This window comes from Candoia aspera, chromosome 1 (genome assembly GCF_035149785.1).
Source record: "Candoia aspera isolate rCanAsp1 chromosome 1, rCanAsp1.hap2, whole genome shotgun sequence".
Lineage (NCBI taxonomy): Eukaryota > Metazoa > Chordata > Lepidosauria > Squamata > Boidae > Candoia > Candoia aspera.
This window is the reverse complement of record NC_086153.1, coordinates 322354709-322580796: the sequence shown is the minus strand read 5'-3', so window position 1 is coordinate 322580796 and position 226088 is coordinate 322354709. Positions and strand designations below refer to the sequence as shown.

Here is a 226088-nt window from a genome sequence, read left to right as displayed (position 1 = left end):
CTCTGGACAGTTATTATTGCATGAAATGGCATAGAAAGGGACAGTACTGTCAACACAAGAGCTGTGTATTTATGTATGTTTTGCTGGGGACAGAGAGGAATCTCATTCACATAGACCAGGGTTTCTCAACCTTAGCAACTTGAAGATGTGTGGATTTCAACACCCAGAATTCTGGGGGTTGAAGTCCACACATTTTCAAGTTGCCAAGGTTGAGAAACACTGACATAGACAATGAGTGAATAGTGCAAAAGTTGCTGCCAGATCTTGATATTGGCAGATCCTGACATTGGCCGGCCCTACTATGAGATGGAAGGAAGCAGATGACTGGATGTCTAGCCCCCAAACAACGACACCTGGTCAGGGAAGCAAGCTCAGAGTTTCATCAATCATGTTTCATGGCAGGAAAAAGGGGGTTAGGATAAAGAAGCTTGAAAACTGAATGCCCTAAGCAAAGCTCCAGCCTTCATTTATTAGTGAAATCATTAAGGCAGAGGGGATCTCAGTGAGTTGCTTGAACTTCTTTTCCACAGAAAGTTTAACTCAGCGTTTCTCAACCTCAGCAACTTTCAGATGTGTGGACTTCAACTCCCAGAATTCTGGGAGTTGCAGTCTGGTCATCTTAAAGTTGCTGAGGTTGAGAAATACTTGTTTAACTGAAGAGCTAATGGCTCTTTTGCCAGAGGAGACTGAAATGTCCACCTTCTCTTCCTTTGTCATGTCTTGAAATGCTCTCCTTCCTGTTCCAGCCCCTGAGAATTCACTTAACACTGGGACAGGATAAATTGGGGCCAAGCTCCCACCAGTTCTTGTGTAACTGTCACTCACTCTTTCTGGATCACTGCAAATCTCTGTGACCACCCAGAGTGATGTGTAGAAGGGACTGGCCTGCAGGAGGGAGCGTGCAAGAAAGATCAGTGGGGGACAGCACTGGATCTTCTTCCCTAACAATCAAAGGCTGTCCTGGTCCCAATGCCCATTCTTCACTGATACATGGATACCCCGCAAGCACACCTCCCTGTGCTGTCACACTTATAATCATGCCATGGCACCCCTCCCCCACAGCCCCTATGGCATAGGCTGTGATATTTTTCCTATTGGGCATTTTACGGATTTCCCTGAATGCAAGAAGTTCAGGTCACTTTTTGCAAATCACAGCCATCATTTTGGGAAGACTGCACCAGGGAGAAAAGAGCAAAATGGGAGCTGGGGCAAAACACTGCAGGCAAGGACAGCATACAACTCTGCCCCTGGAGAGCTGCTCCTGTGACTCAACTCCTTGCTGCAAGCATCAAAGGGCATCAAGTGGAAAAGCTCCTGTTTTATATGGCGGAATAGCCCAGATACGTAATCAAGAGGCTGCCCTTGAAGACCTCCTGGAAGCTTCAGCTGCAAGGGCAGTGATGGGCATACCCCTGTTGCATGAGCTGCACTGGTTGCCAGTTTGCTTCTGGGTGCGATTCAAGGTGCTGGTTGTCACCTATAAAGCACTACATGGCACAGGGCCTGGCTACCTGAGGGACCGCCTGTCTCCCATAGTATCTGTCTGGTCAGTTCGATCTGGTAGGGTTGGCATGCTCCAGGTTCCTTCAATTAAACAATGGCATATTTTGGGACTCCGAAGGCACACCTTCTCTGTAGCAGCACCTGCCATCTGGAATGAGATCCAGATGGCCCCCACCTCACTGGTGTTCCAAAGGGCCCCGAAGATGTGGCTCTTCGCCCAGGCCTCGAGTGAGGGTGAGTGAAGCCCCCGTTGGATTGCGAGGGTTCATTTTTTTGTTCCTATCGGGGTTTTGGTCATCCTTGCCATCTTTTTTTTTCTTTTCATTTTTGTCTTTTACTATACTTTTCTTGTTTTAAAAATTTTTATTTGTGAACCGCCCAGAGTTGTTGGGAGTCAGATGGCATATAAATTTAAATCAATCAATCAATCATCTGAAGTACAAACTGGATAATTCATTAGGAGATGTGCACTGGAAGTGATTTTGTGCAGGGCTGTAACAAACTTAAACTGACTTAAATACTTGATTAAGTTCTCTGTCCTTTGCTATATCAATAAAACACAAGATCCACAGTTGCAGGCTGTCAGGCTGTAAACTGTTTAAATTGTGTGATAATGCTCAAGATAATAAAACTGTCAAATTAGCTAGCAAGATAGGGAAAGACAAAGCAGATAACCTAAGTTACACAAGGATGTAATGAACTGTAGTAAGGCTAAGCAAAGCCTATCTTTTTTTTTTAAAGGGGTATTTGTGATTTCAAAAATTAAATTCCTCAGGACAAAGAGGAGCTGCAAAGATTAAATATTTCTCTTTGGTAAAATGTCCTCATAAAAGAAAATAATGGATTTTTCTGCATAATATTTATCTATAAAATAAATGTATCTAAATAATTAAACTAAACTAAACTTCATAGCACATGGCAGCACTAGCTGACCTTGGCTGATCTGGAAAAAGCTAAGCAGGGTTACGTCTGATCAGTAGCTGAAATGGAGACCACCAGGAGATCTTTTAGAACTGTGGAATGAAACAAAACATTCCAAAGGAAAGCAGTGGTGAATCATGTCAGTATTGCTGCCAAGAAAACTAAGTAGAATATCCCTGCAATCTCCAGAGCTGAGTTTGACTCAAGGGAGCCCCTACCCACCTTTACCTTCATTTCCATAATCCCAAGGGAATGGAAGTTCTTAGCCACCAACATACTTCAAGCTATTTCTAATGGCACTTAACTTACTCTTATCATTGTTTGTGGTGCAGGTTAGGGCTAAGTAGTGAAGTTAACACTCAAGTTCAAAGGAAGGAATAAAAATAAAGTGTCATGCAAGAAGAAAATGTGCTATGACAGAGGGGCAAAGCCATTAGCATCACTGAACATCTGAGTGAGAACGTGTAAAGGTTAAAAGGAAGCTGCTGTCACAGGGCAGGTTGTTCTGCATTCTGTTCTTGCTGGTGCTTGCAAAACATTTTTTTCTTGCAATAGAAGCAGGAGACGCCATATATTTGACAGCCACCTGGACTGTATTTTCTTCCACAATACTTCCAAGAGCTGGAACTTACTTTGTGGTTCTTCTTTATCTTTAGACATTTTTTTTTAACCATAATTTGGTTTTCTCCATAACGTGAACATTCTGATTTATTTCCACAGCTTCATCTAATGCTACGGTCTTCTGACGGTCATAAACCACTATTCAAAAAATCTACAAGAAGCTGGTCTTGAATTAAACAATTCCTCAACTCTCCAAAATTGTAAATTGAACTTTTGGCTTTTAATTTGCAAGAAACATTCCCAAAGTCTCTCTGTCTTGCTGGCATCTTGATCTAAACTGGTATCTTTCAACTGTCTCATTACTTTAGGAATGTAATACTTTGCCACTAAGAAATCAAAAGAATTGTACAGACCCTGCAAAATCAGAAAAATTCAGCTATTTTCTGAATGTCTGTCCTTTTAGCCAACTGACTAGTTATTGAAAATATTAGCAGTCCTTAGCAGCCTTTTATGAGAGAGTCAAAGGGCAAGGAGCCTTCACATATTCCATTTTAGCCAATTATATATTCACTTTCAACAGGATGTGCTAAGTGTTATTACTATTCTTTATTAATAAGTAATGAGGTTACTATTTTTAGTAGTTTGCCTTTGAAGTATCAGTCATAGCCAGTGGCCCATCGCCAATTGACTGCTCTACCCAAAATTCTGAGTCCTTACATAAATACTAACGAATTGTAACACGGATATAGATATCACTGGATATAATGGCAAAATATGGGTAGTAAATCCAGGAAGTTGAAGAAGGAAGATTAGAGACCATGGGGAGTGTTTCCAATCATCCAACCATTTTTAAAAACGATTAATCAAAGGAGAAGTGCACATAAATGCTATGTGCACCCTAGTCAATGTGGAAGGAGGTTCAGAGTGGGCTTTGCTCTTTGGGGCTTTATTTACATCCGTGTCTTTCAGGGATATGGAGATGTTGCTAAAATAAAACTCGACTGTCATTCTGGTTTACAAAGGAATGTCTACAACCAGAAACGTTTCCCAAGAATCAGGAGGTTTAGCCTTCACTGCAACATCATGTCTGAAAAGCACAGCAGCACTGCTGCTGCGATAATAACCAAGCGACTTTCAAAACACTGTTTGTTGGTTTGAGACAGAAAATGAAACTCAGCAAGATGACACCTCGCCTCCAAAGGGAGGAAGATGCCTGCCTTCTTTGCTCTCTAAATCGCAGCTTTCAAAACATTCAGAAGCCAGAGGCCCACTGCCCAAAGACATTGCCTAACACCAGTGTTTCTTAGACAGTTGTTCCTATAAGCAAGGCAGAATGCTTCACTCTTTCTTGTTTTTAAAATCTAGATTGCAACCCTATCTTGCATTGTAAAATCTATGGAAAGGAAGGTAGTAATGCCATGGGGATAATGAACTGGCATTATAGAAAAAAAAATAGATGAGGGAAGCAAAAGAGAATAGTTTGGAACAAAAAACTTGTTCTAAAAACTTTGGAGAGTGGAGGCTGGCTGAGAAACTGGGCAAAGCAGTTATAAGAGGAGGAGAAAATATGGCAGGGAAATGCTATGTTGTTGTTCTGTTTTTTAGTTCGAGTTTTCCAGCTCAGTCAGCCACAAACTAAATGCCTCTCTTTGATGCAAAGATTGAAAACTGGGAAATACTCTTTTCAGCAATCACTGTTTGCTTGAAGAAGCAGGACAGGCCTTTGGTGGGTCACTGCCAGTTGTGTAAATGTGGGACTTTTTGCAAATGGCATCAACCTGAGCTTAGTGGGATCTGGCAGGCTTCCCTTCTAAAGCAGAAACCTGATCAAATATGTGCTGTTTTGTACGTGCTGTGTTTGTCAGCATAACCCTTTTCTTCAACGGTGGGAGCATGGTTGCTAACGTGGGATTCCCACTTTGATGGAAGCATCAGCAAAGCATGCTGAGAGGCCTGACTGGTGACAAGGGAGTCTGTTCTTCAGATCTTTGGCTGCGCTCAGCTTAATAAAGTCTGAATAGTCAAACCAAAGGAAACCACCTAAATCTTAGTCCTACAATTCAAAGAAAATGGACAGTGAGGAAAAGGATCATGCCCTCCTATGCTAATTTAATTATTTACTTGTTGATTTATTTACTGCACTGATATCCTGTAATTTCTTCAATTGCTCTAGGCAGCATGCGTGTTCTCCCTGTTTTCCTCAAAAACTAATCTTGTAGGGTAAGTTACTTTGAGATAAAATGATTGGCCCAAAGTATATTTTCTTCCCTCTTGCAAAAAAACAAAAAAATACCTAATTTAGATGTGGAGAAACACACCAGTAATGCATTGCTGTAAATCAAATGTAGATTTCTCCTTCTGGTGTTGTATAATAATTCTTTTAGCCAACCTCCATTTCTGAAATATGTTCAGTGATGGATAGCTTGATAGATTCCCAATAATGGGGATATAGCCAAGAAGATACTATAAATCTTTGACATACAGTCACATCCAGAGGCACCTTGACAATCCAACTGATATCAGCCTAAAATGTAACAATAATTGGATCCCCCCAGGAAAAAACCTCAAACCCAAAGATAATTTCCAATTCCTAAATTGCATCTCCAACTGCAAGATGATTATTAGACATTCTCTGAAATATCCAAATCAACCTCTTTTACTTTTATAACTTCATTTTAAGATAACTGGTAACTAATTCCATGTCATTTAAAGTAATCTTCCATCTGTTTACCAAGGCAGCACATTGTTTCATTAACAATTTAATTAACTTTCTTCAGTTTCTTATAGAAAAGAATTTTTGCCACTATGCAACTTTAGAAACAGCAATAGCATTTGGACCAAATCAACCAAATGTAACAGTTGTTCAAACTTCCAAAAAGCACTCTGAGATAAATCAAGCTCACTTTTAAAATTAGCTTCTTTGGAACTAGGTTGATCCCAAAAGGTTCCCCACAGAATTTGATGAGAATCTGAATCTGGTTCTCCTCACTCTAGTCCAGTTTTTCAACCAGGCAATGTGGGTCAAAAAAGTCAAGATGATAGCCACAATCATGCAATCAAAGCTCTACCTGTTGCACCTAAAAATGGGAGGAGTTTTGATTGCTCTACTGTAACTACTATCTTGGTTGTTTGGATCACATCCTGTGGATACCCCTGAGTCCAGGATTATATAACTAACCTAAGGCCTACAGATGTTTTGGCCTTCAATTTCTGTCAGCCCAGCTAGTGTGCCAGAGCTAAGGGATTGTTGGAGTTGTAGTACAACTCGATGGAAAGTTCTGCATTAGGCTGAAAAGATTTCTGACACATGGGTAAAGTCACTGGAGTAGGCTGGGCCAATATGTTCAGTTTGGGGGGGGTTGGGGGGAGAGGTTGAAAGGTAACTTAGGTACTTATTTTGCTCCATAAAGTTCCCCATACCAAGAAACCTTGGACAATTCTGTTTATTTAAGAAATAGAAGACTAGCAGAGCGCATCCACGAACACCAACTAGCAGTCAGAAGACACGATGAGAACTCCTTAATCTCACAACACATGGACAGACTCAACCATAGTTTCAACTGGGAAACGGTGAGCATCCTAAACCAAGCCAAATCCAGAAACACCAGAGAATTCCTGGAAGCCTGGCACTCAGACCAAGCAGCCATCAACAGAAACATAGAGGTAAACAACATTTACATACCATTCAAAAGAGACAATAGAAAAGCCAAAAGACCAGTACACTCCCTTGCCAGCAATCAACACCCAGATATGCAAAAACCAACACTAGCATTAACACCAGATGAACCATCAAACAGCACAATACACCCTAATCAAGGAACTATTAACTCAGGCAATCAACCAAGCAGCAAACAACAGCCCAATCGAAGAACTCCCAAGGAGAGCACAACACCCCTACCAACACAAGCAGGGCAAGCCACAGTATATAAACTGAGAGCAAGGCCCACTCCCTCTTTGCACTGAAGATGTTGCCTAGTCTGGGAATGAAACGTCTGCAAGAAAACAACAAGGCTCAGAGAGCACCAAGGACTCCACATTTAAGAAATGTCATGCAAGCTTTAAGTCTCTTCCAGGCTTGGCCCTCATTTTCCTCTAATATGTGAAAGGTGAAAGGTCCCCTGTGCAAGCACCGAGTCATGTCTGACCCTTTGGAGGGACACCACTTTCACTGCTTTCCTCTAATACAATTCTTAATAATTGTCCCATTTATTAAGACAGCTAACAGTATCTGTTGGTTTTGTTATCTGCTGCTTAGCTCTGCAAGCAGAATTTACCAGTAGCTACCATTTATACTTGAGAAAACCCCCAAAATGGGGTTTGTCTTATCTGCGAATGGGCGTGTCCAAGAGTATGTATGGTAATACTTTTTTAAAGTACCCGTATTTCCCATATATACTTGTTATAAGCCCACCTGCAGATAAGCAGACCCTCAATATTTTTTAATCAAAATACCATGAAAAACGTAGGTTGGCTTATCTGCAGGTGGTGCATTTTTCACGGTATTTTGGTTAAAAATATGACGGTCTGCTTATTTGCAGATGGGCTTATACGTGAGTATATATGGTAACTGCATTCCAACACCTGCTTCCCTTTCTCCCCTGATAAAGCCTCCACTTGACCTTTTAAACTGCCTTTCTTATCTCCATGCTATGGAATATCATAGCCTAAGATTCCTTTAAGGGCTTATAGGTTTACAGGCTATGATGCTGCTGTAATATGAATGTGCACATGGTTATTTCCAATTACTCTGTTCTCTATTTACATCCTACTTTAGAGATAAGGACATGATTAAATAGCCACCTTCTCTCTCAGGGGTGGTACTGTCTTCCTCCCTCAGCTCTGGTGGGTGGAATGACTTCTCTTCTGTCATTTTCATTGCTGAGGGATCCTTTGTGTTGAGTAGATGAAGTCCCACAGCACATCCCCCTCTTTGGGTCTTAAGTGAGTCTTCTGGATCTAACCCAACAAATCCCTTCAGCAGTTTTCTCTTAATTTGCCCTTGCACTGAGAAGCCTTCAGCAGTACGTGTAACATTGCCCAGTCCAGTTTAGGTCCGCCTGCCAACACTGCTCTTTAAGACTCAGCCTCTGATGCCAACCCAAAAATCCATTCTTCCCCTATGGGAACATTTTTCTATGGAAAACTAAGCTGTTTTATTCTCAGTTTCTACTGTTTTTACTCAGTTTATTTGAGTATCTGTGTAGATATGTGACCAGCCAGCTGTATGTCAGCCTTCCCAGGCAGACCAGACAGGAAACATGACCATGTGGGCTAATACTACTTTATTGTAAGGCTACATTAACAGAATCTTGCAAATCTGAAAGTACAAATCTCCCGCTGTCTCTTTTACAGTCTGAGAAGTCAGGGAGGGTCCCTTCTGAATCTCTTTCTCTGCCCATTATGCAGCTGTGGGCTATGCCCTCTCTTATCTGATGATTCCCTAGGCAGCATCTCTTCCCCCCGTCTCCCAAGGTCTTTCCCACGTACCATTACACTGGAAGTCATGGGCAAACTGAATGCAGGCTGTCATCTCTTCCCACTCTGACTACAGATTGCAGACATTCCTGGTGGAAAGGTAGAGGAAGGGGAGACTTCTTTTAGCTTCTGCAGCAGTTGCTGCCAGACCAGAAAGGTGACCAGACCATCAGCAGATCACGAAGGAGTGGTGAACGGAAATGCAGGAAGCCCAGATGATCCATAGCTGAGGGCAGAGAAGGATCAGAGGATGTCTACAGAGGACTTAGGAGAGATCTAAGAGAAGTGGCTGAGAGAAGAAGAACCAAATAAAATAAACATCCTCAGTGTACTTCCTTGTCCACTGATAATGTTACTTACTTGCGTACTGAGGATGTTACTTAGCCTGGTAATGAAACGTCTGCAAGAAAACAACCAAGTTTAGAGAGCACCAAGCACCCAGCAATTCAACCCTGAGCTACTCTTATTCTGTTCTATTGGAAGCTAGAACTATGAAGGACCTTGCTAAAAGAGGCTGGATAAAGGACACTATTGGTAAGTTAAGCTTTTCCATAGGTTTTTGCCTTTGCACTCACACATTAACATCACCAGTTTTTTTGCAATTTGTTGTAAGTAAAAATAACTATAAAAATATTTCAGCAAAGGATCGTTACCTTGTCGTGGTGCTGGAGCTTGAGCACCACAATGATGCCATGAGCTAAACCGTGAAGGGCCACCCAAGACGGGAAGGTCATGACAGAGAGGTCAGACTAAATGCGATCCCTGGGGAAGGTAATGGCAACCCACCCCAGTATTCTTGCCGTGAAAACTAAATGGATCAGTACAACCAGAGATATGTCAGTATACCATCGGAAGATGAGACCCCAGGTCGGAAGATGGTCAAAATGCTACTGGGGAGGAACAGAGGATGAGTTCAACTAGCCCCAGACGTGATGACGCAGCTAGCTCAAAGCCGAAAGGATGGCTAGCGGACAACGGTGCTGGTGGTGAACGGCGAATCTGATGTTCTAAGGATCAACACACCATTGGAACCTGGAATGTAAGATCTATGAGCCAGGGCAAATTGGATGTGGTTATTGGTGAGATGTCAAGATTAAAGATAGACATTCTGGGCGTCAGTGAACTGAAATGGACTGGAATGGGCCACTTCACATCAAATGACCACCAAATCTACTACTGTGGACAAGAGGACCACAGAAGAAATGGAGTAGCCTTCATAATTAATAGTAAAGTGGCTAAAGCAGTGCTTGGATACAATCCAAAAAACGACAGAATGATCTCAATTCGTATTCAGGGCAAGCCATCTAACATCACAGTGATCCAAATACACGCCCCAACCACAGATGCTGAAGAAGCTGAAGTAGAGCAGTTCTATGAGGATCTGCAGCACCTACTGGACAACACGCCTAAAAGAGATGTTATTTTCATCACGGGAGACTGGAATGCTAAGGTGGGCAGTCAAATGACACCTGGAATTACAGGTAAGCATGGCCTGGGTGAACAAAACGAAGCAGGACATAGGCTGATAGAATTTTGCCAAGACAACGCAATGTACATAACAAACACTCTCTTCCAGCAACCTAAGAGACGGCTTTATACATGGACTTCCCTGTATAAAGGGAAGTGGCTGGCGTGGGCTGGTCCATGAAGTCACAAAGAGTCGGAAGCGACTAAACGAATAAACAACAACAACAAAAAATAACTAACACTTCGATTGATCTCTTAGCATCATGTGTGTCTGGATTAGTTCCTATCCTTACCTACCCCCTGACAGGACCAAAGCCACAATAATAGCATATTATCAAAATATTTGAGCTGATTATTATTAGAAATTTTGTATGAAAATATACTTTCAGATGCATGTTTTCCAGCAGATGAACTCTAGCATTTTTAAGGCTTTGGGGGAGAAAAGTAGATATCCCTTGAAAAACGATTCATGTTCCATCTAAGGAAATGATTGTGCCATCAGCAACTTGGTTGGCTAAGAAAGAAGGAAAAAGTGAATTATTCTGATACTTGCACAAACAAGGTTGCTATATTTCCATACTCACACACTCTGCTCCAACCTAGCAGGAAGCAAGTATGTATGAAGCTTTTGATGGAAGAAAAGTCCTGATCTTTAAAAAATGTATATATTTATTTCAGGCTTCCACATTGGGCACAATTCAGATATATTGGATTATAAGTACCATCAAAAGCTTGCATTGGCTAAGAGATGGCAGAGTTGTAGACCCTGGCATTTGGAGGGCATCACTTGATGAAGGCTGGTCTAGTTGATGGATAATTCTCCAGAGCAAATTAATGGTGAAGCATTCCTTTGTAGCCAAAAAGGAAAAGAAATTGCAGTTGGGAAATCAGCCAGAACAAAGGCAGACTGTCCATCAACTCTCCCATTTTCATAATCTCCTGTCTTGCTTCCTGATGGATGGACAGAAGATGGCTGTTGCCATGGGCGACCATGCTGCTGAGAAAGGCAGAGACATGGAGCTGTTTTCCTATGAGTTTGGTTATCTCATGGGCTCACCTCTCTATCCAGCAAGAAGAGGCTTCTTTCAAAGGGCACTGAGCCATGAAGAGGCTGTCTCTGAAGCTCTGTGGTGGGGTGGGCAACTGTTATATTTGGGACTGCAACTCAGCCCCCCAACCTGCTGGCAGGTGCAGAAGACCGTCTGTTATGCCTTTCTGAGCCTAGTTTGTGATTGGGTGGGGCTGAAGAGGTGGAATGGGAGCACTTTGCTTTGTGAAGGTTCAGGAGGTCCTTTTCCATCCTTCAGACTGTCCAAGCCTAAACATTAAGCAAAAATCACACTGCCAAAAGGGAATATTTAAAATGAATGTTGGCAGCATAATTTGGATGATGTTTCAGGGGCCAAATAAGATGCTGGGTCCTGTTTCTGCTCACCATTGACAGGACCCATTATTCCCATGTTTCAAAGGTAGGCATCTCAGTTGTCTCTACATGAATGCCAGATTTTAACCAAGGGATTCCCTTGGTGTTCCTCCACACTTGAGTTAAAAGGAAATATATATTCTTACAAGTTTGGAAGCTTTTGTGCTGTAAAGCAAAACACCCAGATCTGATATCATTTCCAAGATTGCTTCTGGGAAGAGGCATCTGCAGTGGAGTCAAAAACGTCAAGATGGCAGCCACGACTGTGTATGCACCACACACAAAAAAGAGGCAGGACTTCAATCATGCAATCATGGCTGTGGTCTTAATTTTCTGGAAACCTCATCCCCAGCTTCTGGGCTCCATGAACATTCCTCAAAACCTTTGACTACCACCTAACTAAACAAATGCATGAATTGTACATTACACCCATGAGGATTTAAGCAACATTCTCTTTTCCTCTGAAAGAAAAAAAAACGCAGAACAGCTTTTCTACAAGGCAATGGATAGTTTTAACATGCTGCATCTTCTAATTGCCAATATATATATCCCTCCATTTTCTTCAAAACTGGCAGAAAGCAGCTTATAGTAACAATAGTTTTCAATTTGGATAGCTCTGGAAAACCTCAGGAGGAAAACAGGTAGCAGAAGGAACTTTAGGCTGAAATGTAATCTTTGAATTAACCAAAGATTAATTCAATCTTCAGAGTTAAACCCATAGATCCCATTACTCATACCCAAATGTAGCTAAACTGTAGCCTTCTGTAGGCTATTTTAAAAACCGGGCAATCACACACCCATACACACAAATTAGAGAGTTAATTTGAGCTGAGAACCAGACAAGTGTAGAGTAGGCATGTGTCCTGATTTATGGACAGTCCTCTGTTTCATCAGTTGGCTTAGAACCATCTTCTGTTTGAAGACATTAATTCTGTATATGTCAGAGAAGGGTTCTCTGTTCAGTGGCTCTTCACTCCAAATCCAGTTTCCAGATCAAGAACAATAAGAGACGAGAGTTAGTTAGTGGCACTTTGTCAGCCCTTTGAGGTAAGCCAGGTCAGGAAATAGACAAGAATTCCAGGAATGCTGGTATCAGCCTCATGAGGTAGTTCAGACAAGAAGCATTCCCAGGAGTACTAGCTCTATCTTTATTATAAGGTTACATTAACAGAATCTTGCACGTCTGAAAATACATCACTCCCCCCTCGCCTTTACAGCCCAAGAAACCAGGAAGGCCCCCTTCTGAGATGTTTGCCACATCCCCATTCTTTCTGCGGGTGCAGTTGCCTCTGATCTGATAGTTGCCTAGTCTGCGGCTCTTCCTCCTGTCTCCCAAGGTCATTCCCACATACCATTACAGCTACTTTATTGTTGCAGGGTATAATTACAGAATCTTGAAAGCCTGGCTGAGTTTCTCTCTGCCCCCTCTTACACCAGGTAGGCAGAGCTTGTATCATGACTGTAGAAGACACGTGTCATTTGACTGACTGGGTTGAACCCATTCCCCATGGACCCCACTACTTGGACAACAGACTAATAGCAAACAATATTTTTGTAAGAAAAGCAGTATCTTTATTTCCCCTATAATTTTTTTAGCTTCTGGAAATTTGGGATTTCCCTGAGCTTGCTAATAATTCCTTCTGGTGCCTGGATGGTATCATTTTAGCTGAAATGCCTTTGGAGAATTGAAATCACTACTAGTATACATGATTTATAAGCAAACTTTCTGAAAAGTCATATCCAATGATACACAAAATTAAATGCATAAACATTTATCCATAACATTCCAAATATCTTTTACAGTGGTTTTATGCCACCCCAAACAGCAACTCTGGCCAATAGATCAACACAATAAAAATGCATCATAAAAACGTTATAAAACCTAACATACATAACATATTCAAATAACTATAATAAAGCATAACCACCAGAGGCAGTAGATCCAGGGCTCTGTTTATTACTCTGTCCTCCAAAGGCCAGCAGGGAAGCATCGTCGTCATTTGTTTCCTCAGCAAAAGAAAGGAGAGAGCTACACTAATATAATAGGGAAACGTATTATATAAGGCAGGGGCAGCCATGGAAAAAAATGGCCTCCATGTTCCTTTTCCGCCAAACTACCTAGGGGAGGGAATCAAAAGCATGGGCATCCATAGCTCCAGGGTGCTGTCACACAGTAAGCTCCACCCTTTTGGGATATGCTTCTGACATCACAGTGCACATTCTAAAGGGGCGGGGTTTGTGAGGTGTCAGTGCAAAACTGTTTTCGTCAGAGCGGTTGATCATACCTTCTCAGTAAAACACAAGATGGGAAAATTTTACCTGGAGAAGGTGGTCCTACAGTGAACAAGGACCCAACCATAAAGGTCTTTCTATGGGTGGAGATGTTCTACGGGGTATTATCCTCATATTGGTGACACTTCACCCAGAATGAATGGATGATCTGTCCCAGAGATTTCATGCAATTCTTAAACAAAATGGGGAAGACAGCTAAGCACTGGGGAATCCCATCCAGGAGTAGCCAAAGGTTTGATTTTTCATCCCTCATTATCCTGATTGGAGTCAGCCACTCAGGAAGGAGTCAACCTCCTTAGGTCCTCCTACATTCCAAAAATTGTTACTGAATCATAATCTTTAGTGTTTTAAAAATAAACTTTATAAAATAAGACAAAATTGGGTTCCAGTCCTGGCTCTGCCCATTTATTTGTCCTGGTCCTGCTCATTTTGGGGAGCGTGGCCCCCTCCAGTGGGCTCTGAATAGCAACTGCTGGAGAACATCAATAGATTTGTTCTTAATTTTGCGGAGTTTTATGTCTGAACTCTGTAAATCAAATCTCACTGTATTTGATCAGTGATAAAAGTCTGATTCTAATTAGGAAAGGGTTTCTAATATAGTACAGCAAACTGTTGTTACCCAGTGACTCCTATTTAGAAGATGAACAATCTACTATTTGATAGTATGTATTATTTTGTCCTATCATTTACTCTCTTAATGAAACATGCATATGGATCCCTCCCCCAGGTCTGGTAGAGAAATAAGGCTATCAATAGGCAGTTTTGCTGACAGCTCTAAGGAGAGGAAGCTGTGCTTTAAGAAATGAAATAGAGATGTAGCATTTGCACATGCATGGTGTAAGCTGAGCACAAGGTAATGACATGCTCACATTGAGCTCAACTCCTGATGACTAAGTTCATGCAGGTTTTAGGGCAGAATTATGGAAGTGGTTTACCACTTGGAAAGTGAGAGGGAGCCTGTATGATCTAGTGGTGAAGATGTTGGGCTAGGAATGGGGAACCCTGGCTTCTGGTCCATGCTCAGCCATGCAAGCTTACTGGGTGACACTGGGCCAGTCCCTCTCTCTCAGTCCAGTATATTCACAGATCTGTTGCTGTGGGGACAAATGAGTCTTGTACTTTATTTTATTTATTTTCTATCCCGCCTTTATTACTTTTATAAATAACTCAAGGTGGTGAACATACCTAATACTCCTTCCTCCTCCTATATTCCCTACAACAATAACCCTGTGAGGTGAGTTGGGCTGAGAGAGGGGGACTGGCCCAGTGTCACCTAGTAAGCTTGCATGGCTGAGCATGGACTAGAACTCACAGCCTCTTGGTTTCTAGCCCGTTGCCTCAACCACTAGACCAAACTGGCTCTCTAGATAAGTAAAAGAAATAAAATAAATAAAACTACTAGTACTAGCAATACTAAGTACAGTTCTGGTCGTCTCACTAAAAGGATATCTTGCTAATGAAAATAGTTAATATGTACCAATTTGCCTTTCATAGTGCCAACACAGTACAGATTAGTTATTCTTCGGTCAAAAGGTTTGAAGGAATTGGGAAGATAATCCACTGTCTTTCACAATAAATCCTGCTGTGGACATATCACTGATGCAATAGATTTTTTGTTGTTGTTCCCATTGCTTGGTACCTGGTAGGCTTAAACAACACCACCAAAAAAATAATGCCGTTTGTGTCATCTTAAAAAAATGATCTTTATAATTATTTATAATTATAAGAATGATCTGATAAAAATAGAGCAGGGAGCACTAATATGCTACCTTGAGCTTCTGTAAAAAGGCAGGATATCAACCAAGTAAATAATAATAATAAAGGTAAGAATGATGATCTCAGTCTCTGGTAACAGTAAGGATGCAATTCTCTTGGCAACAAGGTAGAAGTGGATTGCCATCTTCTTTTTAATTTCCTAGTCTGCTACCTCTTGGAGCCAATGAAAGATAAATATATTCAAATGCATTTCTTGACTATATTAATAATTTTCCTGATAGATTATTTTCACTTGTACAAACATTACTTAGAAACTTGTGTTTCTCCTCAATTTATACATCCATACAAACAATTACATTTCATTTTCTTTTTCTCATTTGTTTTCATTCGTTTTTTTAATTCTTAATTTTGTATGTTTTAACTTCACTTCAATTTAGGAATATTTTAGAGATGGAAAAGGTGCAGATCACATCAACTAGTATGATGAAGGGGCCAGAGCAGCTTCCTATCCTATAAGAAATGAGGGCTGGGATGGGGGCCTTGTTGCCAGAAAAAAGACAGAAAAAGGAAAAATATCAAAGTTTATAAAATCCTGCACGGTATGGAAAATGTGGACACTGAAAAGTTTTTTTTTTCTGTTACAATGTTAAAATTGGGAGCTCTTCATGGAAACTCAGTGTGTTGTGAGAATTATTTCTCATACTGATAAAATGACTGCCAGTTACCAAACCAATGAGCAGGTGAAATAAGAAGTAAGAAAAGTAAGTTTCCTCCCCTTGATACTGAGGGGGGCATGAGGAAAAAGAGTTTTGCTAATGCAAATTGGCTATATATACATGTTTTGTTTAAAAATTGGGTACTTGCTGAGATTCTTGTGTTTTAACCTTAACTTTTCTTCTAATAAAGGCTATTAATCAGAGTTCTTAGATTCTTGTTCCTTGGATTGACTGTTTCCAGACTAGACTACACAGAGGGAAGTCTGATATATGGGGAGATTCAGGACCTGTAAAACAAAATGCATTTTAATATAATGCACAGTTGGAATTTGCTGCTATTGGAAGTGGTCCTAGCTGCCAATGAAGACAATTTTCAAAGGAGCCTGGGAAAATCATAGAGGATCAGGCAATTAATGACTATTAGTTTTAACAGCCTTATTATTTCTGGAATCACAGTCAGCATGAATACTATGGCCACCTGTACAGGTTTGTGAGGTGCTTAATTGCACCTGGTTGACACCATATAACCCAAAATGCTGAACTACATGGGCTGTTCACCTGTTCCAACAAGGTTCTTCACATATTTAGGTGGAAGCAACCCAAATCCACTGCTGTCTCTGCCATATTATTCTAGCTCCTTTGCACAAGTCCCCTTATGAAATCCTTGAAGTAATGATTTATGTTATAATTAATCCCCAGTAAGGTGCTAATTTGTTATCGACTCTACTATGTCAACATTGATGTAACTGAGTTATTGCTCTGTGATTTATGGTGACAAAGTTAACCCCTCAAAAATCAGGGAATATGCATTGGGGAAAAATTACAGTAAAGAGAATCTTGATTAAAATGTCTCTGAAGGGAAAAATAAGCCCAGCAGCCACAGAAAATTTTAAATCACCACTGAAAATCCCTTGAGGGATTTTATATATTCATATCTTTCTCCTCTTCCTCCTCTATTAGATTTATTATAGTCACCCCATTCCAGAAGACTCTGGCAAATTACAGTGTTGTGTATATAGTTTGAAATGATTAAAAACATAACCACAAAGTATAATTGCCTAGGAATATGTAATGGACTGTGAGACTAACCCTGAGGAACAGGAGGAAGAGCCCCAACTAAGACAACAGATAAGAGAAATCTTGAGTCCACACCAGAAAAGTAATTTGAGAAAATGTCTCAGACTTGACCCTTCCTAGTTCTCTTTAGGATAAAGGCAGGGAGGGGGGAGGCACATTCAGACTTGCAAGATTCTGTTACTACAATCTTATAATAAAAGTAGCTTTAGTATTCATAACTTTGGTGTTCAAATCTGCTTTACCTTGAAGGGATGACACCATAACAGTCAAAAAACACAACAGGGACTCCACTAACACATTAATCCAAGGCCTGGGAACAGAGTCAGGTCTTAAGGACCTTCTGGAAGCCAAGATGACAATGTTTAATTGAGAGGGCCTGGAGCACGCACACCCTGCCTGAACATCCTAGAGAGGCAAAAACAGTTTAGTTCCCCAATGCATTTTCCTTCTTCCCAAGAAAGCTGGTATGCTTACATAGCCAAAGATCTGAGTACCAGACAAGAAGCAGCATCAGCAGCGTCTCTGAAGTTCAGTAACATTTAGGAATATATGAAGTTTTCAACTTATGGCATGAATGGAATAATCCCCATTGGCGCCAAGAAAAGATTCCTTCTCCATGCAAATATATACTTGGAATGGATTTTTCATCACCTGCAATGTGAAAAGAGGGTTAAGTTTGTTCAATATTCCAAGGAACTTTAATCTTAAATTTTATCTTATTAAGGATTAAATGTAGTGTTTATTTTGAAGTAAATAAGAAGGCCATCCTTCCCCGCCCCCCACTTTCTCTCATGAAAAAACATAAAAGCAAAATGCAAAATTAATTTAACCTAACATCTCTTTTGTGAGGTACCATTTGCAGGATATTCTTATGAGAAGCATGACTGAAATCAATGAGAGAATTAGCCATAATGGCTAACTTAAGTCCATTAATTTTAAACCTTAAAGTATGACTGGTGGAATCTAAATGCTCCCTATGAATTTGAGTAACAGCTTGCTTAAACAGGCAGGATAGCAATATATTAACTAAACAAATGTAATATATTACAATATTTTCTAAGAAAGTACACGTAATATTTTATTAAGGCCTTATAATGTAAGAAATAGGGCATGGATTATCAAATGAGATGTAATAAAAATAGATATCTTGTGTGTCTGCGAACAACATACTTTATAACTTTATTACGGAATTGAGGGTTTTTAAATTTGTACTCTTTTCTGCCATCTGAGAACTGACCAAATACTTAGCACTGCTACGGCAGATTTCTTTTCCCCATGTATATACAGGGAGAATAAAAAGCACAGTCTGTTTTACCAAATCAGAGCCTCTCACACGGAGGCCTAACAGGAAATAAAATGTTGCAGACAATGCAAAGAAGATTCAAGCAATAAGAGATCTTTCTAGCAGATCCTTGCTGGGATAGTTGCCAGCGACGATCAATTAATGACCCTCGTAGAAACCATGCTGGTGTGTGAGCACTATATGTGCAATTATTCTTTATGAAGAAAGCAGGAGAGAAAAGTTTATTAAGAGCGGTCTCATTTCTCAGACAGCTAGTAGCGAAACCACCATTCTGCCCTGAATTCATGTGCAATTTACAGGCTTGCCAAATTCTGTTACCTATTGGGTTCATTCACCAGGTACTCCATCCCCACGTAAATAGGATAAACTAGATGTCACTGCAGATCCCAGACTGAAGTCAATTAACTAGCCAGCCTAGTGTGATGTGATGATAAAAGGTAACCCCCCATACATGTGAGCTGCATTCACTACCAAACCAATGAGAAGCCCCCCCCCCACCCCCATGTTAACTGCTTGAAGTGCCCTTGTAATAAAAAATTCACAGCAAGCTGAACTGACCTTGAGTGGCAGCAGGGAGGAGAATCAGTCAGGAACGTAGGGCCCAGTGAACCAAACGGTTTATGTTCACTGGCCATATCTCAGGGATAGTATAGCTAGCAAGCTAACCTAGAAGGAAGGGATTAATAATAATAAGGTCACCCAGATGGGTTTACCAAAAACAAGTTCCTTAAACTTTTTTTCTGTCAGGATCCCTTCCCACTTTTAAAAATTATGGGGGACCACAAAAGAGTTTTTGTTTTTAATGGGTTATATTTATTGATCTTTACTGCATTAAAAATTAAAATTGATGCCTTCGCTGCCACTACCGCTTCTCATGATTGTTTGATGGGATTTTAATACTGTACTATTTTTCAGTGTATATTCTAGAGGTGACGGACTCGTCCCTGGGGGAGCTGCGGGTGTCGACGACCGACAGGAAGCTCTGGCGTGGGCTGGTCCATGAAGTCACGAAGTGTCGGAAGCGACTAAACGAATAAACAACAAATTTTTCAGTGTAGGCCGGCAAATAATTTTGATTAGGGATCCTAGGACCACACTTTAAGAAACATGGGTCTAGTTCCACTGCTGAATTGCTGTTAGCTTTGGGGTTTTTTTTTCTGACATCCAAATGAAATCTTCATCCTTGTAATTTTAAGCCTATTGTTTCTTGCCTGTCTTCCAGAATAACTGAACAATTCTGCCTGTTTCATACAACAACCTTCAGATACTTGAAGATAGCTTCTAACCTTCTTTTCTTCAGGTTAAATATTTCAATATTTCCAGCTGTTCCTCATAATATTTCCTTTCAAGCCCCTTGCTGTCCTTTGTATATACTCCAGTTTGTCAGGGTTCTTCTTAAAATGCAGTGTGCAGAACAAGAGACCCAATATTCTACGTGCAGAGTGACTAATGCAAGATAAAAAGAATTACCATGACGTTATATTTCTGTCAAGGCCGCCTAGGACTACATTTGCTTTTTTTGCAGCTGCATCAAACTGTTGGCTCATGTTCAGTGATCCACCAAGACACACATCACCTTTTTGTGTGCACTGCTACCTAGTATGATCCTGCCAATCATAAACTCCAATCAAAGTGAATATTTGTAGCTCAGGGTTGAACTGTGGAGTCCTTGGTGCTCTCTGAGCCTTGTTGTTTTCTTGCAGATGTTTCATTGCCAGACTAGGCAACATCTTCAGTGCAAAGAGGGAGTAAGCCTTGCTCTCAGTTTATATACCATGGCTTGCCCTGCTTGTGTTGGTAGGGGTGTTGTTCTCTCCTTGGGAGTTCTTCGATTGGGCTGTTGTTTGCTGCTTGGTTGATTGCCTGAGTTAATAGTTCCTTGATTAGGGTGTATTGTGCTGTTTGATGGTTCATCTGATGTTAATCCTAGTGTTGATTTTTGCATATCTGGGTGTTGATTGCTGGCAAGGGAGTGTACTGGCCTTTTGGCTTTTCTATTGTCTCTTTTGAATGGTATGTAAATGTTGTTTACCTCTGTGTGTCTGTTGATGGCTGCTTGGTCTGAGTGCCAGGCTTCCAGGAATTCTCTGGCATTTTTGGATTTGGCTTGGTTTAGGATGCTCACAGTTTCCCAGTTGAAACTATGGTTGAGTCTGTCCATGTGTTGTGAGATTAAGGAGTTCTCATCGTGTCTTCTGACTGCTAGTTGGTGTTCGTGGATGCGCTCTGCTAGTCTTCTGCCTGTCTGTCCTACATAGTGATTGTTACAGTCTTTGCATTGTATGTTGTAAGTAACTCCTGTTTTTTCTTCTTGGGCTATTGGGTCTTTTGGGTTGCTTAATATGTTTTGAAGAGTTTTAGTTGGTTTATGTGCTATGGTGATGCCATGTGGTCGTAACAGTCTGTTAGTGGTTTCTGAGATGTTTCTGATGTATGGCAGTGTTATCCTTTCCATAGCTTCTATTGGTTGGGTTGTAGTGGGTTGGGTAGTAAAGGTAAAGGTTTCCCTTGACGTAAAGTCCAGTCGTGTCCGACTCTAGGGGGCGGTGCTCATCTCCGTTTCTAAGCCTTAGAGCCAGCGTTGTCCGTAGACATTTTCCGGGTCATGTGGCCAGCATGACGACACGGAATGCCGTTACCTTCCCGCCGAAGCGGTACCTATTGATCTACTCACATTTGCATGTTTTCGAACTGCTAGGTGAGCAGGAGCTGGGACTAGCAACGGGGGCTCACCCTGCTGCGCGGTTTCGAACCGCTGACCTTCTGATCGGCAGCTCAGCGGTTTAACCCGCAGTGCCACCGCGTCCCCCTAAAAAGTGGTGAGGCACTTTTTGATAAAGTTAAGCGGGTATCTATTTTGTTGGAAGATGCTGTACAGATGATCTTTTTCTTTTTTCTGGTGTTCTGGGTGGCTGCGGTGTGTAAGTGCTCGTCTGAATAATGTTCTTACACGGCTTCTCTTGTGGGAGGTTGGATTGTTACTTTGGTAATGGCGCACTTGGTTGGTGTGGGTAGCCCAATCATAAACTCATGCCTTTGTTTTTCCCTACCAAATATACGGGAAAAAATCTCTGTTGAAATTCATCTTGCTGAGTTTTGCTTAATGTTCTAGTTTCTCAAGTATCTCTTGAATCCTGATACTGTTCTCCGAGGGGCTTGCTATCCCCCATATTTTTGGTTGTCTGCAAGTTTGATAATGGTATTTTCTTAATCCCCCATCCAAGTCAGCTACAAAGACGTACTGTATAATTGTTCAACCAGCTCTGTATCTGAAATGAAGGAGAGCAGAACTTTTTGTGAAAATATACCTTTGCTGAGAAGTCCCTGTGCTGTGGAAAACTAGAGGAGGTTCTTTGCTGCTAGGAAAGAGAGACTGCATATTTGCAGCTTTAAAAAAGAATTTTGGGCATGGTTAACACACCTATGAAAAAGGAAGTGCATCTGAGATCATGGAAGCTGAATAGCCATGGGCTATTGCTACCAATGAAGGACATCTATGGGGCACTTTTTACCCCTTAAAAGATGCCTATCTTTTCCCAACCTCCCCAATTTCCAATGAAATTTGAGTTACTTTATGGATTTATGGAAAAAAACATTGAATATGCCAAAAGTGGCAGTGACAAATGGAATGTATACATAATGTTTGAAGAAAGGCTATAGTTAACAGCTGCCCAGCATTTCTTCTTAGACAAGAGTCATGGATACAGCAACAATTCCAAGGATGAGTCTCAAGAAACAACTTGAACTTTGTGGCTTGCCCCATCCTATTATTTTTAACCTTCAGATCAAACCAATCAATGCTTTTGTTTTCTTGCCACTTTCAGCTGAGTTGTTTCTGGCCTTGGTTTTTGACCTGAAGCTGAAATCAATGTGGACAATGTTCCTGGAGATTTCAGTATCTCCAGACCTAGAAAACAGAAGGTGGCTTTTTTCACTGAAGCCTCAATCCTATTCGTGAGATCTTTTGTGTGATTTCTCAGAATGTTACAAACCTCACAAAGCCAATAGAATTTGAGACACGTGTGACAAACAGACATCAGGGACTCTTCTATTTGTGGGGAAAAAAAGATCAAGACTGGTGTGGAATGGGGAGAGTAGGAAGGAGTACACAGACACCCAGTCCTGTATTGGCTGCGATTGAGTGAGTGAATGATTGCAAGCGGATGTATTTGTGAGTGGGGCGGATGGATATTTAGGCCTGGGAGAAGTGGATGGGAAGGTATGGCATGTGGGGTAGGAAGACAGGGAGGAACATCAAGATTGTGATGATGTAGAGGGCATAGGGAATGGCCGTGAGGGACAGGAGGAAGAGCTGCTGTCAAGGCAGCAATCAGGCACGTGGGGCTTGGGTCCTGTCCAAAACACAAATTTGAGAAAACGTCTCAGACAAACCCTTCCCTAATCCACACAAAGATAAAGTGAGGGAAAGGAGAAGAACATTCAGACTTGCAAGATTCCATTACTATAGCTGTCTGGCCCACAGGCTTAATTAAATCTACTAGGCTGACTGATCTGGCTCACAGGACCTCAAGCAAGGTCCCACCTGTGCACACAAAACACTCCCTGCAAAGAGAAGTCAGACTACTGGCTCTCCTCTTTGCCCTGCAGGAACTGCTTTTATAAAGGGCAAGTAGTCAGAAGTACTCCACGTAAGACAGTGCAGGAATAAGGATTGCCCACCTTCTCCTATAAGGAGACTAGATGACATCAGAGAACGGGCATGCTTATTCCTTGCTCAGCTATGAACTGTCCTGCCTGGGCGAGTGGGGAAATGAATTAATCCCCTGAACAAGATCCAGTTCTAAACTCCTGCTAATGAGTTGCACTGTATCAGACCAGAAGGCCCATCTACTGACTTCTCTTCCCCCAGTAGCCAGCCAGATGGTTAAAGGAAATGTGGGGTATAGCACAGTACCCCACAACAGATTATATGAAATGTGGCATGGAGTTCTAAACCTCTCTTACACTATGATACCAAGACTTAGTACTCGGAAGGGAAATGTTGGTCATTGGGGAACTGTGGAAAGGGGGCACACTGCATGCTAAGAGAGCATCTTGCCAAACAAGCCTGGTTTCATTTCATGCGTGGTAACTTGAGCACATGGGTAACACTTCTCTCCCTAAAAGCCTAACAGATACTATGCCTTAGCACTCCAGATACAAATATCTCACAGTGACTCCAAAAACTGTGGGTGTTAGACAAACCAGGAAATCATGCTCAAGTGCTCCATCGGTCCAGTGCTCCATCCACAACAAAGTTGCTATACTGATATTCCAGACATTCCTATAGGCACCTTTTGAGTCACCCTATGTTTCTTGTAGCTACTGTTTTAAAAGCAGGACTTAACACAAAAGAGGAAAGAGAAAATACACAGAAGAACAGAAAGTATATTCAGCCCTTTGTGAAATAAGCATTTCCAACCTACAAAGAAACTCTTGCTTATATCTATAGAAAGTTACGACAACAATGGTTTTTGCCTCAGTATGCATCACTGTACACTGATTTCCACCGAACAGCATTTATCATTTTACTTCTCATTCATCCAGCACTGACCCTTTTGGGATATTTCAGTCTTTTATTTTTTTAATCCACTCTGTACAGTTGGGTGTCACCAGCAGCTTGGCTACTCCATGGCACACACAATTCTAGTTCATTTATGAAGGAAATAAAAAGCATCAGTCTCACTTCAGACATGATAACTATTAGCTCCGCTTTCTGTCTTCTAATAGTTTATTCATGTAAAGAGCTGTCATCCTACCTCACAATTTACTTACTTAGGGGTGTTACTAATTTATGTTTCAAGATGCTCGCTCTGCCATTGATTTAGGAATCTTTCTATGCAGCACTAGAGCACATAACAAAGCACATGTGGCAGATAGGGGCATCAGACTGAAGGACACTTTTCTATTTATCGTCCTTATTCACATGGATTGAGCACCCACAAAGAACTCTAAGAGAACAGTGCAGGGATGAATAACCTGGTTCTCATGAGCTCCAATATGCTTAGAGAACATCCTGTGACATTTGCTAAATTCCTTGCTCCACCTTTTTATTCACTGAATTAAAAAAAAGAAACAGAAGCTAGAATGCTGCAAAGAAACCACCAGCATCTAGCTCACCCTTAGCATCTAGCTCACCCTTACTGTTAAACAACCAACCTTCCAGTGCTGTAACTGTGATAGTGCCATGCCTTTTGGGTCCCTGGAAGGCTGGAAAACAAAGCCAGCTGCAAAAGTTGCCTGCCCCTGATCTAGACTAGTATTATTACCATGATTATCAGTAGGTCTCCAGACTCCTGGGCAAACATCCTTTCCTATTACTGGCTGTAGGATCCATTTTTTAAACAGGAGATGCTAGGCTATGAACAAGGGACCTTCTTCATGTAAAACATGGTGAACTTCAACATCTTCCCTTGTTCCCCATTCAGTTTTTCAGCCAATCTGTTGCTGGTTAGGGGACATACTATGTCTAATTATTTACATTTAAGAAATTTAACCCCCCACAGCCTCTACTTCTTGTCAACCCTACTGATTAGTCTGCAAAGCACATTTTAATTGCTATTAAAGATTTAGCCAGTAAATCAGTGGAAGCCTGAGATGATTTTCCTCCTGCTGGCTGATGAACATAAGAACAGCCCTACTGGGGCTGCCCAAGACCAGTTAGTTTGTTTCCCACAGTGGCCAACCAAATGCCTCTGGTGAGCTCACAAGCAAGATATGAAGACCTATCCATTTCTTACCATTGTTCCCTGTGACTGGCATCTGGAGGCATGCTGTCCCCAACCCTAAGTACTGCAATATGGATTCTTCAAAACTAATATCCCTTGAACAATGTGTCCTTCCTGAGGCTATCCAATTCTCTTTTAAAGCCATCCAAATTAGTGGCCATCATCACATCATGTGGCAATGGATTATACACAGTGTGAAGAAGTATTTTCTTGTCTTTTTTAATCTCTTTCCAATCAGCTTCACTGGATGACTCTTGGTCTTAGTGATTTTGAGAGAGGAACCTCAATTGCCTTTTGGATGAAGGACAGGCTTAATCGGTATCCAGTCTGTATCACAACAAAGAAAGACATGCAGTTAAGATCAAAACATTGCTCAGAACCCAAAATATAATCATTAGGTTCCAACTGATTTTTGCACACTTAAAACCTCAAACAGAATTAAAGGCTTGTAGAAGCATTCTGTAATCTTTTTTAGGGAGATCTTTGAACAAGGCTGTCTATTGCCTGGAGATTATAAAAGAGATAGGAAAGATTTTATATAGCACCTTTCACCGAATGTTACATTAATTACAACATTAACACATTTTTACTGGGTAGCACATTACTGTGTTACACAGTAAACACTACCAACAGAGCAGTTAGTAAGACTTTAGGACTTGAAACAAGTTTTAAGGCTTAAAACATATAAAGAGATTGTCCAGAAGTCTAAAGAAAGTGAGACTACTTAGGAAAAAAATGATCCACACACAGGTGCTATGGCCAAAAGGACCGTCTGGGTGGTTGGGTTCAGATTCCAACAGGCTTCTTGAGTATTTTTACAGATCTCTGTACCCGTGTGGCCAAGACTTTACTTACTAACACTGGGGTGGTCATTTGGTGCCATTAAACTGAACAGAATGCATCATTGAAAAAGACAACCTGATTTCACATAAAATAAGAAAGACATACAGTTAAGATCAAAACACTGCTTAGAACCCAAAGTATAATCATTAGTTTCCAACTGATATTTGCACACTTAAAACCCCAAACAGAATTAAAGGCTTGTAGAAGCATTCTGTAATCTACCTAATAGACTGATTTGTGTTTATATTTTTGCTTTCCTCCTGACCCTTTTTTTGTTTTTATACCTTGACTTTTAGATTGTAGGAATATATATGTTTTTAACTGATTATCTTTAAACTGCTTTGAAGCCTTTTCTGGACTGAAGAATGGAATGAAGGTGTTATGTATTTATTAATTACATTAAATATTTTTGTATACCTGTGAGTTTGGAAATAATTATGATTGCTTATACAAAAATGTAGTACATAATCCTAGGGGGAAACAAAGTGATCTATGGATTTGTTCTGCTTTTTTTCCAGCTTCTGCTACCTATTGATGGACAATTTTTGAAAATCCTTTTCTCCCTTCTGATGGTTCTTAACCTTGAATCAGATGTGGAGCTTACACCTTTTCAAGCAGAAGTCAGGGATTATTTTAAATAAGTTGCATTTTGCTAGAAAAGTCAAAGATCCTCATTGTTTGGGAAAACCTTCCCGGATATGCTGGTTTAGAAGAAATTATGGTAACGTCCTGTTCACCTAATTACTAGGGCTTTGCAAATCTTCGAAGGGATACTTCCCTTTGATGAAGTTCTAAGACAGGTACACCACTGAAGTTGCTTCACAAAGCAACATGGTCACCTTGCTTGTAAAAGTGAGGCAAGCACCATCTAAGATGCAGATGGTGAGTTGCAGGTAGTGAGATGTAAAGCAAAGCAGAGCATTTGTCTGTCTCCTTTCTCATGCATACCCTTGCCATATGTAAGGATGTTTGGCTTTTGGTAAGGGACAGGCAGAAGGTAAGCAGGGATTTCAAAGGAGTATGAAGTGCTTCCTAGTTGCAAATCACATTTCCTCTTTGCCTCAGTGAGGAGAATCATGTCACCTCCATAGTGCAGATCTCATTGGCAGAGTGCTCTGAAGTCACCGCATTCAAGCCTACTGTTGAGTTGAGCCAATTCAATCATAAAATTTGTTCCTACATGTAATTATAATTCCAAAATAAATTCACAAAATTGCATTAAAACGATAAACTAAAGATTCTATAGATTTTAAGGTATTTTAATTGCAATACCCCAAAGCATTAGATTATGGTACCTTACAATCATTTAAATCAGAGGGACAATAACTTTTACAAGACGCTCGGCAATATGAATGTGTATGGAGAAAGAAATAATAAATGTTTTGTGAAAAGAAAAGGAAAAACCTTTCCAGAAACAGAACTGTGCAGGGAAGAAGACAGTCAAATGGTGTTGGATGAATGAAGTGGGAGAGGAGAGTTGGAGAGGAAAGATTACAGTAGGGAAGGGTCTGCCTTTTATATTCCTGTGTAAGTGTGCAAAGCAGCTGATGTAATAAGGGTTACTATTGTCTGAAAGAAAAAGAAGAGGCACAAAAGGAAGCTAAGATGATATTTTATTTCCTTTCAGGCTAGTCTGTGTGATGTCGCTAAACAACAAGAATAAGAACAAACTAGCAGTGAGATCAAATGTCTGACAATCTTTTGACCAAACATGTGGAATTTCATGGGCATTTGAAAGGACAAGTGAAGTTACCCTCTTCTCTTGCTATTTTTGCTAATTCCTCACCTATCCACCTACATGTACCATGTTTGCTGTTCTATCTACAAACATTACAGATTGGCTGGTTGTGATCAAATATATGACCATGTAGTCTTAAAATATTAAATTCTGCCGTTGCAGGAAGAGGTGGTGTTTACCCATGCTCACGTCTCCACATATGTATGTGTTAAAATCGAGATACTTGTATACCCATACACGAACACCTATCATTTACCGAATTTCTGTTTGTCCTTGTTTTCTGCAAAGATCATCATTCTAGCTTATGGTTTCAGAAATATGTATTTGTTAAAAAACCAATCACACATCTTAAAAGTTGTCAAGGTTGAGAATGCTGCTTTAAAGGACTGGAGAATCCATAATTTAAGAGCCTAAGTAAAGTGTACTACTTCAGACCCAAAGTCCATCCAACCAGACAGATTTCAGTAGGAATCAATTAGATACTTCTGGGAAATCTCCAAAGAGGTCACAGGCTGTCAGGCTCCCTTCCCTTGGTTCATCTGCCATTAGAAGTTTCTACACACGTGTTAGCTGTAGCTGGCTTCACGCATTCACCGCATTCCCAGAGAACCAACCGGTGTTAGCTTCACATTCCTTTGCCTCAGGCATTTCAGCCAAGGACGCTTTGAGCTGAGGAGATGGGAGGGGGGACCTTAGGAGTGAGACAGGCTTCTACTGCTTGCTGCTTTCACCTGGTATTCAAAAGTATAAAGGTAAAGGTAAAGGTTTCCCTTGACATTAAGTCCAGTCGTGTCTGACTCTAGGGGGCGGTGCTCATCTCCGTTTCAAGCCGAAGAGCCGGCATTTGTCCGTAGACACTTCCGTGGTCATGTGGCCGGCATGACTAAACGGAACGCCGTTACCTGCATCCAAATATGAAGGTACTATTTATTATGACAGCTAACAGTCACTATGAATCTATGCCCCATCTTATAGCAAGGGGTACCATCATTACCCAGTTTTATAAAGGAGAACTCTTTGTTTCCTGAATGAAAAATCCTTCCTATCAGTTGCAGTGGATGATATATTCTTTGCTCCCAGATGTAGTTTAAGAAAAGCACATGAGGTAGCACACCGGTTGCATTCAGACAACATGACTGACCCATCATTTTCCTGGGCAGCTGACTAACCCCTGAGCTTTGTGGAGGACAAATAATATTCTCCTTACATACAGGATGCTGAAGTGCATATAGGCAGAGTAGGCTAACTGAAGCTGCTGGATGACCCTGGAAGGGAAGGAGACAGAAAGAAAAACCAGGCTGTTGTCTTTTCTGCGGTGCAGAGGGAATTAATATATGGGTACAATAAAGGACACTGTTTATGTTAGAAAGTGCTAGTATCAGTAGAAAGGGGGGCTTGGAGTCTTCTTAGAAGAGCAGAAGGCAGAGGTGCCCAGTCAGTCCAAAGTAAGGTCACCCTATGTTGTTATCAGATCTTACATTCCTGCAATAAAGTTTGTGGTATAATTTACACTGCTTTTTTAAGTCCCAGGTATAATTTCCAGAGAGTATGATACCCTGTAACCTTGTGGGCCTGGGCATAATGCACAGCTGCAGAAAGTGACAATTTTTGGAGCTCTTTAGCCTTTGCAAAAGGAGGCAGTTACTTCCTTAGTCCCTTTCCCCCCACTAGAGGAAAGAGAATCCAGGCACAATTGGGTGGGTCGGGGGGGGGGTTCACCTTCTGTCCTGCCCCCTCATGTGACTGCAGCAAAAGCAGCAAAGTTCAAACGAGACAGAAGGCCCAGAGAACTCGTCTTGGGGAGCCACTTTGTGTCTCAGAAGTTGCCAGCCCTTCAAGGTAGACCAGACTAGGAAACCAAAATCATGCATGCTGATACTACTTTTATTATAAGGTTTTAACAACAGAATCTTGCAAGACTGAATTGGCTCCCCCTGCCCTTCATGAAAAGTAGGGAGGGTCTCCTCTGAGGCTGTTTCTCAAGTTACAATTCTAGTTTTATCTAACTGTTGTCTTGGTTGTAGCTCTTCCTCCTGTTCCTCAAGATTATTCCTTCTGCCCGTTACAGAAGCGAGTGGGCAGGGGCTATTAAATCCTTGCTCCATAAAACAATTTGCATGACATGGCTGACCAGAGGAAGTTAATTTAGTCAATAATATCCCTGGGGATATTACCAGGGGTTAAAAGTAACCTCTGGATTAGCTGTCAGGGAAAAGTGGTCATGCACAGCTCTTCAATTTCCCTGTGCTAGCAACCAGTTAAGCATGCTGTATGAACACGGGCACTATGTTGAAGTCTGGACCCACTCAGAAAACAGAGGGGGGATTCCCTGGGAACTTCTGAACATACCACTTTGCCAATTTGAGTGCTGCCATGACAGGGATACAGCCTCCAGAATCCAAAACGGTCCAGAGCAGAAGCTTGTGGATCCCTTGCAGAGACACAAAACCAAGTGACCTGCCTAAGGCCAGCCAGCATGTCTCTCAGCCTAAGCCAATTGATTGATTGGTATGTGCCATCAAGTTGTTTTCAACTCCTAGTGACCACATAGATAGATCTTCTCCATAACGATTTATCCCTAAATTGTTCTTTCAAGTCTTCCAGTGGTGCACTCATTGCCACTGTAACTGAAACCATCTGCCTTGCTGCTGGTCCTCCTCTTCTTCTCTTTCCTTCCACCTTTCCCAGCATGAGAGCCTTTTCCAGAGAACTAGGTCTTTGCATCTCCAGGAAATAAAGCCAGACTGCTCACTTGAGGGAATGATATTAAAGGCAAAACTGAAATACTTTGGCCACATAATGAGAAGACAGGACACCCTGGAGAAGACGTTGATGCTAGGGAGAGTGGAAGGCAAAAGGAAGAGGGGCCGACCAAGGGCAAGGTGGATGGATGATATTCTAGAGGTGACGGACTCGTCCCTGGGGGAGCTGGGGGTGTTGACGACCGACAGGAAGCTCTGGCGTGGGCTGGTCCATGAAGTCACGAAGAGTCGGAAGCGACTAAACGAATAAACAACAGGTCTTTGCATAATGTGTCCCAAGTAAGGTAACTTGTGCCTCGAGTGACAACTCTGGGTTTTGTTTGATGATCCCTCGGCTTGTTTTCTTGGCTGTCCACGGTATTCTCAGGAGTCTTCTCCAACATCAAAGGCATCGATACTCTTCCCATCTTGCCTCTTCAAAGTCCAACTTTCACTTCCATCGAGGGTTACAGGGAATACCATGGCTCAGCCTAAGCTACCTCACATCTAATAGTAATTATGTCATTATTTGTAAGATCAGGTTATTCATTAACACCTCATTTTCTGAAAATGAGAAAATCCTTCCCCACTTCTTTTTCTTTCTTTCATCAGATTTAGATGCAACCCAGCTCCAGAGTGACTCTGTAACACTTGTCCCCTCCTGGCACTTCCCAGATGTGCTGGACTGAAACTCCCATCAATTATCATTATTAGCCATGTTGGCTGAGCACGATGGGAGTTGTGATCCAACATACCTGAGGGAAGGCTGATCTAAACGGAAGGTAGAATCGACGCGTTGAAAAGGGCCCAAAGTAAGTCCCAATGAATTTGGTGGGGGGAAGTACAACTCCCATCGCCGCTAACTGGCCGGGAGTGATGGGGATTGTATTCCGAAGCCTCTGCCGGGCACCCCGTTGGACCCAGCTCCTCCCTCGACGAGAGGGAGCGCGAATCCTACTCGCGCCCCTTCCTCATTTCGTCCGCGCCCAGCCGACTAACTTTGGCTGCTCGCGGCGCGGATCGGGAAGGGAAGGAACCGCACGAAAACTTCGCGGAGGCGGGCGGGGGAGGAGAGGAGGAGGAGGAGGAGGAGGAGGCTGGCTCTGGGGGAGCTGCACGGGGGGCGGCGGCGGCGGCGGCGGCCTCGGCGATCATGCAGAGGAGCCGCTCTTTGCACCAAGCTGTGGAGAAGGGGCGCCGAGGAGCCGCTGTGCAACGGCAGCCACGAGCAGAGCAGGCTGGTCCACGCTGCCACCGCAGGCGCGGCAGGCGACCGAGCCGAGTCCAGCGTCTGACCAGTGCTCCGCGGCCGGCTCCTCCTCCTCCTCCTCCTCCGCTGCCGCCTCCGCCGCTACCCTCTGACGAGCCCGGACGGGCGGTCCGAGCCCCTCCGCATGGATGTCAAGGCGGCGCCCAACGGGGTAGCCACCATCGAGGACCGAATCCTTCGAATCACCGGCTACTATGGCTACTACCCCGGGTACTCCAGCCAGAAAAGTAAGGAGAAAGCTGTGCGGCCGTGGACTGCGCCGCTGGGCACTTCGCGTGTGGGGGTGCTGTGCTGGTTGCGGGGTGGCTCCCTGGCTGAGGTGAATACCCCTCCTCTCTTTTAGGGGGAGGGCTTGGCTTCACCTGGGGTCTTGCAGGAAACCTGCGCACAACTGAACCGCTCGTTTTGGAGACGGGAAATGTGCTCGCTTCCTTTTTAACCCCCTCGTTCCCTGCGCGACTTCGCTGTCGCTCCCCCAGAGATGGGTCTTTTTTTGCAGGCTGCTCTCTTGCAGCGGCAAAAGTGGGGGTGTGGGTAGGGCCGGGGCCGCTGGAGAAGGTGCGCTGGATGCTGGGGGGAAAGGGGAGCGGGCGGCGGAGAGGCGCGCTCCCTTCCGCGCTCTGCATCTTGGCTGGGAAGGTCCACCTGCCGGGAGCTGCTTTGTGATTTGCTGCGGAGCGCGGTTGTTTCTCCTCCCACCTTGTACGAAAATGGTGGGTTGAATGGGGAGGGGGTCTTTGTGCTTGCGCGCGTAGGCGCGCGCGTTCAAAGAAGCAAACGGGCGCCCCGCGAAAGGTGCGGGTTGGATGCGAATCTGCGGGTACGTGTGCACGTGCGAGCTAGAGAGGGCAGAAGTCGCGTGCACGCTTGAGGATTGCTGCATCAAGTCTTGCCCGGCATGCGTGTGAATGGATGGGATCGCCAGCGGGATAGGATGCAGGAATAATAATCGTCCCGCAGTGTTCCTGCATGTGGGAATCAGGGTGCGGGTCGCTGCTGTTCAAGGACGACTAATCAGAGAAGGTGCCACGAGAGAGGTTTAAAAAAAATGAGGCATGGAGGGCACGAAGGGAGACAGATTTTTCATATTATTAAAACTTGTTTAAAATGGATTGTCAAGAGCAGTGTTTCTCAACCTCAGGAACTTTAAGATGTGTGGACTTCAACTCCGGTGGCTGGGGGAATTCTGGGAGTTGAAGTCCACCCATCTTAAAGTTCCTGAGGTTGAGAAACACTGGTCAAGAAATTCCAAGTACTGGTTGCACTGAAGAAGAAAAGCAGTGTGGCAGGTGGGAATGCATTCCTTGGTGGATAACCTGTGTACCATTTTAGGTTTCTGAAGCAAGTGTAATAATATATTTCTTGTATTAACTTGAAACAATTCCTAAAAGGAGAAGGGTTGGGGGGTCAAGTTCCTTTGGCCCCCATCTCTGAAAACACCTCTGAGTTTCAAACATGAAACAAACTTCTCCCTACACAGTATGCAAACATGAGTCTATGGAGCAATGGCCACTCTGTTTGATGGCTTGAAAGGCAGTTAGACTAATTCGCAGATGCTGAGAGCAGTTTATTTCTGACCATTTGCTGTGGCAGTTAAATGGAACATCATGTGCAGAGGCAATAAGAAACTTGGCTCTCCTTTCTCACCAGCTCTGTCAAGCCTTTTCTCTTGGATCATGGCCAAAGTACTTGTTTTACGTGGCTTCGCAGTTTGCATTGAGGCAGCCTTCCTACGCATATTTCCAGGTGGCGTATTTGATTTAAGCATTTATACCTCCCTTTTGTAGAAAGGTTAGAGCAGAGAACAATCATCAGTCAAGTGTAAGAAGAACATTACTTCACAGTGACAAGTATGCATCACAAGAAGCTATTATATTGGCTGCCACAGCTGCGCCTCCTTCGGAAGCCTAGGCCATGCTGGCTGGGGATTTGCACACTTGAAATCCAATAGGCTTGGAAGGGTTGGGGTGGGTTGGTATCTTATTTATATATTTATTTTTAGAAGCACAGCAGCAGCATGGTCTAGGAATATAGAGAATCAATTTCTCCAATTCTTTCATGGTCATATTCTTTAGGCCCTTGACAGTCCTTCACCCCATCCCATGTACATTCTCACCTCATATACATCCTCCAGACAGATGCTGGAGAACATCTGGCTATTATAAGGATCACTTCTTCCTCACTTTGTAAGGGGCAGTGAGAATGAGCTGGTCCAGCCTCCAGGTCAACAAAGAGATGGGGTGGTTCAGGAGCCCTTTTGACATTTTAGAAACTTCCTTTGGGATGGGATGGGGCAATGGGCAAGGCAGTGCTCCCCCTTCCCCCATACTGGGATATTTGGTGCATCCCTATTTATTGAGAACCCATGCATACCCAGTGGGCAGTCTCTGTTATGTGTTTTCATATGCCCCTCTTCACAAAGCATCTTCTCATTTGGAAGATACAAAGCTTTTACCTCTAACTCAGAGCCAGCTCTGTGGCTCTTAGACCCAATGCCTTCATAGCTTTCCTATATTAGAACAGTTTTCCTGGAAGTGGCTGGGATTGAACTGGAAGTCTTCTGCCTGCAAAGCATGTACTTTACCACTGAGTGATGGCCCTTTCCCACCAGGACAGCGGTAGAAAGGCATCTGTTGCATTGCCTGACTTCATGCTTGCAACATCACCTCTTCTGGTTCTGCGAAACACATTCATGAAGCAAGGGAGAAAACTCTCTGAGGTATGCAGAGTTTAGCAGAAAACTTTGAAGTAAGAGAATGCACATTAGTAACTAAAACCTCCACTCATGAAAGTGTGATATCCAGAATTTAAAATAACTTAGCTGCAGTACTGGAGGTCTTTGCTTTGTGGCAGAATCTGGCCTTCTTCTCATGGCATTGACCAGAGTGAATTATAATTCAGGATTCAGGATTCTGCTTCCCAGGTTCAGGCATGAGCATCTCCAGGTAAAAAGAAGTTATCTCAGTACTGGGAAGAGAAGTTTGGAAACTTCAAGCACCAGTTGTGCCTCTTCCTGGATCAGGAGGCACTGTGCATGATCACTCACGCTTTGGGCACCTCCTGAGTAGATTAGTGCAATGTGCTCTACATGGGGCTGCCCTTGAAGAATATCTTGAAGCTTCAATTGGTCCAGAATGCAGTGGTACAGGCAATTATGGGTGTGTCTTGCTATGCCCATGTTATAACTTTGCTCTGCAAACTGCACTGGCTTCCAATTTGCTTCTAGGTGCAATTCAAGGTGCTGGTTATTATCTAGAAAGCCCTACATGGCATGGGGCCAGAGTATTTGAAGGACTGCCTGAATCCCATTGTTTCTACCTGTCCCATTAGGTCAGGCAGGGGGGCATACTCCGGGTCCCATCTAGTGGGATCCAGGAAGTGTGCTTTTTCCAAGCTGCACCTGCCCACTGGAACACCATACCGCATCACCTGAGGTCTGGCTGGCCCTGACTTTGCTCACCTTTCAGAAACCCTTGAGGACCCGGCTGTTTTCCCAGGCATGTAGGCCAGGAGAGTAATCAAGCTCATGCTATTGGTGAATGCGTGTTCAGGAGCCACTTCGTATTAGTTGGTTGGGAACAATATTTTTTTAAATTATTTAATATACATAGTATTTATATTGTATTTTAGTTCCTGTTAGTCACCCAGTGTTGCATTGATGAGATGGGTGGCCATATAAATCAATATAAATCAATCAATATAAATAAAGGCACCGGCTGACTCTCCAATATTGCCTATCCTGGTACACTCAGTGTTTACTATATTTCCTATTAGGTCCAGGCTAAGATAGCTTGGTATAATGGTTGAGGCCAGTAGAGCGTCTGCTGTGGATGCAGATGATTCCAGAAGCATTTCCTAATACTAGTATCTGAACCTCAGGATTGCTGCTACCAGCTTTGGGTTTGACAGACTGATGGTCAGGCTTGGTAGAAGCAGAGATGGCACCTTGCTCAGTGCCTGCAGTTAATGCATAAGTCACTGTGTAATCAGGGAGGCTGTAAATAAATAGCAACCAGTCAGTTCCAAGGCTACCAAATGTTATACCAACAGCCTGTTAATGTGTGGCAAGGGTGGGAAGAAAAAACTATTGAGTTTAAAACATTAGGGGGAGTTTGCACTTGCTCACTGGTGGTGGGAAACAATTATTCAGGGTAGTGAAGGTTCTAATCTAGCCAGGCCATGTCTGTGGGCCTCCTAAATCTAGCCAAGGAGTCCAGTTAAACTACCAAGTATGAGAAGATCTCAGATTTATTGCCCGGTCCCAACTGGGAAGCCTGACACAAGAAGTAGCTGCCTTTATGATGTGAAGGCTGGGGGCAGAAAGGAACAGTCAGGCATCCTTGTCATTGGTTAAGACTTTCTTTCTGGATTAGGCCAATGTCCATTTGGTGCCAGATTTTATATCTGCCACTCTGCTGGTTGAGGCAGGTTTTGAGGTTCGAACTCATTGGGTGACACCAATCAGGACATGAAGACAAATGTCCTCCTTTGATGAAGATTGTGTAGAGCAGTCTTATTGTTGGACTTCAGCTCCCAGAATCTCTAGCCTGAGTTGCAGTAAGTTCAACCCCACATAATTAGCATGCAGAAGATCCCAAATTCAGTTTTGGGATGAGGATAAATTGCTACCTGGAATCCTGGAGAGTTCTTACCTGTCTGAGTATAGAGCAGAGCTGCACAATATGTTGGAGCCAAGAGATCCCATTGGCCTTTATTTGGAGTGCCATTCACCCATATGGATGGTGCCAAAACAGAGTCTTAGGCAGGGCCAAAGTCAGAAAACTACATTAATTCCATTCATTCAGTGCAGTTAATATGATGATCGTATTCCCTTCCCCTTTCTTTCACATGATCGATTAGTGTTAAGTGACAATTTTTAGGGAGGCTCTTAGGCATGCACCCAGTCTCTTGTGGAACTTCTGTGGCCTTATGTCTCAGATCATGCACCTTGGTGTAGGCAGTACTGAGCTAAACAGCCCAGATAAAATATATGCTCTGGTAGAACTTTTAGCCTGAGGCCTATAGGATTGAGTTTTCCATCCTAGGGTTAAATTAGTAGATCATTCACCAGCAAATGAATGACTGAATGGGTTCCTTTATGCCTCCTAGAGAACTCTTTTAAGAGCCAGAAGGCAAGCAAATGGTTTTGTTGAAATAGAATATTTCTGCATTGGAAGCTTTCAGTTAACACTGGAGCCCAGTGGCAATCGGAGCAGGCCAGTCTGTTGAGGGCAGCCCTTTATCTGACTGGGGAACAGGAGATGACCTGGAGCTGATTGGGGGTTTTTTTGAAGCTGGAGACGGCATGAGTCTAAAGAAAAGTGCTTCATTTTTTATACATGGCTGGGAAATGACCCAATGCAGTTTTTATCATTTCAGCGTGATTTTCTATTTGGCACAGTCTGTGATAGCTGTGGACATTAACCTTAAATAGATGCTGATTTATGTCATTTCCAGGGCAAAAGCAGAACTTCATTTGATCAGAATGGGGGGTGGAGAGGTGAGGAGGGGGGAACTGTAAGAGGTTGGGCTCTTTTTCTTTCTCTGTGAGTATGTAAACTCTCTGCAGGAAGAAAAGAAGAAAAGAATTCTCCAGACGATCATCATTATCAGTAAATTAAGCAATGATGTTAAAAGGTAGTACAACTTCTGTGCCTTTTTCCGATAATGAAGTGGCATCTCAGACTGTACTGTTGATGCAGCAAACAGGCAAAAATCTACAAGAAACAATTATATAAGGCAATCTGAAAACCTTCTCCATTTTTTAATCCTCCTAGCTCTGGGCCTTTGAAGAGGATTCCTGAAGCACAGAGGATGTACTTTCTAAAAAAGAAGTATGGACACAAATCTAGCAACCATTTTCTAAAAACCTCTTTTAAACTGGCCCAAATCTTTTAGATCAGGGTTCCTCAACCTTGGCAACTCTTAGCCGTGCGGACTTCAAAGCTGGCTGGGGAATTCTAGGAGTTGAAGTCCACACGGCTTAGAGTTGCCAAGATTGAGGAACCCTGTTTTAGATGTTTCACCTGAACAGAGACTATCACCACCTCATCCCAAACTCTAGCCAAATTTGAGGGGGAAGGAGCCTGAAGTTTGCCAAGGTGTAATTTAGTGAGAAAGAGCTGTTCAAACTCCAATCTTCCAGTACCTGGGAAGGTTGTCAACATTTCTCCTAGGCTTCCGCTGGAAGTCAGGTGGGAGGACGGCAGCTTGGTAACCGCCTGTCAGTTTCAGGCAGAAAGTCCAACATTCCATCTTGGCAGTCTCCAAGCCTCATGGATCTCAGCTGGGCTGTGTATAAAACAGACAGTAGGTTTTGTTTGAAACTTGGAACAAACCATCGGGTCCTGAGAGTTTTGCTGCACCATCTGTTTGGCCCCAGTAGAGCAGAAACAAAACCAGGAGCATTTTGGTTGTCCCCAGTTCAGGACAAAAGAAAATCCAGAGGATCTTACAGTGGTTTTTAGCTGTTGTCTGTCCCTCCCACCCCCCACTGCTCTCCCCTCTTCCTCTCAACACTTCCCAGGATGGAATATCCCCTGCCCCCATCTTCCACGTATCTTCCTTCCCTTCCCTTTTCTCCCTTCATCTGTCAGTGTGGTTGGCTCTTTCTTTCCTCCCCATCTGCCTCTGAGCAGCTACATTTTGTTCTGCACCCAGAACAAAATCGCTCTGCTTTGTTCTGTATACAGTACATACCAAAACATCTGAAGCCCTCATGTTTTGGTTTGGGTGTGAATCACCTGAAACCAGCTGTTGCATGCACAGAATGATTTGTGCAGTTATAGCTCAGATACCCAAGAGTGTCACTTTCCTTAACAGTCTGCATCAAGCCCTGCTGGGGATATTGCTCTTTGAATTCCATTAGTAAGAGAAATTGAGAGCCAGTTTGGCGCGGTGGAGAAGGCATCAGGCTAGGAACTTGGAGACTGTGAGTTCTAGTCCTGCCTTAGGCATGAAAGCTGGCTGGGTGACTTTGGGCCAGTCACTTTCTCTCAGCCCTAGGAAGGAGGCAATGGCAAACCACTTCTGAAAAACCTTGCCAAGAAAACTGCAGGGACTTGTCCAGGCAGTCGTTGACAATTGGACCTGATTTGAAAAAAAAAGAGAGAAATATGTTTTTCATTTGCAGAAGAAAGGACTTCCTTTATGATGGCACTCCTACCGCCTAATATCCACTTACTTTATTCACACAAGTTATCCTGTAATAATATAATCATTATCTAATAATAGACAATGTATAATTATACATTATAGTTATTGTCATAGATATTTTTTAACTCATTGCAAGAACTTTCATGTTTCTCAGCTTAAACATACTGATACTTTTTTATATGGATTCTTTGATTTTTGAATATATCACCCTGAACTCCTATTTTGGATGATAACATATTTTTAAAGCAAGTAAATAACTCAGCTGCTGGACTGAGGACTTGCCAGTTTTCCCACTTCATAGGTCATCTGTTTTTCTAATTCTTCCTACTTCACTGTCAGTTTAGACTCTAATAATGTGTCTGTGTAGTTAGATTCTGTTTTGGGTTTGAGATTTTTGTTCCAGTGTGTCCTACTTCTATATTTATACTGAATCTCATTTGTCATTTTGTTGCCTGTTCTCATATTTTAGATGAACACGTTTGTCAACATGATGTCATGAGTGAGGATGGCGAGCAGGGGGCTCCCATCCAGGCTGTAAAGCGCATGCGTAGTACTGAGGAATTAGGTGGCTATTCAAAGAGACACAGATCGGGCCTGCCTTAGTCTTTGGGGTTTATATGTCTGGGTTTTTCCCACGCTTCTTCAGTTTGTTAGGATTCTCTGTTATGTAGCAGTAAATAAACACTAGAGACCTATTCCTTGTCTCAGCGTGGTTCCTGGCTGTTAGGACACATGGCCTGCGTGGTTCTCACTATCCTATTACTTTGACATCATCCTTAAACATGGGTCACCTAAGTGCTCCTCCCTGATTCCAGATCATTGATAAATAATTAAGATACTGATGCAGGGAACACTTCTTATTCCTCCATTGTAAGTACTGTTCATTGCAACATTCTGCTTCTGCTCCTTGAATTTGTTCTGGATCAGTTTCCTTAGGAACTTTGGAAAGAGACTTATTTGGAAGCTTTCTTAAGTCTGAGATGTATCATATACCGGAAAGTCTTGCAATTCTAAGAAGATGTATATATTCTGCTGTGGTACACAGAGTGAGTGCAATTATAAAGTAGCCAAAGATTTTTCTTATGCACCCAACAACTACGTTACAAGCAGCAGTTATGCTGATGGCATAAAAATCAATCTAGAAACATTTTAATATGTGCATTAAAATGCTATCTGTTTATTTTCTTTGTGCATTGCCAATGCAGCTATAATTTAATAGACAAAGTAGAAATGGCAAAGGAAAGGAAGCAGAGATACCAGAGCTATTGGATAATTCTGTTCTGGGAAGGAAGAAGCTCAGATGGGATTAATCTGAGCAGGAAGAGGGGTGCTTTTGCCTTCTTGTATCTCCTGAGGCCACCATGTCAGAATTCTCCAGGTGAAATTTTCCTAGCAGATGATTGGAAGATGGGGGGTGGGATGAGGAATGTAACCTGCTGTACTGTGAATGACATATGTAACTATGGACAGCATCAAAAGATCCTCAGAGCACCATAAGAAAAGTCTTTCCTCTAGGCAATTTTTTCAAAGAAGTACTAGATGATTATTTTTTAAATTATTACCACCCTGAAAGAACTTGGGAATTTGAGTTTTCAGCTTCAAGGGATGAATAATTATGGAGCAAAAAGCAGGACATAAACTTAAACCAACATTCCCCAACATAGTACCCTCTGGTTGGGTTGGAGTAAAGGGTTGTGAGCCGGGAATGATAGGATTTGTAATACCAGACATCTGGAGGACACTAGGTTGGGGAAGCAACCTTTTATTTTCATTGGTTTCATTGGTTGTCCTGCGTGCTATTTTGAGAGACCACCAGTGAGATTTAAAGTTACATGTTGAAATTCCAGAAGGCACTCGCTAGAAACAAATAACAGTTTCAAAGAACAACCAGGCACACAAGGAAGCATTTTTCCTATTTCAGTCAAAAGATTCAGGATGTCTAGATTCCAGTAGCATCCTTTAATAATATCAATATTTCCATTTATGTGACATGCTGTCTTTCTCCTAGTCTTTCCTTCCGGGTATAAAATCTTTATTTTCCAGCAGTTTCATAAGAAGAGTCTCACTAGCCTTGACAGATTTGTAACAAAATGCTTCCTCTTCTCACACGATATTTGCAAAGTCTAGTCAGTTCATTGGGTCAGTTCATTAATCAGTTGGATCACTTTTAATCAAGCTAGAAAGTTCCAGTGATCATATGTGTAGAACATGATGCTTAAAAGAAGCTGGTATAAAAAAAAAAAGGGAGACATTCCTTATGCAAAACATGGTCACACACCATTAAAAAAAATGATTCCAGCCCCCCCCTTATTTATTTATTTAAATAATTAATTAGTTCCCTCAATTTATGGTGACTTGATTGAATTAAATTAGCTTATACCCTGGGTAAAGTTTCAGTGATCGGTTGGGATTTTGTTAGACTTTAGCCAGTCACTGGGATTTTATCTTTTCTGGGTCCTATCATCTTGCGTTGCTTCTCACATCTCATAAAGCTGCTGAATTATTCAGTTCAGTGGTGACTCTGCCTTGGATGCCTTGACTTTCTGAGGGAGGTGAGGTTAACTAGGGACATGTCCATTTTGGTGGGGGCATCCAACTGACATCCAAGTGACTCCTTGCCATGCACATTTGTTGGACAAGAATGACCTGGTTTTGTCTTTTAGATCCTGGCTTAAAGAAGCACATAAGGTTCTTCATGGTTTGGATGGAATTGACATTTAGTAGTTTCACTCCTCTTTTGTCCTCCTGGGCTCTTGTTGTTTTACGAAGTTACCGTTCCAATCAGTGTCCACCAGTGCATTTGCCTGATCATTGTTGGTGAGGGCCTCGTGGATTTGTCAAGTGTCAGGCGAGGGTGGTGGTGGGATTTATGTACTTCTCCTGAGCATGGAAAGTACTGAGCCTTGAAAATCAAGATATAAAGCGATCAACCATGAAAAGAATATTCAAAACCTTTAGCGTTATTAGGACCAACCAAACTGGCACAGAAGGTCTTGCAAGCTTTTGAGTTCCCCAGAACTCTTCGGGCAAAGTGCTTGAAAAAGCATAGGATAAGGAAGAAGCAGGGAAATTCCACAATTACATCTAGGCTTTCTGGTACAAAGTTTGCAATTCAGATTCACTCTCAAAATGGAAGATTATGGACTAAGAGCTTGGTGGTGGTAGGTTGATTCCTATCTGTCTACACCCTGTGTCTCTGCTAGGTCTGAAAACTCAAAAGCCATTTCTTTCTGCTCCATCTATTCATGAGTGATGCTTTCAGGCTTCTAGCTGGCTGATGCAAAAATAAAGGAACACTGCAACCAGTTAGCTATCAGAAACATTGAAAAGTAACATTGCTTGATTTGCTATGGCTGTATGTATCCAACGGGCTGTTCTGTTTGTGGATAAGCAATGCTGTGCAGAAGGCAGAGAAGGAGTAAGAAATAGTAAGTCAAATCAAAAATACAAATGTGACTTTTTCAGTCTTCCCCGTCTTCTCAGCTCATTCATTCTCCATATGTTTGTTTTGCAGTTTTATTCTCTTTCATTCAACATACTTTTTTCATACTGGTCACTCACTTCTGTGTTCAGTCCACATTCCTTATGTTGTTGTTTATTCGTTTAGTCGCTTCTGACTCTTCGTGACTTCATGGACCAGCCCACGCCAGAGCTTCCTGTCGGTCGTCAACACCCCCAGCTCCCCCAGGGACGAGTCCGTCACCTCTAGAATATCATCCATCCATCTTGCCCTTGGTCGGCCCCTCTTCCTTTTGCCTTCCACTCTCCCTAGCATCAGCATCTTCTCCAGGGTGTCCTGTCTTCTCATGATGTGGCCAAAGTATTTCAGTTTTGCCTTTAATATCATTCCCTCAAGTGAGCAGTCTGGCTTTATTTCCTGGAGGATGGACTGGTTGGATCTTCTTGCAGTCCAAGGCACTCTCAGAATTTTCCTCCAACACCACAGTTCAAAAACATCGATCTTCCTTCGCTCAGCCTTCCTTATGGTCCAGCTCTCGCAGCCATATGTTACTACAGGGAACACCATTGCTTTAACTATGCGGGCCTTTGTTGTCAGTGTGATGTCTCTGCTCTTAACTATTTTATCGAGATTTGTCATTGCTCTTCTTCCAAGGATTAAGCGTCTTCTGATTTCCTGAGTGCAGTCAGCATCTGCAGTAATCTTTGCACCTAGGAATACAAAGTCTTTCACTGCTTCTACATTTTCTCCCTCTATTTGCCAGTTATCAATCAAGCTGGTTGCCATAATCTTGGTTTTTTTGAGGTTTAGCTGCAAACCAGCTTTTGCACTTTCTTCTTTCACCTTCATCATAAGGCTCCTCAGTTCCTCTTCACTTTCAGCCATCAAAGTGGTATCATCTGCATATCTGAGATTGTTAATGTTTCTTCCAGAGATTTTAACTCCAGCCTTGGATTCCTCAAGGCCAGCTTGTCGCATGATGTGTTCTGCATACAAGTTGAATAGGTAGGGTGAGAGTATACAGCCCTGCCGTACTCCTTTCCCAATCTTAAACCAGTCTGTTGTTCCGTGGTCTGTTCTTACTGTTGCTACTTGGTCGTTATACAGATTCTTCAGGAGGCATACAAGATGACTTGGTATCCCCATACCACTAAGAACTTGCCACAATTTGTTATGGTCCACACAGTCAAAGGCTATAGAATAGTCAATAAAACAGAAATAGATGTCTTTCTGAAACTCCCTGGCTTTTTCCATTATCCAGCGGATATTGGCAATTTGGTCCCTAGTTCCTCTGCCTTTTCTAAAGCCAGCTTGTACATCTGCCAATTCTCGCTCCATGAACTGCTGAAGTCTACCTTGCAGGATCTTGAGCATTACCTTACTGGCATGTGAAATGAGTGCCACTGTTCGATAGTTTGAACATTCTTTAGTGTTTCCCTTTTTTGGTATGGGGATATAAGTTGATTTTTTCCAGTCTGATGGCCATTCTTGTGTTTTCCAAATTTGCTGGCATATAGCATGCATTACCTTGACAGCATCATCTTGCAAGATTTTGAACAGTTCAGCTGGGATGCCGTCGTCTCCTGTTGCCTTGTTATTAGCAATGCTTCTTAAGGCCCACTCAACCTCACTCTTCAGGATGTCTGGCTCTAGCTCACCGACCACACTGTCAAAGCTATCCCTGATATTGTTATCCTTCCTATACAGGTTTTCTGTATATTCTTGCCACCTTTTCTTGATCTCTTCTTCTTTTAGGTCCTTGCCATCTTTGTTTTTGATCATACCCATTTTTGCCTGGAATTTACCTCCAATGTTTCTAATTTTCTGGAAGAGGTCTCTTGTCCTTCCTATTCTATTGTCTTCTTCCACTTCCGCACATTGCTTGTTTAAAAATAATTCCTTATCTCTTCTGGCTAACCTCTGGAATTTTGCATTTAATTGGGCATATCTCCCCCTATCACTGTTGCCTTTTGCTTTCCTTCTTTCTTGGGCTACTTCTAGTGTCTCAGCAGACAGCCATTTTGCCTTCTTGGTTTTCTCTTTCTTTGGGATGTATTTTGTTGCCGCCTCCTGAACAATGCTGCCAACTTCTGTCCAGAGTTCTTCCAGGACCCTATCTACTAAGTCCAGTCCCTTAAATCTATTCTTCACCTCCACTGCATATTCCTTAGGAATATTAGTGAGCTCATATCTAGCTGATCTGTGGGTCTTCCCTAATCTCTTTAATCTGATCCTAAATTGTGCAAGAAGAAGTTCGTGATCTGAACTACAGTCAGCTCCAGGCCTTGTTTTTACCGACTGTACAGATGTCCGCCACCTTTGGCTGCAAAGGATGTAATCAATCTGATTTCGGTGTTGTCCATCTGGTGAAGTCCATGTATAAAGCCGTCTCTTAGGTTGTTGGAAGAGAGTGTTTGTTATGCAGAGTGAATTGTCTTGGCAAAATTCTATCAGCCTGTGTCCTGCTTCGTTTTGTTCTCCCAGGCCATACTTACCTGTAATTCGAGGTGTCATTTGACTGCCCACCTTAGCATTCCAGTCTCCTGTGATGAAAATAACATCTCTTTTAGGCGTGTTGTCCAGTAGGTGCTGCAGATCCTCATGGAACTGCTCTACTTCAGCTTCTTCAGCATTTGTGGTTGGGGCGTATATTTGGATCACTGTGATGTTAGATGGCTTGCCCTGAATTCGAATTGAGATCATTCTGTCGTTTTTTGGGTTGTATCCAAGCACTGCTTTAGCCACTTTACTATTAATTATGAAGGCTACTCCATTTCTTCTGTGGTCCTCTTGTCCGCAGTAGTAGATCTGGTGGTCATTTGATGTGAAGTGGCCCATTCCAGTCCATTTCAGTTCACTGACACCCAGAATGTCTATCTTTAATCTTGACATCTCACCAATAACCACATCCAATTTGCCCTGGCTCATAGATCTTACATTCCAGGTTCCGATGGTGTGTTGATCCTTAGAACATCGGATTTGCCGTTCACCACCAGCACCATCGGCCGCTAGCCGTCCTTTCGGCTTTGAGCTAGCTGCGTCATCACGTCTGGGGCTAGTTGAGCTCATCCTCTGTTCCTCCCCAGTAGCATTTTGACCATCTTCCGACCTGGGGGTCTCATCTTCCGATGGTATACCGACATATCTCTGGTTGTACCGATCCATTGAGTTTTCACGGCAAGAATACTGGGGTGAGTTGCCATTACCTTCCCCAGGGATCGCATTTAGTCTGACCTCTCTGTCATGACTTTCCCGTCTTGGGTGGCCCTTCACGGTTTAGCTCATGGCATCATTGAGGTGCTCAAGCTCCAGCACCACGACAAGGTAACGATCCTTTGCTGAAGATCCTTTGTTTTATTCTCTTTCATTCAACATACTTTTTTCATACTGGTCACTCACTTCTGTGTTCAGTCCACGTTCCTTATAGCACTCATTTATTCTTGATTCTGTTTTTCTCGTTTTACCATACATGCTTCTTAAATACTTGATTCCCATTGCATTCAGGTTATTTTTATGTTTCTCTGATATTCAACTCTCATGGCCGCATAAGAAATTGGACCAAAGCACAGCCATTTTTACTCCTTTGGACAAGCGTTCATGCCTGAAAACAGGCCATATGTTACTCACCCCCTTTCTAATTGCATCCATCCATTTTCCATCTTTAAAAATACGCACAGTACTGTCAAGGTATACAAGTTCATCTACTTGTTCTTTTTCATCATTTATGTATAATTTGCTCCATTTTCCCTGTCATACACATTAAGTTTCAGATCTATACTCCTTGTTGTGTTGTGCAACTTATCTAACATTCACTGCAAATTATTTAGGTTCTCAGCCTACAAAATGGCATTATCTCCATACAAAAGCCCATATATGTTTACATCTGCAACCCCCTTCTAACATTTTCACAAGTATTCTTATACACTGATTCATAAAGGCATTAAACTCCCCAAAGGACATCACACATCCTAGACTTAGTCCTTACTGTGTTCACCCATTTCCTGAGCATTCCATTTATCCTCACACATGCTCTGCTTATGTCATAAACTTTTTTATCACATATGTATATCATAAACTGTTCTTGTCACATACATCTCAACTTCATATTTGCATAAAATATTCATAATTCCAACCCAGACACTTTATCATGCTTTTTTCCCACATTAATAAATGCACAATAAACTTCCTTTCTTACATTCATGATTCACTATGTAAACAAATCTCTAAAACCAAATGCTGTGGTACATGGATGTACAAGATGTGACCCTTCAGATGTTTCAAAATTGTATCTCCCAGAATCTCTCACTGTGGCCCATGTTGGCTATAATGGATGGGAGTTGTCAATCAGGAAGATCTGATTATACTTTCAAACTGAATGGTCCATCTTCGCATTGCCAAATACCTGTCCTTGGGTTATGACTTGTTTAGCAACCATTCAAAGTTTCAACGCCACTGAACAAGCAAGACTTATCACCAGGCCTTGGGGCATCCCTTTGGTCATATGATCACAATTTCTGATGTTCCCTGCTGGCTTCCTGCAAGCAAAGTCAATGAGGAAGCCAGCAGGAAGTCAGAAATCACTTCCACTCCTGCCCACACTTTTTTGCCTGCCCACACTCTGGAACGCCTGCCCACAGCACCACCCCATGGCATCTGCCCACCCGCCTGTGCTTCGGAGTACTTGCCTGCAGCGCCACCCCTGCGGCACCTGAGTACCCACCAGCCTGCTTGCCTGGGACTCCTGCCTCTTCCCGCTTAATGACCTGTGTGGTCATTACAATGGCAACCAGGACTGCAGGATTGCCATTGCTAAGCAATGCGGTCACGTGACGTTGCACTTTACGACTGCATCATTTAAGCAATGGAAATTCTGGTCCCAATTGCCATCGTAACCTGAGGACTACCTGTAAACTGTTCCATAGAGATAGACTTCACCCTTGGTGGTTAAACACAGATATTTTGAAACGTAATTTTTCTAAGTGTTTCTGAAATTTAGCTCAGCTAGGATTCCCATTTCTTTCTCCCTGTTGCTTTGAGATATGAGAAGGCGCAATGCTTTACCTTGTTCTGAATGACAAGCAGAGATTTTGACTGTGTTCCAGGGCTGTGTTTGCAATACAGCCCAAAACTATGAACCCCCAGATTTAATTAGCATGGTTACCCATTTTGGAGACTGTTATTTGGTGAAATGTATAAATAATCACATCTTTCTAATGTTTCTGAGTTTGCACATCTAGCCCCTCTGCATGGAAAAAAAATAAGTGTTTACAAATTAAAGTTCCAACAATACTGTGCATATGCTGCTTGATTTTTGTGGTGTCAGTTCATTTGAGACAGAGGGAGAAAGAAATAATATAAAAAGAAAGTGTGTAAGCTTTTAAGTTGAGTGATTTTGAAAATGTTTCCCTTAATCTTTTGTAATACTAGCCTCTAGTTCTCTTAGCAACATTCCTGCTGACTTAACAGCCTGTTTCTCTGAAGCCAGCTTCTATACGGAGTGCATGCAATTCAGACAGAGTGTTTGCATGTGCTGATGTTCATCTTTGCAAATAGGTCCTTATAGCTTAACTTGCATAACATCTATTTCTTATAGGACCTGTTCTTAATGGACTGAGGTAAGGAAGAAAAAGAGTTTTGTTTGTCAACAGGCAGTTCCTGAAGCAAGTAGTGTGGGGAGCCTCTAAAATAGATTAGTGAGTCACCTGGTTTGCATGCAAGAGGTTCCAGGTTAGCGCCCCAGTTTAGAAGGGATTATAAATGGCAGAGAGATTAAGGGAATTGTTCTTTCATTTTGTCCTGACTCCCAGGAAACACTCTGAGACAGGGAACTGTTCTCTAATGTTTTATTGCTAATACATAACAGTAATCCTAACAAACTGAACAAGCGTGGGAAAAACCCAGCCATATAAACCCCGCAGGTTAAGGCGGTCCCAATCTGTGCCTCTTGGAATGGCTCACCAATTCCTCAGTGCTACGCATGCGCTTAACAGTCTGGAAAGGAGCCCCCTGCTCGCCATCCTTACTCATGACACATTTCTGAGAAAGCTACACCAGTCTTTTCCAGCTTTGGGGCCTTCCAGACATATGAACTTCAATCCCAGAATTCTCAGCGGTGGCCATGCTAGATGGGGAAATCTGGGAGTTGGAGTCCATACAGCTGGAGGCATCAGGTGGGAAAGGCTGGATAGACAATGGTTCTCACAAGATGCTAAACCATGGGTTGTTTTAACTTGGATTTGTTGAATAAATTACAGTGGTTGGCATAACATGGCATGCCAAACCAAATGAAAACGTTGTTCCCTTAGCACATAATGAAAGTAGTATGACATAGCTAGTATCTTGATGACCAGCAATCTTTTATCTAGGCACAGTGTAGAGGAAAGTGAAGATAGCCCTGAAGAAGGTTGCAGGAACAAGTAATGGAAAATAAACAACAACTTAGCCCTGGGAAAGGAGAAAGTGTGAGAAAGAAGCTCAAAATAATCCTGCCTTGATTTTGTTTGGTATAAAAAGGGGCAGAAAGAAATTCTGGCAACTTTTAAGATGCTGTTATTATTTCCTACAACAATAAAGTAGCATTCCTGTAATCCTTGCACTGTCTGTTTCCTGACCTGGCCTATCCTGAAGAGAATTTACTCTTCATTGGCCCTAAAAGCATATCCTGGTCTCCGGTCTCTCCCTCCCCCCCCCCCCAATCAGGGAGTAACATTCTTCAGCTCTAGCTATCAACCTTTGCATGAAGCCATAATTCTGTAATTCTTTCGTCTGTTTCCAAAATACAGCCTTTTCAGGCAGCATCTGAAGATCTTACTATTGTACTGGAAGTACAAAGACCGCATCAGTGCTGCTTTTTTCACTCATGTCTTGAGATACAGCCTCTTTTCTAGGGAAGGGTTAATGGAAGCAGCTGATCTTTGCCTTAATTCTTTCCTGAAATTTAAAATGATTAAGTGCACATTAAAAACAAAACAAAACAAAACAGGAGGAGCTTTAATTGCACCACCATGGCCACCATCTTGACTTTTTTTTACCACACTCTACGGACACCCCTGCTGACTGACCAGTAGATGACAGCAAAGAGTTTTATGTTTTCCAATTTCTCTGCTACCATGTTGTGGTCATTTCGATCTTTATAGCCCAGACCTTGTACCTGAAACAAAGCAAATCTAACCAAGATTAAAACCAACCAAGTTTAGCATGTGGCACAAAGGGAGCTGTTAGTTCTTTGAATGAGCCAGTTAAGCATGTTGAGTGAAACCAAGTTCACAAGTTGGAATCACCAATGGGTTGAATCTTTTATATCTACAATTACTTTTCAAAAATGGATGGTTCAGTAAGTTGCTGTTCTTGCTCTGAGAACCTTTTAATATGAATTTCTTTCCACTGCCATGCTTTTCCTTTTTTCTTCTCCTCTTTGCACTATGGGCACTGGACAAAGGCTGCCCATATATTTCATTTTGTTTTTCCTTTACAATAGGAGGCACTGGGATAGAGAAGCAGAGATTCTTTATTGGAGACAGAAGTGGATGCCAGAAACAGAATCGACAGGGAACTCAGCAGCATTTCAATAAAAATGTTTTATAAGTTCCTTTGGGAAGTTTTTCTTCTAAAAAATTTCCTCCGTATAGACAACTGCATGTTTATCCTGGTTCCCAGATATTCTACAAAACATAAATGATTAACAAATTTGCTAGTCTGTGATGTGCTGTAGTGCAGTCCAGTAGTAGCATCTGATCTCAAAAAAGCTAAGCAGCATGGACCTGGTTAGTATTTCAGTGAGAAACCCCTTGGAAGTCCCAGAGTTGTAGCTTAGGCTGAGAAGTCCAAAAAATATGTGTCTGTGTGTGTATGTATATGTATATTCCTGAGGGCCAGTAGTTGGTATTGTTGCCAAGAAAACTATATGGACATATGCCTGAAAACACCAGCTTGAGCAATTCTTTCCCGTTTAGTACAAAACCTAGAGTCTTTTGATCTGCCAGCCTCTACATCGAAATAAACAAATAAATAAATAATGCCACATGCCTCTATTACTCATTGATTTATCTAGGATGGTAAGGTGTCCTCAAGTGTCATGCTTGTTTGTCAAAGGCACTTATTAGCTAACGCTAATTGAGCAACAAGAGCAGCAAAGATTCCAGACTACTATTATAGGATATCTGTCTGTCTATTATCTGTCTGTCTGTCTGTCTGTCTGTCTGTCTGTCTGTCTGTCTGTCTATCTATCTATCTATCTATCTATCTATCTATCTATCTATCTATCTATCATCTATCTCACAAAAACTAGTTAAACTATAATTTTTTTTTCTGGATATGGAGCATTCAGGTTTGAGGTAAGCCACAGAAAGTCCTTCATTTCCTATTATTTAGGGTCTGCCATTTGTGGCTGAGACTTTTTGCTGATTCAGAGAGTTGCTTGTGATAGTGACCACTACCTTTTTGCAATATGCAAACTGTGTGGAAGAAGGCTTTCGTGACATGAGCCTCTCATGCGCCAACCAGTGGACTCCAGTGCAGAGGAGATGTACATATCCCAGATAAAGGGAGAATTTAGATCAGGAAAAATACATTTGGCAATAAGATGCTTCCTTGGGAAAAGTCAGATGGGTTGCCCTTGTAAAGTATGGTACTGCTGAGAGGTTGCAGGCAGGGGCTTTAGTTCCCCACCCAATTCTGAATTCAAGTCAAGTGTTTGCATAACTGTATAAGAAGGCTCCAGCTGAACTGGACCAAAGATCCAGCATCCTGCTTCTATTTAAACAGCTGCTAGCAGGACAATTCCAGTGAACCACAATGAAGTGTGAATTGGTGGCACCAGGATTCCACTCCACAGAATAAACAGGAAGGTACCCAAATGCAGCAGGATTGGCTTGCCACATTTTAAAGTAAGCAAAAAAGTACATTTCACCAGTCCACCTTAGTGAAGCCTAAGTTTAAAATCAAAATAGGGTGTTTGCAGGAGGGCAGGAGAAAAGTATGTTTCCAATCATTGCATTAAAAATTGAAGCCCTCAACTTGGATTTAGCCTGGAAGAAAAGTATCAGCTGGTATAATACATAGAGAATAGATGTTAGATAACTTCTCCATGGCCCCATGCAATATCTACTGGTATTGTTGTATAAATTAATAACAATTTCTCGGTCTAAATTGCAGCATTTTACTTTCCATGCATAGCTCTAGAAGTCGTTCTTTAAGCTGCAGTGGAAGCACTTGATAATTACCTCCTGCCTTCCCCCACTTCTCTTCCGGTTTGGGATGGCTGTTGACCCATCTGACTCGAAATGCTGGAGGCTGTGGTGAGAGATCTGGGATAAAATCTTTCCTGCTGAAATAACTGGGATATATCATGTGATTAGTTGTGGCTAGATTATGTCCTGTCTGCTAATGCTGGGGGAATTTTTTTCCTTTCAGAGTCAAATTTCCTTGGGAAAAGCCACACACCACAACAGTGGGAGGGTAGTGATGGGCAGAACAAAAATCAGTAGTGGATACAGGTAGTCCTTGACTTATGACCACAATAGGGACCAGAAAATTTGTTAAGTGGTGTGGTTGTTAACTGAGGCATCACATGACCATACCCAATTTTACAGCATTTTTTGCTGCGGTTCTTAAGCAACTAACTGTAGTTGTTAAGTGAATCACATGGTTTCCTATTGGTTTTGTTTGTTGGAAGCCGGCTGGGAAGGTCACAAATGGCGATCACATGATTCCAGGACTCTGGAACCATCATAAATGAGTCCCTTTTGGGAGATGGGCGGTGATAAATTTGATCAATCAATCAATCAATAAATATATGCTGGTTGCCAAATGCCCAAATATTGATCACATGACCGTGGGGACGCTGCAATGGTTGTAAGCACGAGGACCTGTTACTTTTTTCAGTGCCATCGGAACTTTGAACAGTTGCTAAACGAATGGTCCTAAGTTGAGGACTACCGGCTATTGGGTTTCATTCAGAAAGGGCAGATAGGAATAATATATGTATTGTAGTTTCACAAAATGGTAGCTTTATGAGTTAATTTGACAGTTCTGAGTGCGTGGGAATGGCAGTTGAGAATTTATACCTGGTCAGCTCTCAAACCCTTTGTGTTTTCTTGCAGTGTCACCCTCTGAGGAGGAGGCTTGGCTGTTTCCTATACTTCTACATACAGTCAATTTGAGACATGCTGGTTTATGCTCTTCACTTCTGTTCTCCCATCCAAAAGATGGGACAAATTAGGCTGGACTCTTCCAGTCACTAATGGAGCCTTGACATGGGAGGACAGTGGCACATTTTTGTGAGAGACTGCGGCGAGCCTGGGAAAGGAAAGGAACACAGATACAAGCAATCAAGGGGTAGAAGAGGAATTCATTGGGAGCTTCTTTTATAAACAGAGTGGTCTTGTTTAATTTAAGATTGCGTGTCTGTTTTTCTGGTTGGCTGTATTCTCCCAGAGTTGCTGGGAGTTGGGCGGCATATAATTTAATATTTTATTTATTTATTTATTTATTTATTTATCATTTATTTTTTATTTTTTGGTAAGCCATGCAGAGTCATCAAGGAGACAGGCAGCCTCAAAATTGGAATAATCAATCAATCATTCCAAGAGACTCTGCCTTAATGAACTCACTATAAAGGAGGGTTGGAATTTCTTCTTGCATTTTCCAAGATTGTATATTCAGCCCATGATTAGCATTAACAATACCTGACTGAAGTGTGTATAATTCTTGCTTCCATGATCTTGCCCACCTGTGTGAGGCTTGACACCTTTTTTCCTTCTTCCCCGACCAGAGGGCTGCAGCCAAAGGAAAATAGGGTTAGCTTCTGCCAGTGCACCTTCTGGTGACCACGTGAGCACATCCACACAGGTTTTCTGGCGATAATATGGAAGGGGTTGCCATTACCTTCTTCCAGATATCTTTTCAATTTCTCAGTCCAGCCTACAACTCTGGGATTTCCTGGTGGTCTCCCATCCAAGTCCTAACCAGGCCTAACACTGCTTACATTCTGAGCCCAAACAAAGTCAGTTCAATGCTGCTTTCTGCTAAGATGGGTTTTACCAAATTAGGGTGAGGGCTGCGGATTGCCCACTGGTACTATATATGAAGAGTGCTGTTTTTTTTTCAACAATTTTACTTTTCTAATTATATCAAGCCAGTGGGGCAGTTGACGGATTGAAGGTAGAATTTATGTGGAAGCTTCTTGGGATAGTGATTGACTGGCACTGATTAGCTTTATTGTGATCTATCATATAACTTTAGCTGGCAGGGCCTGGTCATCCATGTATTTATAGCACTATGATATTTATGATATTTATTGGTTTTGTTTTGGCTAAAAATGACCCTTGAAAAAAGGATTTTTTGCACCTGAAATGCATCACAAATAAAAACAGGAGAAAAATGTCTGGGTTACAATCCCAAGTAGGGGAATTTTACAGTTTTCCTGTTTTGAATGAGATTGGGCTCCTTCAGAAAGAACTGCTGTATAGTTTTGTATGGGAGGGGATGCTACTTATACCCAGGGCCTGGAAGATGAGAGGTACAAGGGTTCAAAGCAGAGCCTCTCTGTTGCCCTCCCAACACTTTGTCATAAGTTCCCCCCAGGAACCAGATGACCCCCATGCTTTTCATTTTCAGACATGGCTTTTCTGACCGTATTTTGGAGAGTAACATCTAGTGCACTTTAATTGGGTTGTGTGGTGTATTTTAACTTGAATTTTATCTTATTTTTATTGTAGTCATTAAATTACTTTTATTACATTTTGTGGTTATCTCCCATGAACTGCTTAGCATTCCATAAAGGGGCAGCTTAAAAACACTGGAAAAACAATGGATTAATTCGTTAATTAACAGAATATTACATGTTTTAGGAGATTGTGGAAGACCCACCACATCATCCAACCTTTCCCTGTGTATAGGTTGGCTTTCCTCCCTGCACTTTTTAATGAGTACATTTTCATATTGTTTTAAGGTATCATTTTTGTTGCTTTATTTTAATACCTGTATTGTAAATCACTTCGAGATATGATTAGCTGGGAAGGAAAGTAGAAATGCATCAAATAAGTAAATAAATCCTTACACAAACAAGATGGGAGGGGAATCTTGTTGTCCCTTGAAGACTTGATGTCGTGATGCCTTGTGAAAGGAGCTTTGCTGGACTCCGTCCTTCTTTATTATGAACAGTGCACAGAGTGCTGTCGTCAGCTGACAGATTGATCATTATATGGACATAGGTGGTAAATTGAGGGCCAAGAGGACGTGAAATGCAAGAAATAATATTGGTAACCTTTCTATGCAAAGTTAAAATGCATGCACAGTAAGCTGAATAGCCATTTGCTACTCCAGTAATTAGATCAGCCTTCTTCAACCTTTTGACCCTGGAGGAACGCTTGAAATATTTTTCAGGCCTCGGGGAACCCCTGCACATTCAGGCTCAAATCTCAGCCAGAAGTTACAAAACTATTACATTTGTTTCATGTGTGGGCCTGTATATATGCATGAATAGTGTTCTTAAACTAAAAATAAGGAATGGATCTTACCTCTTTAATGTGAAGTTGCCTGAATTTGAAGTAATTTTTTAAAATAAATCGTGATCTCCCAGGGAACCCCTAGTGACCTCTCACGGAACCCTGGTTGAGAAACTCTGAATTAGAAGATAATATAATTCTGTAGCTGGCAGAGTGGAACTGAAGAAAGTTGAGGCAAGAGAACTATAAGATGTACTGGGAACTTCGGAGCATGGGATCATTGTTATGACAGGAGGATGCTTGTTGTCCACAAAAACTCCCAGTTCAAATAAGAACTCCTTAATAGCTCTTCTTACCCACTGCCTGGCCTGGATGCAGGTACAGAGTTAGAAAACATTTTAGTATTAAAAATGGTGTATGGATTCCAGGATAAACATGCACAGAACTAAAGATCATTTGGTCTAGCTCTAGAGCAGGGTTTCTCAACCAGAGTTCTGTGGCACCCTAGGATTCCACAAGAGGTCACTAGGGGTTCCCCATAGCTGGCTGGGGAATTCTGGGAGTTGAAGTCCACACATCTGAAAGCTGCCAAGGTTGAGAAACACTGCTGTAAGCACTAAAACAGGTACAGGACAGTGAAAAAAATAACAAGGATCTCCCAGTCTCCCCAAAACCTATTCCTAGTCTAATATGTGATATAGCCTTGCCTGTTTTGTGATCCTCACTCCCCCAAAATGTTTTGTGATCCTCACCTCCCCCCCTTGTTTCAAAATGTTGCCCACTCCTGTTTAATACCATCTTAAAGTCATCCAAGTTGGATGTCTTGTGTTATTGAACTCTATAGATTAATGATGTACTATATAAATAACAGAATTTCCCACCACTTAACTTCAGTGGTTGACTTTGAAGAGAGGGAAGAAAACTTTATACAATTTCTCAAGAACATGCATAATTTTATAGGCCCTTATCATGTCCCCTTTACTTATTTTTTTAAGCTAAAGACATCCAAATATCTTAAGCTTTATTGTGGTGCTCCGTGCTTTTCATTATTTTTTGTTTCCCATCTATTTTGTTTCCCATCTTTTCTGGCTGTACAACATGAGCTGTGCAATAATCCGGTTACATACTTTCCAACTGCGGTTGTACTATTGATCTGGGCTAATGCTTTATTTTTAATTCCTTTTCTAATGATTCCCAATATAGAATCTATTCTTTTGCTCAAGCTGATGGATGACCTTGAAGTATTGTTACTGCAACTGTTTAGATTTCTCTTTCTCATTTGAATGTAGGAAAAATCTTTAAAAAGTGACAATTTCCTAGTCCTTGTGTGCCATCTTCATGGGATTATCCATCACCATTGCAAGATCCCTTATGTTTGAGGAAATCATTTTGGAGTTCTTCACTTGATGTTTTTGGAGCTCTTCACTGAGTCGTTATTAGCATCAATGCCATTGTTATCTCACTGTGCAGATCATTTGAGAACACGCTAAAAAGCAGTGGTTCAGAATTATTGAGGAACCTTACTGGGAGAGAAGTATCCATTTATACTTATTATTTGGTTCCTGTTTTTTAACCAGTTACCCATTCAATTACTGATTTTCTAACAAAAACATGTAGTACTATTTATAAAATTAGCCTGCATCAGGTGACAGAAAAGAGACAAATAGGGATATGCAAAATATTCTGTTCTAGGTATGGAACATTCTGGGGGACATCAAATACTCCATTTTTCTTCCAGCTAAATTGGCTGTTCAGGGGTTGTCTGGCAGTTTTCCAGAAATGGTTTGTGGTATTCTAGACATGGTCTAAAACTGAAATGAACCCATTCCATCAGTTTTTATAAAGGGTTCCGGAGTGTTCCATGAAATTATAGGATAGGGAGCTTAACATCCAAGATAAATTGGTGGAGAGCACATGCAATTATTAAACAGAAGTAAGACAGCGAGGAAGAGTCAACCAGACTTTTCAGCAGCAAATCCTGCCCCAATAATCTGTTAGAGTTTTATGATGTTAAATGAGTTCACAGATAAGCAGGGTGATGGTTTGTTTAACCATGATTTGTATAAATCACAATTAGCTGGATCCATATAACATGCTAAGCTATAAACTAGAAATTACAAGCCACAAAGGCTAAGTTTACACATTGCGAAAATCAATCAAACTGTAGCATAGTTTAACAGGTTGTATAAACCCAACATGTGGATAGAACATGTAGATGGGGTGATCAAGTAGATATTATTTATTTGTACTTTCAAAAGAGCTTTTCACAAAATCTCTCAGCAACATTTATTGAGTAAATTCCATGACTAGCTCACCTCTCTGCTTTATATCTGAAATTCCCTTCCCAGAACATGAAAATGGTCCTCTTGGTGTGTTCAAAGCCATTTTTGGTGAACCTCTGGCCTTATCTGCCTATCTTGAAACAAAGCTTAAGAAATACCTTTGTATATATAAATTTGCTCACATTCATGTTACCTTCATATCTTTCCCTCCTACTCTTTGCCAGTGTCTAAATCAGATTCCCACATAGTTCCTTCCAATGGGCTAGACTATGAGTTTCATTATTCCCATGAGTATGCCCAGCATTCAGGAATCTATGTTGAACCAAATGTTGTCTTTAACAATTAGTATCAGCATTTCCTGCTCTCTTGAATTTAAACAATTCATCTTGATTCCTGCCAGATGGCAGAATTTTGCCCACTTAGATAGGCTATGAAGGCCTTTTATTATTATTATTAATTTTTAAAGCAGGCTTTTAACCTCTGTGTGATGAAATTAGCCAGTCATACATTATTGTCCTGCTATTAACCGTTAATATTATTGAATCACGTTGAATTATTCTCTCTCTCTCTCTATGTATGCACACACACATATTCCTGAGCATGTTGGTCTGTGTGCATGTTGTTCTCTATTTTGAGAATTTATTTGAGATGAAAATCAATTACAAGTCTTCAGATAAGACATAACAGCACGTGGACATCTTTACAGATTACTGTAGCTAAAAATATTAATCTTCCAGAGGGTCAGTTAGTAGCTATCTCCTCAACTCTTTCTCTGCATCTGAGAATGCTCAGAGAGCCTGTTTCAGTTCACAAACAAATCCTTTACCTTCACAATACTGCTGTTCCTTTATATCATTGCTGTGTGCGGCATTGGTTCCTACTTGTAGCAGGCAACACAGTTTGGGGCATTTGATTTGTCAGAGATGTTCTCTCTCCCCTTCCTGTTATGTTCAGTGTATTTCAAGGGGAAAAAAAAGTGTTTACTCTTCCAAGCTTCCTTCTTTTTGAGAACAAGATCTGATAATTGTGTGTACTCTAGAATTCATGACACTTTGCTTGTAAGCTGTTGAAGGGCAGACGAAATTGAAAGGATGAATTGAAGGATGGGAGCAGCACAGTTCGGCATGGTGGTTCCCTTAATGAGAGGTACTCTTTGCTTACTCTTTGTTTAATCAGAAGCAGTCTGTCTTCCTAAAAACGTCTTTGCCTGCTGAATCTTGGATCACCAGAGGTGTTGTTCATGTTGATGGTTTGCTGGCATGCTGCAACAGTGGGAAGCATGGCTTGGATGAGCAAGAGAGCCAGTTTGGTGTAGTGGTTCAGGAGCTGGCCTAGAAACCAGGAGACTGTGAGTTCCAGTCCCCCCTTAGGCAGGAAAGCCGGCTGGGTGACTTTGGGCCAGTCGCTCTCTCTCAGCCCAACCCACCTCACAGGGTTGTTGTTGTGGGGAAAATAGGAGGAAGGAGGAGTATTTGGTATGTTTGCTGCCTTGAGTTATTTATAAAAAATAATAAAGGCAGGATAAAAAAAAATATAAAAAAAACCCCCTATGCAGTTAGTAAGTCTAGTTCCATAAAAGAGATTCTGGGAACAGGATTGAAAACAGGGAGATGTGCCACTGCTTTTCCTTTAGAATTTCCAAGATTCTTAAGACTGAGAAACTGTGTGCAGTACTAATCATCATAAGAGGAAAAATTAGAGATCATCCATGCCCACAATTACTTCCACTCTCATTCTGGTCTCACCATCTCTATCCATCCATGATTCTATTCACATCCATCTCCTGCATCTACCACTAGAGGAATGCAATATTCGGATCCGGCGTGGCTACCTTCACTGTACCTGCTTTAAGGTATGCTCCATTCAAAGCACCTTGGCCCATTTTGGAACCAAATATTGCACACCTCTACCACCAAAATAGTGATATACACACAACCCTTGCCCCCATCCCTTCATTCCCTCCACTCCTCCCCAAAGAGAAGGGTTTTTTAGATGTCTTTAGAAAACTTTTCAAAGTGCTCAGATCTGCCTACTAAACCAATATATTCACAGCTTCTGGACCCAAGGCAGGGTTGATAATGGAGGGTGCTTGGAGGGGGAGGTTGCTGTAGATAATCAGACAAAGTGCATAAAGGGCGGTAAAATTTAGCAGTGTTGTTGTTTGTTTGAAGAAGGGGTTTGTTAGAGGTCTGTGGGAGCTTCTCAGATTAAAAATAATGACTCCCAGTGGGTCCATTTCCTGTACAAATGACTCACCAATAGTATGTGCTTTATGGATGTATATATGTATGTATGTATCCTGCATGTTACTCTGCCAACTGCTGAACTCCCTTGGCAGCTTCCAATAAAAACCTGTAACAGGGTTGAAACCAAAGGTATCAGTATTGAAGTAAATTAAAAGTCTGTTTTTATTTTAAAAAAATATTTGAGAGCCTTTTAAAAAGCAGACATCTCCTAAAGCCACAGGGAGCCTCAGAGGCCTTGGGGAACCTAGAAAAATATGTATCCTGAGGGGTGGCAAGAGAAGTTATGGGGATGACAGTATCGGCAGGCCTCCTCTCGTAAAAAAGAAGGGATTCTCTCAGATAACTAGGACCTATAGAACAAGCTACAGAGGGCTTTAAAGGGGATAAAATGTACTGAAATACTTGGTAAGGGAGGGAGAAGCCTAACGCTCTGCCTTGGTTATGAGGAAATCACTGTGACTTTCTTGGAAGCTCTGTGTCGTGTTCACTGTTTCACTGTGCACTGTACATCGTAACGTTTCACATGCCATGGTGCTGAAGCATGTTTCTGTTTGGGAGGGAGCTGCTGTGAAACCTTGTACCAAGCTCTGTATCTGTGTTCATTACAATGGAATGTGTTTGGGTTATGTGCTCTGTTCAAGGACTTTTCCCGCAGACCATCAGAAGCCGTTAGGAGCACCTGGGATTGTGAACTTGGGAAGATTCTACGGGGGGAGGGATCTCATTTGCACCGAGGGTTTTTAGTTTGCATTTGGCGCGCTTTTATCTGGGAGGCTTAGCATGCATCCCAGAGTTGAAGTGAATTAGGCACTGCAGTGAAGAGTACAAAAATGCTGCATTCAAATATTCATGAGAATCATCAGTGCTTATTTGAAACGATAAATCCCACATTTCTTTTGTGCATACCTAACAGTTTCCTTATAGCCTCCCATCCTTTTGTCCAAGCTTCATAAAGACAATAACAGCTCACATTTATGCAGGGTTGGCATTACCCACACAAATGTGGTGGTGCAGTATGAGAAAGACAAAATGGTTCCATCTGTCCTGTTTTTGACCTTGCACATACCTTGCAATGGAACTTAGTTCATTTTTTTTACAGAACCATGGATAACTCTGTTCTGATATTATTATGGTTTCCTCCTTACAGTCTCAGCAGATGAGCCTAATACTGGCTGATCTTGAAAAAGCTAAGCATGGTTGAGCATGGTTAATACTTGGATGGAAGACCGCCAGGAGCTCCTAGGACTGTGTGATAAACTGGAAACATTCTAGAAGAAAGCAATGGAAAAGCACTTCTCTCGTTTTGCTAAGAGGACAGAGTCTATTTTACCTTTACTTTTCCTTTTTGTACAGTATTTTACCAGTATGGAAAACAGTGCCTTGGTTTTCTTGTGGTTTGCTGCCAAATGAGACTTGAGTTGCTGAGGTCATGAGACATGATTTCAGTCATTTGCTGAAGGTGTGATTTCAGAAGTTGCCAGAAGGGGAGTTGGAAGCTACACATGGACTCTGGGGCATGGATTGTCCACCCACAGTATATACAAGGAACACATTTTCAAAATGCAGTATCTCCAGTGAAAAGATCAGGTAGCAGACTGTGTTTTATCTGTAATGGTCAAGAGACCTTGCATACCCTTTGGTAGAGCCTTTTAATCTTGATTTGCTCATGTATTACCTTACCCTTGAGAGTGTGTCTACATTTGTGTCCTTCTCCAAAACCTGTTTCTGCATTCCAGAGTTCCTCCTCAGCCAGCAGTTAAAAAGCTTTTAATTCTGGGGATGCTGTAGTCCCTTGGACCAGAAGACAAGAACTTCTGCAAGGAAAAGGAATTAGTTGGAAGGTCTGCCTTTGGTCTCTGGCATTGTTAAAATGGAGGGAATCTAAAAACAGTCCCAAATACCATTTGTTGTAAAACAAGGTCAGTTTGTGAAGGGAGCGAAAGAGGAATAACAATAGGGTGGGCAATTAATTGATAAACAAACTAGTTCTTTGTGAACTGTTTGCTCAGCTCTAATTAAACTTTCAGATTTCCATTCTGATGCCAGCAATCAATGAAAGATTTTTGCTGTAATTTGTTGAGGTTGCTTTTTGCTGGCACATAAGGAGAATCTATTATGAACTCACCTGGTGCTGGTTTGCAGGTATCTGTCTGTCAAAATTCTGGATTGAACTAATTATTTTTTCTTTGCTCAGCAACTCTGCCAGGCTTAATTTGTAAAATTGAAAGGAGTGGAAGGGAACCAGGTCTGTCATAATGTTTAGCCTTTCTTTAGCATGAGTTCTTTCCCTTATTGCTTCCCCCCTCTCCCCAGTGGTGGGTGTTTATGGCAAAAGTAAAATAGGTGCTTCCTACATAGATGATAAACAAGGATAGGAAACACTTAAATTCCTGGATGGTAGTGATGGGAGTTCATAGACCCATGCAAACATAGGGTTGGAAGGCCCAGGGCAGGGATCCTCATACCATCCCAGACAAACGGCTATCTAATGTAACTTTGTAAAGAAGTTGTAATGTAAACTTCTGGAAGATGTTGAGAAAGGCTGACAGCAGTACTACTAGGCTGACCATTTGCTTGGGTTAGTATAAGGCAACTTACAATTTTGAAATGTGGCTCCCTTTTCACTCTGTTACCTCCCACTCCGCAGAAGCTGAGTGGAAGAGGCTTGTTGGAAGAGGCTTTTCTCTTTTGCTAGCTGGTCAAGCAGGGAAGGAAGGATTTCTCTGGAAGACATCTCCTGTGTGCTGCTGGTGGTTGGAGCTGATGCAGGAGAGAGAGAAAGCGGGTGGTGGACAGAGTTGGAGAAGAGCAAGCAAACCTTTTGCTGCCATGTAGAGCTTAAGATGTCATACCCCATCCATTCAATGTATAGAAGTGGGCTGGGCTGTGAACTGGATTTTACTTCAGCCCCTCTAATGGGACATCATCCCTCCACCCACACCTGAAGGAAGCATGTTGGTTGAGAGGGTGCCCGAGAGACTCTGTGACCCAGACAGCCCCATTTTCCAACAGAAAGGAAGGTCCAAAATAGGGGTTAGGAGGAACGTCTGATGCCAAGGCAGTGGCAGTCTCTCTCTTGGGAAGCTTCAGCTTAATTGGCCTTTGTCATTTTGCACACCGATTATTGCAGTTAATAGAGGTAGAGACATGAGTGGAAGCTAGTTTTTAAGCAGGACATGAGGGCTAAAAGGCCTAGCAGCATTGGTGTGATTGTCTCATACCCTCATGTGGGAAGGGATATTAAAGCAAAAGCTCCTATAATATTTTTCCTCTTCTCCCTTGTGCAAACAAAATGGAAGCTCTTTCGGAGTTTTCCACATATAGCAGAACTCATTTTTTGCGTATTACTCAGAAGGAAGTAGTAGAATTTTGAATTGTCTTGGTAGGATTTATACTTTTCATAATACTCCCACACATTAAAAAGGGGGATAAAAACCTTCTTGCATGTAGAAGAGTTGCTCTAGAGAACAGAAAATGTTATCAGGTCCCTTCTTTAATAATATGTGCGCAGGGACCTTTTAGTATGTTTGAAGATGGAGAAGCGTTCCAAAACATCACATCTCACCCTCCTAGTTAAGGGCGGATTTTCCACTCCTCATTCTGCATGATGCTTGAAAAGCTCACATACAAATGGTAATGAGCAGCTGAAATACATGAAAGAGAGGAAGGAACTGAAAATAAAACTTGACAGTATCATCATGCCTTTGTGCAAACTGGTGGTGCAGTAACACTAGAAATACTAAGTACAGTTCCAGTCTTTGCACTTCAGAAAAGATACTGTAGTGCTGGGAAGGATGCGGGAAAAAGAAATCAAATGGTAGGAGCAAATGAAGAAAACATTATAAAATTTGAGATTGTTTCCAATTCAGAATTAGAATAATTATAAAGTTATGCTTGTATATTGCATAAAATTATATGCACAGGATATGAGGCATGCCGAAGAAAAAGTGGATAGGGAGAAAATTCTCCTTTGTTATCTTATGAACTCACGGTCATCCTATGAAGCTGATGAGTGAGAAAATCAGGACTGGCAAAAAATAAAGCTTCTACAGAAATAAGAGTTACATAGAAGAGTTACATAGTACAATAAGCCCTGTTAGATGAGATCAACAATCTATGAATGGGAGGATGAAAGCAGGATATACTTTTTAATAAGTGTTGTTGTGTATTCGTTTAGTCGCTTCCGACTCTTTGTGACTTCATGGACCAGCCCACGCCAGAGCTTCCTGTCGGTCGTCAACACCCCCAGCTTCCCCAGGGACGAGTCCGTCACCTCTAGAATGTCATCCATCCACCTTGCCCTTGGTCGGCCCCTCTTCCTTTTGCCCTCCACTCTCCCTAGCATCAGCATCTTCTCCAGGGTGTCCTGTCTTCTCATTATGTGGCCAAAGTATTTCAGTTTTGCCTTTAATACCATTCCCTCAAGTGAGCAGTCTGGCTTTATTTCCTGGAGGATGGACTGGTTTGATCTTCTTGCAGTCCAAGGCACTCAGAATTTTCCTCCAACACCACAGTTCCAAAGCATCTATCTTCCTTCTCTCAGCCTTCCTTATGGTTCAGCTCTTGCAGGGCCTCTTATAGTATATGATTAAAAGTTCAGAAAACTATTCATTTTAATCCTGTTTTCCCAAGCACCCCTATTGTTTCAGTTTCAAATTTGTGTGATGCTGATGATACCAACAGAAGCTAAAGCTTCACCGTGTGGCTGGCAGAGCTAAAAATATAATCTTCCACGGAACTTATTTCATGCTCTGAAGCACCAATCATGTTTGTGTGAAGCAGGAAAACATATTATGAAGTTAGCACTTAGTCCTGCTCAGGCACACTTTGGAAATAATTTACCCCAGGAAACAAATAATACGCACGAGAAATTGTGGGCTCCTGGAGTGAGCAGTAATATTTATCCATATTCCGGCATTAGTAAATACAGCTTGCATTCTTTAAATATGCAGGTGTTGCTGACTGTCTCTGATAATTGCTTCCTAACCTACATTTTGAAACGATTTTGAAAGGAGCTACTTCAGCAAATTGGTGCCCTAGGATACTTTTAAACTGGCTGTAGGAGGTTTGCAGTCTTCTTTATAAGCAGGGTCCTAACTTACCTGTGATTTTCAATTTCCCACATTGTTCTTAATGTCATGCAGATATGGAAGATTATTAAATGGATATCTTCACAGGGATGTGCACCATGTCTCTTTCCTGTGATGCTTCACTTTGATAATGTCATAGCTGTTCAGACAGCCACTTCAGCCATTTGGCTTCTTTGCTAACCTGAGAAATTTCTCCTTTTTTCTCCTTTATTCAGTATTTGATCTGAAGCTCATGCTTACTTGCAGTGAGATGCAGCAGCATCTCTGTCCAACCGATGAAAGCAGCACCATGTCATTGGGATGCAAGATCTGCCCCTTCTTCCATGCCTGTGATATCACAGCACACAGACAAAAGGGGCAGAGCTTGGCCTGTTTTAGCGTGGTGCTGCTTTCATCATTCCCTCCCTCCCCACCCCCAGGATGTGATGGTACATTCCTGGCTGCCACTGGCAATATGTCCCTGGCCTGAAAACATTTTTTGTCAAAGGCCACTTTAATGACAGATGTTTGGAGGCAGAAAAAAGTGCCCCTGCTAGAAAAATGCCCCTGCTAGAGTGCCCCTGCTAGAAAAAGATAATTATCTCTCTGCATCCCACTTTCTCACAAAAGACAGACTTGGTTTCCCTGGGAAGTTTAGGAATGGTAGGCCTGAATTGGGAATATAATTTGGCTTTTCTATTGCTGTCAGCACCAAGAGCAAGTGTCATGTTCATGGTTTCAATGTTCTGTTAACATCGTAACGTTTCACATGTCAAACCGTTGTTCCGTGTCTTACATGCTTGAACGTTTGCTGGTATTTTCCATTTGTTGCTGTGCTCTTTATTTTGCTGCTTTGTAATGTATGTTTGGGTTTGCAACTCTGTTCAAGGTTACTTTCCCAGGCAGATGTAACGGTTGCTAGCACCTGGGAGGGGGTGGTCGCTAACGAGCGCTCGGGGCGGGACTGGGTTGGAAGCAAGGCTTTTAAGTTTGTATTTGGCGCGCTTTTGCTCATTCTCAGCTTTCTCTGTATTTGCATACTATTCCTTTAATAAATCAGTTATCTTTAAGCCCGGGCTTGTGAGACTGAGTATTTGGGATTAGGCAACCATTACAGCAAGTGAGGAAAGGGCAGGAACAATTATCTCATCATAGAAAAGCAACTTCCTTTTCGCAACAGGAACAATCAGCAACCATTCATACATCAATAAAGCATTGCATTCTGGGGTTTATCAGGGAGCGGGCCCAAATTGCTTCTCCATCATCAGCAATCAGGCTTGTGAGTCAGTACCAATGGTGTGCAAGAAGGCCATGCTGTTCCTAGGGGCTCCAGACTGTGCTAAGGAAATAGTGTTGGATATATCATTCCCGTCCATCATTTTTTTTTAAAAATAGTGTGGAATAGAGGAGGGATCACCTGGAGTGCTACTATCCTGCTTTTGTGGTACACAAATGTACTGCTTTTGTTATGTACACAAAGAGGTGAAAGCTGGAATAACCAAAGGCCACTCCCTTTGGGACTCCCCATGCTAATTACCCACAGTCTTGTCTCCAGTGGCTTTGCAAAGTTCACTGCCTTTTGATAGATATATAGATAATGTGGATTGGTGTTATTAAGTCTCTGCCCTTTTTATCTCTTGCCTGTTCACATCTTCCTCTGCTGGCTAAACTGAGTGGCTTGCGTGCTTACTCTGATCTTGGGTTAGGGATTCGGAGTGTGCTGAGTGCAAACTAAACTGGAAGATACCCACAGTAGTTTCCCAACATGTGGGGCCCCTTCTGTGTTGAAGAAATTCTGTGACCTTGCAATTGAGGATGGAGATCACACTCTGAAAAGTCATGGGTTTGTATAACATGCTAAAGCTTGATTGATAGATTATGTGCCATCAAGCTGTTGTCGACTCTTAGTGACCACATAGATAGATTTTCTCCACGATGATCTGTCCCTAACCTGGTCCTTCAGCTCTCCCAACAGCACCCCCATTGCCACTGTAACTGTGTCTATCCATCTTGCTGCCATGTTCTGTCTATACTGTGGCTTCCTGACCAGTATACAAGTTTCTCATGAGGACAGTAAGATGTTTTGGGATTCCCATTTTTCTGAGCACTTTCCACAGCTTGACGTGATGAACACAATCAAAGGCTTTTCTATAATCAATGAAACACATAGTGACTTCATTTTGATATTCTTCCTTGGTTTTGGCTTCTCTTCTCTTCTTGGTAATTTCCACAGTTTGTTCTGACATCCTGTTTGCCTTCTTCTTTTTCTTCATTTTTGGCAGTCTCTTTTCACATTCATCCGTAATAATTTCTTTAAGTTCACTCCGTAATTCCTCTGGTCCTCTGTCAATGAGGTTCAGGACTTCAACGTGTTTCCCGATGTTCTCCTTGAAAACTTGAAAAATTCAAGTTCATATCATGGAAACTGACTGGCTTTCTTCTTCTTTAGCTTAATTTGGAGATTGCATATGAGCAGTTTGTGATCTGTTTCACAGTCAGCACCTGGCCATGTCTTTGATACTATAATTGAGCTTCTCCACCTCCTTTTAACAATGCTAAACCTTAATCATGGTTTAATAAAACATTTGCTATATTCGTATGACATGATGTGTCCAAATAAAGAAATCATATTATGGCTTCATGGGATGAGTGGGTTTACACAACATGCTGAGACAACATAATATACTGTACCACAAGCTGCCTAATCCTATTTTAGCCTAGTGTGTGTGTTAATTTCTCCCATGATTTCTTCCCAGATAAGAAGAAACAGAACTAATCACTTGGTTTAATTGCTTTGCTTGCAAGGATGAAACAATCTTTGCTTTTTGTTGTACAAAGCTATCTGTAGATGATAAATGCCGGAAGATTAAAATAATGTTTTCAGTCATATTAGGAAGAAAGCTTGTATGGCACATCTAAAAAAATATGGAAGGAAGCAAATCTAACCCATTTGCGTAGGGAAAGAAACTCTTTATTTCCTACTGCCTTAAACCTTCCTTCCCTTTGTGGCTGATATAATAAATATATAAATCAAGGAAGTTGGCAGACCTTTGAAAGGTACCTTCCTTATTCATGCTTTCTGTCTTTTTAAAGTTCAGTTTTGTTTTGGCGACAAAGACATTTAGGAATCCCTTGGTGGCTATTATTCAGGTAATCACTCTGGCTGAGTAATAAAAAGAGTCATTTTCCTTGATACAAAGAATCATTATTGTTGTTAATTGTTCATGTATCCCTTTCAGTGTACTAATACTTAGTCATTGGCTGAGTATAGGTAACTGTTTCCATAGAGCAATGAAAACATAACCATGAGTGAAAAATGCCCAAATAAAACTCATCAAATTGAGCAATGATCAACTGTAGTGCAATTTGGAACTATCTGAAACTGTTTTCCCATGGAAATCTTCTAGTAGGTTTTATGTACCCCAAACTGCATTATTTGTCTTTTGAATCTATTATCATTTTATGGCCCTGGGAGACAGAGTTTAGTTCTCTAGAATTAAACCCAACATCCATTTATGACAGCCTACGACAGAATGTTCACTGGAAGGACAGATAGTGAAGCTGAAGCTCAAATACTTTGGCCACCTAATGCGAAGAGAAGACCTACTGGAAAAGACCCTGATGCTGGGAAAGACTGAAGGCAGAAGGAGAAGGGGATGGCAGAGGATGGGATGGTTAGATAGCATCACCGACGCAATGAACATGAACTTGAGTAAACTCTGGGAGACAGTGGAGGACAGGAAGGGCTGGCGTGCTGTGGTACATGGGGTCACGAAGAGTCAGACATGACTTAATGACTTAACAACAAACCACAGACTGGATAAACCTCATGGACTGGATCCAGAGGTGTTCTTTCAGAAAAAGAAAAGCCTTTTATGAGCAGGATTTTAAAAAATTATTATTCTTATTTCATGAGAAAATAAAATAAAAAGACACTTCACAATTTGTTGCACTGTTTCAAGAAGACTGCGTTCAATATACTTTGACCAGTCATGTACAGGATCTGAAAACACCTACTGTATTCCCAGAAGGCGTTTTGCTTTTTTTTTTTTTTGCATAAGATTCATGCTTGCCCTAATCCATTTTGTACAACTTGGCTTGGTAGCTCTAATGTAAAAGTTGGAAGCAGAAGGTTGTTGCTAAATTTCCTACTTGTATTTCTCTAGTTTAAGAGAGAATTTCATGATGAGAAGTTGGTCACCATTTCTATTTTTCTGCTTTTGATCAATCAGTCCAGCTAAGGACTTCAGAAGCAAGAAATGAATGTAGCAATACCCTTTTATGGCTTGTCCCCTCAACAACTGGCATTCAGAGATATTCTTCTGAATATAGAGATTTGACCATCACAAGAAGATCTGTGCTGGATCTTAGTAAAGTTCTTTCCCACAGAGCCAACAAGATGTCTCTAAGAAGCATAGAAGTTAAGCAGGAAAGCAACAATCTCCCCAAGAATTAGTTATTAGCAATATGCTGTTTCTAAATCTGGATAGTTACAGTGATGAACAGGCAATAATACACCTCTCCTCCTTCAGTGATAGAACATCTGCTTTGCAGTTCACAAGGTCTCAGGTTCAGTCCCTCATTTTTCCATGTTTGGTTGAGAAAGAGTTTAATCTGCTCTGGGCCTTTCAGTATGGACAAAGCTTGCATAGATGGACTAATGACCTCACCTGGTTCAAAGTAGCTTCCTTTGAATACATCTGATTCAGTGGCCATCATCACATCTTGTTAAGGAAGCTCTGCTCCTTCCTGAGTGGGTGATTCTGGTTGGTAATTGTGAAGGAGGAAGTGATGAGGCCATAGTTGCTCCAATGTGAGATACTACAGGATTCAGCCTTCTTCCCCTTGTTATTCAACATCTATATGAAAGCGCTGGGGATGTCATCCAACAGTTTGGGATTAGGTATCATCAATACGCTGATGATAATTATATATATCTCCATCCCAGACTGGGATGGAGGTCCTTACTTGGGGTCTGGAGGTGATGAGTGGTTGGATGAAACAAAACAAACTTTAGCTAAATCTCAGCAATGCAGAAGTACTGTTTCTAGGTAAACCACCTGGCTCTATTCTAGTTCTAAGGTCAGTCCTGGATGAGAATGCACTCCCTATGAAGGAGCAGGTCCATGACTTGCAGTTCTCCTGGACTTACAGATCCTGGTCAAGCAACAAGTGGAGGCTGTGGCCAGGAGACACTTGCCAAACTTTGGTTGATATAATAGTTGTGGGCCTTTCTATTCCAGGAAGTACTTATGACAGTGACTGGTATCCTTGTTGCTATGCAGGGACCACAGCAATACACACTACATGGGGATGCCTTTGAAGATAACTTGGAAATTGCAATTGGTCCAATGCAATGTCCCAGTTGCTAATGGGTTGGCTCCCAAGTTCAGGATTTTATCTTCTAACAAGATGCTGCTTGTCCTCTGTGTTCATCCTTAACAGGGATGCTGAGAGTTCCACCCATATAAGTAGGTGGGATCCAGAGGTAGTTCTTCTTAGTCATGGCTCTTACATTATAATGCAGCTTACCCCAGATGTTCATGGGGCCTCTACTGTGCTATCCTTTCATAAAGCTTTTAAAACGATTCTATTTTGGTAAGTATTTAGACACTAATGGTGGTTCTGAACTGCCTTCCTAATATGATCTGTAGAACGTGTTTCACTTACTGTATTATTGATTTTTTTATTTGTTGGTGTTTGGGGATTGCTCTGTTTCACTGTGAGTAAATTAAACTACCTAGGTTCTCAGGAGTGGGCAATATATAATTTGTTGTATAAATATAAAATCTTGTTGCAGAAAATATTGTATGTATTTATTTTCTTTGTCCAAAAAATATTTTAATGTCATAATACAAGCTCTGCCCTTTCATACTTGCATCATGATGTCATATTGCAAGTACATAAAGGGTGGAATTTGCATTGCAGTGTTGTGACATGTTTTGCCACTTGCCTCCTTGGCCTACTGCAGGCACTTCTGCATCTGTCCTGAATCTTCCTGCCTTTGGTTTCATTGCATGATGCCCAAGTTCGAATGTTAAGGGAGAAACAGAATAATGCCTTTTTCTTCATGCCATGGACCACCTTCTCCTGACTTGGAGCCCTTGAAATATATTGGGACTATAGTACATATTGCTGGGAATTCTGGGAGCCACAGCCTCAACACACTGAGGACATTGGAGTGGGGAAAGAAGGAAATCCAGTGCAATTCATGGCTTTTTCTGCTGAGAAATACTTTCACCTGTTGGAAAGAAAATACAGGCAGTCCTCGTTTAGCGACTGCCTCATTTAATGACCATTCAGTTATAATGATGATGAAAAAGTAACTTTATGACCATTCCCCACGTTTATGTCCTTTGTAGGTCTGTAAAACAAAGGAAAGCTGAAGTAAGATCATAAGCTCAGTTGCAGTTTCACTTAGTGACTGCTTCGCTTAATGACTGAGTTGCAGTCCCAATTGTGGTCGTTAAACAAGGACTACTTGTACACAGTTTTAGATAAATTGCACCTTGCATTGATAGCATGTGCTGCCCAATTTCTCATTTATAAATGAAACTCCTGCTGATTTCAGTTTACTATAGAGCAAACGTTAATAGCTGGGGGAGAAAATATACTAGTGGTGGCTGTGGCAACTTGCTAGGCAGACCACCATTGTAGAAATAATGAGAAAGAGTCACATGGTACCTTAAAAGCAAATCTATTACAGCTTGTCTTAGGCTGGAGGTACAGAACCATGTTCTCCAATGGATTAACATTTCCATCCCTCTGGAATTTCTTCTCAACAGGTTAGATTGCCCAGTTTTCAGTTTAGAACCAAACTGTCCCAAAAAAGGAGTTCTGGAAAGAGGTTGCCTCATACAAAGATGGCATTTGATATTACTGAAATATGCCAGGTCTGCAGGAGCTTGTTTGTATGGAATGTAGGTCACTATTCTCATCCTACCTTTCAAAGGCTGCCTTTTAATAAGCAAGTTGCAGGGCTAGCTCCCCTGGGGAAAATTTCTAGGAAGGCACCACTGGCGACTGAAAGCCTGCTCCCTAACAGCATAATATTTACATAATGAGCAGCATTTGCAGCTGAAGTCAAAAAGGCCAAATGTCTTTGAGGGCCTGCTCGCTTTGAACTGCTGAAAATGTGAGGCAGTCAATTATATACCATTCATGGATGTGTAATTTCAGATGACAGCAGAAACAACCTGTTCCCACAGTATTCTAATTTGGATGACAAAGAGGTTAATTTTTGTAGGAACACCAAAAAAGGGGTCAGTTGACCCAGCCAGCTTGTTCCCCGGGTCTTTAACACAGCTTGTGTTGCGGTGTCATCTGCAGCAGATGGTAATAACCCTGTAATGTTGACATGTGTACAATGACATCACAGAAATGCATTCCCTGATGCAAGTATGTAAATTGCAGCATTTGTGTGATGATGTCGTCATACGTGTGTCATCATTTGCTTCTCACAGATTCCCATGCTGAGTGATGTCCAATTTCAGTCAATTCTACAAGGTTCACTGCATTGTGGGAATGCTTTAATTCAGGGCATTTACCTGTTTCATATCCCAGTTCCTGAAGAAGTCTTGAAGAGAAAGGGTGACTGAAAAAGCAAGCTTCTCCATTACAGAACTCACTGACAGTGCCTAACAGCACAGAACACCCCGCTCAAACATGGATGGGCTGCAGTAGTGAAGTCACACCTACTGCTTCTTACCTGGTCAATAGGAAGGGGGTAGTAATGCCATGAAGCCCTTCCAGTACTCTCCTGGTGCAGAGACTCATGCGATAGTAGGCTCCCCTGGAGACAATGGATGGGGGCTCTGCATTTCTTGAACTGGTAATTTTTGACCCAGCTAGTGTGATTCTGTGCTATCAGATCCATCAGCAGGGAGATTTGACTGGATTAAGTGTTTCACAGGAATGGAGGATTAAGAGTCATACTAATCTGGTTGACCAGGCACGTTAAACCTTATTGTGGTTTGGCATAGCATGTTGTCTGAACCAAGATCATAGACTGTGGTCAAAATGGAAATTTTGGTTAACGTATGTTAATCACAGTCCAGCACATTGCCTGTATTTTTTGTATCTTGAAGCTGTTGGGAGTCTGTTGAGAATAAAGGTGGTTCTGGAATGACCACAAGTATGATTGTGCTAGCATAGGTGTCTCCACTGCTCCAGTTTATTTTTCTTTATTGTACAGAAATTAAAGTACAGAAATCAAGAAATAATGTAAAAAAAAATGCCATGACATTTACCAAATTAAAGGCTTCCTCCTAACATGCCCCCCCAACCAAAGATAATCAGGTATCTTCAATCCACAAAATCCTCAACACTGTTGAGGTCAACTGTCTACCAGTTGATTCTGAATTTTTAACAGAATATATGAAATGTTTCTAAATTAGATTGAAAGAACTATTATACCCAAGACTCTGTGTTTTATGTATTGTAACTCTAGGCCATTGAAACAATTTCTAATAATTTAGAATGCCAAAGATCCAGAGTTCAGAGATTTCCTTCCATTTCTGAGCTATAGATATTCTTGCTGTTACTTGCATAAATCTAATCATGTCTTTATTTTTAGAATTTTCATTTTCTTCTTTAAACAATGACAAATGGTACAGTTCTTGTGTTGCTAGAACTAGTGAAATACAGATTCCACTAATCTTCTTAAAGATTGCCCTCCAAAACTTTTAGGTAGAATCTGATATTACTTGCCAGTATGTTCCAACATAATCTGAATGGTAGATACTTTTTAAAAAATTTTCTGGGTTGATGTATCATGCCAGCAATATATTCATTGCAGTAATTTCCCCCTAATTCTACAGTAATAGATCTTAATGGTTTCTGTTCCCACAAAGAATTCATTTTTTATATTCAATATTTATATCAAGGTCTCATTCCCATAATTGTTTTAAAGTTTGGGGTTGCATTCCAGAGTCCTTTAATAATATAGTTCAATATAAGATCCTTAACTATATGTTTCTCCTGAAAATTGAACTGACATAATTTTATAATTTTAATTTTTGGGGGGAGATGGGCAGTAACAAAATTTGAATAGTAAATTAAATAGCTGGACAAGACCAGATTTTAAGAGTTAAGGAAACTTCAAATTTCTTACACTGCCAAAATAAAAATCTAATGTCCATCCTTTTAAAACATTCTTTGAGGAATCTAATAGAACAGAACAGAATAAACTTTTATTGTCATTTCACTATACACCAAAATGTACATTAAAATGAAATTTCGTTGCAATTGGCTCGAGCTATAAAATAAGAATACCACAATTACTACAATATGTAATATACATTCTTTACCCATTCCACTCCTCTAATCTTTATCCCTAATAAATATCAGTCCTACACACAGCATGTGTACCCATGGAGTGAGAAGGGATTACTATGAGTTCAGGAGTCTAATAGCCCAGGCGACAAAACTATTACCTAGTCTAGCTGTTCTACATCTACAACTTTCCCCAGAGGGTAACAAGGAAAAGAAGCCATAATGGGGATGGAAGGGGTCACTAACAATATTTTGGGCTCTGGACAGACAGCATGTACACTACATCCTGAATGAGAGGAAGTGAAGTCCCAATTATCCTCTCTGCTGCCCTCACCACCCTCTGCACAGACTTCTTATCCGAGGCACTGCAGCCTCCAAATCAGATAGAAATGCAGCTGGTCAATACACTCTCTATAGTGCCTCTATAGAAAGTAAGGAGGAAGGGGGGTGGAAGAATAAAAATGAAATAATGTTTCTGATGAATTAGATTCATTTTTAATCATAAGAAATATATTTCAGGTTTCTTAACTCCTCGGCCCATTGATTCTGCAAAATTCGATACTCCAATTCTTCATTCTACAATTGAGATACATGAATACTAACTTCCTTTTAATTTTTTAATTCATAAAAATGAATTGTTGATTTCTGTTCAAGTGCTGGATCTCTTAAGGATCCTAAAATTGCAGGTGCCTTAGAACCTGCTAGAGCATCCAGGCCATACTGTTTAATTAATGCCTGTCTCAACTGTATATATTGCTAAGCAAATATTATAGGTAAGTTATATTCAACTCACCATCTCTCAAAGGCTTTAAAACAACCATTAGAAAGCAACTGATTGAAAGTGTTGATCCCTTGTTTAGCCCAAGCATTCCAGCAAAATAATATTCCCTGCTATTTTCAAATTTGGGTTATACCATGGTTTCAGTTTCTCATGTGATTAGGGATCAAAACTTACCTATTAATAACCAAATATGCCTGCCGGCTTTTAAGGCTGGAAACAAAGATCCCTATTTAGTATACATGGACCCTAAAACTTGCAAAAAATTCAGAAGTGTTACGTACTTGCTGTCCAAATGGATCCAGAGAGGGGAAACATCATGAAAAGTTTGCAGTTTGTTCTTTTCAAGCGTGCCAGAACTATAGTATATTGATTTCCTTCCACATGAGGTAATAAGAACCTGGGTTTCAAACACTACTAAAACAGTTTGTGACTCCATCCTTCCTCAGCTTTTCCTTTTTTAATATTTTGTTTTATTTTGACAGATATTTTAAAGCACAACCAAGAAAAAAGGCAAAAAAGAGAGGAGAAACAAAAATAAAAAGAGATGTACAAACTATGTAAAACTGAGCAAGAATTTTCAAAGTAGCCTTTGAGTAATACTACATAAAAGATGATCTTAACTGTTACTGAAATCAATTAAATGATAAATGTCAAAAGCCAATATGGTAAGATTATTAATTAGAATAGATAATTAATAGAAATTTCTATCAAAGTTAAGATCCATCCTTGTTATAACAGAACAGGCAAGATTTAATGTTTTAAAACCTTTTGTTAAGAGAAACCCACATTTCAGATGTGGTACAAGTCCCCATGCAGAATTATAATCCATAAACTTTTTCCAGGTTAAGTTCTATATCAAACTTGTTTTTTAAATACAGAGTTATTTTTGACATTGATGCATACTTCCCCAGCTTAGTCTGCCATTCTTCTAAAGCAGGAATTATGTGTCATCTCCAGTAAGAATCATATAGTAGCCTGGCAGCTCTTATATGCAAATCCATATACCGCAAAAGGCTTTTCAACTGCAAATTTACCCTCCACATTCACACAACATCCTAGATTAGGCTAAAAATAAGTTGGTGGTTTTTAATTCAATGTGTGATGGGAAACATAGCCATAGCTTGGCATGTAAAACAGACTTTCTCAGTAATTTATAATACATTTGCTTAGGACAGTATATAGTGTGAGTGTAGCAATTACATTTGGTAACTCAGTTTAGGAATCAGCATGTTATATAAACAGCCAGTGTATAGAAGTGTTTTTATAATTCGTATTACACTGTTCTCCCTTCCTTCTGATCAGTGGACTGAAATTTGTAAAAATGCAGGCCTTGCTTCACTGGAACAGGTATTGCTTTTTTCCCTAAACGCTCATCCATTGCAGTTTAGATGGGAAGCCAGGCATTTTGTTCTCTGACTGCATTTTTTAAATAGCTTTGCCTGGTACTGGCATCAACTAAGCATTTCTGTCAATAGATGCCTTTCACATTAAAAACTCTGCACTGAGGTTGCCAACTGTTTTTTTCTGCCAGGCTCCTGTGTCTTTATAAACTTTGGCTGGAGGAGAAATGAACCTGATGCAACAAGGCCCAGATGAGTTCAGAAACCCTCTGTGTATTTGGCCCAACTTTTTGGCTTTTGCTAGGGATCAAATCATGCATCATTTCAAATATTTGCTCTCCTAAAGTATCTAGTGCAGTGTTTCTCAACCTTGGCAACTTTAAGATGGGTGGACTTCAACTCCCAGAATTCCCCAGCCAACCAAAGTGTCTCACTTTGAAGAAAAATTTATTCAAAGCAATGTTCTGTATGCCTGGGAAGCAAAACGTAAAAGTTCAGCTTTTATCTCTGGAGTCTGAAAATTTGATGGAAAGGTCTCATGAGAAGGAAAGGTGAATATCCCTATAAAGAATGAGATTTTGCATTCTGTATTGAAAATTAAACCTTTCAAAATGTGGCTTGCCTGTGATCTACAGGGACTCCATCTCATGGACCGAAAGGTCTCTCTGACAGTCTGCAAAGTCTGCATCCTTGCTGCTGTATTTGGGTGGTTGGGAGCAGTGCCAGTCAAGGGTATATAGTGCCCCTGGAACATATTGACTGATACCTCCAACTTCTGCCAATGTGAAGTTTGGCATTTTTAGAATGATTTGGAGGGAAGGGCAATGTGGTTGATTCTCCCTAAACTTTGCAGTCTAGGCTAGTTCCAACGTAGACTTAGCCTAAAGCTGGCCTTGGTTGGGAGAGTGTAAAGATACTGTGAGTATAGTGATCACTCTGTTGCATTGCAGTCTCTCTTCCTGAGTTAGCTGTGATGATTGCTGGCATGTCATTGGATTAGCCTAGATTTCTTATCTTGAAGATTTCAAAGTCTATGTTGAGATAGCCCAATCAGTTAGACGTCCAGATTTCATGTCCACCATGATTAACTTAGACCCACCCCAAGTGCTAACTGGCCCTGTATCCGCAGTAGATACTCATTGGATTTGGTATTTTGTATGGCTTGTGCCGGTGATCTGAGATTGGAGTTCAGTGTAACTGTGGTGATAAACAGATCACTCTCTGCTCAGTTTTAGACTGGCAGCTGTTACAAATGTCTACAAGGGTGGTGGACCCAGGAACCTGATGGATCTGGATGGTTTTCTGAATGCGCTTGGGGAAGTTACCATTTCCTCTGTTGGTGCACCTGTCAAAGCCCTGGCCAGTTTGTGGAATATGGAGATAGCATACCTCTTCCTTCCAACAGATGTTGGTCTACTGGGGAGCTGAGAGCAATGAAGCAGATGGGCAGAAAAGTGAAGCACAAATGGTGAAACGAATTGGTTTGAACATGGGGTCAGGCTTTTCTTCAGACCCATTTGAGATCTTATTGCACTGCAGTGAATTCATTGAAGAGGCCATTGTTTTCTACCTCCACTGTATCTGTACAGAGCTTACTAGCAATGCTGTATTGCACTGTAATGGGCTGTGAAAATAACCTTGAGAGTCAGGAGGAAGACCTGCAACCTAGACAATGGTCTGGTAAGTGCAGCCTTCCTCAACCTTTTGACCCTGGAGGAACCCTTGAAATATTTTTCAGGCCTTGGGGAACCCCTGCACAGTCAGGCTCAAATATAGGCCAGAAGTCACAAAATTATTGTATTCGTTTTATGGGTAGGCCTGTGGGTATGCATTAACAGTGTTCTTAAACTAAAAATAAAGAATGAAACTTACCTCTTTAATGTGAAGTTGCCCGAATTTAAAATATTTTTTTAAATAGATCGTGATCTCCCAGGGAACCCCTAGTGGCCTCTCGTGGAACCCCAGGGTTCCACGGAACCCTGGTTGAGAAACCTGGATAAGAGAAATCTGAGTCCAAAGGAGGGATGGGGGTGGAGAAAGCATCTCAGAAGGGACCATCCCTAGTTCTCTGGAAAGTAAAGGCAGGGGAGGGGGTAAGGGATTTCAGACTTGCAAGCGTCTGTTACTGTAACCTTACAATAAAGGTAGTATTAGTACTCATGGTTTTGGTTTCCCTGTCTGGACAACCTTGAAGGGCTGACATGCACTATATTAAGATTTGCGGAGAGGGAAGAGAGAACTAACAGAAATTTGCTGTGAATAATTTCCTTTATTCTGTGCAAACCAATCAATCTATTTTGCCTAAATTTGAACTCCAGTATTGAGGCAGGTTGTTGGTAACCACCTGTCAAGTTCACAGAGCCACTATGTGTTTAGTTGACCTTTTCTCCTTCTGCATGATGGGCATGGCCCTATGAGTAAGGGAGGTTATCAGTGCCTCCATGAGCTTCTGCATGCCTTAAGCAGGATGTTATAAAACTTTTATTTAAAAAGCCTTCCTTTGTCCTGAAACACCTCTTTGATCATAGGTTAGTCTCAGATTTCAATCCAGCTCCAGATTCATCGGAATGAAACTGGTTTTCTGGATGGATTTCACTCAGGATTTTGTCTGGGGTGTGGCACTGAGGCTGCTTTGGATGCCTTGGTGGATGATCTACATTGGAAACCAGATGGAGGGAGATGAGCCTTGCTGGTTCTCTTGGACCTTTGGACAGCAGCTTTCAGTCCGATCCATCATGGTATCCTTATGGACCACCTCATTGGGTTTGGCTTGGGGGCATTGTTTTGCAATGATTTAATCCTTCTGTTGAGTTGTACATAGAGGGTAATGCTAGGAGGCTGTCTGATACTTATCTCATTAACCTGTGATGTCCTTCAGAGTTCTGTCATGTTTTCTGTGCTTTCTAACATCAAAATGAAGATGCTTGGGGCCTCCGAGCACTGGAGCTGGGTGCCATCACTACACAGATGACACCTAGCTTTACTGTTCTTTATCTTCTAATCCAAGGGAACAGTCAGTACCCTTGAAGAGTGCCAAACCCAGTAATGGGCTGAATGAGAGAAGAAGCTGAAACTGAATCTAGACAAGATGGAGGTGCTGTTAATAAGAAAAAAGCTGGACTCTGGGATTGAATTACTGCCTGCTGTACAGGGGGCTGTATTCCCACAGAAAGATCAGGTCTGCAGTTTGGAAGGGCTCCTTGATCCCTTACCCTGACTGTACTTGCAAGTGATGGCTGTTGCAAGGAGCAAGTTTGCACATTACCACTAGGGTCCCAACAGCTCAGCTTTTCTGTCAATAAATGCTTTCCACATTTAAAACTCTGCATTGAGATTGCTAACTTGATTTTGGCAGGGCTTCAGTGTCTTCATAAATTCCTACCAGAGGAGGAAGTCACCTGATGCAGTAAGGCCCAGATAAGTTCAAAAACTCTGCATATTTGGCCCCATTTATTGGCTTTTGCTGGGGATCATGTGGCTCCCACACTGAAACATCTGCACAAACATCTGCACAAACTTCCAGTGGCATACTGGGCACAATTCAAAGTGTTCATACTGACTATAAAGCCATAAATAGCTTTGGGCCTGACTACCTGTCAGACTGTCTCTCCTGTTAGTACAGTAACCCTGCCTGGCTACTTAGATCAGCAGGAGAATCTTCTGGAGAAACGCTGCAGGCAGAGGCTTGACGCTGGTATTCTGGGAAAGGCCTTTCCTTGCGCTGCTCCCAGCTTTACAAAGCACTCCGTTGGGAGATTTATTTGTTGAATAGGCAGAAAATATGTTTAGGGACATAACTTCCATAATAAAGAAGCAATAAACAAACAAACTCCAGTTAAGGGATTTAACATGTTGTACAAACAAAACCAATGGGTAGAAATGATTTTATAGTCCTTATTACAATTTTCCCCCATCTGTTCAGGGAATTAATGTTTCAAGAAATGTCTGCATTGCTCCCCTTTTGGGTAAATGAACAAGTATCCCCCCACACAAAACTTTCTTCCATTTTAGTTTAGACTGAAAGTTTGCCAGTTTGTTCTCTGACTACATTTTTTAAACAGATTTGAGCAGTACTGGCAACAGCTCAGCTTTTCTGTCAATAAATGCTTTCCACATTTAAAACTGCACTGAGATTGCTAACTTGATTTTGGCAGGGCTTCAGTGTCTTCATAAATTCCTACCAGAGGAGGAAGTCACCTGATGCAGTAAGGCCCAGATAAGTTCAAAAACTCTGCGTATTTGGCCCCATTTATTGGCTTTTGCTGGGGATCAAGTTATGCATTGTTTGAAACATTTTTCCCTGCTACCACCTCAAACTGATTAGCTCTCTTAAAGCATTCAGTATCTCACTCTGAAGAAAAGTTTATTCAAAAAGATGTCATTTATGTCTGAGAAGCAAAACAGAAAGGTTATGCTTTTGTCCCTGGTGTTTTTCTCCAAATAGTCCGAAAATCTGACAAAGAGGTCTCAGCAGAAGGAAAGAGAAATACTCTTAAAATAGTTTATTTTACACCAGTAGTGCAAATTGAGCCTTTCAAAATCTTTTTAAAAGAAGTAGATGTAGGCTACATCTCTGATTAAATATAATCCAGGTTCTTAAATCAGCTTCCCCAACTAATGCCCTTGCAGATGTTGAACTATAGCTAATATCCTCTTCATCATGGCTAGCCAACTTGTTGTTCTTTCAAGCTTGTGGGGGCTCTGCAGGATAGCTTCATTTTTTTCTTGTCAGAAAATGTGCCATTGTTCTATCACAGACAGAAATGTACAAAGGTGGTTTACAGAAATTAAAACAAGTACAAGCAAAGCAAACAGACAAAAGCACTGTTGAAAAACTGAGTTTAATTAAGCTTCTCCAGCCAAATTGGGTTGCCCCACCCATCACCTCCAGATTGTGCTTGCTGATGATTAAGGATATTGTCATTCAATAGCCGTTGTCTGAACTACCATGGAAAAGCAGAGACCCCCTTTTTGGGAGGAGATGGGCAGTGATAGAAAATTGAATAATAACTAACTAACTAACTAACTAACTAAATGGCTTAAAATATTTAACACAGTCAAGAATTATTTTAAAAGCTTAAGTCAATTAAAAGAACAAATATAATGTAATGGTTAACGCGTTGGACTAGGTGCAGGGAGACCTTGCACAGCGGTGTCCAGGTGTGGTATCAAGGGGGGCAAATAAAATAGCATCGTGCACCATTGCAAACAAACTCCACCCTTTCTGTACATACATTGTGATACTGCATGCAGGTCCCCAAAGGATGGAGCTTGCATCATGACAGCATGACATTGTTTTCATCATTTTGTCAAAAGCCTTCAATCTTGTTCACGCTTCTGGTCCTACTTTCTGCTACAGAAGCTCCCAGGTGACTTCGACCTGGTGACTCTCACTGAGCCAAATCTACCTTACAAGGTTACTTTGAAAGGATAACATTGGAGAAGGGAGTATTATTTTCTTAGCAATTATAGTCAGAGGGGGCTCTGAGGGCTGCATAGGCCCTAGGGATTAATATGATCAGTTAAAACTCTAGCAGCTCTGAAGGTTTTCTTATCAATAAAGATGTGTTCTGGATATAACTCTTTAGTTAGTTTACATTTGAATGGGAACTTATTTAATTTTGGAGTTCTTGGTGCTGTCAGAGCTTGGTTGTTTGCTTGTAGACATTTCATTACCCGACTAGGTAACACCATCAGTGTGAGTGTGTGGTTTGCTGCCTGTTTATCTGCAGTAGTTTGCCCTGCCAGTTTTAGTGGGGTGTGATTTCCTCCTTGGTGGTACCTTGATTGTTTTCTGCCTGATTGCTTGTCTGGTACTGATCCCTGCTTATCTGAACGTGGGCTGCTGGAGGGGATGTGTTGTTGTCTTTTTGTTTCCTTCCTAGGTTTTTTATTGTCTCTCTTGATTGGTATGTAAATGTGTTTTTTCTCTACGTGTCTTTTGATGGCTGATTTGTCTGAATGCCAAGCTTCAAGGAATTCTCTAGTATTTTTGGATTTGGCTTGGTCTAAGATGCTAATAATTTCCCAGTTGAAACTGGTTGAGTCTGTCCATGTGTTGTTTAATTTTGCATTTTTGAAGAAATATATTATTCAAAACTATTATCTTTAAAAAATGGCACATTCTCCAGATGTTGCCAGGAAAACATGTTCCCCTTGTATTGGAGAAACATCTGCCCTCAGGTGCATAGAGGCATGACAATATTTAAAAATGTATATGTTCATGAGAATTAAAAATATGTATTTGCCAAAACCGGACATTAGGCAAAATTGCAATAATAATGCATATGTTTTGGGAACTGTAGTGGGAGCTTCTCTCCCCAAAATTTTCTCCAATTAATACAGATATGGGATGAATTAAACTTAAGAATGGAAAGATAAAAACTGAATTTGACAGATTCACAGTGAATGAGAAATTGAAATAGACAGATACCTCCATTTTTAGTTTAGCTTTCATACTTTATGCATGATTCTGTGCAAGTTTGTTCAAAAGTAAAAGCTGCCAATTTCACTTAAGCTTACTCTTAAGTGGATAACTTTAAGATTATACTTTTAGCTTTTCCCAGCCTGTTCCCCACCGCTCCCATCATTTCAAGCAGCAGGTCAATGCCATTTCTGGTTGGAGATGGTGGGATAGTAATCAATCACATATGAAGACCACTGTTATTGTCCCCCTATTATAGATAAGAGAGAGGTTGAAACAAAGACTTGGGTTTAGGCTAAGCAGTGACTTCCCAGCTGAGAAGAATTTTGATCCAGAACAGCTTATTCTTTAAATTCATCATGCTGGGTCTTATGCAAACAATTACTTCCTCCGGCAGAACTCCTGGTTTACCTTAGACATCATATTTCAAAAATGTCTTAGCCAGACACTGCACAGCTTCCTTGGTGTGAAGTAGCTTGACAGCTGGAGGGGGCCATGTTGTGAGAAATGGCCAGAGCTGATCTGCTTCAGGTCCCAGGGCTATCAAGATGGAATTCTTTTATTTATCTTCTCTTTCTCATCTAGAGTAAAAATTCATATCTTTAAAACTGAAGGGAAAAATTACAGGCAACTCTTTGCAACATCTCAACTTTTTGCAGTTAGAATCCTCTTTTTAAAAGAAATCAATGAATATAAACCATCAGTTCTATTAAATTTTATGCATAATAATAAATTACATCCTGATTATTGTGAGAATCACCTTCCTTCCTTTTGCTAGGAGATTATCAGAAATAATATTTCTCTCATAAGTTTTCATTATATCAAAAGGACAAATAGTGGTGTTAACGTTAATTGATTGATACAATTATTTATTTATTTTATTTATTATTTAAATTTATATCACTGCCCATCTCCCCCCAATTGATTGTAATATGCTATTTAGAAAAATATATATTGCAGAATGAAGACATTTCTCCTTACCCCTACCAATATGAAATGGGGGATTCTGATAAAGACAGCCTTTAAAACAGATACATGTATTGTACCACAGTCTCCATTATCCTTGCTGATGTTGCGTGGGAGCTTCCCCGTTTGAAACATAGGTCAGTAGTTCTTGAGGGAGCAGCACTTCTTAATAAAAAATTTCAGAGGTCCTGCTTCTGACCCTGTAGGCTTCAGTAAGTGATTTCAATGCCATTTCAAATGATCTGGGATGGAGCTGATAGGAGAAGCTTTGGGTGTTAGAATCAAGGAAATATGATAGGTGTGAATTAGCAGGTTCAACTGGGCTTGTATTATGTTGATTTTAGAATGCATTAAGCACCCTTCACAGTTTGCATGAGGGAACCTTCCGCAATCAGGGACAAAATATGTGTGAATATTACTGAGAACAGGGAATTGCAGGTACTACTGGGTACTTTCCCTCACTCAACTTTGAGCCATGTCAGGTTTCAGGACAAAATTTACAAACAGAATTCCCCTAAATCCAATTGATTTTCTTGGAGAAGGGGGTGGGGGACGAAATGGGAAAAACAGACTTTGAGAAACTGTAATAATGGTTAAGGCAAGTGAACCGTGGACTAGATAACAATGCAGTCTTTCTGTTGTTTGGCTTTTCCTTTTGTACTTCAGCTGTTTGTGTCTGAAATGGAGTAGAGCGAGAGACTTTGCAAACGAGCCTGTTTGAATTCCAAGCAGTTTCACAATTCAGAAATGCAAAGGGATATTCTCAGAGATCATGGGTGAGTTGCCAACCCTCATTGCCTATTTTAGTGAGGTGGAACAGTTCATAGGGGCTCACTGGGAGCAAAGGAGCTGTAATTTAAGGGATCTCGAAGTATTTTACATAAGTAACAGTACTATTTTTTGTTTGTGGAGGCAAAATAAGGTCTTGTTATCTCTATAGCATTGCGGATAAACTGTATTACCTTATTGCACTAAAGTTTAGAGCTGTCACTGGGATGGCAATTTCATCCTAAAAACTTAACTCTCTCTTTTTAAAAGCTGCTCAGAATTACCTTTCGGGCATAAACGTTTTGCTCTCTTTCATCCTGGAAGTGATATTTTGGAAGATGTTCTAAACCTATGTGTGGCTGAAAGAAGCTTGTGTGATCAGTGAAAAAAATATGCATAAATTATATATTGCCTTCTAAAACCTGCAGACTAGCCCTGAACCAGACTGCTCTTTTCTATAGGATTTTTACAGCGCAATTAATCTTGCTGCTTTTTTGCTGTCAGTTTAAGGTGACGTTAAGATAAGTCGTCCGTGGTCTACTTATTCTCATTATTTTATATACTCACCATGATGAATTTATCATGATCTCTTTATCAAGCTTCAGTCTTCTTCCAAATCCTAAAATTGTGGAAGCGACACAGATCATTCCACTGGGTATATACTTTTTCCCAAGACTGTGCAGGAGCCTCAGAATTGCAATGCATTGAGTGTTGATTCCCTGTTCCAATGTTGGAGCAGTTATTTGGTGGAAGATGAGGGTACTGGAGGACTGGGGACAGCCTGAGGTCAAGGACAAAGCCCCACTCTTGAAAAGGAGCAATGCCTCGTTATCGCAAATACTAGTTATATCATAGCATCCCCAAAATTTGTGGACCAATGCAGGGGAAATGCAAATTAACTTCAGTGGAATACATGTTGGGGGATCCCAAATGCCCCAAATTGGTGACCATCCAGACAACAGGGAGTTGTAATACTAAGGTCATGGAAGCAATTCAATTTACTATGGCAGCAAAAGCAGCAACTTCCAGATGATATATCTATGCAATGTGCAACCAACATTTTCAGTAAATTACTGACATAAAGGTAACATTATAGAAAGGGTGGGCAGAAAGGCAAAAAGTTTTAAAAAAAAGGATTTACTGTACAGGTAGTCCTAGCTTCACAACTATTTGTTCAGTGACCGTTTGAATTTATGACAGCGCTGAATGAATGGTAGTTATGGACGGTCCTCAAAGTTGCAGTGCCCCCACGGACACATGATCAAAATTCAGGCACTTGGCAGCCCACCCGCATTTACAACTGCAGGGCAGGAGAAGCATGAGGTCCTTGCCTAACAACAGCGCAGTCCTCGCTTAACGACTGCAACTGGGACTACTGGAACTGTTGTTGCTAAGCGGTGAGGTCACATGATGTTTCACCTAACAACCACATCACTTAGCGATAGAAATTTTGGTCCCACTTAGGGTCGTTAAGTGAGTACTATTTGTACTGGCAGACTTCTGAGTGTTATCAGCAAATCAGCAAGTATTGCTGACTTGCAATTGTTGAAGTATAGCAGCAACAAAATACTCATATTAATATACTGCTGAAAGGAAGAATGGTTGGGTAATCCAGGAATAGGTATTTGCACAGGATTACCATATCTGGGCTGTAGAAATCCAGATGATTATCAGATGGCAGCAAAGAGATCATTAACTCCTTGCGGTCATGTAAATTTTTGCAGCCCTATGTTTATCATTAATTTTTTTTAGGTATTATTATTTATTTATTTATCAAATTTGTCACCACCCATCTCCTCCAACTGGAGGGACTCTGGGCGGTTTACAATACAGAAATTATTAATCAAAACAACTCCAGATGGTACTTGCATGGAAGTATAATGAGTTCCATTTAGTTCTGGAATTAAAATCAGATTGAGGGGCTCAGAATCTTGAATTCTGGCAGGGGGTTCTAATAAAATAACAGAAAGGAAATCCTGGAGCCCAAAGTCTGCCCACATCTGCATTAGTCACATGAAAATCAATTAAACAATAAGCAGCCAATCAATATAAACAGCAAAAAGAAAACAGCTGCAGTGTAAATCATTAGCAACAAAAGAGGAGAACTAAAACAACCCAGCAAGTTTTTTTTTTTTAAAGTCAGAGAAAGCTAAAAAGGCATTTGCCTAGTGCTAGAAAGATCTGAAAAAAGACGACAGGAAATTTTCCCTGAGTAAGTGGTTTGATCATCATGGAGCAAATCTATCTATGTGGTCATTAGGAGTCCAAAATGACTTGGGCATCTCCAAGTACAATCAGGAAGAGGGAAAAGAAATTCTGGAAAGTTCCAATCAATGTCAGACAAGGCAGCTCTTCTTCAGGAAGAATTTTATATATGGAATGCCATAGGTCCGAGCTGTCTTCTAAATAATTGTCAGGAAACAGGCATATGGAGAAAGGTTGCTATCAGCGTTCAAAATGCATAAGTAGATCCGTGGGTATTTTTTTAAAGGTGATCCTTTTACCTTTGAAATTTTGAAAGGAAAATACAAGACCAATCAAATCTTCAAAATCCAGATGACCGTGAGATGGTAGTAAAGAAATACATAAAAAATGACCTTTTTGATGCCATCTATTGGCTGCCTGGATTTTGGCAGCCCAGATCTGGTGCCTTAGTAAAGGTCAGTATTTTGAATTATTCTTGGAAGTGGATCCAGAAAAAGTAAGGTATAGCAGAGGTAGGGGTGTGTGTGTGCACGCACACATGTGCATGTGCATGTGCACAGGCACATGAGTATAATGTAGAGTAACATTGCTATGGAAACATTCAGAAATGTCACACAGATGAGTAATTCATATTACAGATTCTTTTACCTCAACATGTGATAATGGCTAGCGGTTTCAGTGTTTCCTAAAAATTCCTAAATTCCTTGCAAATTCATGGATATTGCATTACTGTGACAGTGGATGTTCGCATGACATGAAGATTTATGTCATTATCCGTGGAATTTAGCAAAATCTTTTTCCCCACCAGAAATGACAGAATTGGAGAATAATTCAATACAAAACCAAGAAAGAACCTTGAGACATCCTCTAGATTAACAAATTATATTTTATAACATAGGCTTTATCCTAAGAGAAAAGTATAAACACTTATAGATTTGGGAAACAGTAAGGAATAATAAAAGGAAGTCAGAGAAATGAAATATTGGAGCTGCAGTCAATAATAATTACCTACTGGGAGTGGTTACTCACACCACAGTTTTAAAGTATAAAATAGACATTCGTACATAAAGTAATTAAGGCTGTGTTACAGCCAACAATTGTTTTATGAAATGTCACTATCAATTGCTAATTATCAGTATTATTCTCACTCCCAGAGCCATTAATATGTATATATTGCTCTCTCAGACTAATGTCCCATGCCTCTGATGAAATGGACAATAATCCATGAAAACACATGTTATTTTAAATACATTTATTTGATTTTAAAGGATCATGAGATTATTAACTACTTTTGCAATTTTCCTATGGAATCTTGTACACGTTTTTGCTGAATTAAGATTTATTATATCCAGCAGGATTTATTGTTTGGTAAATCTGCTATATTTATTCCTAATAAACCTAACTGATTATACAATATGTTACTTTCAAGTAAGCTCCGAGAATAGTGCAGTCTTATTAAACATCCTGAGTGTCAGTACATTGCATAGATCTTCTAGATGTGTGCAATAGTACATTGGTTTACAAAGTGATTTCTAGATTTAGTGAGCATAGTTTGCAGAGAATAGCATGAGCAAGCCTGGTGTAAAGCTGGACTTCGTGCATATAACTTACTGTCCTTAACATTAGGGGGAATGCTACATGTGGCACAAGTGTAACTAAAGATAGTAACCAATACTGCTTTAATTTAATCTATACTTCTTAAATGTACTAAAAAGCATTCTATGATTGACCAAAGCCATGATGGTGGCAGAGGCTAATGTTTAGGGACCTATCTGGTAAAGACCATGGTCTATGGAAGATTGTGACTTGCAGTATGTTTCAAAGTATTCAGGTTAGGCTTATAGTCACTCACTCCACTCTTGCAGCCGGTTGAGGACGGGGATTCCATAGCAATCCTGGCTGGGAGATCCGGATAGGTGCAGCTAGAACATATGGAACCCAGAGCCCTGGTCAACAGGAGGAACACAAGTAGAAACACTCACAAATCACTTTTAGCCAATGCTGAGGTACTCAAGGTTCTAATTGAATACATGGAGACCCACCACATTTAAAGCCATAGTAAGGCTTTACTGATTAAAGTATGAAGTTGCTCTCACACTCACTTGTTCACATACAGTCTCTTACTTACCCCAATCCTACTCAACTAAGCTGGCCAGGCACTAGGCTGGCACTAGCCGGCCAGGCACTAGCAGAACAGAAGCTGCCAAGCCTGGACTCAGAACAAGTCAAAGAGCAGGTGGGTGAGCTTCAAGGCCCCTTTTCATCCCCAGAGTCCTTGCTTTAATGATCTGCAAGTCTAGCAGCAGTTGATGGGATTAGGGTTCCCTTGTGCTCCTCCCCTAGCCTCTTTGGCCATTTTCTGATGACATTTCTTTTACATTTGTCTCTTGATGACTTGGTTCCTTCTTATCTATTTTCTGAAGGGATCTTTTTGACAAGATTCCTAGCTTTTGTCCTGGCATAGGTATTTGGTTCATTTTCAGGTTATGATCACAACTGTTAATTTCAGCCTAGTCTTACATTTTCTTACACATTTAAGAGGAGCAGATGGTGAAGAACATGTGAATTCATACATGCATATGGCAAAGGAATAAATATAAATAAAAAAGCATGATTGATTGATTATTTATCATGAATCATTAAAAAAACAGTGAGATGTACAAGGGTGAAGAGCAATTCCGCATTTGATAGTGTCAAAAGTGGATCTTGAGAAAATAATGGACATGGAATAAATAAAAAAGGGGAAAGAAAGTGAAAGTAGAACAGGAGGAAGACAACGTATGAGTCTTGTTTGAGAACATCTTACAAGATACATGAATCTCTCAATGTAAGGAATATAAAGTGGACATGAGGAAAAAGATGTGGACGTTTCCTGAAACAGAATGAAAGGAATCCTGCCACAGAAGTTGTAGAATTATGCTAATAATGAAGAAGATGCTCAGTGGAATGAATGGATAAAGTGAAAGAGACTGTGGATGGAAAAAAAAAATTAGAGAAAGATTGCCACAAAAAGCAAGAGAATGAGATTGTATAATAAATACAGAGAGAAAAAGAGAGTTGCAAAGAATATATTAAAAAAAAACCCCAAGGAACAGTTAAGATAAAAGAGGCAGAGAAAATGCAGAATGATTTTGAATACTAGTTGAAATGGACTAAATAAGTCAGAGCAAATTGAATAGAATTAAAAATAAATGGAATGCAGTTATTTGGGATGAAACTGAAGTAAGGGAATGCTGGAAAGCATGTTTTAGATATTTACAGTATATGGGAACAATAGTGATGTGTAAAAGAGTGGAATTTAAGTGTATGCTATAAAGTTAGTATCCAAGGGAAAAAAACAATGGAAAGGAAGTAATAAATTCTGTGAAAAATGTTGGGAAAATGGCAAGGCTGCAAATATAGATGGTGAAGTTGGAAACATTTGAAAGCAAGTATGTGGTTTGCTTATAGGTTGCTGTGTGGCTTGTTTAATGTGCATGAAGATGTCATCTGAGCCTCATGATGCCTTTCCCTGCGCAAAGGGAAAGGTAATAAGTGTGAATTCAAGATCTACAGGGGTGATCCATTTATGAAGCAAGCCTGGGAAGGTGTTGGCACAATTCTTCTTGAAAGGGAACAAGAGATGATAAAATATAGGAGTCTGAACTCTGTTTGGAAGAAACGTTTTAAACTGAATGAAATAGTAACAGCAGCCAGAATTTAGATTTAGCTGTTATGTCAGTTTCCCCTCTCCGATGTGCTCCAGAATTACTGGATTTTAAATCCCATTCTTTGCAGCCTGCCCAGCATGTCTGAAGAACACCAGATTGGTGGTGGCTGTTCTATATCAATGCAAGCTTATTTGAGGCATGACTTGAATGTTATGGAAAAATAACTAATCTTTTTGTCTGACGGATATAGTTTCTGTTTATTAAACACTCCTCCTGGTCTTGGAAGTTCCAAACAATGGCGTAAGTAAGATGTGTGTGTTTATACTATGAAATAGAATGAATCCCAATGCGGTGAAGTATTTACATTGACTTCTCTAACCTGAGGCCCTCTAGACATGTTGGGAGTACAGCCATGCTGGCTGGAGAAATCATCTTACTCCATCCTGGAGAGAGTGCCAGGATGGAGTAAGATGATCTATATAATACCTTACTTGGCTTGGGACCAGCTACTTAAAAGAGTATCTCTTCCTCATCCTTTATCAGCAATGCTTTTCTCTTCAGAGGCACAACTCATGGCAATTAAAGTTGTGCAAAGCATTTTCAAAGGGGCTCTTCCCAGAGCTTATTGGGGCTAGTGAAGTACTCCTTCTTGAACCATTAAAGCAGCTGTGTCCTCTGGAAGGCTTGGCATGGCTACTTTGAATGTTCGGATTCTAAGCAGAAGATATCTGATTCCTATTAAGGTCTGACTTGTGTTTTCTGGCTCACCTAAAGCAACCAATTCCTTTTGAAGGCACATAATTTTATTAGGCATGCAAACAATATAGTGTACACTGGGTTCCCAGAAAAGCATTGGCAGTTTGCTGGGCAGCCTTGAGCAAAAACAGAACCACAGCTTATATATCTTTTGGCCTGCTACATTGCAAAGATAAGACAAAGAAAAAGACAGACCCAGAGATTTCAGATCTCCTCTTCCTGAAGACCACTAGCTCTACATCCTGCATGGGTGTAGTGGCTTGGTAATTATTGCTGCCACCGTCTATTTTCCAAGGGTTGTCTCATCTGATGCCTTCCCCGCAACTCTACCATGTGAGATAGAGCTTCAGCAAGTTGCTTTTCTGGCAAATTAAAAAGAAAAAAAAAAGGAAAGTGAAATATTTTTGATAGGACTACCTTCTGGCTCTGTACCATTATGTGTGTGGCTATAAGAAATCAGCCCTTCTTCCCCCTCCCATTTGGAAGACACAACAAACTCACAAGAGATAAATGAAATCAAACTTTTTTTTTAAAAGCAAAACAGTGGATGCAAAAATCCCTTTTTAGCATTAAGTAATCACATGCAAAACATTCAGTGGCAAAGGAGATAAAAATGTAGAGATATTCGAATTACAGACTGTAACATAAAAGGATCTCCCATAGCAAAATAAAAAGGAAAAAATAAGGCCCTGGGGTTGGAGGTAATTTTCCTCCATATGTAATCCTAAATTATGCCTTAATCAGTTTGAATATGTATTGGAACTCAGATGCTGCTGGCTGCAAGCAAATCTGAGGTGGGGACTTGCCTACCCATTCACTGTAGCATGCTATAAGAATGTTAGAAGACCCTCTGCTGGATCAGGCCGAAGGCTAGCATTCTATAGTGCCAATGGTTGCACCTGGGAAACGTACAAGTACGGACAACAAGGGATAGCCCTTTTCTACCCCTGCCCCCGGATACTAGTATTTACAGTATGCTGCATTTGATTCTAATAGTATCATTCACAGATGAATCACCCTTGTCTGCCTTTCCATAATGGCAGCATATTTCTTCCTTTCTATAACGTAAAAAGTTTTAGAAATTCAAGTTTTATAGATGCCCTGGTTTGTTTGTTTTTTTAAAACATGTCTGCATTTCCAATGTTAACCTTTTTTATTTGATTGGTTGCTTGCCTCCCTAGCCCTGGATGTGAGATTTCCTCTTCTACTGTAAAAGCCTTGCTCATAAAAATAACATTACTGTGGGGATTTCTTATAAGCTCTCAGTATTATTATTGTGGGCAGTAGGAATAAGATTCTCTGTGTTAGAAAGCAGTTTGCATGAGGTTCTATTGCCCGTACAGTAAGTTGCCTGTTCCTATTTATTATGCAAAACTGGCAATGGTGCCGAAGCTATGACATGTCAGACTTGGTCTTCCACAGAAGAAATTTCAGTTTTCTGCATAGAAAGTTTGACCCTGTGCTATCCTTGCTATTGGATTACTAGCTTTACCAGCAATGTAGAAATAGGAATGGCAGTTTTGGCTTCCAAGTTAAAAAAATCCACAGAAGTCAAGTTTTTAAGCAAAGAAGTGCATGGAATATTTTTAAACTATTATTTTTTTAATTAAAAAAAAGCTTGGCTTATTTCATTACCAAAAGGAAGATGACAGTTGAAAAATCCACAGAAGGATGATTTCAAAGAGCATCATATTGTGATGGAGTCAGGAAAGAGAAACAAGCACTTTTTAAGGGAGAACTAAATTGTGTGTTCGACTTGGTTCTGAAGCAGTATGTTTTATTTGCTCTAGTTTAATCACATCGTACATTTCTCCTGTCAGATTCCATACCACTGGTTTCATAAGTAAATTATGATAATGATCACAATATGAAAATTATCCCTAACGGTGATGGAATTAGGGAGGAGACTTTATAAAGGGTGATTGATTATGATGATAGGCACAAGTTGGGGATATAATTCTTTCTGAATGAGATCTCCTGTTTATATTCAAGATATCTTAGATTCAATCAACATCTTCAAGTAAGGTTGGCAAAGTTCTGTCTTGAAAGTCTAGAGAGTCACTGCCAGAGTTATCTATAATAAAAGAGAGACTGCATAGCCCTACTATGGATTTAGTTTGCAGCATTCATTTTGAGACCTCTTTGACCGGTCTTGGTTCTTTAACTCCCCCTATTTTTTATAACATCTTGTCTACACAAAAGCTTCCACACACTTTTGTACCATTTTGGGAAGTCCTAATGAAGGTATGAATGTTGTACTTCTAGAAAGATCACAAGCAAGGCCTAAATCATGAGTTAGTAACCAGAGGCTGCACATGGCTCTCAGCTCCCTATTTGTGGCTTCCAGCATTGCCATTGTAATTCAGTGGCAATGGTCAATATTGAGCATGTGATTTGGGGCCATTCTTTAGGATTTTTTTAGTGGCCTTGAGATTGTAAATGGTAGCAGCTGCCTCCCAAAGGCTTTATACTCCATTCATACCTTAATCCCCCTCCCCTCAAAGTTTACAAAAGGGTATTCTTTCTACAATTTTTCACTTGTTTTAGTGTGAGAATGATAGTGGTGTGCTTCCAGAGACTTTCTGCTCCTATTCCCTCCTTTAATTCCTTCCCCACAAAACCCCACATACACAGGAAAAAAGGCCCAAAACTTTCAACTATGTCTCTTTGAGTGACATCACTATGCCACCAAGTGGCTCCCTGCAGCTCTTCAGGAGGGCAGAGGCTGAGTTGCATTCCCCAGCTACTTAGAAGGTGTCCACTCCCAGTGTGAATGTAGTTTTCCTCACTTATTCCTGTGAATCCCAAATTGGGTTTTCTCCTGCATGCAGCTGGGGAGCTTTCCAACATGACCTGCCCCTTGACAAGGAGAACGGGAGCTGCTCAAACAAAGATGTAGGCTTTAGGACAGCCCTTCTGAACTTTTTGACCCTGGAGGAACCCTTGAAATATTTTTCGGGCCTCAGGGAACCCCTGCACATTCAGGCTCAAATATAGGCCAGAAGTTACAAAATTATGTTTGTTTCATGTGTAGGTCTGGGTATATGCATTAACAGTGTTCTTAAATTAAAAATAAAAAATGAAACTTACCTCTTTAATGTGAAGTTTTTTGAAATTTGAAAAAATTGAAATAATTTTTTAAATAAATCGTGATCTCCCAGGGAATCCCTAGTGACATCTCATGGAACCTTAGGGTGCCATGGAACCCTGGTTGAAAAATCCTGCTTTAGGAGCTGCCATGCCAGCAATTCTAATCATATTTGAACAACTTATAGTTGACCTGCTGTTCTTTTTGTTCCTGCAGCATTACCAGGTTTCTTATCCAGAGCAAACATTCATTCTTATCTTCTCCACTTGAGTAGGGATAAAGGATGGGAAGTTTTAGCATTGCCAGATGGGTCTAGTATCTTTAGGTATGGGCCTTGATACAAATGTGCCAATGTCTATTCTTCTTTGTCCTACAGAAATATTGGTGGAAGAGATTTAGAAGTAAGGTGGGTATGTGTCCCCTCATGAGCATGAAGTCCTTCTGTTTTTGCAGCATCTCTAGCACCTTTTAGGATAGGACACTTGAGCTGTTGATTGTGCTAGGAGCCTATGATGAAACCATCCTCCTCCACCTCCAAAACTGTTTCATCTGATTCATAATTTGGCAGACAGTTCCTGCCTGCCTGTTCTGGAGTTATGAATAAGTAATAAACATAAAGTGCTGTAATTTTTCCTCCTCTTCCTCCTCCTCTAAAACATCTTCATTCTGATTCTAACATTTTAGGGTCTGTAGAGTTATGTCCTCTCCCCAGTTTTAAATTGGGGTCTAACAGTTGAATAATCAGACTCCTTACTTAGGTATCTAAATATACTTAGCTTAGGAGAATAGATTTCCTGTTTTTAAAATGACACTGTTGATAGGACAGTAAAAGACAGTCAGTTTGGTTTAGTGGTTAAGGCAACAGGCTAGAAACCAGGAGACTGAGAGTTCTAGTCCTGCCTTAGGCATGAAAGCCAGCTGGGTGAACTTGGGCCAGTCACTCTCTCTCAGCCCACAGGGTGGTTGTTGTGGGGAAAATAGGGGGAGGAAGGAGTATTAGGTATGTTCCCTGCCTTGTGTTATTCATAAAAATAATAAAGGGATAAAAAATAAAAAAAATATGCCTCATCTACAGGGAAATAAGATGCCTTCTTCACTGGATTCTGAAAAATTCTGGGCGAAAGGAGCCAAATGATAAGAATTTCCAACTTGGTGCCCTCTAGATGTTATAGTGCAACATGGCTCAAGAGTAGCAGATGGGAAAAGAAGGAGCTAGTTGCCCATTTTTTCCTTGCTTTGCCCTATCACAGAATCATAGTGCGGCTAGTGACCTCAGAATGCATGTAGTCTAGCTCTCTGCTCAATGAAGGATCTGCTAAAGGATTTTGGATAGATGACTATCCAGCTTCTCTTTGAGAAGGAGAACATGCCACTTCAGCCTATAGTACTGATTTATAGCTCTTATCAAACTATAAGGAAATTCCTTCTAATATCTAACCTGAATCTCTTTCTCTGTAGTTTCAACCCAGTGGTTCTGGTTGTGCCTGTGATAGAGAACAAATCCATTTCCTTCTCTATATTACAACCTTTTGCAGGCTAAACATACCCAATTTTATTAACTGTTCCTCACTGGATTTGGTTTCTAGTTCCCTCACTATCTTGACATCTTTCCTTTGAATTTCTTCCAATTAGTTATTATTTTTTTAGACTGCATGCCCAGACCTGGACACCGAAAGGGGGAGCAAGGTAGAGTAAAGGGGAATAATTACTTCTAATCCGGATTCTGTGTCTCTAATAATACATTCCCAAATAGCCTTTGTCTTTGCCTATGACTAGAATAAATTCTCAACAGATCATACCTCCTGCACCAGGAATGCTCAGTTTCCATTGGCTTGAGATCCAGATCAGACTGACAGCATGTTAAAGACTATGGTCAAATCTGCAAGGCTTAAGGAACCCTTTTTGCCACTCAGCTCCCCACCCCCCAAAAAGGCGAAGAGGAAGAAGAGGAAGAGGAGGAGGAGGTGGCTAAAATTTGGCTCCACATACTCAGAGGGGGGCATTCTGTGGGGTCCAAAAGGAATGCTAGTGGACAGCGTGTAACACTTGGTTACACATTTTGCATTCCTGTCCTAGGATGGTTGTCCTAACAGTCAGGAACCACGCTGAGATGAGGAATAAGTCTCTAGTGTTTTATTACTGCTACATTAGATAGAAAATCCTAACAAACTGAAGAAGCGTGAGAAAACCCATACAGATGAACCCCAAAAGTCAAGGCAGGTCTGTTCTGTGTCTCTTTGAATGACTGCTCAACTCCTCGCTACTACGCATGCATTTTCCCCCCTGGATGGGGGCCCCCTCCTGCTCACCACCTGTGCTCATGACAATGATGGATCTTAAAGTCTATCTGATAGACATTGATTACCTCTTGTTTTTTTCTTTTTTTTTTTTTGTGGAGTCCTTGGTGCTCTCTGAGCCTTGTTGTTTCATTGCCAGACTAGGCAACATCTTCAGTGCAAAGAGGGAGTGGGCCTTGCTCTCAGTTTATATACCGTGGCTTGCCCTGCTTGTGTTGGTAGGGGTGTTGTTCTCTCCTTGGGAGTTTTTTGAGTCTCGTTGAGTCTGTCCATGTGTTGTGAGATTAAGGAGTTCTCTTCGTGTCTTCTGACTGCTAGTTGGTGTTTGTGGATGCGCTCTGCTAGTCTTCTGCCTGTCTGTCCTACATAGTGGCTGTTACAGTCTTTGCATTGTATGTTGTAAATAACTCCTGTTTTTTCTTCTTGGGCTACTGGGTCTTTTGGGTTGCTTAATATGTTTTGAAGAGTTTTAGTTGGTTTAGTTGGTTTTAGTTGCTTTATGTGCTAGCACATAAAGCAACTAAAACTCTTCAAAACATATTAAATCTGGCAATGAAACGTCTGCAAGAAAACAACAAGGCTCAGAGAGCACCAAGGACTCCACAGTTCAACCCTGAGCTACAAATATATAATTTTTTTTTTGCAGTTTCAGATGAGAATCTTGTGATAATTTGTAGACACACATATACAAATTTCCCATGACATTTAAATTCAATTTACAATCCATTAAAAGAGAAGCATGGCTGGCTCATTAACAAGAACATGTAACATATGTTTTGAAAGCGCAGACATATGGCAGGTTTCATAAAAGAAGAGATGATCTCGTTTGCACATTTGAAAACAAATGTTTCCCCCGTTAAATAGTCACTGAGATAATTCATGACTAGATAAATTCATGCTGTGACTTTATGGTACCTGTGTGATTTAGACTCTCAGTTTGTGGGAGTCAAGGAAGTTAATCAGACACCTCCGGCCCAATATTCCCTAGCTTCCTCGCCCAGCTAAGTCAGCCAGGTGCTGCCACCTGCTGATGCCTCTTTGCCCTTTTTCTTCTTCTAAAATGGAAGCTCAAAAAGATCACAAAGACAGGTGTGAAATTGCACTGTGTGTGGCTAATAAGTCATCTTAGCCCAAGTGGACTTAGATATATAAAGCTTTTTACATTTGCTTTACGTCTGTGTCTAGGAATTCTGTCTTTTTTGTGGATTTGTGATTGGTTAAAGAATAGAAATTTGAAACAGGAATAAATGGACAGTCCTCTCAAAGGAGGGAGGGAAGAATTGGGATCATCTATTATTCTTTGTTGGGACCTGTGCTTTTTAATTTGTTCATAAATGGCAAAAGATTAATGGTGAGCAGTGAGGCTTGCTAGTTACACCAAAGTACTTAAAACAACAACAAAGGCAGCAAGGAACTCCAGAATGATTTCTTCAAAATGGGTGAGTAGGAAAATATATTTCAACATTAAAACATTAAGTACCATGAGTCAGATTTGACCCCTAATGGCTGCACGGTCAAATGCTGGTCATCTTAACCTGTCTAGTAATAACTTGCAAATCTTTTTCAAAGATATTCCAGTAATCTGTTCAGTTCAGCCATTGATCTTACCTATTGTCTTCCCCTTCTGTTTCTTTCAATATTGTCAAATACCACTTTTTTTTAAAAAAAACTCCATCAATCACTAGTATTACACAACCAAAGTATGTGTTTTTCTGCTTGTTGATCATTGCCTTAAGGAAGCATTCATTCCTTACTTGTCCTGGGACTAATTGGTTCTCTTTGCAGTCCACAACCACAATTCAGAGGTGTCTGTCTTCCTTCTTTTACTTATTCTGTGTCCAGCTTCCACAACCTTATAAATCCTCTGGGAAAACCATACTTTAATTATTCTGATCTTTGTGGTCACTCAAATGTTTAAACTTCATGATCTTCTCTAAGTTCCTGACTGCCTTCCTCCCTAGGGTTAATCTTTACTTCTCCAACACATTATCTATTTTTATTGCTTCTTGAGCCCAAGAAAACAAAACTACCAATCAGCTTCATTTCTCTTCTGTTAGGTATAAGTTCACTAAGCACTATTAAATATAAGTGTTTAATGCTAACCTGGATTTTTCACTTTCCATTTTTATCTCCTTAATGAATTCAGCTAAAAACATACAAAGTGGTATCATCTGCATATCTCATATTTCAATTTCCAATTTGGATTCTAGCTGCCATAGTTTCCATTCCTGCTATTCTTACTCTCCATATACATTTCAACATAAGCAATTGTAAAGCAATGCCGGGGGAGGGGGAGAGTGGGGAAGCTAACTTCATTGATATGCTGTTGGTGGTTTTAGCTGACAGTGACTGATCAGGAAAGGGATCTTGGCTTGACAGTGGAGAGCCAAATGGAAGGCTGAACCTGTGTACAGTTGCTAGAAGAAAATTACATGCTGTGGATCATTTGGTAAGGGATAAAAAATGAAATTGCACATTTTGTAACACTCATGTCCAGATTTGTGCTGGTACAACATCAATTGGAACATTGTGCACAGCTCCACTTGATGCTCACAAAGATTCTTGTAAGGGGACTCCTCAGTGCTTCTTCACTGAGGAGAAGCAGTGGAAGAAAGTTGTTGCTCCCATGTCTTCTTGGAGGCTTCCCATGCACATTTGATTGACCATTGATAGAAACAGGCTGGGATAGCTAGATTAAGGATATGCATCATGTAAAACCTGAACTTCCATCCCTCAGTGGTGCAGTCAAACATAATTTGGAAGGGTACATATTGCTCTCTCTTCAGGTAAATATTCTTGATCCATCAGGGATCTTCTAGTATTTTATGTGATATTTTAATATTTCCACCTTAATTTGCTTCTGTTCTCTTTGAGTCTTAAAATTAGAGACCACACCAATAACTTGACAGTTGTTTTTCACCAAAATAGCATGGATCCTGGTTAATTCCATACGAGGCCTAAAACAATTTGTTTTGTAATGTTTTGAATCTATATGATGCAGTAACCAGTCAGCTTCAGTTCCATAATGGTCACTTCTGCAGTTCGTTATTTTTCTGGCCCAATTAGTATCTGTCTGCTTTTTGCCCTGTGTGAGTGTTTGCAGCATGGTAAATGATTTCTTACTGTTATGCTTGTTAAGGGGGGAAGTTTGTCATGGTGAATTGCTTTGCCAATGTGCTGTGGTCACTCATCCCATTGTAGCTTCTGATGAACAGTTTCTTCAGGTTTCACTATACTTAAAAAACCTACACAGGTTGTTTTATTGAACAGAGTCAGCATTTCAGATTTGTTTCTTTATCTGTTTGACAGATACACTACATTACTTGCAGCAGTTCAAAGGGATGTACATAGCATAGTCCAATTTTCTCTCTACAATAACTGTCCTATGTGGTAGGTTGGACAGAGAATGATTGGTCCAAAGTTTTCTGAAGAAGTTCCAAACGGAGGGAAAGCTTGACTCTTCCAAGTCTTTGCCAACCCTTAACCACTACATCACACTGGCATTAATCATTTTCTCCATCAAGCCTCTTTCATTTTTTCAAACCAATTTATTTATTGATTTTGTTTGTTTTTCAGGACAGGAAAGATAAATATTTTAGAAATCCATAGGGACACCTAGTGTTGGCTAGACTTGTCTTTTAATTTTTTTGTAATTTCCTGAAATGGCAGCAACTAAATGGGCTTTAGTTGAGCTCTCTAGGTGAGGTCTACATTTTCTTCAGAAAATATTCCTAAAATTAAACCATGATAGTGCATTATTCTAAGAAGGGAAGCACTGCTGGTGCTAAGCAAGCTTCAAAAAGGCAAGGGGATGTGTGTGAGAGGGGCCGTCATGCTGTTCTGCCACCAATAGTGTGCCCTAAAATTACCTCCTCCCCCAAGTTGTCTCTCCTTCCCTTTCTGCCTACCTTTTTTACCCTTCCAAACACCTTTTAGCCTAAAATGTGAAAATGTGAACCTGTAGTCCTACTCTTCTCTCTCCCAACCATTCATATACTGGAGACTCACTCACAGGAGGCCATGCGGTGTGGCTTTCAGGGGCATCTGCAATGGGGGTGGGGGTTGTTAAAAAAAAGTCAAAATGGTGCCTGTAATCACATCATCAAAGCCCTGCCCCTTTTTACATCATCATAACACACACATAAAAAGCAGCAAGGCTTTGATTGCATAGTTGTGGCCATCATCTTGACCTTTTTTATGCCTGGACTCCCCCATCCTGGGGGATTCAGAAATGTGTAGATGCCCCTGGTGGCTTTCTGGCTCCAACAGGTTGGAAAAGAGGCACTAGAGCTTCTGCACACTTCTGAATCAAGAAAAGAAGCAATGCACACATCTTCCCATATTGTTTGGCTTACAGTTAAAATACTAGGTCAGAGCATTGGTTTCTCTGTGCCAGGATTGTCTGTAGTGGCAAAAGTCTTTCCCAGTCCTACCTAAAAAGTGACAAAAGTCTTTCCCAGTCCTACCTAAAAATGCTAATTTGGATCTTCTCTGTGCATAACATGTGTTCTCCCATGAGCTATTATTTTTCTTCTACAGATTCCAATCCTCATGTTTTTGATTGTTGAGAAGTACTTAAATAAAAACATTGGAGGTGCCTTGTGCCAAATCAGAGAATTAATTAATAAATAAAAACATTGGAGGTGCCTTGTGCCAAATCAGAGAATTAATTAATAGAATCATGAGTTAGAGCCATTTAGATCATGGAGTTCCATCCCCTCTTCAGCAGAAGCATTCACAGCTAGCCACAATGATGCCAAAATGCTAAAATATGCATTGTAATGTCATGGTGGAAGGTCCACCCTTTTGTACCTGCAAGAATGTAAGCGGCGGAGTTTGTGTTGCAATGTACATATTGTCGCCCCTTCCCTCCAGTGGATGCCCAAGCTCTTTAGTGCAGAAACAAAACATTTTTGACAGGTAGCTTGAACCTATCCAACAAAGAAGAGCTCTCCATCCACAGCTCTTCCTCTGAGATTGAGTCCACTGTCAAATTCTGCTAACTTGCACTCAGAATCTGGTTGATTAAACTACTACCTATAGCGAATTATGACTTCCAAGGGTTAGGAAGGGCATTTTCTCAATCAGTGCGTGGCACTGCATGCAAGCAATTCTACCCCCCACCCTCTGCTGCCCCAGCATCATGTTTAAGGACTACTTACATCTTATCACCAGAGGAAACACAGAACTGTAATTACTGGGTTAACTAATGTGGTATGCTTGGTTAGATTAGAGTTTTGTATGAAACCACCATTGTGTTATTAACTATGACTTAAAGCTCAGTGCAAGATGTGAATCCAACTAGTGGGTATTTAATAATTTCCCAGGCAGGCAAGACATTCAAGAGATGGGGTAAATCCACTTTTAGGCTTCTCTGAAACTGGGACTGTGATTATATTAAGCATTTTATTTACTCATTAATTCATTCATTCTCTCTGGCATTTTGCTTCTGTTTCATCTGGAAATACTTCAAGTGTATGTTCCTTGGGCAACAGCTGCTTAGACCACAGAGTATTGGTTCCCTGAACACATAATTTGGATGTCTCTTATTATCATTGTTATTTCAGTTCCAAACTCATAAACATTCTTACTGTTACCTTTTTTAAAAATACCAACCTCATATATAGTGCCTGTAGCAATTTTAGTTGACTAATTGGTGCTGGGTTTGAAGTCTTCTATATGTTCCATTTGAAAGATCTTGTATTTTTTTTTAATTTAAAGTCTTTACATGCAATCACAGCCTTTGGTGATATACTTGCTTTGAAGGGCCAAACATTTCCATCATGCAGTGTTGTCCAAAGGGTATGGTCATTAACTCATGCCGAAGTGTTATTTCACAGTCAAGTCCCTGTTTTACTGAAATGCATTCAGTTTTGCATGTTAAAGCAATCCATTACTGAAGTAAGTTAAATGGATGGGTTGAATGTTCTTAAGTGCGCTCAGCAAAGAGACGGCCATGGCAGATCACTTTCCTCGGTTGAAATATATTTCCAAAGGCAGCAGTGAATTATTTTCCAAGAAAAAAATGTGAGTATCTGGAAAAGCTGAATAGTTACAGGCAATACAACCACTATCAATTGCTTTGTATCCTGTCATTCTTTGGCCAGCTATCCTGTGCACACTTACAGTAAGCCTCATTAAGTGCAAGGGAACTTAATTAGGAGTAAAAGAGCAAAAGATTGTATTATTATTAATTTAAATTGCCGTTTGTTTGTTTTACCATGCAAAAGAGCTCAAAGGGATCTTCGTGTATGCACATACATACCCAGCAACAAGAGTCCCCTGAAGGGAGGAGATGGGCGGGGACAAATTGGATAAATAAAATAAATAAATAAACTTACCTGGATAAGAAACACAAGAAAGGGTTAAAAATAATGTTGTGGCATAGCATTCATCTTACACTGTATAGAGGGAGGAAATAGCTGACTATTGCATTGCTGGAAGTTAGACATACATATTTTTTCAAGATGGGATTTTAGCCTGTAATTTTTGAGAAATGTTTGGTCAATGGTGGAGCAGCAGGTGAGAGGCTAGACAGAGAAGCTGCTGGGTCAGACTTGATGATTCAGGACACAGCCTAGTGGGGGCTGCTACTTTTGTGCTGCCTGCCCTCTGGAACAGCATCCCTCTGAAGATCCATGTAGCTCCCATCCTGATGATGTTCAGGAAGTCCTTGAAAACCTGGCTGTTCTCCCAGGCTTTGGAGTAGGGCAGTGGTTGAGCCCCTGTAAGATATTTTGTCATGTATGGTTTTCCTTCTGGACTCCTGTGACCTGCATATTTTGTTGCTTGTTGCTTTTAAAAGGTAAGCTGCACAGAGTCATTTGGGGTTGGGTGACCTCTAAGTCATATTAGTAAAATAAATAAATGTAATGTAGGAAGCCCCACATTTTGGGAAATGATGGGCAGATTTAAAGTTTTGAGAGCATGCCAGGACACACTCATAAAATGGATATTGTTGGGAAGGTGTGCTATTCATAAAATAGCTGCCATGGTCACCAAACATCCATTTGCCAGACACGTACTTCTGAGGTTGTTCCCCATCTTCCATGATGCATGTTTACCTTTCCTTTCCTTTGTACTGTTTTTCTGAGCAGACGGACCGGAGACCTTCTGAGAAGTAAAAATGGCCCTGCAGGCTGTTCTGCTTTGCAGCCTTTTGGCTTTCCTTTTAATTATACTATCTATAATTAAAACCATCTTAAATAAATCTTGAAGTCAGGCACAGCAGGGAGCCTACTAGGAAGTATAGTAAGCCCACTAGTGCCCAAACCCTATATGTTGAGGACCACAGATAAAATGTGTTGGGAGGTAGGCAAAAAAGATCTCGGAATCTGCTCTAGCTGGCGCAAAGTGATCAAGCACCAGCTGATCTCTGTGAAGAAGCAGCAGATGAAGATGACTTCAGAACCTGCTTTTGCTCTAGCCAGGTGGTCTCTGCCCAGTCTGACCTTTCCCTACTCCATAGACAAGGCCCAACTGCACGAGGCAAGAGAGAATCGGATTCCACCACCTCTTCAGGAGGAGGCTGGTTTTATTTTCTTGTTGACTTTGATATTGTGACTGCTTTTGTTTTTTTTAGTCTGTCTTCTATATTTCATAACTGCCTTAACTGTGAAGTCAATGTCCTTCTGGTCAAAAAGCAGAACACAGATCTGAGGAAACCTAGTATTCAGAATGCTGTAAATTGCATAAGCAACAGTGTGCTGCAAGGCTTGCCTATTTAAAATTGGGTCTGGAGGCCAGTTCTTACTCTGTTTCTTTGGCCCCTTCTACCCTGCCAGCATTTCCACTCCCCAGACTCTCAGAAATAGCTTCAGCTGATCACGATAATCCTCACTGTTGCCAACTGCAGAAAGCTGGGAGCAAGGTACACAGGATGTCAAATAATTGCTGTCCTGCCTTCACCTTACCTGCCACAGGTCCTCACATCCCCCAAAGGAAAAAGCAATAAATGAAATATATGACTTGCATGCATACACACACTGCATTTGTGTAATGCAGAAAAATATCTGAGCAGTTGATGTTCAAAGCCATCAAGCCACATTCCTTGGGAAGGACTTCCTAGAGCAGCCAAAGCACAGGAGCCAAGGGGGCTGAGGTAAGAGAATCCCCTAGGGCGAAAACAAACTCTATGGAGTCATAGCATTTCAAAAAATCACAAATGAAAACATTGGTTTCACTGCAGTTCTAAGTAAATCACAGCTGTACAATTTAGTACTAGAAATAAATTGGCTTAGCTCTCCAGTGCTGCTAACATCATGGGATCAGAGATTCAAAGCTGCTTTCAGACCAGTGCAAAATCTTTGTATAGAGATGCTGTTCATTTTGAACCTGACCTTGGCAGCCAAATAGCTTTCTCAGAGTTTTTTGGGTGGTGGGGGAGCGAGTCAATACATTGCAAACAGTTCAGGACTTACACAAAATCAAATACATACTACCAGGAACTCAGTCTCTCCCAGCACTTAAAGTTCTCTTGCCTCTTTACAGTATCTCTATTTCTGTTCCTTTGTTCCCACCCAAAAACTTCCATGAAGCCTAATGCTAGCACTGTGTTGTATGTATATAATAGTTAACTGTTAATCGCAATGTTCAAGAACAGCATGCTTCTAAATGCTAAAAACAGAGTTTGCAAACAGTGGAAAAGGACTGCTGCCATCATGTCTTGAGTTAATGCTGCCACAGACTCCTGTGATCCAACACTTCTTATTCCTTCATGTATTTTCCCCAAGTCCAGCAACCCAGCAATCCTTTAATTCTTGTCCCCAAATGAAACCCATCTTGAGTATGTGTTGCAAGATTATTCTTTTACGCTTGCCTCTGCTGCCTTCCTCAACTGTTAAACGGTAGATTGTAAGTTGTTTTGGGAAGGTCCATCTCTGTTTTGCTTTTAATTTTATTTCTGTACATGTTGCAATCAAGTGCTGTGGGCAGTAAAGGGCAACAATAATAAATACTAGGATTGTGCTCAAACTGGAAAGATGTGTTCTGTTTTGAGCACAAAATGTATTGTGGCTCTGAAGATTGGCTGGACTGTTTCAGGCAGGTTTTCAGTCTAGCTGAACTGAAACTTGGAGCATTTTGGTGATTCCAGGTTTTATTTGAGAAAAATCCAGAGGAGTCTTATGGCTGGGTAAGGCAAGGCTGGTGTGCTTTGCCTCCCTACCCTTCTGTTCTTCTTTGTATGGCCAGTGCACCAGCCCACTACACTTCAGTGCAAGTGTGCTACACCTGACCAGCTCAATTCCTCTCCCTGATCTTCCTTCCCTGTAGACCATCCTTCTTACCTGACTGGCATGTCCTTTCCCTGGCCATTTCATATTGATTGGCCACCCCCACCTTCCCAGTGCTCTCCTTCCCCTTACTTCCCCACAGTTACCACTGCTACTATACTTAGAAGTATGCTCAAGCAACTCACTCCCCATCTCCCCCACACCTTCCTTTCTCTTACCTCCACTTAGTTGCTGCCATCACCATGTATCACCACTTATGGCTTTGCATTTTCCCTGATCTTTCCATCCTGGAACATTTCGGCTTGAGACAGAACCAAAAGCACATGTTTCAGGTCTGTATTCATGTGCTCTGGGTCTGCATGTGGATGAAATATGCATGTTCCTGGTCTGTGGTCAGACCAGAGATGTATTTTGGTCCAGCTATATGCTCCCTGGTACTACCATACACAGGATGCTCCTTACATGGAACATTTGGCAAATTCTTAATGCATGTGATGAATGTTAATGATTGAAAACAATGCATAAACATCAGAGACCTTCTCATGAATTGAAATACTGATTAATTATTGAATTTTATATCTTGTCTTCTGCTTTTTCCAATACTCAAGGCTTCTTTCAATGGCAAGAAAAATACAGTGAAACATTAAAAAAGGATACAGTTAAAATCAATCATGATAATAATTGAACAATAAAAGGTTGGGAGAACAGAGCCCTTAGGAAGCATATTTCATAACCTGGGAGCCGCACAGGAGAAAGCCCTGTCCTGCATACTCAGTAACAAGGCCACCATCAGAAGGGTCTCACCTGCTGTTGAAAGTAACTGTGCAGCTTTATAGCAGGATAGGTGCTCCTGCAGATAATCAGGCCATAAGCCCTTTTAAGGCTTCAATGTTAACACCTGAACTTGTGCCCAGTAAACATCTTAGAGCCATGTGAATCTGTTAATGCAAGCAATTTGTGATCCCTGTACCTACTATTGGTCTGCAGCCTTGCCACTGCATTGTGCACTATCTGCAACTTCTGGATGCTTTTCGAGCCTTATGTAAAGCATGCTGCAGTACTGCAGTTGAAATGGGTTATACCCAAGACATGGACTGTCTCTAAGTACTGGATAACCACCATGGTGTTCACTTGATACTTGTATATTTGTAGTGGGGCGCTCCTATCCTGCGACAAGTACAAAAGTCAAACATCTGTTAAGGGTCTTTGTTGGGTCAGCTTGCACATAAAATATGCAATGCACTGAGCATCAGTTGGCCATATAACAACTCTATGGCCAATGTGCCAGGATCTCAATGTGAACATGAGCCTGATTTTGCTGCATAAAACACACAGGTCTTAAACTAGGTGGGTGGAGGATTATTCTCTTCCATGCAGGATTTTGTACATAGAGTCTTAGGAGCTAATGGTGCATGTTGTATTATTCACTCACCCAGAAATAGATTATGTTCTAAATGCCTTCTTCGGGGAACAGATGGCCTCAGGTAACAGAAAGTCCCAATTCATTTACCATAGTCTTTTTCAGCAATACGTCTTCAGTCAGAGTTAAGCAAAACCTGATCCTGTACTTCAGAGGTGTACAACTGAAATCACAAAGTCATATCCACAGAGGTCACAAAATAACACTTCAGTAGCACATGAGAGAAGGAAAAAAGTATAGTGTTCATTATTTATATGTCTATATATGTATTTCTGTGCTACCTCCTCCTCTAATGATTCTAGGCCCCTCAGAGTAAAATGTTAAAATATGCCACATATTCAAACAAAATAAATGTTATCATGTGGCCTCCAAACCAAAACAAAATCTCTCCCCCAGTGTGGTTGCTTCCAATTGTATTGCATCCTCTGCTTCAAAGGCCCAGTGGAGAAGCATGGTCTTAATGGCTTTCCAAAATGCTATCAGTGAAAGGGCCATATGAAAAGATAAGGGGCAAGCAGGACAAGGAAGAGTGCACTCCCCCACCTAGATCCCACTGCAGGTCATCCACAAGGATAGTTGGTGAGATTTCCATTCCAGCAGCCAGGCCTGAACCTGGACTGAAAGAGGTCCAAATAATTAAGTTAGATATGTGAGTGATGTGAATGAAGTTTGTCTATACCTACAAAGATCATAATCATGCAAGCCATGGTATTCCCTGTGACACTCTATGGAAGTGAAAGTTGGACTTTGAAGAAGCAGGATAGGAAGAATATTGATGCCTTTGATGTTGGAGAAGACTCCTGAGAATATCGTGGATAGCCAAGAAAACAAACCATTGGATTATCAAACAAATCAGTTGAGAATTCTCACTCGAGGTACAAATCATCAGGGTCAAATTATCCTACTTTGGACACATTATGCAAAAACCTAGTTCTCTGGAGAAGGCTCTAATGCTAAGAAGGGTGGAAGGAAAGAGAAGAAGAGCATGACCAGCAGCAAGGTGAGTGGAGTGTTACAGTGGCAATGAGTGCACTAGACCTGAATGACCATCATCATGGAGAAGGTCTATCTATGCGGTCCCTAACAGTTGAAAACAACTTGATGGCACATAATCAGTCAAATCAAATGCAACTAAAATGAAATCAAAGCTCTGCACCACCCAGAGATCTCCAACATGCCACTTAAATGTCAAATGCAGCCTCAACTTGGATCTCTTCTTTTAATTCCACTTTGCTTCCATGGTATCAGATTTGCCATGAAATCTGCTTGGAGCTGAAAAATGTAACCTCTTCTCTTCTGATCCCTATTCCTCTTCTGGCTCCTCTACTGTTTTACATACCTCTCTAAAACATTGCTAGACCTCAGTCACCAGGCAAGGAGAACACCAATGAAAGAATGAAATGATTCATCTGTTGGGGATTTGTTTTGCCTAAAAATAAATGGGTGTTTTCCATTTCCATTGGGCCCCTCAAATGTCGCTGAATTACAATGTGCAGAATCCCTCACTGCTTTTTGTGTAGCCTGGGGCTATCAGGAGTTGTAGTTTGGTAACTTCTGGAAGGTCTCAGTTTAGTTGTCTCTGATTTCCATACTGGTTACTTTGAGTTTAGATTCTCTTTTTGCCAAGACATCCAATACTGTGAAAATACTGTACGTGGCCATGAATATAAAATCTGAATTGAGAAAAAAACAATCTAGCTATTACAGAAACCAGACACTGAGCAGAACTTGACTGCTGTTCTGATAAGCCTGGATGGGGAATGGCTGAGGACTCCAATAGGATAAAGAAGCTGAGCCAAGTACCAGGGCAATGAAAGCTGCACCATAAAAGGGCTCAGATGGGCTGAAAGAAATGGCCTTGTTACTAGAGATGGTTAGCCATAACCGCCTCTATATAATGAATGGATACATGGAGGGGTCTGTAGGCTACCCAAGCTAGACCCACTGCTGAACATCACCAAGAATACTCTCAAAATTTCACATGCCCTAAAACTTAAACAGAGAGGAAAAAACCATTGTCCCGTAACAAGAATGAGTCTAAAATTTGGTTCCTTGTGTGATGATAAACACTCTTTAGATGCAAGATGCCTAATAGGTTATTTGAAATGGGTCTATTTGAGGTCCCCAACAAGCAACCATTTGATGATAGCTGGAAAGCTCTCTGAGGAGAGATGTTGTCAACTGTTTCCAGTATTGCAAATTACTGATAAGGTTGAAAAGATGGTAGTGGTGCATGGTGTATGTTGAGTGAGTTGTATCTACCCACATTAGGACTTGGCTTGAAGAAGGAAGAGATTTAGATTTGGCATAAACAAGCTGATAACCTTTAGATATTTTGGACTACAGTCTCCACGATACCTTTTCATTTAATATACTGGCAAGGGCTGATAGGAGTTGGTCCCACACACTAGGTTGCCTAGCTGTTGTCTGGACAAGGATTAGATGTACGGATATTCTTGTTGTCAGTTTTACAGAAAATCTCCTAAAACTCTTCAGTCATATCTATGGAGTGGAAGGCAATAACTGTGATCCTCTTTTCTTGGTAGCCACTTTATGTTCTTTGGCTCATTGGATATATATTTTATTAAAATTAATTTGATTAAAGTTTGTGTTTTATTATAGGTTTCTTATAAGAGGAAGATTCTATTCATCTTCATCTTTACAACTCTGCTAAAGATTAGCCTGCCTGCCTCTTTCTCCCCATGCCCCATCATCTCCATTTAAACACATTGCAAATTAACATGGATTTTATCTTTCCCAAACTGGTCCAACAGTTTTTATTTAGTACTGTAATAGAGGATTAATAGTACAGCTGTGCTGCTTATTGACTCCAAGTAATATCATCGAAAGGAGAATTCTGTTCTTGTATCCACCTTAAAATCCCATTTGATTTGATTGCCCGATTTGAATTAATCTTAAATATAAAATAGTGGTGCTTAAAAGTTTGTGAACCCTTTTGAATGTTCAATATTTCTACATAAATATTATCTAAAACATGATGTTTTCCACACAAGTCCTAAAACTAGATAAAGAGAACCCAGTTAAACAAATGAGTCAAAAAATTAACTTGTTCATTTATTTATTGAGGAAAATGATCAATATTTCTGCATAAATATGACCTTAAATGTGAACATTCAAGAGGGTTCACAAACCTTTAAGCACCACTGTATCTCTTATTCTCCAAAAATTAAGAACCAAAACAAGCAGGCCAAAGATATTTTAAAGATGCAAACTAGACCAGAGCAAGGTATCCCATTTCTCAACTTCATATAAAGTGATGAATTACATAAATACCAGAAGTTGGCAACATTTAATCCATGGTTCAAGCTACCAAGAATCCCCCTGTGCCTGTCTCTAGAAGGAGCAGCAGTTCTAACCTATGCTGGAGGTCCTTAAGATGAGGCACCAAGATTGCACATGCTTCAGCTAATCTTATTCACTAAGAAAAGCTCCTATTTTCTGATACTTCTGATTGGCATCTTTAAATACTTGATCAGCAAAACTTCTGTCTAAAATCCCAGAAATGCAATGTACTGTATGTCAACAGAGACAATGCTGAGCTCACCAAACCAGTAGTTTGCTTCCAGTAAAAGGCAAGGTTCTTTCTTCCTATGTAAGGCAAGCTAAATTGGATACATTCAGTAAATGATCCACAGTGGAGAATTTCAACTAACTTTGAAAGGGTAGGTTTGCTGCTAAAATCAAAAAGTTGGAAGGGGCTGTTTAGATCATTAAATCCACCCCTCCACTGCTAGTGCAGAGATCCAAATTAAAGTATCCCTGGCAGGTGAAAGATCTTTGTGAAAGATTGTGAAATACACAACACTACCACCAATCAAGCTACCCTGCCTATTGTTTCTGGTTAAAGTGCTTCAACTCCTTTAAACACCCTCTATAGTTCAGGGCCGTGTTACTTGAACAGTAGTCACATCCGAAAGGTTGATGACAAGTTTTCTCTTGTTCCAGAGTACGTGGCACAAAATAATAATTGCTAAATGAGGAGACAAGCCCTCAGTATCATATGATTAAGCCTTTTTATTAGATCTTTGGCACAAATGTTTAATGCAGTTTCCGATGAAGGAGGGAGGAAAGATCAAAACATTCTTCTTTGCATTTTTGCAAAGAACATAAACTCTGTTTAAACTCTGGAGAATTTGCCAAGAAGAGCAGCTTTCATTAAAATGAAAGTGTTTTTTTTCTAGTCCCCTTTAATTCCCAAATGTTGTGTTAATTCAAAGCCAACGCATAGATTTTAATTGCAAGGCAGCCAGGATGTCATCCCCAAAGCAGGTTTTAACTGCATGTCTGGGTCCAGGTTTTTCCAACCTTAATTACAAAGCATAGCTGTGCTGATTTAAAACATTCCCATGATTGCCACCATAAGAAACTAAAAAAAGGGCAGCTTCAATTGGCTGTGGGCCAGAGTTCAGTGAATCACAGCCCTGCTGGAATTTATTCAGTAGAGAAACCAGAGGTAGCTGTTCCATCTGTGCTCCTCCCTAGTACTTGAGCTCCAAGGGTTAATACTGAGCACTAACTGTACAACTTCTGTAACTTCTTTGTCCACTTATTAATTCCTTTGCATCAATTTTTTTCTTTTGTTTTTTCACTTGTTCTTTTTCTCTCTTTTTAAAAAAATGGTTAATTAAAATGATTTTTAAAACAAAAACCAAATACTGGCCTCTCACCAGCAACATAGGCTTGGAAGACCTTGTATTTTGAGAAGGCTGAAACGAATGTTGTCCTTGCCAATGTTTGGATGTGGATGTGGCACCTCAATTATCTCCAAAATGTACATGGAATTGTAATTATTAAGGTGATAGAAGAGGAACTTATTGAATATGTGAGCTTAATTATACTGATGACATTCTATTTATTAACAGGAATATGAAACCAATTTAGATGTTTTCCACCCACCTCTCTACTACAGGGTCCAGATCCTATCTATCTTTTGGAGTGCAATTCCCAGGTTTGGACTGAAAGGCTAAGGGTAATCCTCACACTAGGACATTGTAGGTGTTTTGGGAACTGGGGCAAAAAAACTGTAGCTCCAACTTAAACTAAAATAATTGGGTGGCAAATAATTTCTTCCCAAGGCTCTAGAGAGCTGGTTCCAGGAATTGCTGTTAGAAGTCAGTCATGAGCTAGATGGATTTACAGTACAAAAGGAATGGTAATATTTTGTTTATGCTGTACTTTCTAAGCCAGAAGGGCAGGTTATATGCTCAGTTCAAGAACACTGTTTCTGTTTGCAGGGTTATACTGTAAAACAGGATACAGAAGGAAAATAGGAATAGGGATAAAACTGGAAAAAGCAAATCCAAGAACCACTTTTAAAGTTAAACAAATGACCAGGAGCAAGGTGGATGGACTTGATTACAGCTGTTGGAAGACCTGAACGGCCCAGGTGAGGACAGATCATCCTGGAGAAGTCTATCTGTGTAGTTGCTAAGAGCAGACACTAACTTGATAGCATATATTCAATCAGTCAGTTCCAATTGATCAATTACATCAAAACATCTCAGGGAGAGGAAGAGTTTGATGGAGAGAAGGAATCTGATGGAGGTGGTCACCAGATCTGATGTCATAGTTCTGCTTCCTATCCAAGTTGGGAGTTGGGGGTATCTGTTTAATATTGACTACAGAGATAAAGTACTCTTCAAGCTGAGCTTTACTCCTGGTGGAATCATGGACACGCAGTTGTCATAACAACAATCTGGATATAGTCTACCATTGTCTTATTCTGGGATGTGTTTTGATTTCCCAATCCAGCCTACAGTCCTGGGACTCCCTGTTGATCTCCCATGCAAGTATTAACTAGGATTGACCCTGTTTAACTGCAGAGCACAGACACGGTTAGCCAGGTGTATGGGGCAAGTTATTGATACATGCTTTGTTCAATTCCTGCAGCTGTTTACTTTCTCAAAAGAGAGCTGGCTGTACTATTACTGAAAATGAAGTGGTTGTCTCTGAGAGCAAAATCCATTGATTACTAAGGGTTAGCAACTCATTTTTATTCTACTGGAACAAAATGGGCAGTAAATCTATTCTGTTACTCTGTTCAGAGGGATAGGGTTGTGGAGGGATATTTACTCCAATGTGTTTTGAGAAGATGCTGAATCAAATGGCATTATCTGGTCATGGTCTTGTATATGCAGGATGCAAGCATATTTGTAACAGGCTGAGTGTTAAATGCATCACCATGGGAGAAATGCATTGCCTGTATGTAAATCCAGCTGAAGCAGATGACAGTTCTTACTCTGAAACCAAGGAAGGTAAAACCCTTTTCACATCATTCTTCAACTAAAAACCAGCCTGTCTGGGGATGGGCTGTCATTGCATGGGATGTCCCCCTCCAGTGCTAACAAGCAGGGAAAAATTAGTCTCACACGCAAACACTGATATGGTGCTTCTTAACCAGATTTCAGACCTCCTCAGAACACTAAAAGCTTGTCAGGTCTGGGAATTGTGGTTCTCCATCACAGCCTTGTCGGCATGGAAATTTATTCCAATATAAAATATGCGCACGTCAGAGAATTCTTCATGAGACTGACTTTTTTCTTAGTTTGGTGCCAGCTGTGAAGGCAGCCCTGAGGCATTAGAGGTTTAACCATGCAAATGTATAAACACATCCCACCTGAAGAAGGGAAAGGTTTGTGGTAATAGTATTTTTTTTTTATGTAGTTCTGGTGGTTTGCTGGGACTTTCTGAGGTGAAGGGTTTGTGCTTTTGTTTTAGCCACTGATAATGCACAACTACATTTATAAAAGCTTAAGAGATTTTTGAAAAGTATTTCTGGGTGTTTGCAAAACCTCTAAACCAACAAGCTGAAAGAACAGTTGAGCAGTTTTAGCAGCAAGCAAGCAAGCATTCAAGAATGTTGGCAGCCCAAATTCCTTGAGGGAAAGGGAGGTTGTTAGGGATTAAAATCCTGAATGCAAGGAACCTTTTGCAGAGCAAGTGCTGAGGGAGTTGTACAGACTGGATTAATGACAGTAATCCTAAAGGCAGGATGGTTGAAGAAAGAGGACAGAGTAGGCATTCCCCTGAAAAAAAAAGCAGGAGATAAAGTAGAAGAAGGTTCAGGTTTAAGGGCAGATGAGCATCAAAAGGAAAGTGTATTGAGGTGACACTAGGGAGTCAAGACGTATAGGGCTGCTGTGAAATGTAAACCATGATAAGAGAAGAAAGAAAAGGATGATGATAGTTATTGTTTCTGTCAGTGCAACCTGGTAGTGAAATTGAACTTTACAGATTTAACTAACTAGACCAATTCTTTTCCTGTGCAATTCTACTGTTGCTGAATGTTGTTGTTTACTATGCGTAATCAAACATAGCATTTTCATTTGAGCTCAGCCTAAGTATTTCATTGTGTTGCATTTAACATTAAATGGTATTACATTTATTTGAAAGGCTGAGGCAATTTTTTGAGGGTAAAGCTTTCCCAAATATTTAAATTAGATGTGCTCAGATATTATTGAGTCACCAGCAAAAAGTCTATAAAATGTTATGGTGGGTTTGTAATCTCACATATTAAGAGAATGCCTGTTTGGTGAAAGCTGAACTAGGGTGTAATAAACTGTATAGCAGGGATTGGATCTTCTTTTTTCTGAGAGGGAACTAGGAGATAGTCCTACTTTTAGATAGTCATCACTTTTTAGCTAATTTTGATCTCTTTAGAAAGGAGCTAAGTATCTGATCTAAATTAATAGGATGGAAGTATGTTTAGTTACCTCATTATTGTCTGTCTGAAGGCAAAGTGCTGGGGACAGGAAACACTATCTGTGGGTTTCAGATTTATCTCAAATAGCCACAGTTTTCCTGGTTGAAAAAGAAAACCTTCAAATCTGAGATTGGTGTCCACAGAAGGACAAGAGCAAGCAAGTGACTTCAGGTTCATCATGAGCCACTGTGCAAATTAATAATCTGCATAATTTGCATCTAATTTATCATTTCCCTCATTAGCATGGCTTGCACAAGATAGAATAGAATTGTTGTTTATTCGTTTAGTAGCTTCTGACTCTTCGTGACTTCATGGACCAGCCCACGCCAGAGCTTCCTGTCGGTCGTCAACACCCCCAGCTCCCCCAGGGACAAGTCCGTCACCTCTAGAATATCGTCCATCCACCTTGCCCTTGGTCGGCCCCTCTTCCTTTTGCCCTCCACTCTCCCTAGCATCAGCATCTTCTCCAGGGTGTCCTGTCTTCTCATTATGTGGCCAAAGTATTTCAGTTTTGCCTTTAATATCATTCCCTCAAGTGAGCAGTCTGGCTTTCTTTCCTGGAGTATGGACTGGTTTGATCTTCTTATCCCGCCTTTATTATTTTTATAAAGAACTCAAGGCGGCGAACAAACCTAATACTCTTTCCTCCTCCTGTTTTCCCTACAACAACCCTGTGAGGTGAGTTGGGCTGAGAGAGAGTGACTGGCCCAAGGTCACCCAGCTGGCTTTCGTGAGTAAGGTGGAACTGGAACTCACAGACTCCTGGTTTCTAGCCCGGTGCCTTAACCACTAGACCAAACTGGCTGTGAACCCGTAATCCTGATTTTTCCCTTCTAGTAAGTACTGGCCTTTGTGGTACAAGTAGGATCCCATGGACATGAAGGATTGCATACCTTCATAAAATGTGCATGCCTGTGACATTGCAGCTACTGTTTCAGGAGAGCTGAGATACCACAACATCCATGTAGTTTTCCTGCAAACAGCCTTTCACTGAATTGCTGAAGACATTCTGCTAAAATGCCTACTGCACAGTGGAAAGCTAGGAAAGATGGCTTCAAGTAACATGACATTGAAAACCATCTTACCACAAATAATGACAAATGTGGAGAAAATTGACCTAAATATCACTTGGGTGTGTTTGGAGGTAATTATAGATGAACATTCAGTCATGTATGTCTTTACCTGCTACCCTCAATTTTCTTACGGTTACCTGAGTAGGAAGTCCAGAAACAATATATTATAAACGTATAACATGTTACAGACATACACATGTATTTGTTCCTTCATTTTGCTCTAAACTGACAATTGGACAATTGTTTTTGTTTTATTAAATGTTGATACTGCCCACCTCCCAGTGACTCTGAAATATGTAAAACAATTTAAAAGCTAAAATCTTACCAACCTTAATTGTACCCAGGGCACATGCTACTTTCTCAGCTAAAGGTAAGAACAGTAGCAATTTGACACATTTTGTCCAGAATACCACAAGTGCAACCAAACTCTAATTTTACCTCAAGCATGCTCAGGCTATTCTATACAAGCTAGCATCTCTAAAGAGACTACCTTGCAAGCCAACACACTGTAGCCAGCATCTCAACAAATAGGAGATACGTACCATATGCAACAAATACTAGAAAGTAAAGCTCATTGACATTTGTTGATTTAGAGAAAGCATATGATAAAGTGAATAGGTTTGAATTATCTAATGTTTTGTGTGAATATGGAGTTGAAGGTTGGTTACTGAATGTGATTAGGGTATATAGGATGAAAATAAGCATATGTTCATTTTACTGGGGTTTTGTGCCACTCCAATTTAATTTAATTTAAACAAGATTGTGCAACTCCATAGTGATTCTGGGTATACCTGGCTGTGAGTGGCTTACATTCCTGAATTCAGTAATAAGATTAAAATAAAATAAAATAAAATATACAAAACAATAACAATAACAATGTAATCCATTAGCTCAACTACTGAGGACAACCCATAACCAATTACAAACATTCCAAGTGCAGAAGGAATAAAATTCTGCCACATCATACTCCAAAAACTCACTGGAAAAAACAAGTTTTAGTTTATTTATTGATTAATCAAATTTATCACTGCCCATCTCCCCTCTAGTTCTCTTTTGAAAACCTAAGAAAGTTTGAGTGTATCTGACTTCTGGGGGAATGCTGTTCCAGAGAAAGGGGGTGGCAAAAATAAATGGAACGCTGAGTGAATAGTTCAACACTGAACATGTGGAGTAAGATGAGGATGTGTGATATTTTAATGGAAAAATGTATAAGGGTTACTTAGGGTGGATTGTTGTTGTTGTTTATTGGTTTAGTTGCTTCTGACTCTTCGTGACTTCATGGACCAGCCCATGCCAGAGCTTCCTGTCGGTCGTCAACACCCCCAGCTCCCCCAGGGACGAGTCCGTCACCTCTAGAATATCATCCATCCACCTTGCCCTTGGTCGGCCCCTCTTCCTTTTGCCCTCCGCTCTCCCTAGCATCAGCATCTTCTCCAGGGTGTCCTGTCTTCTCATTATGTGGCCAAAGTATTTCAGTTTGGCCTTTAATATCATTCCCTCAAGTGAGCAGTCTGGCTTTATTTCCTGGAGGATGGACTGGTTTGATCTTCTTGCAGTCCAAGGCACTCTCAGAATTTTCCTCCAACACCACAGTTCCAAAGCATCGATCTTCCTTCTCTCAGCCTTCCTTATGGTCCAGCTCTCGCAGCCATATGTTACTACGGGGAACACCATTGCTTTAACAATGCGGACCTTTGTTGTCAGTGTGATGTCTCTGCTCTTAACTATTTTATCGAGATTGGTCATTGCTCTTCTCCCAAGGATTAAGCGTCTTCTGATTTCCTGACTGCAGTCAGCATCTGCAGTAATCTTCGCACCTAGAAATACAAAGTCTTAGGGTGGATTAGAGCAGACATAGAGGTACATGTATCATGGTTACTTTTCAGGCCACTCCAATAACTCTCTGTGTCTAGGGACTCTAACTGCAGTCAAGAGCTCATACAGGAAAGTCAAACACAAATTGAATATAGGTAGTCCTCGCTTAATGACCATTCGTTTAGTGACGGTTCAGACTACAGTGCTGAAAAACTGACTTACGACTGGTCCTCACACAGCTGTTGCAGCATCCCCGGGGTCATATGATCATGGTTCAGGCTCTTGGCAACCGGTTTGCATATATGACTATGGCAGCATCCTGTGGTCACCATTTTCAACCTTCCTGGCCAGCTTCTGGCAAACAAAATCAGTGGGGAATTGTGTAATTCGCTTAACAACCATGTGGTTCGTTTAATGCCCGCAGTGATTTGCTTAATGGCCAATGTAAAAAATGGTCATAAAGTCGGGTCGGATTCACTTAATGATCACTTTGCTTAGGAACCAAAGTTCTGGTCCCAGTAGTGGTCATTAAGCGAGGACTACCTGTAAGTAGCTTTTATTACACTTCCTAAGGAGCCGTAGTGCTATGCTGATCAGCTTCTACAGACTCTAAGACTAGCTGAATGTATATCTAAATGTTTAAATTCTAAGGGGAGGGGTTGTACCCTTTTGTGGGAATGGCTTGCCTGTAGCCTGTTTCTCAGTCTGCTGTTGGTGGCACTAAGTCTGTGTTGACTTAATGTTTTTTGCCTGGTCTTCAGCTCTTTCTTTCCCACCTTCCTGGCTCAACTTTCACTTTTGTATGCAGATGATGCCACATTTGTGGCTGAAAACCTGAAGGATTTGCAGTGAATATTAGATAGATGGTACAATTCAGTGAAAAATATGGAGCTGAAAATTAATGTATCAAGACCCAAGTGTATGGCAGGGAAAGTGAATGATTGCAAACTGTTTGTAGAGAAAATTTAGAGCAAGTAGATGAATTTGCGTACCTTGCTGGAATGTGTACTGAAGCTGGGGGGAAATGGATGGAGAAATCCTAAGACGTGCCAATGGTAGGAGACAAATAATGAATACCAGTAGTAGGAATGTTGAAAGAAGCAGAAATGGATAAGAGTACTCTTTGCCCCAATTTCTTATATACAGGTGAGAGTTGGGTAGATCACAAGAAACATAAAAGTTGAATGCAGTGAAAATGACGTGCTTGAGAAATTTGCGTCGTAAAACGAGAGAGAGAGAGAGAGAGAGTCAAGAATGAAAGGGTGCTGAATGAATGTGGAATGACAATGAAAATGACCAGTATGAAGAAAGTATATTGCGCTGGTTTGGTTGTATAGAGAAAATGAATTAGCTTCACATCTCAAAACATGCTGGCTGGGGAATTCTGGGTGTTGAAGTCCACCTATCTTAAAGTTGCTAAGGTTGAGAAATGCTGGCCTAATGGTTATGTATGTATGTATGTATGTATCAGCTACAAAGAGTCTTCCTTGCTAAAAGATAAACAAGTTATTTAGTAGATGGGTATTAGGGCTATGCTCCAAAAATAAAGTATTAGAACAAATACTCAATTGAAAAGTTTTAAAGTATTTAAAACAAATACTCAATTGAAAATTCACTCGTTAAAGTTAATGTAACTCTTAAAGCAACAGCACCTGCTTTTCAAGCTCACAAGGAAGGCTAAAAATGTCAGGTTGCTTTAATTAATAGAAGAGAGATGCTGTGTTAACACTTTGTTGAACTCCAAAGCACTTCCTCTGAATGATTTTCGAAGTGTGCACCAGTTTAATTGAAACACCTCCAAGGGATTTAAATGTTGCCTTACATAATTAGGTGGGGAGAAAATATGGCCACTCAGCGAGACACTTCAGCCAGCTGAATAGCCAGGAAGTATACAATAATGCATTGCCCATCCCAATTTAGCATATTTCTAAAAATAAACAAGATATAAATAGAAAGTATACGAATGGAGGAATGCAGCAACTTGGTGTTCCACTGATTGAGTCTCTCTGTCTTGCACGCATCACAAGGGCAAAGGATTGGTAAGGTTCTTCGTGTATCAGCCTGTTAAAAATGCTGGTGGCATAGCTTATGTCTGGCCAGAAAAAACATTAGTTGTTTCTGTATGTTGATTATATAACAAGCAGCTGGCATAAAGCTACTTTTATCACTCAGTTCAGGGAAATCCCTATAGATCAAGATCTTTTTAGACCAAGATATGTTCTTCAGTCATTTCTTTGGCCTTCTTTAGACTTAAAGAGGTAATACATGCCCCCCCACCCCCACCCATAAAGGGCAAATTTGGGTTTTTCCAACTTTACTCTCACTCTGTATTTCCCAGAGCAGTTAGCCACATCATTCACCCCACTTTGAAATGCAAAGCAGCAACACGCATCTGGGCATAGCCCAGTGATTGCAAACATATAAACTAAACCATTTCTATTCATGTGTAAGGATGTACATTGAAATATATAGCAACTGTGCCACTACTTGAGCTTTGAAAACTTTAAGAGCCTAGGGGGATAAATTGCCCACGCCTGTCCAAAACGTTTTGGAGGTATCAGTGGTACTCAGTGTGTTTTCAAAGGAATATTTAAAGTATTATTTGCATGTGTTCATAGATTAGAAAATAGATCCAATGTATTTGTTTGATTTAAGCTGATTGCCATCTGTTTACCAGCTTGGCATATGTTCTGGCTCTCTTTGAAAAGACTGCAACTTTCATTTTCTGATAATTAATAGTAAAGTCCTGTTTTTAGTAGATGTTAAGTGCATGTAAATCCCTTCTCAAACTAACTGTGGTTATGAAACTGCTGTTAAATCATTTGCATATAGATGTATAACAAGAGATATTTTAGCTAAAGTAGGAGGCTGAAAAAGCAATTCATTGAGGGTTTCAGCTGCAGAATTATTATAAAATAAAGGAGCAGCCGAGAATACTCATTTAACATAACAATAACCAAGAAATGGGCTCACCCATATATCATGGCCCTAGGCTTGAGGGCAAAACCATTTTTAATGCCTTGCAAAAGACCAGCAGAGTAGGGCAAGTCTAATCTCGGGTGGGGGTGGGTGGGTGGGTGGGGAATGATGTTCCAGCGGGTGGGCACCGCAGAAGAAAAGGCTTTCTTCCTGGGCCCCACCAGATGTCACTGTCTCACAGACAGAACCCAGAACAGTTTTGAGGTGTGCCCATAACTGCTTACGCTGCTGCATTCTGGACCAGCTGTAGCTTTTGAGTGGTTTTCAAGTGCAGGCCCATGTACAGTGCATTGCAGTAATCCAGACAGGAGATGACCAAGGCATGAATGAATAAGTGTAGGGCCTCCCAATCCAGAAATGGGTGCACGCAAGATAGATTTGCGAAAGGACTCTCTGAGCCATGGCCCTCTTTAAGCAGGAGCCATTCATCTGGGAGGAACCCCAAATTGCACACCAGGTCTGTCTGAAGCAATGTGATCCTATCCAGAACCAAAGTTGGAAAATTTCCAGATCCATGCAGCCCCCAAATCCATAACCACTTGGTCTTGCTAAGGTTGCACCATCCAGACCCCCATGATTTCAAGGCACTTCTAGCAAAGGTGTGTAGAGGTCTTATAAAAAGTCAGGTCTTAAGCCATGTAGCACCTTAAGGATCAATATCAGTACCTTAAATTGTGCCTGGCCAGAAATTGGCAACCAGTGCAGATCTTTCAGCATAGGCATCATATGATCCCTCTACCTTGCACTGGCTAGCAGTCTGGCAGCCACATTTTACAAACCAGTCACTTTTCGAGGGTAGCCCATACACAAGATGGAATATAACCAAAGCATGGATAACCACCCCCAAATTTGATAATCGCAGGAAAGGATGCAGCTGGCATACCAAATGTGGAAGCTTGTGGGCTGCAAGAACTCTCTTGTTGTATAATCTAAACCAACATTTTCCATACCTCACTTTCCTGATGCATTCCTAATGCCAGACCATGTTAAACCAGCAGTCCAGATTCCTTCCCAGCCTTGCCCTACAAACTTTAAAGTGATTCTTTTAAGCCCCAGGAAGCAAATGCAGTTTTGCGTATCTGCCTTCTGCTGGGAGCATACAGTCCAAGGCTTTAGACTGCCAGGAAGCAATTTTCCACAGGCAACCAAATGGTGCAGTGCTATCTATTTGGAACAAGGGCAATCTTCTTTGCAGTCTTCATTCACAGGAGAGGATGCTGGTAGCAGAAGTTATGTGCACTTCAAAAATGAATATTCAGCAGAAGTGCCCAGAAGTGCTAAGAGTTGCATTAACTTTCACAAATCAGCTTCTTAAAGCTCAAAAGTCTGAAAGAAGAGGGGCTGCTTTAATATATAGCAGGGAGATGCTGTGCTGATGCAAGGTCTAGTTTCTTTCATAGCCTTTTTTGGGGTACCAAATTGAAGACTTCTTTAACATTGATGAAGACCATGTACAAAGCTCCGTTACATCTGACTTGCTACCTAACTGGATGCAGTGCAGACACAGATCTGCAATCTCAGTAGGAGCTGGTCTCTGGTCCCTTGCCATGCTCAGGCAGTATCTCCTTCCAGGGTTTTGCTATGCTGTCTCCAATCTGGTGACCTGCGAATTGGATTTCAATTTCCATTATCCTCAGCCACCTTGGCATGGAAGACTCAAGCAAATGAGTCAGTGGGATTATGCATAAGCAGATTGTTTTAGTGTTCCATTGCTAAAAAAAGGAAGACATGCTGGGCTGGAATGAACGATATAAACACCACTTCTTTAGTCCCCAGAAATAAAATCTCCTCCGTGAATATGCAATGTTATCATGCAAATGCATGGCCGTGGCTGTCATATATCAGGTGCAGCCAGCCATAATGCAGCTGGGAAGATTGATTTCCAAGTATTAGATAATACTTAATCAGTTTTCTGGCAGATTTGTAACCATGCATCAAACAGCTTCTTTGTTTTTCAGTAGGTGAGGAGGAGGTTTGCTGGAACATAAGTGATCTGGTATGCAATAGATGGAAAAGGATCTATTGGCAGGAAGGGATTACTGAAGCCAGGAGAAAGGAATCTTGAGGCAATGGTTTTTGGGAGGCAGTGAGTTTAGCAGGTCGCAGGATTGCTTCTGTTTTTATGCACAGTATTTTGATGGTGGTGTGTACATTCCAGCTGCTCACCACAAAGCAGAAGAGAGCAACACCCCAGCTGATGTGTTTGCCTGTGCCTTGAACTGTACACCATTTCATCAGCAGTCGAGTCACAATCATGCATGTCTAAGTTTGTTCCAGAGGCAGGCTCTGCAGCCCATCACCTGTCTTTGCTGGAGGCGGTTTGTACTGAGATGCAGGGACTGTGTGTCAGAGGAGAAGCCGATACTCCCAGCCAGCAGGATCTCATTCCCTTTGCTCAGCAGTACAGTGCCAGCTTAGCAGCCTAGACAACTGTCAGACTCGTACAAGGTCAATATGGGCAAGGAGACATTTCTGCTCTACTGTGCTAGTTGCAAGTTGGCTTTTGTGGCTGCATCTCTGTGATACCCTTTTCCAGGCTGTTGGTTTTCCAGTTGACCCAAAGCCCCCAAGGAGGGCAAAGGATTATAGTTCTCTTTTTACCCAAAATTGGAGTCTGGAATGGGGGGATGGACTTTCAGAAGGTAGCCAGTCTTTCAAGATGCTCTGGGTGCTTAGTTTGAATCACTGGGGAAAGTTTCTCTATTTGCCCAGCTCTTCACCAGATAGGTGCTATTTTCTTCCACTAAATTTCTCTCTGGATTTTTGACTGCAAGAACTAAGTCTTCACGTGCAAGAGTGACTGTGGTCTTAGGAAGTACACTGCTTTTGAACTGGAAGTTTTATTTTCCTGTTGTGATTAAGATCGCTCTCCTTTGTCCCTTTATCCAATTCATTTTAAAAACATTCTAGTGATAGTGAATCTGATAAACTAATGGAAGCCCCCCCTCCCAATTTTGTGGAGGAAAAGTTTGTTTTATATAGGGCAGTGTATTCACTTGAACCCATGAAGGATCCATTTATTAGATTTTTGGACTGATGGAAATGCTGTTCTTTCCATCATGTTTAAAAACTGAAAATATATTCCTTCCTCTTCTTTAGAAGACTGAAGTGTGATTTCCAAAGTGTTAATCACTTCAAGAGAGGCTGAACTCAGAACAATGAGACAGGAAAATTCATTGCTTTGGGATGCAGTGTTGTTAATACAGGCTGTTCTCGTAACAAAACAGGCTCCACTGGTTTAATTGAATGAAACCTTGCAGAATATCACTGATTTATGGCTGTTAGATCTAAGAATCATCTGTTCAATTTCATGCCCTGTCCAACAAAATGGACCATCAACCCCTTGAGGTGAAAAGTTGATCTTTAAATAAGCTCACAGACTGTCACCAAAGTTTGAGAGAGAAAATTGCATAGGAGAAGAAGTGGTAGTATTGCTGATTGAGAAAATCAATAAAGTTGTTTGTGTGTGCGCATGTGTGATACTTCGATTAAACTGGGAAATAGAGCCTAGAATTTTGGATTGTACATCTCCATTCTGATAGGATGGATAGCCATTTGATTTTGCCTAAGACATTGGACAGAAAATATATATAATCTCTTCTTCCAAGGGGCTGAAGCCTATATATGCCCTTTACCTGTGTTGTAAATGTCTGGGGAGAGATAATTAATACGTTTTCAAAGGGGAACATGTATTACTATTAACATAGGACTTTGCAGGAAAATTATTTTGATTTTTTTCCCCTACCAGTTCTCATTAAGAAATTTGTTCCAGGGAGAATGAGAATTTTGATGAAATTCTGATCAACAGATTTTTTTCCCCCATCAGTGGGTTATTTCATGCCCTTACTTTCAAACTCACAGATGGCCATGTGGCAGCTGTGAATGTCCTTTCCCTCGTTATACAATCATCTCTCACTGGTTTGTGGCTTCTAAAGTTTCTTGTGTTCTTATTAAATACCAACGCCTTCCATGAAGGTTTTTCAATAGTGGTGGTATTCTCACTGTTAAGGACAAACCCTCCTCCTGAGAAATTGCTTAGGAATTTCTCATTTCCCATGGGAAACTTCAGAGAAACTGTCCTGCGATTTTGGAGGAATTTCAGAAAGCATTTGTGTCCTGTTCCAGTTTTGACTAGGAATGCCCATGAGAGCTTGGAAACTTGTTATTTTAGAGTTCATCTGTTACAGCAGTAAGAGAATGTGTGTAAGACCCTTTGTGTGATGACTGCCCTACTCAGCTTGCCATTAAATTCGATTCATATGTAGTTAAGTAGAAATCTCTTTAATGGAGTATAGTATGCAGTACAGTGAAAAAGTTGCAAATAGAAGTTCCCGCGCTTTCCCCAGGTTAAACAGCCCAATGAACTCAACCCCTCCCCCTTCTTCGGTATGCAGCCCCCCCTTCTCGTGCCAGTTCGTTCAGTTCTGTGCAGATGTCTCCAATGGCGCGGCAGCTTGACCTTGGATGCCAGAGATAGCCCAAACAATATGCTTTCACACTCCTGGCATGCCCCTCCCACTTCTACCAACTCGCAAGTCTCGACACGTGTTGACTTCATTCATGGATGTGAGTCTGATCAGATGTTCTAGGAACATTTGATCTGGGAGCATGATACTTTGTGTGCATGTGCATGAGTGTTATAAATGGAAAAGATGTCATCTGCAAAACTACATGAACAGAGCAGGATGATTGCACAATAAAATCCTGATCTGATCTTTTTAATGGTAGTTGAAGACCTTTTTATTCTCTCAGGCCTTTTCATTTATTTTATTGCTCAGCTAAAATCAATTTTACTGCAGTCTTGAGATTTGTGAAGCTGTTACGTTTTTATGGAGCTGCTTTTTCATCTTGAATTTTTTTTACATCATTTTGTATTGTATTCTCTGTGTTCACAACAGAATATCCTGGCTTGGTAGTCCCCTGAGAAACTTGTCAAAAGATGGGTTCTTACTATTTAACAAAGGAATGGAAGCATAAATCAAGGAAGGAGGCCATTGCTACTAATATGTCTCTTTCCTGTATGTATTCAAGGAAACCCTGAATGATTAAAGGGATTAAAATATTTGGTCTGCCAAATGAAAGCCAAGGGATGACATGAAAATCAGGACCATATCCAGTGAAGTTCAAACATGCTTATGAACTGGGCAGAGCAGCCAAGGGGAAGCCAAGAGTGCAGGCATGCTTCTTAGAGCAGGCTCCCATATGGGGGTTAGGTAGAAACCACAGTGATATTCTGCACATCATGACAACCTTGCACTAATTATTCTAATTATGCATTTTTATATTATTACTAATTTGTATCATGTGCATGCTAGCATCATGACATGTGACATTATCCCCCCCCCCCCGTCATTTGCAGAAGTCTATGCTAAGACATCATATCATTTTTTTGTTTGATTTGGGCTTAGCATGTGTGAAGCCAGCCATTGTAACTCGCAAAGCATCATTTATCATTTGAGTTATCCATAAACCCAGATCTTGTAGCTTAATCAACAAAACATGACTAAACACACCATCATTTGGTTTGATTTATCTAACATACCACCTCTACACCTTAGAAGACAACTAGCCTTAAAAAGGGAGTAGCAGAAATGTGAGGCAAACCAACTACTACCTATACACGAGGATTGCCACGATCAAACATTTAGACTTAAATCTTGGAACCTGCCATGGAAACTCGGACAGCAATTAGTCAGAGAAGACTTTGACATTGAGACAGCATGGCACCAGGAGTAGGCAACTTCTAATCCAGATCTGTTTAACTTAGTGTCTGATCCAGCACAACGCCCCTATGGCTTTGATCTCCCAAGGAAAAACTGGACAGCGCTTAACTGGATTCATACTAATCATGGCAGGTGCCAATATTGGAAACAAAAATGGGGGCTGGACGATCATTCTAACTGTGACTGCGGGAATGTCCAGCAAACTTTACATCACATTGTGATGGAATGCCCCCTCAGAAGGTTCCCTGGCTCCCTGCAAGAACTTCATCATCTTAAGGGCACTGCTGCCCAATGGCTAAATGATCTAGATATTTGGCCATAGGCTTAGCCACTCTAGTAACTGCTCATACATAACTTAATTCTATTTATAATTTTACTCATTATTCGTATTGCATGTTTTTAAAATAAGCTACTGTCCCCATGTTTTATATTTTATACACATTTTATATATTGTTCTGTGAACTTTTATGCAATAATGCTGTATTCTGCTATGCCATATGAAATAAATAAATAAATTTGGTTTGATTTGTGAAAAAGTATTTGAGGGTTGAAAAGTGGTTTCGTGACAGACCCATAGTCACCATAAATGTTTGGGTGAGAAGATACTGAAAATCTAAAGGGACAGCTTTTTTTAAAATTAAAATTTAGGGGAAGCAGAAAAATTTTAGGGGTCCAGCCTATACACCGCACCAACTTCAGGTGTATTTCCTAACCAAACCATAATTTATGGCTATTGCTGCTCCTCATTCTGTCCTCCACACAAGCTGCTCACACTGCTGGTGCCTCATCCCATGAGTGGAAGAGGAGAAGTCTCTAATACAAGGCTGGTAAAAATTGCTTCCCCTTTTATGATTCTTCCTTCTGTACAAAGTTAGTGGGAATTTGGCAACATGTGCAAGGGAACAGTTATTGTCTGAGAAGGTGGATGACTACTTTTCCTGACCTCCTCCTCCTAATTTTATTTCTTAGATTTTGCAGCTCCTTTTTCTCCTCAAAAGTGATACTGCGCCTTGTCTGAGTACCAACTTGGACCATGATTCTTAAACCTATGATTCTTATGAATGGTGCTCTAGCAATAACCTGATAGCATCTTTATTGGGGAGACATGTGGCCCCATTTCAAAGGTGTAAGAATCAGAGAGCATTTGACCAAGTTGGAGTAGTGCTTTTGAAGCATAGGAAAAAGCAAACGTACTACACAGTTATTTAAATTGGAAATACAGATACCCCCACAGTAGGGTTAATCATTCTAAGGGGCCACCTAGTCTAGTGTTCTGTGTTACACAGAGACCAACATTTAGGAAGCTAATCAACAAGGACAGTGAGTTGATTATTTATTTATTTAATTTTTATCCCACCTTTATTATTTTTTATGAATAACTCAAGGTGGCGAACATACCTAATACTCCTTCCTCCTTCTATTTTCCCCACAACAACAACCCTGTGAGGTAAGTTGGGCTGACTAATTGCTGTCCGGGTTTCCATGGCAGGTTCCAAGATTTAAGTCTAAATGTTTGATCGTGGCAATCCTCGTGTATAGGTAGTAGTTGGTTTGCCTCACATTTCTGCTACTCCCTTTTTAAGGCTAGTTGTCTTCTAAGGTGTAGAGGTGGTATGTTAGATAAATCAAACCAAATGAGAGAGAGCGACTGGCCCAAGATCACCCAGCCAGCTTTCATGCCTCAGGCAGGACTAGAACTCACAGACTCCTGGTTTCTAGCCCAGCACCTTAACCACTAGACCAAACTGGCTCTCCTATTCCACTCTTGTTCCCCAGCAGCTGGAATTTAGGATAAGCTGCCTGTGTTTCAGGGAGTAGCATATAGTCAGCAAAAAAGGTGGCGGACATCTATCCAGTCAGTAAAAACAAGACCTGGAGCTGACTGTAGTTCAGATCACAAACTTCTTATTGCACAATTTAGGATCAGACTAAAGAGATTAGGGAAGACCCACAGATCAGTTAGATATGAGCTCACTAATATTCCTAAGGAATATGCAGTGGAGGCGAAGAATCGATTTAAGGGACTGGACTTAGTAGATAGGGTCCCGGAAGAACTATGGACAGAAGTTCATAACATTGTTCAGGAGGCGGCAACAAAATACATCCCAAAGAAAGAGAAAACCAAGAAGGCAAAATGGCTGTCTGCTGAGACATTAGAAGTAGCCCAAGAAAGAAGGAAAGCAAAAGGCAACAGTGATAGGGGGAGATATGCCCAATTAAATGCAAAATTCCAGAGGTTAGCCAGAAGAGATAAGGAATTATTTTTAAACAAGCAATGCATGGAAGTGGAAGAAGACAATAGAATAGGAAGGACAAGAGACCTCTTCCAGAAAATTAGAAACATCGGAGGTAAATTCCAGGCCAAAATGAGTATGATCAAAAACAAAGATGGCAAGGACCTAACAGAAGAAGAAGAGATCAAGAAGAGGTGGCAAGAATATACAGAAGACCTGTGTAGGAAGGATAACAATATCGAGGATAGCTTTGATGGTGTGGTCAGTGAGCTAGAGCCAGACATCCTGAAGAGTGAGGTTGAATGGGCCTTAAGAAGCATTGCTAATAACAAGGCAGCAGGAGATGACGGCATCCCAGCTGAACTGTTCAAAATCTTGCAAGATGATGCTGTCAAGGTAATGCATGCTATATGCCAGCAAATTTGGAAAACACAAGAATGGCCATCAGACTGGACAAAATCAACTTATATCCCCATACCAAAAAAGGGGAACACTAAAGAATGGTCAAACTATCGAACAATGGCACTCATTTCACATGCCAGTAAAGTAATGCTCAAGATCCTGCAAGGTAGACTTCAGCAATTCATGGAGCGAGAATTGCCAGATGTACAAGCTGGGTTTAGAAAAGGCAGAGGAACTAGGGACCAAATTGCCAATATCCACTGGATAATGGAAAAAGCCAGGGAGTTTCAGAAAAACATCTATTTCTGTTTTATTGACTATTTTAAAGCCTTTGACTGTGTGGACCATAACAAATTGTGGCAAGTTCTTAGTGGTATGGGGATACCAAGTCATCTTGTCTGCCTCCTGAAGAATCTGTATAACGACCAAGTAGCAACAGTAAGAACAGACCACGGAACAACGGACTGGTTTAAGATTGGGAAAGGAGTACGGCAGGGCTGTATCCTCTCACCCTACCTATTCAACTTGTACACAGAACACATCATGCGACATGCTGGGCTTGAGGAATCCAAGGCTGGAGTTAAAATTGCTGGAAGAAACATTAACAATCTCAGATATGCAGATGATACCACTTTGATGGCTGAAAGCGAAGAGGAACTGAGGAGCCTTATGATGAAGGTGAAAGAAGAAAGTGCAAAAGCTGGCTTGCAGCTAAACCTCAAAAAAACCAAGATTATGGCGACCAGTTTGATTGATAACTGGCAAATAGAGGGAGAAAACATAGAGGCAGTGAAAGACTTTGTATTTCAGGGGCGAAGATTACTGCAGATGCTGACTGCAGTCAGGAAATCAGAAGACGCTTAACCCTTGGGAGAAGAGCAATGACAAATCTCAATAAAATAGTTAAGAGCAGAGGCATCACACTGACAACAAAGGTCCGCATAGTTAAAGCAATGGCGTTCCCCGTAGTAACATATGGCTGTGAGAGCTGGACCATAAGGAAGGCTGAGAGAAGGAAGATCGATGCTTTTGAACTGTGGTGTTGGAGGAAAATTCTGAGAGTGCCTTGGACTGCAAGAAGATCAAACCAGTCCATCCTCCAGGAAATAAAGCCAGACTGCTCACTTGAGGGAATGGTATTAAAGGCAAAACTGAAATACTTTGGCCACATAATGAGAAGACAGGACACCCTGGAGAAGATGCTGATGCTAGGGAGAGTGGAGGGCAAAAGGAAGAGGGGCCGACCAAGGGCAAGGTGGATGGATGATATTCTAGAGGTGATGGACTCGTCCCTGTGGGAGCTGGGGGTGTTGACGACCGACAGGAAGCTCTGGCGTGGGCTGGTCCATGAAGTCACGAAGAGTCGGAAGCGACTAAACAAATAAACAACAACAAAATTGGTGGCTATCACCATATCTGATGACAGCAAATTGAACAATTTAAGTTTATGAGCACCCAGTTCTTTGGCTGATTTTGGAAGCTAAATGGGATTGGCCCTGGTTAACAGTTAAATGGGAGACCACCTAAGACCCACAATACAGCAGGTCCCTGGTTTAAGAATATCTCAGTTTACAGACAATTTCTAGTTAAGAACAGACTGCCATAAAGACTATTATATTAAAACTTTGAGTTAAGTACAATGTTTCAGGTTAAATATACAATACTACTTTGTGTATTATTATGTTTAAGGTGGTTTTGTGTGTTTGGAAGTGTTTCTTAAGTGTTTTATATGCATAGAAAGATATATATATATATATATATACTATATACTAAGACAAACATTTGACTCACTGATGCCTAAGAACTGTTCTGACTTACATACAAATTTGGCTTAAGGACAGACATAGGAATGGAACTCATTCTAAACAGGGACCTGCTGTACTATACTGGGAAGTCAAAAAATCATCCTGAAAGGAGTGACAAGCCATTTCCATAATACTGCCAACAAAACTGCATGGATGCAGTCATCAGGAACTGAGTCTGATTTGATGATATACTAATCTTGTGTTGTGTAAATTCTCAGTGAATGACCCTTGTTGGTATATTGTTTTCTGCTACAGGAATTAAGTTACTATGGTAACAAATCACTTTGGCAGGGTGAGAAGGTCAGACTTAATTGTTCTCAGGTTTGGGTGTGAAAAGGATGACCATATAAGATAAAGCTACTAATTGCCTGGAAGGGAACTTGCCTGGACTTGCCACAAGCTGCTTCAGTTTCCTTTTGGCTGCCTCTCTTTCCAGTCCTGCGTGTGTGTGTGTATGAGCTTGTAAGTCTTTTGTGCCTATCCAGGATTCTGGATATGGAAACTGTTTATGTTTTATGCTTTTTATAAATACACTATTTTTATAGAAATGCCTGGTGTGTGTTTTTTCTGATCTCTCAGGCCAAACACTTTCCAGCACTCTGAACAGTCTTAACGATATGAGAAAGAAAAAAAAATGTTTTACTCACCATCAAGATACTAGGTACTTCTGTTTGGTCTCACCTTAATTGCCTTCAGTTGATACTAAAAAGCACCAATCACTGTAATTTTCTCTCAAAAGGGAGCTGCTTTAGCCTCTCAATTATTTTGCTCGCTCTTTCTTGCAATACCGCAATGGATCTACAATAAACTTTTTGGGATGTGGTGATCAGGACAGAGCATTCCAAGTATTTTCTTATCATATGAAGGAATTATTATCTTGACATATGTGTCTCAACATTTCAGCTTTCTGCATGGACTGAGAGCATCTCAGAAAGATGTACGTGTATGGCAATGAGTGTATTTAGCCAAATGACTCTTAGTCAGACCTTTTCAATGCGTGAACATTGAGGGAATTCAAGAATGCGGGGAATGGGACTGGCTTGTGGGGAATTGGAAGAATCATAGCTCCAGACCTCAGAGACACTGAGGGGGGGGGTGACAACAACCAATATGTAGTTGCAGCCCAGTTCTCAGATGGCCTTCTGGGAAATGAACGGCAATTTTATTTGGGCCTTCCATTTGTGAAAGCACCCCAAACATGCTGTGACCATTTAAATCTGCCCCATGGCCCAAAAAGGTTGAGCATCCATGCCTTATAGCATAGATGAGATGATGATAATGATGAATGATGAATGATGCAATTAAATAGAGGCAAAAACTGCAATGAGATGAGCATGTACAATGCCCTAGGCAAATTTGGGAGGAGTTGGGAAAATGGAAAACCCTTAATACAGCAGTTCCCCTTTCAAAGGGAGGTGAGATGATTTCAATCTGAAAAATGTGAGGAGATTATGGAAGAATTCTGAAGAAAAAAAACTGATACTGTTTGGTCCTCCTTTACATGGCACTTCTCTTTCCTCCTTTTCCTTCTTCCATCCCATGACTGTGGTAGACTGTGGGCTCTAATCTTGAAGTGAGGGGTTGTGAAGGGGTATTTCAAATTCATTTGAAGATCCCATCTCTATGGGACAAAGACAACACTTCTTTGATCCTATGAGCCACTTGGAGTGTTAATTCTTACGTAATTCAACTCCAGCCAGCCAGACTGATTTCAGTCAATTTCTCCAGCCTCCCTTTCTGATTTTACATTGTAGCTAACATATAATCCTGTTCCTTTCCCTTGATAAAGCCCACTAGGCTTTGCTGCGTTATCTGCAATGTGGCAAGAGAAAGCAAGATTTCAAGTGAAAAGTATTAGGGAGGATTAGACAGAGATTAGACAGGAATTAAGAATCAGAAAGCAAGAGGAAAGGAAGGGAAGGGAAAGCAGCCCTACATGTAGTTTCCAAGAAAAATTGAGTGCTAGCCCTGAACTTTAGGTTATATTTGATGTTGGATAAAATGTTGAATAATAGAATTGAAAAAGGCCACATTTTTTTTCAGTCTTCCCTTTTATGATTCTCTTGCAAAGGGGGTTATACATATTGGGCTGAGCCATAATGTAGTTTGTTTCCTTATTTTGGCTTAGCGTGTTACTTGAACCCAAGAAATGTTTGTAAAACATGATCTATAGCAAGGATGCAAAAAGTGCAGCCCACAGCATCCTTTTTGTGACCTCAGTGGATAGGTTCAAAAATAGGGGTCCTTTATTTTCTTTGGGACTTTAAATGGCAAAAAGAGGGTCTTGAACCTTGTAGATGCTTTTGTTAGCCATTACAGCTCTGAGATTCTTGAACTTCCTTCCCCAAATGGGTCCTCCTGGCCTTTTCTACTCTTAGACCATAGCCCTCAAGTTGATGAAAATTGGGTAGTCCTGTTATGACAGGGAAGTACAATACTTTTTCTGATGCAAAGGCTGTCTCTGGCATTCTTCCATGGCATTCTTCCTAGGGCGGAGAGAGAGTGACTGACCCAAAATCACCCAACTGGCTTTGTGCCTAAGGCAGGACAAGAACTCAGAGTCTCCCTGTTTGTAGCCTAGTACCTGCCAGCAAGACCAAGACATGTAGGTGGTATCAGAATGATGGTGGTAGTTCTACTGCACTTGCAGTGATCAGTGATTCAGTCACAGTCAATATAGAAAAGTAGCAGAGTTTTCTATTTACAGAACAGGCTGATGGCAGCAGGAAAGGAGATTCGTGGAGGTCCCAGTGTATGGTTCCCCCTTTCCAACTGGAAAGCTTGAGGCTGGTGGCTAACCATTTATGTTTAGCATGATGGCATAGCAGCCAGTATAGTGTAACGTCAAGGTGTTGGACTAGGACTGAGGAGACCGAAGTTCTAGTTTACCCTCAGCCATGGAAGCTGTCTGGGTAACTTTGAGGCTGTCAGTCAAATCTACTTCACAGGGTTGTTTTGGGAAAAAGAGGAGGAAGAGGAGAGTAATGTCACTGGGAGTCAGGTGGCATAAAAATTTAATAATGTACTACTATTATTATTAATGTACAGTATGCTGCTTTGAGCATCTGGGAAAAAGGCGATAAGTAAACAAGCAAGCAATGCACCTCAATAGAAGACTGTTAATGAGATTAAAGATGAGTCAATGGCAAAGAATTTATTTCTCCTTAAAAAGGGAAAAGGCCCATTTGACCAATATCCTATAAGTGCAGCCATGTGATTTCACAGCTCAAAAGTATGGTACTTTGTCTAAGCTTGATCTTTTACCTAGCATTATGTCAGACATATAATAAAAGGTAATATGTCTCTAATGGGGGTACTGAATGTCTGAAATATATATTACATACAGTTTTTACTGTTCTCATTATACTTTGGTTCTGAGAAATTACTTCTCCACAGACACCCTAAGATAAGGACAAGACACATCATAAGTACAGAACTGGAAAAAAGTAAGAGGTTTTGTCATTTGCCCCAGATTTGTTCATTAATAATTATTTGACATTCAATTACAACCAAATTATGCCTGCTTGCTCATTCCCTCTCTAAAACTAATAATAATAGAAATTCAAAGATTCTTTATTATGTCCAGCGGTGCAATGCTGCACGCTTCAAAGTAATAATATAGATTTCTGCCTTGTTGATGCTGCAGACTGTCTTTCCACTCAGTTTATTCACACCATGCGCTATTGTCAGTGAACAGCTAAATTACTATGCAGAAAGATTCAGAACCAAAGAACAACCCTGTTGGATCAGGAGAGCTCCATCATAGTCTAGCCTCTTGTTTCTCACAGTGGCCAGTCAGTTGTCTTTGGGGTGTTCACAAGCAAGAGATAATTTCTGTCTCCCTTGTGGCCCCTGTCTGAGGAAGCCTTGAGTCTTTCAAGACCAAAAGCCCTTGCAGACCTGTCCTCCATGAATTCACCCAATCTCAGAACCAAAGCATAATGAGAACAGTGAAAACTATATGTAATATGTATTTCAGACATTCAGTACTCCCATTAGAGCCATATTACCTTTTATTATATGTCTGACAAACTGCCAAGTAAAAGATCAAGCTTAGACACAGTACCATACTTTTGAGCTGTGAAATCACATGGCTGCACTTACAGGATATGCACTTATTAAAACCATTCAAATTATTGGCCATCACCATTTCCTGTGTTAATTAATATCATAATTATATGTTGTGTGAAGAACATATTAAGAGTGTATTAAGAAACTTAAAATCTCTGTTTCAACAAGAGTCCTTTGAGATATCCTTCCACTTAAAACAAATGGCATTTTAAAGAGTTCTGTTCATCAAACACTGCTGGGTGGCTAATATTCATATTACTGAGAGTTTTAAAGGAACAAGCTGCAGTACCTTTGTAGAGCATTTGTTCTGTATTCAGAAGGTTGTAGGTTCAAGACCTGACAACTCCACATACGGCTGAGAAGACCCAGTACAAGGTGGTGGAACAGTCAGTATAAAGCAAATTCCTTGTTTCTGTCCAGAATACATAGAAGGAAGAAAAGGGGGCACAGACATTTCTGGAGAGCTCTGTTAAGCTCTAAGCTTTGCTTAGCTGTAAGAATTCTATAGATATGGAGCCCACTCCATTGTTAAGAGACTGTTGATAAAAGGGGATGATGAGGGATTAAGGAGAGGAGGTATGAAGGCAGGCCCCCTCAACTCCCTTCTTGTCCTTTCTGACCAGCAAAAGGGTCCTTGTGCCCATTAGAATTAAAGATGTGCTAATTTCAGGTCAAGCTTTTTCTCAAAGTCAGTAAATCTTTCATTCACTGTTTTCACAAGCTTTTCCCCCCATGTTTTCCCCATTTCCTCAAAAGATTGGGGAAAAGAAGGAAACTACTGTCAATAGGAACTTCACTTCCAGTATCCAAGTCAGTAGTGTGTCATCCCTTGCCCAGCTATTGAAATTTTTACCACCACAAAGCAGATAGAAATGAAGAAGTGTCAGGGAATTGCATAGTCACTGGGACATTTTGCAAATATGTAGGCTTAATTTTCAAATTTCAGTTGGATCTTATTCAAACAATCTGGATAATATTCATCAGTCTGTGGTTATAGGATAGTAACTTCAGCTCTACAATTTAAGATGGGAATTGCTTAAAGCTAGTTGCATTTGTTTTCTAACACTGCAGGAAGGTTGGCTTGGGTTCCCCAAAGGGTAACTTTCTGCCTGCCTGTAACCATCGGGGCTCACTGGAGCACTCTAACTTTGGAGCACCCTGACAGAGGATATGATTGCTTTGTTAATCTAGTAATGAATTTTTAATGTTTTTTCTGTTTTGTTTTTATAAGCTTTCTGGGAAGCTATGCTGAATGGTGATATAGAATGTTCAAAAAGAATGGCTTCATAATACTAAATTGTTATTAATACAGAAAAAGGTCAGATGTGCTCTCCTCTTCATCCTGTTTAGCGCTACAGTTGCTGGAGGAAAGCTGTTGTCCAAAATTTGGATACTCCATAGTTGTTATTTAGTGCAGGAGCTGCTACAGCGGTTTGGACAGATGGCTATTCAGTCTCTGTTTGAAGACCTCCAATGAAGGGGAACATATCCCTTCATGGGGCAATCTAATCTACTGGTTGACAGCTCTCACCATCAGGAGATGCTTCCTTAATCTCTTTCCTTATAGTTTCAACCCATTGGTTCTGACCCTGCCCTCCAGGACAACAGAGAATAGGTCCACTTCCTCCTCTGTATGAGAACATACAGTGCTCCATGTGGGGCTTGACCGAGGCAGAGTAAAATGAGATAGTTATTTCCCACATTCTGGACCTTAGGCTGCTGTTAAGACATCCCCAAACGTGTTCACCTTTTTAGCATCTGCATTACACTGTTGGCTTATAGACTCAAAGATTATTCAACTTGTAGTCTACGAGAACCCCCATCCCCCCTTCACATATTCTACTGGCAATCTAGGTCTTCCCAACCTATACTTCTGCCTTTCATTGTTTTTTTCTCCACAGATGCAGGAATTTACATTTCAACCATTGTTCCAACTTATCTAGCTCTTTTGGAATCTTCTATTTCACTTCTAAAGTGTTTAACAACTCCTTGTTTTCTGTCATCTGCAAATTTGATACAGGTAGTCCTCGCTTAACAACCATTTGTTTAGTGATGGTTCGGACTTACAACAGTGCTGGGAAAAATGACTTACAACTGGTCCTCACACTTACGACTGCCGCAGTGTCCCCACGGTCATGTGATCACTATTCAGGTGCTTGGCAGCGGTTCGCATTTATGACCACTGCAGCATCCAGTGGTCACGTGATCACCATTTTCGACCTTCCCGGCTGGCTGCTGGCAAGCAAAATCAATGGGGGACCATGTGATTCACTTAACAACCACATGGTTTACTTAACTCCTGCAGTGATTTGCTTAACAACCACCGCAAAAGAGCTCATAAAATTGGGTTAGATTCACTTAATGACTGTTTCGCTTAGCAGCCAAAATTCCAGTCCCAATTGTGGTTGTTAAGTGAGGACTGCCTGTAATCTTCCCCCAACCTTTTCATCCAGATCATTAATAAAAATGTTAAACACAGGGTCCAAGATATTGAAGCACTTGAAGCACTTCATTTGTTACTACTTCCAAGCTGATCTGGAACCATTTGTGAGTCAGTGTTTTTCAAACTTGGCAACTTTATGATGTATGGACTTCAACTCCCAGAATTCCCTGTGCTGGCTGGGGAATTCTGGGGTTTGAAGTTCACATGTCTTAAATTTACCACGTTTGAAAAACACTGTTCTGTCATTGAGCCTGTTATGAATCCATCTAACAGTTCAATCACCTAGCCCATATTCTACCATTTCATTAATGAATATCTCTCAGGAGACCTTGTTGAATTCTTTGCTGAGGTCAAACTACATTATATCTATGGCATTCCTCCAGTCTATTAGGCTAGCAGCTCCATCAAAAAAGGAGATATTGGTAATAGATATATGAAGAAATGAAAAGAGATGCACATGAAAAATGAGAGTGAAACTGTAAGTAGACAGTCCTCTGTAGAAGTTTGACAAAAAGAAGGAATGCTTCCTGCTTATCAAAAATTATGGAATAAATTCATGAAATTTGGAGGAGCAGAGTTTAAAGGGTATCCCCACAAAAGATTTCTGATGAAACTAATAATATTTCTGTAAGATAAATTGGGTTCAGTTGGGTTAAACATTCATCCCTTATGAGAGACTAGTTTGCTCTGGACTAATTAAGTTTATGCTCTGAAAGAGACCTAAACCACAGCAAACATGTAAAAATCCAGTAATATCTGACAGCACTGTCAGTTTAAGACACAGTCTTCATTTCCACATTTCTTTTTAGCATGATTACATTTGTGTGATTTTTTTTTTTTTTAAAAATCTTAGATGTGAATTGAGGTTTACAATCACACCTTTCTCTTGGATTGAGCCTAATGTGGAATGAAGGTATTTCCTGTCTCTTAGTATCTTTTTCACGTGTTGCTTTCTGCCTGAGCTTACATTGTTTTGTTGTTTTGTTTCATGAAACACATTAATATTCCAGTCCCATGAAACGAGTTGGTAATGGTCCTCTAGCAGCTTCGGCTGACCTTAAGCATGCTGAAGAAATGACAGCAGATGGGAGAGGTTTTTTATCCCTCTTTGCTTACTGACAGTCGGTCCCGTGAGTCTGTGCAAAAGTTCTCCAGGAAGGGTCAAATTAATGTCCTTGCCCAGAAAGATTCTTCCCAATCTGGAATACTCATTTATATTGGGATTGTGCAACACCCAAAATTCCCAGCCAGCTTGGCTTGGTGTACTCCCTCTTTTAATGTGCCTTGCAGATTCATTATTTTTAGAAATAATTTGCTTTATCCAAGCAATAATTTGTGTTCTCCTTGTTGATTTATTGTTCTAATGAATTGCTTAGCCTGCTTTTAGGACTGCCTTCTGGCAAACCAGTATTAGAAAACAGAATCTGTCAGGTGTTTTGGTTTCTGATTTGCAAAGCACAAGAAGCCCTAGTTTGCTGGGTCAAACAAAAGAGCCAATTGGAAGGTGTCATAAATTAAGATGGAAAGCAAGGTATGAGAGGGAAGAAAGAAGGAGAATATATAAACCAGGCCAAAGTGGAGTTTAGTTTTACATTGCTTCACATAACAAGCTAAACCTCAATCCTCCTCCTCTTCCTCCTCTCTACACAGGGTAGGTGGAAGGACTAGATGATCTAGTGAACTCTAAGCATCCCTTACCTTCCTGAAGAAGAAGAGGAGGATGGGAGAACAACTTGAAACCTTTACAAATAAAAGTACTACTGAAGTTGGTAGTGTGGAAAATATATGGGAGGACTGTAAATGGAATATAACTTTACCTGAAGCCCCTAAAAAAAAGTCTGTGAATGAGGCAGGATGGTTGCATAGTAAAAGCCTTACCTGAAACTAACCAAAAATACTTGAGGTAACTTCTTTTCTATTTCTGTATATTTTACTGAAAGGTATGTTTGCTAGAACCTTTAAGTGGCACTGTGATTTGGCCTCTCCCCTTTAGATATGTGAATTCTCTCTCTCTCTCTCTCTCTCTCTCTCACACACACACACACACACACACACCCAATTGACTAAGGCTAGGCCAATGCATCTGGTAAAATGGATTTTAGTTTATAAAGCTAAACCAATTATACTTAGTTGCTTTAGTCTGGTTACACTGTATGAAGTTGAGGCAGAGTGCCACAAGATTTTGCTGCGTGGGGGGGGACAAGAAAAGTCACTTTCACCTTCCCTTGTCAAGAGGTGCAAAACCAACCTAGTTATTTTGACACAAAGCAGAAAATCCCTCAAACTTCTGCCCTATCATTAACTATAACATACAGTAATAGGAGTTGAAATAAATAACATGTTGGGGTGGCTGGTTCAATCTGCCTTAAGGAAGGGCGGTCTAGATTTAACTGAAAATCAATCCCACTGTTTTCTCCTGAAAATTACAACAAAGTCTTGTTTGAAGTTCCTTAGAAAAGCATGCCAGTGGAACCTACTTCCTGATAGGTGTAGAGCCACCATTTCCAATTTAGTACCCTTCAGATGGTTTGGACCACAGATCCCATGTTAGCATGGCCTTTGACCATAGTGCTTGGAGATTATTGGATTTGAAGTATAGCATGTCTAGTGAATCCCAAGAAGGGGAAGGTTGTTGTGTAGAAAATGTAGTCATAAGTAAGTCTTCTCCAACCTAGTACCCTCCAAATACTTTAAACCATAATACTCATTATCTCTGATCACTAGTCATGTTGACCAGGACTTTTAGATGTAGTACCCCAGACTTCCGGAGGATACCCAATTGGAATATAAGAAATGGATGTGTGAAATGTGCAATCCAGTGCCAACAACTGTGACTGAACCAAAGGGACATATGATTGGGAAATTTGATGTGTTTAGGGTGTTCCCATTCTCCATTTGACCATTGTACTATCTGTAGCAGGGCTCTGTTGAGTATTATGGGGACCTTGGCATTTGTGGATGCTGTGTGCATTGGGGAGATTATATTCATGGTGTTTTCTTCCAGGGAATTGAGCACTTGATGCCTTGTTGGCTAGTAGGTAGCGAAGGTTTTTATTTAGGCAGTAGAAACTTGAATTTAAACTTCTGTTCAGGTATATTTGAAATGTTGAAGGTATTTTATGGATACAATCCCAAATTATGGCCATGGTAAGCTTGAGCAAATTGTAAGTTTCCTCTGCACCATCCTTTAATTTCCCAGGTTGTTTTTTAGCACCTCAGCTAATGTTTGGCTTTATTCAGAGCATATGGACTCATTTCCAAACAAATACTGGGCAACAGACACTTGTCCTTCTTTTTTCCTACGAATATGTGGGGTTTATGTGGGCGTAGAAACATCTTGAAGCTAATCTTTGAAATAGTATTTCATTCATTCATTCATTCATTCAATTTATATGGCACCCATCTCAATAATAAATAAAATCAATTAAAACCAAATTACAAACACAACGCAAAAAAAATTAAATATATACAGCAGCCGAGAAAATTATAATCCATAGATGTTAACGTAACCAGGAAATGGGGCCCTTAACACACTCAGGTCCCCAGGCCTGGGTACATAATCAGGTCTTTAAGACCTTATGAAAGGCCAACAGGGTCGGGGCCATCCTAATCGCTGGAGGGAGAATGTTCCAGAGGGCAGGTGCTACACCAGAAAAGGCAAGCCTCCTAGTCTCCGCCAGCCAACATTCCTTGGCTGACGGGACCCAGAGCATGTCCATCCTGCCAAACCAGATTGGACTGGTAGAAGTTACTGGGAGGAGAGAGTCCCTCAGGTAACCTGGCCTCAAGCCCTAAAGGGCTTTAAAGGTTTCAACCCACACCTTGATTTGCACCTGGAAACACACTGGCAATCAGTGCAGTTCATGAAGCAGTGGTGTTAGGTGTGCCGAGTACCTGACATCATTTACTACCTGTGCAGCTGCATTCTGCACCAGTTGAAGTTTCCAAATGCTCTTCAAGGGCAGCCCCATGTACAGCACATCGCAGTAATCCAGACAGGAGGTCACGAGGGCATGAGTAACAGTGCATAGAGCCTCCCAGTTCAGGAATGGGCACAACTGGCGCACAACCCTAAGGTGTGCAAAAGCCCTCTTAGCCACGGCTACCACCTGCTCTTCCAGCAGGAGCTGTGAGTCGAAGAGGACCCCCAGACTGAGCACCGGGTATGTCTGGGGCAGTTCCACCCCACCCAGCACCAAAGGCAGCATAGTCCTAGAACTGGAAGGCCCCAAACACCCAAAGCCATTCAGTCTTGCTTGTGTTGAACCAAAGCCCATTGTACTCCATCCAGGCCCCTACATGCTCCAGGCACTGGGACAGGACATCCACAGCATTGTTCAGGCAGCCTGGGGTGGAAATATAAAACTGGGTATCATTAGCATACTGATGATACCTGTCATGCGCTGCCTACCTCTGAATAACGTTCAGACACTGGGTTGCAAAGCAGGCTCTGGTTTATTTCAGGATAGGTACAACGTTGTTAGAAAAAGCTGAGAGTGACAGGAGCGCGCCGGTGCGGGGTTTAAATACCCCGCGCCGGTCAGCGCCCCCTCGCTCTCGGTCACGTCACCCCCCTTTGTCCCATGCGTTGCCCTGCCATTGGTTGAGGGTTTCTAGGATCGCCCATCCTCAGGTTTTCATTCTTCTGCTGATTGCTTTCAGCTGGGCGATCCCCGTGGTATTGCTGCTGATGGCTTGGGTGGCTCCGTGATCCGTTTATCTATTGTTTGTTAGCCGTTAGTCGTTGTGGGTTGATGGCTACTTAACTTGTACCCCTTCACCTATTTCCTTGTCATTGTCATGAGTGCCATTGCGCTGATTACTTTAGCTCAACGGCACTCATGACATACTGCCCCCTTTCCGAATAGTGTTCTCCCCCGGGTTTCTGGGTTTCCCCCATGGAGCTGTCAAAACGCCATTTTTTTTTTTTTTTTTTTTTTTTTTTTTTTTCAAAGTTCCCGCCGGAGTAGTTGTCGCCCCTCCCTTTGCTCCTCCCTCTACCACGTGCCTTCCCAGGGTGTGTCCATGGTGCGCATGCTCGGGTTCTGACCTGGCGTGCGCATGCTCCAACCACACCCTGTTTGTTTGGCTCAGTTCGGCGAGGCGAGAGGCGTGGCTGGTCGGGTGCTGCTCAGCTCCAGGTAGGGCCCTTTTTTGCTTATTTGGAGTGCGTCGCCTTTGTTGTGTCTCCTGGGCGTTGCCCCCAGGTTGCCCTGTTGACTTGCTTGCCACTCCCCCGCGGCCAGGGGGCGGGGGGAGGGTGCTGGCGATCGTTTGTCACCACCCCGTGGGCCCGGGGCGGGGGGAGTGAGTCCCGGGGGGGGGAAGGTCCACCCAAGTCGCGGGCTTGGGGGGGGCCCCTTCCCTTGGGGCACGGGAGGCGGGGGGAGGCCTGCGGGGGGGGGGGGTTGGTTTTGCTGACCTTGATTGCGGTTTGTCGGGGTATGCCCGGTGGAATGCTCTGGTCAGGTCAGGCGCTTTAACGTTGTGCGCCGCCACCCATTCCGGGTGGGGGAAGTGTTTCCACCTGACCAGATAGTGTAGGGTTCCTCGTTGCTTGCGTGAGTCGAGGATGTCCCTTATCTCGAAGTGGTGTTGCCCGTCGATCATAAGCGGTGCGGGCTGTGGCGTGCTTGGGTGCCATCGGGAGGTGGTTGCCGGTTTTAGGAGGCTGGTGTGGAACACCGGGTGGAGCCTCCGGAGGTTGTGTGGCAGGTCCAGGCGTATTGCTACCGGGTTCACTATTTGCGTGACTCGGAACGGCCCGATGTACTTAGGCCCCAGTTTTTTCGAGGGTTGGGTTGACTTTAGGAACTTGGTGGAGAGATAGGCCATGTCCCCCGCCTGGAACGTCGGTTGTTGGCGCCGGTGCTTGTCGGCCTGCTCTTTGTAAGCAGCCTGTGCCTCCTTCAGCGCCGCCGTGATTACTGGCCATGCTTCCGCGATCTTCCGTCCCCAGTCGCTGGCGTCCACCTGGGGTTCCGGGGGTTGAGGTAGCTCCGGTATGGGGACGAAGTCGCGCCCCGAGACTACTTCGAACGGGGTTTTTCCCGTGCTCGTGTGGACGGCGTTGTTGTATGCGACTTCGGCGAACGGGAGCAGTTCAGCCCAGTCGTCCTGGTGGTAGTTCGTATAGGATCGTATAAATTGCTCTAAGGTGGCATTAAGAACCTCAGTGGCTCCGTCCGTCTGCGGATGCCAAGCCGTAGACAGGGCCTGTTGGGTCCCCGTCAGCTTCAAGAAGGCCCGCCAGAATTTGGAGGTGAACTGTGTGCCCCTGTCGGTCACCACACGTGCGGGACATCCGTGTAGCCTGTACACGTGGATGAGGAAGAGTTTGGCTAGTTGTTGTGAGGATGGGACTGACGTGCAGGGGATGAAGTGGGCCTGCTTTGAGAAGTAGTCCTTCACCACCCAAATGGCCGTTTTCTTCTGGCTGGGTGGGAGGTCCACTATAAAATCCATAGAGATTTCCTCCCATGGGCGGGAGGGTTCTGCCACCCGTTGCAATAGCCCCGCGGGTTTGCCTGGTGCCCGTTTGGCCCGAGCGCACGTTGGGCAGGACGCCACGTAGGTTTTTACGTCTCGCCTGAGCGCGGGCCACCAGAATTGCCGCCGTGTTAGGTGTAGGGTCTTGAGGAACCCAAAGTGTCCCGCTTGCTTGGCGTCGTGTGACCTATGCAAGATCGCCTGGCGTTGCGAGTCCGGGACGTAGATTCTGCCTTCCCCCCATGCTAGGTCTTGCGCCATCGTTACCTTGTCGGGGTTTGCCAGGAACCAGGGGTCGGTTTTGAGGGCGGCGGCGAGGTCCGTGCGCATTCCCCCTGGTAGTTGCGGTTGCCTTCTTTCCGTCGCCGGTTGTCCCGCCGTCGGCTGCGCCGTAGCGTCGAGCTGCCTCCGTGCGCCGCTTCGGGTGGTCACTGCCATCCCCAGTTGCGAGGCGGATAGGACCGTCCCAATGGTGTCTGGGGCGGGCTCTTCGTCTTGGGGCAGCCGGGAGAGGGCGTCGGCCAGGAAGTTCTTCTTGCCCGGCATGAACTTCAACTGGAAATCAAAGCGGCTGAAGAATTGTGCCCATCGGACCTGTTTTGGGCTAAGGCGTCTAGGCGTTCGTAGGGCCTCGAGGTTCCGGTGGTCCGTCCAGACCTCGAATGGTTGGGTGGCTCCCTCGAGTAGGTGACGCCATGTTTCTAGTGCCGATTTCACCGCAAAGGCTTCTTTCTCCCAGACGTGCCATCGCCTCTCTGTCTCGGAGAACTTCCTTGACAGGTAGGCGCATGGTTTCAGGAGCCCCGTGGAGTCTTTTTGTAGGAGGATGGCTCCCAGGGAGAAGTCTGAGGCGTCGGCTTGGACCACGAACGGCCGTTCTGGGTCCGGGTGCGCGAGGATTGGCTCCGTCGTGAACAGCGCTTTCAGCTTGTCGAATGCGGTCTGGCACGCGGGAGTCCAATTCAGCACTGTGCCTGGGTTCTTGGCGCGTCTGGTGTCCCCCACCCCTTTGGTTTTGAGGAGGTCCGTTAAGGGTAGGGCTATCTCAGCGAACCCCCGGGCGAAGGACCTGTAGAAATTCGCGAATCCCAGGAAGCTCTGTAGTTGCCGTCTGTTGCGGGGCCGCTCCCAGTTTAGTACCGCTTCGACTTTTGCGGGGTCCATCTCGATGCCGTCCCCGGAGATTCGATACCCCAAATAGTCTAGGCGGTCTTTGTGAAACTCGCACTTTGTGGGCTTTGCATAGAGCTGCGCCCTTCTGAGCTTGTCGAGGACTTGCCTGACTAAGGTTACGTGTTCCTCGTATGTTTTTGTGTAAATAAGGACGTCGTCGATGTAGACCAGGACCCCTTTAAACAGATGTTCATGCAGTACCTCATTGATGAGCTGCATGAACACCCCAGGGGCCCCCGCGAGTCCGAAGGGCAGTACCTTGTACTGGAAAGCGCCTAGGGGGCAGTTGAACGCCGTCTTCCATTCGTCCCCCTCCCTGATTCGGATGCGATAGTACGCCTCGCGCAGGTCCAATTTGGAAAAGACTTTGCCCGTGGACAGGTGGGCGAGCATGTCCTTCACCAGGGGTAAGGGGTATTTGTTGGACAGGGAAGCCGCGTTTAGGCCCCGGTAGTCGGTACAGAGCCGTAGGGTCCCGTCTTTCTTCTCCCGGAATAGGACGGGGGCTCCGACCGGTGAGCATGCTGGCTCTATAAATCCCCTGTCTAGGTTTTTATCGATGAACTCCCGGAGGGTTGCCATCTCCTTCGGGGTCATCGAATAGATCTTTGGTCTAGGTAGGGGGACGTCGGGCAGTAGGTCGATTCGGCAATCCGTCTTGCGGTGGGGGGGTAGTTGGTCTGCCTCTGCTTCTCCGAAGACCTCGGAGAAGTCGGCGTATTGTTCCGGTAGGTCTGCAGTGGTAGCGGCGTTGTCTTGTGTGGTCGCCTCCGCTCGTCCTACCGTGGGGTTGCTTTTGCCAGCTGGTACTGGTGCTCGATACTCGCCGTCGCCGAATGTGAAGGTGCGGGTCGCCCAGTTGATCCGCGGGTTGTTTTTCGCGAGCCATGGCATCCCCAGGACTGCAATGGGCCGTCCGATGGGCGTGACTACGAACGATGTGCGCTCGGTGTGAGTGCCCATTTGCAGGGTGACCGGCTCGGTTTGTAGCGTGGCTGGTTTCCCCCCCGCTGTGGAGCCGTCCAGCTGGTGGAATGCCAGCGGCGTGGGGAGGGGGAAGCAGCGGAGTTCGAGTTTGGCGACTAGGTCGGGGTGGATAAGGTTTTTTGAGCACCCCGAGTCCACTAGTGCCGCGGCCGTGGTGGCTCCGTTGCCGGCAGAGAGTTGAATTGCTGCCAATATTACGGAGCTTTTGTCGTTTCGTTGAGGTGGTTCGCGTTGCTGTCCCGCCGCCTGCCTCGCCACGCGTTTCAGGGCAAGCGGGGAGCATTTCCCGCCGGCTGGTCGGGGTCGGTATTGTCCTCTTCTCCCCAGTAAGCGTCCCAGCCCTCTTCCGGTGTCGCTGTGGCCACGGTCATTCGGCGGTGAGGGGGCGGCCCCGGGTTGGGTGGTTTGGGGCTAATTTTCGGGGCGGGCTTGGGCGCGCTGGTCGGCGGTCGGTTGGCGAAGCAGTCCGCCGTCTTGTGCCCTAATTTGCCACACCTCCCGCAGGGCTCCCGGTTGAACTTCTTTTTAGGGTATATGGGGCCGGCCATCCCCCCGTGTGGTGCGGGTACCTTTTTCCCGACGTAGTTTGTGTCTTCCGTGGTTGTCATAAGGAAGGTGCGGTGCGCGTGTTCGGCTTTCCCCGCGAGGTGGATCCACCCGTGTAACGTTTCTGGGTCGTCGCGGTAGAGGGCCCATTGGAGAACGTCGCGGTTGAGCCCCTTTTTGAAGATTTCCAGCAGGGTGGTCTCAGACCAGTCGCAGACCTTTCCCGCGAGGGCTTTGAACTCCAGGGCGTAGTCAGGGACCGTGCGTGCGCCCTGTTTAAGTCTCTGGAGTGCGCTTTTCGCCCGTACTTTGGCTAGGGGGTCTTCGAAATAGTTTTTCATCTCGTTGATGAAAGCAGGGAAGGTGGCGAGGGCGGGGGAGCTGGACTCGTACAGTTGGACGTACCAGTCCGCCGCCCTGTCTTGGAGTTTGATTGCCACGGCGCCGATCTTGTCGGCCTCGGAGTCATAGGAGTGTCCGTGCCTCCCCATGAACTCCCTAGCGTTGGTGACGAAAAACGAGAGTTTTGAGGGGGTCCCATCGAAGAAGATGGGGAAGTCCTTTGGGGCCCGGGCGTTTTGCGCGGCCCCGCCTCTCGCTTCCCGGGATGTGGTGTCGGCCGCCTGTGCCGTCTGCTGGCTTTCCGCTGGCTCGTGTGGGTTCGGTGCTTCGCTCGGGGTGTGGGCTTGTGCGGGGACGTCATTGGGTGGCGCGGGGGGCATAAGCGCCTGGAGCATGGTCCGGAGTTCCGTCAGCTGAGCCCGCATGGCCGCGAGTTCAGCTCGTGCCTCCTCGTCCACAGCCCGCACCGCCGCTGGGGCCGGTTCCGTTGGCGCGTCCTCGGGGGGGGGGGGTTCATCGTCCCTCCGCCGCGGGTCCGCTTCCTCCTCCGTCTGATGGGTGTCTCCGTCGTCCTCCTCCGTGTCGAGCACCGTGGGGCTGTCGCTCCACGCCCGTTGCTGGGGTGCGATGTGGGGCGCGGGGTCCTCCGCTGGTTTCGGAAGTCGTGCTGCTCCCTCCCGCGGTCGGGTTGCCTCCGTCGCCATCTCCCCTTGGGGTTGGAGCTGAGGCTCGGGTCGGGTGGGGCGGGCGTCCATGGCTCCGGGAGTCCGCGGTGCCTCTGGCCTCGGTCGGTCCTCCTCTGTCTCTTGCCGCGCGGCTCGCCCTCCTTGCCCGCGCCGTTCCGGCCTCATCTTGCTGGTCTTCTCGCCGTCTACTCCTCCCGCGGCTCGTTGTCGTCCGGTGGGGCTCGGCGAGGCTGAGTTTATGACTCTCAGCTTTATGTCATGCGCTGCCTACCTCTGAATAACGTTCAGACACTGGGTTGCAAAGCAGGCTCTGGTTTATTTCAGGATAGGTACAACGTTGTTAGAAAAAGCTGAGAGTGACAGGAGCGCGCCGGTGCGGGGTTTAAATACCCCGCGCCGGTCAGCGCCCCCTCGCTCTCGGTCACGTCACCCCCCTTTGTCCCATGCGTTGCCCTGCCATTGGTTGAGGGTTTCTAGGATCGCCCATCCTCAGGTTTTCATTCTTCTGCTGATTGCTTTCAGCTGGGCGATCCCCGTGGTATTGCTGCTGATGGCTTGGGTGGCTCCGTGATCCGTTTATCTATTGTTTGTTAGCCGTTAGTCGTTGTGGGTTGATGGCTACTTAACTTGTACCCCTTCACCTATTTCCTTGTCATTGTCATGAGTGCCATTGCGCTGATTACTTTAGCTCAACGGCACTCATGACAATACCTTACCCCAAACCATTAACACCTTGCCCGGTGGTCTCGCCCGGTAGATGTTAAATAAGACGGGAGAGGCAACCGAGCCCTGTGGCACTCCACACAGTAGGGCTTGTGGGCTGGACCTCTCTCCTCATCAACACCAACTGGAACTGACCCCAGAAGGAAGAGAACCAGCACAGGACAGTGCCACCCACCCCCAATTCCCAAAGCCGGTCCAGAAGGATACCATGAGCAATGGTATCGAAGGCTGCTGAGAAGTCAAGAAGAGACAGGATGGATGCGCTCCCCCATCTTGCTCCCGCCAGAGGTCATCCAACAGCATGATCAATGCAGTCTCAGTCCCATAGCCCAGCCTGAATCCTGACTGAAAGAGGTCCAGATAATCCATTTCATCCAGGATCCTTTGAAGCTGCTGTGTGACCACTTTCTCCACAAGCTTCCCTAAAAGGGGAAGGTTGGAGACTGGAGAAAACTGTCCAGATTAATTGGGTCAAGCGATGGCCCCTTGAGGAGAGGATGCACCACCGCCTCCATGAGGGCTGTTGGGACCAACCCCTCCCTCAAGGAAGAATTAACCACTGCCCAGACCCAATCACATGCAGGGCCGCAACTAGGGGGGGCAAGCAGGGCATGTGCCCCGTGCCGTGCTGGGGAGGCGCCAAAATGGGCGTGGAAACCATGTTTGTCCCAGGTGACACAGACCCTAGTTGCGGGCCTGATCACATGTCCTCTCCTGGGCAGCCTTGACCAGCCAGGAGGGGCACGGCTCTAACACAGAAGTGGCCGAACTAAAAGCGACAAGAACCCTGTCCACTTCCTCAGGTTCAACAGGATTGAACTCCTCACCCCCGTAGCCTCCACTGGCCCTGCCCCAAGCCGGGAGTCCCATGCAGAGTGAATCTGAGCGACTTTATCTGCTACATGTGCAGCATATTTCCTCACAACGACCCTGTAGGTGAATCCCAAAATTACTCCCTGCAAGGAGTCCAGGTCAGCTGAAACAGGACCACTGGGCAGTTATTTGCGGACGCAATAAAGGTGGAGAAATAATTACGTTTCGCCACCCTTACCACCACAAGATAGGCTCTAGTATGCTATTTTCCCATATTATTGTATTATTATTATTATATGCTAATTAGTATAATTAGTATGCTAAGTTCCCATATTATCGATGTTGAATTAAAAAACTAAGTAAAAAGAGGGGTTGCTGAGCTCATGGGTACCATGGTGGGTATCCAGGCACGTAACCCTCACTTGACTGATGACCTTGACTCAGCCACTGACTGTCACTGATCTACCTCACAGTGTTGTTGTAAAGGTAAGATTGCAGGAGAGTGGTGGTGGCCAGAATCACATGTGGTGCCTTGAGCTCCTTGAAGGAAAAGACGTGGCTTGCTTTTTTTTCCTTACACGTTTTTACCTTCGCCAGTGCTCTTTTTTATTTGTACTAATGTGAGAATCAGAAATACCTCTAGTCCTTTGTGCCTGATCTTACTCCTTATGTTTATTTAGCCCCCACTCCCTTTATAATGGGCTTGTTTTGGCTTTTCCTGAAAAAATTCCGGTAAGCTGAAAATGCACTGGGGGATTTATTTCACATTACGAGATCCATCTCGGTATCCAGTTAGCTGTTTTTTGATGCAATGCTGGTTTTCAAGATTTCCCTCCCATCCTATTATATTTGACTAAGCAGCAGGAAGCCCCCCTTCCCCCCAGTGTTAGACCTTGGAAGCAGAGAAGGGTTTTCAAGTTTAGTAGATGCAGCCCACATAACCTCTCATACGTTTTCGTAGCACGAAGTACCAGAAAATTGTATTGCATCCTTCCCTGCTGTTGTCACCAAAGGATCGCGTGCCTGATTTGTGTGCACACAGAGGAACACTGTTTCATGCCAGAAGGGTGCTGGCGTTCAGAATGAGTTTACTCCGTCTTAGAAGTTGAAGGAAGGTGCATTTGGCAATAAATGTAGGGTATCGTTTTCTGAACCCGCTGGCCGTGTCAGACAACCGAATGCAAGAGAAAAGTATTGGCTTTGAGGTCAAGCATTGTTTGCATGTGTTGCAAATGGTTTCCCCGGGAAACAGCAGATCTGCCCTCCAAGCTTGCTGCAGCATCTTCCGAACAGCATCTTGTGTCTAGACACAACAGAGAGGTACCTTTTGGTTTTGGCGGGAGGGGGGCAACCAAAAACAATGTGGAGGGAAAATGCGGAGAAGAGAACATAACATCTACGAGCGAACGGTTCCAGAGAATGAAGAAACATACATCGAGAGTGGCACCGTTAGAACCTTTCAGTCTTTCCACACTAAATTCACCTAGATCAGACGGTAAATGCAATTTTATTTCCTCCTATGTTATCTTACCTAAAGAAAGGAATTAGCTGCCATTCTGTTCCTTTTTCTTTTTCTTTTTGAGCCAATCTCTTCCTTTTAAAGATTACCTAAGGCCATTTGTAAAATGTTTGAAAATGTTTCTAAAAGATTTTTTTTTATTGTGATTAACAGCCCCCAAGTGTCTGGCTTTTACAGTGTATAAAAACTGTTTTATAGGGAAGAGAAAGAGACTCACCCGAGGGAAGAAAAGTTGGTTGCCTTTCATTGTTAGTTTGCGAAGTGCTAAACCAGCTCTCCCAGTCTGCCTCTGTCATCCAATAGTATTTCAGTATAAAATCTTTCCATTTTTCTCTGTTTGAAATGCTGTATTGTGTCACGACAGTCTCTGAGGATTAGCTGCTTGTTTGGAGGGGTTTGTAGTTTAAAATAGCAGGAATTCGAAGGAAAAAAAGCAGGACGTTTTCCTTCAGCAGCAGAGCCATCACAGACTTTAATGCAGTTCTGAATACGAAGGCAGGCAATTACTTGGTGGTGGTGGGGACATTTCAACCTTCAGGTACTTTCTGTGTCACCTGTTCGCAGGTGCATCTTATTGGTTGTGCATATTAGTCCTCCCATCTGCCATTTTTACAACAGAGTTGTGGACTTCTCTGAAGCAGGAATGTCCCCCAGCGCTGGCTGCCAGAGATTTGAGCAATCTTGACAGAAAGAGAGGCCGTCAAATATCAATTAAAGCAGTGTCAGCAGTGGCCAGTAATGGGTCTGTATTCATAGATGGGCTGTTGGTACAGGATCAGGTCAGAATTTCTTTGCGGGGATCCAGCTCCCCTTTCCAATTGCTCTCAAAGTAATCCATGGCAAGGAAGCATCCCTTGACTGTAATTGCTACAACAGTGAGTTCCAAGGATAATTTTCTAGAGTGTCCTAAATATAAGATGACATGGTGGATTTACACAAATGTAGCCGAGGACAGGTAATCCATAGGATTCCCTGGTGGCTGAAGTCAAAACTGGTTTTCCAAGCGGATATGGACTAGGGCTGAAAGCAAATATGTTAAAGATGCCTGGAGCAGGGAGCAGGCCTGTAGCCAAGCTAAAAGTTTACTGGAAGAAGCTTATGTAGTTTTTTTTTTAATAGCTTAACGTTAGGGAAAGCAGAGAAAGTCTAGCACATAGGAAAAACTTGAGCTAGTTGTTCATCAGGATGAACACACACATACATTCATTCTTATAAATTTTATTTAGAATTATTTATCAAACAGGGCAGAAAGAGAAAAAGCTTTGCTGAAGTCTGGGAAGGTCAATATATAAATTTTGAGTCATCAGCACACAAATAATTGTAATAAATAAATACTGAACTTGTTCATCTGCGTTGGTGCCACTGAGTCATCCAGAATACTTCCAATTCAAACCTGGCAGCAGAGCCTGGTTTACAGTACTGATTTTTTTTGTGGCAAGCACAAATCATAGCCAGCTAATTTGTATGGCAGGCAATGATTTACGGAAAGGAAGGAGATAACTGAGTAATCTGTACTGTTCATAGAAGGTGGAAAAAGGAAGCATAGTGCCAAGGCTTCTTCCAGGACAATTATTTTAGGGTTCCATGCCACAGCTGATTAAAACAAATGAGCATCATATGTATACTGTATATGAAAGATTCCAGATTAGTTTTGTTCTTGATTTTTAAAAAATGGATTCTGATTTTTAAAGCTCATTATGGTTGGGATATACTTCTCCTTTCTTATCTGGTCCCATAACTATATGATCATCTTTTGGGGTCCTGCTTTACTTAAAATCAGGACCACCGTAGTAAGATGCAGGCAGGGCCCTGATGGGTGTTGCCCCAAGGGTCCTAATTCCTCAGGAGAGGCACGGGCCTGGCCAGGATTTAGAAAAGGAAGTACCTTTAGTGGTTGAATCTTTTGGACTGGTAATGGTTGATAGCTTCAAAGTATGTTTTAAAAATTTTAGAGGGAAAACTGCATTTTAAAAAATGATAGACTATAAGCTAGCACAAAGTGAGATAAAATAGTCTTAAAGGTGTTAACTAAACCCATCCTTACAACATCTCTGCAATATAATGCTGATTGTGTAATTTCAGGATTTTATGTCAGAAATAAAAAAAACAAGCACAAATGGTATGCTGCAGTGACCCTCAGTCATTTCTCCATTTGAACTGTGCTGTTTATGTCTGACTCTGCTAATTTCCTGGTCTGATGGGCAGACTAGCAAGAATTAGCACAGCGATGCTGGCAATTGCTTGCTATATCAGACCTACCTTAGCCTCATTTAGTTGAGTCTACTGTTTCCAACAGTGGTAAGCCAGGCTTAGGAGCAGGAGAAATAGGAAAGAAAGGGAAGGCAGGCCACAAGGATAGAAATAAACACAGTTTCATATCTTTTTCAACTGCACCTATAACCCAAGGAGTTACTTGTCATAGGACAATTTTATGGGTTAAATTTTAGATTCACCAATTCCAATAGAAAAGAATATATGTGGCTCAGGGTGAACTATGGAGTTTTTGGTGCTCTCTGAGCTTGGTTGTTTGCTTGTAGACGTTTCATTACCCAGCTAGGTAACTTTATCAATGCACTGATGATGTTACTGAGCTGGGTAATGAAATATCTGCAAGCAAACAAGCTCAGGGAGCACCAAGAATCTGATGATTCACCAATTCTCCAGCTGCCATCTCCCCACAACTGTGATAGGAATAGAACTGGATTTGATAAGGATGGGTTTTTCCCCCCATCCTTCATAGTTTGGATCTAGAAAGGAGGGGTAAAACTCATTTTTTCAGTTTGGCTGGGGCTCAGAACATTCTGAAACTGCAGAAAGAAGAAAAGAGGGATGAGGAATCGCAGGGGTAAGGAAAAGAGAAATAGAACCTCTGTTAATTACACCTGTACTGCTTGACTCATTATGGTATCACCTCCTTCCCAAGATGACACTAAGCTTTGAGCACTCTGCATGTCTCTGAAGTCTCTGTCAGCTCTCCAGCACAGAAGCAAGAAAGAGGATGGTACCTTGGCTCTACCACTGTGCTCAGCTCCAGTATGCTTGAGAGTACCTTCAAGACAAGAGAACCTGAAGAAGAGAGCAGATTCTGTGTGATTAGTGCAAATTTCTATTGATTAATTACCTAAAATGGCTATTTGTGGGTCAAGAGCAGGAACAAAGTGGGGTAAGAACATATTATTACATCCCGTCTGCACCTTGCAAAGAATATTGAACTACATGCCTTGACCATGTACCTTCTGAAGGATGGTAGAAAAATTCCTGAGCATCCTTGGAAAAACTGGTCATTGCCATTTTTTTGCAGAATAGTCGAGCTAGCTCTACCACAACATGCTGACCAATGGAGGCAGTTCTGCAGGGGCCCAGTGAAACATATTATGGTGCAATAAACAATATCTAACAAGGCTGAGTGATCTGAAAGCTGACTCTATCCAGGAGGCGGTTAGTGAGAAAAGGAGAAATGCTGGTCCAACGTAAGTACCGCTACAGTTTGTACCAGAATTAGGAATAGTTAGAGAGCTGATCTTTATAATTAATTCCAAAATCTTATTTCAAATTTATCTGGACCCTTAGTCTGTTTGTAGTTTTCTGAAATCAAAGTTTTAATCAACCTTTTGCTATTTATTTCAATTTTTTTAAAGTTCTTAAGCTTGTAGTTAAAACTTTCTTTCTTTAAGGATTGAAGGCAGACTCACCCGGTGCTATAAAACCTGTTGGTCCAAAGGTCTCTAATAGCTTAAAAGTAGTTAACAAGCAATTTCCGAATTTGATTAGAAAAGGAAGTATGCGTACTTAGTGTCCTTTTAAAGGCACCAAATGTGGTTTGAGCAAGGTGGCTATTCCCTCGTCTCCCAGTGCTCAAAAACTGCTTTCTTGCAGTCTCCTTGCAAGGAGCAACAGTTTGGAGCACTTGTGGGAGACCTCCCGTCCTCTCTTTGTCCGGAGAGGTTTGAAGAGCCGGTCTACTCACCAGCTCTTCATTCTTTGCCGCAGTCTCAGCTCTGCTTTTTGCAGAGCTGTCTTCAATCTGCCATTCTTCCTCTAGAAGTGCCCCAGCAAGGCAGGGTTCAAAACTCCTTATTGCCAAATACTTTAGGTTGATCATTATTCTAGATTACGTTCCTTCAGATGATGAGTACCCGCTTCAGAGAAAATCAATCTGTCTTGTCCTCTCCCTTTTAAGTCATGAAACATCCATGATTTATTGTGAGTTGTGTTTTACAGTTGGAAAAGGTATATTTTCTATTTCAGGTGGTCTGAGTTGACTCATGGTTATCCTGTTGTGGTAGATCCTAACAGGTTTGTTAAAAAAATAAGTTGTACTGGAATCTGTGGCAAGATAGGGGAGTGCAATAGCATGTTTATGGATCAAGGGATATTCCTTGTTGCCCTTACCACCAAAATCCCCAGGAAGTACAAAAGATATTACCATTCAAATAAGCATTATGGCCAAGGGCTGATTCACAAAATAATTTTCTTTCATTAATATGCAACAGCCAGAAAGGAGGGATGAATGGCAGTCCAGAAATGTGTTGACAGAAAAGGGAGCTTTTTGGCCAACAAGTCATCTTTAAATTGGGAAAGGTGTTTCTTCATCAGATATATTTGAAGTACCATGCATTTTGATGACAGTACAATAGAATCATAGGGTTGGAAAGGATCTTGGTCCAACTCCCTGTCCAGGGTAGGAATTTTCTGATTATTGCAGACAAATGGCTACCTAACCTTTGTTTGAAAACCTCTAATGATAGAGCCCCCACAATTTCAGAAGGCAGGCTGTGTCACTGCTGAATAGCTCTCCCAGTCAGGAAATTACTAGATCTCTCTTTGTGAAGCTTCCATGTGTCTTCTCCTACCCCTTAGCCTTCACTTCTTTAGATTAAACATTCCCAGTTCTTTTAACCACTCTTAGGTTTTAGCCTCCAAGCCCCTTATCATCATTGTTGCTGCTCTTTGCATTCTTTCTAGTTCTTCAGCATCCTTCTTGTGGACATAGTATTCCAGGTACGGTTTGGCCAGAGCAGAACTATCACTTCCCATGATCTCAACATTAAACTTCTCTTGAAGCAGCCTAAGACTGCATAGGGTCTTCTGGAAACTACAGCACACTATTGGCTCTTGCTTAATTTGTGATCTACCAGGATAACCAGATCCTTTTCACCATAGTCTGGTTATGTTCTGCATGCAGAAGGACTAATGTTCAGTTCTGAACACAAATGAAAAATTCAGATGGGATGTGAAAGATTCCTGCTATGGAGAGTCATCACATTAGCCAGCACTGAGCTAAAAGAACCATTGCAGTAGCATCAAATGATAGTCTAAAGAGTTAAATATATGTGCGTTTAGAACTATACTATATGTGATTGTCCTTTAGGAGTACCTATTTTTTCAATTAATTCACTCAACCTTATACAATTAGACTGTGAAGTAAAAAAAAATAATCCAGAAAAAGACCATTGCAAACCACTTCCATACTATTTCCAAGAAAACTACATGATTGTATGTCCATGAACCCACCAGCACTGAGCTTAGGTAAAAAAAGACTTTCCCTTTCCCATTTGTTCTGCATATGTACATATATAGCCACCAAAAATCCAGGCTCAGAAATTCACCCAGTGAATTGAGAAAAGGCAGAGGCATTTTTCTTTTATACACTCTGTGAAAACTTCACCTTCTGCCCATGGATTGGCTGCCACAGTAGCTGAAATTCATACAGTATACTATGCCATCATGTAGTTTGCTTGTTTGTGGTTTTCTGTGTTGCATAAAACCAATCTATTTTGTGTTCTTCAGTAAAATGAGGTTAAGCAAATCAAGACTTATACCATATAGCAGAAACCACAGAGACTTTCAAGATGAATGGCTCAAGAGAGGGAACATGACTCAATGTTTTTCATGCAGAAGCTCCCAAATTCCATCTCTATTTTTTAACACTCAAGTAGCAAATGAGGGACAAAATATTTTGTTGTCTGCAACCACAAAGTACCTCTGCTTAGGCAAAATACACAATACTGTCTACAACAGTTTTCTGCGCTCCTGATGGATGACTGAAAAGTCAACTGCCTTTCTTGTCTTGATGGCACTTTCATTTGTCTGTACAAACTGCCAGGTGACTCCAGGAGTCTCCGGAATAATAGGGAATATAGGAATAAGCAAACTTAGAAAGATTTGCTGGAATATGGTAGTTTTCCTTGATGGTGAGAGCACATCCCTGCGATGGCTTCAGTTATGGCAGTTGAAAGGGTTTTCCAGGGTTTTCCAATAGCTATGATGAAATATTCATAAGCACTTGCTCTTCAAACATCAGGGAAGAAAATTTTGCTAGAGAAATCAGAATCTCTAAACTAATGACAGACTCTTAAGAGCAGTCTGGAGGCTCTCTGTTCTTTGGGACATAGAAGACAAGAAGAAAAAAAGATTAACAATGTTTGTCAGGGATTTGTAAATATCTAGGATTGCTTTGCATGTGAAAGAGGGAAAATTAGCTACAGCTCAGACAACTGGTTCTGCAGCGAGTAATCTTGCCTCTTCCCACCTCCCCCAGTTCCTTCTGAGTTGAATTCCCATGAAGCACGTATCACTAGCTTTGCAATTCTCAGCGTAAATGCAAACTGTCTCGTTCAATTATGTGAACACTCTTTGCAGATCGACTTTAAATTTGCTTTACCCCCTCCCCCCCTTTTTTTAAAAAGGAGGAAAGTAAGAAAAACACAGGTTTTCTTAGAATCTACCTGTGTAGTCAGGTTGGAACTGGATGTTACAGGCTACAGTGGATGCAGAATGTAAGCAGCAGTAGTGAAGTGATTCAGGAACATATAAAGGTAAGTTACGACATATATTTTGTTGCATCAGACATTATGATGGGGAGGACATGCAAGACAACTCTTACAGTGGCAACCAGTGACACACACACAATGCTTATACAACAATCCAGGACCGTCTTCAGTTTTATGAGTAGTAACTGTCTGTTCTAAAGGCAAAGTCCCTGGAAGTGATTTGCCATTACTTTCTGGGATGTCTTGATTTTCCAATCTAGCCTACTGAGTAGCCCTCACCATGTCCAGTGGTAATGAATTCCAGAGGTTAATTATGTGCTGTGTGAAGAAGTGCTTCCTTATGTCTCTTTTAAATCCCATTTTAATCAGCTTGATAGGCTATTATCTGTTAGTGCCCCATCTAGCTATGTCCATCTCTGCATAGTTTTTCAAGATCCATTTGTTCTTCCATCTACCATTTACATTCCACCCATCTTTCAAGATGCTCATGTTGGTGGATGTTGTTTTTCTCCTTTTAGTCTCACATCAGTAGTTTTAACTTCATAACAGTTCTGTAAAGGGCATTGTTCAAAGCCAGTAGTAGATAACTTTTTTATGCTTTGGGGTTGTGCTTTCCTTTTAAACTTTTTCAGCCTCCAAAGTCTGCAGAGGCTGTGGATGAAGCCAAAATGTTCAGCCCATTTTTAAATTTTATTTTTGGGGTCTTGGGACATTAACAAAAAGAACAGTATTTGTTCTTCTGGAAGCTTAATGGGACTTTTTTAAAGCCTTAAAATGTCAAAAGGAAAAAATCCCCCCCCTTTTTTTTAACTAGAGCAAGGTTAAGCCCCCCAAACACTGCACTGCCAAAAATGCTAATTTGCCACCAGATTGCTGAAGTGCAATCCAGAGATGCTCTGGGGAATTGCAGAAATGAGGCTGGAATATTGTGTGAGAGCCAAGGACTGCTAGCTTATATTAAGAAAACATATATTATCCAAAAGCAGTGGTGTGAAGAAGCAGCAGCATTATTCTGGATTGCACAGTGATAGCCATCTTGTTCAGTGGCAGGAAAAAACCCACCAAACATCTTCATGGCACATTAACAGTTAAAAGGTTTAAGTAAGATACAAGCTTTTGTAGACCAGATTCCACTTCTATCAGAGGCATGAAGTCTTATGCCTGTCAGTTTAATCAGTATCTGGTGAGTGGATATTTTTAGTATTTTGGTGGGGTTGACCTGGTCAGCATTTTCAATAAAATTAGATGGAAAGAGGTAGTTTTGATCTGCCACTACCTTTAAAAAAATTGGAAGCTTGTGAATTAGAAGAGGAGTCTCTGTATGATTCTGCTTTCTCACCTTTTCTCCTCTTAGTCAACCTTTACTAAGAGTAGCTGTTTTTAGCCTGTTTCTGTATTAGGTAAGATTGGGTGATTTGATCACACGGAATATAGCAGAATTATTCAGAGGAGTCATTCTTTTTTTGCTTCTCTATATAACTCTATGTATTACTGTGGGCTTCAATCAGCAAGTAGGAATAATGTGAGCAAGGGACTAATATTATGGGAGGGGAAGGGTATGTTTTTAGCCATCAGAAGTTTGGACAGAACTAGCAGTGGGGAATACAACCAGATTCTGGTCCTAATGGGTCATTTGCATTAAAAAGTTAGAATCAGACTCACTGAGTTAAGTGAAGCATTTTACCTAGCAAGAGTAGCTAAATCTCAGCAATATGGCTGTGACATTTGCAAACATCAAATATAGTCCCTCTTTTGGGGGGAGATGGGCAGTGACAAAATTTGATAAATAAATATGACTACCGCTTGTATATATTTAGCATTATGGTATCTATTGGTCCTATAATATCATGCCTTGGAATATGATATACCCTTCTATAGAAGTAGGCTTTCTTTTTCAGTATGAAAGAGATTCTGATAGCCTTATCCAAATGAGCTGATCATCCATCTCAGCTACAACCTCAAAACACACTTGTCAAGATGAGAAGATGTAGCTACTTCCTTGAAATATGGAGAAATATCAGGTTGTCCTGTAACAATCCTCTAATATATTCCATTTTCAAGAGAAGAAAGCAATTTGGTCATTTTCAGAGAGTAATCAAATGTTCACAGAAGACTTCTATGAGATGCTTTACAACATGGAACTGGGAAATTCTACCTTCAACATTGCCATCATCGGGAAACTATAAGATCCTTTCTAACTGAACCTCCATGGAATGCTGGCTCAAAGTATTTAATTAATTTAATTGATGATGATGATGATGATGATGATGATGATGATGATTGTGATGCCTGGAGTCACCATGTGTGAGTTGGGCCGCCTTATAAATCTGTTTAATAAATAAATAGATGAGGATGATGATGATCAAGGTCAATGTGGTTTTGAGATACAGGCCTAGACATCTTAAAGAAATACAGTATATTGTATGCAGCAATCAGTTGCTAGCAAATTAAATATGCTGCAGCTGAAGCCCTAACTTCTACTATGGGATCCCTGCTCCTAACCCTAAAAGTGTATGACTCGACAACTGCTTGCACACTGGGGAAAGGCATTCTGCATGTTCCAAGGCTGATTCCTGATAGCTGAAATTTGATTGAGAGGCTGCTTACGACCTTGGATTAACTGCAGCTATAAGCGCATCAGAGAAACCTCATCTGTACATCCACTATGAGTCTACCTGCCCCAGTGGAAAGCAGTCAAATTGGTTAGGATGAGATTCACTTTTTTACCAGCTGTGCATGTGCAACACTGTATAATGCATGCACCATCATGTATATGATAATTGCATGCATTTGTGGGAATGCTCTGATTTGTTCCATTCTTAAGGAACAAATAACACTATGGCATCTGAGAACTTTTCTAATCCCTTGTTTAACTTAATAATAACCACCTTTATAGATGGCTATAGAAATTAATTTTTGACTTTCCATTGCTACAATATGCATTTTCTTCCACTCAAGCAGTGAGCGGTTTATTTTCAGTTGCACATTTTTAAAAAATGCTTCAAGATGTTTTGATAGAACAAGACATGAGTCGGTTCCCCATCTATTGCTTCCAGGAGGCTTACCCACCAAACTGATGCAAACTCTTTCTTCTTAGGTGCCTCCCGATCCTCTGTTGTCCGATGCAAGCCAGGAGCCAACTGCCCCAGCACGCAGAGTGGCCTCCGCAGGCAGCATTCCCCTTTATCCGCTGCTGAAGATTCTGCTGCTCCCATTCTAGAGCTGCAGAGTCGAAGTCCCTCTGGATTTTGCCGGCACGGCAGAGGAGAGAGGCAGAACAGATCAGGTAGGCTTACAATAGACTGAGTATCACAACTCCATTTGTGCCTTGGGTGCAAAACCTCCTCTGCCCTACCAAAGCATGAATGGTATGGTTTCTTGTGTTGTGATCACTGTTGTCCACTTTGCCCATTCTTTTCTATGCTGGGGTTTTGGTAGGCAGGAAGAACTAATAGGCAAAGGAGGTATGCCCTGTGGCCTTACACGGACGTTTGTAGCAAACTAGTGGCATGCAGAAGATCCAGCAGAGACAGAAGACCTCTCCAGGATGATGCACTAATTCCACACTATCATTATAGCAAGGGGCAAATTAGAATCAGACAGGATCTTTGGAACCTCCAGACTAACCTGAACTTGGTCCTGCCATCAGAACACTGATCTGTCTATCTCAGGCATGATGTGAAGAAGAAGAATAGACTGGAAGAAAAGGCTTGTCTTTGATCTTGGCGAAAGATGAGTCTTAAATCACCAGGAATCTATATGGGAGGAGGAAAGATTTTTCTTCAAATGTGGATTTCCCCCTTGGTGACTTTGACTTAAAAAACACAATGACCAGAGAGAAAGCTGTAGACACATGATTTTTTTTTTCTTCTCCTCTTCACTCTCTTATCTCATGACTCCTCTTGTGCTAATCTCTGAATTTATTTTGGCTGGCTGAGAGCAGCCACAAAAAAATGCAAGTTTATTATTTTTTTCCTGCTCTTCACTTTACAAAAAACACCTCATGGCGATTTACAAAATACTGCAGTGCAAGTAATAAGCTAAAATAATAAAATTTTAAATGATATCGATTAAAACATCTATCAATCTATTAATATTAATGCAACATATAGATTGAAAAGTTATTCAGTGGACAGTCAGAGCATCATTATTGTAATTGTAATTGTTCTAACTACTTTTATAGTTTTATTGTTGTAAGCCGCCCAGAGACACTTGCTGAGATGGGCAGCTATAGATATCAAATAAATAAATAAAATAAATAAATAAAATTATAATAGTTGCAATGTCTGGATAAGAAAATATTATCGTGAAATGGGCATTGTTATGGAGAAATTGTAGAAATGTGTTATTAAAATTTAGATACACTTTAGTAGCCATTGTCTTATCTATCTATTTATGTGGTCACTAGTAGTCAAAAACGACTTGATGGCACATAATCAATCAATAATCAGTCTTACTTATCGAACATTCACCAGTGCTGGAACGATTGGCAAGATAGTTGCATCTAGAAGCATCAGCAAGATCTGCTGTTTTCTTCAAAATGACAAAAGCAGTGTTACCCTGTTGCAAGCTCTGCCTCTTTCATATCTGCATGTGTGTGACATCATGATGCATGTACAAAAGGGGCGGAGCACTCTATACCTCTGGTTGAATCCTCTGTCATTTGGGTGGCAAATGATATTTTGCATTCAGATTTATGTTTTGTAAAAAGAATCAAGTTGCTCTCCTTTCTAATAGCAGAGGGTTGCATACTGATAATTACTATTTTTTCTGACTGGCATTGGGTCTCCAGGATCTCAAACAGGGAGAAGGTGGTTTTCTTCAACAACACTACTTGACTGTATTTCAGCAGACTTGCTTGGAGTTGAACCCTGGATCTTCTTCATAGCATACAAAGTTTGCACCATTGACTTTCCAAGGTGCAATGGTACACCCTCTGTGCAGGTTTTATTGCACAGTTGATTTGTATGTGTAGTCGTAATAGAAGTAGTAGCAGCATTCAGGAACCAACCCCAGACATGCAGGTTGAAGCATGTTTTGAAATATTTCTTGGTAAACCAACCATTCCAACCAATCCTAATCCAATTCCTAACAGTTGGAAAAAACCTCATGGGTTCTCATTCCCTTAATAAGTCAACTAGTCAAGCAGCTTTCATGAACTCTTTGTGCATGCACAGAGCCATAAATCCATTAGACTAGAGAGAAAGAGTTGATGATTAAGATAATAAAACAAATCCAGTTAGTTAAGGAAGATAGGGAAAAAGAAAAGCAATACTCCAAAAAAATAGAGGGATAATAAAGAACCTAATAAGTTCTTCACCTGAAGCAAATCAGTCAGCTGGGAAATAGAATTTTGTTTGTCATATTTGGGATAGCTCAGAACCAGACAAAAAGGAGGTATCCTCATTAAAATATTTTAATTTTAGTTTAGAAAATTTAATGTCTGATAAATTAATCCTTTGGTTTATGGAGCGATCAGAAAGAAGAGAACTTGTTCCTAGCTATGAGAAGAAAATGAACGTAAACTTCAGTGTTTGCTGGCAGGAAAGTTTTTCTGATGGAAGAAATCTCCCCCTTTTTCTATGTAGCAGTTGGTTATTTGTTTGTTTGTTTGTTTGTTTGTTTATTAAATGTATGTGGCTGCCCATCTCTTGTACATGACTCTGGGCAACTGACAGTTAAAGCAGGATAAAAACAGAATAAAAACACAATCAAAAATTGTAAACATTAATAACATAAAAATAGCAGCCAAGAACACTCTCAGTATCTCACAATCACTATAGCCAAGAAATGGGCTCATCACACTAACAGGGCTTGATGGCAAAACCAAGTTTTTAATGACTTGCGAAAGGCCAGTAGGGTTGGGGCAACTCTGATATTGGAGAGGATTGATACTCTTCGTATGAGATTTACAAATACAAAATTCCTTGTATATACCATATACAATAGTTGAAATGTTCCTAATTAATTTATTTGTAGTAACCTATAATACTTTTGTGTTTCAGTAAGAGTACGATGATTGTATATTGTCATGGCTGGACAAAACAGTTTGCCCAGAAAGGTTGTCATTGTAGCAGCAGTATAGGTGATTTTTAGATGTAAGCCCTTTTCAGACAGGTAGATCTCAACATACAGCTCATCCACTTTACAAACTCTGCTGGCCATTAAAGATCTGGTTTCCATGGCTACAGTTGATTGTCTGCAATGGGAAAATGGCTTTACATCACAGTGGAAAGATCTAACTCAGTGTGTAGGAGAACTTGCCGGTTGTCCCATGCATTCCCCCCTCTTGCATCTTTCCCCAGCCATCTGGCCTCCCAAACTATATGCGTTCCTCTGAGGTGGCTTCACCTGACATTGGTGGATTAAGAGGTCCTTCTTGTGCAGGAAAATGATACCCATTCATAATCCTCTACTCTGAGAACCTGGATAGCTTTGATCCTCCATCAGCTGCAACAGAAAGTTCTAGTTCGCTAATTCTGTTTGTTTGCTGCAGGTGATATCCTCTGCACAATGCTTGTTTTGTTAGTTAAGTACATAAAATAGCCATCCCCAGCCTGGCAACCTCCAGAAATGTTGGAATTCACACCTAGCATGGCCACTCTCAACCCATCGGAAGCTGAGGCTGTCCTACTGTAACTTCTTAAAAGATCCAAATAAACTCAGCAGCTGCTGACTTTTCTTCTTGCTTTGCTATTCCCTACTTTGCTTCCACTTGTCATGCCCTCTCCTTTTTGCAACGGTAAGGAAGAATATTACTGGGACAAGGCAACCAAATGTGAGGTGCTGACCATGGCAAGTTTATGTTTGTTCAGGAAGGATGGACATCAGCATAGGGTGGCTTATTCAAGGGCCCACAAAATACAAGAATTGACACCATAAATGGGAGGAGAGAAGGGAAATAGTTGCTGTAAACTGTGATGAGAAAAAGATGCAATGAAGAGTGCTGAAGATATGTGGTCCCCCCCCCCCAATTCCCAGGAAACGTTTTACATCCATTCTGTCCCCTTTTTGTGGCGGTGCATAATGCACAAAGGTTTTATGGAGGCTGCTCAGATACTAGTAAAACAAATATCCCACAACTCTGATACGATGTTCTTCTGCCCTACCAAAATGTACAAGAACAGCTTATTCCTTCTCTTTAAATATTTTTGGCCAGCATTTCCCATCCTGGTATCTTCCAGTTGTGCTGAAACAGAAGATCCCAGAACTCATCCAAGCAGAAACCACTGTTTTTGGCAATACCAACAATGCATTTTGTGTGGATATTTACAGAACTTTAAAATGTTATGGTTTCTTGTGGTTCCTCCTTTCTCACGATCAAGGACAGTGCATTGGTCTCCAGAATAAGCCTTCATTTCTTTAACCAACTCCATTGCCTCTGTTTGCAGGAGAAGAAGGGACACAAACCCAAGCTGAAACCAGCAGCCAAGAGAGCCACACACAGACCCGCTGTGAATCTTGTACATCTACATTCCTCAAGATCGTCTGGGGATTTCTAATTATTTTGTCAGTCTCATCCTCTTGGGTTGGAACAACACAGATTGTCAAAATCACATACAAGAACTTTGATTATCCATTTTTCATGACTTGGTTTTCTACAAATTGGAATATTATGTTTTTCCCTGTTTATTACTCTGGACATCTTGCAACTGCCCAGGAAAAGCAGTCTCCAATGAAAAAATTCAGGTAGGTCTATAACAGTCTTTCCTATTTGTTTGGACTTCAGTCTTACCACTTAAAAGACTTTGACATCTTTTCTTCATTCAAGGAAAAAAAGAGATTGGGGCAAAGTTTTGCAGCTATATCGACTTGTGCAAAGAACAGTTATTCAAAAAGTGTTCTCATTTTCCCTTTCTTTCTCTTTTACATCCCTGATAAACTCTCCTTTTTTGTTTTTCAGAATGTCTTTAAAAACCCCTAATATATGGCTGATAGATATTTTTATTAGGACCAATGAAAGCACAAAAGAGATTTGAGAGTTTTCCAGAACTCTTTATGAGATAAAATGTTACAAAAAACAGGGAACAGGAAGCCAAAAGAAAGTCCAAAATTTAAACTACTGTAGATGTTTTAAGTTATGTAATGAATCAACACAACTATTATTACTTTTTTTAAAAAGTATGTGCACGTGTGTATTAGAGACTGCATTTTAGCCTTTTCCTCCTTCTGGCATCTGGAAACTAAAGCTCTAAAGGAAGAGGGGAGTCATTGTTCATGGTAAAATAGCATGTTGCATGCAGAAAGTCTCTGGTCCAGGGACTGGTGTTCTTGTAAAGTAGCAGATGACAGGGAGATTATTCTTCATCAGGTAGCTTGAAGGACAGTAGCTACTTAACACTACTTGGTGCTAAATTAATGTTTTTTTTAAACTAATAATAAATAGTAGGGATCAACTGCTTGCTGTTTTTTCATTCAGAGCAAATGATCACCAGCATCTGCATCTTGGGTGGGAAACTGACAATTTCTCAAGCTAGCAGGATGTTGTCCTAGATGTTTCCCTGGAGCATGATCCCATGTCATGATGAGCTCCCCTCTGCTCCAGATAGGATGCCCCAATGCAATATCTTCCCCCTCTGGATAGGATTCCATGAAGTCTGTTTTCTTTTTCCTTTATCAATCTTCTCCCAGGCCATTCTGGCACAGGCAACCTTCAGTGGTTATGCCTTGGGCCACTATTAAACAGACAAGCCTTTAAAAGGCAAAGCAGCCAAAATCTATCTTGGTTTACCTGCTAGCTTCTCTCTTGCCCAACACCCCAAGCCTAGCCAACTGTCCTCTTCACGTCCTTCCTCCTAGAAAAGTTTCTGTGTAAGTGCTCATTTCTTTAGCCCAACATTTTCACAAGCCAATATCTCAGCCTGTGCTTTTCAGAATACCAGAGCAGTATGGTATGTGTGGGAGGTCAAGTGGTAGGGTGGGTGACAATGTTCTACTTTTTCCATTCTCCTGCATGGAAATACTATGATCCCAAGTCAAATAAGCAAATTCAGATTAAAAAGAAATCCATAAACTGCAAACCTAAAAACTTTTCAAGGCAGTACATCTAACTGACTTCTGAGAAAATATGATTCTTTTCTCACATTTGAAAACCTCTGCATCAAATGTCAAGTTTGCCTCCATATTTAGGTGTGAATTGTTATGATTCAGATATTTGCAACTGAATAGCTGTATTTTAAATTCCATTAATATTATCTTGATTCAATTTCTTTCACTTAGACCATAATTGCAAGCAAAATGCTGGCTAAGAGTAAATAATAATAGATTTATAGATCCTAGCTGGAAACACCTTTACCACATTCTGTACATAAATACTTTCATCTTTCAGATCAGACTCTGGAAATCAATCTAGTTCTGCACATTTGCAGGAAAAAAAATACTATTGTCAGTCCTGATTGGGTAGAGCATATGTCAGAGCACCATCTGCCTCCAATCCTGTTAAAATGTGTGAACAGATCAACAGATAGGTGGACATGTCATGATCTAAAATAATTAAAACTGGTCAGCCATTCTGATGTATGGGATGAAGAGCAAGATTAAAAACTAAAACTTATGGCTGCCATGGAACTGCAAAACTGAGAGGAGGCTTGTCCCCAAATGATTGATCTCTTTTTTATTTTTCAGGGAATGTAGTCGGATCTTTGGGGAAGATGGTCTGACATTGAAACTCTTTCTTAAAAGAACCGCTCCCTTTTCTATTCTGTGGACTTTGACTAATTACCTATACCTGCTGGCTCTGAAGAAGCTGACCGCCACGGACGTCTCAGCCCTGTTCTGTTGTAACAAAGCCTTTGTCTTCCTGCTCTCGTGGATTGTCCTGAAAGACAGGTTCATGGGTGTAAGGGTAATGACCTAGGCAGTTTTTTAAAATCATTGTTTCCATTGCCCATAATTCACTCCGGAGTTTTAGGATAACCCTGATGCTCCAAAGAATGCATGTCACGTTTACGCATTTCTTGTTAGCTTTCCAGTGAGTACTATAAATGGGAGGGGATTATCTGATTTGCAGAAGTTGTTCCGTGCAATGGAGAATTTGGAAGTGGCTATAGGATTCTCTGAGTTTATCTTCAGCAAACTGCCACCATGAAGTCACCTTTTCATATGATTATTTCTGTTTTCTGTTGTCATGATTGCTGCCCTCTGATGGTGATACTGAGATACAGTCACAAGCAATTCATCCATTAAGAATTAATGCATAATTCCATATCTTGCTTTGGAGTGCATTTGGGACGTATTATTATAGGAGAATTACAGGGAAACATTAGACTTCTCATTACATTTAACTTCCAAAGCCTGTTTGTATAATCTTATATTCTTATTATTTGCCATTATAATAGGGGGATGTAGAATAAGAGTGCTTAATTTTATTATTTTTAATTATGTTCCAAATTTAGAAACTACTTTTCAGTTTGCATTCCTGAACATAGCATTTTACTTTTCCCGTAAGAGCAGCAATCCCATTCACTTATCTGGAACAAAGAAAAGAGTGGATTTGCAATACTGTTCTGGTGGGAAATAGATTAGTTCTTTGCCTCTAATCTCAGAGACAAGGCAGGCTTTGCCCTCTCTCATCTGCATCCCAGATGTCAGTCTGTTTACTTAATTTCATAGAATTGAATGAAAATGATTGAGAACAGCAGTTTATTCTTTCCTTTGTTTGCAAAGCTCCATCCTGGTTTCCACCACAATGTGATAGAATTTAGGCAACTGGCTTCACAGTCTGGAGAAATATGTAGAATGTCAACTAAGCTATAGTGGGCATGGTTTTTGGTGGTTGGCGTGGGGACCCTTTTATCTTTAACTGGCAAATAAGGGCACTCTCAATTATGTGAACTGGCAGCCTAGATCACTATACTAAGAATGTCAGGAGGGGAAAGAAGGAAAGACTAGTCTCTTGTCCACTAAGTTCACTTGAAGGAAAAGCACTTTCCCCCTACAAATTAGAATCAAACTCTCCAGTGGAAATTAAAATAAGGGTGCATTTTTAAGTAGACTTAGTTGACAGGGCTGAGTTTTGAAGGGAAATACATGTTGGTGAATGGAGTGTTTTGTGTGGGAAGATGGACATATAAGGTGCCTTCTGAGATAAAACAAATCAAATAATAAATGCAAGCCAAATTAAGCAATTAAATTACAATAAATGCTACTGATAACTGGAAGGCATTGGAGGGCGGGGCACATATTTCATTGAGAAAAGACTGGGCCTTTAAAACTGGCAGATACAATTACAATATGCAGATCATCTTCTTGCATTCCCAAGCATAGCATGAAAGTAAAATACCCTCTTTTGGGGGGTCCTATCCAATATTCTCTTTAAGCACCATAATAAATGATGAAGGGTCAGCAGTTAGTCAGATTTAGCTGATCTCAGAAGCTAAGGCCCTGGTTATTACTTGGGGATTCCAGGTCTTTTGTCTAGACTGGGAAGTCAATAAAAAACCCTGGAAGAAATCAGTGGAAAACTACTTCTGTAACACTGCCAAAAACCTGCTTGGATGCAGTCATCAGGAGTTGAGTTCAACTTGAAGGCATCTTTACTTTTCAGTATCTGAATGCAAAGCGGCTGTTACCAACATAATTGTATTAATCTCGTCTGCATGGTTCATCATTTTAGCTCATTTTTTCTAGTAGTATTTCAGCAAATAAATCATATCACATAACACTAATATTCCATTTGGAATGGGGGAAAAAAAACCCTATCAGTGTCCAAAACGGTGCCAAAGCTGAGGCCATCACTTAAAGCAAAACAGGATCGGTCCTCTCCAAATATCAGTTGTATGCACTGGTATCAGTAGAATTTATTTGTGATTGGCTCATTACATAATTAGCTAATTCTCTAGTAATCCATGTATTATTTGGAAGCAGAACCTGATCAAACTGACAGGACTCCCTTTGCATTGGTGGGAAAGGGCAGACATAAACATTCTCAGTTAAAGACTAAGAATCTAACCTTAACACGTTTAGTCTTTATTCAGTGGTCTGTCTGGATTTTACCATTTTACCTGGATATCCAGGGCTGACCTAGGATTTTTCATATGCAAAGCAAAATCTCTGAGCTATCATCTTCCTGCCAGATTGAGCCACCTAAAAGTTGGCTACTCACTTTCTTAGATTCCTCCATCCTTCTCAATTTTGTCTGCTCTTCTTGGCCTAGGATCTTCTCCTCCTCCTCCTTCAGCCATTGCCTCCTCCAATTCCATTCTGAAACTAAACAGAACCACATCCCCCCCGCCCCCCGGTCTTATTTGCCACCATATCTTGCTGGTACCAATGTGATAGTTGATCATCTATAGCAAAGCAAGCCATGCCTCTGTTGTAAGAATTTTCTGTTATTCCCCCAGAAGCAAGCTGTTACTTCTTTAGCAGTAGTGCCGGAGTGGACAAGCCTTTTCTTTTCAGGAGGCATTATTGTAGTTATGAGGTTCAGAGGTTTGCAAAGGAAGAGGCGTTGTGATGTCGCTGGAGAAGGCTGGGGCCAGGATTGTGGACAGGACCTTCTGTTGGGCAGGTTAAAAAAGTCAGGTTGGGGTGTGTAACTGCACAATTGAAGCCCTGCCCCTTTTCTCATGTGTCACGTGCAATGCACATACAAAAGGGGTGGAGCTTCAGTCACAGAGTCGCAGTTGGAAGCCTTCTTCTACAAATGCCTCTGATTTGGGAGGTCATTTTGAAAAGTAAAATGTTAGATTTGACAAGGCTTAATACTTCTAGTTTACTTACTCTTTAAAAAGAAAGAAGCTTGCACCACTGCATTAACTTGGGAGGCTCTGAGGGGCAAAAAAAGGGGCAATGTTTCTCACCTCTCTCAGAGGAAGTGGCAGTTTCAGCTCTTGGGAACCTTTATCATAAAGCGGACAGCCCTTAAATGTTGCTTCTGTTGTTTCTTGCCTTTTGCAGACCCATCATCTATAGGCACAGGGAACTAAAAGGTGTCTAATATGTAAGACCATCTATAATGCCAATAAAAGTTTGATTGATTGATGTAAGACCATCTCCAGTGGGAATTTGGCTTGGGGGAATCATCCCAGAGCTCCTAGCTATAGATTTGAGCATACAGTAGTCCCAAACGGGTGCATCTGGTACTGGTGATCTCTCTTGGACACCTCAAGACTGGACTTATAACCATTGTTATGCTATTGATCATTACATAAGTTACTGCTATTAGTTGATTTCTGAGCCATTAGGGACAGACAAGAGAGCCAGTTTGGCGTAGTGGTTAAGGCAGTGGGCTAGAAACCCCACCTTAAGCATGAACCCAGCTGGGTGACCTTGGGCCAGTCACACACACTCAGCCCTAGAAAGAAGGCAATGACAAACCACTTCTGAAAAACCTCGCCAAGAAAACTGCAGGGATTAGTCCAGGCCATCGCCAGAAGTCAACAACGTCTCAAAGGCACCAAAAAAAAAGTGGGGGGGGGACAAAGTATCAGTTAAAGAAACAAATAAAGCAGCACATTGTGAAACAAGTATTGGGGACACAGGTTCATGCACATTGCTCAGTTTGTTAGTGATTGGAGCAGCTTATCAGGCCAACAGGTAAATGCACCCACATTCTCAGAGTGAGAAGGTCCCCCTTCAACTTCCTCACAAGTAGAAGCAACTGAAGAGGCAATTTTTTTGTATGAAGACAACCCATGCCTCTGCTACTGTTTTGGGTAGTGCACATCACAATGAATCACAAGCCAAGGGTAGTATTTGCTCTTTTCAGAAAAATACCTACAAGTTGTGCTCAAAGGAGTTTCCAGAATAAACCTGCCAGTCTGTTCAAGGGATTTACATCTGGAAGCTAGCTAGTCAGGCAATTATAAACTAGCATTGAGCCCAACATTCTCATGCAAGAATGTGTAAGTTCAAATTGGAAGTAACGTGCTTGCATTCTCCAAAGTTGAAGCCTTCGCAGGGTATGAAAGTGCTTCAGGGTTCATGGAACCTGATTTACTAGGATGATGGCAGCAGCAAGGATTTTTCAAATTGAAAACAACAGCTAAACTTGCTGGGCTCCAGTGATATAAGTTATCATTTCTGCCTCTTTTAGTTCCATTTCTTAAGCCTCCTGATGTGTGGCAGCTTCTAAGAACTTCCTACATATTTCTCACGTGCCCTTTAGGTGTGACACTCTGTGGTTTGGATTATTAACTTAATCTATTCCATTAGATTATTAACTTAATCTATGGCAGAAATCTGCTTCTGGAAGAAAAGGGTTAAACTCTAGGACCTGCAGCCATCCCAGATCTATCATTCTTTGTCAGAATGCAAGAACATACGTTCCTTCTGCATTTGGTTCTTAGTGCAAACCTTAGATTTCCTTATCTAATTCATAGGAGTGTTCATTAAAGAGCAAAGTAAATTGGACAAGCTTGAATTGGTATAATCAGTGGATTAATCAATAAAACCTGCAGTTAATTAATTAGCAGAGGCTAATTCTAATTTGAAGGATAAATTTTAATAGCTGGTGCTGAGAGGTAAAGTACACAGTGGTTTTTAAAGTTTTTTTTTAAGCTCTGGTGTGCTACTGTAATAGGGATAGTGTGTATGTAATGTATCTAAAGCTAGATCTTCCTTTGAAGCCTGAAAATATTGCTTCTCACACATCCTTTGATATCTCCAAAATGGCAGGTATACAAAGGTTTTTGTAAAGTTGAAAAATGATTTAAGCGTCACTGATAGGTTTGATGGATAAAATGCAGGTAAATAGCACTAGCAGCTCTAATATCTGCACTCCCAAACATTTCCTAGGATAAGCCATCACTGTTTGACACAAAATTGGGGTATTAACGTATTACTCTTGAGATTACAGAAGCATTGTACGATGCAGCATGTAGCAAAACTCACTAAAATAGAAGCTGGGAGATAGTATGTGTGTGTGTGAGGGAGAGAGAGAAGATGAAGGTGGGAAGTGAAGTTCTCTAAAGATTTTTTAAAAGCTTTCCGTATGATTTTTTTTCCCCCTGTGGGTTTCTGCCAGAAATAAAATGACAGATAGCAGGAGCTTGGATCTGTAAAGGGGAAGTAGGGACAGACTGCAGTTTTAGCTTTCTGCAGTACCTTGTCCAAGCTTTGTTTTAAAGATTTTTGCCATCAGTATTGGTTTTAATCGAGTGTGAGCATTAACTCAATCTGGACATAGAGGCCCTATTTTATTGAATTGGACCAACTGGTCAGCACTTTTTGGGTGAATTCACAGAATATACTGAATTCTAGCACTTGGTTAACAGAACACAATTGCTGCGTTCACATAACATGCTATGCCTAACAGTCACACAACATGCTAAGATTGTAGCTGGGTCCTCATCACATACTGGACTACAGTACAAACTACCCATTTTAGCATCCTCCAGTAGGCTGTACGATCCCAGCCGTGATATGAACACATTGGGTTGGGGAAATAGAACCAAGTTAAGGTGGAGCTATAGGTGAGGGTGCTGATTTTCGCAGCTGTGAAATCATCCTCCTTGGGTCACCTCTCAGTGATATCATCTCAGGATATCTAGGCAGCTGGAGAAGAAAGGAAATGACTCTTTAGAAAGTGGAGCTACTTGTCTTTCCAGCTTCTTGAGCTGATGCTCTCCAGTGCTGTTGAGTTGCCACCCTTCCTATCCTGAGCTGCTAGTGGAATAGTGGAAATTGCATCATCATAATCAGCATTGTCATCACCACCATCATTTGCCCTAGTAATTGGGATGGGTTCCTAAGTTTGTTAAAACACTTAAACATTTCTAAAAGCAATTTTAAAAGGCAGAAATTAAAGCAGTACAAATAGGAAAAAAACCACCATTGCAGTAAGGAGTATGCATTTAAAAAATAACTGCAAAAATGCAGAGATGTAGAGATGTCCAAGAAATAAAGCATCTTTGGCAGAAAAAAGTGCCATAGCGTGGACACCAGATGGGTCTCCCTGGGGAGGGCCTTCCATTAAGTGGATTTCTACAACCATGAAAGCCACGTTCCTTAGTCCCCTTTCTCATTTCACTTGGTGGTGACAAGTGGAGGAGAACCTCCAAAGATGACAAAGAGCCCAAGCAGGAACACCAGATCAGGAGAATGCTGGGTTGAGGAGAGCAGGTCTCTCTGATTAGTACTGATTTTCTGGAGTCTCTAGCAGATATTCTTCCCATTATCTACTTGTATGTTTGTCCCATGAGAACAGATCCTTTTATTTGGAGATACTGGGGATGGAACCAAGGATCTTCAGCATGTAAGACAAGGCACGTGCTCTAACATTAAGCTGTAGTCTGCCCTCTAATATGTTTCCCCTCATTCTTGGGGGTTCATATCCCCTGCCTTGTATGTGCTTATATGTGCTTGGGACAGCCGCATTTAAAGGAACAGGTCTGCTACCAGCAATGTAGTTAATTCCTGATCATATACCCAAAGGAAAACAGGTGTGCCCTAGCATTATCTGAGAAAACATTGGACAAGCCTTAGCTCACATTCATCATTCAGTTTTCTTCTTCCAGTGTGGCCTTGCAGAGAAGCAGCACCTTAAATTCACTTTAGCTTGTTACTTAACAGTATTAAACACTATGAATTTAAGCTGTGGTTTACTGATAGAAGCTAAGATCAAAACATATTCTTGAACATGGCTTGCTCCAAGTGAAGTATAATTCCCAGGTTGGCTGTAATAGTCTGCAGTTAGTTTCTGCACAATTAGCTGAAGTACAGTCACTCATATAGCGTTAAATTGTAGTTTAGCACAGGCTTCCTCAATCTGGCATCCTGCCAGATGACAAGTCCCAGAATTCTCAGCCTGCACAGACAATGGCTGTGCCTGTTCAAAATTCTGGGAGTTGTTATCCCAAAGTGTTGGGGAGCACCAGACTGAGGAAAAGTGATTTAGCATAACGTTGGAACCAGTGGAGTTTGGGACTATTTTCGGTCTGCTTGTGCTTTCAGTTGAGCTCGCCGTAAGAAGGGAGTTGCAGTTTATTCCACTGTTGCTTTTTGCTGATGAATGAACCCGCCTGTTTTGTGTTTTTGAGTCTTACTCCCTAGAGCTATAATTTCTCTGATTACACAGTGGTGACCAAGCAAAGTTTATGGCTGTCAGCTTGTGAAGCAAACTAATCTGATCTTGAAGCAATTCTGCCTGAATGGATTTCAGTCTAAAGTAATCTTAGAAATAATCCTTTCGATTTTCAAGACAAGAGAACAAGGTTGCAGTGAAGTCCCTCTCTGGGTGACACATAACCTGTATGACTGTTACGGCGTTCTGTTCCCATCCCATGTCCCCAAGTCATCTTTTTATAGTGAGCTGAGCAGATTAAAGTGAAAAAGTAATACCTCACACACACACACCCCCCTCATCACGGTTCTTTCCAGATAATAAAGTTTCTCTACATGTCTTTCCTTTTGGATTGCGCAGATAGTTGCCGCAATAATGGCCATCACTGGAATTGTTATGATGGCCTATGCAGATGGTTTCCATGGCGATTCAATTATTGGTGTTGCATATGCAGTTGGGTCTGCCTCGACCTCTGCGCTGTATAAGGTAGGTCATTTTCTTACCATTTAATCCTTTCTAAATGCAGGCATATACCAGCAAAGTGAGATGGGTTTAAAACAATGCTTGTGATTGCTTAATTCACATTCTGAGCAATGTGCACTGGAAGAAAGTTACAGCTAGATAATTACTTGGTGGCCCCCAAGGATTCAGCTTGGCTTTCCTTTATCGAGTCTTAATGAAATCTCTATTATTCCACAGCAGCAAGATTAGCGTCTATGAGTCTCTTATTTTATGTGCCACCACTTTATTGGCATTCTTTGAGAATGACTATGACACAGAAGCAGAAGAAAATGTTGGAAGCTAAGGATGATGTTTTCAATGAAAGGGGGAAGTTTTCAAGAGTGATGTCTTTGTCATTCTGCTGTGATTCCCCAGGAGATCTTGGGATTTCCTCCTGATTCTATGTCGTACTACTCTCTCCATTTACTTTTTAGTATAAATCAGAACTTTTTCTTCTAAAATAAAGGTGGGTTGACTCAGCCTGTAGGAGCTCAGCCCCATTCTTGTGCTCCTCAGAAACTCATCTGATTTCAGGGCGCAACTGTCAAAAACTGATATTGTAGTTTCCTGCCATTTCAAGGCAGTGAACACACAACAACTGTACTGTAAACTCTAAAACTGCCCTCTTAAAAAAAAAAAAAGGAAAAATTGCCCAATGAAAATCCATGATGTAGTCCCAACTGCTTTACATCATAGCCCCACCTTCTCTGGCCCCTGGCACTATGTCCAAACTGGTGCCTTTCAGATGTTTTGAACTACAACTTCCATTAACTCCAGCTAGCATGGCAGTTAGGGGTTCTGGGAGCTGGGATTCAGACTTGCAGGGGGGCGTCAGATTATTTTTTCCTTGCTTTTTAAAAATGTATTTTATCACTTTTTAATTAATAATAGAAACAAGGTTATTAATTAATTACTAATAGCAACAACAATAATGACAAATAATTTCCATACTGATCTTCTAGTAGGGTATACTAATTGACTTACCATTGATTTTAAAATGGTCAATAAAAAGTGAATGCCTATCCAATCAATTCATTAGAAACAACTATATGAAACAGATGGCTGCATCAACGTAGCAGGAATCACAAATATATTCAAGCAGCAGTAATACCTAAAAGCCCATAAAAATGTAAAATATTTTCTGTTGAGGGGACTTAACAGGTCTCCACTAGAAGGGTATCTCTTACAGGCATCCAGTGAATAACTTGGACGTTTGATTATTGCATAGATTTAGATTTAGCAGTTGACGTGAATTAATTCTGAATCCTAAGTGAAAGAGAACAGGCGGTTAATTCAGTTCCGAGTGTGGCTGCCAGTGATTTCCTGTTCTAACTCCTGCCACAATCTGATACCGTCTGAAGATTTAGAAGGCTCTTCAGAGGCAGCTCATGAAGAGCACTTTGCAGTAAGCAGTCACTGAGATTAGCAAGCTATAAATGATAGTTGCCAACATCCTGCTCTTCTGATGAATATATGCCACTTTTTCACACAGCTCAGAGTGATCTACATGAGTAAAGATAACACACAAAATGAAACCTTCAGCCCTCTTGGAGACAGAAGGAGGTAAATAAAAATAATACAGGAGCATTTGTTGGTCAAACTTCAGTAGGCTCATAGCCATCTTAATAAGAGACGCTCTTGGCCATCACCATCCCTGAGGCCCAAACTAGGTGCTATATATAAGCACATTTAATTAATATACTAAACATTTAGTGACCAGTTATGATGAGAACAACTCACTTCAAGTTGTGGTGATTGGAGAAAACATTGTTTTGGCATTGCTACCTGCATGTCACATAATTTTTTTAGCAGGCCCCTCCTCTTGTTGGGTCTTCAAGGTAGGTTGGACTACAACTCCAGTAACTCCAAGCTGGCAAGGTCTTTGATAGCAGGTTGGAGATGTTAAAAGTAATTCAATTGTCAATAAAGGGCTTGCCTTTACACAGGCAAGTGACCTGTGAGCCCCAGACTTCAATATGACATAGTTAAACACACACATGCATAAAAAACTGACATGAGATTAATGAGTTTCATGTAGTTCCATTAAACATTTCTGCTACAAATCCTGAGAATTGAATCAAATAGATTCTCCAATTTTCTTACAGGGAATTAAGGAACCTGACAAGCTTGTTTTGCAACATGGGATCTTACTACTTGACCCACTCGTGTGTCATTCCTTTTATTTTTTCTTCTGCTAAAGAAATATTTTGATAAATACATTGTGATATGTGGTTTTCCTTTGAGGCTTCCCACTGTGCAAGAGAAAACCCTTTTCTTAAACCCTTAAGATCCAGTGACTCATCATTGCTGAAACAACTGTAAGAGTGCAGGGCCAAAGATGAATCTGAAGATCAGTCTTATAAATCCAACCAGACCAGAGCTAAACTGAAGATCCTGGCAAAGGTGGATAGCTGAACTTGGACTCTCCAACAATGGATCCCTGCTGTGTAATTCCCATTCATGCTGCGAGCACTTCTGCATATACTTTGTGATGTTCTCAGTTGTTCTCCTTTCTTCTTTTTAGGTTTTATTTAAGATGTTTCTTGGAAGTGCCAACTTTGGTGAAGCTGCACACTTCATCTCTACCCTTGGCTTCTTCAACTTGATTTTCCTTTCCATCACTCCTATCATTTTGTACTTTACAAAAGTGGAATACTGGTCACCTTTTTCAGCTGTGCCGTGGGGCTTTCTGTGTGGAATTGCAGGCCTCTGGCTGGGTAGGTGTCTGAACAAATGCTTCAGTATTCCAGTGCGTCTTTCAACTTTATTTGCAGCCGAATCCTTGGATGGTTTTAGTTTACCCTCTGCCAGATTTTAAGAAAATCTAGCCTTTTCATTAAATGCAATTACATCACATTTCTGGGTTTCTTTTCAGATAGGAGAGAATTTTAGAGGAGGAAAGTTTAGTACTAAAATGCCACTTTTTTTTTTTACTAATTAGAAGTTTCAAATTCATTCATATTATGTAATTCGGAGTTTCTTAAAGAACTCAAATGCAGAATTGTTGATCTAGCAAATATATACAGTGTGTGTGTGTGTGTGTGTGTGTGTGTGTGTGTTCCTAAAATTGGTTCGGGTACTAGAAGAATGGCAAACAAAGATGATGGGACAGGTGAGCCTGTGGGATATGCCACCCTGAGACATTGTGACAGATGGCAACTGAGAGAAAGAAAAAGGAAGCTGCTGGGACACTGGCATCAGCAACAGCGGCTGCTAAGAAGAGGTACTGGGAGCCAGAGAGCTGGAACATATTTCATGGGAATGTACTGAGAGAATGGGAGAAAAGAGGCAGCGGGCATCAGCCATGTCCTACATTTGATTTGGTGTCATCCCAAACCTGGAATAAGCAAAGTAGTCTGGGCTTTGCTAACTCATGGCTGAATAGTAACAGTTTAAAAGAGCTTCCAGAATAGAATGGTTTATTCCGAATTTGGAACAAAGTGTTTTTCTTGTTTTATGCACATCTTCAGATTCTAGTTCCTTGTTTCATGATAAAAATATCCAAAAATAAGTAGGAAGATATTTCACCCCTCCATGTTATTCCGTCATTGATTGCTAACTGGCCATTCCTGAGCATAGGAATTATAAAGTTCAATTTCATTGAAACAACTGAACTAGAAATCATTAGAACATTTAACATAATTAATCATGGATGGAACGGAGGCAGATATATATCTGATCAATGCAGCCCAGCTTTGTTAATAAACATTAAGAGAGTAACAGAATTCAATTCTAGGTTTTTGTTTTCTTGGTGACAATAATGAAATAGTTTGAGGTTGCTGCCTGCTGTGTTTTTTAACTTCCCAGTCAAGGCTAGTGATCTGGGTTTCCTGAAGATCTTCCACCCAAATGTTATCTAGATGAGCTTTTTTCAAGTAAAGATGGTCTAGGTGCTGCTACCTGCTGTGACTTAGTGATCTTTCACCTTTACTTTCACAATTATCACTTTTCTTTCCCTCCCCCATATAAATATACATGTGTGTGTGTGTGTGTGCGTGCATGTGTGTGTGTATATATACATACACATACACGTACATACACACACACACACACACACACACACTGGGTATTACAAAAAAGAGATAGTTTGGGTAAGTTTATTGGAATTTAAATGAGTTAATCTCAACCTGGCATGTTGTGATGTGGTTATTATGCAAGATTGTTCTTCACGTTCTCCTTTTCTGTTTTCTTTTATAGCTTTCAACATTTTGGTGAACGTTGGTGTTGTGCTTACATATCCAATCTTAATATCTATTGGGACAGTACTCAGTGTTCCTGGCAATGCAGGTACAAACTATGGGTCGCAATATTTTGATATTTATTTATTTATTAAACTTCTCTGCCACCCAACTTGCATACGACAACTAGATAGATAGATAATAGATAGATTATTAGTTTCTTCTGTATCACTTCAATAGATCTCCAGTACTTCTTCAGAGGAAACACTAAGTTCTTCATAAAAAGTTTCCAAGGAATGACATAGAGAGGGGATTACCATCCTAGTGCAAAAGGAATCTAGATTAATCAGGGCAACCAGAGAAAGTTATGAGAAATGCTGAGAGTGAATTTGACTGGATATATACCTGTAATAGCAATGCGGAAGACGGTTGTATTTTGAGGAGTGTAAATGATGTATTTTGATTTCTCCTTCATATTAAGAAAATGCTAGAAGTTTAGAGTTCATTCTGAGCTATGTTTAGTTGGCTTGTTTTTACTTTTACTTAGACGGGTTGGGGGGGAAAAGAAAACCCCAAGATTGTTTATATTAGCACTAGCTTATCTGTATAGCTTCCCAGGCTCTTGGATTATGTCATAAACAGGTGCCCCAGACCCTGGTAACTATCCAGTCAAGGTCAGATCCTGCAGTCTTGGTACCATGGAAACTGGGTTATGAGGTTTTAGTGCCAGCCTTTGATAAAAACCTTAGGATTGCCTCCTGAGTTTGGAGCTTGGCCACAGATCCTGGTACCCAGTGCTGTGTGCAAAATTGGTTTGGGGACTCTCCTGTCATTTACTGGGGCTCCCAACAGCTGAGGTGAGATTTCTTATCATCTGGCTTGGTATGCTTTCTTGTGTTTCTGTTTAATTTGCCTGCCACAGTTAGACAATAAAGCTTAAAGCCTCCTTACTTACTGGTGTGATCATAGTCTTTGGATCTAAAAAAACCAGTTGGCTGGGTACCTGACCACTGCCTGGACATTTGGCAAAACAACATCTCTTCAGCATATATTGAAATTCTAGTGGAGACAGAAACCAAATTACTCCCAAGCACCATATCAAACCCATCTGGCTCTTTGCTTCTTTGACTTTGATCCCATAGCCCATTAGCCTCTAAAAGTTCTTGGAAGATGTAACAGCCTCTCTTCACCTTAGACCCTGTCTGAGATGTATTTTGCCTATTCCTCAGCCAAACTGATTTTCATAGCCTATGTAGCTACAGTATATAGCTGTCTCCTGATCTTCAGTGGCTGAGGCTCATGAAGTCAGAATGTCTGTGAAGTTTCCACAGTGCTTACCCCAAATCAGCTGGTGGTAAGAGCAGATTTCTGTGAGACAGGCAGACTTTTATCCTAAGTCTAACTAGAAAAACCTGGATACTGAAAGTTCCATCTTGCCATATTGTGTTCTATCATTGCTGTGATTTCAAGTGAACAAAATTGGTGGTACCAGTGTATCCTGTACTGCAGATTCAGCGTGAGAGAGTGAGAGGGCTGTTTTAACAAATTAGGGACCCACAAGTCAGTCACAGATTCTTCTGCTGAATTGCAACTCTTGGGGAAACTGTTACTCTCTGGGAGGATAGCTATGCAGTCTGTCACTCCTCTGATTGATGGTGTCCAACAAAAATGGTGACCACCATCCAAAAATAGCATGGAAACAGATTCACTTTTGACCCCATGCCCTGAAAAATTATTAAAATTGTCACCCCTTTTGTCTCCCACCCCGATATAAATGGGTTGACAAATGGAGGAGGGATATTTTGACTCAGCTTCTTTTCATTTCTTCTCACTGCAGCTGTTGATCTCCTCAAACGTGAGGTGATTTTTAGTGTTGTCAGATTGGGAGCCACCATCTTCATCTGCCTTGGTTTCCTGCTAATGCTTCTCCCTGAGGAATGGGATGAAATTACATTGAGATTCATCAACAGCTTAAAAGAGAAGAAAGCTGAAGAGCATGCTGAAGACATTACTGATTCCAGCCTTCACTTCAGGAGCAGGAGTAGAGCTAATGGGACGGTGTCTATACCGCTGGCTTAGAGCTGGTGACTTCCTGATTGCACGACCATGTATATTCTGTGAATATGATTTAATACATTTTTCTCACCCACCTGTATACTAAAAAGGACAGTGATAATATTAAAACCAGGGATGGATTATAAATTTAACACTCAACACATTAGTATGTAAATGGTTTACATTTGTACACTTATCCAGGAGTAGGTGAAAATAACCACAATAAATTCCTTTTTTAAAAAAAATCAAAACAAAGCAAAATATTTTTTGTACTTTGTAAGAGGATTTGCAGGAGAAAATATATTTAAATCAAAGCCACAACTCAATATAAGAATTAGGCATATAGATGTTGATGGCTTGTAGCAGCTTTGTTATGCTCATTCACAGGTGATTCAGTCATTGAGTCTATGAAAATCCCCTCGTATTTATTGTGCTGAGTTGTGTGTAGTGTGTGCAAACACCATAGCAGGTTCCTCCAGCCTATTACCCTCCAGCTCCTTTGGAAGTTGTGGTCACAGCAGATCTAGAGGGTGTAAAGTTGGGAAAGGCTGCTCTGGGAAAGAACAAAATTGTGATTTCAGTTTTGCTACATGATCCAAATCTTTTCCAGTTCTGGTTGCTTAATTCTGCTACAACCATAAACATTCCAGCTTTGTTCAATTACTAGCCATAGGTGTCTGCAAGGAGGGTCAAGTGACAAAATGTGTGTTGTGATAATCATAATGCAAACCCTGTGACCAACATACTGTACACATTTGTTTTGTCATCACAGTTGGTAGCAGGTGCGTATGTGACTAACTGAGCTATAAAGCTTAGTCTTAAACACTGCAATTTTCCACACACATACACACACACCAGCGAATGGCTTGTATCATGCTTTCTAGGTTATCATGCCATCCAAAATGAAATTGTTACAATTTTGATTTCTGGAAACCAGGAAGCCTTGGAACCTAGGCTTCCAGTTTCAAGAAACCCAGCATGACAGTTCTTTGGATGTCACATTCTAAGCCACAAAGCTTGGATAAAGTACCATGCACAACTTAGAATGAAATGGCAATAATCTTGTGAACTACGCTTTACAGGGTGGGTGATGGCATTTTGAAATAAAAACATCAAAATAAATCTGGTCACCTTTAGATCTGTAAATAATTCTAGAATTGTGGAGTTGAAAGGGCCATTTAGATCACTGAGTGATCTCACTTCTCTGTGCAGGAATCCAGATTAAAGCATGACCAATGGCTATTGAGCCTCTGCTTGAACACATCTAATACAGGAGACTCCACCATGTCTTTCAATAATCGGTTCTACTGTCAAATTGCTCTTAACTGCTTGGAAGTGTTTCCTTTATTCAACTGGAGTTTGCCTTCTTGTAACTTAAGACCATTATTCCACGTCCTCCATTCTGGAATGATTAAAAAAGCAGGTCATGGGTTCCTTCTGTGTAGCAGATACTTGAAGTGTGCCATCCTCTGCCCCCTTAATCATCATTTTTCAGAGTTAAAATACCTAATTCCCTCCATTTCTGCTTGGTTTCCAATCCCCTGTTCATCCTCATTGCTCTTCTCCAAATCTGTTCCAGTTTGTCTGAATCCTTCTTAAGGCCTAATATCCAGAACTGACCACAGTACTCAAGGCAGGGTTTAACCAAGGTAGAATAAACTGTCACTGTGATTTGGAAACTGAGCTGATGCAGCCTAAAACTGCATCTGCCATTTCTGCTGTGGCATCAAACTGCCAACTCATATTCAGTTTATAGTCAGTGTGCACCGCTTCACTCTTGGAATAATCCTGTTCTCATGGCCCATTGCCAACTCCAGGCATCATAGTCCTTCAACCTTTAGTGAGTGGTTTTTTTGTTACTTCCCTTCCCCACCTGCCATGGTCCAATGCTTTATCCCCAGGGTTCCTATTTCTGTAATTACAAATATGCACATTCATTGCATTGATACAAATAATTTCACATCTGATTTGGATCACTGTCTGAAAAGATTCAGAGTTGTACAACTATTGGGCGCAAGACCACCTGGACAAAGGAGAAGGAAATAACTATGTATAACCCCTTAATGACATGTTGCATTAAACATTCTTGATTATTACAAGGTGCTAAGTCAGCCTCAGAGCCAGTCTGGTGTAATAGTTAAGGCATCAGGCTAAAAACCAGGAGACCGGGAGTTCTAGTCCCGCCTTCGGCACAAAGCCAGCTGGGTGACCTTGGGCCAGTCACTCTCTCTTGGCCCTAGGAAAGAGGCAATGGCAAACCACTTCTGAAATCTTGCCAAGAAAACTGCAGGGACTAGTCCAGGCAGTCACCAAGAATTGGACATGCTTGAACAGCAGGGGAAAAAAAAATCCAGCCTCAGCTGTGGAAACTCACTGGGTGACTGGGACAGTCACTCTCAATTTAACTTGCCTCACAAGATTACTGTTTTGGGGGGAAAATGGAGGAGGGACCACTATGTGTACCTTGAGCTCTTTGCACCAAATAAAACAGCGAACTAAGTTAATCTCAGTAGTGGAAATTTGGTATACCTTGGAAAGCTTACATTTTGGAGTCTTTAAATTATAGACTATTTCAGTCTTTTAGGACAACCGCAACAAAAACCCTCCAATAGGCCCAATACTCTTACTTGTTTCATAGAATATTCCTGTTTCTTTAAATCTCTAATTTTAAACTGAGAAATATTAAATCTGTTTAATGAATGAATGAATAAATAAATACATAAATAAATAAATGCAGTGGTAGAGAATGGGGCCTGGGTAATAAAGGGACACTGAGCCACCTGTGGCGCCATCTACACACATGGTACCAGGCAATCTGATGGCAATCAGAAGACCCTCTTCTTATGTATTGGGGGGGCTGCTAAGGGCTGCGCTGACAATATCACCTAAATGGGCAAGGCTGAAATAGCAAACGGGGAGTGTTAGCATTTGAGGGCAAATAGCGAATTTTGTTTCGTTTTCATTTCTTTCTTTTGGGGTATATGTTAAATCTAAAGAAAGGGGCACATCAGTTTTTTCTGTTTCTTCTCCCCGAACAATGGGAAACCAGGCCTTGTTTCTCAGTGGTTTACTGTTGACAAGTGTTGCAGTTACTTAGGTTCTGGGGAAACCACAAAAATGAGGTGGGGATCAGATGCATCCTGGAAGTCGTGGCTTGTCCATCCCTGTGGCATTTTATGCACCACGGAGGAGCCTCCGAGCATCTCAGGAAAGCTTTTGGGTGCAGTTCTGGTTGTTGCTGGAGCGGCTCCTGCAGGCTTACAAGGCTGAGCTCAGACAGAGGCTGATTTGCCCCATACGTGAGAAAAGAACCAGACGGATTCTCTTATGCAGGCAAAACTCAATCATCTAGAAGTGCAGAAATCTGCTAACTTAATTTTTTGTCAGACAAAACTGCCTCTGGGCTCTAAGAATAGGAAGAAGAGAAAAGGAAAATGCGGTTTGACAAATGAGGCAGCTGCAATATTACATTTTTTGGCACGTAAGGGATGATCAGCCTCTCTGAAAGCAAAACAAAACGTGTTGTGAATAATGCAAGCTTGAGAACTATCCCAGAACTTAATGCATTTCTGAAAACGCAGGAAATAAGCCATCACAACAGCCACTCTTTTGCACAGGAATGAACGCGCAACCGTTTATTGCTGTTGACATGCATCTTCTCTTAAAGCACTCTATTGATGAGGTTGAGCTTATAAGGAAAGACCCAATGAAGTCTATGACACCTCACAATGTGCCTTCTAATCTCCAAACAGCAATTACATATATTTCGTCACTTATTGTGACACATCATGTGTTGCTGCTACAGCAGCATCCTTAAAACCTGAAATGAAGGTTGAAGGAAACAAGTCTCAATAGCTTGCAAAATCATCATCTATACATCTTTATTTGATCACAGCACAGAGTTGGGGTGACTTAGGAAATACGCAAGGGTGCTGTGGGTGGAACTCCAAGGCCTGGTCCTCCAGGGGAGGCTGTGGCACGTAAGGAAAACTGGAACCCTGCAAATAGATTTGGCGCCTTATGTCCTTATCCCTATCAGGCAACCAACTGCTGAAATTCAAGGTTGTGTCCTGTCCAGTTGCCACTTTTTAAACCTTCCCAGTAATAAATAATTGCACATTCAAGTATGTTTTTGATAGTTGAAACAACTTGATTATTATATCTGATGAGTTAGTTTTTGCTGTCAGGGAATGAGTAGTTGGAGCTCATCAGGGAGTTGCATGGCATGATTTATGATTCAGGGTTTGGGCCTGAATCCTAAGGCCTCTTGCTTCCAGTCCAACACTAATCACTGCAGTGGCTGTATTTACACAGTTTGCAAAGCCATAATGTGGTTTGCTAGTATGTGGTGTAGCGTGTTGTGTGATCCAACCATTATGGTATAATCATGGCTTTATGTTGTATGTAAACCTAGCTAAATGTGTTCATTCAGCAAGCCATGATTTAACAGGCTGTGGCGTCATGATGTGTACCCAAGAGGTGAATGAAAGGATTTCAGCATTTAAATGGCAAGGATGCACAAATAGCATTGGCTGTTGGATCAGGGTTACAGTGCTCAATGCTATGCTCATTTTGAAGTCAACCCTACAAAATCCAGCAGGATGTAATTCAAAACAGAAATAAGATTGAACTTTCAGCCTTGCATTATAATATTAAGCAGTTAATTGGCTTGCTGCATTGTAGGAGGAGGACCATGTTAGCCTATTTTTTTTCTGACTAACAAATTATATTAAAAGGCATACACTATTATGAGTCATGAAAGCTTATGCCTTTTAATACAATTTGTTAGTTGGAAAAAACTAACGTCCGGACTCTTTCAGATTTCAGCTGAACAATCGTTTATGAACAGCCATGCAGAAAAAGAAAAGGCATTGCTTTTATGTCAAACACATCTGAGAGAAAATACGTAGTCCTTCACAGTGAAACCCTTGAAAATAAAGATGTAAAGCTGGGTGTTTTAAGCTCATGCACACTGCTTAAAAGCACACTGAAAGCTCCTGATCTTATGGTAGAAACACTCAATTCTGGAGCCCAGCATGCTGTGAAAGGACTAGGGGTTTCCTGCCTTCCTTCTAAGATGGTCTCCACACATGGCACCCCCATAATCTTTTCAGCCCCCCTTTTCCCACCTCCAGGAAGTCCCCCTCTAGCCCCCAGCAATAATCTCCACTCAGCCGGGAATGGAGAGTTATCCACAGAGTCACTGCTTTGCAGTATCATCATGAAGTCTATGAAGCGTGAAGAGAGTTTTCATGTGGGTGAGTAACCTGTACTGGGGAAAGTCAGTCAGAGTGATGCAGTTTGTTTCTGCCCTTTGCAGAAGAGCTACAGCGATCCCTCATGGCCCTCCCTAACCGTCAGCACTGGAACTAGGGGGGAGTAGCAAAAATGCCAGACAAACCATAGACCCAGTGAAAGTTTATGATGGGGACCGAGGCTGACAGAACAGAGAAAGCATCCTGAGACCACTGATCATTTGTCCATCTAGTTCAGAGGCAGGCCCTATCCAGTATAACGCCCTTGGTGCCCACCAAATTCCCTGTGCAATCTGACTTTTGAAAAAATTCTTTAATCCTAAAAAGGAACTTAAACAGAAAGCTGGCATATGTAAAACTGTGCAGCAGGCTTTAGTATCTCTTCTTTTAGGCAACATCAAAGTTGGATACCTTTGGGGTCACATATGGTCCACAAACCTATTTTTGCAGTCCCCAGAACAAACCCAGATTATACCAGTTAAATTCAGTGGCAACCACTGATTTTCAGCTCTGTGATTTTTCATGTTTTGGGAACAAAATAAGTACATTAAGTCCCTATGAGACTTAACAGACTTTGCAGATCATTTAATACCGGTTGGAAAGCTGGTACAAGACGCGGGGCTAGCGGACTTTGGCTTGAAACACCAAGGTGCTTCAAATGTTCTTCAGTTGGAGTGCATCCTCCCAGACAGGTTTCTAGCCCATAGGATTTGCTTTTCAGTTTCACTAGAAGCAGAAGAATCACCCACCAGAACCCAGGGCAAAAATACACATTTAAAGTTACACCATTTTGATCCCAATAATGGGTGCTATTAGTACCATGTACCATGGGGATTACAGCCCTGAATTTAATTGCAAAGACATCTCTTTTAAGGTAGCAGTGCCATGACCTACCTGCCAGAGTTTCTGAGTTGCTGAAATGGCAATGGTGAAATCAAGTACATTTCCTGCTTCAAGAGTGTTAAGCTTACAAAGCAGCAGAAACTGTCAAGCAGCAGTAAGCTATATAAACAGGCAGCAAACTCCATACTCACCAGCCATGATGATGCTACCTAGTCGGGTAATGAAATGTCTGCAAGCAAACAACCAGGCTCAAAGAGCACCAAGGACTCCACAGTTCAACCCTGAGCTACAGCTATTCTATTCTATTGGAACAGTAAGCTACAGTAGATTGAGAGCCAAATATTCCCAATTAGTTGTAAGCATGATCAGAAGTCACTCCAGGAGTCAAATGAGAAGTGAACCATCAAGCAATATAATGATCCAGGGCAAATATCTGAAACCAGACCACCAAGGGAAAGACATCCAGCAATGTAGAAATAAGACCATATAGCAGAAGAGACCCTGACATTTTTAGTGCTGGCTACCAGAATCTGAGGCAAAACTCTTGAAAGCCCCAAAGCCTATTCACTAGAGCATCTATAAAGCAACCCTCCTTTTGAGTAAGACCTTACTTCTAAAGTCTTACTCAAGAAAGCCTGTTTCCACAGTCATTATCTATGTATGTACTATTTGGATTTCTCATTTTTAAAGCATGTAAACCAAACATGGCATTCCAAAATTGAAGAGCCGTAGTAGAAGCAACCACTGTATCAGGCTGTTTGGGATTAACTATGCCTTGGTGAAAGGAAAGAAGGGAATGTTCTCAAATTTCTGTTCTGTGATTCTTTACCCTGAACTCCCAGAATGCTTGGGGTTAATTTAATATTCAGATTAAGTAAACCAGATACTCATTCTTTCCTTTGAGGAATCTCCCAGACCAGGTCAATGTTTAACTGGACTCACCAAGTGTGGTAATGGGAAAAATTTATAAAGGAGTTCCCATGGCAACAGATGGCCTTTGGCTCTTGATAAATGTGTGTTTGTGCACATGCGCACATATGCATGTGTGTATATTCGTAAAGAAAAATGCCACTGGAGGACTATGTTAGGATATGTTGGGAATCCAGATTCATCTCATAAAGCTACTAAAGAAATCAACAGGAAAGAATACCAAAGCTGGTTCTCTTCTTCTGATGCATCTGTCTTCCTAAGGAGATCTTGAACTTGGTTCTGTGCTTTATACTTACCCTGATTTAAAGCACACCCTTCAAAACTGATGTCTGCATAACAAAACGTTCTCTGGCTTTGAGGTTGGTCTTTCTCAGCGCTACCCCTTTTTGAGGACTGCATTTTGTTATTTTTGAGGCTGGGAATGAAGTCTCCTTTCTCTTCTGGTGGAAAGCAGCTCGCCCGAACTCAGAAAGATGGGCTTGAATTCCTCCAAGGCTCGTAGGAAGGTCACCAAAGTGACACCAATGCCAATCAAAGAAAAAGAACCAAAACAGCCTAGTAGCGTGACAGTATATTCCTTCCAGACCCCGCCAAGCTCATTTGTCTCCCTACCAGGGAGAAACCCAGTTTTGGAAAGGCAACTGCCCCCTTTGCGAGAGACGTGGTATGGAAGATATCCCACAGGTAACCCTAAAATTTCCTTTCATCTTTTCAAAAACTGGATGTGATTGACTTTTTAAAGTTTCACTAACTTCAAGGCCCTCTTTGGTCTTTTCTCCCCCCCCCCACCTCTTCCCCACTATCTAAAATGTGATATTATACTTTTGGAATTGAAACTAGAACTTAAAATGCTTAAAGTGGGCTGGATTGTACCATCACTTTTTACATTTCACCATTCCAGGTAGCATTAGCATACATGCTTTCAAACCAAAACTGAGTGCAACCAAATGCAAGTGTCATAAAGACTTTTGCAAAGAGATTGAGATTTGTAAGTCATTCAAGGATGGAAACCCATTATGAGATGATTCTCTTCCATGAGAATGACGCATTGGTACCAGCAAACGTCTGGTGGATCTGTCCTTTTCCAGTGCTTTGTGGAAAGGCATCTTTACTTGACCCTGCTTATCTGAACTATTCTATCACATATATGTCCTTGTCTCTCTGTTAGACAATCAGTATTCTCTAACTGAGATACCCTCTATACCAGGGTTTCTCAACTTGGGAACTTTAAGATGGGTGGACTTCAACACTCAGAAATCCATGGCCTGCATTTCTGCCCATTGCTGGCCATGGAATTCTGAGTGTTGAAGTCCACCCATCTTAAAGTTCCCAAGGTTGAGAAACCCTGCTCTAGACGTATGAACTGTGACTCCTAGAATTCATGTGCTTGCCAAGAAATTCTGGGCACTGAAATCTCCATCTCTGAAGGGTTGAGGAAGCCTGCCTGCCATTCAGTTGTGCTTTTATTCTTCTCTGTGCAATGATCAATTCTATGCCCTGTAGATACTTCCTGCAGAGCTGGCGCATATAAATGACTTTTCTCTCCTAGACTACAGATGAACAACCCACTTCCAGTGTGCAGAGGAAGATGCTTGCACATGAAGTGCTTTCTGTCTTCACCTTCCCACTTTGCTTCAGTCTGTTCCCGGTGCTACTGTCCACATCTGTCTTACTGTTCCCAAAGTGCCACTCCATCACATGCATAGACATCTGTACGCAACCTAGAATTGTGAAAGTAGATGGCATAATAATGTTCATAAATAAATAGGAAGACAGGAACACATATATTTGTCCAATCTTTTTTCAAGCAGTTACTTTTCACTAATATATTCCATTTCTACGCCCATTTATATGTTTGTAAATGTTTAAATTCTTGAAACAAGTTCACATACATTGGGAAGTATGTTTGCATACAAATTCAAGCCAAATAATTTATCTTCTATTCTTATTCACCAACTTGTTTGGTGGTTAGCAGATTTTACTTGACTTTCCACATATGCCTTTTAAACACAGTCTTATTTCAACAAACATGAGGACTAGCTTCTTTCTTCCTTGTTTTATTTAATTTAGAGGGTTTCCCCTTTATGAAACTCACAAACAAAAAATTTCTCAAATGTAATAGCTTCATTATTAAAATTAATTTTAATTATTGCAATTAAAATATTATCTCTATTAATAACAATGTACCATTACAGGTTTTTAAAAAAAAAGAAAAAAGAAAAGAAGATCTTTGCAGTTGAATTTGGCCATCACTATTACATGTTATGGATTTTCCATGTTGAATGGAATTGCTATTAATATTTAATTGCTGAAAAACAAACACACTTGGCTACAGTGGAAAAACATCAAAAGGGAAATGGAAGGCAGTATGTCCCTTTCAAAAGTTATTGAAACCAAAATGGGATAACATGCAGCAATAGCAAAACTGCCAGTAGATATTCATAATATCTCTCTGTTGCAGCCCAAACTCACCTCACAGGATTGTTGTTGTGGGGAAAATAGGAGGAGAAAGGAGTATTAGGTATGTTTGCTGCCTTGAGTTATTTATAAACATAATAAAGCCAGGATAAAAAAATCTAAAAAAACCTAGAAGTTTAACTAAATTCAAGCAAGAATGGGTCCTGTAGAGATGACATATTATATAGCAAGGCAAATTCGGGAATTTGGAATTACAGTTTTTAGGAAAAGAATTAAGAGACCAATTAAAAACACTAGAAGAAATGACTTAAACTAGTGTTTTTCAAACTTGGCAACTTTAAGGTATGTGGACTTCAACTCCCAGAATTCCCCAGCCAACAAAAACGGTCAGATGGACCAGGAAGCCTGTCTTGAGCACCAAAGACGGTGTTTGCGGACACATTGTCACATCACCTATCGCTGCTCGGGAATAAGGACTTAAGATCCTCTTGAAATAAGACACTGAGAAAAGATTCCGAGGGCTCACAGTTTAACAAGACGTTTAAGTGTAGAACTTCTTTTCAAGGGGAAAGACCAATTCTTAAGAGGAGAAACTAAAGAAGCAAGGAACTGGGCCATTTTAAGCTTTGTTTGTTGATTTGCCTTCTGCTTGGCTGTTGTGGAACAAAAGGCTGCACCAGTTGGCCCAACTGGCTTGTGGATCAGACTGCAAACAGAATCTTGACTGATTGATTGATTGATGTGATTTCTAACTTGCCTTTCTACCCCAGAAAGTATTCAAGGCATCTGAAAGATCCCGCAGTTGTCTTATATTTCTTGAGTGTTTATGTAAGAGTCTTGTCTCTATTACACATTTCATACCTATACCATGAAAAGATAAACTTTTCCCCCCAAAGATAATAATAATACTGTGGCTCTGTCTGGATATATTTTTCTCCCTCTTCTGGATAATCTAGCAGCAGATTGCTCTCTTCTAAAGATGAAAGGAAATGTACCTCCACTTTGAGTGGAGACATCTCACACGTTGGAAGACTACAGAGAATACAAATGAGTTCCGGGCATTTAGCAAGAGATCCTGAATTGTTTTATAACAGCTCAAGCACTTGCACAAACATCTGGGTTTGATGAAAAAGATAAAAAATGGATTCTGTTGTGTACAATGGAAAAGTTATTTCCTGCAAAAAGCAGTTCGTAATTCTTTTGCAGCCGTTTTCTCACACTGATTCTGCTGAAATGCTAGTTTTGTGAGTGTCCTGGACAGTGTCTGTCATGAACCTCTGCTTTGTACACTCACAAATGGGGCCCTTGAATAAAGACCTTTGGAGAGCCAAGAAGGGATGTAATACATGAACTGACCATTCCTTGTTAATAAAATCTAAAGGAAAGGTAAAAAATGTGAGCTGGGTTCTTGTTCTTTATTTCAAAAACATCAAATAATCAGTCTTCCATAATAAACTAGTAATACATCACCAATTTTGCATAATCAGCTCAGATTTTTTAAAATGCTTCCTTTCCTTCAAGTGCCCAGGCCAACTCTGTTAGACCACACACTAGAAGGAGGAGGAGAAGCAAGCATCATCAAGCAACATCCACCTCGAAGGCTGCAGGTAAGATGCCTCCTGGAAGACTCTTCAGTAACCTCTTGAGGTTCTTCTGATCCAGCGACCAGCCTTTCTTAACCCGGGGAGGTCCCAATTCAATGGGTGGAAGATATGCCAAAATTATACTACATTTGAAAAAGTTGCATGCAAAAAGACAATGAATAGATACTCTAATCAAGTATAGATACTCCTATGTAAGGGTAAGTTGTATATCATTATGAATGCAGATTTGCTGGATATTTATTTGTAAATGCAGTACATGAGAAGGAGCATATTCAAACATCAATATCAGTGATACTGATATGGACTTGATTCCTAGTTCCTTCTATTACATGCTGAGGCTGAATTTAAATTGCTGACATCTTGTCTCTTCAAGCCTTATTAGCAAATTCCAGTGAGAAAAATCCATTCCCCAAGGAATTCTTGTTAGTGTTCTTCAGTTTGCTAAGTCTCTTTGAAGGTCTGCCTCCCTCTTCACTCTTCATCATCCCCTCCAGCACTCTTTTCTTGTTGAGAATTCTTTATGAGATCCTGCTAGATGCATCTCTCTAGCTTGTTGATACTTTTTGTGTGGCCTAGTTTTGCAGGGTTTGAAAGCTTCAGCAATGAGTAAGATTAAAAGAAACCGCAAGAGGTGTTTCCTGAGGAATCTTCCATTCTGAATCTCTGGCAAAATACAAAGGCACTGAATGGAAGCTAGCAAAATGGGCAAAAAGGAGAGAGGAATCATACCTTCAAATGCACCAGTGAAAGGTGTCTCAGTGTGAATCCCACACTGGAGCCTAGAAACTGGAGTGAAGAAGTCTTCTCTGATGAGGTCTTAAGGATGCTATATTCTATCCAGGTCTGTAATTTTTATTGCCAAGTCTTCATCCAGAGGATTCAGGGATCTCGTACTTTATTCATTTCACTTCATGTCTATATTGCTCAGCTTCTTCCTCCCAGATAAGCCCCAAATAGTTTGCAAAAGGGAAAAAATAAAGCCTAAATAAATAAACCAACAATTCTTTAAAATAATCCATAAAGCAAGGCTTGAACGGTATTTAAGCTAGGGGACTATCCTGTGTCAAGCAGAAGACCTGGTCATCTTATGGTAGATCAGGACACGGGATTTATCAGTGAAGATTTGAGGAGTCCTTTAAGTGCTGTTTTCAGTCCACCTCTGCACTTCCTTCCAAAATCATAAAATAATTTGGAGCACTCAAGAGGGTTCTTGGAAAATTTAAACTCTGAAAACTGACAAAGACTGTGGGTGTTGCCAGAAATATTAAGCAGATTTCCGAGTGCCTCGTGTGTGTTTTTGTTGTTGTTGTTGCTGTGTTTCTTCATCAGATATTGCAATGGAAACTTGGATAGGATCTATGTAACATAGGATCTGTGCAGGTGGCCAAAAAGCTAGCAAGATCTCTGAGTTCTTGCATGAAATCTTACAGAATTTTAGCCATTTTGTTTTAATTTTAAATTAAACAATTCTTTTTGCATTTTGGTACCATTAATCATGCATAATTGCATGCCGATGTCTATCGGCTGAAATGATTGTGACCTCTGTGCCTCCTCCCTTTTGCACATTAACAGCATTTGCAGAGTTTAAAGAAATGTTTAGCTCTATAGGGTTACTGGCTGCCACCTAGTGACTGTACCTTGATTAGTAACCATTCTTTAAAAATGCAAAAGGCAGAAGCATGTCCATTGAGAAAATCCCACTGAATACCATGGGATGTATTTTGGAGTCAATGTGCTGATAAGTGTGCTATAACATTTCTTTTGATTTTTCTTCTTTATTGTATGTCCTTAAGTCTGTACAGTGTAGGATAGAACGTGAAAGACAAATTTTCATCTATAAGATGTAGCTATTCTTCCACATAACACCTTGCAATTTGTCTGGGCAAATAAATATAGGTTGCACATGCAATCCTTTAAAAGGTTACTGGAAAAATAGACTCACAAAGAGAAATGGCTGCCCGACCAGATATTCCATTCCAGGCTAACTGGCACTGAGTACCAAACTACATGGGGAGAGCTTTAAATAATCTAAGTCATTCCTGGCCAGTGCCTTGCCTGATGGCAGAAACATTGAAAATTCCTGGCTCAGAATGCCAAAACATCATTGCAATTTCGTGTTGCAAGCATTCCCCCTTCTGAGTGTGCATGAGACATCATGAAGCATATAGAAAAAGGGTGAAGCTCGCTATGTTACTTTCATCAGTCCAATCCCCTTCTCCACCCCCAACCCCACTCGGTGGACACCACTGCTTGTGAAACCTTGTTAAAGTGTCACAAATTGTTATAAATTGTTATAAAACCTCCCAAGATTAAAAAAAAGTTCTCCCACAGAAACTTCTGGAATACCTACTGGGCTGAATGCCCTTGGGAATGAAGTCCAGTTATTACTCATGAAACTTTGAAAGAGTTGAGGTTGAGGGTGGTACTTAATCTCTGAAATATATGAGATCAGGCCATGTAAAAAGGGGCAGAGGTTTGATCACATGGTGGTAGATACCATCTTGACTTTTTTGACACCACCCCCATGGACAGCCTGAATGAGTCCTTCAAGGCATCTCCTCTCTCTTTAGATTGTTTTGATCAAAGCAGCATAAAAGCACCTGTCATACATAAGTATAAATAAATTTTAAAACAGCACACTTGCATCCACACTGGGCATGCTGAAAAACAGTGTGGTCATCCAGGAAGTATGAAGAAAGAGTTTTCAATTCTTCAAAGGTTTTGAGGCCACCATGTACATATTAAGAAAAAAAAGGTACAACCTCTGTCTGCCCCCAGACATTTAGAAATGTATGAAAATCTCATGGATTGCAAATCTGCTCCCCAAGGGGATATTTAAATAGACTCATCCTACTTTGCTCTGCTCATCCATCCTCTGGAGCAGTGTTTCTCAACCTTGGCCACTTGAAGATGGGTGGACTTCAATTCCCAGAATTCCCCAGCCAGTATCCTTCAATTCTGGGAACTGAAGTCCACCCATCTTCAAGCGGCCAAGGTTGAGAAACACTGCTCCGGAGGGTGTTCTGAACGAGCCACTGGTATCTATTGCATGGAAGGACAGCCAGCATGGAGGCAGAAGCATCATGTTAGCTTGGGCCACTCCTCTAGGAACTCCAGAATGCTGTTTTACTCTTCTCTTGGCTTTGCAGAAATTGGAGCCATTTATTCTTGCAGAAAACATTCCTGCAGACAAATACCCGAACCTGCAAGGTGGGACAATGACACAGAATGAAAAGGTAAATATTGAGAAAAAATTGGGGATACAAGAATTGATTTATGAAACAAAGAGAGATGAATTTTGGAATTAAAATTCAGCATCCTTCTAAAATGCTAGACATGTCTCCTCTTCAGCCTGCTCCTTCTTCTGCCTCTTTCTCCACCATACAAAGAAACCAGTTTTTGTGATCTCATTTAGGTAGGTAGGGACCAATATGGTTACTTTTTCTGCAAAACTGAACATGTTAGGTTTGTTGCTTGTTTTTTAAATTCATGCTTGATACACAGGCCATTTACTCATTAGTAACCTATAGCATCACCCAGCCATTGCTGAAGCAATATAAAGCCTGCCCTTCTTACAGTTATTTTTGAACAATAGTTGGATGACTCTAAAAATTGCTATCAGTTGCTAGTGGTGACCCCTCCTTACTGGAGAACGGAGCTGATGTCCCAATTAGCCTGCAGGGCTGTCACATTAAGAAAATAGAACTGCCTTGTCAATGGAGCATATTGTTCCCAACCTAATAACATCCAGATGAGCTGGTTTTCAACTCTTGTAATTTCTAAGCAATATAACTGTGCAAGTATTTCCATGTTGTTAGTTTGCAAATATGTTGTCAACTTGCTTTCATGCTCTGTTACTTTGCTTCTAAAGCAACGTACTTCAACCTGGGCCCTTCCAGGTGTTTAAGCTTTCAATTTCTATCAGATCGGCCATGTGACTAAGGTTCAGGGATGATGGGAATTCTTAATCAAATCAGCAATACAGAGTCAGGTTACAGGAAGTCCTGGAGTGAAATCGATTGGAGTACTGAAAATCCAGATGTACTGGCCATATAAATTGAAGAGAAATTATATTGGGTCAAACCAGGCTAGAAAAATGTTTGATCCCTTTAACTGCCTTTTGTTCACTTCCTGTATTCCGTTCCAGGATGTCTATGGGTGGGGGTCAAAAAAGTCAAGATGGTGGCCACAACGGCACAAGTGAAGTCCTGTCCCTCTTTACGTATATTGTACATGTGATACACATAAAAGAGGATGGAGCTTCAATCCCACAATCATGCTTGCCATCTTGACTTTCTTGACCCTCTTGTGGATGCCTTTGATTCCACTGCAAAAGCTTGCTTGCTAAATTTCAGCTTGATGGAACACAAGTCCTTCTCTGCATCTTCCCAAAATGATCTCTGTTTACATCTGTTGGTAAAGAATCTGTGATTTTTAAATAGCCTAAAAGAAGACAAGTGAAGACTGTTACAGAGTCATTGGCAATTGGATGATCAGATTTGGGCAATTATAATCCAGATGATACTAGTTTTCTGCCATCTGGTGGTCATCTGGATTTTGGCAGCCCAGATCTCCTAGTTTACAAGGATCCCTTTATGAAATGGACAAGGCAGGGATGTTCTCAGAAGAGTGATGCAACGCTGGCTTTGTTTCACAAAATGTTTTTGTTATGTCTTTTAACCCTCCACTTAACCTGGAAGGTACTAGAGAAAGGAGGGCAAACTGCTAAGCACCCCACTGGAAGAAGGCAATATTTACTCAAGATGAAGATGCTTGAAATAACAAAAGAGGTAACCCTGAGGTACTTTACCACTGATGCAATACCACTGGAATATTTAAGGAGAAAGTGGATGATCAAGTATATTGGGGAGTCCCTGTTTTATGCATTGGGTAGCAACTTATTGGGGTGCACACTGTAGAAATATTGGGGCATGTATAGCAGTAGTTGTTTGATCTGTTTAATCACAGAGCTGGAACCATATTAAAATATGTTATTACATTAATCCTATAAAGCTTATGCATTTGTATAGCAAATAAATGTGCATATGCATTAAAACCATATTTCTCCATCAACTTGTATTTAATTTTTTAAGAAATTATAGGAATAACTGCTATTTAGAACTTTGTACTTAAAGATATTTTGGAGTATATCAACAATGCAACCCTCTTTCATTTTTTTTTTTTTAATAAGCTACTGGCCATGATTTTCCACCAAGAATCCTCAGAACTCTAGGTTTTTTGGGGGGGGGGCAGGGTTGATAAAAATCCTGAAGGCATTTTTGAAAACTGCTCCAGTTTCTTTCAGAAAGAGGAATATCTGTTAAGCCAGTTTTGAGACCATTGTGTATCTGCAACTCATAAGGAATTATTTATCGATTCAGGCAGAATTGAAAAGGCGTCTGCAACAGGAGGCTAGGCTTAATAAGCCAAAAATGAGGGATCTTCATTTGCTGGGCACTCTTGAGCATATGCAGGGAACTCGGAGCTCTGATGATGAACAGCCACACTCTACTGAGCATGACCAAACATTTAATGGAAGCCACGGTAAGCATCATCAAGGCAATCAATGTTCAGGCAAATGCTGCTGATCCTGCTACATGGTTAAGGTGACTCCTAACTGTTGAATCTCTACATCAGGACCATCTTTGTTTCACAGTTTCCTTCTCAGAACTCTGTAAATCCATCTAGGTTTTGCTGCAGATTCCTTGTCATCGTCTTGCACTGCATGGCAGAGATACAGGCCAATATACTTAAATATCACATTATCCAACTGTGACTGAAACAAGGATACTGATTCTGGTAACCGAAGTTGCTCACCAAACGATGCAGGAGGATGTCAAAACAAGAGATGCCAGAGAGTTCCCCTACCACTAGAATCAAAACAGGAAATACAGGTTCTAACTGGGATGAAATAATTCTAAGGACACAACCATGGAGGCATTGTTTCCAGATTGTGCTGGGTTTTCAGATTGCATGCACTACGGTACAGATGACATAAAGTCCTTAGCCACTTGTATGGTACAGGATTAGGGATGTTGTAAAATTTGTGCCATGCCACAGGCCTTTAGAAATTCTAGGAATGGAATTTTCAGAATTCCATTCCAGATGCCATATTCCATTTCTGAACTGTAACAACCCAGAATTGATTCATTTCGATCTGTAACAAAATGTTAGCACAGAATACTAAAAAAAAAATGCCTGAGGAGTGGCCATAGGCATGTGCTCCAGATTAGTTTGTCCCACTAACTGTATAGTAATCATTTTCAGAGATACACCTTGGGATTATCACTTGAGTGTAGAAAATGTTTTTCCATTAGCTCTTCCTAAGTGGAAATGGGAATCTGCCTTTTCTCCTATTGTGCTCATTCCATAAAAGAAGCCAACAATGGATTTTGTGATACTTCAAAGCCTAACAAATTAATCTTGGCTATTTTTGCCACAAAAGACTGAAACAGCCACTCATACATTGACAGAAAAGTTTGCCATTTTGACTCTGAAGAATGTCACCTTTGGGGGAAAGCTGAAGTGCACTGTATACAAGTGCAATATATCAGAGGTAAGCAAAGTGATTTCGGATCTCAGATGTGACACTGAAACTCCTATGTGTCTTCTAGGGTTCCGGTTCCCCTGATTTTAAAAAATATTTTGTAATAAAAAATTAGACTGATATAATCCAAACCAAAGCATCAACCTCTAGCATTTTATTTATTTGCAGGAATGCTGTGGGGCCAACCTGATCTCCTTCAGAGAATTTGAACCCCAAGTCTCTTAATCCCCGACCAGTATGGCCAATGCTATCTATGGATTATGGTATCCGAGGTGCTAGGTTGGGGCTAAATTAGACAAAATGGCACTGAGCTAAGCAGGGCGGCAACTGGGGGGAGGCAAGTGGGGCATGTGCCCCGGGTGCCATGCTGGGGAGGTGCCAAAATGAGCGCTGGGGGGCACCAAAATGGGCACAGAATCCATGTTTGCCCCGGGTGACAGAGATCCTAGTTGCGGGCCTGGAGCCAAGGTTGTTAATACATCATAGTTCTTCCTAGGTTTGTATAATAGTGCAGCCTCCTTTGCTTGTTTTATCAGGAGATTTGTGGCACAAAGAATTTCTTAAAGAGTGTGGGTCACCTAAATCCCATCTGGACCAGAGGGACAAAGTGGAGACATGGCTGTTGAAGCAACAAGCAACAACAGACTCATCTTCAGATGCTTTGAGCACTGACTCCAATAACTGGAAAGACTACAGTGACAACTTTAGGCAACCTTATCGGAGACCTGCTTTAGTGAGAACTAAGACAGAAAGGATTACCCTTTTTGATGATTTTTTTGATAAGGAGCTCTAAATTAAATAAGGCATGTATAAGACAGCCTTTTAGAGACGGTGTCCTGCTATTATTCTCCCCTTCCATTTGTAATTCTCCTGTATTTACCTATCTCTCCATTCATATTTGTTCTTGCCTTAGAAACTCTGTTAAAGAGGAGAATGCCATTGTAGTCAATAGTCAGCCTGCATTCACAGTACTGAAGCCCCCCTGCTAGTCTAAATGCCAGTCAGCATTTGAGTTTGAATACACACCTTTTCTCAGGCATGGGTTTTAGCGCATAGGCTTTAACACAGATTCTCAGGAGATTTCCCCCAGCTGCTTCTTGTAGAGAAAAAAATCTTTGATCTTTTAAAAGAAGAAGGAGAACTCTGGGGAAACAGAGCAAGAAATTATTGCGTTTGAGCTAGGAAAAGAAGTGGGATGTACCATCACTCCAACAGCTCTGATAAATAGCTGGAATTACTCCAGGAGGCTGGAGGAATGCAGTAGAGGACTTTTTATTGGGATTCATTTTACAACTTATCTAAGAAATAAAGAAAGAAATATGTAAATGTTTTAGGCAAGAGCTGCATTAATTCTAATTTCTTTTGCTATGCATGCTTATGTCCGATATGCTTTATATTTCGGTACAAAAAACTATTCGTGTTTTATCACAACCACAGGCATGTTCTGAAAGATTTATATCTTGTTCTTGTAATAATAATATAAAAATGGAATGGAGAAATACTATTTGTAGTAGATCAGCACCATCTTGTCTATTTGGAGCAATACATTGGCAGTTGAATATTCTTAAAATCTCTTTGTTTTAAAAATGCTGTATCTACTTCCTTCAGCATTGATGGTTTGTATTTTGAATATTTAAAGTTTTAAAAAATTATAATGTACTTTAAAAAAAAATAAAAAATAGTTTGATTTTGTGAGATTGAGCTATTTCCCAAAAGGGAGAAGAAACCTCTAGTCATGCACCCTTACACTACAAAGCAAAGAGACTGAATTATAGGAATTATTTCATTCCCCTCATCACAGGTTCTTCTGAAAGTACAACCAATCAGAATCACCCAGACTCAATACAGACACAAAAGCATTAGAAACTGGGATAATTGGTTTATTTTGCATCTTGTTACAGTGACTTTCTAAACAAGAATATCTTACAAAAGGGAATTGTAAATTATGATTTTTTTCAACTGTTATATAAACAGCTTCTGGGAGTGGAGACTTAAGATCTCCAGCCTTTTACCCAAGTGGCTCAGCAATGCCACTACAGTCACAAAAGGATCTTTTACATTACTTGCTAATTGAGCTAGAGGCATCACACTAATCATTTTTAAAGGATGTGCCCTTGAGACAGAACTTTCATGTCCTCCCCAACCCACTGTGGAAGCAATCTAAATTGGTCCTTAGCTGTTCCAGTGTTTTACATCTCCTTCCAACAAAAATGTTGACATATGAATCATCTACAACACCTCATTCATCATCTTGGTGATGATACAGTCAGGGGCTGATACTGATCAAGTCCCTCTTGGTTGGTTGAGGCTGTTACAGGAACACCCCTCACCTCCATTTTAGCTTGGGCTGCAGGAAAAAATGGACCTCTGTTTTCTACAAAGGCATCTACCCATACAGTATAATGTTTGACCCATTCTTCACATAATGCCATTTCATGGGCTCCTTATATGACCTTTGATCTGGTCTTCTGGAGGTGACTATACCTTTTTTTAAAGACATGTTCAGCAGTCTTTTAAAAGACTTTTACACCTGTCCATAAAAAGGAGGAGGAAGAGATGGCTAGTCAATTTAAACTGGAAAACAGAGGTATTCTCTGCTTCTCCCTATTTTTATTACTTTGAGAAGGAGTCAGTGCCATTTTGCCTAATCTAACACCATTTTACATATGCCATGGGATACTTTGGATGCTTTTGGCTGTGGCCATTTGCTGCCATTTATTTATTTATATTTATTTATTTATCACATTTTTTATTACCACTCATCTCCCCCCACAAGGAGGGATTCTGCCATTCCCTTGCAACATGTACTGATTTGAAGTATTTGGGAGCTGGGATGAAATTGATAAGAATTCTATCAATTTCTCCTCCTAGGCAAGTGACCAAAAGACTAATAAACCCATCTACCAGACTACCACTCTTTTGGATGACTGAGAAAACTCTTCCCAAAAAAACCCGGCTGACAAGTTGGTGAGGTGGAAAATGGTGTAAGGCAAAGCAGCAATGCACCTTGCAAACTCCCTCTTGCTTCATCCCACACACTTCCTCCACCCCTGATTTACCAGTCTTTCAGAAGACTGATACACTCATGTTCAGAAATATCCCAAGTGACAGGTTACTGGTGCAAAGCATCTCCAGTCCAGTGACCTGTCACTATGCAACTTGAAAGATAGTTAAAGCCTCTGTCCTAGGTACTCATCTACATTTGTCCAAGCATGTCTTGTTTTCTCCTGCCAGCTGTTGACACTGATACAAAGCCAGGGGAATCTACAAATTGCTGGCCTTAAACTGTAGGATCAGGTGAGCATATTTTGCTGCCAACTCAAAGACTGGAGGAATGCTTATTGATGTGGCCATGAGGAACAGCCCAAAGAGAATATCTGAAAGTGCATTTTATTCAGTTGTGATTTGGCCAATACTGAAAAACTAATCTCATGCCAGAAAGGAGCAGATCAGGCCTATGAAGCTGCCTTCTATCAGCTTGGACTGGTAGGAGTCCTTCAAACCCAACATTGCTTAGTGATTCTCTAACCTCCTTCCCTAGGGAGGTTTTCCCCAGCAAAGGTATAGGAGATCCTTAAAGCAGAGATGCTAGGACTTAGACCTGCATTGGTTGTACGTCATGCAAATCATAGGTTCTGTCACTGACTCAAAAAACAAAAACAGAAAGCCTAGGCATAAATTGTATAAATTGTAAGAACTGGCACCCTTAATCCCAATATTGACCCAACTCATGCACAATTGGAATATGCAGAATTCAGGTTTAATGAAGACAAGTGCACAGAACAGAAGAAAGCTGTGATTAAAAGATTCCCACCTAAACCCACTCATTAAAGCTTTCCAACACCCCCTCCCCCCTCCTGTCTCTTTCTCACCCAATCTAATGGTCAGCCATACCAGCCCCAGATGTCTCTGGCAGTACGACCTTGACACCCCCTTTTCAGCCCAAACAACAGTAATTCACACTCCTTGCAATTCCCCCCTCCCATCTTCCTTCTTGACACATGCTGACTCATCAGTGCAGATGAACACGATCAGACGATTCAGCAATCATTTGTGATGATACTCTGGATCCTTTGGAATTGGTGAATGAGATTCAGGACAGATAAACAGATTTTATGGTAGAATTTCCTGCCCCAAGATGAACTGGGGACTATTGAATGGACATGTCTTTAACAGGAGAAGGCAAAATAACAATAATTCATGATCACTGAGTGGAATTTCTAGTTTTGGCAGAACAGCCAAAAGGAAAGATCTTTTGGGGCTGTTATTTTAACTCTTCTTCTTATGCACAAGCACATGTTACAGATTTGAACTATAGACAGGTGGTGTCGTATTCATTCTCTATTAGCATTAGGAATTGTAGTTTTGGGAAATGCATGTGAGAGATTTTCAGAAGATGCAGTTCTTCACCAAAAGCTTCTCAAGTTTCTTTGTGGGAAAACCACCAGCTAGGTTTATAGTCCACACAGAACCCACAATTAGCTACTAAAGTTTCAACTTGGTAATATACAGTTTTTTCACAAAAAATTCTGGAATATTTTCACATCCCTCTAGTGACTTCTTGTATCATCAGTATGTATTTGGAGTGATGTATCTGCACATCTACAGGATCCAGCCCTCCAAAGGTAATTAACAAATTCCAACGGTAGGAGCAGAACACTCTCCCAAAGTAAAAACTGCAGAACTGCCCTTCAAGATCCAGGTTTGAAAGAAAGATTACAAATGTTGTACAAAGAAATGGAAAGAACCTGCCCCAGAATGAAAACATGGGATTTATTTTCCTTTAATAGCTGTGGGGGGCGGGGGGTGGGCAGCACCTTTTTTGGAAAACAGAGAAAGGAGATAAGGCGTTTCATTTCAGAGAATCAATAAGTATCTTGGAACTAAGCTTATGGAAAAATTTCCTTTTCTTGCAAGAGGTGTTTGTAACCCAATACTGGTGAAGGAAGACGAAACCAAGCCTCTTGCCACATCAGATAAGCGCCCTTGGGTTAAATAGTTTAGATGGCTTAGATACTGCAAGACGTTAGCTCGGTGTGAGAGCTACCTGAAATCTTTCTTGTCTCCCCATTTTCCGCAGTGCTATCTGAGTGCTTGATCAATTGGTTAGATTTGATTCCTGACCTGGGGGGACCTAATCTGACCCATACAGTTTTATTCCCATGGCCACAGTATATTTCTGCTTAAAGCTGGCATCAGCAGGAGATACAGATATCCTATTCTGAAGGCCAAGAGAAATCAAGGGAGAAGCAGGAAGGAAATTACATTTTGTGCTAGCAATTTCTTATGCTGGATTGAGAGTCAAGTTTCCTTTGTGTGTGTGTGTTTGTCCCTTTGAGTCAGTTTTTGACTCCTGGTGACTGCCTGAACTAGCCCCTGCAGTTTGCTTGGCAAGGTTTTTTGGAAGTGGTTTTCCATTGCCTCTTTCTTCAGGCTGAGAGAGAGTGACTGGCCCAAGGTTGCCTAGTTGGCTTTGGGCCTAAGATGGGACTAGAACTCACGGTCTCCCGGTTTCTAGCCTGGTGCCTTCACCACTACACCAAATTGGGTCTCACTTTTTATACACACTTGAAATTTAGCCCCATCTGAATACAATTAATACAGAGGTTTCATCTGCAAGCTTTTGTCACAAGAGAATTTAGGCTCTCTTCCAGATGTAACACACACATATGTGCCATGGATGACTTCCATGCCATTTTGAAAATTTCTACAATATATTTGTAAGTTATTTTTAAATGAGTGTAGGAATGTTCATCAACCTAGGTGGTTTTAAAAGAGAATTAAGCAAATCCATGAAATTGAAGGCTATTGATAGGAATAATGAATCTGCTTGAAGGGAAAACATAGTTGAACTGAACTGAAGATACTGTAGTTCCCTACAAGAAAAAGAATATTAGGGAAAATAAATTCATCGGCTTCCATTATTATTCTCAATGAATTTATGATGGTCCTCCCATTATATACTGTATTTTATTTGCATATTAGATATTATTTGGGGGAATAATCTAGTTTTCTGTTAAGTTAAAAACAATAAATCATGAAGACTATGCTATCTTCAGAACTGGAGGAAACATACTATGGAAAAATAATATTTAGTTGCAGAGATCTTTGTTTTGATCCAGCATCCCTTTTATCTTTCCATAATCTTATGCTCTGGGAAGCTACACACACCCCTGCAGTATCTTTACAGAGGACATGCTAATCACAGGGCGTTACTACACTTAAATAAGAAGAGGAGCAGCAGAGCGCAGGAGGGAACTTCTAGCACTTTGGAAAATCTTGGACAGTCACTTCTATTTTTTTCCTAATTCACCTTCAAATACTGTAGATTTTCTTTCAACTCAAATTATATACAGCTGAATCTTTTGGCAAAGTCAGGGGTGTCTGTAGGGGGAGTCATGAGTATGCCATCAAAGTCCTGCCCCTCTGTGGGTAAAGCTATTAAATTGCCTTACTCAATATATTTTTATTGGGAATGGGGGAATTACATATTTGAAGCATACATGTTATCCTAATCCAGGGGTAGACAACCTGCAGGCCGCCTGTAGTCCCATATCTTCCACTGTGCAGCCCCCAGAATCTAAGATCGCATGGGTGAAATTCTGTGACAATACTACCGTTGCTTTTTTTTGGCAGCTCAATTTTTTGTTCTTCACATAGGCATTCTAAACAACCTCTCTCCAGAACCTTAATCATCATTGTCGTCACCATCCCTGGGCTGAAAATGCCACCCAAACATTTATTTATTTATTTCTCAAATTTCTACACCGCCCATCTCCCCCTGAAATTTCTAACACCGCCCATCTCCCCCTTACCAGTGGGATCTGTAGCACGCCCTCTCTGCATGATCGGGTGGGACAGGTCAATGATATGGGGATGAGAAGGTCCCTCAGGTAACCTGGCACCTGGCCCCATGCCATGTAGGGCTTTAAGGGTCATAACCAACACCTTGAATTGGACCTGGAAGCAAACTGGCACCCAGTGCAGCTTGTGCAGCAGTGGTGTCATGTGTGCCGATCTTGGGGCACCAATACCTGCCTGCGCGGCTGCATTCTGGACCAGCTGAAGCTTCTGGATACTCTTCAAGGGTAGCCCCATGTAGAGCACATTGCAATAGTCTATGTGGGAGATGACCAGGACATGAGTGACTGTTCGGAGGGCTTCTCAATCCAGGAAAGGGCATAACTGGCGCACAACACGAAGTTGCACAAAGGCCCTTCTGGCCACGACTGCCTCTTGCTCTTTAAGCAGGAGTCGTGAGTACAGAAGGACCTCCAGATTACGCACTGGGTCTGAATGGGGCAGTGCAACTCCATCCAGAACTAAGGATGATAACTTCCCAGATACAGGGGAGCCACTCCACCTTACCAGGGTTCAGCTGAAGCCTGTTGTTCCCCATCCAGACCCCACAGCCCCCAGGCACCGAGACAGGGCAGCCACCGGATGACTTACCTCACCCGGGATGGAGATAAATAACTGAGTATCATCAGCATATTGATGATACCTCATTCCATGGTGATGGATGATCTCACCCAGTTGTTTCATGTAGATGTTGAAGTGGAGCGGAGAAAGAACTGAACTCTGTGGAACCCCACACAGGAGGGGTTGAGGGTTGGATCCCTCACCTCCTATCACCACTGATTGGGACCGGCCCTGGAGGAAAGAGGTGAACCAGCGTAAAACTACGCCACCCACCCCCAAGTCCCTGAGCCGACCCAAAAGGATACCATGGTCGATGGTATCGAAAGCCGCTGAGAGGTCAAGAAGAGCCAGGATGGATGCACTCCCTCCATCCCGCTCCTGCCAGAGATCATCCATAAGCGTGACCAATGCAGTCTCTGTCCCATATCCTGGCCTGAAACCTGAGTGGAAGGGGTCCAGATAATCCGTTTCATCCAGAATCCTCTGGAGTTGTAATGCCACCACTTTCTCAACCACCTTCCCCAAAAAGAGGAGATGGGAGACAAGACGGAAATTGTCCAACACAGTAGGGTCCAGAGATGGTTTCTTGAGGAGGGGGTGTACCAGCACCTCCTTGAAAGCAGCTGGAAACACCTCATCTCTCAAGGATGTATTAACCATCACCTGGACCCAACCACATGTCACCTCCCGGGCTGCCTTCAGCAGCCAGGAAGGGCATGGGTCTAGATAACATGTAGTGGCATTTACAGTCCAGATGATCCTGTCCACTTCCTTAGGTCCAACAGGATCGACTGTTCCCAGATAACAGGGTAAGTACGTCCCCTCAGCATCTCCCCAGACTGTGCCTCATGCTTAGAGTCCAACTTAGAACGGATCTGAGTGATTTTATCCTGCAGATGCTGAGAAAACTCCTCTGCACGGCCCTGTAGGTGGATCACTGACTCCACCTTGCCCAAAAGAGATTGAGTAATCTTAAACAGGGCCGTTAGGTGGCATTCTGCAGATGCAATAAGAGCCGGAGAAATATTGGCATTTTGCTGCTCTTACCGCCACAAGGTAGGCCTTAATAGCAGCTCTAGCTTGTGTTCGGTCAGATTCGGTCTTGGTCTTTCTCCAGCGGCACTCTAGACATCTCATGATCCTCTTCAGAACCCGAAACTGCTCCGTAAACCACAGGGAGTGCCGGGTCAGATGGGGCAAGAGAGGTTGCACAGGCACAATCCTGTCCTATTCCAGGCTGTGGCCAGGACCGCTGCTGGACCATGCAGTAGATCCCTGGGTATAACCCCCAGCTCCTTCTGAAACCCCATCAGGTCCATCAGTCGCTGGGGATGGAGCAATCAAATGGGTCCTACCTCCCTGCAGAGTGGGGCAGCACCAGAGAATCTCAAGGCCACCAGGGTGTGGCCTGACCATGACAATGGGGACAGATCTAACTCTCCCCTCAGATCACATTGCTCCAACAAGAAAACCAAGTCCAGAGTGAGGCCACTTTCTTGAGTCAGATCTCGAATAATCTGGGACAGGCCCATGGCTGCCATGGTAGCCATGAACTCCCAAGCCGCCGCTGAGGCATGCCCCAGGGATGGCATCATCCTTCAACATCCTTCCTTTATGACACTATCATGTTCCCAATGGGCTTTCAGGGCAAAATAAATGAATTAAATGCAAATTAACATTGTCCATTCCTATACTAAACCTTTCAGCACAGAGAAAAATAACGAAGAGAACAGAAGGCAGTAGGTTCTTCTGCACAGCAAGTTGCTGAAATTTGCAGCTCAGATGTGACAGCCATTAATGATTGTGGAAGGACGAACTGCCTTGAAACAGAAAAATGTTGCATATGACTATCAAGGTCAAAGTGTTTTCTTGGGGGTGCTCTAATTGTCAGGTGCACAGCTTAGGCAAATGGGCAGGGACAGAGAAAAGGACAGAAAGATTAAAGTTCTTAGAATGCCCTGCAAGCTGGAATGTAGGGTTTGAAAGAAAGAAGTAGCCAGAGCATCTAGTTCAAAAAGTGGGAGAGGGGTGCATTCTTCTCTATTTGGCAGGAGATGCTGCTGGAGTGAAAGGCTATGATGGGACACATCATGGAGCAGAGGAGGCAGTGGCTGGGAGAGTGAGGAACTAGATGATCCATGGCCAGACAGAAGAGACCGAGAAGGAGTCTAAGGCAGCTGAAGCCAAAGAAGGACTGCAAAAAGAGGCAGCAGAAAGGAAAACAGGCTGTACACTGTAGATCAGTGTTTCTCAACCTTGGCAACTTTAAGATGTGTGGACTTCAACTCCCAGAATTCCCCAGCCAGCCATGCTGCCTAGGGAATTCTGGGAGTTGAAGTCCACACATCTTAAGGTTGCCAAGGTTGAGAAACACTGCTGTAGACAGACAGTGGCAGAGCAAACTCTAAGTAATTCTGGTGCTGGGTAATTGGACAAGAGTGTGTTGAGAAATTGTTAGCATTCCAGAGCCTGGATTGTAGATAAGTACTGTATGTGTGGGAGGAGGAAGAAAGTAGCAGCTAAGTGTTTTTTATAACAAATAAAAGGAGAAGTCATTTAGTTAGATTTTGTAAATGTACATATTTTCACGTACCCTTGGCCACTACATACAAACACTTATCCATTAGAATTCTTGTAAATATACTTTGCACTAAGCTTGTATAGCAATGTTTCTCAACCTTGACAAGTTTAAGCTGTGTGGACTTCAACTCCCAGAATTCCCCAGTCAGCATGCTGGCTGGGGAATTCTGGGAGTTGAAGTCCACACAGCTTAAACTTGTCAAGGTTGAAAAACACTGTTGTACAGTAATAAACAGCAGTGTTTTTATTTATTTGTTTATTTTCTATCCTGCTTTTATTATCTTTTTTATAAATAACTCAAGGAGAGTATACCTAGCACTCCTCCCTCCTCCTATTTCCCCCACAACAATCACCCTGTGAGGTGGGTTGGGCTGAGAAACTTGACTGCCCCAAGGTCACCCAGCTGGCTTTCATACCTAAGGCAGGACTAGAACTCTCATACCACGCCTGATTGGCTCTTGGGCTGAGAGGGAGTGACTGGCCCAAAGTCACCCAGCTGGCTTTCATACCTAAGGCAGGACTAGAACTCACAGTCTTCTGGTTTCTAGCCCAGAGGTTTAACCACTAGGCCAAACTGGCTCTCCTGATAGCTCTCTCTCTCTCTGTGTCTAGCCCTCCCAGCCTCCAACAATGATTCTCAACCTTTGGTTTCTGAGATCCCACCACTTTCTCTCAAAAATCCTGCCATTCTAAAAACAAAATACCTCTTTTTCCAGGGTAGTTGATACCTGGAATGTTGAAAGTTGATAGTTGGACCGCATATGGAATTTTGAAATAGTCTAGGTGAGACACATGCCAAACTTTGTCCTTCGTTCTTATTTTAAATGATAAATTTAAGAACAAATTGTCTGTAAAGATTTGCTTCTTTTGGAAAAAAAGTGGTCTGTGGGAAAGTTGAGAGTGAGTGGTGGGATTTCAGTTATCAAATCTGAGCTGCAAACCATGCAGATCATCACTAGGTAGTAGCAAAGATACTAGAACAATTATTTGCTGTTTCTAGTGGTCTTTTGGATTTTTGCAGCCCAGATCTAGTAGCTCTACAATCTGTTTTTTTCAGAACTACAAAGGGAACAGTTGAATAAATAATCATGGAATATGGCAAATCCACTGAATCCTGTTGTAACACAGCTATGGAATTTTCACCAAGATGAAAATTACTCAGTAACTGCCTCAGTAACATTTCCTGTTTGGGTAAGTTCCCTATTTGACAATTCGTATTATTCCCTAAGGATCTGATCCACTGAAGGAGAAAGACTACCAGCTTACAGTCAGCCTGAGCCAAACGTGTTATGGGGAAAATAAAGCAATAGCACCACCTTTCCTGACCCAGAGTTCTCTGTATGTATTGGGACCACAAGTCCCAGTATTATTCATCAGAATGGATGTTATCTAGGAATTCTGATATTTGCAGTCCCATTATCACCAAAGGACAACAGATTGGAGAAGTATTGAAAAAGGATATAATAAAATAATTAGGGCAGGGTTCCATGAGAGGTCCTTAGGGGTTCCCTGGGAGATCACGATTTATTTAAAAAATTATTTCCAACTCAGGCAACTTCACATTAAAGAGGTAAGTTTCATTCTTTATTTTTAGATAAAGAACACTGTTCATGCATATATACAGGCCTACACATGAGACGAATATAATAATTTTGTAATTTCTGGTCTATATTTGAGCCTGAATGTTGCAGGGGTTCCCTGAGGCCTGAAAAATATTTCAAGGGTTCCTCCAGGGTCAAAAGTTGAGTAAGGCTGCATTAGAGGCTATTTAATGCATTTGGCTATTGGTGGTGCATGCTTTCTCAGAAGTAAGTCCCACCAACTCAGAGGCAGGCGATCTTTTTACACTAAACTTAATTTTTTTAATGCAGGCCTCCAAGGCCAGTGGGGACATGAGCAATATGCTGTAATTTTCAGTTTGCTTTGTGGGCTTTTTTTAAAGGAGTGGATGATTTAAAAGGCTTAATTTAATAGCCATATTTCTAAAGAGTTTTCACACATCCATATGTTGTAAATATGGGTTGTTGTTTATTCGTTTAGTCGCTTCCGACTCTTCGTGACTTCATGGACCAGCCCACACCAGAGCTTCCTGTCGGTCGTCAACACCCCCAGCTCCCCCAGGGACGAGTCCGTCACCTCTAGAATATCATCCATCCACCTTGCCCTTGGTCGGCCCCTCTTCCTTTTGCCCTCCACTCTCCCTAGCATCAGCATCTTCTCCAGGGTGTCCTGTCTTCTCATTATGTGGCCAAAGTATTTCAGTTTTGCCTTTAATATCATTCCCTCAAGTGAGCAGTCTGGCTTTATTTCCTGGAGGATGGACTGGTTCGATCTTCTTGCAGTCCAAGGCACTCTCAGAATTTTCCTCCAACACCACAGTTCAAAAGCATCTATCTTCCTTCTCTCAGCCTTCCTTATGGTCCAGCTCTCGCAGCCATATGTTACTACGGGGAACACCATTGCTTTAACTATGCAGACCTTTGTTGTCAGTGTGATGTCTCTGCTCTTAACTATTTTATCGAGACTGGTCATTGCTCTTCTCCCAAGGGTTAAGCGTCTTCTGATTTCCTGACTGCAGTCAGCATCTGCAGTAATCTTCGCACCTAGAAATACAAAGTCTTTCACTGCTTCTACATTTTCTCCCTCTATTTGCCAGTTATCAATCAAGCTGGTCGCCATAATCTTGGTTTTTTTGAGGTTTAGCTGCAAGCCAGCTTTTGCACTTTCTTCTTTCACCTTCATCATAAGGCTTCTCAGTTCCTCTTCGCTTTCAGCCATCAAAGTGGTATCATCTGCATATCTGAGATTGTTAATGTTTCTTCCAGTGATTTTAACTCCAGCCTTGGATTCCTCAAGCCCAGCATGTTGCATGATGTGTTCTGCGTACAAGTTGAATAGGTAGGGTGAGAGTATACAGCCCTGCCATACTCCTTTCCCAGTCTTAAACCAGTCCGTTGTTCCGTGGTCTGTTGCTACTTGGTCGTTATACAGATTCTTCAGGAGGCAGACAAGATGACTTGGTATCCCCATACTGCTAAGAACTTGCCACAGTTTGTTATGGTCCACACAGTCAAAGGCTTTAGAATAGTCAATAAAACAGAAATAGATGTTTTTCTGAAACTCCCTGGCTTTTTCCATTATCCAGCAGATATTGGCAATTTGGTCCCGAGTTCCTCTGCCTTTTCTAAACCCAGCTTGTACATCTGGCAATTCTCGCTCCATGAATTGCTGAAGTCTACCTTGCAGGATCTTGAGCATTACCTTACTGGCATGTGAAATGAGTGCCACTGTTCGATAGTTTGAACATTCTTTAGTGTTTCCCTTTTTTGGTATGGGGATATAAGTTGATTTTTTCCAGTCTGATGGCCATTCTTGTGTTTTCCAAATTTGCTGGCATATAGCATGCATTACCTTGACAGCATCATCTTGCAAGATTTTGAACAGTTCAGCTGGGATGCCGTCGTCTCCTGCTGCCTTGTTATTAGCAATGCTTCTTAAGGCCCACTCAACCTCACTCTTCAGGATGTCTGGCTCTAGCTCACTGACCACACCGTCAAAGCTATCCCCGATATTGTTATCCTTCCTATACAGGTCTTCTGTATATTCTTGCCTTTTCTTGATCTCTTCTTCTTCTGTTGGTCCTTGCCATCTTTGTTTTTGATCATACCCATTTTGGCCTGGAATTTACCTCCAATGTTTCTAATTTTCTGGAAGAGGTCTCTTGTCCTTCCTATTCTATTGTCTTCTTCCACTTCCGTGCATTGCTTGTTTAAAAATAATTCCTTAAAATATGGGTTACTGTTAGCTAATGCTAGGCATTTTTGTTACAAGCGTACAACTGAAAACCTAATGGCAAAGGGCAAGAAGAGTCTTTACACCTCCCTCCCTCACTCTTTCACATAAACAGGCAAACAGCACAGAAATCCACAACCTCATATACTTTCTTATAAACAGACTAGATCTTGCAGTTTTAATGTTTTAAATTAGGAAACAATCTTACAATCAGATCATACTTCGACAATGACAATAACAACTATCTGTTAGAAGCCGCGAACTTGTAACCTGTTGCCAAGCCTTGTTTCTAGAGTCAGTGATTGTATGGTTTTCAGTGCAGGACGGCAGAGGGATTTTTGAACCTGAGGACCACGTTCCTTTTATTATGGTAAAATGGATGACCTGGATCCATTTGTAGAAATTCTGAGGGTAGTGGTAGTAATAGCAACTTTTCCAGTGTATTTTGCTTTCTTAAATTAGGCAAAGGTACTTTGTATATTCATTAGGAATTGCACTGTATGGAAATAGGTTCTGCAATGCAGAATTACTGTTTAAACATTATTTTACAAACACAGGAAATTATATACATTTTGCTCAACAACTGAACTTCAGATACTGAAAGCTGATATATTTGACCTGAGCTGAGTAGAAACGTTGCCACATATTTGAGAACAAAACACAACACTGCTGAACAGTTCAAATGCATCCAAAGCAGGCGGAGCATGGTTATTCCCATATATGTAAGAATCAATAGCTACTAATTGGGATAGCTGCATATTTCCCAATCTCTAAAGCCATTTAGCTCAGGATGCCATTTGGAGAACATGAATTGGAAAGTGAAGAGAGATGCCTTTGGTATGTCTAGTTTTAAGCTTTCAGTCCTCCACTCCACCAGTTGCCCCTCCCCTCGGCAGCTAACGTCTATCAGATTACAGACCATACACACTCCTTCATTCCGTCCTCTCAGCTACCTTCATTTTAGCAACTTACACAAGAAACTTTTTGGGGGGAGTGGGGAAGGGAACAAATAGAAATGTTTTAGATCATCCAGAAAACTAGTGTTAAAGCTACCTTCTGATTGCCTTGTTTTTAAAAACAAAGGTAATTCTAACACTGTTTACACTGACAGTCAAAAAGTGATGTGGCATGCAACAACTTTTCTCAGAGGTTTTTCCCAGTCTGAACATCTAATTTTCTAATATTTCATAGTCATATTTAACAGAGGTGTTTTTTTAAGCAGCAAAGCCTTATGAATTAGACAATAAGGGTCTTTCATTATTGATTTTAATCTTAGGGGGAACCCTCCGAATAGACGACCTTCTACCACCAACAGATTAATCCAGAACATGGAAACTTTGCTGACTCAAAGAAGCCCAAAAGGAATGAACTTGAGAATTCCCCTTAAAATAATTAATAGTAGGGGGAATTTTCTAATTTTCCTGGTTCACTTGCAGTAAACTTGTTTTTTTAAAAATGGAACCAATTAAAAAACGGGTTTCCAGTATGATATTATCACAGTACTGCCCCATTCCCTACTCCTCTCAATTCACTGCAAACTGGGCTTACCTGGTGGTTTACGAGGGCCTTCTTCAATGTACCACCTCCAGATGAAGCAGACTCACCCCCCCACCCCAATGAACACAGCCAATCAGGAAGACTACACTAGAGCTAAAGCGGCATGGTTAAAACGTTTGATTGGTGCTCAGCATTCAGTTATGTGCTGCTTAAGCCTGAGGTATTGGTGCTCCAAACAGGGCAGAAAAGATGCTAAGAACTAAAACTCAACCATCAAGTGGATGAAAGAAAATGGGGAAGCAAGCTATACAAAATGTATCAGGAGATAAGTGCCAGTTTTAAATTAAAATCCTTTATTTTTTTTCCCAAATACAATTCACAACTTATACATAGTGGGGGAGATGCTCAGACTGTGCAAAATAAGGATGGCCTTCCTTTAAATTTACTAAACTATCCAGAATGGGTCTTTTTCTCCAGAGGGGGACTAGAGGTCAAGTCCTCTCAAATGTACAGTAACTTAAACCATTTTATAGAATGATCAATTGAACTTAACATATTACATAGTAAGGCAAACTTGAATTCTGAAGGGTTTCCTGTCAATAGAAGAAAGCATTTTTTTCCCATGAGTTACTTAGGATCACTCTTATGTTTTGCTTTGATATATTATATACTAATGCTGTCATTGCTGAACTGCCAAAAAGAAGTGATTTGCTTTACATATTGCACTGACAGACAGAAGTACACACTGTGTAACTGCTGAAAAAGAATACAAGCCCATGTAGTCGATTTTAAAAAGAGGGAAGAACTTAAAACCAACCTTTGGACACTCCTCTGTCAAATGATTCAGAAGAAAATTAAAAACTGCAAGAGATCTGGCTTTCGTAAAATAAAAAATAGAAGAAGTGAAAGCAGCTTAAGAACTAACATGGTGCTGCAATTTGAAATTTATTTTCAAGACCAAGAACTGAAGACTGAAGCATTTTTAAAACATGGAAGCATAGCATGAGCCCAAACAGAAATTAAATTGTTCCAATTGTTTAAAAATAATGGTTCTTTAGCTACTCTAGTGATAATTCTAATTTAATAAAAATCAATTCAAATTACATTAATTTGTTGTTTTGTTTTTTTAAAAAGATCCCTCACTTTCTTTAAAGGAAAAAGTGCATCAGACTCCCTTTTAGCAGCTACTCAAAGCTGTTCTTCTAAAAAATAGCTTAGACTTCTTACTGTAAGACAAGGGCTTTTTAAGCCCTCACATGGGAGTTGTGTCCAAAATGATAAATGAAATAATTTATTATCAAATCCAGAATTTAAATAAAAGCCATTCTTGCAAAGACAAAAAATCAAGAAAAGAAAGCATGCACTCAAATTAGCAGTGGAGACAAATATACGTATCTCTACAGGCACTGGCAGACGCAATTTAATTGTTACCGTTACTCGATGTAACACACACCCCACCCTACAATACATTTTTTCATCCACTAATCACTGAGGTACCAATATTTAAGAATGGAAACTTCAATATTGAAAAATAAAACCTAAAGTTGAAGTCATTTTTATTTTCCCCAGGAAAAAAAAACTATGGTGAGATTTGTATGAAATGTTAGTATACTTATAGAATTTTACAATTACATTGGCTTTTCTTTCTCTCTTAAACCAAAAAAAGTTGTGTTCCACATACACAGGTTCTTGATAAAATGTTCACCGTTTATATAACAGGAGTCAGTAGACTTGCAAATGAAAAGAGGAGATCTTGGCTACCTATTGGCACATCTTCCTGGTTACCAAGAGGATCTGAAGTCTGAAACAACCTGTTGTAAATTCAGAACAAGATGCGCCATGCCACACAGTGCAACAATTTAGGTGCAATGCTCGATGAGACACTCACAAAGAAGAGCTGTATGGAAGTTATTATGTCCAACTGCAAAGCAATTCCACACTAATTGCATTGAATGCAAAAGATGCTGCTGCCATGTTTGTTGAGAAGAAAAGTCCTCCAATTAACGCAGCCAAAGTTTAAGACGCAATGCATCAACTCCATTTAAATAGTATCTGAACAACCTCTTGTCTCGCACAAAGCCAAGGTTTTCATAAAGTTTCAATGCAGACTTGTTTGTGATCTCAGTCTCCAGGACAACCTGCAAAATAAGACATACTTTTCAAGGGGAGTTTGTTTTATTTACAGAACTTAAATGGCTGTCTCTCTCATATAATGATCCTAGGTGGCTCACAACAATCCACAAACAGAAGTACACTTCCCCCCCACCAGGTGCCAGACCAAACAGCCTTCCAGCTCAACCCTCATCCTAGCCCAATGCTTGAGTTCCTAGCCTGATTTGAGTTGCAATCATGTAGGACTTTACAGCGAACAACCCCAACTTTGTTTCATAAAAGCCTATAAAATCACCCTCAGATATGCATACTAAGGTGGAAACAAGCCTGTTGATCAAATCTTATAGCTCAGCTTCCAATTATTTATACTTAGAAGTTCCCTGGCATTAAAAAGACATTCCAGAACATTCTTGAACTCTCCCAGGATCCAAGATCCCAGAGGTTGCTCCCTCTCATAGAGTCTTTTACTATCGACGACCCCTAGGAAAGATCCTGATGTCATTATATATTTATATTATTTATTATAATGTTGACAAATCTCATACTAATGGTGCTTATATGCTACATTGGAAGAATTAGCATTCTGAAAATCAGGATATAAATAAGAATAAAAATAAATTATTAGTAATCTACAGTTATCCTACTATACTCCTAGCTTAATTTACCACAACTGTGCTAGTTAATGACTGCAATAAAATTGATTTGATAACTTATAACAAAGGAGTAATGTCTTGTGAGGATAAAAATGGAGAGAAGGGAAGAATGGGCTTGTATGCTCTCCTGAATTCTTTGGAGGAGGGTTGGGGGCAAAGATGACATAATTAAAAGAACAATTTCAGCATACATAAGCTTGCAGTCAAGTTTCTAGAACAAAGAAGGATCTTGCATTCTTAGAACTATGAAACCAGACAATATCATATAGCAGAGTTGATAACAATTAAATGATACTTAATGTGATCATCTCCCCCAATACCATCTAGATTGTACATGAGTATCAGTTGGGGAGATCAGTTTGTGTTCCCACTGACGGTTTTGGCTTACATTGCAGTGTGTAAGAGTAAGGCAACTTTAGTGATGGTGCTCACAAGGAATGTTTGTCTGGTGCCCATTCCTCTTACAGAAAACACTGGAAAATATGCCTTAGGCAAAAAACTATTCCAGGACCAGACTCTGTTTACATTTGCCTGTTATTTATTTTGCTTTTCTGGGTTGGTTTTTCTGATTTGAATTTTAGTATTCATTGTTTGTAGGCACTGTTGGTTTTATTGTGATGGTTTGATTTAAGATTACTTTCCTCTTCTAAACTGCTGTGGCTTCCTCTTGCAGGAAGGGCTGTATAGAAATAAAATATATGTAGAAACCCTATATTCACAGAACTTACGTTTGAATACTCCCCAGAAACTATATTACTGGGCAATCTAGAAGCACAACAAATACCTCATAATTTAAAAAGCAACTGGTATTGTGTGGAGGGCTAAAAATCAAATATATTTCTGAAATCTGCCCACAAAAGAGAGAATTGATAATAATTGATTTAAGGGAGTAAGGGGTTAAAGAATATTACATCTTGATTTAACCAAGAAAAAGTGGTTAGTTGTTAATAGTCAGTGGATTTCTTCCCTGCAGAGTTGTTTACAAATTTTGAATGATTTGAACAAATGTTATTGTTTACATTACATTAAGCTATAACTAAGTTTATGATTAATCTTATTACACCCACTCTAAATTCTTGAGAGCAGTTAAGACCAAGCGTCACTAACATTATGCTTATAGTCTATTTATAGTGTCAGTTCCACTGGCAGCGTTCACTTCCACTAATGTTATTTAAGACTTAGCTGAACTCTATGGCCTTCAAAGTCTAGATTCAATCATAATACTAACCTAGACAGCAATGAAATGCCCAAACATGCATCTTAGTTATTCAATAGATGCTGCACAGAGTGATTGCCCACGGCATGGAACTGACAAACCAACATCACAGATAATTTTCGGTTACCTCCCAATAAACAGTATCTTGAAGATTGTCTATGCAGTCAGCTGTTAATAAAATTGCTAAAGTTCTAGTCCCACCTTAGGCACGAAAGCCGGCTGGGTGACCTTGGGCCAGTCACTCTCTCTCAGCCCAACCAACCTCACAGGGTGGCTGTTGTGGGGAAAACAGGAGGAGGAAGGAGTATTAGGCATGCTCGCCACCTTGAGTTATTTATAAAAATAATAAAGGCGGGATAGAAAATAAATAAATAAATAAATGAAGGTATAAGTCGCCCAGGCAGTGTAAAGTGATTCAAATTTGAAATGTTTTGAGCTTGAAATGGGTTGATCTGATCATTCTGAAAGTATCCCTAATTCAAAACAGCAATTGAAAAAGAGGTGGCTAGATACTATCACTGATAACACAAGGATGAGCTTACAAGAATTTGAAGAAGTAATTACTAAGACAGTTCTGGAAAAACTATTTCCATTATGCTGAGTCAGAAGCAACTCAACAACAGAGATATTAAGATTAAATTTTATTCTTATTTAATCACCTAAGTGAGATTATTCACACAGAATTATTAATAGGAAATGGAAGTTTACCTAGCTTCAATTGCTTGTTGTCATTTTCTGGTCCTTTGTATGGTTTTGATGTTTAACAATAAATAAATATATCAGCTATTGATATGCTATTTCTAATCCTGTAACTGGACACATCCAGTTAATATTATCTATTAACCAGACTTAAGCAGAAGCTCATTTGATTGTAATAAAACTACACATTTTTTTTTAAACAATGGTCTATTCAATCTGAAAGCCAGTTTGGTGTAGTGGTAAAAGGCACCAGGCTAGAAACCACGAGACTGAGTTCTAGTCCTGCCTGAGGCACAAATGCAGCTGGGTGACTCAGCCCCAGGAAGAAGGCAATTGAAAACCACTTCTGAAAAGTTGCTAAGAAAACTGCAGCGACTTCTCCAGGCAAATGCTTTATTTGTTCAGTCGCTTCCAAGTCTTCGTGACTTCATGGACCAGACCATGCCAGAGCTTTCTGTCGGTCAGGCAAATGCTAGGAGTTAAGAATGATTTAAAAGCAAAAAATTGCAAAAAGTTCTATTAAATCTACTGGTTAAGCATAATTATCATTTTTTTATGTCTAAAGAAAAGTAGTATTAAAGAAAATACTCTGCGTAGAAATAAAACTGGCATCATACGTTTTGATGTTTTTTTGCTAGTAAAATTAGTTAGGCCTAAGGACCTGAAGAGAGCCAGTTTGGTCTAGTGGTTAAGGCAACAGGCTAGAAACCAAGAGACTGAGAGTTCTAGTCCTGCCTTAGGCATGAAAGCCAGCTGGGTGACTTTCGGCAAGTCACTCTATCTCAGCCTAGGAAGGAGGCAATTGCAACCCACTTCTGAAAAAAACCTTGCCAAGAAAACTGCAGGGACTTGTTCAGGCAGTCGGACACAATTGAACAAATTAAAAAAAGAGAGCCTGAAAATCTGGGTATTTCTGCTAGAAAACTAAACTCTCTGGACAAGCCCTGCCAAATCAACTGCTTTTTAAGGAGCAATTCAATGCTGAAATTCAAGTTTAATACCTTTCTGAGTATTTCTTGGCTTTCTTTTCTGGGTACTGAGGAAAGCCAAATTTCCAGTAAGGCTTTACAAAAATGAGTTGTTACTATGAAGAATTACTTCATAATAATTTTGACTAGTTAATTTTATAAGTTTGTGTTCAGAAATTTAAAAAAAAAGGATGAAGGAAGACACAAACTACCTTTGACTTGATATTAAAAAATAAAGACAAGACAAGACAAGAAAATGGAAGTAGTTCAGAGATTGGGGGAAAGTGGTCATGTAATGCTGACATTCTTAATTTTAAGGCTAACTAAAGATGAGTTAGTCAAATACCTCTCTTCAACTTAAAGGACTTTAATAAACTAATAGTAACAGGAAGTAGAATTCCACAGCAACAAAAGTTAATGAGAAAGGGATCTTAAAGTGGATTGGAGTTCCCAAAAAGGAGGTAATAAAAGTACAACTGCAAATGATTCTAATGAGAAACAAAGATGGAGGACAGAGGAGAATCCAGTGTGGCTATACAAAAAGATTATTTTTAAGAACAAAAAAAGGACATGTATAGAAAGGAGAGTAATCAAGGAAAATTACAGAAACATAGCTGAAACGGTACAGAGGACAGATTATGGAAATTCTAAAGCTCAGAATGAACTGGGGTTGCTGAAGAACAAAAGGACTTCTTTAGAGAAATTCAAAATAAAAGAACTGAAAAGTTTCATTGTAAGATTTATTTTCACTTATGAGAACTGTGAACCACCCAGAATCTCTTGAATAGGATGGGATATAAGTATTGCAATCAAGGGACACACTAGAACCTTATGACTAAAAGAAACAAGGACAAAGAATATCTATATACACTGAATAAATTTAAATTTCCAAACCCATATAAATTTCATTTTAGGATACTGAAGATCTGAGAAACCTGGAAAATAGGTGAAGTGCCAGATGACCAGAAGAAGGCAAGTGTTATCCCTATCTTCAAAAATGGGGAAATAAACCAATTAGTCCAGTATCAGTACCTGGAAAGATTCTAGAGGAGATAATGCTTTTATCTTGTTGTATGCCGCCCAGTCACCTTGTGTGAGATGGGTGGCCATATAAATGTGAGCAATTAAATAAATAAATAGTTTGATAAGTAAAAACTTGCAAAGAAATACAAAAGTCAACACAGATTTGTCAAGAACAACTCTTGCCAGATTAACCAATCCTGTTTTTTAAAATGAAGTGATTATGTGCCATCAAGTCATTTTCAACTCCTAGAGACCACATTTTCTCCATGATGCCAGATTAACCAATCCTGTAAATGAAGTACTCCTCCTTAATAGGTTTTTGGAAAAGCTGAGGACAATGTATCCTGATTTCAGCAAAACATTTGATAAAATACTCTGCAACATTCTAAATACCAAGCTAATTAGATGTGGGCTGGATGGCATGATAATTAAGTAGACATATGAGCTAGCTCAAAAAACTAGCTCAATGTTTCTTATCAAACTGGACTGAGGCAGTGAGAAGGTAGCACAAGGTTCAGCCCTGGGCCCTATACTCTTTAACACTTTTAGTAATGAACTGCAGAGATTATTCATCAAATTTTTAGATAACACAACATTGTGTGGCACAGGTAATACCCTAGAAGACAAAACTAAAATTCAACCCTATCTATTGGAACATGATTCAGCAATGTGGTTACAAAAAAATCCAAAATGGGCAAATGCAAGAGGTTTCCAGAAGTGAGCATGAAGTGGAAAATACGTTTTACTTTAAAACCAGAACAAACAACTGCTATCCAGAAGCTCTTGCCAAGCCATAATGGATCAGCCACATTCAGCAGAAACTCATCCTGGAGTATTTTTGATGTTCTGGGATTTGGGTGGAAAAAAAAAAACTGGAGGGATCCTGGAGTGATTTTACAGGGAACACAGGGCAAGACTAGCGCATGTCACCCTGCAGCAGCAATCAGAGCAGCCTTTCCAGCTCACTTCATTCCCTCCTTCCCTCTGCTGCTATTGATGGCCAAAGACTGGAATATCCCACTGACATGCCCACCCCTGATCTTCCCAGGACCTTTCTTCCCTCTGCTCAGCTGTCACTGCTAGCCATGGCTTTTTCCTGCCTTACCCACCTCCACAGCTATTTCTGGGTGGAACGACTGTGTTTTGTCCCACAGTAGCAACTAAACAGCTCCATTTTATCACATGTATGAACGAAATAACCAGGAATGTGTTTTGAATATGTACTACCTAAAAACAACTGTTCCATTCTTCCACATGCAAGAATGTTTTGCACATCCCCAATTGTTTCGAATACATGGAAAGTAATCATTCCTCCTTATTGTGCATTGGTCAGACCTTACCTTGAATGAATGAATGAATGAATGAATGAATGAATGAATGAATGGAGTGAGTGAGTGAGTGAGTGAGTGAGTGAGTGAGTGAGTGAGTGAGTGAGTTTCTGTGTGTGTGTATATAAAGTTCTGGGATCACACTTTTAAGAATTCAGACAGATTAGAAACAGATCCAGGGAAGGGGAATGTGGATGATCAGATGATTAGAAAACTAAGCCCTATAAAGAGAGATTAAAGGAGATGGACATATTAACCTTGAGAAGACAGGGTGGAGGGGGAGATATGATGGCACTCTTCAAATACCTGAAAGGTATTTCAGAAGGTCAAATTAGGAGTCTGGAGTTCAGGACATGAAATAATAGATTCAAGTTGCAGAAGGCAGATTCTGATTAAATGTTAGGAAAAAATGCTAACCATAAGAGCAGTTCAACTGTGGAACTATGTATCCAGAGTAGGCTTCCCTTCTTTAGATACATTCAGGCGAAAGCTAAATAGCCATCTATGAAGGACTCTTTAATCTGGATTCCTCCAGTGAGTAGGAGATATGACATTATGACTTAAATGGTGTCTTCTAATACTATGATTCTATGAATGTAAAATATTTGGTCTGATACCTGAAGTGATAAACTATGGCTTGCAATGATTGGATACCCCCATGGAACTTACAGACAGGATTTTAAAATTTCATCTGATGGATATTCATAGGATCTGGGGCCTTCTGACTGAGGAGACTATGACTTTATTGGGGCATATTTCTTAATGCTTAGATTACTGCAATTGCCTTCTGGCAGACATTCCTGATTCTTCTCTCCATCTCCTGATCCTAATGTTCCTCTAGATAGTCTCTCCTTTCTGTTCAGGTTCAAGGTCATGGTCTCCAGGCTCTGGACTTTCAGGAACCAGGCACCAGCAGCTTCCTTTCCTTGACCTCTATGACAGCCTTTAATAAGAGTTGAAGGCTTTTTTATTTGACTTCTGTGGGGATGAAGTGATTCACCCTACCCTCATTAACATTCGTAGCTTTCAGGTTAGTATTTACTTTATATTAAAATAAATGAATAAATACATACATAAAAGTTATGATGCATGTGTTCTCTGCAGCATCTTGGAGTGTTTCTTTAAATACACATGGTGGTTATATTTGATTTGAGTTACAAATACTGGTTTTGTTGGATTGATTAAGCTGTGAACTAATTTTGTTGAATGAAATTCTGTTAACTATTTTGTTTTTCTTTTGATCTCTACTGCATACAGTTGGTAAAGTTGTATAATAAATAATAACAAGACAGTTAGAGCTGTTGCCATATACTTGTTGGTCACAAACTCTAAACCACTGTTTGGATTATAATTAATCTTTTTATAAATTTTGGAAAGTAATCTTATAGGAAAATAGTAGGCCTGTGCAGAATGGTACATTTCAACTTCGAGAAGATACTTTATGCCATGTGTAATGGTATGTGGGAATGACCTTGAGAGACAGGAGGAAGAGCTGCAGACTAGACAACCATCATGCAAAAGGTATCTCAGCCTACAGAAACAAAAGGGCATAGGAAGCATTTCAGAAGGGACCTTCCCTAGTTTTCTGGAAAGGAAAAGTAAAGGAGGGGAGTAATACCTTCAGACTTGTAATAAAGGTAGTGTTAGTACATATGGTTTGTGCTTCTTGTCTGGACTACCTCAAAGGGCTGACCCCACGGACACAATTCACTCCCTTGCAACTGGCTGCTTTGCCCCTAGAAAGGCATCTGTACATTTGCAGAAGCTGCTTTTCTTCAGCAAAGCAAAGCAGCCACTGGTTATTCAGAAGTGTGGGCTATTTTTGTTCATTGTACTTGGATCAAACCTTTATAAAAACGGTACCCTTTCTAAGCTTAGCTTAGCCTTAGTAAGTAAGTGTAATAAGCTATTTAACTATAACATAATGATTCACAGACAAAATGCAACACTATTATCTGTTCAAATAGAAGAACTGCATCTACTTCAAATTCCAATCTTTTTTTTAAAATACATCAGAAAAAAAAAGCTTTCTAAACTGTGCAGATTTAAAGAACCAGTCCTGCTTATTACTATGTACAGTACATCCCTAGGAGGATTCATACAGGAATTCTGTATATAGAATATGAATGTAATACTAAATGTACTCTTAATCATTGCTATAACTGAATCAAATAATTCTTACCAAGCCTAGAATTCAAACATTTTCAATCCACATCTTAATTTGTACAGCACAGGATATCTGTTGCAAATGGCATTAAAACAGCTAAGTGGGCTAACTAGACAAGTTGCATAATTCTATGGATCCTTGCCCATTATGGGTGTTAAGATCTATTAGGGAAAGTGCATCTAGATGGGTCCAGGGAGTGCTCACTGACTTTTCAGGTGAGGAAATTATTTTCATCACTTTGAAGGAGGTAGCAGCAAAGGCCTCTTGAAGAGGCCTACCCTGGATGCTTTGTTTCTGGGCCAATACAGAACAGTTACAAATGTCCCTTTCAGGGCTAGACTACAGAGTGGCCTTGTTTATGGCCTCACTGATGGGTTCAGCTTATAGGACAGTGGGCCAGAAGTAGGGTCTTCCCACTGACAGTGCCTCAGTTATGCAAGTCTTTCCTGAAGAGAATATGGTTGACCTCAATACTGTCTTATTTTAAATGGTAATTGAAGATATGCTTGTTTACTCAGGCACAGTAGCAACAGCTCAAGGATCAGACTGCCTTTTTAGATCATCTTTTTACAAGCTGTTTTTATTGCTGACTGTTTTAGTTAGTTGTTGAGAACAGTTTTACTGTTCTTTTCACTGTGCCCTGAGGTTTCTTCAGGAGGAAGAATGGTATTATTATATTATAATAATGTCATCAGATTATCAAATACCCATTGCAGCATGGATGATTAATGCCGAGAGGCAGAATATCGGACTCCTATATGGAAAAACAGTTAATGAAAACAATGGGAAATAGTCCTTCTCTCTTCCCCAGCCTAGTATTTTTCATTGTAACATGCTTTACGAACATGCCCAAGAACAGATTTTAATACCTTATTAGTAAATCTGTTTCATTACTTAAGCCAATAAAAAGATTACTGAAGCTTCCTTGAACTTTTGGCAGTTTTTGCTGCCTCCAAATCTGACTTTGGCTTCAATGCAGATTCAAGGGAAAAATTATAGGGCTGCATAGCATGGAACCAAAGAAAAGACAAAGACATCCACCAATTGCCATCAAAGGATGCAGGACTCTGCACAGTGGTTAAAGGAAAGAGGCTTTCTCTGGACTTACCAAGGCATGCACTACAATAGGTGAGAAAAAAAATAGCACATCTGCTGTGGCAGATGCTACCTCATGTTCATGTATCCCCAATTCATAAACTTTTAGTATCCTATGCAAGCCCAAATCATCACTTTAGGACACCTATATTACTATCTAGATCTGCTTAGGGTATTAGTTCATGTAAAGACAGACTTCGTATATTTTACTGTGCTGTCCAAAGGAGACAAACAACTATTCATTCTCTGGAGTCCCAGAAAGCTTTTAACATAATGTATCTTTCTGAATGTATGCTGCCTAAACCGAAGAGCTGCTTACACAATAAGATGGATTTGGAAGAACAGCCTTCAAGTGAAGCAAGGGAGAAAAACAAAGTTCCTTCAAATCAAGAAAAGATTTACCTCATCACAATCTCCTTCTACCATCGCGTAAATAGCTTTCTTAACCAAGTTTGTACCTGAAACACAAACAAAAAACAAACAATTTACACTTAAAGTACAAATTATTACAGCATAAATTAGCTCATGTTCTGATCTTGCAACAAATACATAATTTAAGAAGTAACAATTAGTAATATAGATATTCTACACATTTTTTAAAAACTTCTGTCTTGTAAGAGGAAGGGAAGGGAACCCAAATACCTGAGTCCTTTGCATCAAGTATGAATGGGATATCCTGCCACAAAATTCAAAGATCTTATTTAGGATTATTATTTAGCTTTTTTGACTTACAAAGATTGGCATAGCAGCTTCCAGAGGCAGTTTCACTTAGCCTGCCACAACATAGCAAACTGTAAAGCAAGGGAACCATTGGGGTACAGAATAAGCTAATAAAATCACACATATTCCTTTTCTTTAATGGGTTAAATTTCTGTCCCCAGTTTCCTTTTAACCTGTGGATGTCTATTACACAGCGGTGGCTCACAAGAGAAAGCAGCCAACCTAGAGAGAATATATTTCACGAGAATGAGGCATGTTCATCTTGCGACACCACTGAAGCAGAGCAAAACTGTATGGACGGGGTTGGTGATGAGATCAAAGTGGATATCCACAGAATAAGGACTCATGGGCTGCATATAAGTATATGACAGTAGCAGACTGCTTCATTTTAAAAATTATAGATTAAAGTAATTGCCACAAGAAAGGTGTATGCAAAAATATTTACCTCAAAGCAACAGCTAACTGAAAGTATATTACTTTCAGAAGGCTTCAAAAAGATGCAACTGCTATTCTTACCTATGCCTTTTCTTC

General features: G+C 41.2%; 3 protein-coding genes across 5 annotated transcripts in view; 2 read left to right on the top strand and 1 right to left on the bottom strand.

Moving 5' to 3' along the window:
- Nucleotides 1-31585: 31585 nt before the first annotated feature.
- SLC35F4 (solute carrier family 35 member F4) lies at nt 31586-180854 on the top strand. Of its 2 annotated transcripts, XM_063290500.1 has the most exons (8): nt 31586-32001; nt 160050-160238; nt 164347-164641; nt 166577-166796; nt 174315-174440; nt 176980-177172; nt 178653-178742; nt 180471-180854. In XM_063290500.1, the coding sequence occupies exons 1-8, from the start codon at nt 31899-31901 to the stop codon at nt 180710-180712; spliced, it is 1458 nt and encodes a 485-aa protein (XP_063146570.1). In that variant the 5' UTR covers nt 31586-31898; the 3' UTR covers nt 180713-180854. The 2 variants fall into 2 exon arrangements, with proteins under 2 accessions (XP_063146570.1, XP_063146571.1); XM_063290501.1 differs by lacking the exon at nt 160050-160238 and having other exon boundaries at nt 31589-32001.
- A 6968-nt stretch (nt 180855-187822) lies between these two features.
- On the top strand, nt 187823-199213 carry CCDC198 (coiled-coil domain containing 198). Its single transcript, XM_063290497.1, has 6 exons — nt 187823-188400; nt 191656-191741; nt 194888-194974; nt 196439-196528; nt 197120-197282; nt 198822-199213. The coding sequence occupies exons 1-6, from the start codon at nt 188190-188192 to the stop codon at nt 199076-199078; spliced, it is 894 nt and encodes a 297-aa protein (XP_063146567.1). The 5' UTR covers nt 187823-188189; the 3' UTR covers nt 199079-199213.
- Nucleotides 199214-213909: 14696 nt separating this feature from the next.
- The window catches only part of NAA30 (N-alpha-acetyltransferase 30, NatC catalytic subunit), an 18813-nt gene continuing 6634 nt past the window's right edge, over nt 213910-226088 (bottom strand). Inside the window, exons 3-6 of one of the 2 annotated variants that reach the window (XM_063290496.1) lie at nt 226074-226088; nt 225240-225295; nt 216979-217020; nt 215612-215714 (exon numbers count right to left, since the gene is read on the bottom strand). The exon at nt 226074-226088 is cut by the window's right edge and continues 109 nt beyond it. In XM_063290496.1, coding sequence (XP_063146566.1) covers nt 216988-217020; nt 225240-225295; nt 226074-226088 — 104 coding nt within the window. In that variant the 3' untranslated portion in view covers nt 215612-215714; nt 216979-216987. Of the gene's footprint in view, nt 215715-216978; nt 217021-225239; nt 225296-226073 lie in introns of both variants that reach the window. The other variant, XM_063290495.1, reaches the window with a different exon arrangement.

Coding starts and splice junctions, on each gene's coding strand:
- SLC35F4 (XM_063290500.1), top strand. CDS start 31,899: ATGGATGTCAAGGCGGCGCCCAACGGGGTAGCCACCATCGAGGACCGA. Junction 166,797..174,314: donor ACAGGTTCATGGGTGTAAGG/GTAATGACCTAG, acceptor TGGATTGCGCAG/ATAGTTGCCGCAATAATGGC. Junction 177,173..178,652: donor AATTGCAGGCCTCTGGCTGG/GTAGGTGTCTGA, acceptor TTTCTTTTATAG/CTTTCAACATTTTGGTGAAC.
- CCDC198 (XM_063290497.1), top strand. CDS start 188,190: ATGGGCTTGAATTCCTCCAAGGCTCGTAGGAAGGTCACCAAAGTGACA. Junction 194,975..196,438: donor CAATGACACAGAATGAAAAG/GTAAATATTGAG, acceptor TTAACCTGGAAG/GTACTAGAGAAAGGAGGGCA. Junction 196,529..197,119: donor TGCTTGAAATAACAAAAGAG/GTAACCCTGAGG, acceptor TTATCGATTCAG/GCAGAATTGAAAAGGCGTCT.